The sequence below is a fragment of the Mauremys reevesii genome, linkage group 2, assembly GCF_016161935.1.
Source record: "Mauremys reevesii isolate NIE-2019 linkage group 2, ASM1616193v1, whole genome shotgun sequence".
NCBI classification, from domain to species: Eukaryota; Metazoa; Chordata; order Testudines; family Geoemydidae; genus Mauremys; species Mauremys reevesii.
Genome location: NC_052624.1, coordinates 237,573,453 through 237,860,034, shown reverse-complemented (window position 1 = coordinate 237,860,034; position 286,582 = coordinate 237,573,453). Strand labels below are relative to the sequence as shown.

At 43.0% G+C, this 286,582-nt stretch overlaps 11 protein-coding genes and 2 long non-coding RNA genes across 34 annotated transcripts; 7 read left to right on the top strand and 6 right to left on the bottom strand.

The window, feature by feature from the left end:
* Positions 1-5,372: 5,372 nt before the first annotated feature.
* On the top strand, positions 5,373-46,518 carry SNX16 (sorting nexin 16). Of its 8 annotated transcripts, none has more exons than XM_039528106.1 (9): positions 5,373-5,574; positions 6,160-6,269; positions 14,680-15,137; positions 22,466-22,552; positions 26,691-26,839; positions 40,486-40,555; positions 43,271-43,407; positions 45,130-45,249; positions 45,512-45,648. In XM_039528106.1, exons 3-9 carry the CDS (start codon positions 14,763-14,765, stop codon positions 45,618-45,620), a joined length of 1,047 nt encoding a protein of 348 aa, XP_039384040.1. In that variant the 5' UTR covers positions 5,373-5,574; positions 6,160-6,269; positions 14,680-14,762; the 3' UTR covers positions 45,621-45,648. The 8 variants fall into 8 exon arrangements, 7 of the variants coding, with proteins under 7 accessions (XP_039384040.1, XP_039384041.1, XP_039384039.1 ...); XM_039528107.1 differs by lacking the exon at positions 6,160-6,269 and adding an exon at positions 6,050-6,159; XM_039528105.1 differs by having other exon boundaries at positions 6,050-6,269.
* A 15,627-nt stretch (positions 46,519-62,145) lies between these two features.
* Positions 62,146-82,945, bottom strand: CHMP4C (charged multivesicular body protein 4C). Its single transcript, XM_039521236.1, has 5 exons — positions 82,570-82,945; positions 68,078-68,255; positions 67,251-67,365; positions 64,733-64,841; positions 62,146-63,357 (listed from the first exon to the last, which is right to left on the bottom strand). Exons 1-5 carry the CDS (start codon positions 82,763-82,765, stop codon positions 63,293-63,295), a joined length of 663 nt encoding a protein of 220 aa, XP_039377170.1. The 5' UTR covers positions 82,766-82,945; the 3' UTR covers positions 62,146-63,292.
* Positions 82,946-93,358: 10,413 nt separating this feature from the next.
* ZFAND1 (zinc finger AN1-type containing 1) lies at positions 93,359-107,766 on the top strand. Of its 2 annotated transcripts, none has more exons than XM_039527665.1 (8): positions 93,359-93,510; positions 96,116-96,158; positions 97,638-97,677; positions 97,945-98,072; positions 98,160-98,251; positions 102,191-102,315; positions 106,769-106,924; positions 107,032-107,766. In XM_039527665.1, exons 1-8 carry the CDS (start codon positions 93,456-93,458, stop codon positions 107,200-107,202), a joined length of 810 nt encoding a protein of 269 aa, XP_039383599.1. In that variant the 5' UTR covers positions 93,359-93,455; the 3' UTR covers positions 107,203-107,766. The 2 variants fall into 2 exon arrangements, with proteins under 2 accessions (XP_039383599.1, XP_039383601.1); XM_039527667.1 differs by lacking the exon at positions 93,359-93,510 and adding an exon at positions 93,833-93,906.
* A 5,236-nt stretch (positions 107,767-113,002) lies between these two features.
* Positions 113,003-128,594, top strand: IMPA1 (inositol monophosphatase 1). 5 transcript variants are annotated; one of them, XM_039524199.1, is made up of 9 exons: positions 113,003-113,157; positions 115,624-115,708; positions 116,915-117,048; positions 117,914-118,018; positions 118,944-118,989; positions 119,122-119,230; positions 120,006-120,114; positions 124,717-124,868; positions 126,454-128,594. In XM_039524199.1, exons 2-9 carry the CDS (start codon positions 115,646-115,648, stop codon positions 126,570-126,572), a joined length of 837 nt encoding a protein of 278 aa, XP_039380133.1. In that variant the 5' UTR covers positions 113,003-113,157; positions 115,624-115,645; the 3' UTR covers positions 126,573-128,594. The 5 variants fall into 5 exon arrangements, with proteins under 5 accessions (XP_039380133.1, XP_039380134.1, XP_039380137.1 ...); XM_039524200.1 differs by having other exon boundaries at positions 113,004-113,157; positions 115,627-115,708; XM_039524203.1 differs by lacking the exon at positions 113,003-113,157 and adding an exon at positions 113,198-113,213 and having other exon boundaries at positions 115,627-115,708.
* Positions 127,125-152,826, bottom strand: LOC120397765. 5 transcript variants are annotated; one of them, XR_005593982.1, is made up of 7 exons: positions 152,614-152,826; positions 149,455-149,521; positions 144,993-145,379; positions 142,276-142,912; positions 141,240-141,292; positions 134,154-134,287; positions 127,125-127,254 (listed from the first exon to the last, which is right to left on the bottom strand). It is a non-coding gene; the product is annotated as an uncharacterized LOC120397765 (long non-coding RNA). The 5 variants fall into 5 exon arrangements; XR_005593980.1 differs by having other exon boundaries at positions 144,993-145,376; XR_005593981.1 differs by having other exon boundaries at positions 144,993-145,376; positions 152,601-152,624.
* Positions 152,719-167,254, top strand: LOC120397764 (myelin P2 protein-like). 2 transcript variants are annotated; one of them, XM_039524205.1, is made up of 5 exons: positions 152,723-152,902; positions 154,383-154,482; positions 159,984-160,156; positions 165,856-165,957; positions 167,107-167,254. In XM_039524205.1, the coding sequence occupies exons 2-5, from the start codon at positions 154,410-154,412 to the stop codon at positions 167,155-167,157; spliced, it is 399 nt and encodes a 132-aa protein (XP_039380139.1). In that variant the 5' UTR covers positions 152,723-152,902; positions 154,383-154,409; the 3' UTR covers positions 167,158-167,254. The 2 variants fall into 2 exon arrangements, with proteins under 2 accessions (XP_039380140.1, XP_039380139.1); XM_039524206.1 differs by lacking the exon at positions 165,856-165,957 and having other exon boundaries at positions 152,719-152,902; positions 167,107-167,246.
* A 4,973-nt stretch (positions 167,255-172,227) lies between these two features.
* Positions 172,228-211,641, bottom strand: LOC120397656 (myelin P2 protein-like). 4 transcript variants are annotated; one of them, XM_039523889.1, is made up of 6 exons: positions 211,535-211,641; positions 210,737-210,851; positions 206,433-206,543; positions 194,150-194,322; positions 173,090-173,191; positions 172,228-172,476 (listed from the first exon to the last, which is right to left on the bottom strand). In XM_039523889.1, exons 2-6 carry the CDS (start codon positions 210,765-210,767, stop codon positions 172,426-172,428), a joined length of 468 nt encoding a protein of 155 aa, XP_039379823.1. In that variant the 5' UTR covers positions 210,768-210,851; positions 211,535-211,641; the 3' UTR covers positions 172,228-172,425. The 4 variants fall into 4 exon arrangements, with proteins under 4 accessions (XP_039379823.1, XP_039379824.1, XP_039379826.1 ...); XM_039523890.1 differs by having other exon boundaries at positions 206,433-206,540; XM_039523892.1 differs by lacking the exons at positions 206,433-206,543; positions 210,737-210,851; positions 211,535-211,641 and adding an exon at positions 195,048-195,204.
* Positions 182,647-186,230, bottom strand: LOC120397657 (myelin P2 protein-like). The gene is made up of 4 exons (XM_039523893.1): positions 186,073-186,230; positions 185,138-185,310; positions 184,196-184,297; positions 182,647-182,894 (listed from the first exon to the last, which is right to left on the bottom strand). The coding sequence occupies exons 1-4, from the start codon at positions 186,143-186,145 to the stop codon at positions 182,844-182,846; spliced, it is 399 nt and encodes a 132-aa protein (XP_039379827.1). The 5' UTR covers positions 186,146-186,230; the 3' UTR covers positions 182,647-182,843.
* LOC120397658 (myelin P2 protein-like) lies at positions 196,408-203,099 on the top strand. Its single transcript, XM_039523894.1, has 4 exons — positions 196,408-196,568; positions 198,529-198,701; positions 198,975-199,076; positions 202,862-203,099. The coding sequence occupies exons 1-4, from the start codon at positions 196,496-196,498 to the stop codon at positions 202,910-202,912; spliced, it is 399 nt and encodes a 132-aa protein (XP_039379828.1). The 5' UTR covers positions 196,408-196,495; the 3' UTR covers positions 202,913-203,099.
* Positions 211,642-223,041: 11,400 nt separating the features above from the next.
* Positions 223,042-225,203, bottom strand: LOC120397624 (myelin P2 protein-like). The gene is made up of 4 exons (XM_039523824.1): positions 225,051-225,203; positions 224,038-224,210; positions 223,807-223,908; positions 223,042-223,253 (listed from the first exon to the last, which is right to left on the bottom strand). Exons 1-4 carry the CDS (start codon positions 225,121-225,123, stop codon positions 223,194-223,196), a joined length of 408 nt encoding a protein of 135 aa, XP_039379758.1. The 5' UTR covers positions 225,124-225,203; the 3' UTR covers positions 223,042-223,193.
* A 2,557-nt stretch (positions 225,204-227,760) lies between these two features.
* On the top strand, positions 227,761-230,952 carry LOC120397625 (fatty acid-binding protein, adipocyte-like). Its single transcript, XM_039523825.1, has 4 exons — positions 227,761-227,919; positions 229,299-229,471; positions 229,692-229,793; positions 230,717-230,952. Exons 1-4 carry the CDS (start codon positions 227,847-227,849, stop codon positions 230,765-230,767), a joined length of 399 nt encoding a protein of 132 aa, XP_039379759.1. The 5' UTR covers positions 227,761-227,846; the 3' UTR covers positions 230,768-230,952.
* Positions 230,953-235,760: 4,808 nt separating this feature from the next.
* Positions 235,761-246,858, top strand: LOC120397626 (myelin P2 protein). Of its 2 annotated transcripts, XM_039523827.1 has the most exons (5): positions 235,761-235,875; positions 236,932-237,091; positions 244,832-245,004; positions 245,254-245,355; positions 246,605-246,858. In XM_039523827.1, the coding sequence occupies exons 2-5, from the start codon at positions 237,073-237,075 to the stop codon at positions 246,653-246,655; spliced, it is 345 nt and encodes a 114-aa protein (XP_039379761.1). In that variant the 5' UTR covers positions 235,761-235,875; positions 236,932-237,072; the 3' UTR covers positions 246,656-246,858. The 2 variants fall into 2 exon arrangements, with proteins under 2 accessions (XP_039379761.1, XP_039379760.1); XM_039523826.1 differs by lacking the exons at positions 235,761-235,875; positions 236,932-237,091 and adding an exon at positions 242,392-242,528.
* LOC120397627 lies at positions 235,811-247,719 on the bottom strand. The gene is made up of 6 exons (XR_005593898.1): positions 247,590-247,719; positions 247,292-247,382; positions 244,334-244,376; positions 242,837-242,921; positions 241,736-242,683; positions 235,811-236,087 (listed from the first exon to the last, which is right to left on the bottom strand). It is a non-coding gene; the product is annotated as an uncharacterized LOC120397627 (long non-coding RNA).
* Between the last annotated feature and the right edge of the window lie 38,863 nt (positions 247,720-286,582).

Genomic DNA, 286,582 nt, shown 5'->3' with positions numbered 1-286,582 from the left:
TGCTCCATGCCGCCACCCAAGCTTTTTGAAGGCTGTCATCTGCTTCCTGCTCGGCCTGGAACTGTTCCCTTGATGCTGGAGACATCAGTTTCTCCTTGGACTGTGGACTTGGGCCTGGTTCCTCTGGAAGCGATGCAGGTGATGGGGTTGTTTCCATTGATTGTGAACTGCTCTTCACTGGTGCACTATGTGGTATTTTAGGCCCTGTCTGAGCCTCTTGGGTAGGATTATTTTCTGCTTCTGCCAGTTCAGGCTTGCTGGTGCCCTCTGGCATTGGAGTTGTGGACGGGGTTGCAAGCGCTGTATTCAGTGCTGGCAATGGTTTTGGTGCTGGTTGCTTTGCCAGTCGGTTTTGGGACTGGATCCACTACGGCTGTAGCATTTGTGGGCAGAAGATCTGGCTCCACCACCTTTGTTTGGGTCTCTGGTAACACAGACGGGGCCCTGGTGGAAGGCTCAGGAACAGGGATAGGTGTGAAAGCTTGCTTAGCCTGGCTGCGGGTGACCTTTCCCACCCTTTTTGGCTAGCTTCACATGGTCTTCCCCCTGCAGCATGAGGATGGGATAATTATTATAGACTGCAAAAGTCCACACTTCTGACCAGCCCTTGTACTTGACAGGCAACTTGGCTGTAAGCAAGTTTTAAGAGTTTGACATGAAGGGTTGAATTGTTACCGGAGCCTCTGGGTTGATGAATTTGGGGTCCACTAGGGATTGGTGGATAGTTGACACTTGTGCTCCAGTATCCCTCCATGTGATAACCTTCTTTCCGCCCACTCTCAAGGTTTCTCTTCACTCCGAGGGTATTTGAGAGGCATCTGGGCCTAGGGACCTTTGGTGTGATTGTGGTGTAATGAACTGTAATCAGTTGGGGTTTTGGGGGAAGTGGGCCTTTATATGTCCCAGTTCATTACATTTAAAACATCGCCCTGCTAAGGTATCACCAGGCCGAGGTGGGTTGCTGGAGACTGGTCTGGTGGGATGATAAGGGTTTTGGGGTTTACCTTGGGATGTAAGGTGGGGCCTTGGGCTGCCCCTGGTGTTAGGATGTGGTTTGAGGGCTTCCCTTCTGATTTTTGCTTGAACTGCGACCTGGGTTGTTTCTCTCTGCTCCTTCCACCCGTTTTGTGTTGATTTCTCCCATCTCACTGGAGGCATGGGACTGTTTGTATTGATTAGTGTAAGAAGCAAGACTTTTACGGAGTCTATTTTTTTACTCCATAAGCACTGTTTTATGTGATCCTTAGTCATATTCAGGAATTGTTCCTGAGTCATCAAATCAATCATTTTTTCAAAGGTAGTTACACCCCTGCTGTCGGCCCATTTCTTTAACAGATCCTTTATTTGGTGTGCATAAGCCACATTACTTAGTCCAAGCCCTCTCTGAAGGATTCTAAATTTGACTCTGTAAGTGTCAGGTGTAACTTGAAATTGTTTCAAAACCAAATCCTTAAATTTACCATAGTCAGAAGCCTCCCCAATAGGCATCTTGTTGAATATGTTCCGAGCTCTTCCAGTCAATTTTGCTACCAATGTGGTCATCTTTTGTTCTTTAGGAATGCTATGGAGGGTGCACAGTCTCTCAAAGGTGAGGAAATATTCAGCAATATCATTGGATTTATCATACTGTGGACATAATCACTCCCATCCGTGGAGGATTGTTAGGTGTATTCTGCTGAATCCTTGCTAACTTCAGTGCATGCTTCTGGGACTCCTTCTGGATCTCCATAGCTCTCTGGTGGTCAGCCTCTTTGGCTTTCTCTTCTCTTTCTCTCTCTTTTTTTCCCTCATAGCTCTTTTGTGGGCAGCCTTAGCTCTGGCCATTTGTCTGTCATGTTCTTTATGGTTTTCCTCAGCCTGTAATCTGGTTAATTCTATTTCCTTTTGCATAGGTTTTTTCCCTTGTCTGACATTTCCCCCCCGGTTTACCTTAGCTATTCTGGAGAGGTAGAAAAAAAACAGCTTGTAAATTTCCTTGTTACTGTAACTGGACTCCTCAGAGTAAGAAAGAAACAAGAAAACTGGTTTTGTGACTTTTCTTTTGCAAAGTTAATTACCCTCCAGCTATGCCCAGCTGGAAACCTATTCTAACAAAGCCCTGTTAAGCCTGGTCTACACTACGCGTTTAAACCGGTTTTAGGAGCGTAAAACCGATTTAACGCCGCAACCATCCACACTAAGAGGCCCTTTATATCGGTATAAAGAGCTCTTTAAACCGGTTTCTGTACTCCTCCCTAACGAGAGGAGTAGGGCTAATATCGGTATTACCATATCGGATTGGGGTTAGTGTGGCCGCAGATCGACGGTATTGGCCTCCGGGCGGTATCCCACAGTGCACCACTGACCGCTCTGGACAGCAATCTGAACTCGGATGCAGTGGCCAGGTAGACAGGAAAAGCCCCGCGAACTTTTGAATATTTCCTGTTTGCCCATCGTGGAGCTCTGATCAACACGGGTGGTGATGCAGTTAAAAATCAAAATAAAGAAAGAGCTCCTGCATGGACGATGCGGACGTGATCGCTGTAAGGGCAGGTAAATCTGTTCTATCAGTGCTCCGTTACAGAAGACGAAATTCAAAATCATTTTTTAAATATCTCCAGACAGATGCCATAGCAGGGACTCAGCGCACTGCTGCGTGACAAGCGTAACGGAAAGCCAAAGAATCAAATGGACGCTCATGGACTGGAGGACTCAAGCTATCCCACAGTTCCTGCAGTCTCTGAAAAGCATTTGCATTCTTGGCTGAGCTCCAAATGCTTCTAGGGTCAAAAACAGTGTCCGCGGTGGGTCAGGGCATAGCTCGGCAATTTACGCACCCCCCCCCCCCCCACCCCCAGAAGTGAAAGGGAAAACAATCCTCTCTTGACTCTTTTACATGTCACCCTATCTTTACTGAATGCTGCAGATAGACGCGATGGTGCAGCACTCAACACCAACATCCTTGCTCCCCCCACGCTATGGCTGGCTGATGGTACAATACGACTGGTATCTGTCCTCGTCATCAGCCTATTGGCACATGGGGCAGTGCAAAAGGACTGGTAACCATGATGACCAGCATCTGTTAGGTCGATCAAGGGCGCCTGGTCCTAATTTTTCCTGGTAGATGGTGCAGTATGGCTGATAACCATCATCGTCATAGCAACAGGGGGCTGAGCTCCATCAGCCCCCACCCTTCATGTGTAAAGAAAAGATTCAAGTGCCCCTGAACTAGCAGAGGGATGCTGGGCTCCTCTCCTACACACTCCTTACTGTCCTGTCTGGACTATCATAGCAGCTGGAGGCTGCCTTCCACTCATATCTCACTAACAAGTCACTGTGTCTTATTCCTGCATTCTTTATTACTTCATCACACAAGTGGGGGGACAATGCTACAGTAGCCCAGGAAAGCTGAGGGAAGAATGGAATCAACAGGTGGGGTTGTTGCAGGAGCACCCAATGTGAATAGAATACAGCTCATAATTTCTGCAGGATCTGACACAGAGCAGCTGTGCTCTCTGGTTCTCTGATACAGTGGTTCTCTAGTACACTTGCCCATATTCTAGGCAGGACTGATTCTATTTTTAGATACCAAAAAGGAGGGATTGACTCAGGGAGTCATTCCCAATTTTGGCTTTTGTGCCCCTGGCTAAGAGCAGCCAGGGGCACTTATGACAGCAGCAAATGGAACAGTGCAAAAGGACTGGTAGCCAAGATCATCTTATTACCAGTTTATGGATTGGTAGATGGTACAGTATGGCTGATAACCATCTCTGCTGTCATGCAAAAGCAAAAGCATGCTGCTGTGTAGCGCTGCTGAATCGCCTCTGTCAGCGGCATCTAGTACACATACGGTGACAGTCACAAAAGGCAAAACAGGCTCCATGATTGCCATGCTATGGCATCTGCCAGGGCAATCCAGCGAAAAAAGGCGCGAAATGCTTGTCTGCCGTTGCTTTCCCAGAGGAAGGAGTGACTGACGACATTTACCCAGAACCACCCGCGACAATGATTATTGCCCCATCAGGCACTGGGATCTCAACCCGGAAATTCCAAGGGGCGGGGGAGGCTGCGGGAACTATGGGATAGCTACGGAATAGCTACCCACAGTGCAACGCTCCAGAAGTCGATGCTAGCCTCGGACCGTGGACGCACACCACCGATTTAATGTGTTTAGTGTGGCCGCGCGCACTCGATTTTATACAATCTGTTTTACAAAACCGGTTTATGCAAATTCGGAATAGTCCCGTAGTGTAGACGTACCCTTAGAAAAACTCATCCTCTCTGCCTCAGCCCAAGAGAGATAAGATCTGTATCTCTCTTGCAGCTCCAAGAACAGAAACAAAATCTAATGGCTTTTGGTTTCTTTGAATCCCAGTTCTACCACCATGTCATAGGTTTCACCCCCCCTCTGAACTTTAGGGTACAGATGTGGGGACCTGCATAAGAACCCCTAAAATGAATTACCAGCTTAGATCTGGTTGCTGCCACCACCCAAATAGTTTAAAACAGCTGTTTATGAGTCATTTGGGAAACTCTGTCTTCCCTCCCAAAATCTCTCCCTCCCAAGTACTGTAACCCTTCCCTGGGTAACCTTGAGAGACTTCCCCACCAATTTCCTGGTAAACACCGATCCAAACCCCTTGGATCTTAAAACAAGGAAAAAATTAATCCAGTTCTTTAAAAAGGGGCTTTTAATTAAGGAAAAGGTGTAAAAGAAATACCTCTGAGAGATTAGCATACAAGCTACTCTCACAGACAAGAGATCCAAAACACAGAGGATGTTCCCCTGGGCAAAACCTTAGTTACACACACACACAAAAAAAACCCCAATTTGATTATCCCTCTAATGCAAAAAGACAAAATTACAAAAGGAAATAAACATAAGCTAATTAATTTCTTCTCTAATACTCACTACCCTGGGTGATTTTTTTTATCTTTTTTACTCCGGCACAGAACTTAATGGACTAAACAAAAGAAGAAATTCCCTTCTTCCTCTTGAAACATTTTGTCCATTTATTGGTTCCTCTGGTCAGGTGAACTTAACCCTTTACTGTCTGTTTATGACACCTATGGCAAGCTGTCTATTGACTGCGCTGCCTGCTGCTACACCTGGCTGTGCTGGTACACACTGGAAGTCAGATTCTGCTTCAAGATAGCACAAGCATCAGCAATACAGTCTGCATAGCAAACAGCACTAGTAGCAACCCATAAGACTACAAATCCCAGCATACAATGCGACGCATGGGGCATACGTGCCCTCCCACGCAATGCCGTGAGTAGAGTCTGCAGGTCCCAGCATGCGCTGCAGTGTTTGCCGCGGTGTCTGCCGGGAGCGGCCGTCTATTTGTGGCCCCAATGCCTGCTGGGACTTGTAGTCTTAATGCTTTTCAAACTCGGTGCCAACAGTCGGGGGGCGGGCCTAGGCCCGCCCGCCCCAGTACCCGCTGTAGGGCCGAACCCCACAGGTACTGACCGTTACCCCGCCCCTTCCCTCGCGAACCTGGGCTTAGCCCCGCCTCCCTGTGCACGAGGAGGGGGAGGGGCAGCTGGTGTGGCGGCGGCGGCGGCTTAGCGAGGGAGCGCGACGGGGAGCAGGTGAGGAGGCGCCGGGGTCCCCGCGGCCCTTGGGGCACGCGGGTGGGGTGGGGGGCGGAGTCTGTGCGCAGGGAGGGAGCCGAGCCCCCCCCCCCTCCCCGAGGGGCGGGCTGTTGGCGGGCAGCGGAACATGGGCAGCCCCCGCGCGCCGAGGGGGGAGGGTCGCGGTACCGTGACCCCCTGCCGGGCCGGCTGGTCACTGAGACCCTGGTCGCGGGCAGCCCCTGCCCTTCCCCCCGTAGGGCCCTCGAGCGCTGGGGAGAGGGTAGCCCCCGCCGCAGCCATGGCGCGCGGTGCTCCGAGCCTGGCAGGGCTCGCCCCGGGGGCTCGGCAAGCGCGCCCGCTCCACTGCCGCGCTGGGCTGTTGCTCTGCCCACGCTGCCTGGCCGGTCTCCCCGCCAGAGGTGGCTGCATGTTAGTGATGGGCGAATGAAACTCATTCGGGAATAAAATAAATCCTATATTTCATCGTCAGGTGGGTGAGTGAGTGAATTTTGCGTCTGGGCTGGTATATCGACCTGCCCTGTAGCGGGCTGGTGTTCAAGTTTTTTGGAAGTAGGAATCGCTTGTGGATCTGTATAACAGGTAAAGAACCTGCGGTCTGGTTCAAGGGGCCTGCCACTGGAGCCTCATTCTTCTCCCTCTGAAGTTTGACTTAATGGGTTAGAAAAAACGGTTCCGACAACATACACCAGGTATGACGGCCTAAATCTGAAGATAGAGCAGATACTGTAAATGCAAGATACTGTTTCTTATTCATAAAAGTTATATGCATTATAAAATACTCAAATTGCCTATATCAGCATTTTCCACCTGTAGTTCGTGGACCCCTAGGAGTCCCCAGACTATGCGCAAGATTTCCAAAGGGGTCTGCATCTCCACTTGAAATTGTTTAGGAGTCTGCAGATGGAAAAACGATTGAAAAGCACTGGCCTATATGGTGTAAATTATGTAAGAAAAAAACGTTCAAATTACCAGGTTCCAGAGGGAAGGGAGATAGAGGAAGTTTTCCATGTATCTTCTTGTGCTGTATAATTAGATGCATCTGATATGCCTATTTATCTAATAGATTTGGAAAATGTTATGTTAAAAAAGAGCAGTTTGCACTCTGATGGTGTAATAGAATCTGAGTTGTTTCACGGTGCCAAATATTCATTTGCTTGATGTTTGCCACATTTTTGGAATGTGTTCTAACAGTTTTTAAGTAATACAAACTAATGATGTCAACTGATGACCGGATAAAAGGCTAGTGGCGATTGTTGTTTAGTTTTAAAAACGTAAATTATTCAGAACCATTAAGACATGGACATAGCTAGCCTATGTGAGCACACTTTTTTTTATTGCTGATCCCTATGTCTTGATTTAATAAGCTCCTGTATATTTTTTACAACACTTTGCACAAGTGGCCTGAGTTTCACTGAGTCTCTGAGCAATATCTCAGTAAACTAATAAATGGCTAAATGGACAGTATCCATTTAAATTTAGCCCAAAATTTATTTTTTGTAAAAACAAGCTTTTATAGAACCTAAGACCAATAGAGATGTTCCTAAATTTTAACAAAAATCAAGTGTTTGAAACCAGAACTCTAGAACTGAAATTGACTAAAACAAAACTGACTTTATTGTCCAGAGAAGCACTAAAATTAAACAGAGCATAAATAGTAACAAGTAAATTATTTTTTTAATTCAATCTAAAGTTCTAAATAAAATTTTGTTTACAATATATGATTTTAAGTTTTGTTGTTTTTAACTTTTTTGTGTCTGGCTTTAGTGAAAAACATGCTGATTTTAAACTGTTAGCAGTATCCAACACATTTAAATACAGACAAATTCTTTCTTTATGGTGTGTTGAGTTTAGATGGTTTACTTCAAGGAGAGAAGAGTTGGGTGTTGTAAACATGGAGGCAGGAGCGATTGACATCTTTGTTTTGTAGCATGTGATAATGCAGAGATTCTGGAATCCAGTTCTTTGGTGGTGTTTGTTTAGCAGTTAATTATTTTCAGACAACAACTTGAAGGGTGACTGCTCTTTTCTTTCTGTTTAATTCTTGCTTTGTTGCTGGGGTTGAACTATCCCAAACAGAGCTTTGGGAGAGGAACAAATCTCTTCTGAAAAACAGGGAAAATCCAGGTCTCTCTGGATAAGATGGAGAAAAGTTGTTTACTTTGTTGTGGCGTTAGAAAGAGTGTGCTGAATGTTTTGCTGTATGCATCCGTAAAGTAGCTGGGGTGTAATGATTCCACTGCTTTATTGTAATGAAATATGAGAGTAGTATTAAACTTTAATACATTAGATGGGTAGCTCATTTAAAATGATCCTTAACCGGTCATGCTCAGTGCCTCTTATCTGTCAAAATACTTTTAGGCAAGTAGCAAAACAATTTTTTGTCTGTTTTTTCTTCTTCCTTTTCATGTGTTGTGTCAATCCAAGTAAATGTGTAGGAGCAATTACTTTAAGTTCAGTTGAGATTTTGGGCTGTCACTTTTGCATTGTTTTCTTTTGCTGATGGTTTGGAAGCCAAAGAAAGATTCTAGTTTTTTATTATATTTTTGAACTCTGCCATTAGCAAATCATGACAGATCAAAATGTTTTTGTTGTTGAGAATTTAAAACTGTGTAACATGATCTCCAACTATGAAGTAGTGTGTTCTTGCACATTATATGTGTCTTTAAAGTCAGGGCGCCTGAAGGAGTTAAGAACATAAGAACGGCCATACTGGGTCAGAACAAAAGTCTATCTAGCCCAGTATCCTGCCTTCCAACAGTGGACAATGTCAGGTGCCCCAGAGGGAATGAGCAGAACAGGTAATCATCAAATGATCCATTCCCTGTCATCCATTCCCAGCTTCTGGCAAACAGAGGCTTAGGGACACCATCCCTGCCCATCTTAGCTAACAGCCATTGATGGATCTGTTCTCCATTAATGTATCTAGTTCTTTTTTGAACCCTGTTGTAGTCTTGGCCTTCACAACATCCTCTGGCAAAGAGTTCCACAGGTTAACTGTGTGTTGTATGAATAAATGCTTCCTTTTGTTTGTTTTAAACCTGCTGTCTATTAATTTCATTTGGGGATCCCTAGTTCTTCTGTTATGAGAAGGAGTACATTACACTTCCTTGTTTATTTTCTCCACACCAGTCATGATTTTATAGACTTCTATTATATTCCTCCTTAGTCGTCTCTTTTCCAAGCTGAAAAGTCCCAGTCTTGTTAATCTCTCCTCATTTGGAAGTTGTTCCATACTCTTGGTCATTTTTGTCGCCCTTTTCTGAACCTTTTCCAATTCCAATATATCTTTTTTTGAGATGGGGCGACCACATCTGCACTCAGTATTCAAGATGCAGGTGTACTATGGATTTATATAGAGGCAATATATTTTCTGTCTTATCTATCCCTTTCCTAATGATTCCCAACATTCTGTTCGCTTTTTTGACTGCCACCACACACTGAGTGGATGTTTTTAGAGAACTATCCACATGACTCCAAGATCTCTCTTGAGTGGTAACAACTAATTTAGACCCCATCACTTTATATGTATAGTTGGGATTATGTTTTCCAATGTGCATTACTTTGCATTTATCAGCACTGAATTTCATCTGCCATTTTGTTACCCGGTCACCTAGTTTTGTGACATCCCTTTGTAGCTTTTCACTGTCTGCTTTGACTGTCTGTCTTAACTATAGACTTAACTATCTTGAGTAGTTTTGTATCATCTGCAGATTTTGCCACCTCACTGTTTACCCCTTTTTCCAGATCATTTGAATATGTTGAATAGTACTGGTCCCCGTACAGACCCCTGTGGGACACCACTATTTTTCTCTCTCCATTCTGAAAACTGACCATTTATTCCTACTGTTTCCTATCTTTTAACCAGTTATCAATCCATGAGAGGACCTTCCCTTTCATCCCATGGGCAGCTTACTTTGCTTAAGAGCCTTTGGTGAGGGACCTTGTCAAAGGCTTTCTGAAAATCTAAGTACACTATATCCACTGGGTTCCCCATGTCCACATGCTTGTTGACCTCTCAAAGAATTCTAGTAGATAGGTGGGGTATGAGTTCCCTTTACAAAAACCATGTTGATTCTTCCCCAACAAATTATCTTCATCTATATGTCTGACAATTTTGTTCTTTACTATAGTTTCAACCAGTTTGCCTGGTACTGATGTCAGACTTGGGGTATGTCTACACTATGGGATTACTCCGATTTTACATAAATCGATTTTTGGAAACAGATTGTATAAAGTCAAGTGCATGCTAAGCACATTAATTCGGCGGTGTGCGTCCATAGTACTGAGGCTAATGTCGACTTCCGGAGCATTGCAGTCTCCCCTGCCCATTGGAATTCTGGATTGAGATCCCAATGCCTGATGGGGCAAAAAACATTGTCATGGGTGGTTCTGGGTACATGTCATCAGGCCCCCTCCCCCACCTTCCCTCCCTCTGTGAAAGCAATGGCAGACAACTGTTTCACGCCTTTTTTCCTGGGTTACCTGTGTGGACACCATACCACGGCAAGCATGGAGCCCGCTTAGCTCAACGCAGCAGCCATGAACATTGTAAACACCTCATGCATTATCGTGCGGTTTATGCTGAACCAGAACCTGCAAAACCAGGCGAGGAGGAGGCGGCGGCGGCGGCGGCAGCGTGGCGACGAGAGTGATGACGTGGACACGTAATTCTTTCAAACCGTGGGCCCCGGCACTTTGGAGATCATGGTGTTAATGGGGCAGGTTCATGCCGTGGAACGCCGATTCTGGGCCTGGGAAACAAGCACAAATTGGTGGGACCGCATAGTGTTGCAGGTCTGGGACGATTCCCAGTGGCTGTGAAACTTTCGTATGCGTATGGCCACTTTCATGGAACTTTGTGACTTGCTTTCCCCTGCCCTGAAGTGCAAAGACCCCAAAATGAGAGTAGCCCTCACTATTGAGAAGCGAGTGGCGATAGCCCTGTGGAAGCTTGCAACGCCAGACAGCTACCGGTCAGTCGGGAATCAATTTGGAGTGGGCAAATCTACTGTGAGGGCTGCTGTGATCCAAGTATCCAAAGCAATCACTGAGCTTCTGCTACCAAAGATAGTGACTCTGGGACATATGCAGGTCATACTGGATGGCTTTGCTACAATGGGGTTCCCTAACTGAGGAGTGATAGATGGAACACATATCCCTATCTTGGCACCAGAGCACCAGGGCAGCCAGTACATAAACCGCAAGTGGTACTTTTCAATGGAGCTGCAAGCACTGGTGGATCAGAAGGGATGTTTCACCAACATTAACGTGAGATGGCCGGGAAGGGTTCATGAAGCTCGTGTCTTCAGGAACATTACTCTGTTTAAATGGCTGCAGGAAGAGATTTACTTCCCAGACCAGAAAATAACTATTGGGGATGTTGAAATGCCTATAGTTATCCTTGGGGACCCAGCCTACCCCTTAATGCCATGGCTTATGGAGCCATACACAGGCAGCCTGGACAGTAGTAAGGAGCAGTTGAACTATAGGCAGAGCAAGTGCAGAATTGTGGTAGAATGTGCATTTGGACGTTTTAAAGGGTCGCTGGTGCACTTTACTGACTCGCTCAGACCTCAGCCAAACTAATATTCCCATTAAAAGCAGCAAAGAGTCCTGTGGCACATTATAGACTAACAGACGTATTGGAGCATTAGCTTTCGTGGGTGAATACCCACTTCGTCGGATGCAACAATATTCCCATTGTTATTGCTGCTTGCTGTGTGCTCCACAATCTCTGTGAGAGTAAGGGGGAGATATTTATGGTGGGGTGGGAGGTTGAGGCAAATTGCCTGACCGCTGATTACGTGCAGCCAGACACCAGGGCAGTTAGAAGAACACACCAGGAAGTGCTGCGTATCAGAGAAGCTTTGAAAACCAGTTTCATGACTGGCCAGGCTACGGTGTGAGAGTTCTGTTTGTTTCTCCTTGATGAAAACCTTCCCCCTTGATTGACTCATTCCCTGTAAGCCACCCACCCTCCCCCCTTCGATCACAGCTTGCTTTCAAAGGAAATAAAGTCACTATCATTTAAAATCCATGTATTCTTTATTAATTGATTATAAAACGAGGGAGAGAACTGACAAGGTAGCCTGGGTGGGGTGTGGGAGGAGAGAAGGAAGGAAAAGGCCACTTCAAAACTTGTTGAATAACAGCCTTTTGCTTGGGCTGTCCACTGGGGTGGAGTGGCAGGGTGCATGGAGCCTCTCCCACCCACGTTCTTGGGTGTCTGGGTGAGGAGGCTATGGAACGTGGGGAGGCAGGAGGGCCGTTATACAGGGGCTGCAGTGGCACTCTGTGATCCTGCTGACCTTCCTGAAGCTCCACCAAATTCAGGAGCAAGTCCTTTTGATCCCGCAGTAGCTGCAGCATTGCATCCTGGCTCCTCTGATCTTCCTGCTGCCACCTCTCATCTCGAGCGTCCCTCCAGTCCTCACGTTCGTTGGCCGCTTTCCTGTACTGTGATACTGTGTCCTTCCATTCATTCAAATGAGCTCTTTCGCTGTGGGTCAATTGCATGATTTCAGAGAACATTTCATCTCGTGTGCGTTTTTTTCACCTCCTTATCTGAGATAGCCTTCGGGACGCAGGAGGGAGGCTTGAAAAATTTGCAGCTGTGGGAGGTAAAAAAGGGAGAGAAGTATTTAAAAAGATACATTTTACGGAACAATGTGTGTACTCTTTCATGGTGAACAACACTATTCACCTTACATATCACATGCGATTTCGGTACAAGTTCGCATTTTGCATCTTAATATTGAGTGCCTGCAGCTTTGGTGTTAGAGATCACAGACACAGGGCCAGGCAACAGAATTCAGCTTGCATGCAGCCATGGTAAGCCATTGTCTTTCGGCTTCTGTAACCTTCATAAAAGCAGGACCCTCCTTTCCCATACCAAGCAAAGCCCATTGAGTGCTGCAGTTTTTGTGTTAATGTGCAGCAGCAGAAACCAAACTAACCGCACCCCCAATCCAATTATCTGGGATGATCACTTTACCCCTCCCCCCACCGCAAGGCTGGTATCAGGGAAGATCCCTGCTAGCCAAACACAAACAGCTCAGCGCCATTCCCCCCCCTCGCCCCCTCCCACCCCCCCGCTTGGCTAACTGCAGGGAGGATTTCTTTTCAGCCACAGGCAAACAGCCCCATAGGACCGGCCACCTCTGTCTCCTTAATTAAATTCCCGTATTTCAACCAGGTTACCATGAACGATATCACTCTCCTGAGGTTAACACAGCAAGATAAAGAACGGATGTTGCTTGAATGCCAGCAAACACTGGGACCATACACTGCCATGCTTTGTCATGCAATGATACCAGATTACTTGCTACTAGCATGGCGTATAAGTGTCCTACGATGGAGGATGGAATAAGGCTGCCCTGCCCAGAAACGTTCTGCAAAGGCTTTTGGAGTACTTCCAGGAGACCTTCATGGAGATGTCCCTGAAGGATTTCCGCTTCATCCCTGGACACTTCAACAGACTCTTCCAGTAGCTGTACTGGCTGCGAAGGCATCCCAAGTCCTCAGGGCAAATTAATCATTAAAATATGTTGCTTTTAAACCATGTTTTATATTTACAAAGGTACACTCACCAGAGGTGCCTTCTATAGCTTCATGGTCCGGGATATCGCCTTGGGAGGGTTGGGAGACTACTTCAGTCAAGCTGAGAAAAAGATTCTGGCTGTTGGGGAGAACGGTGTGCTGTGTGCTCTCCGCAAGGTCGTCGTCATCATCATCTTGTCCGTCCGCAAAATCCTCAGGCATGGCTGAGAGTACCCTCTCCTCGGAATCCACGGTTAGGGGTGGGGTAGTGGTGGCGGCCCCCCCAGAATTGCATGCAGTTCAGCGTAGGAGTGGCATGTCTGCGGCTCTGCACCAGACCGTCTATTTGCTTCTTTGGTTTTCTTGTAGGCTTGCCTGAGCTCCTTAACTTTCACGCGGCACTATAGTGAGTCCCTCTTGTGTCCTCTCCATCATGCCTTTGGAGACTTTTTCAAATGTTTTGGCATTCCGATTTTTTTGGAACGTAGTTCTGTTAGCATGGAATCCTCTCCCATACAGAGATCAGATCAAGTATCTCCCGTACAGTCCATGCTGGAGCTCTTTTTCGATTCTCGGACTGCATGGTTACCTGTGCTGATGAGCTCTCCAGGCTGGGTAAACAGGAAATGAAATTCAAAAGTTCCTGGAGCTTTTCCTGTCTACCTGGCCAGCACATCCGAGTTCAGATTGCTGTCCAGAGCGGTCACAATGGTGCACTGTGGGATAGCTCCCGGAGGCCAATACCTGCCCTGCCTCTTCTGGCCAAGGCCACGTCCCACTTGCTGCTCTCAGCGCCCCCTTCCCCCCCACCCCACCCCACTGTGCTGAGAGCTAGGTCGGGGCCAAGAGTCGGTGAGGGACCTGAGCTCAGCCGGGGTCAAGTTCTCAGCTGGGACCGGCAGAGCTCTCGACCCTAGCTGAAGCCCGGAGCCTCTCCCCTATTCTGCCCCTTTTGTGTGCCCAAGGCCCCATCCCATTCTGCCTCTTCCCCTGCAGTTCTGCCCCCACTCCACCTTTTCCCTCCAAGGCCCCCGCTTCTTCTTCTCCCTCACCCCTGCTGCAGCCCTGCGACTGGAAAAGCTCTGTGCCCCTGCCAGGGCCCCAGGGACACAGCAGGGAGTGAGAGTTCCTCCAGCCCTGGGGCCATGGCAGGGGGAGATTTTTCCGAGCGTCCCAAATCCGCCACTGTTCTCCCTTCTTGGCAGTGTGAGGTTTGGGGAGGCTTAGCCTCCATTACGCATCACCCATGATGCAACAGTATTTAAATAAAATCTTTTTCTTTGGGTTTGTGTAATGGAATGCAAGTCGTACCTTAACTATCCATTCAGGTTTTAATTGCTCTGAGAGGTAGAGGACCTCTCTGACAATGCACCTTTTAAAAATTAAAGATTAACTTTTGAGGAGGCACTTAATATGATCGCAAATTCCATGTAATGGTGTTTTAACTGTTACGTTAAGATAACTGTGGACTCCTCCAAATACAGTGTTTTAATATTATATTCATTGTAGAAATATTAAGAAAGATAGTCATTTCAAAGGTTTTTTTTGTTTTGTTTCCAGATATTGTATTCTTGAAAAGAAGAGAATGAACCTTAAATTCTTGGACCACAAAGTGTAGATTTGTTGAAGTTTTCTAATGAAGAATGGCAACTCCCTACGTTCCTGTTCCTATTCCTATAGGAAGGTCCTCTTCCAACTTTACAACAAACAGAAACCAAAGAAGTTCTTCCTTTGGGAGCATCTCAACAAACTCAAATTCTTCAAAAGGGCAGCTGGAGGACTCTACCATTGGTAATTTTAAAAAGATGAGTGTGCCTGAACAGATTGGCTCCACATCATCTATATGTAGTAGCCCACTTGTTAGGACTAAATTTACAGGTGTGGACACATCTGTTGAATACTGTACTCAGCCTATGGAAGATGTTGAGCAAAATACAGACTCTGGGAGCTGGGAAGATCGACCTTCTACACCTACCATACTGGGGTATGAGGTGATGGAAGAAAGGGCAAAATTCACTGTAAGTTTGTTTCAGAGAAGTGCAGTTCCTCCTGTAAAGATAATGGGATCATTAATTTTATTTCATAATGCTTTTCATTTAAATAATTAAACCTTCCGTTCAAGGATCTCAAAGTGTTTTACAAACTTTAATTTAGCTTCAAAATACTGCTGTGAGGTGTCAAGAGTAGTTTCCCCATTGTACAGATGGGGAAACTGAGGCACGTAAGTTTTCTTTCCCAAAGTCTCAGACACTCTGCAATAGAACCCAGTTCATTGCCTCATAGATTCCAAGGTCAGAACAAACCACTGTGATGATCTAATCTGACCTCCTGTATAACACAGGCCCATTGAATTCACCAAAAATAATTCCTAGAGCATATCTTTTAGAAAAACATCCAATATTGATTTAAAAATTGTCAGGGATGGAGAATCCACCATGAGCCTTGGTAAATTATTCCAATGGTTAATTTAAATTACAAACTGTTAAAACTTTACACCTTTTTTCCAGTTTGAATTTGTCTAGCTTCAGCTTTTAGCCATTGGATCATATAGCTTTCTCTGCTACACTGAAGAGCCCATTATGAAATACTTGTTCCCTAGGTAGCTACTTAAGACTGCAATCAAATCACACTTTAACCTTCTCTTTATTAAGATAAATAGACTGAGCTCTTTGAATCTCACTGTAAGGCATGTATTCTGATTCTTTAATCATTCTCGTGGCTCTTTCTGAATTGTCTTTCAGTTTATCGACATCCTTTTTGAATCGTGGTTACCAGAACTGGCCACAGTATTCCTGCAGCGGTCACACCAGTGCCAAATATAGATATAAAATAACCTCTCTACTCTTATTCGAGATTCCCCTATTTATACATCCCAGGATTGCATTAGCTCCTTTGCCCACAGAAATAAATTAGGAGTTTATGTTCTGCTGATTATCCACTCTGACCCCCAAATATTTTTCAGAGTCACTGCTTCTCAGGTTAGTCCCCCCACCAGGGAAGTGTGGCCTGCATTCTTTGTCTGTAGATGTATATATTTACATTTAACCTATTAAAAGGCATAATGTTTGCTTGGGCCTAGTTTACCAAGCAATCTAGATTGCTCCGAGTCAATAACCTATCCTTTTCATTATTTACCACTACCCCATTTTTTGATGTCATTTGCCAACTTTATCAGTGATTTTGTTTTCTTCCAAGGTCATTGATAAAAATGTTAAATAGCGTAGGTCCAAAAACCTATCCTTGCGGGACAGACCTGGAAACACACCCACTCATTGATCCTTTCCCATGTACAATTATATTTTGAGACCTGCCAGTTTTTAATGCATTGAATGTTTGCCATGTTAATTTTATATCATTCTAGTTTTTACTCACAATGTGCGGTACCAAGTCAGATACCTTACAGAAGTCTAAATATACCCAAACTTGTAAATTCATCAAAAAAGATACCAAGTTAGTTTGACCAGATCTATTTTTCATTAACCCTTGTTGATTTAAATTAGTTACAATACCCTCTTTGTATTCCTGTTCAAGTCCTGTATCAGCAAATCTGTTACAATCTTTCCTCCTTTCAGGTCAGAAATTCCTTGGAAAAAAACACCAAGCAAGTGATAGAATCATAGAATCATAGCTATCAGGGTTGGAAGGGACCTCAGGAGGTCATCTGGTCCAACCCTCTTCTCAAGGCAGGACCAATGCCTAACTAAATCATCCCAGCCAGGGTTTTGTCAAGCCTGACCTTGAAAACCTCCAAGGAAGGAGATTCCACCACCTCCCTAGGTAACCCATTCCAGTGCTTCACCACCTTCCTAGTAAAAAAGTTTTTCCTAATATCCAACCTAAACCTCCCCCACTGCAACTTGAGACCATTGCTCCTTGTTCTGTCATCCGCCACCACTGAGAACAGCCAAGCTCCATCCTCTTTGGAACCCCCTTTCAGGTAGTTGAAAGCAGCTATCACATCCCCCCTCATTCTTCTCTTCTACAGACTAAACAATCCCAGTTCTCTCAGCCTCTCCTCATAAGTTATGTGCTCAAGCCCCCTAATCATTTTTGCTGCCCTCTGCTAGACTCTTTCCAATTTTTCCACATCCTTCTTGTAGTGTGGGACCCAAAACTGGACATACTACTCCAGATGAGGCCTCACCAATGTCAAATAGAGGGGAATGATCACATCCCTCGATTGCTAGCAATGCCCCTACTTATACAGCCCAAAATGCCATTAGCCTTCGTGGCAAGAAGGGCACACTGTTAACTCATATCCAGCTTCTCATCCAGTGTAACCCCTAGGTCCTTTTCTGCAGAACTGCTGCCTAGCCATTTGGTCCCTAGTCTGTAGCAGTGCATGGGATTCTTCTGCCCTAAGTGCAGGGTAAGTAGCTAAGGGAGAGATTGTTCACATTTTAATGTCTGAAAGATCATTTGTCCTCTTTAAAACAAGCATTAAAAGACTGACATGTTTTTTATCTTTACAGCTGTTAAAGAACTTGCTAAAATGCCAAAACTACATGTTTTGTAGCTTCTTGTTTTGCCAGTGTTAGCCCCTTTAAACAGATCTGTTGTGTTCCAAACACTTCAGTATGAATGCATGAACAATAAGCTGCAAACAATCACGTCTGGCATCTCATGTCAAAATATCAGCTTAACTGTTCTGAAAATTATTTATGGAATGTGTGGAATAGCTGCCAGTTGTAATTCCTTTGACATCCCATTTAGAACTAAACAGATGAAGAAGGCATTTACTTCAATGAATGTGTGGTTGAGGCACTTCACTGAGACTTCACATTCCTGAAGATTGTGACATCTAAGTGAAAAAAATCACTTGTGGTTAAGAGGCCAATGTGACATAATGTGTACAATTTCCTAGTAATGGTCAGGAAAATAATATTAATCACAAAGGAAGTAGGTGCAAATTAGATGGGGCTGGAAATTGGTGAATGGACATTTTTTTTCTCTCTCTCTCTCTCTCTCTCGCTCGCTCTAATTCAGCTTCAGTTTCTTCCAGGTTAATAGCGACTGGAAGTTAATGCCATCAGACACTTACAAATATATATTTTAAAAATGAAAATTATGAATCTCTTTGTAAGAAGTTTTTTCACTTACAGTATTTTAAAGGAAGTTATTTCGGTGACTTCATACATTTCTCAACTTTTAACATTATCCTCGCTATCATTCCAAAAAACATATTAGCAAAATTGTCACATATAAGTTAGTTTTTAGGTTTCTAATAAATACTAGCTTCAAAACTGTGGTGACAGAATGAGTGGTGCTGTTATGCTAACAAGTAAATTTGGTCTAAAAAGATGCTAACAGTGAAGTCGTTATAAGAACAACCATGTTCACTTCAGCTTCTTTTAAAATACAAAGATAAAATCATCAAATGCAAAAGGACGAAGTAAGATATAAATAAATGCCTCTATTCTGTAACACTTAAGGTCATATTTAATTAATATAAATATTTTTACAGGATTGGGGGCAAAGTTTTTTTTAAAAATACAACCATGGAGAGCTTAACAAAAGAGAGACTTGGCTTTGGACTACAATAAATCTTTTAGTTTGGGAATCCTATCATATGTGCTCCAGATATTCTATTTACACTGATACTTAATTTTTCAGGTTTTTTGCTCTTGCTGAATGCCTTTCTTCTCTTTTCTATAACTGTTGCATTTGAAAATATGTAGTGGGGAACTATTCAACATCTGTGTTTCATGTTTTCAATAAGTAAGTGAAAACCAAGTTACACCTATATATACTATGAGCATTAAGTAATCATTGAATCAATCATTGATAGGTCACATCAGCAATCAGACCTGTGAAACCTTCTTAAAATCAGTAAGGCACAGAGGAGGAAGAGGGAAGGGGATGGAAGCCCAATAGAAATAGCTTTTTGAAAAGTTACTAGGAAGAAGACTTCCTTGCTATAGTGGTCAAATACTACGTTTAATATCTGGTATTCCCTAAAATATAAATAGCCTTGAATTTCCATTGTTTGTAGTTTTTGGAATTCAATGACTCCTGCAAGAGTTGCTTTGCAAAAGTTAAAATTCATTTTTATTATGGAACACTTTGCTGCTAAAATTTAGTATAAATTTATTGAAATACTTTACTGTTAAACACTTGGTTTCATATAGTAAGGTGGCTAAGCCAAATGATTGTTTTTAAAATATAAATCTTTTGTGTCTAGCACATAAAGCAATGCAAGTAAAGTTGTAAACCAATTATCAGTTGGAAAACCCGACATAAGTCTTGGAAGATATGAGGGAAGGGTGATTTAAATTATGATAATCTTGGAAGATGTTGACCCAAAAAATATTCAGGACGTGGACAGATTCATTATTTTCTGCATATACGTAAGCAGTCTGTCCTTTTGCATAACTCTGACTGCAGAACTCTACAGTCTTTTAAATGGCTTTGTGGACTTGTTTTTTTATGCTTATTTAATTGCTTGGTGGCAGAGCATTTTCATAAACTGCAGTAACAATCTCTAAACATGTTGAAAACACAAACCAATTGTCAGTTATAGTATATACATATGAGTGATTTTAGCTTTCCTAACCTACAGTTCTCTATCCTTATGTTTTATCACATCAGCAATTAGTTTGTATCGGTGTCTTGGTTTTGCAAATGAATCTTGTATCATTAGACTGAATTACAAGATAAGATCTTATATTTTTAAAGCACTGTGCTATGCAACTTGCACAGAGAAGTGATTTCTATCAGTCTCAAGGCTTCAACATATAGAATTCTATACTCCTAAGAAAGTTGGGTTTTTTAAAAAGTTAATTAGTGACTATAATAAACATAGGGTATGCCTATGCAGCAAAGAAAAACTCACAGCTGGCCAACTCGGGCTCACAGGATGCTGGTCTGTTTCATGGCAGTGTAGACTTCTGAGCTCAGGCAGAGCCCAAGCCTTAGGACCCTACAGGGTGGGAGGGTCCCAGGGCTTGGGCTCCAGCCCAAGCTTGGAAGTCTACACAGCAGTGAAACAGCCCGACAAGCCCAAGCCCAAGTCAGCTGGAATGGTCTAGCCACAGGTTTCTCTTTACTGTGTAGACATATCCATAAAGACCTGTCCATAGATGTTTTTGTATTTTCTTTTTCATATCATTCTGTGTATTTATTTTTAAACCATAGTACAACTGTGTACACTTTTTCCTTTATGAAGGACCAAATAAACAAAAAGTAGTCTAACTCTCTGAGAAGGATTCACATAGATTTCCCAGAATTGAGAGTTATTAGCTACTGAGACTATAGCAAAAATTGTATTTACCAGTAAATGAAGAATCTTATATAAAAAACTTGAAGTACTGTAAAATTTCTTATACAAGGGGAAAAAGATGGTTAAGAAAAATGTACGAAGAAGCAGAGTATGTACAGGATATCTCTGGGGGAAGAATTATAAACAATAAAAATTCCAGAAATTTCTTGCTTCTTGTCAATTCAACCAAGGAGCTGTATCAACCTATACTGTGCAAAACAAAAAAAACAAAAAACCCAGTCCTTGAATATTAACTAAACTTTTCATTATTTTTCCTTACACTGGGAAATCAAGGTTGTAATCTTGGAGTACTGGAAGTATCTTCACATTGTTTTTACTAAAACTCATGAGTTCTTGATTCACTGTAGATCTTCGTGTACTTAGCTACTACATATTGTAGATCAGTGATACTCAACTTATTTTCTTTTGGACAGTGTTTAATATTTTCTATATTACAGCACCTCTTTAGCTCCATACCATGCATTCATGCATTTTTCTATACCATTATCTCTGCCTCTGTCACTTTTTTTCCTCCCTCTTTCCTCTCCTCCATATCCAAAAAGGTTGAGTCTCCTAATCATAATGAAAGGTGGAAGAATACTGCCCTGTTGACTGCAGGGAAATGACAATCTTGAGTAGCTTGCAGGGGGAGTACACAGTGCATGGGAAGAACATGAAGGTTCATGCATGCATGGTAAAGGGGCTTCCACCCTTGAGGTCTGTTGCCTTGCCACTGGGTTGGGATGCGGGAACGAGCTAGTCAACTGGTTCTCATGGAAGCCCAACTCTCCTATTTAGACTTCCCTGGGCTTTTCAAAAGCCTCTTCCTCCATTGTGGATAAGGCTAAAAGGGACCAGCTTTCAAAGGTAAGTGAGACCCAGGATTTCACTGGTGATCTTTTTGCTATGGGGAAAAATGGGAAACCTGAAATCTTCAGAGTAAGGGCCTCCCTTGATAACTGTTGCCCTCCCATGGAGGAGAGGTAGAGACATTCAGAAGTGAGTTGAGTCCCAAAGGTGGGCCTACCTGGGTCTACCCCCAAGTTATTGGTTGTACGTTGGAAGTCCTGAACACCAGACTGGACCCACTTAAATACCTGGTGTTTGAGAGATGGGGAAGGGGCACATTAGTGTTAAAGTTGTGGCTTGCTGCTTAAAATACATCCTTTGTGCCTCTTGTTCATTTGCCTGCATGTCCTGATCAAGTGGGGTTGTTGTGATGTAATGACACCACATCTGAGTCAAGTGATCAACTACTACAATTTTGATACTGTCAGCTCAGTCACTCTGAACTAGTATGTACATTATTGGCTGGTCTGTCATGTTCAGTCATTTGGGAGGACAAAAACTACCAGGCTGAATAAAAATTTAAGCCAAAACAGTGATTGTCTTTTTTGGGGGGTGGAAGGTAGGGGAGGGGATTGTCCTGCAGTACCTACATGTGTGAGTATGTGCAGCCAAGTTTTCAAACCATTATCCAGTGCAGATCTGGATCTTTTACATGATACAGAGTTCAAAATTAACACTGCTCCAGAGCCTGCTTGGTAGCATCAATGTTATATTTAAGAGAGAGATTGGTCTCATGGATTAGTAAAAAGTAAAGCTGGAATACAGGCTAATTCCAACAGACCTAATTAGTTATAGCATGTTTTATTGATGTATCTTTGGTACCAGAGGTTTCAACTTTGGAAAATACTGTGGGGAAAATCCTGGCTCCATTGAAGTCAATCAGAGTTTATAATTGACTTAATTGGAGCCAGGATTTCACCCTTTGTTCTTAGAGAGAAAGGAATTTCCATTTTTTTCCTTCCCTTTCCAAGTCAGTCTTCCTTTCCTTAGTTTCCCCTTCATGATCAATGCATGTTAATTTCCATTTAAATGTTATGAGAGAACTTTTAAATGTAGGGGGTTTTAATCTGTAGAATACCTTTAGTTAATATTTTTGGTTAAACTTTTTTCATTTATGTCATCCTTCCACTTTCTCGAACAGGAGAATGGTTATTTCAGCCTTCCAATCATTGAACTATAATAGGAGGATGCCCGTTTGTTCCCTTTTCTGAAGCTATGCTATTGATTTTTACGTAATAGGTTTACAAAATACTGGTAAAGAGAAGTCCAGAGGAAAGTTGGGTGGTTTTCAGAAGGTACACCGACTTCTCCAGGCTTAATGACAAGGTGAGTAACAAGTTTAAACTGGCAAGTTCTCAAATGATTTTGTGTGATCTATTTCTGTTGTTTCCTTTATTTCTAACTTTGCTTTATTTTATGTTGACCTTTCTGCATCTGCTTTTGCTTTCTTTGCACATATAAAGGATTAGTGTGTTTATATTAATGACTGGAAAACACTGGGATTTATCACTTTTAGAAAATTGATGGATTTTTTTTTAAGTGAAACTGTTTTAATGCTTCATAATACACTGTATGTATCTGAATGCAGGGTATTTAACTCTTAATAATTAAACACTTGGATAGAAGTGTGGTAAGACTATCTAGTTTCTCTTACAAGAATGATAGAGTATTTATCTATCCTCCTCATCTTCATAGTGTCTCTAATGCAGGAGAATCGTATTGATCAACGGTTAGATCTGATGCTCCTGATTTATATGAGCTCCAAAAGTAATATATATGTTTATGGGAAATGCTAGTCTTCTGTATTTGTCTTCAGAGACTTGGGAGTTAATAGATTCCATAAGTATTGATTTTTTTTAATTACAAGAAGCTGATATAAAAGTAAAGGCTAGTACAGGATAGAGCATGTATAAGCCAGCAACTTAACTTTGAACTTTATAGAAATGATATCCTTTTACAGTGAACTTCTTGTGTTTCTGCTGGACAAATTTGTTCAGTGTTTATAGAACACAAATAGTGGGATACGTGAAAATTTAGGAGTATCGGAGTCCACAAGGAGAAATTATATTTTCTCTTTATTCTCAAGAATAACTGCTTCACGTTTTGTCTTTTACTATTTGACATTTCTATTTCTTCTTCAGTCTGTTTATTGATGTTTCATTTTTATATTTCTAAATACATCATAATTTGTCTTTTCATCCTTGTTAAATTTTTGTTCTGTTCTTTCTCTTTGTTCTTTTTCTCCTGATCTAACCAATCAAGAGATTATTTAGGCACATGGACCCAAAAAAGCATGGATGCAACAACGGTTATAACCAATGTCTTGGTTATTGTCTTGCAACTTAAGTAACAACTTGCACGTTGCACATATACGGTGTTTCCTTGGAGTCCTTGTTTCTGTTGTTATTGGTTATCCTCTAGGCCACCTGTATAACAGGTGTCAAAATACAATAGAATGTTTAAACTAGAAGACCACTGAACGTGAATCAGTTTGTCGTCTTGGACAAATTTCAGAGCCTTAACGCCACCTTTCTCATTCTATGCACTGCTTTGGCACTAGCTAAAGCCTGATCATACCCTCTCCCTTCACATTTTCTCTTTCCTTGGCTGTAGTGTTGGTGGTTTCAGTTCAATTGCTAGTAGCCTAGTCATCTATCTAACAATTAACATTTTGTTAGTCATGTCAAGACAAAGGCCAAGAATTGATAAGCATTGAGATTTAACTCAACACTCTTTCTCTCCAGGTCAAAACTGATTTGTTTTGGTGGAGAAGCTTAATCTTATTTTGTAGATGGGGGACTGTAGGCATTTTCTGGATGTATTACAAAACATGTTACTTAGTTAGGATATAGGTTGTGAAAGTTGGAAATTAAGACTAAGCTGTAACATGATATTGTCATGAGAGTTTGTTTGGATGAGTGTGAGTGAAAGCCACTACTATAAAGCCTTTACTTTTAAAGTACCTAGTTGTTTTTTTTTGTCAGCATCATAACATCATAAAGATATTTTGTTTTAAAGGGAAAACTATTGTAGTGGTTTTTTGTCTCATTCCACTTGCAGAATTTCACACCTTTCCGATGAGTACTTTCAAACTTTTTTTGGCATAATTTGGAATTTTTCTTTATAATTTTAATATGTGAATCCTCTCAAAGTTTTAGGATTATAGTACTTTACAGCAAGCTAAATTGGTACTCTAAGGATATACAAGACTTAAAAGAAGCAGAGAGAAAAAGAAGTCTGTCTACTCATATTTATAGATGTTTACTCAGCATGTATTAATACTAGTACTATGCTCTCTGGATATCTGAGCTAAAAGGCTATACATGCAACAGGGTTCAAAAGACATGATGCAATACACAAATCAGCTTAGGCTGTGGATTGGGATGATGGCAGAAACCAGAGATAGTCACAGGTATATGTAGCCTTCAGTTTTCTAGCAAAATAAAGATAACATTACACTTATAAAACCTCTGACCTAGATTAATACTGAGATTCATGAGATAGTTGTAATTTCCCTGAAGTTCAAAATGAAGGTTTCTAGTTGAAATACATGTGATATTTATCATAGAAGTAGACTGGTAGGCAATATTTTTGCTTTTATCATGGAATAGTTTTTAACTGCTTACTGCACTGAGTAACTGATATGTATTATTGTAAGCACAGAGACAGATCTCTCTGCAGTAGTGCATAGATGAATCACATTGAGCACCAGGGTTTGGATAAAGGAATTTGCACAACTTTGAATGTGTGTATCTAATATCACCATACCCAATGTCCCTTTATTCTGGGCCCACCTCATGCTTATATGTCTGTTTAGAAAGCACATGCAACAAATAGGGTTGCCAGACATCTGGTTTTCAACCAGAACGCCCGATTGAAAAGGGATCCTGGCAGCTCTGGTCAGCACAGCTAACGGGACCATTGAAAGTCTGGTTGGCTGCAGTGGCCAGTGCTGTGTGGCTCCCAGAAGCGGCTGGCATGCCCCTCCAGTTCCTAGGCACGGATGCAGCCAGGTGGGCTCCGTAGCTGCCCCTGCCTGCGGCATAGACATGGCCCCAAGCACTGGCTCCGTAGCTCCCATTGGCCAGGAACCACGGCCAATGGGAGCTGCGAGGGTGGCGCCTGCGGATGGGAGCAGCATGCAGAGCCCCCTGGCTGCCCCTGCTCCTACCAGCCAGAGGGACATGCCATCTGCTTCTGGGAGCCACCTGATATAAGCGCTGCCCGGAGCCCACACACCCTCCCGCATGTACCCTACCCCCCTGCCCCAACCCTGATCACTCTCCTGCACTCTGAACTCCTCGACTCCAGCCCGGAGACCCCTCCTGCATCCCAAAAACCTCATCCCTGGCCCCACCCCGGAGCCAGAGCCCTCACACCCTCCCACACACCAATCCCCTAGCCCAGCTTGGAACCCCCTCCCACACACCGAATGCCTCAGCCCCACGCACCAGCCTGGAGCTTCCTCCTGCACCCCAGAGTGTGGACCCCCAGCTGGAGCCCTTACCCCCTCCTGCATTCCAACCCCCTCCCCCAGCCCAGCGAAGAGTGAGTGAGGGTCGGGGAGAGCAAGCAACGGAGGAAGGGGATGAAGTGAGCTGGGGCAGAGCCTCCGAAAAGGGACGGGGCAGGAGGTGGGGCCAGGGTGTTTGGTTTTCTGCGGTCAGAAAGTTGGCAAACCTAGCAACAAATGACCCCTTGTGATTATTTTCAGTTCAAGACCATTATGCATGGTTGAATAAGTAATAAGTTTTATCATTTTGGACAGTCAGTTCACTTTCATATTTGATTTTTATATTTGGGTAAAATAGTGTAAAAGTTATTTCTGACACTTCAAAAACATTTCATTGCTGTGTGAATATGCCACAAAATATTTAGCACTGGGATTTTTGCTGGATCTGTGTATCTTGAAATGTTAATGCTCTATGCCAGAAATGCCTCATGTATGTGTCAAAATTGATTTTGATTGGCTGGCCCAAAAAAGGGATGACTTGCATTCCTCTGGGTTTGTAATGGCTTTTATATATTTTATTTATATAGCACCTTTCATCCCAAAGAATCCTAAAGTGCTTTACAAACTGTATGCAATACCAATGAAATGTTTGATGCTGTAATACTTCAGCATTTGCACAGTGCTTTATAACTCATAAAGGTGTACAAAATTAAAGCATCAGAACACCAAAGTGAGGTGGGTAATTCTTCCCATTTTTCAGATTGAAAAATCGAGACTCAGTTGACTGCCAAGGGCCAAACAATGAATGGCAATGCTGTGATTAGAAATTTACACTATAGTGTGGATTAGTCATTTTATGTATGCCAAATATTCATGTCGCTTGAGTTAATGGGGATGGAAGGGAATTTCTGATTATTAAGGGAAAAGCTGTTTAGTGGCTTATCTAATTCAGTATTTCAGTAGGTACACTATTTGTAGTCTTCCTTCATTTGTCATTGGTTTCTATTTCAGTTAAAAGATATGTTTCCAGGCTTTCGATTGGCACTTCCACCAAAGCGCTGGTTCAAGGATAATTATAACCCTGACTTCCTGGAAGATCGACAGTTTGGACTACAAGCATTCCTGCAGAATTTAGTAGCTCATAAAGACATTGCTAACTGGTATGTGACTGTTTTTTTCCCCCCATGTACTCTAACATCTGGAGTTGGCCTCACTAGGCTCTAACAAACTAGCCTATCTATTTGAGCAGTAAGGTATGGAATTTCGTTGGAGCCCTTACCCCCTCCTGCATTCCAACCCCCTCCCCCAGCCCAGTGAAGAGTGAGTGAGGGTGGGGGAGAGCACGCAACGGAGGAAGAGGAGATGAAGTGAGCTGGGGCAGAGCCTCAGAAAAGGGATGGGGCAGGAGGTGGGGCCAGGGTTGACTAACTAAGTTGGCTGCTTATGCTCTGCAGTCAACTATTATTTAGATTTTACTGCATCTTTTTAATCTCTATAAAGAGGAAATTGTGGTATATTCTATTTTAGATGGTTAATTAAAAACTGCACATTTAAAAAAAAATTAAATGTAAGACAGATCACAAGGCATGTTTACTCTGAGAATATTTCTCTGTGCTGAATACACAATTAATAAATGGTTTTTAATTTATATTGGAATGAGACAATGTTAGGCTTTCTCAGTTTTATGGGCCTACAATACCACACCACAATCACTTCCAACAATGTGCATAAATTTGAGATGTTTAAAGTTATGTAACATAGTATCACTATGCAAGGTAGTTTTATCAGTGGTATAACACCACAAGTATTTCTATATTCTGGTTTTTCATAATACAATAAAAATTTTCTAGAGTCTCACTGATATGAGTCTTTTGAATTGAGGATAATTATACCCTCTTCTTGTGAAGCAAAAGTAACAAATTAAATTTTAAGATTTCTTGGAGGAGTAATTGGGGAAGGAGAAGAGGTTGAAGTGGGTGCTGGGGGGGAGAAGTACAGATTAGAGAGCCTCTGCATGGTAGCCTACATTGAAACAAAGGGAGTCTCTAAAAGAAAGGGAAATGGTGTCCATCTCTTTCACCCTCTCAGGGCTTGCACTTAGAAAGGAGCCACCAAGTTGCTTCCTTAGACTGTATGAATGTTATCGTGTGCTCTTCCCCTCAGCCCTTCATAGCTAAAAAAGCTGCCTTTTTAGCTCAGGTTAATTAACATGCCTTAGCTACCTTGAGATAAAAAACGGCAGTGAAGACCAGGCACTTCAGTTTTACCATGACATAAACAGTGCTATGCCCCTGCCAGCAGTTAACCATGGCAAGTTTACCTCATGCTAAAACTGAAGTGCTTTGTCTTCACAGTGTTTTTTACCTTGGGATAGGTAAGGCATGTTGTTTACCCTGAGGTGAAAAAGGCAGTTTTTTTAGCTTTGAAGACAAGCCCTTAAGGCTTGTCCACACTTGAAATGCTATAGCAGCACAAAGCTGTAGCACTTCAGTGTAGTAGTTGCTACTTGTGCCAAAGGGAGGGCTTCTCCCATTAGTGTAGGTAATCCACCTCTCTGAGAGGCAGTAGCTAGGATGACAGAAGAATTCTTCCATTGACCTAGGGCTGTCTACACTGGGAGTTAGGTTGGTTTAACTACACCACTCAGGGGTGTGGATTTTTCATATCCCTGACCAATGTGGGTAAGCCAACATAATTTTCTAATGTAGACCAAGCTTAAGTCTCCTTACCATAAATGTCTTTTTGCAGAGAGTGCAAAAATTTCTATTGTGTGTTTGACTGAAAGGCATCTTGTTCCAAAATCTTTTTTGGGATTGGTCCTAACTACTTGACTATTTGCATGATAGCTGCATTCCACCAAAAAAATGGAACCGTTAACCAATAGGAGAAGGCTTGTTAGTTTAGGAGACAACACTTTCACTTTCGTCTTGCATCCAATGAAGTGGGTATTCATCCACGAAAGCTCATGCTCCAAAACGTCTGTTAGTCTGTAAGGTGCCACAGGATTCTTTGCTGCTTTTACAGATCCAGACTAACACGGCTACCCCTCTGATACTTAACACTTTCACAGAAGCTGGATCTAGCTATGGAACTTGCTCTCACAAGAGAATAGTCATGGCTCTCACCACTTTCAGAACTAAATTCAAAGCCTTTTTAGCTTAGTTTTTCCTCAGTAAGTTCTTCCTACGTAGACTCTGGTGAGGAGGGAGTGTTAAACTAGTCAAGCTGGGAAGTAAGACTTATTTCTATTTTTAAATAGTTGAGTGGTATTCAGATTGTAAGGCAGTGGTGGCATTAAATACTTAAATACTTAAATTGGCCACCATGATGGCTGTATCACAAGAACCTGAATAAAATAGCTTTCCTGCTGGTCACCTCAGTCTGCAATCTAATTTTATGCACTCTGTAGTATGCTGTGCATTCTGGGATACATTTTTGGTCCAGAATCCATGGTATTTGAATTGACTGTTGGATCTTCTGTTTAGAATGTGCATGTTTATAAAAATGCTCTGAGACTTGTTTGAGAATGTATGTGCGCACAATTAAACAGCCACATTCTTTCAACCCCACCATCATGAAGAAATTGAATATAAAACCCTTTACTAAAAGTGTTTTTATATGAAGTAAAATCAGGAAATTTAGTTATGGCTCTGACAACTGTTACTTGGTCAAGTTGTACATCTGTCTTTAAATTCAGTGTGTGTTTTGTGAATCTCTTGTGTTTTGCTTGCCTCTAACTGGTTGAGTCCCTCAAAACTGCAGCACTGGTTATTATGCTGTACAAGTGTCTCTTAGGCCTGATCTACACTTAAGTTTTATTGAGGTAACTATTTTAATTAAGAGTGTGGCTTTAAAAAACAAAAACGGAATAATTACACCAGGGAAAGCTCTAGTGTGTCTGAAGTTATACGGTGTAAAGGAATAGCTACACCATATAAAGCGCCTGTATATTGGTATAACAGTCCACGCTAAGGGTGTTGTACTGCTAAAACTATATCTGTATAGTTATGGCGGTACAACTTTCTAGTGTAGATAAGCCCTTACTCTGCTGCCATTCATCTGTAGATCTATAAAGGGTCTCACATCTCACAGTGACTCTCATATTTAATAGGTCTGTCATGCATCTTAGAGATAGACATGTTCCACTACAGGATATCCTATAGCCTAGTGGAATGTATGACAAGCCAGGAGACCATGAGTTGTTTTTTCAGCTCTTCCACCAATTGCTGTTAATGTTTCAGCACACTTCACAACCCATATTAACCAAGATCTTATGTCCTATCAAAGGGGTGATAATTATTATTCACACATTTTACATGCAAGATACCTGAAAAATTGCACAAGATCACATCAGGCAAAGCAGGAATAGAAATCCAGTTTCAAATATGACAGATCCACCTGGCCATGCTGACTTTCAGAAGGAATATGCCAAATGATGAGGTATGACTCTACTCCCAACACCAGGAATCCGGTACCTAACATTCCAGTATTGCCTGAGAGATGTGTAGCTACTGGAAAACTATGTGACATGTTGTCTTGTAGAGGTTTGTCCATAGCAGAAATGGAAGAAATTTGTGCTGTGGATTTTTAGGTCATGGGCTTACATCCTGCTGATGACCCATATTGGAGGTTGAGCTCTCCACCTACAAAACTTAACATACCCCTGCAAATCCATGTAATAGGGCAGGAAGGAGAAAGGAGTCTAACCTGCTAAGTAGGGGACTCAGCTGTGCTTTGTTCTTCAGAGGCAGCAGCATCTCTCTTGTCCCTCCACCCTACCCTAGGGGGGAATCTTAAAGGGAAACTCAGTTTCCTGCTGTTGAAATTTGTAGAATAGCTTTACACATGTGCTTGCTTCCTCTGCCTGCCCTGCCCACCAGATGCAGCATAATGCAGCTCCGTCTTTCACTTGGTACTGCTGCCTATTTCTGTTGTTTTGCCTGCTTATAGATAGGTAATAGGACATGGGGTGGGGTGGGGAATCATGTAGTAATAGCTCGCAGGAGAAGCAGAAGGCCTTGCAGAGGGATTAAAAAGGTGAAGAAAGCTACAAAGGGAGAGGCTGTTCTAGATTTGATTTTTGACAAATAGGGAGGAACTGGTTGAGAATTTGAAAGTGGAAGGCAGGTTAGGTGAAAGTGATCATTAAATGGTAGAGTTCATGATTCTAAGGAATGGTAGGGAAAACAGCACAATAAAGGTAATGGATTTCAAGAAGGTAGACTTTAGCAAACTCAGGTTGATTTTTATAGAAGTCAATTTTTTAGAAATCGATTTTATACAGTCGATTGTGTGTCCTGTCACTACGCGCATTAAGTTGGTGGAGTGTGTCCACAGTACTGAGGCTAGCGTCGACTTTCAGAGCATTGCACTGTGGATAGCTATCCTACAGTCCCCGCAATCTCCCCCGCCCATTGGAATTCTGGGTTGAGCTCCCAATGCCTGATGGGGAAAAACATTTTCACAAGTGGTTCTGGGTACATGTCGTCAGCCCCCCGCTTTCCCCCCCCCCCAATGAAAGCAACAGCAAAAAAATCGTTTCTCACCTTTTTTTCCTGGGTTCCCCTTGCAGACGACATACCACGGCAAGTACGGAGCCCCGCTCAGCTCACTGTCACTGTACATCTCCTGGGTGCTGCTGACAGATGTGGTACTGCATTGCTACGCAGCAGCAGCTCCTTGCCTTTGCAAGTTAGCAAAGATGGTTAGCGGTTGTACTGCACTGTCTGCCGCCGTCTCCTGGTTGCTCCTGGCCGACCTCGGTGAGGTCGGTCAGGGGCTCCTGGGCAGACATGGGTGCTCCTGTCCAACCTCAGTGAGGTCGGTCGGGGGCGCCTAGACAAAAATGGGAATGACTCCAGGTCATTCTCTTTAAGTTTTGTCTAATGGAGATTCAGTCCTGCCTGAATATCATGCCAGCTGGAGGCTTCTGTCTCAGGCTGCTCTCCTAGCCGGCAGCACTGAGCAGTCTCGTCTACCCCTTGCTCCCATGGATCATGAAGCCTGGACAATAGTAAGGAGCAGTTCAACTATAGGCTGAGCAAGTGCAGAATGGTGGTAAAATGTGCCTTTAGACTTTCAAAAGCGCGCTGGCGCTGTTTGCTGACTAGGCTGTTTGCGTTTAGATTAGACGAGCACTGGTGTGACTGCTGCAGGACTACTGTGGCCAGTTCTGGCAACCACAATTCAAAAAGGATGTCGATAAATTGGAAGAGAGTTCAGAACGAGCCACGAGAATTATTAAAGAATCAGAATACATGCCTTACAGTGAGATTCAAAGAACTCAGTCTATTTATCTTAATAAAGAGAAGGTTAAGGTGTGATTTGGTTGCAGTCTTAAGTAGGGAACAAATATTTCATAATGGGCACTTCAGTGTACCAGAGAAAGGTATAAGATGATCCAATGGCTAGAAGTTGAAGCTAGACAAATTCAAACTGGAAAAAAAAGGTGTAAAGTTTTAACAGTTAGTAATTTAACTAACCATTGGAATAATTTACCAAGGCTCGTGGTCGATTCTCCATCCCTGACATCACAGAGGCTTTGAAAACCAGCTTCATGACTGGCCAGGCTTCGGTGTGACAGTTGTGTGTGTTTCTCCTTGATGCAAACCCGCTCCCTTTGTTGATTTTAATTCCCTGTAAGCCAACCTTATGAGCCATGTTGTGAGTTGCCCCTCCCTCCATAAGAGCAACAGCAGACAGTAGTTTCGCGCCTTTTTTCTGCAGACGCCATACCACGGCAAGCATGGATCCCGCTCAGATCACCGCGGCAGTTATGAGCACTGTAAACACTGCGCGCATTATTCTGCAGTATATGCAGCACCGGAAACTTCAACAGCAGGCAAGGAGGTGATGGCAGTGCGATGACGAGAGTGATGAGGACATGGACACAGAGTTCTCTCAAAGCACGGGCCCTGGCAATTTGGATATCACGGTGCTAATGGGGCATGTTCATGCCGTGGAATGCTGATTCCGGGCCTGGGAAACAAGCACAAACTGGTGGGACCGCATAGTGTTGCAGGTCTGGGATGATTCCCAGTGGCTGCGAAACTTTCGCATGCGTAAGGGCGCTTTCCTGGAACTTTGTGACTTGCTTTCCCCCATCCTGAACTTCAAGAATACCAAGATGAGAGCAGCCCTCACAGTTGAGAAGCGAGTGGCGATAGCCCTGTGGAAGCTTGCAACGCCAGACAGCTACCAGTCAGTTGGGAATCAATTTGGAGTGGGCAAATGTACTGTGGGGGCTGCTGTGATGCAGGTAGCCAATGCGATCACCGAGCTGCTGCTATCAAGGGTAGTGACTCTGGGAAATGCACAGATCATAATGGATGGCTTTGCTGCAATGGGATTCCCTAACTGTGGTGGAGCGATAGAACGCATATCCCAATCTTGAGACCAGACCGCCAAGGTAGCCAGTATATAAACTGCAAGTGGTACTTTTCAGTGGTGCTGCAAGCACTGGTGGATCACAAGGGACGTTTCACCAACATCAACGTGGGATGGCCGGGAAAGGTACATTATGCTCACATCTTTAGGAACTCTGGTCTGTGTGAACGGCTGCAGCAAGGGACTTACTTTCCAGACCAGAAAATAACCACTGGGGATATTGAAATGCCTATAGTTATCCTTGGGAACCCAGCCTACCCCTTAATGCCATGGCTCATGAAGCCGTACACAGGCAGCCTGGACAGTAGTCAGGAGCTGTTCAACTATAGGCTGAGCAAGTGCGGAATGGTGGTAGAATGTGCATTTCGATGTTTAAAAGCGCGCTGGCGCAGTTTACTGACTCGGTTAGACCTCAGCAAAACCAATATTCCCATCGTTATTACTGCTTGCTGTGTGTTCCACAATATATGTGAGGGTAAGGGGGAGATGTTTATGGCAGAGTGGGAGGTTGAGGCAAATCGCCTGGCCGCTGATTACGCGCAGCCAGACACCAGCGTGGTTAGAAGAGCACAGCAGGGTGCACTGCGCATCAGAGAAGCTTTGAAAACCAGTTTCATGACTGGCCAGGCTACAGTGTGACAGTTCTGTTTGTTTCTCCTTGATGAAAACCTGCCCACTTGGTTCATGCTACTTCCCTGTAAGCCAACCGTCCTCCCCTCCCTCCTTTGATCTCCGCTTGCAGAGGCAATAAAGTCATTGTTGTTTCAAATTCATGCATTCTTTATTAGTTCATCACACAAATTGGGGGATAACTGCCAAGGTAGCCTGGGAGGTGTGGAGGAGGAGGCAAGCACCGGGTGGGGTGGCGGAGGAGGGAAGGACAAGGCCACACTGCACTTCAAAATTTATTGAATGCCAGCTTTCTGTTTCTTGGGCAGTCCTCTGGCGTGGAGTGGTTGGGTGGCCAGAGGCCTCCCCACTGCGTTCTTGGGTGTCTGGGTGAGGAGGCTATGGAACTGGGGGAGGGAGGCGGTTGGTTACACAGGGCTGCAGTGGCGATCTGTGCTCCTGCTGCCTTTCCTGCACCTCAACAATACGCCGGAGAATATCAGTTTGATCCTCCAGTAGCCTAAGCATTGCTTCCTGCCTCCTCTCATCACGCTGATACCACTGATCATCTTGATCCCGCCATCTCTCTTGCTCCCACCACCTGTCCTCACGTTCATTTTGTGCTTTCATGCACTCTGACAGTGTCGGCCTCCAGGCATTCTGCTGGGCTCTTGCAGTGTGGGAGGACTGCATGAGCTCAGAGAACATTTCATCGCGAGTGCATTTTTTTTTTTGCCTTCTAATCTTCGCTAGCCTCTGGGATGGAGATGATATTGGGAGCGTTGAAACCTTTGCAGCTGTGGGAGGGAAAAAAAGGGAGAGTAGTATTTAAAAAGACACATTTTAGAGAACAATGGGTGGACTCTTTTACTGTGAACCAAGCTGTTAACATTACATAGCACTTGTGCTTTCTTTACAAGGTTGCATTTTGCCTCTTATATTGAGGGCCTGCTGGCTTGGTGTGAGAGATCACACATGCAGGACTGGCGGGCAACAGAATTCGGCTTGCAGGCAGACCTGGTAAGCCACAGTCTTTTGGCTTCTTTAACCTTCATAACTTGTGGGGGTGGTTTAAAACAGCAGCACCCTCATTTCCCATACCAAGCACCCATTGGGTTGGTCATTTAAAATGGGTTGGCCATTTAAAAGGAGGGGCTGCGGTTTTCGGGTTAACGTGCAGCACAAACCCAACTAAACCCACACACCCAATTCTCTGGAATGATCGCTTCACCCCTCCCGCACTGTGTGGCTAATAGAGAGGATGATTTCTGTTCAGCCACAGGCAAACAGTCCAGTAGGAACGGCCACCTCTGAATGTCACCTTAATAAAATTCCCCTATTTCAACCAGGTGACCCTGGGAGTACATCCAGGAGATCTTCACTGAGATGTCCCTGAAGGATTTCCGCTCCATCCCCACACACATTAACAGACTTTTCCAGTAGCTGTACTGGCCGCCAATGCATCCCCAGTCTTCAGGGCAAATTAGCTATTAAACACGCTTGCTTTTAAACCATATATTATATTTATAAAGGTACACTTACCAGAGGTCCCTTCTCCGCCTTCAAGGTCTGGCAGCCCACCTTGGGTGGGTTGAGAAGGTACTAGATCCAGGGTGAAAAACGGTTCCTGGCTGTCGGCAAAAACGGTTTCTCCGCTTGCTTGTTGTGCGCTGTCTTCAGCCTCCTGCTCATCATCATCATCCTCATCCCCAAAATCTGCATCCCTGTTCTGTGAGAATCCATTGACGAAGTCCACGCACAGGGGTGAGGTAGTTGTACGGGCACCCCCTAGAATGATATGCAGCTCATCATAGATGCAGAATGTCTGGGGCTCTGACCTGGAGCGGCCGTTTGCCTCTCTGGTTCTTTGGTAGGCTTGCCTGAGCTCCTGAAGTTTTATGTGGCACTGCTGCGGGTCCATGTTGTAGCCTCTGTCCTTCATGCCCTTGGAGATTTTTTTCAAATATTCCAGCATTTTGTCTTTTGGAACGGAGTTCTGCTAGCAGGGATTCGTCTCCCCATACAGCGATCAGATCAAGTACCTCCCATTCGGTACATGCTGGAGCTCTTTTGCGATTCTGGGACTCCGTGGTCACCTTCTGATCAGCCCGCCATGCTGGCCTAGCAGGAAATGAAATTCAAAAGTTCGTGAGGCTTTTCCTGTCTACCTGGCCAGTGCATCTGAGTTGAGAGTGCTGTCCAGAGCAGTCACAATGGAGCACTCTGGGATAGCTCCCAGAGGCCAATACTGTCAAATTGCGTCCACACTTCCCCAAATTTGACCCAGCAGGGTTGATTTCAGCGCTAATCCCCTCATCGGGGAGGAGTACAGAAATTGATTTTATGAGCCCTTTAAGTCGACAAAAATGACTTCGTCATGAGGATGGGTGCAGGGTTAAATAGATCTAACGCTGCTAAATTCAACCTAAACTTGTATTGTACAGCAGGGCTTAGGGAGTTGGTAGGTAAGATCCAATGGGAAGCAAGTCTAAGGGGATAAACAGTTAAAGGGAGTTGGCAGTTTTTCAAAGAGACATTATTAAGGGCACAAGAGTAAACTATTGCACTGTGTAGGAAAGATAGGAAGTATGGCAAGAGACCACCCTGGCTTAACCAGGAAATCTTCAGTGATCTGAAGCTCTTAAAAAGAGTCCAACAAAAAATGGAAACTAGGTCAAATTACAAAGGATTAATATAAACAAATACTACAGGTTTATAGGGACAAAATTAGAAAGGCTAAGGCCCAAGAAGAGATTAAACTAGCTAGAGACAAAAAGTGTAACATGAAAACATTCTACAAATACATTAGAAGCAAGAGGAAAACCAAGGACAGGATAGACCTGTTACTCAATTCGGGGGGGACAATAACAGAAAATGTGGAAAGGGCAGAAGCCTAAGTCTAAACTTACTAAAATATTAATAAATATAATATTAATATTTTAAAAAATTGCAGGTTTTTTTTGTTTTTCACAAAAAAGGTTAGTAGTGATTAGGCATCTAACATAGTGAATGCCAGTGAAAATGAGGTAGGATCAGAGGCTAAAATAGGAAAAGAGCACGTTAAAAATTACTTAGACAAGTTAGATGTCTTCAAGTCACTAAGGTCTGATGAAATACATCCTAGAATACTCAAGGAGCTGACTGAGTAGATAGCTGAGTCATTAGCGATGATCTTCAAAATGTCACAGAAGACAGGAGAGATTCCAGAGGACTGGAAAAGGGCAAATATAGTGTCCATCTATAAAAAGGGAAATAAGGACAACCCAGGGCATTAGACTAGTCAGCTTAACTTCAGTACCCAGTAAGATAATGGAGCAAATAATTAAGCAATCAGTTTGCAGAGACCTAGAAGATAATAAGGTGATGAGAAACAATCACTGTGGATTTATCATGAATAAATAGTGTCAAACCAACCTAATGGCTTTCTTTGACATGATAACAAGCCTTGTGGATGGGGGGAAGCAGTAGATTTGGTATATCTTGACTTTAGTAAGACTTTTGATAGTGTCTCGTATGGCCTTCTCATAAACAAACTAAGAAAATACAGCCTAGATGGAGCTACTATAAGGTGGGTGCATAACTGGTTGGAGAACCATTTCCAGATTAGTTATCAGTGGTTCACAGTCATGCTGAAAGGTGCATATTGAGTGGGGTCCCGCAGGGATCAGTTCTGGGTCTGGTTCTGTTCAACATCTTCACCAGTGATTTAGATAATGGCATAGAGAGTACCCTGATAAAGTTTGTGGATGATACTAAGCTAGAAGGGGTTGCAAGTGGTTTCAAGGGTAGGATTAAAATTCAAAATGATCTGGGAAAAGTGAAGAAATGGTCTGAAGTAAATAGGATGATATTCAATAAGGACAAATAAAAAGTGTTCCTTCCTAAATGGAATAATTAGTTGCACACATATAAAATGGGAAATGACTGCCTAGGATGGAGTACTGTGGAAAGGGATTTGGGGGTCATAGTGGACCACAAGCTAAATATGAATCAACAGTGTAACACTATTGCTAAAAAAGCAAACATCATTCTGGGATGTATTAGCAGGAGTTTTAAAAGCAAGACACAAGAAGTCATTCTTCCGCTCTACTCCGCGCTGATTAGGCCTCAGCTAGAGTATTGTGTCCAATTCTAGGTGCCACATTTCAGGAAGGATGTGGACAAATTGGAGAAAGTCCAGAGAAGAGCAACAAAAATGATTAAAGGTCTAGAAAACATGACCTATGAGGGAAGATTGGAGAACTGAGTTTGTTTAGTCTGGAGAAGAGAAGATGCAACAGTTTTCAAGTGCATAAAAGGATGTTACAAAGTGGCGGGAGAAAAATTGCTTCTTGTCCTATCCTCAGAGGTTAAGGAGATGGGCCTAAATTGCAGCAACTGGTTTAGGTTGGACATTAGGAAAAACTTTGTAACTGTCCGGGTGGTTAAGCACTGGAATAAATTGCCTAGGGAGGTTGTAGACTCTCCATCTTTGTCTAGCCTGCTCTGAAAAATCTCCAAACACCTGTCAGGGATGGTCTATATCAATTGTTCTCAAACTGTGGGTAAGGACCCAAAGTGGGTCATAACCCCATTTTAATGGGGTCCCCAGGGCTGGCTTAGACTTGCTGGGGCCCGGGTCTGAAGCCTGAACCCCACCATGCGGGGCTAAAGCCCTTGGGCTTTGCCCCCTCCCCCAGCCCAGAGTGGTGGAGCTTGGGCGGGCTCAGGCATTGGTCCCCCATGCTGAGGTTGTGTAGTAATTTTTGTTGTCAAAAGGGGGTTGCGGTGCAATGGAGTTTGAGAACTCTTGGTCTAGATAATACTTAGTCCTGCCATGAGTTCAGGGGACTGGACTTAGATGACCTCTCATGATCCCTTCCAGTCCTATGATTCTATGTGATAATCTGAGAGGGGAAACTCCCTTCCCCATTATGGTCTGAAAGGGTAAGGATAAAGGAAAGAGGAAGAGGCTCTCATTTCCTTCTCCATTCTCTCTAAAGTTCCTGTTTGGAGTGGGGATGGGGCAGTGAAATTAAAGTTAAACACCATAGTAATACAAATTAAAATGCATTTCCAAGGGAGTTACAGTAAATAGTAGACATAACTTCTAGTTTCTTAAAATGTACTGTAGAAAATCACAGGACTTCCCACAAGCTGTTCTACAGAGACACCAAGAAATTGACATGACCTATCGTAAATAGAAGTGTTTATATAGCAGACTGAGTACTTAAATGTAATTATTATGCTTTTTGGTTATCCTCTTTCCACACAACCAAAATAATGTTGAAACTAGATACTTTAAAATACATTTGGATTGAACTTTGTGAAATCAAGGGTGAAGATATTAGAGGACAATGGTGAGCTGCAGTGCTTTTATGTAATAATGCTTCCGTGTTAGCCATATGCAATCTCATACAACACAGCTCACATCTTTTAAAAATAATGGTTCAACCAGATAAAGATGGACTATAGAACCTTGTTAAAAGAGGGTCAGCTGTTTAAACAGTCAACTAAACAAATTGACACATTGCTCTAATATGGTTGTTTTTCAAGATGGCCCAACTTTGAGGTTGAATAACTATTTTTACATGTGAAAAGTGTTGGATTGATTTTTATTTTTTCTGGTAAATTAATAGATCACTCTGTAATCCAGTCAGTCATGGCTGGAGCGAATCTAAAATTAGCAGTTGGATAAGATCCAGCCACAATTGATAGGATTACGTAGTGATTTCAAGTCCTATATGAATATTTAAGACTCAAAATTCTTAGGAAAAACTATTTTAATTGCAGAAAACTCTGGACAAATAGTTTACACTGTGGTATAAGGGGTACTGCTGCCTACTGTGATTTAAAAAGTGGGGCAATTGGAGCAAGTGGGAATTTAAACTACATATTGGCAAAAATAATTCCAAAGAGGGAGAGGTCTCTCAAACAGGAAGGTGGAAGCAACATCAACTAGTCATTCAAAACTGAGTTGAAAAAAGCATTTAGGAACGTACTGCAATGAAATGGAGAATAGTAATCTCTTTCCACTAGACTTGTGGACTGCAGAGTGAAAAGCTGAAAGAAGAAAATATAGCAAAATAAATGGTTACGCATAGGGTGGAGAACGTATTTATGCATCTCTTTTGGTTGCCAGTCTTAATTAAAGTTGGTTAATTAGACAAGTGGGTGAAAAAAACTTGTTTCAGCGGCGACGCCTCTCGATGACGTCACTTGTCGGCGGCAAGTGGCGTCATCGAGAGGCGTCGCTGCCGAAACGCCACAGAAATTCATCAGCATTTCGGCGGATGCTCCACCGTCGGCCAGGACGCGGGCGCACCGCGTTGGGACCCCTGTTCTAGCCCTTACTAAATAGTACTGTCGTGATTTTAGTTCACCTTTTAATATTTATATTATATAGATATACATATATAAATAAAAATAACCAGGAGAACGTTACTGTTAAATATTTAAGGTGCCTGGGAAGTAGCATGTCAATTGTCCATTAAAATGATCAATTTCTCTCAAGAAGCTCAGAAATCCTCATTTTAAACTATATATTTTTAATTCATAACTTATGCATGGATGTAAAAGCTTATGAGAAATTCATATAGTATCTAAGTACTGTTACTGACTAAACACACAAGCATGGCTCACATAAAAAGAAGAGTATATAAACACTTATGTATATTGGCGGGAATAATATGGAAGCATTGATTCCTTTCATTAACAAAATCATTAGTCACTTGCAGAAACCCTTCAGTTGTGTTCATCTTTAGATATTGTTGCATGTTTCTTTTATACCTCATCTCAATATATATTTATCATTCTTTGTTTTTTGGTGAAGCCTTGCAGTGAGAGAGTTTCTTTGTTTGGATGATCCACCAGGTCCATTTGATAGCCTAGAAGAGAGCAGGGTAAGTGCTATCTAATATCATATGACAAGTACAAATAGTAAATATAGAACAATAATCATGTTTGTTTTTAGAATATTGTAAAATATTGGCAGAATAGAGAAGAATGTTACAACTAAGATATTTGTTTCTCATCTGGCATTTTTCCTGTGTAGCTGGGGTAGACTTTCATTCTTCATAATCAGAAAGCAGTAAATGCTTATGCTTAATTCTAAAACTGACCAACCATTTTTGAATGATCTGGGCCCATTAATAATCTTTTGTCCTCTTCTATTGATACAATGATCCCTAAATGTACTTTGTCCCCAGGGGTTGCTACAGCATACTAGTTGTTGGCACACGTGAAGTGGGTAAGAAGATAGCTAGAGTGTTAGTGGCAAAGGTCTAGTTTAGAGTATGACAAACTACAGGATAAAGTTACTGAAATTGTATGTCATAGTTGTACAAGGTAGTTTTCTGGCTTCACAGTAGCATCGGCAAAGTCCCAGTCAGCAGGACTATTCCAGGTGGTGAACAGATGGTTAATCCAGGACATTTACATTTAATAAAAGAATCGCATGTTTCTCACCTTGAGTTACTTTGCAGATAAAATAACTCTGATTCAGATTGAGCTGTCTGTTGTGGCCGCAGTCTTCCCTTGCTTGAATTTCCAGTCAGTGAAAACTTCAGCAATGCTTTTTGCAGGGAGCACATTACTTTGATGCATTGTAATTTATGCTGTCAATTTGTTTCTGGATGCAGCCTGAAGTGATGGTCGAGACCTATAAAGCCATAAACAAATTGAGGCATGGCTGTCCAAAGCTATGGCTGCATTGGGGAATTTTAAAAGAATCTCACTGGTTCAACTGAACTCATATTAATGCTGGTGGAAGCTAGAATGTAGATGCAGCTCCTTCAGCCAGACCCATTTTTACCACCTGAAGAAACTTGGAACCCAGCTTCTGACCATCTCTCTCTGGGCATTGTTGTGTACATCTTCAAGGATTCAGTGTATCATTTTGTATAGTATACACTTTCATTTAGAGGATGGTGAAATCAGTTTTCGTGTTAACCATTTGATTGTAAACTTTGAGGTAAAAACAAACCATTTTTAACAATGCAAACTAATTGAATGACTAGTTCATGCTCATTAAACAAGCATTCCGTTCATAGTGATGATAATCATACACATATTTTCCTGATAGGTATCTCAAGCTTAGATTCTGTTAGTGCTAATCCATCTTCCTGCAAGCCTAAGAATTTGCATAGTACACTTACTAGTGTTTAGTCCCATGCAGATTTCATTAATTTCTTTGGGCAGCAGGTATGCTGTCTTTAGTGGAAATCCATATTCCGGGGTTATTTTTGTACCCATTTAGCACAATTAATAGCTGCTTTGTGAAATCTTAAATCAGTCTGTACATTTTTCTTACTTTGTGGACTATTTATGTGACAAACATTTAGGTGCATTAGTCTAACTGTTTATACGAATTCCTTACAAAAGTGTATGAACATTTTACACTATTTGTACATATATAATGGCCAATCTCTAAACCCTGAATACTCTGACCTTCTGCAAAATACAACAGAATCCACATAAATGGCTTCCTGAAATGGAATGCCTGGGTAATTGGAGTCATTGTTAGAGGTTCACTGAAAATTTTCATTGTGAAGGTTTCATTGGGTGCTGTGTGTTTTCTGGAAGACTATTCCTGCTATGACCAGGTGTGAACAAAACTCATGCTAAACTGACAATTTGTTTCTAATGGCCTAGGTAAATTAAGGTGAATTTACTATACCATAGTCAATGAGATTAATTAACTTTTAAACCATGAAGTACTGTAAAATCAGATGTCTTTTCATGTATAGAAATGTTTTTGAATTGGGGGTACATTGTGTTTTGTTTCAAATCTATATAATTGTAAATATTACCACCAATTTCATTAATTGTTATTCAGCGATGGACTTATATGTTGAAGCAAAATACAGTATCTTTCCAAAACACATTTTTACAGGTGACTTTTAGACCTCTGAAAAACAATAGAAGTGCTGACACTATCTTAACTGTAGCATACAGGTAACTTCACTAATATGAACCATATTATTTTTTACTTTAATAGGGCATAGCCCTGTCTAAAATGTTCACATTTAATAAGTCCAGTGAATCAATGGTTAACTGCATGTAATATAAACCAAAAAGTTCACCTCTGAGTTGGATGGTTTCATTATTTAGTGAAGACATATACATTATTAAATTAGAAGTGCTCATTACTGGTGGCAGACTTACTGCTAACAGTAATAGAACAGTAGGCTAGATGCCAAGATTTATATCGTATCCTGCACTAAATGGATATATAGCAGTTTACTTTAGCCTTATGCATTAAAACTGGAGCGAGTTCACTGAAATTCAGTAGGGTATACATGCAAGGATTACATTGCAGAATGGGGGCCTACTTTGTCAATCCTGTATTTATTTTGCAGTTGGTTAAATAAATGTCAGTGGCGTGACATAGCAAAAGTATTTCAGTTGTGGTATGGTGTAATAAATGGTTAAAAGCCAAGTTGCATCTTTTTATTAAAGACAAAAGTACAACTTTTAAAGCTCACTAGACAGCTCTTCAGGGGATCAATACAAAGAAAAGCAACTATAACCCTGTAACTATTGTACATTTTTTAAAGAAAAGCCGTAAACTCAGTCCACTGTGGTGACAGGCAACTAACCTTGACATTTTCTTTTAGGCTTTTTGTGAAACTTTGGAGGAAACTAATTACCGTCTCCAAAAAGAACTTATTGAAAAACAAAGGGAAGTGGAATCATTGAAGAAATTATTAAGTGAAAAACAACTTCATATAGATACTATAGAGAAGAGAATTAGGTATGTTGTGGCTTCAGTATTTTCAAAATTTCACAGACTGATATTAGTAGCTATCCAGATACATCAGTCAAGTGGCCGCGCAGAAGGCAGTGTTTTAAATAATGCTTTCTCATATATGGAGGGGCTATCTAAGGAAATGTTCTGTGTTTGGTTTTTAAATCATTTAGAAGTTATAAAGTTCCCCTATATTTGAAAGCCTTTGACATGGCAAAATGATTGCTTGATCTACTCTTGTGGTTTTTTCTCTTGTATTTCATATGTGTTTATAGTTTTAATTTTGTTGCTATGAGGTGCTTGGTATGCTGCAGCAGATAGACAATTTGTGGTGCTGTTTCAAAGCTCTTTAAATCAAAGAAAAAGTGGCAGATCTTCATAATAAAATTTTATTGTGCATATCTGCTAAAGTGTGCAGCAGACCCAGGGGAGATGATGTTGGAATATTGAGAGTTCTGCAGGACCTGCTGAATCTATCATTCTGGAATTTTTATTTGGAAAGGCATGAGTCCTCACAGCTATGTTAGAAGCTTTAAAAGCTCTAGGGATGTGTGTACTATGGCATATACAAATTCACTAAAACAATGAATATGGTGTTGGATGCATGACTTGAATTTAGTCATTAACACAATAAGAAAATAGTTTGAGGAAATGTTACTGCAGCTATTGCAAAAAAAGATTAAGAAAACTCACAAACAAGCCACCAGTCACAATAAACAAAGATATAAATATTATGCTTTTTATAGCTTAAATTTCAACCAGTCTTAAAATATACGATATTAAGATTGTTTTCAAACAAATTTTAAATGTTTCCCATCCAACTGCAGTTTCTTCTTTTCATAACACTCTACTTTGAAAACAGCTTTACCCTTTTTAAAAAAAAAAAAAAAGGTAGGAGTAGGGATTGGAGATGTTTGTATGGGTGGGAAAAGAATACATTTGAATTGGAGAGAAGAGATGGAGGCAAGAATGAGAAGGAATTCATGAATAGTATGAAAAAAAAAAACCAGCTTTGTACTTCATTCATGTTATAATTAAGTGCCAGATGGAATATGCTCTGGGGACAATCCATAGTCTCGTGGCAAAATATCCATTTTTAGCCAGGATCTGTAGTACAGGAACTTGCCACTGACCTAGTAACTTTTGTCCCATCATGCTTCAGGAAAGACCTGTTGCCTTTCTATGTTTCATTGTTAATGAAACACTGTCCTACTTAGGCAAACTTGTGAAAAGATCTGTGTATTTGTTATATCCACCAATACCACTTATTTTCTATCACTGGCAATTTTCTATGACCTGTGTTGAACAAGAGATCAGACTAGATGATCACAATGGTCCCTTCTGGCCTTGGAACCTATGAAGGAGAGCCTTAAAAAAATATTGTCTAACATTCATCTGCATTTGCTGCTAATCTCTTACCTGAAGTCACAGCCCTCTGGGGCATCAGAACCATTTTGCAATTTGAAGGACAGAGGATTAGCTTCAGGTGAGGAATAAGCAGCTGGAGCAGATGAGCTGCTCCAAAACAAAGGTCCTATGTAAACTATGGAACTTTCTAATAATAAAAAATAAGAGGGGTAAGTAGAGGGAATGATAGTTGTTTCTAAATAAAATGTCCATTTAAAATGAACCATTAGTGGCTCTTCAAGTGTTGATTCACTACTGAATGTTTTGTCATAAATATATTGGTTGTATTCTACATAAATGTCTCTCTTGAATTTGATGTAGGGATTTGTCTTTAGGAAATGGGAAAATGCGCAGAATGTCAGGAGAAGAAAGCGAGTGCAGTGGTGAGGTGGAGTCTTCTGCAATAGAAGCAGATCAGGGCACCTTGGGAGATGACAGCTGGTAAATGCAACTTTATTTAACTTAATGTATTTTAAGTACTTGATTGTATAGACATACTACTCATCTTTTTGCACAAAACGGTTTACTGCACAATATTAGCAGCTGTACACCGCGTTTGATATGGACCCTGGAGAAGAGGAGGAGGTAGACTTGCAGTGAGTAATAGTTACCTAGTTTTGCAAATGTTTTGCAGATGGCATGAAATTAATACAGAGCAACAAACTGGTTTCTGTATGACATACTTATTGATCTGTTGTTGCAGCTCTGATAAAGAGAATCATGAGACGTGCTGGAGTGGCTCATTGGCTGAAAACTCTGTACCAGAAATTGAAGTTGCTGAAGTAGCATATACTGCTGATGAAGAAGAATAAATTAACAGCATCTGTCATTACCTTCAAAAGTTTCATAATTCTTGGGATAGACTATTTGTAGGTAAAAGCATGCAGTAGCTGTAAAGAATTTACAGCAAAGAGCAAGAATGCACACAGTTATTGTTTACATAAACAAATCCTTACAAATTATTCACATAGGAAATATACTCGTTGCTGCTTTGATTCAGTTTTTATCCAGCCTTTATATATTTAATATATTATACAATCTAATTAGGGCTAAATTCAACTATGCCTAGATTCTTAAATACTGAACACAGAAGATCATGATGATTTGCTAGGGCGGTGATTAAAGCTACGTATATGTAGTCACCAATCACATGTGACGTGTTATGTATTGCATGTTGCTACAAATGTGATCTATTTAATGTGTTCATCTGTTTGATGTTTGTTTGTTTGTTTGTTTTTCAAATTCTTATATAGCCATAAATTAATGCTCATTGATGTAAAGATGAACACAACTTGGGTTTAAAAGACTATAGGAGCTACCATGTTTTTAAAGTTCTAAATGAAAATCATTTCTCTGGAATTTTAATGCAATAAAATAAGACTTGCAGTGACAAAAGAAAAGGATTAATGAAATGGGATTATCATTGGACATTTTAATAAAACAAACTTAGTCGTTGCTGAAAGGAGTGAGCCATGGAAACCCAACACATGATGTATGTTCATCCCATTGTAGCATGCTGTAATAATTGATTTAGTTCAGTAATGCATCTTTAAAATCCCACACCTTTGTGTCACACCCACTTAATGATCAAATCAGTAATGTTGCCTTTTATCCAGAACACTACCTCTTACCTTCTTGCTAATGCATACATACTTTGGTTTTTTAAAAAAAACCAATCTAGATTATATGTAGATGACTGAATGACTTGTATTTAAAAAAAAAAAGCCATATTTTTTCTTCACATTCATAATTAGGTTGAATCTAGTTGCAATGTATTTTTGTTTCAATATATTGTACAAATGGGAATAGTGCTACAGAACATTCTATAGCCTATTTTTCAAAATGTATTAAGCCAAGTGATGCACTTTATAATAATTAAGACTCGTTTGTGCCAAGTTCAATTGGCTAATTTCTTTTGAGAAAGGGGAGTTGCAGGGAGGGAGAGGATTATGTTGTGCCTTTTTGTATTTTACTTGTTCATTACTACAGAAGTTTGCTATAGTACTGTGGGTCAGCTTTATGAAATCTTTCATACAGCTTGTTTCTGTTCTGTACATATTTACTGAAAGTGCCTTGTTTTCCTCTGCTCTTCTAGTGGGAAGAATGCCCCCCCTACCCTCCGCCGTATCACTCACTCCTTTGTTTAATGCTGTTAATATGCAGTGTCTGTGTGCTGGAGTTTTCAAAGCTAACTTTGTATTTCAGGCTGTATATATAATCTTTATGCAGAACTGTATGAACCCTTCTGAGGAAATAAAACTACAGACATCACATCAACTTTCTTTATCTGTTGGTAGAAAGATTTTTAGTACCTTGTGAGAGAAAAGTATAAAAATCTGTCTGAAAGACAAATCTGCAGTGTCTCATTTATGTCATACGGTTGTTCAACTTCTAGTCTAAACTCAGTCATTTTTGTACCAAAATTTAATGTCTGCATGAAAATGTAGGAATGCTGCACAACATATCAGAAAATGTACTGTACTTCTACTGAAGGTAAAATAAAAAGTGATTTAACAGTTGGAATATCCTCCTGGGATAGCCTGTAAGGCATCCAGAGAATTCAGTACAATTACTGACTTCGGGTACAATTTACATTTACATATCTTTTTTTGATAACTTGTCGTCAAATCCCAGCAATCACTTGTTTAAAAAACAGGTCTGAACTAAATGTACTAAAATAGTATTGGTTTTAGGATTACAAATGTTTTTTTAAAAAAAACTTGAAAGAATTTCACTGATCATTTAGACAACTCTATTTAAAAATTCTCCACCTATGTTAATTTTCTGTCTGCCTTTACCTATTTAATGAATATAAGCCTAAATACAAAAATTTTACAAAGCAGTTAAATGGGAGGGTCCAGAGTTGTGGGAGGAGATTTTGTTTTGCCCTGCCCTCTGTAAAGATTGTAGTATAGGAGAACACCAGTGTTACGAACTGACCAGTCAGCCACACACACCTCATCTGGAATCAGAAATACTCAGGCAGCAGCATAATTCCCCCCCCCCCCCAAAAAAAAGGCAATTGCAGTACAATACTGTGTTAAACATAAACTACTAAAAAAAATTAAGGGAAATTTTATTTTAAAAAAAGTTTTGACAAGGCAAGGAAACAGTTTGTGCTTGTTTCATTTAAATTAAGATGGTTAAAAGCGGCATTTTTCTTCTGCCTGGTAAAGTTTCAAAGCTGTATTCAGCCAATGTTCGGTTGTAACTTGAAAGAACAACCATAACGTTTTGTTCAGAGTTATGAACAACCTCTATTCCCGAAGTGTTTGTAACTGTGAGGTTCCACTATATGGCTCTGTTCTTATAAACTGGGCTTTAATTGCCATATCTTGTATGCAGCCTCTATTCCCTTTGAGCACACTTCCAGTTGGTACCTCTCAGATACTTATGTGGATTGACACAGTAGGTTTTTAAATCAATTATTCATACAGTGCATTTGAAATGTACTGACTAAGGCTTCCTTGTAATAGTCAGACCCGGCTAAACAAAAAATGCAATTTTGTGTGGCAAATGCTTAGTATCACCTCATGTAAATAGCATACAGTAGGGAACTTCAGTGTAGTTACACCACTGATGGAAATACAAAAGTAATCCCTTTTGGAGTTGTGCAACACAATGTCAGCTTGAACATCACTGTTAGCTAGTTTTTATACCTATTTGTTTCTCTAAAATTCACTCTTTTGTAAGGTTCTTTGCAAGCTCAAATACCATTCAATACCCTTATTTCAAACATTCTGATTCTAATACAACAAAAACCAGCTGGCAGTGGTTCCATTCATAAGGACTGAAGTGTGGATTTTTTTGTTTTTGTTTGTGCTCTCAACAATGCATGCAGCACACAAATTGAAATCCGAGCAGAGTCAACTAATTAGATGGATTACAACCCAATAATGCCCTTGTCTCTGTTTTGCCAGAGTTGATACATTGTATCATCTACGCCAACGTGCAGGTTGTTTTCTATTAACATTGCCAAGCCCATATTGCTCCCAGAGCTAATATTCTTCCTTTCTGCATTAGTGCCTGACTACTCTTTCCTACCTCACTCACCTCATGCTTATTTAGTGAGTCTTGCTTTTACTTCAGACTATTTCTCACCTTTATCCATAACAAGTTGGATTTTTATTTTTATCCTGTAAAGTATTTGCAATCCCTCCCAGTTTTGCATCTCTCTAATTTGATTAGTGTACTCTAATGAGCCTTCTAAAATAAATGAATGAAAACACTGAACAGTAGTGAACCAAGACTGGATCCCTCTGCAACTCCACTTTGTGCCTATCCCACTTTGACAATAAACCATTAATTACTATGAGCAAAAATACTCCTTTGGAGTCTGCTCAAGGGAGGGGAGCAAATGCACGGTGAAACCGGGGCTGAAAAAATGTACAGGCGAGTGGAGCCATGCAGCATGATCCTCCTTACAAGCTCCTGCTATCTTCCCTGTGGCTCATCTGTTTGGAACTCCGCAGCATTTGGGTGGCAAAGTCATAGAATGGGGCAGGGGGTAATAAGATGTGGCCACTTTAGGTGGTAGGCTCTCTGAAATGACAATTTCTGAGAATCTACATGAGTGCACTGCTTAGAGCAACAATAAATTCCATTCCCAGTTTGGCTTCTACTTCTTTCTCTTTATTGGAGTTAGTCCATAGCTTCAGCCCACAACCCAGTAGCAGTATGGCCAGCAGTTGGCTGTGTATCTAGGAGAACGGGTGGTAAATGAAGCTTTCAATTCAAAACTTCATAAATGTTTTCCTGGGTTTTTGCCTCCATGACCATTTTCCAAATAGCCCGAGTTACCAGTGCATAGCGAGTTCTGGGAATCCCTGCACAAGTCCAGTATCTTGAAATCTCTGCAACTGGGACCAGAGTTTTTGTTGTTTTTAGGGATTGTCAGGCTCCATCCAGTGTAAAGGCCAGATCACATAACCCTCCCATGTAGTCATTAATCTCCACGTGGGGTAGTGTGTTTGCTTTTCTTTGGTTTTCATGCCAGTCCTGCTTTGACTTATTTCCCCTGTCCCTTCATCCTTTTTCTCTCCATGTATCATTAGTTCACCTGCACCATCCTGGAGCTATTTCCTGGAGATTTCTGAACAGTGCTGTAGGACACAATGTTCATGGTTACGTACTTCACTATAAAGCTTGAGATTTGACTTTAAGAAGTTCTTAGTCATCCTGGCCTGTATCATTACATCCACATTTCTGTTTCTTAGTCTTGGACACCAAATAATGTGACCATCCAGAGTAGACGGAGACAGGTAAGTTCAGTTAAATCCTACAACATCCTATAACAAGTACTGTTCTGGGTGAACAAAAGTTGGAAACATTCTATCCCGGTGAGCAAAGCTTTCGGCTGGTTTTCTTTTCAGTTTTGATTTTTATCGTCTTTCCTTTTAAATTAGCAGGATTCAAATGTTTTTTCTTTCTAGCAAAGACGAAAGTGTTTTTGTCTGTCTGCCCCTGCTCTCTGTAGCTCCGCTTCAGTTTCCCTCTGAGACTGAGAGGATGGATCAAATGTTGCCAATCATGATAAACTCTTCCCATGATATTTCCTTTATCCGTTAAATGTAGCCTTTTATAGTCCAATGGGATTAGGTTCTGCTGTATGTCATAGTTTGTCATTCAGAAACCTACACCTGAAATCCTGGAGTTTTTGTCTATAAAACCTTAACCCTAACTCTCTGGGCACTTGTTTTTATCATGTGCTGCTTTGTCACAGCCGTGTTTGCTGGGCACAGCTCTATATTTGGCTTTTTCTTTGTATCTGTTTCAAGGAAAATAACCCAAGCCAGGGCTTTTAATATATTTTAGAATTTGTAATCCAAAAATTGACCTACCTTTTTTATCTATGTGAGCATGATATACAGTCTTATGAGTTTCCCTACAATGCTTTGTGGTATTTTTGAAAAAGGCCAGTACTTATGTACAGCTCTAGTTTAATAAACAAAATCCTCACCCTGAAGAAACTCTAAATGATGTGATCTTTTAAAGTTTCTCATTTGAGTCTGCAGCTGGTCAAACCATCTCACTTATGGGAAATAGTGTGTACTGCTAGCAGCAAGTTCCTCCTGATAGATTTCAAACTAGTTTATAACTGCATTTTAGACTGTAACAATCTTGGACAATTTTGTTATAGATTAGAGAGAAGAAAATTTGTCTCTTTAAATGTTGCCTGCTGTTCCTAAAACACATTCAAAACCCTTCTAAAATCAACCATCTCTCAGTCCCAATGCCAAAGTGAGACAGTTAATACAGAGAAATATGTAATAATACCCCAAGACACATTATTTATAAAGCAGCACTTTTTCCGTTGGTTGGCACAAACACTGCAACTACAGTCATATCTACAATGTCAACATATACTTTGATTCTGAAACCAAACAAAGGAGCGCCACAAGATGGGGCTTTATGCAGGCTGCCTATGCTTGAAGCAGAAAAGGCTTTTGAAAGGAAGTGTTTTAAATTGTCATTTAAAGGTGGTAAGGGAGGCTCAGGCAGCTGTGGAGGAGGAGCAAGTATCACTATGTATGCCTGCATTGTAGCTCTGCTAAATAGCGCCCATTGAGTATAAATTAAAGGGCATAAGGGGAAGAAATTTTGCTCCCATTGTCACTCTGAGATCTAATGGCAGGTTTGGCTTAAAATTAACTTGTCCTAAAGAACAGCTGGCCCTAAAATTAAAATTCTTGCATAGCAAAGTGTGTATAGGAGGTGTGTAATTAAATCCCCACCCACAGCAAGGTTTCTGTTTCTTCTTTTACCTCACTTCCAAGCACAAAATATTCTCATTTCTCCTGTCCCTCCTTTGTTTGTGTGCATGGGTGCACTCATATCAACCCTGCAGCTACATGTATATATTGCATGACAGACCAAGTAATAGCATGCTTGCTTTTTTAAACCCTTCTTATCCCTTACCTCAGCCCCTCCCCATCATTTGTTGGGCTAGACACTGGGCAAACAGAGCAATAGATAGTCCCACTGCAAAGATTCTAGTGCACTTTGAGGCTTTGTAGAACTAATCCGACTGGTCTTTGGGAAGAATGAGCCAGACAAAAAGCCAAGCCCAATGAGAGCCATGAGAAGTGGGGAAGATATTCAGGCCTGGCCAGATTGAGGTGCTGTGATGAGAGAAGCTCTGCTTGAGAGGGAAATTTGAATCTGTCTTTTCCAGACCTATCACTATTAGCTGTGCGTGGACCACCACCTTCCTCTGGGTGAGGGACACTTCTGGCCAGATTGTACCCTTATGCTCCAGCAGCCAAGTCTGTGGGGGCAGCAGGGAGTGCATTCATCCCTGGCTGACACTTGGCCTTGTGTGCACGAGGGGAAGTTGGTGCACTAACCACCATGCCTAACTCTCTGTGTCTGTGTTACTTTTCCATTTTAAGACCTCCAGAGTAAGGCTTTATCTACATACAGCACCCAGTACTGTGAGGTCTCATGGCGCATAGGAGCTTTGGGTGCTACCATAATCTAAATGTTTATTAATAATAATAGCCTGCACTTGTATTGTGCCTTCCACCCAAGCACCTCCAGGTACTTTACAAACATTAGTTTATTATATTATTCCCCACTTGGAGGAAGGGGTAATTGAGGAAGAGGGAAATTAAGTGATTCACCCAATGTCACAGCACGTCACTCTGCTACTGCTGAATCTGTAGCCTGAACAGCAGTTAAAATTAGATGACACACTGATGTGAGGAAACAGTAGTCTGTGTACAGGAAAATTGTCCTTGGAAATCTTGACTGAATTTTAAATGTCTAAATGTTCTTGCTCATAAATTATTAGTTTGTTCTGGATTTTATTACTCTCTCACCTTGTAGAAGAAGATTAAACCTAAAATGCCCTTGCCTTCTCCTCTCCATCTGGTGATGGTTCTACAGACTAACAAGAGCGGCACAGATACTTTTTCTGTGATGTTAAGAATGACTCTATAGACCAAATACCCTTTAATTATTTCCGTTTCCATTTATAATTACACAGGTTGTCAAGCATTGCTCATCTGGCTTGTGTGTAATTGGAACAGGTCGTGTATTGACGTTTTAACATCGCATTTCTGTTGGCATATGTAAAACTTTTTAAAAAATGGTTTAAGAAACAGTTGTCAGCTATGGCAAATTCCCTCCAGGGCTTCATGACTCAAACATCCTAGCGCTCCTTCCCTGCCTTCATGTCTAGGTAATCCCGAACACTCTCAGTGAGGCTCCCAGCCAGGTTTTGTGGTAGTCAACTCATGATTTTAAGGGCTCTCTTCTTTTCCTTCTTCTTTACTTACTATTTATGTAACAGGAGTACTTAGAGGGCCCAACCAACACTGGTGCCCTATTATGTCAGGTGTTCTACATGCCCAGACCAAGAAAGATTCCCTGCCCTGCCCTTGCTGGGGTCAGTTGACTCAGGCTCAGGGGGTTCAGGCTGTGGGCTAAAAATTGCTGTGTAGATATTCTGGCTCGAACTGGAGCCCAAGTTCTGGGACCCTCCATTGTTGCTCAGCTCTAGCTCCAGCCCCAGCCCAAACGTCTACAAAGCAATTTTTCAGCCCAGAAGCCTGAGCCTTGTGAGCCTGAGTCAGCTGACAGGGCCAGCCATGGGGTTTTTATACCTCTGTAGGCAAACCCTAAGTGCCTTGGTTCCTCATCTGTAAAAGGGGGATAACAGCAGTGCCCTACCTCATGGACATGGTGTGAGGATAAATACATTAAAGATTGTGCAGTGCTCAGATACTACAGTGATGGGGGCAGGGAGCGGCATATAGACAGACAAGCAGCATCTCAGTGACCTAGGTTCTTTTTAGGATTAGCCACAAGCAGCTAACGTATTAACATGGTTTTGGATACACTTATTGTCCCAGTCTAGACCTGGCCTTGTCCAATTCTCTTCATATATAGTTTAAAATAAAAGAAATTTTGGAAGGAGTCAAAATGCTGTTATAACTGAGAAGTTGACATCCTAATGGACTTGCTGCTGCTGCTGCTCCTTATTCTAGGGGGGCCTGCACCTCCCACAAGTCTGATCTGGGTTACCTGGTCCTAATTCTAATAAGAAATAAACAGGCAAAAAGAAGCTCTTGGGGTTCAGTTAAGGGTGATCAAATCAATAAACAAACTCGTGCAATGAAGGAATATTAAGCAGTGAAAACTTGAACGTGTCGGTTACTAATTAACTTTAGATTTTACACTTGAAAGAGTCTGTACATGCAAAGAATTCCCCTGGATGCTGCCAGGCATAAACATTCTCTGTGTAGAGCCTGGAAATATTTAAATCCTTTATTTAGCAAAGTCATGGCGGAGGCTGATGTTTTCAATCCCGGGTGTCTGAAGTTAAGCACATAATCAGTGGCCTGATTTTCAAATGAGCATCCCTGGCTCCCATCGCAGAGAAATCAATCACAGAAGAGTCAGGATAGTCCAAAAGTTAAGGGGATGGATTATTTTCCCTGAACTGTGGCATTCTCAGCTGTTGGCTCCTGCACCTACTGCTCCACCTGGCACGGGGAATGGTTGAGGGGAAGCAGATCTTGGCACAGGAAAGACTCCAAACCAAGGTTTCTAGGCCCAACTCCTCAAAGGTATTTAGGCTCTGTACTTCCACTGAAAATCAATGGGAATGAGGAGCCTAAATACCTTTGAGGATCTAAGCCCCTAGTGCTGTTTGGTAGGTGTGATAAATGAAGGGGGGGGCCCCATAACTCCCTTTTATGGACACCCAGCCAGCCAGTTAGCTATAAAGTCCCTCTCAGTGGCTGTTCTCTGCTTGCTTTACCTGTAAAGGGTTAACAAAGTTCCCCAGGTATGAGAAAAGGAGTGGGCACCTAACCAAAAGAGCCAATGGGAAAGCTAGAACTTTTTAAAATGGGGGCAGGGGGAGAACTGTTTGTGGTTCTCCGGGAAAAAGCGGAGACACTAGGGTGACCAGATGTCCCAATTTTATAGGGACAGTCCTGATTTTTGGGTTTTTTTCTTATATAAGCTCCTATCCCCCCCCTACTCCTGTCCTGATTTTTCACACTTGCTGTCTGGTCACTCTAGGAGACACAGAGCAGCAATGCTGTAAGCAACTTTAAAACCAGGTATGAAAAAGCATCAAATTGTACCTCAACCCTACTTATCTGAAACTCCAAATGTGTAAGTAGATCAGAAATGTTTAGAAAGAAATTATTAGGGTTATTTCTATTTATTTCTTATGGGTAATAGACTCCTCTGTGCTAACCCCAGATGTTTTTGTTTTGCTTGTAACCTTTAAGCTGAACCTCAAGAGAGCTATCTTGATGCTTAATTTTTGTAATTTGTTTCTTTTAAGATCTAGCAAAAAGCCTAAGTTCCAAATGTATTTCCTTTCTTTTTGTTTTTAGTCAATTTAACCTTTTTTAAAGAACAGGATTGAATGTTTGTGTCCCTAAAAGGTTTGTGCATATGTTGTTTAATTAGCTGGTGGCAACAGCTAATTTCCTTTGTTTTCTTTCTCAGCTCTTCCCCGGAGGTGGGGTGAAAGGGCTTGAGGGTACCCCCCAGGGAGGAATTCCCAAGTGCTCTTTCCTAGGTTCAAGGGGGTTTTTGTGTATTTGGGTGGTGGCATCATTTACCAAGCCAAGGTCAGGGAAAAGCTGTAACCTTGGGAGTGTAATACAAGCCTGGAGTGGCCAGTATTAATTTTTTAAAACCTTGCAGGCCCCACCTTCTGCACTCGAAGTGTCAGAGTGGGGATTCAGGCTTCACAGTAGGCCACAGAGCACATACTGTGGGCCAGAGCCTCAGCTCACATACATCCATATAGCTCCATTAACAAGGATTTGCCCTGTGAGTATTAATGTTTCTTTTGTGAAATGTAAACAATAGGATGTTACTAAAAGTGTATTATACGATATGTAGGACACGCCTCACAACCTAGTTAATGTTGCTAGGACCCATCACATCTGGAGTTTCTGGATGTGTGGTTGATTTTTTTTCTAGGTCAGATGAACCCTGAACTAATGCAAATTAGGATTATTTTGCTGACAAAGCTCCCAAACTATTGGGACCCCAATATTTAACTCCGGTTTCACCCTCAAAAGTAAGAGGTGATCACTGCCACCTGTGCTCAGCTATTAACGTCTGAAGCTATTTTACTTTACTCTGCAGCCCACATGTAGGTTAGCAGTAAGACAATCAATCCATTTAATCTATTCCCCTTGCATGCACAATTTCTCGCACATACTTTGTTTTAGCAGCAGTGATCTGAAACAAAATGAGAACCATTGGATCGTTGGGATTTAACCCTGCCCTGGCTGTATGCAGTGTTGTTCCCGGGACACTAGAGAAATCAAGTAGGTGTGGTAACATCTTTCATTGGACCAACTTCTGCTGGTGAGACAAGCTTTCGGGCTTACGCAGAGCTTTAACCATGGTTGGCATTGAGTTTTGGCTCTAACGTTTAAGAAGGCTGCCCAGAGGGCTGAGAGGAGCTGTGCTGATTACTAGATAGAGCAGAGGCTCAAAGAAAAAAAGGTTTCAACAAAGTTTTAAGCTCTGCCACCATCACCATTTGTAGCCTTCAGTAAATCAGATCACTTCTTTCTGTGTCTGTACCAAGGGGATACACGTCTTACCTCCCTCTCTCCCGGGTAGAATGAGAATCAATTAACACTCATAATTTGTGAATATGAAGTGTTGTTTTGCATTTGGCTGTTCTATTCTATAGATGCCACGCACAGTATAGTCCCTTTAAAGCCTGTTTCTGCCTGACCACTCTTGTCCTTCATGGAGAACATTTTACATCCTTTACAAGGCATTTCTGGCACTGTAATACATTTGGATGAGGATTTTTTTAAGGGATACTGCAAGAATTCTGAGGTGTGACAAAATAGTCTTTCAAGCAAATTAAAATTAGCACTAAGGAATTCAATAAACCATTTGTCCAGCTGTAATTAAAGTTGGGGCTGGGAGAATGAAAGCTAAGTGTAACCATTTCAAAGTGACTTCGCAGCCTAGGCTCTCAAGTCATGCAGGCTCTTTTTTTAAAAAATTCAGCCTGAAATCAAGGAATTAACTCATCAAATCTTGGCCAGGTCTCAGATGCTTACCAGAGGGCACCCAAGCAAACATTTGCATGGCTGGGTCTCCTCTTTGCACATGTTAAACGTGCAGAATGGGAAACCAAGCAGGGATATGGAGGCAAAACAGGTCAGTAACTATAGACATATTTGAGCTCTGAACCAGAAAACCTTTTTCTTTTTTAAATTTACATTCCTACATGCAATGCCCTTTTCTTTGCCAGATGATCAATTAGTGAGATTGAAATAAAGTTCTGTCTGAAAGCAGGAGCCTGCTAAGTGGATTTCAGTCCCCCAGTCTGTTACCATTCCTATGCTGAATACAGAGCTCCACCTATCGGCTAACAAACTCCTTTCCCTCAAAATCCTATGCAGCCATGACTTTGGTGCGGCTTACAAGACCAACCTGCTTTGCAGCTTTATGATGACTAAGGTGTTGCAAATTCAAAGAATATGTCAGTCATTTTAAACAACCCAACTCCATATCCAGTAAATCCTGTCTGACCTAGATTAGTTCAGTATTAATTAAACTAATGATCTCATGCCAAAATGTTCCTTGTGTTAGATTTAACACAAATAACAACCTAGGGAGTCATGTAATACATCTGAAGATTTAGAGCCCATCTAAAATATGTACCATTTAATCTTTTCAGGAAATAGTACTGAGTGTAGGGATCCAGCTGACTCCCGTTTGACTTAATAGAGCTTCCAAATGATACTTCCCTCCCCCTGATAGAAGAGCAGATTCTAGGGTTTTTTTTCCTTTGATTTCAAGTAAGGAAAGGCACTAACAGCACTGATAATTTAGTGCTCTCAAGGCCATTGATGTGTTTTTTCAAATAAAAAATTACTTTGGAATCTTTAACTTCTCAATTATCTTCTGAAATTAAACCAATTTCATTCCCACCAGCTCACAACTACCTGAGTGAACAAATAAGTATGTTAGTTGCAACATGCTGCAATTGAAATTGATTTAAGAAAATATTTGGTGTGCATCGAAGATTAGGCTTGCGATATTAAAGGTCTCTTTAGAAAAAGCCTCCCAACTATTTCCTGGCTTTTAAAAAATTAACAAAAGTGCTTAAGTCCCATTGATTTTTCTCTTCAGTGCCTAAATCACTTTTGCAAATTTTACCCCTGGTGCCTAGGGCCTGTGAGCATAGTGTTATCAGGACACCTTTTGTTTTTCATTGTTGCAGCCATCAGTAAGAGTGTTAGAAACTAGCAACTTTTCTTAGCTGTTCTGTTACCCAGCCCTAAACCCTGGTGTTAATTCATCCATTCTTCACATATAGCAGGTGTGTTCCATGTAAATTATTCCTACCACAAGCATTTACTTGGTGCCCGTCACTATGGTATTAAGGCTTGAGAGATTCAAGTTCTTGGTGAAAGAGACTAAACACGCTCCCCAGCTGCTTGCAGCTTTGTGAGTGAGCTGGGAATCCAGGATTTCATTAAGTGGGTAAGGCTGGGAAAGAAGATTGCCATGGAGAGCACATTCCAGCTGAGCAGACCCACTCCTAAGAAAGTTCTGCCCTCAGCAGTAGAATGACAGTACTCAGTGAGAGATAGGAACCGGCAGACTTGGGTTTGTCTCATTTTGAACCCACTCAAGTAACGCAAGTTCAAAAGCTGAACTCAAATATTAGCAAGTATGAGCTTTGTTTAGGAGAGACTGTGGGAGGGAAGTGAGGAAAGGAGAGAGAGAGAGAAAAATCTCATTAAAAATATGCACAGTATACACCTACACACCAGGCCTGGGCAATTAACACAGCTATGTTAAAAAAACATTAGGGTTGCAAAGTGAAGAAAGTCAAGAAATGACAAACTTAAGATTTTTTTTGAGTAATCTTTAATTCTTCCAAGGCAGCCAAGGGTGTTTTCAGGCACCACATCATCTAAGCTACCCAACTTGATATCCTCCCTTATGTGATTCTAAATTGGATTGTTTAAAACTTTCATGTTTGTGTTGACCCCCATTTAACTCCAATGTCTAATGAACATTTTGGAGAAGAGTCATCTTTGTGGATTTGACAAGTTAGCTCTGAAAGGCAAATAATATATATTTTGGAGGCAATCTCTAGCAACCTCAGAAAGAGGGAAAACATGCATCTGTCCATCTCTTTCAGGCTCTCTTTATAAGTCATTAAAAAAAACCCAAAAAGGGCACAAATCCCAATTAAACAAGAGAACACCTCGGCATGCCTTCCTTAAAACTCCAGGAAAGGAGAGTCTGGCTTTATAGGAACTCATTCTAATTCAGTAGAATTTTCTCTGCAGAGTAGAAGATCCCTAGGAATATAGCCCACGCATCACTTTAACTAGAATATATATTTTAACTGAATCACTTTTGGAAAAACTTTTGAATTCAAAACTAGTTTTGGGAGATCCCCCAGACACTCCCAAAATTGTTCACAAGACTTGGGGGAGGAGGGGGGGAGGGACCCTTAAACACCAAAAGTTTGCCCAGCCCAGATAACAGAATTAAAGTGTAGGGAGGACAGGTTAGGTACCATAAGATAAGCAAAAACATCTATAGAGCAATTAAGACATCAAAATATTTATTTTTTAATTTACACAAACAGCACAAACATAACATTTTAATTATTTTTACAATGATTATTTCCCTTTTTGAAAATACCCAGATTAAAGTGTCAAAGCCCAATTTAAAAAGAAAAAAAAGGTTCCTAAAGGAAATACTGTTCAGAACGGGGAGGGAGGGGGAAGCCTGCGTGCTGAGTCCCCCTTCCTGCCTGGGGCAATCAGCTGGCTTGCGGTGTTTAGGGGGCAGGAGCAAGGACTCAGCGTGCAGGCTCCCCATCCCTCCTCGGCAATCAGCTGGCTTGCAGCATTTAAAAGGGAGGGTTGAGAGGAGCGAGGACGCAGAGTGGGAAATAAAGGGGGAGGAGGTGGGGGGGAGACGAGTCAGGTCAAGAATAGGGGCTTGGGGGGGGAGGATGGGAGGGGGCAGGCTGAGGGTTGAGCCCCCCCAGCCCCTGGTGTTTGCAGAGTAGGGGAAGCTGCCGCTGCTGCGCAATGTGCTTCTCCGAGCCTACAGCACCTTCAGCCTCCTCGCCTGCCTCATCTCCAGTGCCAGTGGGCTGTGCCTGTGTAGGGTGAGGCGGGGGCACCTCCCAACTGTAGTGCTGTACTGTATGTACAGCATGTTTGTAAACACACAGCACGTGCACACTACTCCCCACAGCATAGTATTAAGTTGCTTGTTTAAAATGTACATAATGCTTTTTATCTGGCAAAAAAAGTTTCCCTGGAACCTAACACACCCCCCCCCATTTACATTAATTCTTATGGGGAAAATGGATTCACTTAACATCGTTTCACTTAATGTTGTAGTTACGTTCCTGAAAAATGTGACTTTAAGTGAGGAGTTACTCTACCACTATTGAAATAATTGGAGCTATAGCTACAGCTGAGGAGCTAGTCTTCATGTGCAAATTCAGCTCCAATTGGAAACTGCCTCTTTCTTTTTGAATATATGTGTCTCTTCTGTGTCAAGATGGTATTTGTTTAGTATTGAAGCAGAAGGACTTGCTAGAGCCAACCTGCTCCTGTAAGAGCATTCTCCATTAACTTGGGCATATCTTACAAGTAGGATTGTAGAAGCATAAGAGTCCCTATAGTCTTTGAAGGTATGCTGGGGATTTCTGGAGTTTGAGAACTACAGTGCATGGGGCCGGGGGGGAAGCCTTTTTCATTGTGTCACAAGGACGCTGACTCCCTGCCTGCAGTGATCAAAACGTCGCTGGTTGTTAATATCTGGATACTTATGGGAGGCTTAGATCCGATAGAAATGAGTGCTGTACACAACTAGACACAGAGAAAGCTTTCCAGTGCAGGGACCGTGTCTTTATTTTCAAGAGAAATTAAATAGCAATACGAATATCTCTGGTTACTTCTAAAAGGTACAATCAAATGTACATTGTATTTAATTAGTGTTAGTCAAGCGTTTTGAATAGGTTAAGTGCTAAGTATTGGAAAACTACTAACTTGAGAAAAAACAGATGTTATGGGCCAGTCTTTCCAAACTAAGCATGTAAACATATTGGCACTGCCTAACTTATGTATAGAAATGCCAGAGGTGTGCACATTGATCAGATCTGTGCAAACACATGGCCAGTTATGTGCCTCAGTAGTCCATCACTGTTACCCAATTTATCCATAACTTAGGTACATTGACATATATAAGCTTGCTTAACCTTGAAATGTGACTCTCACCAAATGCACAGAAAACAGATCTTAACTCAGAAGATTAGTTATTTTAATAAAGCCCCTAGTCCCAGCAGCTTCTCATCGGTATCTTGTCTTGCATTTTAGAACGCAATATAATTGAATTACACTGCTACTGTATTAGTTTCCATAATAAATTTAAGACTATGCTTTAAAATATAAAATACACTGTTTTAAAATAGAGACCTACAAAGTTCCAGCTTTCTTTTTCTTGCTCCAGAAAGAGACTCTGGTGCCTCCTAGCTCTGCAACAGAGTTGCACATGCACCTGGTTTTCTCTAAGGGCTTGTCTACGCTTACCAGAGGATAGACGCTGCGGCAATCAATGCATCGGCCGTCCACCAATCGCTTTCCTGTCGACTCCCGTACTCCACCTGATCGGGAAGAGTAAGGGGAGTCGACAGGAGAGCATCTCTCGTTGATATCACGTCTTGTGGACCCCACAGTAAGTAGATCTAAGCTACGTTGATTTGAATACGCTATTCATGTAACTCAAATTGTGTTGCTTAGATTGACTTTTCCCTTTAGTGTAGACTTAGCTGCTTAGCCTAGCACACAGACCTGATTCTCCATTCATACCTACATAGACCAAAAGTCAGTCCAGTGAACTGAGTGAAGTTACACTAGTTCTGTACTAGTGTAAGAGGAGAATCCAGCCAGTCTTATTTGTAACTTCAGAATCTGCTCCATTCCATTAACAGGGCTCAATCCAGCGAGATGTTGAGCACTCTGGCCTTCATCCAGTAGCACACACATAAGCACATGCTTAACATCAAGTACAGAAGAATGGGTGACTGAAGTCATTTGCTGGTGTGAGGCCAAAGTGCTTGGCACAGAGTCTTAAGTGGTTAATCTGCTGCTGCTACAAGGATAAAGAACCCCCGTTGTCCACTGTTTCCTGGCTGGCCTGATTATCAATTATAATTTTTAAAACTAGAAACCCAGATCAGTATTACTTTGATTTCCAGTACTCTAGAAACGCCCCCAATGTAAGTGTTTCACTGCGGACAGCAGTGGGTTACTAAGTCAGAAGGTCTCATTTAACATCAAAATTCACTTTGACAGAAAAATGTTTAATTTTGCTTGTTCTGATTTCTCTGCATACACAGAACTTCAGCACTCAAAATAACATTCGTCCCTTTAGACTAAAAATAATCAGTTGTGCAACACTGTACATGAACATCACATATAAATCACTCACATTCAAAGCAATGAAAGAAAGAAGTTAAAAGAAATTTCAAATATTAACACTTCGATACAATTTACATTCAAGTCTCAGTACAGGAACTGAATGCTTGGAAACCACTGTTACTTTGAAATCACAGCATTACAAGTTCCATTATGACAACTTTTAACAATCTGTAATATGAAGGTAAGACTCATCCTGGAAAAGTTAAGTTGGGAGGCATATAAGCAGTAGTTAGGCCACATCTCCTCTCGGTCTTTTAGCTGAATCAGTTTTAAACCAGCAGGGACCTAGATTAAAACTAATTCTACACTCTGGTTTTCGCCTAGTCACACTTGAGAGCCAAACCATTTTCACTGAATGAGCCTGAACTGATTTTAAACCTTGATTATAACTAATTATATAGGTGTATATGGTGATTTACAGGGGGAAAAAAAACCCAAAAAACCCAAAGCCTTTCATAGAAGATTCTGCCCCAAGGAGCTTATGATTTGGGACCCTGATACTGCAAGATGCTCTGGGTGGGTGATCTCTGTGCCCATATGCAGCCCCATTAGGTCCATGTGCTCGGAGCAGCTTATGGAAGCTGTTCCACTAGCTTTCAAATACTCTGAGCCAAACTGACCACTGCTTGTAAGCCCTTATGACTTTACTATGTTTCAAACATTCACTCCAGCAGTGAATTTGGTCATGTGTGTACATAGGGGCCTCAGCGTCTCACAAAAATACTCTGTAGTAAGGCTCCACCCAGTAAAAGCTCTTTTTAATAAAAATTCCATCTGGATTCTTCACTGTAAAAATGATACAAGACTGGCCAAGTCCTGAAAATCTCTCTTTAAAAAACCAAACATTTAAAAATAGTATCGAAGTTAAATAATTTTTTTTAAGATCATTTGGCCCTACCAAAGTAAAACAAGTGATCAAATTGGGTCTGACTTATTAAGCATATAAAACGTTATTGCAACCCTTTACACCTGTATCGTAAGAAACCTGTTGTTCTAAACACTGCAGTCTGATGTTACGACGCCCAAGCCGCCAGCTGCCTCATATCATCTTCATCTTCCACTTTCTTCCTGGAGGATGCTACAGTGGGAGATTAACAATAATCAGTGACTCAAGTAACAGAGCCATTTTATTCACCGGCAGCAGGATTTGTGTAATGCTAGTCAGCCTAGAGGTATCTCAAAGCAATTTATCAAATAGTGAGCTAAATATGGTAGCCCAGGGAGTAGGCAGACTAAATGCACATCCATTATGCTCTCACCGGTAGCTCACTTACAGCCCTGGACATTATGGGTCCGATTCAACTCCCTGACTTCAGTGGGAGGTATTTTGAGCTCTAAACACTGGAACAAGGTGGGGGAAAAAACAAAATCAGTGGATAAAAGTTAACTCGAAGTAAATGGTTCAGAAGGACTCTAGAAAAAGGGCTGTGTGCCTAGTTATTAGCTACTGCTTAATTTCAGAATGAGATTGTTCAGGAAGCAAGTGTGGCCCATAAGGAAAGGAACTGAAGCTAAGTCTCTAAATTTATATGAACTTTCATTTCATTCACTGGTAAATACAATATCAGTGGCAAATTTCAATCCATTGTCATGCTAAGGAGAAGGAGCTGTGTTACTGAAATGTTCTGAATCCAGGTCAGCCTCCTATTTCAAAAGAAACAAATGGCTGCTTTGCCAGAAAGGGGGAAAAATAACTTCTCATTTCTGGGTTACCTACCTATATGATTCACTGGAAAATACCGCCACACCTATGTTAAAGACCAAATAAATGCCAATGGACATGCATCCATTTACACCTGCAGAGAATTTGGTCCTAAATATTTCCATGAACCAAACGAAACACCCCCATTACTTAGGGTGACCAGATGAGAGGCATGAAATATCGGGACATGGGTGTGGGGGGTTCGCCAGCGGTGGAGCAAAAAAAAAAAGAAAAAAAAAGCCCCTGGAGCATGGGAAAAGTTGGTGGGCTAGGCACTCACTGGCAGCTCCACTTCCTGCTTCTCCCACTCCCTCCCAGCGCTTGCACTGCCATACAGCTGATTCGAACAAGCCTGGGAGGGAGGAGGAGGAATGCAGCATGCTTGGGGAAGAGGCGAGGCAAGGGCAGGAATTTGGGGAGGGATCCAATGGGGCAGGGAGGGAGTGGAGTCCGGGTGGGGCCGGGGCTGAGTTGGGGGCACAAGCCCTCTTTGCCTGTGCGCCGAAGGGCAAAATATCGGGACAATTCACATCCCGACCGAACATCGGTCAGGACACAGGACAAACAAGTAAATATTGGGACATCTGGTCACCCTACCATTACTTCATGTGAGCAGGCCCAACAAATGGATAAGAAGTCTACATTAAAAGTTAAAGCTAAGTTAAATGCTTCATTTGAGCTTTCGCTCTCTCCCCCTTCTCTCTCAGGACATGGCTTAATTACAGGAAACTTAAAATGGCAGGGAGTTTACCAGGGCGGGAAGGCAGCGATGTGGATGGGACACTTGGCAATCTAACATCCGTCATTTTCTTATTCAGTTCTTCTTGCTCCATTTCCTCCAATTCTGCCATCAATTCATCCTGAATGCAAGCAAGACATCATTTGCAAAGTTATATTTCAAGCAATGGGTTCAGTTAACAGCAAGGGCATCTCAAACCACAATCACTAATCAAAGAACCATTAGGAACATAGGACAGGAAGGGATCTCTTGGGTCATCATGTCCAGTCTCTAGCTATCTCAGGCAGTTCCGTCATATAATCCATTTAATAAATATGTCAAGCGCCATCTTAAAACCAGGTAGGTTGTTTATCCCCACAACTCCTATTGGACGAGTGTTCCAGAACCACTCACCTCTTGATGGTTAGAAACCTTCTTCTAGTTTCCAGTCCAAATTTATTCATGACCAGTTTATATCCATTTGTCCTTGTGCCAACATTGTCCTTTAGCTTAACTAGCTCTTCTCCCTCCCTGGTGTTTATCCCCTGATGTATTTATGGAGGGTTGTAATATCCTCTCTCAGCCTTGGTTTTGCTAGGCTAAATGAGACCTGCTTTTTTAGGGTTTGTCTATACTGCAAAAACAAAAACTGGCGAGTCTACGAACCTGGATCAACTAACTCGGGCTTGTAGGGGCTAAAAATAGCAGGCTGCAGCCCAGGTTCTGAAACCAAAAAGGAATGTCTATGCTGCCGTGTTTAGCCCCATAGTGCAAGCTTGAGTCAGTTAACCCGGGCTCTGAGCTTTGCTGCTGCAAGGGTTTTTATTTGTTTTGCAGTGTAGACACACTCAGTCTCCTCTCAGAAGACAGGTTCTCTATTCCCCTGATCATCCTAGTATTTCTTCTCTGCACCTATCTTTGAATTCATCTTTCTTGAACATGGGTGACTGGAATTGTACACAGTACTCCAGTGAGGTCTTATCAGTGTCTTGTATAACTGCATTAATACTTATCCATCTCTACCAGAAATACCTCACCTGATAAATTAAAAAACTGTTAGTTCAATGGTAACAAAGAGGATGGGAAAACCCAGTGGTGAGTTGTTATATAATACAAATTAGTTTAAATTTCAAAATGAAAAGTCATTTGAAAAAAAATTTAGAAACAGTAAATTTCTCAAAAAACTGGCCCTTCTTCTGTGAAAAGTTTTGGCAAATGGACATTTTGACAGATTAATGTTTTGTCAAAACATTCCCAACAGGCTCTAATTAAGACCAGAAAGGATTAAATGATCATTTAATCTGACCTCCTGCATAATACAGGCCACAGAACCTCCCCTCATAATTTCTGCATCAAGACCATAACATCTGTTTGAGCTACAGCATCTCTTTTAGAGAGACAGCCAGCTGTGGTTTAAAGGTTTCTAAAGAAGACTGATTACATTGCCTGCCTTTTCACTTAGCAGAAGTCAATGGGAAAACAAAACAAAATAAAGAAACCTATTGTTCTTTAACAAGTCACCAAAAGGCTAAATATTGAGGACCCAGGCAAAAAAAAACAAAGACCAAACACAAAAGAAGGGTATTTTTTCAGGCACATATTAAAATCTTTTTATATAGATATCTATCTGCAGGACTGGAACGCTGTATGCTTGTTTTCAGCTCAGGTGGAAAAGGTGATTAGTTATTTTTACTGCTTTGCACACTGTTTAAACAATTCTTAGTGCTCATCATTTCAAAATTAATATATAAAAATCTTCCAATTTGCCATGGACTTTGAGCCTGATTCCAAGAGGTGCTGAGTGCTTTCAAGAATCAGTTGCTGCCTTCCATTGATTCCAATGCTTATCACTTCACGGGATCAGATCCTTAGGCCCGCAGTAAGAATTAGTATTTTTCACATTTGAAAAAAAACTTGGTTTAAGAATAATTAAGGGCCTGATTAAGTGCCCAAAGTCAACAGGAGGCCTCCTCTGACTACAATGGGTTTTGGATAAAGCCCTAAGGTCTAGATTTTCAAAAGGTTAGGTGCCTAAAGATGCAAACAGATGCCTATTGGGATTTTCAAAAGCGCCAGAACAGGTTATGTGCCTAACTCCCATTGGAGTCAATTAGAAAGTTTGGCACGTAACCCGCTCAGGCACTTTTGAAAATCCTACAAGGTGCATGTCTGCATCTTTCGGCACCGAAATACCTTTCAAAGTCTGGCCTTGAGTGTTTAGCGTTGCAAACAATGCAATGTGTCATACAGATACTGACATGCAGTGCTCAAGATAGACACACACTTGACTGGGTGTCTATCTTGAGTACTGCAAATCACACATTTCAGTTATGTCCACACATACAGGGTAGGAACATGGAGAGCGAGTTTGAGATCTAAACGTCTTTTAAAAATATCTAAACACATTTTATAAATATGATTAAATGTATCCAAGCAATTTTATAGTCACAACTTGCATGGGAAAAAGGCTAAAAACAAATCACCACACAATAAAATAATCACTGTATTAGGCTGGTACATCTTTTATCCTTGACTTCATTGCAATACTAACCTCATCAAACTCATCACCAAACCCAACTCGGTTTGAAATAGCTTCTGAGATCTCCTGGGCAACTGCTTGCTGTTCAGTGATATCGTCCATCAAAGAATCAATTTTGTCTAGGTCCCTAGAGAAATAGTATTTAAACTGTTTTTAAAATACACATTCTTTGACCACGTCTGCCTTAGGAAAACCTAATCTGGTCCCTTTACTAATAAAAACTCTGACTACAGAAAGTCTTCAATTTAAGGCACCAATTCAGCAAGGTACTACGCCCATGCTGATCTTTAAGCATGTGAGAAGTTGACAAGTCAAACATGGCAGATATTAGTCCTGTCCCTTAATGCACTACAGTGGTGGGGCGGGGGGGGGAAGAGTACAAGACCCCATATTGAATAGAACTGATTTTACTTCAACAGGCTTGAAGCACGAGTAGTTTTGCTAAACTGGGGTCGAATTAGAACACCTTTAAAAATCTGAATTCCACAGCCATTTAGAGACATCGGAGAGAAGACTCCATATTGCGCCTCTAAGTGCTATTCTGCTGTTGCTCTCTCTGCCCTCAGCACCTCCCAAAGGCAATTTCAGCCCTAATAATAACATCCCTGTGCACTTCATAGGACGGTAGGGCAACCTTTGAGATTTGCTGTTGAGACAAGCTATTTTTCTTCTAAATATAACATTTCACTATCGGAAGCGTTCCCCAAACATTAAACATTAACAAAAACAAAATCAGAACCAGGTGTCTCTGTGAAACTAAAACATTTAATCCATACAGTCAGAGGGTGAGTTTTACAGCCCTGCACCCCCTACTGTGGAAGTGGACAGAATGCACTTACATATTTTCATGCACTTTTTTCATCGCTTGTGCAGCATAGCCCATATTCTTGAACACTTCTGTGTTGGTGTGGGAATTTTCCAATGCTTCCCGCTGGAACTCAATGGTGGAAAGCGTCCCATCAATTTGGCTCAACTGTTTCTCGTACCTCTTTTTTCTCTTCAGGGCTTGTAATGCAGCTATTGTGTAATCAGAAGGGACACAGTTAACTGTCTTTTCAGACTGAAATGCACATACGAGATTCAGTGAACAGCGTAAATGAAACAAATTTAGGAGACGCTGAGTTGAGAATTCACATTCTCTTGCCTTATTTTAAGCTGTTATCTATAAGCGCTGGCACATAAAGGGAAAACAGGGCCTACTCCATAAAATTCAGTGGTCTGCCTGCTTGCCTGCTCTGCGATTGCACGAATTTACTCTGTGGAAATAGGTTAGCAACTCTTGCGCATCAGAGAGAAGCAGCATTGCCTGGAGTCCAGAGGCAGCTTCTTCCTTCACTGCAGGTGGCCCTGAGTTTCACCATGTCAAAGCATAAAGTAGGACAAGATGGGAGGAAAAGGAGGAGCATCAGGGAGGGGCTGGAAAACAAAATGGAAAGGAAAAAATAGGAGGAAGGAGGGAAAAGGAGGCTGGAAAACAGGAAAGAAAAATGGGAAAAACCAAAGAAGATGGAGAAAGAAACTATCACATCATGGATGGTGTCTGTCAGTGCTGCTCCTTGAAAGTCACATTCCTTGAAAGTGCTGCTCCTTGAAAGTGGCAGGAGCAATAGTCACCTAGCCAAATAGGTCAGTTAGCTGGGAGGGTGGAGTCAGATTTCTTTGGGGCTCAACATGCCTTAGATGGACCTATTTGTCAAAAAACTATTGTAGGGGCCAATCCCTGACCCTTACATCAAGACCACCTAGCAAGATTCAGCTACTCCCTACTATCTCTGTGACTCAGCAGAAATAGTACAGCAACAAACAGGATTGTTCAGTGGGAGCACAGCAGCATAAAGATACCATAAGGCATAAGCAAAAACCACACAAGAAAAGATGGCCCATGCTGGGGTTGAGGAGGGGTTTCATTCAAGCCCTGGGTGTGGTATTCTCCCCCGTCTGTCTTTCCAGCAGCCTGTAGCAGGCCAGTCTGCCCCTTTAAGAACAGACATTGGGGGATTTATCAGATCCAGCTGGGAAGGGGTCAAGTTATCCCTATAAAGCAGGGGTCCCCAACGCGGTACCCACAGGCCCCCGGCACCTGCCAGGGTGTCTAAGTGTGCCCGCGTACTGGCCGGCGAACATGCATCCACTGAAATGCCGCCGCCGAGTAGCGTCATCCAGAGGCATCGCCGCCGAAAATCGACACCATTTCGGCGGCGATGCCTCTGGATGACACTGCTTGTCGGCGGTATTTCAGCAGCGACACCTGTTGACGTTTGTCGGCAGCATTTTGGCAGATGCTCGTCCACCACCATGGTCCTCCGTGGCTCATCGTCTGGCGCCTGCCAGACAAAAAAGGTTGGGGACCACTGCTATAAATGGCTGAGAGAGTTCAGTTGAAGGGAGATCTGCTGGAGGGAGGTTGTCTCCTGAAACTGGCCCTGGAGCAGAGAGAGGTGCAGAGTGAGGCACCTGCAGCCTGTGGTGCTCAGGGAAAGGATCTTGGGTGTGGTGTTAGTCCAGCCTGGGTTGGGGAAACAACCAGCAGCCCTACACAGCCCTTCCTCATAGGCACTTGTGCCAGGAAAGGGATGGAGTTAACTCCTTGTATATTATATTATGGACCAAGTGGTACTCCTGCACTCTGTCACACTCTTCCTTTCTTCCTTCCTTCCTTCCCTCTCACTATCTCATTTTTGAAGCTACTGCAGGACTAGAAGCTGACTGTAACACTGCACATCACTGGAGCGATAACTAGCCACCAAATGCCTGACTGATCACCATATTTGGGGTCCGGAAGGAATTTTCCTCGAGGGCAGATTGGCAGAGGCCCTGGGGTTTTTTCGCCTTCCTCTGCAGTGTGGGGCACAGGTCACTTGCTGGAGGATTCTCTGCACCTTGAAGTCTTTAAACCATGATTTGAAGACTTCAGTGGCTCAGACATAGGTTAAGGGTTTGTTGTGGGAGTGGATGGGTGAGATTCCATGGCCTGCGTTGTGCAGGTGGTCAGACTAGATGATCATAATGGTCCCTTCTGACCTTAACCTTCTCAGTCATCATAGACTTTATCTATTATGCTTCATTCAGACTGCTTGTCTGTGATAATGCTGAACCTAGATACTGTGGCACCTACACCTACAGATGAAGCCAGGCCCCTTACACAGGTGCAGAACAGTCACCATGTGTGGCAGCGCATTGACATGTACTGTGTTTTACTGATGAATGCCTTGCACTGTGCCTTATCAGCTGTACGAGGACAAGTGTTTAGGTAGATTCTGAAATACAAAATATCTTGCAATGCCTCCAGCAAAGTGTTTTGGGGGGAGGAAATTGTAGTTACAACATCCCCCCCATTCAAATGTACCCAAAATTGGAATGTTCAAATTCAAGATCCACCCAGTCTTGCTAGGCTGGTCCACTGATTACAAATGCACTGAACTGGGATAATGTGTCTCAGCTGACACATTAAAAAAAAAAAAAAAACTGACAGAACCAGAATTTCCACAACCTACATACATACTATTTCAGCTTCACTCTGAATCTTCCCCCCCACACACACATATACATACTTGCATGCATTTTTCATGCTGTTTTACTGCCCTCTGCTCCCAAAGTGCAAAGCACTTCTGCTCTCCTGCTTCAAAATCACTCACTCAACCCTTTTTAGGGGCTACTTAATCATGGATTAACAGTCTTAAGGCCAGAAGGGTATTCTAACCTCCTGCATAACATAGACAGCTTTCAACTGCTCTGGATAAAAGATTTTTCACTATATACTTTTATTTTATGGTCCCATGTGGCAGGAAAGTACATATGAATTTGGGAGAAATGTCTGTTGTGAGGGAATATAAATTAATAAGAAAAAGGCATTTTTGAGTTGTGGAACTTAAAAATGGTGTGTGTTAGCATGCCCATATTTCCCCATGCTGAATATGGGACACTTGGTAGAATTACTCGTATTCAGTGATGAGCTGGAGCCGGTTCGTACGAACCAGTTGTTAAATTTAGAAGCTGGTTTAGAACTGGTTGTTAAGGTTACTGTACGTCTGTATTTTCCCACACATGGCCGGCTTTTTGGTTCTCAAATCCCTGTCTGGGAGGAATTTCCAAAAAGCCAAACATGTCTGGGAAAATAGGGAGGCATAAAGGGACCCCAAGAAGCTGCAACTTACAACTCCGGCAATCTGCGGGGGCACAGAGATGGCGGGCGGCATCCAAGCGTGCAGCAGGGGAGGGTGCCTAGGGGCTGGAACAGCCCTGTGCTCCCTGGGAGCAAGACCCAGGCTGGGGTGACGAGGGTGCTAAGTCCCTGTTTGGGGGGCTGTTGTGAAGCCTGCAGGTTCAGGGCGTGAACAGGCTGGAAATCCCTTCCCCGCACGCTGCCACTCCAGAGCTTACCCGAGGGGCAGAGAGATTTGCCCGTGCCAGCGCTGTGTGGGACTTTGGCACATGCAGGGCTTGGCTCTTCCTGGCCAGCACCCCAGGCCAGAGGGTCTTGGGCTTTTCCAGGGCACGGACCCAGCCAGAGGCAGTGAGGGGAAGGAGTCATCTGCCCACCAGGCTGTTGGTGAACTGAGTGCTTCGATCAGGGGCTAGTTCTCCATACAGTGCTGGGAGTGGGACCAGGAGGTGATATGGAGGGCCAGGGCAGCTGAGTTAGGCGAAGGGAAAAAGCAGGGAGAGGAGAGCCAGAGGGGAAGCATATAAAGGGCCGATGGGTGGGTAGCAGAGGCAACACGTAACCAGCCACCACCTGGCGCCTGCCCGCACTCACCAACCACAGCAGCTTGAAGCCAGTGCCAGCTGGAAACAGAAGCGGGGGCAGGCCCCTGCTGGCTAAGGGCTGGCACACAGCAGTGGCTGCACTAACAGACCAGCAGGGGGAGTGGCTGGCCCTACACCTTGCATCTTCGCCCCACCACCAGCCTTGCACACCCACCCCCATCGTTGGCCATCAGACCCCACCGCCCCCACTCACCGCTGGTGGGCAGGTGGCTGGCAAGCAGGGATCCAGCCAGAAGCAGGACCCGCCAGTACTGAGAGGGGGGCAGAGACAGAAAATATGGGATCATTTGCCCGTTTTTAAGAAAGTCAGGACACCTACAGGAGGGCTTAAATATGGGACTGTCCCTTTTAAAAAATGGGATATCTAATCACCCTAGTGTTAGTATTAGTGACTGTTCATACACACTATGGATTAGCTGTACATGCAGAGCAGCAATTTTTGAAATCCAGAAGGTTCTGGGTTGAAGTTGGAGGTGAACTCTTTCCAAGTAGAAGCCGCAAGAGAGAGAATTCTTTATTTTCACATATTTAGCTGCTTGCCTTTATAAATGTAACACGCCATCTTTATTAACTCACTGAATTTAGCTTTCCCACAATGCACTTACGGAATATATCACTTTGTAACAAATCAATTTATTCACCTCTACCACATTACCCAAGAGATACTGTGACGGTGAACCCCATAAGGCTTTATAGAAATATGTCACATATACATTCATAAGCATAACTGGAACATTTTATTCTACATATGCCATGTAACATATGTAAAGGTTATGATCTACTGAATATATTCATCCTATTTGTATGCATGTGTCATTGTTGTATTCAAAGTTATGAATATTGGCTATATACTTGTCTGATTTTAAATAGCCTTAGTAAAGCATTTGGTCAGCTCCTTGAGAAAGGAGTGTGCAAATTAAGTGTCCAGTCAAGAAACACTTAACGAACAATGGATCTTGGAAGGCTCCAATCCACATAAGTGTCTTCCTGGAGACATTCAAGATAGCATGTGGGCAATGGCTGCTGCCTGTGAAAACTGAGTCACGCATGGACAAGTGACTTGCCCATGTGACGCCAAAACTCCATTTTGGAGCTGGACTTCACATAGGAGAGAGGAGGGGGGCCTCCACCCACAAGAGAGCCCACGGGAGACCCCTCCATTTTGTCTTCAGCTGGCTCAAGAGATAGCTGCTCCACCTCCAAAGGATGCCTGGAAGAAACTGAAACAAGGACAGTAACTGCAGGGGGTGAGAGTGATTGCTGGACCCAGACTAGAAGGAGAATAGTCTGTAAAAGGAAGCTTACTGGAACACCGCTGAGGGTGAGGTTTTATCTGTATTCAGTTTTCTTACTGTATTAGGCATAGAGATGCATGTTTTTGTTTTATTTTATTTGGTAATTCACTTTGTTCTGTCTATTACTTGGAACCACTTAAATCCTACTTTCTGTATTTAATAAAATCACGTTTTACTTATTAATTAACCCAGAGTATATATTAATACCTGAGGGGGGTGCAAACAGCTGTGCATCTCTGCCCTCTATAACACTGATAGAGAAACAATTTGAGTTTACCCTATATAAGCTTTAAACAGGGTAAAATGGATTTATTTGGGGTTTAGACCTCATTGGGAGTTGAACATCTGAGTGTTAAAGACAGGGACACTTCTTAAGCTGCTTTCAATTAAGTTTGCAGTTTGTGGGACGTGGTTCAGACCTAGGTCTGTGTTTGCGGCTGGCAAGCGTGTCTGGCACAGCCAGGCAGGGCTCTGGAGTCCCAGGCTGGTAGGGAAAGCAGGGGCAGTAGTAGTCTTGGCACATCAGTTGGCAACCCCAAGGGGGTTTCTGTGATCCAACCCGTCACATATACAACATTCCCATGCCCCCATTTGATTAACCCGTATTTGGGAATGGAATGCCACATTTACTAGTTATCACATTGCCCAGTATTATGTGATCATGTACATAAGAGGCAGTATCGCAATACATAGGCAAGGGAGTTAAAGCTTCCCTGTGAATCTCAGATTTGAATTTCTAAATTTCGTAGATTCCAAGTCTCAGATATTATGTTCAATTGATTTAGGTTTTTGTTTTTTTTCCTTACTGCAGAGACATATGACTCCTTAAACATCTGTAACTGTGTTACAAGTAGATGACAGAATTGTATTGAAATTCTTCTCAGAAATGCTACTGTATAATAACCAACCCAGCTGTAAAGGAATAAATGAATAAATGACATCAAAAAGCAAAGAAAGTGAGCAGAGGAGATAAACTTACTTCACAGAATGAGACTGAAAAAGGATGGTCACCATTCCAAAGATTTCAGAAAAAGAATAGAGCCAGGCAGGAAGACTCAGAGTATAATCTGAGGAAATATATGTAACACCAATTTAACCAGAAACAGAACGGTTTTCTTCAGGAAACAGCAAGCTCTTACATTAACACTAGTTTCAGAGTGGTAGCCACGTTAGTCTGTATCAGCAAAAACAACAAGGAGTCCTTGTGGCACCTTAGAGAATAACAAATTATTTGGGCATAAGCTTTTGTGGGCTAAAACCCCAGATGCATACAGTGAAAAATACAGTAAGCAGTACATATATACAGCGCATGAAAAGATGGGAGTTGCCTTACCAAGTGTGGGGGATAGTGCTAATGAGGCCAATTCAATTAAGGTGGAAGTGGCCTATTCTGAACAGTTGACAAGGGGTGAATATCAAGAAAGGGAAAATTATTTTTGTAGTGCTAACAAGGCCAATGCAATCAAGCTGGATGGCCATTTCCAACAGTTGGCAAGAAGGGGTGAGTATCAGCAGAGGGGAAATTACTTTTTGTAGTGACCCATACACTCCCAGTCTTTATTCAGGCCTAATTTGATGGTGTCCAGTTTCTAAATTAATTCCAATTCTGCTGTTTCTCATTGAAGTCTGTTTTTCAAAGTTTTTTGTTGTTGAAGAATTGCCACTTAAGTCTGAGTGTCCAGGGAGATTGAAGTGCTCTCCTACTGGTTTTTGAATGTTACAATTCTTGATGTCAGACTGAGTGGATGGGTCACTACAAAAAGTAAATTTTCCCTCTGCTGATGCTCACATCTTGTCAACTGTTGGAAATGGCTGACGTCCACCTTAATTGAATTGGCCTCATTAGCACTGACCCCCAACTTGGTAAGGCAACTCCCATCTCTTCCTATATATATTATTGCTTACTGTATTTTTCACTCCATGCATCTGATGAAGTGGGTTTTAGCCCAAGAAAAATTATGCCCAAATAATTTGTTAGTCTCTAAGGTGCCACAAGGACTCCTCGTTGTGTTAACACTAGTCTGCTCCTCAGAAGTTCTGAGTACCTGCAGCTCCCAGTGAGTGAGTGGCAGCTACCAGGGCTCAGAAGCTCTCAAAATCAGGTGCACTATGCTTCAGCCTGAGTATGGCTCAGCAGAGTATCTCCTGAGGTGTGAGGAATCACTTGGCCTGTCTAGCTATACTACTTATAGGGTCTCCGTTACCATACTCTCAGAGCACTTTGCAGTCTTGATTGCATTTATCTTCACAGCACCCTTGTGAGATAGAGAAGTGCTGTTATCTAGAGCGGCGTGAATAATGGATTTTCCAGTTCATGGGTAATTGCAGGGGGGAAAAAAGGAAGATTTTGGATCAAACCAAAAATAATTTTTTTTCTACATTTCCAGCACAATGGAAAAATATATATAGGTTTCTGATCAAATGAAATGTTTTGTTCTAACAAAAATCAGAACACTGCTTTGACTTCAACCATTTTTAAATGATTGTTGTTTAAGAAAATTAAAAAACTCTGAAACAAAGTTGTTTTGAACCAAAAAACTAAACACACTTCATTGTGAAAATATCAAAACTTTTTTTTGTTAAATCTTTTGCCCCTAGTGTAAGCAGAGTCAGGATGAGCTCTACCCTGACATCTGGTGGTAGATTATGGGGAGTGCAGAGTGGAAGTTTCAAGTATTCGCATTAGCATTTCAGTTATTTGCATGGGCACTCCCACCCCACTTAGCATACCGCAAAGCAGCATGGGATGGTTATTTTCACAGCTGTGGGAGCCCCAATTTCGTTGTTATTGGGGCAGGAGGAATGAAATGTTGTCACCCTGATTGGGTAAATGGGGAACTACAAAATTGTCTTGTGATGGGGGGTTTCATTGTCAGCTGGATAGCGCTTGCTAGATGGGGCACATGGGTTCCAAAACCCATTGAAAGGAGAGGCTGTGGACAGATATCTGTACTGGGTGGTGCAGGCTTCTTGTGTGAGCTAGAAGCACCAGTTCTGCCTGTGTCTCTCTCCACTGTGAAATGTCAGAGTTAATTTTTGATTCCTTTAAGAATCTAGATACAGGTTACTGAGCTGAACTCACTGGCATAGGGTTCCCCTACTATGAGCTGGAATCACTAAGAGCTGAAATCACTGAAGAGCTGGACTTGCTGAGCTGAGAGCACTGAGTACTGTGCTAATGAGTGGGGGAGCCTGAAGCAATACCGTGGAGCAGAGCAGCTGGCAGAGCGGAGTGGAGCAGTTTGTGCAGCCACTGGGTGAGTGGAGCCAAGCAGCTCGCAAGGACGGCTGGGGTGGCTCACAGGATAGCTGGTGGACCAGAGCAGCTGGCAGAGTGGAGCAGCCCACAGAGCAAGCAGAGCTGAGCTGTTTGCGGGGACGACTAGTGGAAGCAGAACACCACGAAGAGGCAGGGCAGTTGGCCCCGAAACCACGTAAGGTGCCCCTTTCTACCCAGGCTGGGGAGGGGGACCTCTGCAGAGAGACTCTTGAACTCTGGGGCTGCACTGACCCAGGACAGAGACTTTTGGATTGTGGGACTTTTGGGACTGTGGGTGATTTGGGGGTTGCTGGACTCAAGGGCCCAGAGAGAAGGATACAGCCCAATTTGCTGGGGTGGGTCTTTGCTCACAGTTTGACCTGTGAACTCTAGTTGAGGTATTTTCCCAATTTAATGCTTGTTGTTTATCATGTATTAAACCTTTTCTGCTACACCAAGACTCTGTGCTTGCGAGAGGGGAAGTATTGCCTCCTCGAGGTGCCCAGGGGTGTGTGTAAGATTTTCCCAGGTCACTGGGTGGGGCTCGAGCTGGTTTTGCATTATGTTGTGGGGAAGGGACCCCTATGTATTGAACCCGGCCCTTGCTGCTATCGTTTCGGCCCAGCAGAAGGGTTACACTAGTAAGTAGCAATGCAACAAATGAGGGAAACTGAGGCATACACAGACTTCATAAAAATATTACAGAAAATTTCTCACTTCATCAGACTAGGTATTTGGCACAAATCTGTCTATCCTTAGGGCTCTCAAATTAAGAGGTATGTTAGGTGGTGAGCAACCTGTGCCTCCCACAAGATCTGTTCTGTAAGAGTACTGATTAATTTAGCTATCTTTTACCCAGTGGGTCAGATTTTAATCTCACACTGGTGCGAATAAGGAGTAACTTGAGAAGCCAATGGAATGACACCCATGTAAATCACATCAGGATCAGGCCCATAATTCTTAAAAACTTGTGGGAGAAGATTGTGTGTATTTGTTACAAATAGCACATGACAGTTCCGGGCCTGATTCTTCTTAAAAAAAAAAAAAAGAAAAAGGACTAGGAATGCTGGCTGTAACATGGTACAGTAAGGGTGCTGGGGACGTTTCCCCACACAGCTCTGCCAATCCACTTCAATCCTCATCTGACATCCTCCCTGCTATTGGAATGATGGACTTGTTTTGTGGTAACATGAAACTGTTGCATCATTGTTCAGCGTCAGTAACCTTATGACAACTAAGTCATTTACAAGGAATGCCAGAACACCAGGCATGCCCAAATGCATCAACACCACATTTGCGGCAGGCTCTATTAGTAATGTCCTAAGATTGTTATTATCCCATGGCTCTACCTAGGGTTTGTCATCACTAATCTGCTGTATGACTTTTGATGTTCTAGCTAAACTTTGTTCCTGGTCACAAAAGAAGATTATTCCCTTTTCACTTGTTCAATTTCTTTTCGGTCAATTCTTAGTGTTCATGGAAGGCGCCAGATTGAGACCACAATCTAATTAAATAAATGCAGCCCAGGCCACAGCTTTGCAGACTTCCCCAGCCTACCTCCCCAATGGATCTCAACTCTGAACTGAGGTATCACCTCTAGCCATGAGAAGGTTGTTTCTATCTATATACTCATTCAGTCCTTGGTTTCTCTGCTGATATTGTAGGCGGATGGTGGTTTTTGTGATGTGGAAAACCACTCCACAAAACACAGCACAAAGAACACCAATGCATTCATGTGGGCGAGCACATCACCATCAAATAGTAACCACTTTTGGCCACTCCTGACCTGCGGCTGGGTTTGAACTGCTGATACAGAAGTATGAAGAGAATGCAACAGTAATTGACATGGAGCTTGCATCTTTCCAATAACTTCACCTTCCTCCCCTCTCTCAAACCTATTCAATTTCTAAAATTATATTTCAGATCACTTTCAATTTCTTTGGTTCTCTGAGTGCTGAAAACAAAACAAATAAAGGTCAGACCACAGCAGGGGTCAATAGGTGTAGTGCAAATTGACTCAAGTCAATGGAGCTAACGGAGGATGTGGCACAATGTGTCTGCAAAGAAATTCAGTACAAACAGGTGATTGTATATGGTGCACAGAGAGATTGCAAAGCTGTTGTGGAAGGAAACAAAGTTTGTAACGAAAGCACCAACACAAAGAATTCCAAAAAGTTGCACTTGTATCCTGGCCGGAGAGAAAACCCCTACGGTTAGTGTAGCTGCAATGAGATATTAACGTGGAAAGGTGGAAGTCATGTATGACTACGTTTGTAGCTACTTTCAGACAAAGATGCAGGAATTAGTTGTATTCTCAACAATTATCAGTGAGGAAGATGACAGATTCTAATATCTTTCTATTTGCATAGCTATTTTATTATAATTCTTAAGTCACATTTCTTGGGCTGGTTGATGTTATGCAGTCTTCTCAGGAATCCTTTGAGCTCATGAAGAACTGGGGCCTGAATAGGACCTCACTAATGTTAGCGTAGCTAAGCTCAGACTCACGCACCTGGAATCTAATGAGGTCATTCCTATTCAGCCAGTATGCATTCTGTATGGGATGTCCAAAATTCTGCAGTGTACATCCTACTCCTGTCTCAGACACTCCTATTTTAGGTACATAAAGCTTCTCAGATCACGCAATTACAAATGAAATTGTCCCCAATGCTCACTCCCCCCCAAAGTATTAACTCCAGCTAAGCAAAGTAAAATCCAACTTGTACTCACTCAGTTTCTTATAGTTCCAGTTCATGTAACAAGATTAATTAGGTATTCTCTTTCGTCCTTTCAACTAAATATTTTGCAAAATATATCGTAGTATATTGACTAGTATGTTATTAAATATCAGTGATAATTAAAACATACAATGCTTGAAACAAACGAAAGGGATATATTTTGGGAGATAGTACACTTGTTTTTTATTATTTGTTCACTAGCTAATCTGCAAAATTCAGTCATTTACCGCTGTGGTTCTCAAGCAGGGGTACGTGTACCCCTGGGGGCAGAGGTGTCGAGTTCTATGGGCCTGTGGTGCCCATGCTCCAATAATATGAGAGCACAGGGGTCCAGCTCCACCAAAGTTCGGAGCCAGGTCTCTCTCCTGGCCCCAGCTGCCATTCCCAGGCAATTTAAAAGGTCCCGGGGCCCCCGCCACCACCGGCAGCACAATGGGGCTAAGGCAATTTCCTGCCCACCCAGCTTCGCTTCCAGCATGTCCCTGTGGCCCTGGGGGAGGGGGCACGCAGGGGGTGTCTCCGTGTACTGTCCCCACCCCAAGCTGCTGCCAGTGGGAGCTGCAGGGACAGTGCCCGCAGGCAGCAGCGCGTGGAGACCCCTCCGGCCCCTGCCTATGAGCTGCTGCCAGAGCGGAATGTGGGTCACTTCCGGGAGCTGCCCAAGGAAAGTGCCTGCACCCCTCTCCTACACCCCAACCCCATGCCCCAGCCTAGACCCTGCACCCAAACTCCCTCCCATTGCCCGTCCCCTGCACCCCCTCCTGGACCCCAACCCTCTACCGCAGCCCAGAGCCCGCACCTCAATTCCTTCCCAGAGCCCAGCCCCTGCATCCCCACTCCAGAGCTCACACCCCACCCCCAAATGCCCACCCTGAGCCTTCCCCAAACTCCCTCCCATAGCCTTAGGCAGGGGGGCAGGACTTGGGCCTGTTCTGGGCACCAGCAAAAATTATATAAACCTGCAACCCCTGCCTGGGGATACACAGAGGTCTTCCTGAGGGTGCATCAGCTCATCTAAATACTAGCCTAGGTTTACAACAGACTGCATAAAAAACACTAGCTAAGTCAGTACAAACTAAAAACAGACAAAATGAGAAAGTAAGCAATTTTTCAGTAATAGTGTGCTGTGACATTTTCGTATTTTTAGATCTGATTTTGTAAGCAAATAGTTTTTAAGTGAGGTGAAATTTGGGATACAAAAGACAAATCAGACTCCTGAAAGGGATACAGTAGTCTGGAAAGATTGAGAAGCACTGATTTACAGTGCCTCAGTCATTTGTGCAAGGTTCTATTGTGTTGACTTCACTGTATAAGAACAACAGGAAAGCGAGTAATCTACCTAGTAGTCCTTTTTAATTAAAATCTTTAACTCCTGATAAGAGAAAGAGAAAAGTACAGTTAAAACTAAAGCACAGCAGACTACCCTTAATAAGCAGCCTTCTGTGAGACTTCTCCAAAGTATCCTCCTATATATTTAAATTACATGACATTAGCCTTTAAATTATTAATCAGTAGAAAGAGCAAGTAACGGGGAAAACCCACCACTGAGATTGCCTACTATCATAGCACAGTTTTAGTGGTATATTAAATTTCAGATTTAAAAAGATCTTGTCAAATCCAAAAGCTTGTCTCTCTCACCAACAGAAGTTGTTCCGATAAAAGATATTACCTCACCTACCTTGTTCCTCTAATATCCTGGGATCAACACAGCTACAACACCACCGCATACAACATTGCCTCTCACGGTATTTGGGGGAGGGGGAACATGTTTTAAGGCAGTGGTCCTATACTGAAGATTACTTTATAATTTCAGCACCATAGTTGGCTCAAACAGTTAAAAATCCCATCACTGAGCTGTTAAAAGTGGATTTCTAAGCTAAAACACTGGAGTTTAAAGGGGCTAAAATTTCTGAAAAAACAGCTTGTTGCAACTCTAGTCAATTTATTGCTAAGGGTGCTCAGATTTCCCTGCTTTTGAAATTCAGTTATTTATCAAGGCAACAGAAGGCCTGCTCCTGCACTCTCAGAAATTAATGGGATTTTTTTCACTGATTTCAATAGGAGCAGGATCAAGCCCATACTATCCCGCTGCCACAATGCTGATTTCTTCCCACAGCTAAAAGAAGAAAGATGGTTAGTGATTAAGGCTCTGTGTAGAGAAATGTGGGGTCATTTCCCAGTTCTACCATAGACTTACTATCATTCAATCCATTTTTACACATCTGTAAATGTTTCCCCAACCTCCCTGTAGTGTTGTAAGAATAAATCTGTAAATAGTTGGGAGATTCTCAGGTATTTCAGCAATGGGGGCTACTATTTTTCTGCTGCATGGTTGGTGCTTTATTTCATCTCCCTAAGGCCAGACTGTGCTGCTCTTATTTATGTTGAGCAATCCTTTGCACCACAAGTACATCCCACTGATGTCAACAGAATGTAGGGTGCAAAGTACTATTCAATATTCATAAGGGCATCACAATCTGGCCCAAAGTTAATAAGTTATTTAAGGGCAAGATAATCTATTCCATACTCACAATAATTAAATTAAACTGAAAAGCATTGATTACTCAAAGCTTTTCTTGTACAGCACTAGTGTACAAACATGAAAACACACCTCCTCTGACTTCACACACCCAACAATTGTTACTGTTTAGCTGGAGAGGCTCTAGGAAGTCATAAAAGAAACCAAACACCATGTACATGCAGGTTTAAAAATAGATTAGACTCTAGCATGAGCCCAATACTCTCCTACAAGACCTTCCATCTTGTCTTTTTTTTTTTCTCGGTACCAAAATATGGCATATAAAAAGGAATACAATGAAGATTGATACATAGTTGGTCTCTACATGGAAGTAAGTATTTAAACCGCAGGATATTAAACATGTAAAATGCCATGTTGATGGATAAACTAAAATGAACCTATCCCTGTGCTACCCTATACACACACTCCAAAAGAGAGAAAACTACACCCAAATTCATCGTCTTCTGGTGTTATGCGCAATACAGACGTAGCTTTCATTCGGACAAGCTGACGTGCCTAGCAGGTATTTACACTGAAAGCCAGTGATCTCTCTGCATCGCACTGCCCTGCAAAGCCCACCAATGGCAGGAAGCAGCCCCGGCCCGAGAATAGCAGCTGGCTACGTTTCCCCTCACCGGCAGCTTCCCAGCACCTGCCGTACAGCTCCCACCAGGTGCACAGCGGCAGCTTGTGCAGGCCCCCCGTAGGGGCGGGCTCTCCTCGCGGGCTGGCCAGTGCCGGGGGCCGGGCTCACCTCGCTTGTTCCTGGTGCCGTGCTGCTTGGCCGCGGCCAGCTCCCTCTGGATCCTGGTCTCCAGATACTCCTGCTTCTTGGTGAGCATCTCCTCGGTCTCCCGCAGCCGGGCCAAGGCCTCCTGGGGCGTGGGGCCCGCGCGCCCCTTGGAGCGCCCGGGGCCGCCGACCTTGAACAACTTGCCGACCTTACTCATGGCTGCGCCGGCGGGGGCAGTGGCGGTCCGGGCTCGGCGCTGCAGCCCCTGGGGTCGCTCAGCGAGCCGCCAGCGGCCCGGGCATTTCCCGACTGACCGACCTGAGCAGCGCTGGGAGGAGGCGGAAGCTGCCGGGCAGGGAGGCGGCGGGGCCAGGTGACGCGCCCCACACCTGGGCCAGGTGTCACCGGAGACTCCGCCTCCTCTGAGCCCTTTGGACCCTCTCTGCCCATGCGCCTCGGGCGAGGTGGCTGCCCAGGGTGACCTCTTCCCCTGGCCCCAGGCAGCTGACCCCATGCGGGACCATGGAGGGCGATAGCTCTGCGCCAGGCCAGGGGCCAGCGTCCTGCAGCTGCAGCTGTTACTGGGGGGCTCACCCTGCCTGCACTAGCCTGGTTCAGTTGTGTTCCCCGCCATTGGCAGCACCATGGACGGTAAAAGGGAGCTGGAGCCCCAGCCTCAGGCGTCACCTCTCCCATCCTCCCTCCTTCGCAATCCCTGTGCAAGACAGATGGGCGATTAGTGGGGGGAAGGGGTCAGAGAGCTGAGCGGAAGAGGGGATGGGCAGATAAGGAGCCCTCAGTGGTGAAATAACAGGTTAAGGACTATTTAGAAAAGCTGCACGTACACAAGTCCAGGGGCCGGACGCACTGCATCCGAAGGTGCTGAGGAAGTTGGCTGATGTGACTGCAGAGCCATTGGCCATTATCTTTGATAACTCATGGTGATCGGGGGAGGTCCCAGACAATTGGAAAAAGGCAAATATAGTGCCCATCTTTAAAAAAGGGAAGAAAGAGAACCCAGTCAGCCCCACCTCAGTTCCTGGAAAAATCATGGAACAGGTCCTCAAGGAATCCATTTTGAAGCACTTGGAGGAGAGGAAGGTGATCAGAAACAGTCAACATGGATTCACGAAGGGCAAATCATGCCTGACCAACCTGATTGCCTTTTATGATAAGATAACTGGCTCTGTGGATATGGGGAAAGCGATGGAGGTGATATACCTTGACTTTAGCAAAACTTTTGATACGGTCTCCCACAGTATTCTTCCCAGCAAGTTAAAAAAGTATGGATTGGATGAATGGACTATAAGGTGGATAGAAAGCTAGCTAGATTGTCAGGCTCAAAGGGTAGTGATTCCTCAATGTCTAGTTGGTAGCTGGTATCAGGCAGAGTGCCCCAGGGGTCGGTCCTGGGGCCAGTTTTGTTCAACATCTTCATTAATGATTTGGATGATGGGATGGATTGCACCCTCAGCAAGTTCACGGGTGACACTAAGCTGGGGGGAGAGGTAGATATACTGGAGGGTAAGGATAGGGTCCAGAGTGACCTAGACAAATTGGAGGGTTGGGCCAAAAGAAATCTGATGCGGTTCAACAAGGACAAGTTCAGAGTCCTGCATTTAGGACAGAAGAATTCCAGGCACTGCTACAGGCTGGGGACCAACTGGGTAAGTGGTAGTTCTGCAGAAAAGGACCTGGAGATTACAGTGGACAAGAAGCTGGATATGAATCAACAGTGTGCCCTTGTTGCCAAGAAGGCTAACGGCATATTGGACTACATTAATAGGAGCATTGCCAGCAGATCAAGGGACGTGATAATTCCCCTCTATTCAGCACTGGTGAAGCCACATCTGGAGTACTGCATCCAGTTTTGGGCCCCCCACTACAGAAAGGATGTGAACAAATTGGAGAGTCCAGTGGAGGGCAATGGAAATGATTAGAGGGCTGAGGCGCATGGCTTATGAGGAGAGGCTGAGGGAACTGGTCTTATTTAGTCTGCAGAAGAGAAAAGTGAGGGGCGATTTGATAGCAGCCTTCAACTACCTGAAGGGGGGGTCCCAAAGAGGATGGAGCTAGGCAGTTCTCAGTGGTGGCAGATGACAGAACAAGGAGCAATGGTCTCAAGTTGCAGTGGGGAAGGTCTAGGTTGGATATTAGGAAAAACTATTTCACTCGGAGGGTGGTGAAGCACGGGAATGGGTTACCTAGGGGGGTGGTGGAATCAACATCCTTAGAGGTTTTTAAGGCCCAGCTTGACAAAGCCCTGGCTGGGATGATTTAGTTGGGGTTGGTCCTGCTTTGAGCAAGGGGTTGGACTAGATGATCTCCTGAGGTCTCTTCCAACCCTAATCTTCTATGAAAAGAAGCTGAGGAGGAGGAATAACAGGTGAGGGGGTGGATGAGCAGGAAGAGGGGCATTGGGAGAAAGTTGCTAATGTTGGTTGGATGTATTCCTAGACATAATGACACATGACACAATCCTTAAAGATTCATTTTAATTCCCGGAGATGCCAGGACAATACGTACATGCATATGGGCTGGAGGAGCACAGTGTGGGGCTGTATGCACATACATATAGGGCTTGAGGAGTAGACTAGGAAGGTGAAGGGAACAGAAGAGCAGATCAACCCTGGGTGCAGAGACAGCTGCCTCTGCACCTGGCAAGCAGATCAGTGGATTAACCATGGATTCTAAAATGGTGCTGAACACAGTTTGCCTTTGGTTATGCTTGCAGTTAAACCATGTTCAGCAACGTTTCAGCTGCACTCATTGCTGACCCCTGGGTAGTTTTCATAGTATAGAGTACAGATGGCACAGTGCTCCAAGTTCAGTGCTGTGCAAGCTCACCAGTTACAGTAGGCCTAGTTGTGGTGTCACACTGCTCCATCATCACATGTTTCAGCTGACCCATATGAGGAACAACCTGTTGCACAATCCCTGTGGTCACATATGCCATGTTATACTAAAAACCTGTTTGGGAGCAGAGCTGGCACAGAGCAAAGCATCTATTTATTGTGCTTTTATCTATTCCTTTCTCATGAGCTATGCACAGATCCTTGTAGATTTGAAACATGCCTTTATTGATAGTCACACAATCTTTAATAACATCGCATAATCAGAATCTTATGCAATACAGTTATTTATTACTATTCACAATATTCTTCACATGCTCTTCTCTGCAGAAATAGTAGTTTTATTATTACTGAAAAAAATTCCATTTTCACAATTTCAGACCAAAAGGGTAAAACAAAAATTAATGAAATAGAAAATAAATAAGTTTGACTTCCGCAATGTTATACAATGTTACTTGGAAGGGATTTAATAACCTTATTCTTAAGGCTGTAAGTGCCCAATTCAACTTTATTCTTTACATTCCAATAACACCCATAATGTGCTAGTATGACCGGGGTCCCAGGGGAGCCACAGTGAGGTCACTCAATTAGGGTAAACTGCAAAGAATGGGGCAGACAATCCCCAAAGCTACTGGATATTCCAATATGTACATTTACCAAGCCAGCACAAACAGATTCTATAATACCTCACTGGTTACCCAGAAGCCAACAATACAGTTCCCTTTAAGCAACCCAGCCTCAGGCCTCTATCCAGACACTCAAGTCAAATATGATGAGGATTACTGAGTATCTTATTCATCATAAGAAAGTTCTACCAATCCCAAAGGACCGGACACATTACCTCCCACGTTAAGAAATATTCCAGATCTTACCCAAATACACACTTACAGCCAAATCCTTATTACCTAATCTAAAATTTATTAAAAAGGAGAAGAGAGAGAGTATTAGTTAAAAGATCAGTATACATACAGACATGAGTACAGTTCTGAGATCAGATTCATAGTAGGGATGGTGAGCTTTGTAGTTGCAAAGAGTTATTTCAGAAACAGTCTATACGTTATAGTCCAATGTTCATATTTCGGGTGATCCAGATGGAACTGGAGATCTCAGTCTTACAACTCAAGCTTCCCCTGGATAAAACATCAAGCAGATCTGAGATAAAAAGGACCAAGACCCAAGGCTTCTTTCTACAGTTCTAGGGCTTCTCTTGACAGCTCGGAGTCCTTAGGCGAACAGTAGGCAATCATGAAGACTTTGAAATAGACCTGTTTCCTAAGCATCACTGGTAATTAGTTATAGGGATTAACATACGGCAATTGCCTGTTTTCCACCATTCGGAGGTGATTGCTATACATTTCAAAGAGAGATGAACACAGTGATATCACTATTTATAGTTCATTTAAATGTTAAGGTTTCCTTTTGACCTCTGAATTAACAGGATACAGCATAGGCAGGGACTGTTTGATTACATTGTTAACCTCTAACAATATATATGTAAACATACAAAACACAAACATTATATACCAATATGTCCCTAAAGGTTGAATTTGGGTCATTTATCCTGCAGGAAACTTAACCCTTTCTGGATACGTGTCATGGCTAGGCTTTGTCCACACCCACATACAAATACACAGTCCTTGTCCCAAGCCATTAAGAAACTAACTAAATAAAGCTTTCTAAAAAGTTTCTCAACAGCTTGTGCAATTTTTCATTTTCAAGCTTCATGCTGTAATGAGTGTTTTTAATAATTATGCCTATTTCTTATATAGATCAATAGATTTCAAAGCACTTCATCTTTTAATGTATTTAGCCTTACCTAGCCTATATGAGGTATGAAAGCATTATTATTCCCATTTTAATGGTGGGGAAACTGAAGCAGAGAGGCTGTGACTTGCCTAAGGAACACCAGATGTGCATGATGGAGTGGGAACTGAACACTAGTCTCCTATACCCAGGCTAGTGCCCTAACCAGCAGACCATGGTTCTCCTCAAAGGGCAAACCACACACACAGGGAACTTTTTCAGAAAGATGACCACTCTTATTTTGGTTTCACATAGCCAAATTGCCAAGAATGTCTTGTAGATTGATGGATCCAATAAGAGAGACAACAGAGGACAGATTAACGTGTCTGCCCTCTGACTTCAATGGAGCTCCTAATACAAGTACTAGATTTGGCAGCAAGTGTTCCCGGAAGACATATGCCAGATGTTAATCATGTTGCTTAGTGCACTACTGGCATATGCTCGGCTACTATGGTGATGAGGCTGGTATAAGAACCTGAATAAAATAGAATAGGATTGGGAAAATAGGTTGTAAATTGATTGGGACAGGGACTTATCAGTATTCAAAGCACCATGCACATGTAAGGTGCTCTAAGTAAATAATATTCTAACTTAAAAAAAGAGAGAGTTGTCCTCATTCTTTCCCTTTGCACTTATATACTTCTGAAATTAGGTTCCGTTCTGGATTCTAAATTGAAATGAAAATGTAGATGCAAAAACTGAATGTCCTTATGTTAAAAAAATGTAGATTTAATTTATAAACTGTACAAGATATTTTAATACAGTTTCAATTTTTCTGCCTCTTGTCTCCATCTTTGGCAGTGTACTTTTAATAATCAGTATAAAAGTGCTTCTATATCTTTGACACACTTTGGTGTTAGGATAGTTCCTATGTGTATATATAGCAGCTAGCATAGTATGATCTTGTCCTTGATTATGGATTTTAGACATTACTGTAATACAAATGACTAAATAAGTATTTAAAGCAGGCCTGGTAAAATTTTGGTAAATAATTCAAGTCAGATAGAAATTATAATCTGTCACTGCATAGGACACAGCTCATACAAAAGTACTTTGGACACTGATTTTGAAAGATTTAAACTGGAGGAGCTGCCAGCATGGGGCTGCCCGGCGGCTCCCTAGTCTGCTCCTTTCACCACTGCGGTTCCCAGGAGAGCCCTGCAGTTGAGGGCTCACCCGGGAACCACAGCGGTGAAAGGAGCAGAACGTGCAGCTCCTCCGGCATGGCTGTACTGCCCCTCGCCCTTCCACGCAGCTGCGTGCCTGTGTCTCCTGTCCGGGGTCTGTACAGCAGCCCCACCGGAGGACAGGGCTGGGGGTGGTACAGCTGTGCTGGAGGAGCTGCCAACATGGGGCCACCCGGTGGCCCCATGTTCTGCTCCTTTTGCTGCTTCAGCTCTGGAGAGCCCTGCAATTCAGAAGTCTCCAGTGCAGCGGGAGGACAGAGCCTCCCCCACTAGGTAACATGGGTTGGATCATGGGGAGAGGAGAAGAGCATGGGGCCCCGAGGTAGGGGTGGGGCAGGGTCACGTGAGGTCATATGCCTGTAAATGTTTTGAAATGCACACACATATGCTGTCACAGTAGGGTTTAGAGCATGTGCTCGAGTTCTAATAAAAAGTAGTTTTAGGTGAAAGCACTTTTGCTTGTGCCAATTATTTATCAGAAGGATGAGTTCTGCCCCCATTGATTTATTCCTGACACTGCCTAGAGAGAAACAGTAAAATTACCACTGCTTTGGGTTCTGAAAACCCTGGGTAACAGATCTGGGCTGTAGTCCCTTCCGGGGGAAGTTGAAGCACACTGATAGGACTTCGGGGAAACTTACAATGACCTGTCCTGTGGGTAAATAGGATTTCTTAATCCAGATCAAGAAAGGAAACCCAATGGAGAAGTGTGATTTACCCTAGACACCACAATCACACCCTTCATTAACAAGCCCTTGATAGGATAACCACATAGCAGAAGAGCAGGAGTTATCAGCCTTAATGGACTATAAAATAAAGGGAGAAGTACAGAAAAACGGTCTCATTTAAACATGTGTGTGAAGAGAAAATCTCAGTCTCGTAATCCTCTGAGAGCAACACTGCTGATGTTTAGGAGACCCAAAGCTTCAAGGAGCATGAAAATTCCATGGAAAGCTCCAGTTCATCTGCAAATTTAACACCATCAGTTTAGGACTAAACAAAGACTGTGAATGGCTTGCCAATTACAGAACCAGTTTCTCCTCCCTTGGTTTTCACACCTCAGCTGCTGGAACAGGGCCCCATCCTCCCTGATTGATCTAACCTCGTTATCTCTAGCTTGCTTCTTGCTTGCTTGCTTATATATACACACCTGTCCCTGGAAATTTCCACTGCTTGCATCCGAAGAAGTGGGTATTCACCCACGAAAGCTCATGCTGCAAAACTTCTGTTAGTCTATAAGGTGCCACAGGATTCTTTACTGCTTCCATGGAAAGTGAGAAATTATGGTACATGCCCTTAGGACCAGAGATATCACCACATCAAACATTTATAAAATACAAAACTGACTTGTCCAAGGTCACTCTGCAAGTTGGAATTTAGTGGCCATGGTGTGGAGTATGGTGACAATTGTTAAGTCATGGTACCCATGAACGTATTAAGAGTACATGCATTACACCTAAGTGGGGTGAAACAGCAGCAGTTGAAATGCTAAAATTGGTTTAAGAGGAATAAACCTTACCTCACAAACAATTAATTTGGCGCCCTATCCCTAGGATTCATTGCCACCAATGATAAGGGAAAGGGGTGACTCTGAGGCTGCATATCAAGGCCATTGCAAAGAAGCTAAATGAATTCTTTGCATTGGCATTCTTTTTAGGTGACAAATCTGAGGAACTGTCCCAGGTTGAGGTATCAATAAAGGACATTCTGGAACAAACTGATACATTAAACAATGATAATTCACTAGGACCAGAGACAGGGCAGGCTCTACTGTTTTCGCCGCCCCAAGCAGCTCGCCGAATTGCCACCGGACGGCGGGGGCAGTCCATGTGCCGTTAGTGCGGCTTGAGCGTTTCCGCGGCGGTGGCAATTCGGTGGCAGCTTCTGTCTTCAGTCAGCTGAACAGGACAGGTGAACATAGAAGCTGCTGCCGAAATGTGCCACCGCAGAAACGCGCGAACCACCCTAAGGGCGCATGGACTGCCCTCGCCATCCAGCGGCAATTCGGGGCGCTGCTTGGGGGCAAAAAACACAGGGACTGCTGCCTCTTGCAGATTGCTGCCCTAAGCACCTGCTTGGAATGCTGCTGCCTGGAGCCGGCCCTGACCAGAGACAATTCATGCCAGATTCTGAAAGAACTCAAATATTAAATTGCAGAACTACTAGCTGTGGTATTTAACCTATCACTTAAATCAGCCTCTGTACCAGACGAGTAGATAGTAGCTACTGTAATGCTGATTTTTTAAAAGGTCTCTAGAGGTGATCCTGGCAGTTACAGTCCGGTAAACCTCACTTCAGTACCAGGCATATTGTTTGAAAGTATAGCAAAGAACAGAATGATCAGAAACATAGATAAATAATGTTAGGAAAGAATCAACATGACTTTTGTAAAGGGAAAATCACACCTCACCAATCTATGAGAATTCTTTGAAGTGTCAATTAGGGTGACCAAACGTCCCAATATTATCAGGACTGTCCCAGCATTAGGGACATTGTCTTATATATGCAACAATATCCCGCCCACAAAAAGTGTCTATTTTTCACACTTGCTATCTGGTCACCCCAGTGTCAACAAGCATGTGTACAAAGATGATGCAGTGCATATAATGCACTTGGACTTTCAGATAGCCTTTGACAAGGTTCCTCACCAAAGGCTCTTAAGCAAAGTAAGCAGCCATGGAATAAGAGGGAAGGTCCTCTTGTGGATCAGTAACTGTTTAAAAGCTAGGAAACAAAGAGTAGGAATAAATGGTCGGTTTTCACAATGGAGAGAGGTAAATAGCAGTGTCCTCCAACGACCTGTACTTGGACCTATGCTGTTCAACACATTCATAAATGATCCTGGGAAAAGGGAGTGACCAGTGAGGTGGCAAAGTATGCAGACAAAACCAAATTACTCAAGACAGTTAAGTCCAAAGATGTCTGCACAGAGTTACAAAGGGATCTCAAAAAACTAGGTGTCTGGGCAACAAAATGGCAGATGAAATTCAATGTTGATAAACGCAAAGTAGTGCACTTTGGAAAACATAATCCCAACTATACAAAGAAAATGTTGGGGGTCTAAATTAGCTGTTACCACTCAAGGAAGAGATCTTGGAGTCAGCATGGATTGTTCTCTGAAAATATCCACTCAATGTGCAGCAGCAATCTAAAAAGCTAACAGAATGTCAGGAACCATTATGAAAGAAATAAATGATAAGTCAGAAAATACCATAATGCCACTATATAAATACATGGTAAGCCCAAACCTTGACTATTGTGTGCAGTTCTGGTCACTCCATCTCAGAAAAGATATATTAGAACTGGAAAAGATGCAGGAAAGGGCAACAAAAATGATTATGGGTATGAAACAAGCTTCCATATGAGGACAGATTAAAAAGACTGGGGCTGTTCATCTTAGAAAAGAGACGACAAAGAGGAAATACAATAGAAGTCTATAAAATTAGGAATGGTGTGGAGAACTCACTGAACTCCCATGCCCTCTTCCAACACCCCCTCCCTGTTCCCTTACCGCACTGCCTGGGGCTGGGGCCGCGGGGCCCGACTCACCGGGCCAGGCCCGAGCCGCTCGGCTGGGCCTGGGACCCGGCCCAGGACCGGCGCCGCTCGGCTGGGCCCGGGACCGGTGCCGTGGGTCCCGAGCTGGGCCGGAGCCGCTCGGCCGGGACCGGCGCCGCAGGGCTCAACTCCCCGAGCTGGAGCTGCTCGTCTGGGACCAGTGCTGTGGGGCCCAAGCTGGGCCAGAGTCACTGGGGCCAGAACCAGGGGGGGGGGGTTGGCCGGAACTGGGCTGGGGCGCTTGGCCGGGGAAAGGCCAGGGCCAGGGGGAGCTGCTCAGCCGGAGCCGGACTGGGCCGCGCCGTGCCTCCCTACAGCCCTCCTCACGCCCCCCCGCCAGCTGCTTGTTTCAGGCTTCCCACAAACATCTGATTCGCGGAAAGCAGGGGAGTGGGAGGAGAAGGAGGGCGGAGCGTTCAGGGGAGGAGAGGGATGTGAGCTGGGGCTGGGGTGGACAGCTGCCTGAGCTTTTGTTAAATTTTAAAGCTTTTTTTTAGAACAACCGGTTCTAAAAGGGCTTCTAAACTTAACAACCAGTTCCTGTGAACCAGTGTGAACCAGCTCCAGCTCACCACTGGGTCCCTCCCCCTGCTCCACCTGCTGCCCCGTGCGCTTCCCCCGGATCATCTCCCAGCCCCGCCTGCTGCCCCCAGGTGATTTAAAAGGGCCCAGGGGCCACCACTGCCAGCACAATGAGGCTAAGGCGGCTTCCTGCCCACCCTCGCTCCGCACCACTCCTGGAAGCGGCCGGCACGTCCCTGCGGCCCCAGGGTGGGGGTGTCTCTGCATGCTGCCTCTGCACCCCTCCTACACCTCAATTCTTTCCCAGAGCCTGAGGCAGGACTTGGGCTCATTCTAGGCACCACCAAAAATTATACAGACCTGCCACCACTGCCAGGAACCCCTCAGCACTGAACACCCTTCCACAAAACATGGCCACCCTGACTCCTCCAGCTCATGCACCCCCCCACACACAAACTCCACACCCCATTCCTTGCACACAGCCCACCCCACAGCCCATACCCACCCCCCATTCCTACCCCACACCCTGCCCGTACCCCTCCTCAGCCCCATTCCTACCCCCACACCCTGCTCATACCCCTCCTCAGCCCCATTCCTACCCCCACACCCTGCCCGTACCCCTCCTCAGCCCCATTCCTACCCCCACACCCTGCTCGTACCCCTCCTCAGCCCCATTCCTACCCCCACACCCTGCTCGTACCCCTCCTCAGCCCCATTCCTCGCACACCCCTGCCCACACAAACTCCACGCAGCCACCACGCCCCAACTCTCGCCCTCACACACTGGACTAGACTAGACAGCTCCCCTCGCCCCTCCCCCCGTCACAAGCTTTCTCCAGCCAATCCCCGCGGTGGGGCAGTGACGTATACGCAAGGACAGTAACTCCGCCCCTCCGACAGTCGCGGAAGGGAGACCTCCAGTATCCCAACAATCCCCGCGCAATAGCAGTGACTGAGGAGGCCGTGGCGCAGGCGCAGGGTCTGCGATGGCGGAGCTGGCGATCGGGCAGCACTGCGGGGTGGAGCACTGCGGCCAGCTGGGTAGGCGAGGGGCACTCGGGGCTCGGATGTTTTCCTATTTCACTGTCCGCAGGAACCACTTCCGCTTGGGCGGTGGGGCGAGCGCGAGCTGTCTGGGGCGGGGCTGAGCTCAGGAGGCGGGACACGCCGGAGAGGGGCGGGGCTTGTGAGTCGGGTACTGGAAAGGGGCGGGGCCTGTCTCTGAAAGTGGGCGCGGCAGGTAGCAAGGGCGTGGGACCAACTCCGAGAGGCGGGGCCTGGCGGGGGCAGTGGGCGTGACCACGTGCGAGCCGCTGACCCTTGTTGGCCCACCTGGCTCGGCTCAGCCCAGGCCAGCCACGCTCCCACCCTGTGAGCCCCTCACCCCCATACCCAGAACAGGTCACTGGGGCTGCGGCCGTCCTCCCTCGGCCCGCAGTAAGTGTCACTTTCAAGGGCAGTCTAATGATCCTGGGGTTTGTCTGCCTGGGTGAGGTGCTGCGGTGGCTGCCTCCAGGAAACCCTAGTATGGTTCAGCCATCAGCAAATCCATCATGCCCAGGAGGGGGCAGTGAGATGACAGGAACAGGGCTGAAGTAGTGTGTGAGCTAAAACCATAGAATAGCAGGGTTGGAAGGGACCTCAGGAGGTCATATAGTCCAACCCCTCCGCTCAAGCAGGACCAATCACCAGACTGATTTTTGCCCCAAATTCCTAAATGCTCCCTTCAGGAATTGAACTCACAACCCTGTGTTTAGCAAGACCAATGCTCAAACCACTGAGCTATCCCACAACCAGCCTGCCTGTGTCCACAAGAGGTTGAGGCTTCTTGCAGCTAAGTTGCCAGTGTCAGCATGCAAAGGAATTTTTTTTGGAGAAACATGTTAAAAGCATGTTACAATTAAAGGGTGGCATCTGAAGCATCATTAAGGAAAGGATGCCTTCACTGGATGTAGTTTTTGTTTCATTTACCAGAATGTTTTCAACAGCTGACAGAATTTCCAGTCTCATTTGATGGGGATTAGAGCAGGTGCACTGAATTGTGTAGTGTAGTGGGCCAGAAAAAAAACAGTTTACCTTTGCAGATTCATTGTTAATGGGACTGATGGCCCTTTCCCCATTCCTCCTGGTCTGGCACTTTGAAATCAATGCCATTCCAGTGCCTAATGAGATGTGTAATAGTACCACACAAGTTAGGAGAGCCATAGAGAGCTTTGTGGCTCTCCTAACTTTCTGCAGTTTCTTTCTGCAGTTTCTTTTAGAGCTGTGGTACTTACATATGTTTTGTTTACACCAGCATTTTTTGGGAAAACTCTCACTGTTGCTGTGTTAGTGTAGATGGGGCTCAGATGTTTTCCTATCTCAATGTCTAGCTTTGTTCTGAGCTGTGTTAGGTGACACATTTGTAAAAACATCTACCTCTGTCTGCTCTAGTGCTACCACCATTGGAGCTGATGTGGTACAGTGGTAGTGCGAAACTGGGAGATTTTCTGAAAAATGCTAGTTCAGGAATAGCTATAAAGACAGCATAAGCTGTGAAGAGAGGTACAGTCTTGTTAAAGGTTGGCAGAAGGTCAATTTGCAAATAGCAGATTTCATGGGTATTGTATATAATAAGACCTTGCATTCCTATAGCACCTTTCATCAAAAGTTCTCATAATGCTTTACAAAGATAATTAGGGAAACATCACACCTCTGTATTATGAAATCACATTTGCGGATGCGGAAACTGATAAATAGAAAGATATGGGGTGCAGTTGTGCAACCCTTATTCATGTTGTAATCATTTACTAATACGAATAGTCTTGTTGAAGTCAGTGAGACTACTTTCTTGAGTAAGTGCTCATCATTATGAGTAAAGGTCACACTGGACTAAGTGACTTGCCTGAGTTTATACAGGAAGTTAGCAGTAGAATCAGGAATAGAGCCCAGTAAACTGGACTGATGCCCAGTACCATGGCCTAAGTACTAGACATGGTTTCACCCCTTTAAAAAATAAAGCATTCATATATGACTGATTGCACCAGTCATTCTACATAATAGCTTAAATATCTAGATTTGCCACCGAATTAAGGGATGAATATATATCAAAAGATGAGATTGGTTTGTGCATCACCTTATAATAGTTGTACAAAAACAAAGATTCCCCCTTGTACTCCATCAAACTGTAACTGGGGTACTGATCAGGGTGATCTTGTCATAAATTATAAATTGGCTGACACTGATAAAATACAGCTTGCTTTTTTGTACAGAAGTACACTTCAAATTCCTACTCCTAGAATATACATGAATGCACTTCATTTTACCTCTTATTTTTTTAGTAGCAGTAGCAAACTAGAGTATACTGTGCATGTTTTAAGATGTGCTACAAAAAAACCAACAACATTGTTAAGTAGATTTAACTTTTTAAAGTCTTTTTTGAGTCTGTAGAATTAGCAAATTAGACTTGGTCCAACTTCTTAAATATTAATGCAGGCACTGTATGAAGGGCTGAATGTAAATTGGTTTGAATGCTTTGGTAGGGAAGACATTTTTGCATTTATTTCTTATGGGCATTGGTAGTTAACCTTATAAATATTTAGATTAAAAACTATTAGCTAAATAATTACCTTAGCTAATTAAAAAAAACCCTCTCTTTTGGTTTCAGATTTTCTGCCCTTTATATGTGATGGCTGTTCAGGAGTTTTTTGGTAAGACATCATATGATGTATGATCTTAGACACTTAAACTTGAATCCAACTACCAAAAAGGAAATTACAGTATTTTAAGCTGAATAGAAAAATCAAGGAGGGTGTCACTGTTGATTTAATAAAAAAAGGAGATAAAAAGTTATTTGTAGCATAAATTCAGGAACAGATATCATGAATTCTTATTACTGTCCTATTTTATTTCTCTGGGTCTTTTGTGAATGAGTGCAGTTAGACAAAGAAGATGGCCATACTCCATAGGGCATATTTGGTCTTCAGCTTGTGCTTTTGGTACCTCTGATTTAAGTCAACAGGAAGACTATTTTTGTACGCAGCCAGATCAAAACAGAGCTGTCTCACTTAGAGTTCCCTACGTTGGAGTTAAAATTCTTGGAATGCATACTATAAATTTAGCTCTTTTCTTTCCCAGTTAAGTTGTCAGATAAAGCAGCTCACTGCTTATAGGCTTCTTACGCTTCTTATTGCTTTCTGGTAATATATGGTCAAACAAACTCGTTTAAATTTCTGCTTCCAGTTCTGAGAATCTTGATAAATAAATGTTCTGTATATATATTTGATGTGACACTCAAATTAGATTAGATTCTGATGTTAGTCTTCCTCAGTCTCTCCTGTTGAAGATGTTCTACTTTGGAGAAATAATTAAATAGTCATTGGGTCAGAGAGAGGAAGTGAGAATGTCTCTCTAGCCTGGTAATTAGAGCACCCATCTGGAAGATGAGAGACCCAGGGTCCAGAACTTCTGCTCTGTTGACTGGGTCTGCCACATCCTTGGTGAGGGCTCTAGCCACTGGGCTGAAAGTTATAAGGGAGGCACACACCTCCAGCCTCCTTCCTGGATTTTGAATGTGTCTCAGGCTGGTGGGCATGCTCAGAGCATGCTAACCGGATTGGACTATGTGAGAAAGATAGGTGCTCCTCCATTACCCCCCGTTTGTGGATTGCGCTGGGGTTTAGGGATGAGATTGGATGCACATGTCGAGAGGCAGAAACTTAGGCGGCCAGGGAACTTTTACAGCAAAAATGTAGGTGCTGAATGAATTTACGGTTAGGCAGTAGCTGAGTGGGGTTTTATAGATCACTGAGGGGCTTAAAACTGGGACTAGATCTGGGACATAGCCAGGTAAGTTGATTTGTGGATCTGGGCCTTAGTTTTAAGCATGTGAGTAGCCCCTTTCACTAAAAGTACTTTGCTGAATTGGGGCCTAATTTTTGAGAACTAAACCTTCATATGCTGTCAAGAGCAATATGACACTTTTAGTTTTAAAACCAATCCCCTTGGTGATAAAAATCTGTATGCTGGTACATGTTTTGTAAGAGAATGGTGGTTATTAAGTTGAAATTTGATCATGATGAAAGCCATGCTACATTACAACTTATCAATCACTTATATGGGCTCATGTTTTCTTTTTGCTTTTTTGAAATTTGGATAATGATGGGGACTTTTTTTCTTTTAACTCTAAGCCTTCAGCATAGAAGCCGGGATTCTCATGGCTGTTCTGAGGTAAGTTGATAATTTGTGATTTCTTTGCAAGACATCAAAACCCCACAAAACCTGGTTATTGGGGACGTTCAATTCACATAGCTGCAAGTGGAGAACTTTTGTGTTTGTTTGTTTAAAGCTTGCAGGTCTCCCTTAAAGCACTCTAAGTTAATTTACTGTTTTTCTGTAATGTCAGAATCAAAGCACTAAAGCAAGTTGGATAAGGATGCAAGTTTTTTTTTCATTACATATGTGTATTTACACTGCATGTTTCTTAATAATGTTTAGGTGAATATAAGAAGCGAGAGCATGAAATCGGACGAACATCGATCTTACCCATGCACTTATAAGGGCTGCAATGGAAAAGAGCTTTTACCAGTTTTATGCCCCTACTGCAAGAAACAGTTTTGCTTAAGGTGAGCAGAGCAAAGCGTTGAAACATCTATGCTCCGTTGTTAACATATGGAACATCTAATGAGAGTTTGCTGTTCTATTGTTTATAGACACCGTCATCAGTCAGACCATGAGTGTGAGAAACTGGATACCCCTAAACCTCGCATGGCTGCTACCCAGAAGCTAGTTAAAGATATTATAGGCAAGTACCATAGGATATTTATTGTATTACACCTCTACCCCGATATAATGCTGTCCTTGGGAGCCAAAAAAATCTTATTGTATTATAGGTGAAACCGCGTTCTATTGAACTTGCTTTGAGCAGCCGGAGTGCGCAGCCCGCCCCCACTTCCCTCTTCCCCCGGAGTGCTGCTTTACTACGTTATACCCGAATTCATGTTATATCAGGTCACGTTATAGCAGGGTAGAGGTGTATTTTCTTCAGTGGGCTGTTTGAGCTTTTGTATTAGTCTAGAGGTCCAAGCTTGTCAAAAGAATGAAGGTACCTTGAATGGATAACGCCTTACCTTGAATGGATAAGAACTTCAAAAAGATCTCACAAAACTAAGTGATTGGGCAACAAAATGGCAAATGAAATTTAATGTGGATAAATGTAAAGTAATGCACATTGGAAAAAATAACCCCAAATATACATACAGCATGATGGGGGCTAATTTAGCTACAACGAGTCAGGAAAAAGATCTTGGAGTCATCGTGGATAGTTCTCTGAAGATGTCCACGCAGTGTGCAGAGGCGGTCAAAAAAGCAAACAGGATGTTAGGAATCATTAAAAAGGGGATAGAAAATAAGACTGAGAATATATTATTGCCCTTATATAAATCTATGGTACGCCCACATCTCGAATACTGTGTACAGATGTGGTCTCCTCACCTCAAAAAAGATATTCTAGCACTAGAAAAGGTTCAGAAAAGGGCAACTAAAATGATTAGGGGTTTGGAGAGGGTTCCATACGAGGAAAGATTAAAGAGGCTAGGACTCTTCAGCTTGGAAAAGAGAAGACTAAGGGGGGATATGATAGAGGTATATAAAATCATGAGTGATGTCGAGAAAGTGGATAAGGAAAAGTTATTTACTTATTCCCATAATACAAGAACTAGGGGTCACCAAATGAAATTAATAGGCAGCAGGTTTAAAACAAATAAAAGGAAGTTCTTCTTCACGCAGCGCACAGTCAACTTGTGGAACTCCTTACCTGAGGAGGTTGTGAAGGCTAGGACTATAACAGTGTTTAAAAGGGGACTGGATAAATTCATGGTGGCTAAGTCCATAAATGGCTATTAGCTAAGATGGGTAAGAATGGTGTCCCTAACCTCTGTTCGTCAGAGGATGGAGATGGATGGCAGGAGAGAGATCACTTGATCATTGCCTGTTAGGTTCACTCCCTCTGGGGCATCTGGCGTTGGCCACTGTCGGTAGACAGATACTGGGCTAGATGGACCTTTGGTCTGACCCGGTACGGCCATTCTTATGTTCTTATGCCTGTGAGTGCCTATGTATAGCCCTGTTCCTATATTTGGAGACATTATACAGTATGTCAGATGTCCCTAAAGTGTACCCTGAAATCCAGATGTGGCCCAGGCTGCCCTTTCCCTGCAAATAGAGGATGAGGACAAAGCTGAGGGAGACTGGATTTTATTGCTAATTAAGTCTAAATAGCAGTTTCTGTTGCAATGAAAGGTAAGTATTGTGATTATGCGGATTAGTAAAAATATTAGGTAAAAATATATGCAGATTGGGTGCAAACCTTAGGCTGCTGGCATGTTGCCTGGGCAGCCCTCATAGTAGCAAAGTTTGGCCACAGAGTGGGCACTTTTATGGCCCTGTGGGCTAGACCTACACTAAGGAGCACTGCCAGACATGGGTCCCCTGGCCACATTATGTTTGTGTAGTGGAAGGGCTGGAATAGTACCTCAGGGATGTTGTGGTGAAGCACATTTAGAAGCATCACTTTCTACATCTGTTCAGCTCATGTAGCTTATGCTCCCCAGTGCTGCTCTGCAGCCACAGATCAGTGCAGAGGATGTGATCTCTTTCTGCTCCACCCCAGCACATTTCTCTGGCCCAGTTACTAATAGGGCTGTCGATTAATCGCGGTTAACTCACACAATTAACTCAAAAAATTAATCGTAATTAAAAAAATTAATTGCAGTTTTAATCGCTCTGTTAAACAATAGAATACCAACTGAAAATTATTAAATATTTTGGATGTTTTTCTACATTTTCATATATATTGATTTCAACTACAACACAGAATACAAAGCGTATATTATTTTTTATTACAAATATTTGCACTGTAAAAATGATAAACAAATAGTATTTTTCAATTCACCTCATACAAGTACTGCAGTGCAATCTCTGTGGTGAGAGTGCAACATACAAATGTAGATTCTTTTTTTGTTAAATAACTGCACTCCAGAACAAAACAATGTAAAACTTTAGAGCATACAAGTCCACTCAGTCCTACTTCTTGTTCAGCCAATCGCTAACATAAACAAGTTTGTTTACATTTACAGGAGATAATGCTGTCCTCTTCTTATTTACAGTGTCACCAGAAAGTGAGAACTGGCATTTGCAAGGCATTTTTGTAGCGGGCATTGCAAGGTATTTATGTGCCACATAAGCTAAACGTTTGTTTTCCTCTTCATGCTTCGGCCACCATTCCAGAGGACATACTTCCATGCTGATGACGCTAATTTAAAAAAAAATTAGTTAATTAAATTTGTGATAGAACTTATTGGGGGAGAATATTATGTCCCCTGCTCTGTTTTACCTGCATTCTGCCATATATTTCATGTTATAGCAGTCTCGGATGATGACTCCAGCATATGTTCATTTTAAGAATACATTCACTGCAGATTTGACAAAACATAAGGAAGATACCAATGTGAGATTTCTAAGGAAATGTTTTCTAAAGCACTTGACCCAAGGTTTAAGAATCTGAAGTGCCTTCCAAAATCTGAGAGGGACGAGGTGTGGAGCTTGCGTTCAGAAGTCTGAAAAGAGCAACATTCCGATGTGGAAATTACAGAACCCGAACTACCAAAAAAGAAAATCAGTTTTCCGCTGGTGGCACCTGACTCCAAGGATGAAAATGATGTGTCAATCCACACTGCTTTCAATTGTTATCGAGCAGAACCTGTCATCAGCATGGACGCATGTCTTCTGGAATGGTGGTTGAAGCATGAAGGGACATATGAATCTTTAGTGCATCTGACACGAAAATATCTTGCGATACTGGTTACAATGCCGTGCAAACCTCTGTTCTCACTTTCAGGTGACATTGTAAACAAGAAGCAGACAGCATTATCTCCTGCAAATGTAAACAAACTTGTTTGTCTGAGAGACTGGATGAATGAGAAGTAGGACTGAGTGGACTTGCAGGCTCTAAAATTGTACATTGTTTTGGAGTGCAGTTATGTAACCAAAAAAACCCTACATTTGTATGTTGCACTTTCATGACAAAGAGATTGTACTACAGTACTTGTAAGAGGTGAATTGAAAAATACTATTTCTTTCATCATTTTTACAGTGCAAATACTTGTAATAAAAAATAAATATAAAGTGAGCACTGTACACTTTCTATCTCTGTTGTAACTGAAATCAACATATTTGAAAATGTAGAAAACATCCAAAAATATTTAAATAAATGCTATTCTATTATTGTTTAACAGTGTGATTAATAGTGATTAATTTTTTTAATCCCTTGACAGCCCTAGTTACTAATTCCAGTAGGACTGGCCAGACTCCCTAGTACTCAGAGTACCAGCAACTCTATGATGGTTGCCCGGATGCATGGAAGAGAAGGGGATCCACTCACAAAGGGTATGTCTCAAACTTAGGGGACAGGTGGGCTTGAGAGTCTGAGCTGTAGTCTGAGCTGCCATGCCCATTCCGCTATTTTAGTGTGCTAGCTCAAGCCCTGCTATCATGAGTCTGTCTACCTTGACTGGGAGGCTCGCCCCCGCTGCAGTGTGGGCACACCCATAGAGGCAGATCTAAATTATTCCACTGCACTGAACTCTAAACATTTTGTGACAATAGACACAATGGTAATTTCATTTGTAACAGAGTGAAAGAAAACGTGACTTGCAGTAACATTCAGAAATAATATTTCCTTCAGATTCTAAAAAGGAGGAGGCAGTAAGAAGCAAAAGACGGAAAGGAGCAAAAAACAGTGAAACAGCGGCAAAGGTAGCACTAATGAAACTGAAAATGCACGCATGTGGGGATAAGTCCTTGCCACAGGTCAGTCATACGCAGTTGCCTTCAAACCACATCCATATTTCTGATTTACTCTGTTTATTTAAGGATATAAACAGGTTTCTAGACTTTTGTTGTTAATTTTACTCTCTCATTTAGGGTAAAACAATATTAAAAAAAAAAAAGTATTCTGTTTACTTATTTTTGTTTCTGAATTGGCCCCTGAAAACAAAATCATTTACACTCACGCTTAACTTCACACACTGGAGTAGTCCTATTAAACTCAGCCGAGTACTCGTGTAAAATTCAGCATATGCAGGAGCAGGGCCTGAATCTCCTGTGGGAAAGCAAATCCTCTTATATTGTGCGTGAGAGAGAAAATGAACTTGTAGTTTTCTATTTAAACAGCAAATTAATCTGGGACACTAACCATGAACAAACTGCAATCCAAAAGAAGGCCTGGTCTACACCACTAAGGGCTGTGAAAAATGTTGTGCCCTGTGTGACACAGTTAGTTCATCTTAATCCCCACTGTAGACATAATTGACTTAGCTACTGCCTCTCAGAGAGATGGATTACTTACATTGATAGAAAACCCCTTCCAACAATGAAGGAAGCATCTATGCTACAGCGGCACAGCTGCAGTACCATAGCTGTGCCGCTGAAGCATAGACATGACCAGTGATGAGCTGCCAAAATCATAACAACCGGTTCCCTCCTCACCCCAGGAGGGATCATGCCCCACCCCCTGGACTCCTGCCCCAACCAACCCCCTGCATTCCTTGATGCCCCCCCACCCCAGGGACCCCTGCCCCATCCACCCCCCTTCCCTGTACCCTGAGTACCCTCCGCCGCCCCAACCCACCCCGCCTCTCATTCCTGATGGCCCCCCAGGACCTCTGCCCCATCCAACCACCCCTTCTCCCTGTCCCCTGACTGTCCCTGGAACCCTTGCCCCTGACTGCCTCCCACGGCCCCATCCAACCCCAGATCCTTTTTGACTGCCCCACCAGGACCCTTGCCCCTATTCAATCCCCCTGTTCCCTGCCCTCTGACCCCCCACCCCCAAACTCCCCTACCCTCTCTCCAACACCCCCTCCCTGCCCCCTTACCGCGCTTCCTGGATGTGGCTGGCGGCGCTACAATCCAGGCGCTGCTGGAGCCGGGAGCCCGGGGACGCGGGGCTGGGACAGGAGTCGTGCGGCCGGAGCCGGAGGATGTGGCGGGAGCCTGGCGGCCGGAGCCAGGCGGCTGGTCGGGTGGAGCCAGGGAGGGCCGCGGCCAGAGCTGGATCCGGGCAGCCGGGGCTGCCGCCACGCCCAGACCCGCTCTGCCGGAGCCCGGCCCCGTGGCAAAACAGCAGGGGCGGCTGGAGCCACAGGGCCAGGCCAGGCCGGAGTTGGGGGGCCGTGTCCATAGCCGGGCATCCGGGTAGGTGGGGGCACGGTGGGGCCGGGGGGGGGGATGCGGCCAGAGCCGGGCGGCCGGGGACACGGGGCCGGGGGGGGATGCGGCCGGGGTCGGGGACGCGGGGTCGGGGACGCGGGGCCGGGGCCGGGCGGGGACGCAGGGCCGGGGAGGGTCACGGCCGGGAACGCGGGATGGGCCGCGCCGGGACGGGTGGTCGGGAGGATCGGGACGCGGGCCGGGCAGGGTCGCGCCGGGACGGGCGGGACGCGGGGCCGGGCGGCCGGGGACGCGGAGCTGGGGAGGGTCGGGGCCGGGGAGGCGGGGACGGGGACAGGCTGTGGCTGGAGACCGGCCGGGGCACACGGCCCTCCCTAGTTTCCTACCTCAGCGTCGTCTTCCTGGGCCGGGGAAGTCTGCTTGCTTCTCAGCCCTCCCAGGCTTCCCGCGCGAACAGCTGATTCGCGGGAAGCAGTGGGGGAGGAGAAGCAAGGAGGAGCATTCATGGCAGGAGGTGGAGGCAGAGCTGAGGTGAGCTGGGGCCGGGCAGCAGGGAGCGCTTGTTAAATTTAAATGCCCTTTTAGAACCAGTTTGTCCCACGGGGAACAACCGGTTCTAAAAGGGCTTCTAAATTTAATAACCGGTTAGCGGGAACCGGTGCGAACCGGCTGCAGCTCACCACTGGACATGACCTAAGTCTTAACGCCCATAACCCCTGAGAGAGGTTCACAATTGAAGCACTGCCTGCCCTCTCATGTGGATGCAGTGACCCTGGTTGGTGCATAGAGGGTGCAATTTACATATCTTTGTGCCAGCCTGGAGAAATCTAGCTCATACTTGGCCTGAACTTTGAGTGATAAAACAAGATTTGTTCATACTTGTGCTACAGTTTAGCTGAGCTACATATTTCACCATAGTCAAGGTCAGCAGCATCCATTACTTCACAGATTCTTCATTGTTTCTCACTATGATCATTCAGAACAACAGCTCCATTTTTTTTTTTTCAAACCAGGGTGATTTTTAGTTTGTAAATGTCTTTCTGTTTCCCTCTTGCAGGATTTCATTCTAGATCAATTTGTAATTTTATATATTGGCCATATCATATACAATGCATTTAATCATTTTTACTATTAGGCTTTGTCTTGTTTTACATTTAATTACTGTAAAACAAATGTAGCTCTTCCCTCTCTGAATCCTATTATGACTTTTTCTCTACTACAAATCTCCACATGCTTGGAGTACAAATTAAACATTCCTGTTTAGGTAGCAATCTTAATGTGAAGTCCTTGCTTGCTGCACAATCCTTAGATTATGCCATTTTAATAGATGTACGAACGGAGACAGTGATTAACATCTTGAGATGCAGGAGGAAACATAATGAGTTTAGGTTTTTTTGTTATAAGGCAATTAAATTGCTGCTCCCTAACTCTAAAGATTGTAACCCACAGCACAAATGGCTCTATGTTAATTCCTTTCATTATTCATTTGCTTAACTGGAGTTTAATTGTTTAATCATGTAGAATAGTGATAATCTATCACAGATGCAATTAAGCTCCAACCCACAATTCTCCTCTCTTTTCAGTTCCCTTTTCAGTCTCTCTTCCCAGCCCTCATTCTGTGCTATTCTCCCCAACTGTCTCTTCAGCTTAGTGACAGATGTCCCTTGGATCCCTCTCTGCTGCATCACTTCTCACAGCTGGAAAGTTGGTCTAGTTAAGCCCTCAAGTTTTTCTTGTCGAACCCTTTCTAAATTTGTAGTTTTTTTCTAGATTGTTTCCCACTATATGTCTTGACTTCACAATAAACTCAAGTTACTCCTCTTGAGTTTGCCTGGCTTGAGTGAAAGTAGCCAGATTGTGAAATAACAGTCAAGTTGCTATGTCTGCCCTGGCATTGTACTCAGGTGTTGCAGTGAGATTTATGGAGGCACATCTCATGGTTTAGTATTACTGTATGAATTCTGTCCCAGTGAATTGTGAGAGAACTTGTCTGTCCTTTCTGGGCACACAGTGGGAATTGTGAGAAAGCATTGGAGGACTATCGGCAGTAGAGTGGCACTATCATGCATCCAACTATAGAGTGGTCATGTTAGTAGGTTATGAGTTGTGCTTGTTTGAGTTTCAGCCTATGTCCCCTGTTGGGCCAGGTAACTTGAGTTAAAAACACCACCACACTTGAGTTAAAGGCTTTTGTGTGTGGATGGAATTCAGGGTTAGGGTCAGTGCTCAAGTCATTACTTGAGTTAACTGCAGTGATGACAAGCCCACAGACTTAGGGGTGGTGTGGGTGGGGAGGTATGAATTCTTTCTAGGGGAAACCCAAGTAAAACCAATGAAAAGAAGAAATATTTTTTATCTTGCTTACTTGCTTTCAGCTGGCACCTGGCAAAGGTGAACCTATCTATTGTGTTTATAGAACATAAAATAGAAGTTGATGAAAACAGGGAAACAAGTATGAAGGGGAAACAAACCAGAAAAAAACAGGTTGTCCCTACTTCATATTTAAAATATGCATCTTTTAGGCAATAAAGATTGTAATAGTACCCTCTCTTATAAATGCTTCAGTCATGGGGAAGGCCACAAAGCTTTTGGTACCTACAGGGGGGAGGATGAAGGTTGAGAAGCTGGCCTTGACAAAAGTGCTGGCAGGCACCTCTGATATCACTGATTGCTCTTTATCATCAGAGCTCAACATATCGGCTCCCCAGTGTACATGACTACCAGCAGCCTTCTGTTTGCTTTCCAGCTTGGGACTTCCACAGTATTGTGACATATCGTATTCCTGACACACACCAGCACGGGAGCCCAACCAGCATTCTCTTTAAACTACCTTCTTCCTCTTCAAAGCGATCATTATTGTCTTGATAGCCAGGGCAGGGACTTTCTCTTCATAGGTATTTGTAACCGCATCTAGCACAATGGGAGCCTAATCTTGACTGAGGCCTGTGGAGAGTACTGCAGTATAAAGTGATTAATAATAATTAATAATGTACATGTCAGCCTAATTCTCTTTAGACCAGCAAAATTAATTGATGTGTGTTTGTGCTTGTTCGTTTCTCCTGAGTGCATGTTTCTCTGTTTCTTACTGTAGACAGAAAGAATTTACTTTCAAGTGTTTTTACCTAAGGGAAGCAAGGAGAAGAGCAAACCCATGTTCTTTTGCAGTAAGTGGAGTATTGGCAAAGTAGTAGATTTTGCAGCTTGCTTAGCAGACCTTAAAAACGACAACAACAAATCAACAGCCAAGGTAAATCAGTTATAGCAATTTTCATTTAACGTTATAATTTTTTTCTGTCTTTCATGCATGAATATGAATTAACAACAAGATGTTTTTGCGGGGGGCATTTCTTTCAGAAATTAAGGCTGTGTCATACTGCATCTGGAGAAGCTTTGCCATTGGACCACACATTGGCTACTTGGCTATCCAATCAAGAGTGTCCATTATATAATGGTGGAAACATTATTCTGGAATACCTTGATAATGAAGATCAGTTTATAGAAGATACAAATTCATATTTAGAGTAGCTAATTGGTGAACTGGATGGAAACAAAGATCACCAGAAAAAACACTGAGCTAAATCCAAGCACAACTTACATTTAGAATGGGTTCAGGCCTGATTCGGCCCTCAGCCACCCAGAAGCAATTCCCACCAACTTCAGTGGGAGTTGCATCTGCATAACTGTGAATAGAATTGAGCCCTATCTCTAAAAATAAATGTATATTTTTAATGTAGAACAGTTGTGGTTACTTGAAACAATAGTTTAACCCATTTAATAAATATTTGATGTTGGTGAATTTGAAATATTTATAAGACAGAAAGTGTTCCAGTCACAACTGGCACAGGATGCCTATGGCAAGTAAACTAACTAATCCACCAGCTACCAAAATTTGGGAGTGGTCGATACTGCTAAAATGAGAATGGATTGGTAAGCAGACATCACCTCTGTGATATGACTCTTTCCATTTATTTTATTCTATTGCCATTATGCAACCAAATGAAATTTTTATCTTTTGGTTTTGTATTTTAAAGTATTTTTTTGTACATTACAAAGTATTGCTGAAAACAATAAATGAATTAATAATGTAAACCAGCAGAGTGAACCATTAACTAAAGAGATAAGAAGCTGCTTATATTATTGGAGGGGACACCTGGTTTGACCTAGAGCCCTTCTTCATTCTACATCTCCCTCTTATGTGGCTAAACAGAGTGACAGCCCTACAGAACAGAACAGTCTAGTACCTTTCTAAAGCACGACAGTAATGTATTTTTTATTCTCTATTTCTTCCTTTTAAGAATGTACAGGACAGAGTTTGAAAAATAACACAACCCCATGTTTTACAAGCTCGTACGTGAAACAGTATTGTCCAGTGGTTAGGGAGCTAACCTACGACTTGGGAGATCTGGGCTCAAGTCCCTACATGGTCACAGACTTCCTATGAGACCTTGGACTTAGTGTCTCTGTTCTTCAGTTTTCTATCTGTAAAAAGGAGATAATAGCATTTCCCTACATCCCAGGGGTATTATAAGGATAAATATATTAAAGATTCTGAGGCACTTAATTACTACAGTAATCGGGGCCATATAAGTACCAAAGACAAGCAAGTTTTCATAACATGTAAAATCCTATTTAGCTAATAATTGTAGATATTTGAGTTTAAACAGGTGTCTTCTCCCAGGCAGGGATCCATGTCCCATGCTGCACATTTAACACAATAATGTTACAGGCAGGCACTGCAGGTTTATGCAGCAGAAAGCTCAGCTTTCTACATTTTCATACATATTGTATTGTGTTGTAATTGAAATCAAAGTGTATATTATCTTTTTACAAATATTTACACTGTAAAAATCATAAACAAAAGTAATAATATTTTTCAATTCACCTCATACAACCTATAGTGCAATCTCTTTGTCGTGAAAGTGCAGCTTTCAAATGTAGATTTTCTTTTTTTTTGTTTGTTACATAATGGCACTCCAAAAAAAAACCCATGTAACACTTAAGCGCCTACAAGTCCACTCAGTCCTACTTCTTGTTCAGCCAATTGCTAAGACAAACAAGTTTGTTTACATTTACAGAAGATAATGCTCTCTTCTTACAATGTCACCAGAAAGTGAGAACAGGCATTTGCATGGCACTTTTGTAGCCAGCATTGCAAGGTATTTACATGCCAGATATGCTAAACATTTGTATGCCCCTTCATGCTTTGGCCACCACTCCACACCACTATAATAACAGAGATACTCCCTGCCTCAAATAACTCAGTCAATGTGAATTGGTGGATGTGTGCAGGGTTTATGCATTGGCTGGGGTGCACTGGTGGAGCTGAGGGTACAGGGATTTGGGGTGCACCTACAGAGTTGTGGGGTGCAGGGGATTGGGATGCACCTGCAGAGCTGTGGTTGCAGGGTTGGGGTGAACTGGCTGAGCTGAGGGGGAAAAGGGTTGGGATATATTGGCAGAGCTGTGGGTGCATGAGGATTGGGGTGCAGTAGCAGAGCTGGAGTGTGCCATGCCTCCCTCACCTGATCCCCCAACCTCTCTCCCCTCCCCTACCACTCATCCCCAAGTAGCCCTCTGGTTTCATGAACAATAACTTAAAGCAGCCCTCTTGATAAAACCTGTACATTCTAGATCTCACAACTTCGTATTGCCTACTTCCCTGACCTATCTCTTCTTCATTTACCATGAGATTTACTGGATCTATTTTGACTTTAGTAATCCACATTGTAAGGCCCAAATTGTGAGCAAGAAGCTTCTTCTCCTTGTATGGCTGTGCTGGGGCAACTCACAACAACCACCTCTGAGCTCTCCAGATTGCTTGTTCCACACAGCTACCAGTAGCTGAAAAGCCACAATCTAGCGTTAAGGGCTTGATCCTGTTTCCACTGAGGTCAGTGGCAAAACTTTCACTGGCTTCAATAGATATAGGACTGGTCCCCAAATTCCCCATACAATGAACTATATTTATTAGTAGGGCTGTCAAGTGATTAAAAAAATTAATTGTGATTAATTGCACTGTTAATAATAGAATAAAGGTAATAATTGGAGATATACCAATCTCCTTGAACTGGAAGGGACCTTGAAGGGTCATTGAGTCCAGCCCCCTGCCTTTACTAGCAGGACCACTTTTTGCCCCAGATCCCTAAGTGGCCCCCTCAAGGATTGAACTCACAACTTTGGGTTTAGCAGGCCAATGTTCAAACCACTGAGCTATCCCTCCCCCCCATGTATTTAAATATTTTTGGTATTATAGCCGTGTTGTAATATATTGGAGCGTACAGCACACGGCTATAAGCATAGGATTTGTGAAGGGAATAGGCTATAAGCATAGGAATATTGTCATTGGCCAGGTCCAGCCTCCCATATAGGCAGCACCAGCAGGCCTTTAAACTGCCAAAAGTACACTCAACAGTCATTCTGCACTTGCTCAGCCTATTGTTGAACCACTCCTTGCTGCTGTCAAGGTGCCCCATGTATGGCTTCATAAGCCACGGCATTAAGGGGTAGGCAGGGTCTCCCAGTATCACAGTGGGCATATCAATTTCCCCTACGGTGATCTTCTGGTCAGGGAAGAAAGTCCCTGCTTGCAGCTTCCTGAACAGGCCAGTGTTCCAAAAGATGCGTGCATCATGCACTTTTCAGACCAGCCTGCATTAATGTCTGTGAAACGCCTTCAGTGATCCACAAGCACCTGGAGAACCATTGAGAAATACCTCTTCCGATTAATGTACTCGGTGGCTAGGTGGTCTGGTGCCAGAATTGGAATATGCGAGCCATCTGTCGCCCCTCCCCAGTTAGGTAAGTCCATTTGTGCAAAGCCATCCACAATGTCACACATGTTGCCCAGCGTCACAGTCTTTTGGAGCAGGATGCAATTAATGGCCCTGCACACTTTTGTCAACACCAGTCCAGCGGTCGACTTTACCACTCCGAATTGGTTAGTGACCGATCTGTAGCAGTCTGTAGTAGCCAGCTTCCACAGTGCAATCGCCACGTGCTTCTCCAGCGGCAGGGCAGCTCTCATTCTAGTGTCCTTGCGCCGCAGGGCTGGGGTGAGCTCATCACACAGTCCCATGAATGTGGCTTTCCTCATCCAAAAGTTGAGCCACTGCTTGTAATCCCAGACGTGCATGACGGTGTGATCCCACCACTCAGTGCTTGTTTCCCGAGCCCAGAAGCGGCATTCCACTGTGATCAGCACCTCCATGAATGCCACGAGCAATCTCGTGTTGTAGCTACTACAGGTGGCAAGACCAATGTTGAACTGTTCTTGCCTTTGTAGTTTAAGGAATAACTCCACTACCACTCATGAAGTGTTAGTGAGAGCGAACAGCATATTGGTCAACAGTGCGGGATCCATTCCTGCAGACCGAAGAGGCAGAGCGTGCAGTACACAAACCATTGAAAGATAGTGCCAAATGCAGACAGAAACACAGGGATTGCTGGGATGCGAAACAATGCATCATGGGGCATTGGGACAGTAACCAGGATGCCCCACAATCCCATCCACCTTCCCCCAACTCTTAGCGGCAGAAGAGGAAGAGATGCTCTGTGGGACAGCTGCCCAGAGTGCACTGCTCCAAATACTGCTGCAAGTGCCGCAAGTGTGAACATGCTATTGCGCAGGCAGCTGACAGTGTGAACACACAACAGCGGTTTCCCTTCAGCAATCTCTGAGCAGTGCTGTAACTGCCGGTGCTGTAACTCTGCCAGTGTAGACATACTCTTAGAAGTTCATTGTATTCAAAAGGCAAATGTTTGTTGTGGGACTATATGTAATGTCTCCAGGGAGGAGACCTGACTAATGTAAACCCTAGGAAGTGTTGTGAGCTTCAGCTGTTTGAAACTGTGAACTTTTAAAGTTAAGTGAGTTTCTTAGGAAATACCTGGAGGGAGGGAATGTAAATTTCTCACCTCTGAACTTGATCTTTTGATGGTACCTCTTCAGGAGGGGACCTTTCGTCTTCTGATCACCTGTTATGTGAGGCCAGATAAAATACCCAAAGGGTATAAGGAAGGGACTCTCAGATTCTTGGGCATGATTGTTCTGAGGTAACAGTGTTATGAACCTGTGACCAAACAAAACCGCCAGTGTGGGGGTTGAAGGACTGTTCACCTGCTAGAGCGCTTGTTGAAGTTGGGAGTGTTCTAGCTTATTGGCATGCATGTAGGTTCTTTTATTATTTTTAATGTGTTTTCTCTCTGATGCTTTTACCTTAACAATAAATATGTTTGCATAGAAAGAACTGTGTGGTAAATTAACTGTAGGCGATTACATTGTTTGTTATCTCTCAGAAGGCAAAGCAGGCCTGCTGAGGTAGTCTGATTTGCTGGGGAATTCACCTTGTAGGCAGGGAACTGTGCAGCATGGAAATACCCTGATCAGGAGGGAGAAAGAGACATGGGTCTGCACCCAAAAGAGGTGCTGGCTGGGGAGCTTACAGTGGGTGCCATTACTGGACCATGGAAAGAGAATACAGCAGCAGCATCCCTGAACTGGGACGGCAATGAGGTAGGTAGACCATGGGAATGCACCACAGCAGTGGCGAATTAGCCAATGGGGCCTGTGCCCAGGGGCCCCGGCAAATTAGGGATGCCCTTGTGCCTCAACGCACTCCGCCCGCCCAGACGCCTGCTGGGGAGCGGAGTTGGGGCATGGTGGCTGGCCCCACTCCTGCTGGATTGGGGCGTGGGGGCTTGCCCCACTCCCTGGCAGGAGTGCTGGGTGGGCAGAGCAGGGTAATTCTCCGTGCCTCAACCCCACTTCCCTGGCAGGAGCACAGGGCCCCCACTTGCACTGGGCCTGGCCCAGGGCTCCACAAAAGCTTGATCCACCCCCGCATCACAGAATCAGGAATGGAAGCCAGCGCAATGATTGGGAAGAGGGAGGGAGAGCTCAGTGGTTTGAGCATTGGCCTACTAAACCCAGGGTTGTGAGTTCAATCCTTAAAGGGGCCATTTGGGGAACTGGGGTAAAAATCTGGGGATTGGTTCTGCTTTGAGCAGGGGGTTGGACTAGATGACCTCCTGAGGTCCCTTCCAACCCTGAGATTCTATTGTAAAGGGAAAGGCCCGCAGTGAGGCTCCGCTGGGCCACAGGGAACAGCGACAGAGCGCGCTGGATAAATGCCTCTGCCCCAAATCTGCAGCGGCCCCGCCAGTAACATTACAGGGAGACCTGGACTAAACCCCCCTCGTCCTCCGTCACCGAGGTCACCCCAGAGGATGCGGGGAGAAGTGGGTGGGCGAGGGACGCCTATTGGCTGGGTGCTGTACCCTCGCGCAGGCGCAGAGGGGCAGCCAGTCAGACAGCGGGAAGGAGAGGAAAGCGGGCAGAGGGGAGGGAAGGGTTAACACTTACCGCAGATGCCGCCGAAGGGCTTCCTTCCGCTCGCGCATGCGCACTAGCTCGGGATGCCTCTGTGAGGGTCACTGACTCACCGCCAGCACTGACAAGGACCCCGGCGCGGGCTGTGTGAGGTAATGGGGGGGGGCTCCCCGCCTGGGGCTCCCCGGCATCCGGCTGCCGCGGCCGGGTCGGTGTCAGCCGGCGGAGAACCCGGCCCAGCCGAGCCGCCGCGGGTCCCCGGTAGCCACCGAGCCTGGGGCGGTGCCCGGCGGGCAGAGACTGCCCCGGCCGGCGGGTCCCCGAGCTGCGCCCCCCGGCGGAGGCTGGTCGCGCGGGGAGGCGGGTGGGGGTGCTGGGCCCGAGCGCAGGCGCGGTCCGGTTGGGGTTAAACTAGCGGGGCGGTTGCCGAGCGGGATGGCGCGGCGCCGCGCCGGGCGGGCGGGCGGTGTGTGGGAGTCCGCTGGGGGCGGGGGCTGCGGCTGCGGCGCGCCGGGGTTGTTCCGTAGCCAGCCCCAGCCGGCACTCGGGGTTTGAAACCCTTCGGGCTGCTCCCCGCTGTGACTGCTGCCCTCGGGAGGGCGGCTCCGGGATCCGGGGTGGCTCCGGAGTGGATTGAAGTAAATCAGAAGAGGGCGCTCCCGTTGCACAACAAGTGCCCACGCCGGGACTTGCGCCGGGCTCGTTATTCCAGAACAGCTATTTTGGTCAATTTCCATTTGCAGGCAAGCCCCGAGTCACTCCCAGTAATAATGCACCCCTCTAGTGTCTCCCCAAATACCCCCTCCAGCTGCAGCCTGCCCGCCCCGCTCCCGGCAGTGTCCTCCTTTGGGGAACCTGAAATATGGCAACTTAACGCATTATCGTCATAGATCTTTACTGGCTATATAACTTTATTCTGCCTAATGCCGTTCCTACTAAATCCAGTAGCCTAACATGATTATTTTTACATTTCTACAACTACCTTTATTATAAGTGCTGTGATATTTAACGATATTGACAGCATGCTCTTAATTCAACAGACCCTTCTGCCATGGAAAGAATACTTTGTATTGCATTGCTTTTTAGCAATCCCTTTCTCATTTTCAGGAGCAGTGTTGATGGAGTGCAGTGGTGGATCCCTCTAGTTTAAAGCACTGTTCTCCAGAATAGGTTTTGGAGTACTAGGACTCGACTTTGTTTTAAATAAATAAATAAATAATCCCTGGAAATGCCAGAGGTTCCTACAGTTCACATAATATAGGGGGGTCATACACTAATTTTATGTCATTAAAATTAATCTTATCTAAAAATATTGTGTAGTACATTGTATAGTACACTGCTTGTGCAAACTTACTTAAATTATAATATTGATCATGTGTTTTCATACGGGTGCAGACTATCTTGAGGATGTAAAAGCATCTGTGTACTAAAGTAACTGCAATATTCTGTAAATTTTTCTATGTGGAATTTTTGAGGTGTCTGAGAGTGAAGTGTATCTCCAAAATAGGCCAGTTGCTTATTTTGCACTCTGGTTTTAAAATGTCTGAAGGAATTTAACCCAAAGTTGCTTTAAAAATAGTCAGGCGGTTTTTCATCCAAAGCAAATTATGGTGAAAATTCTAACAATTTGAACTGAGCATTAGACATTGTCTAAAAACATGGTCTACATAACACCACTATGGCCCTGATCCTGCAAAGCCATATATTAGTGCTTAAGTTTATACCTGGTGAGTACTCCCATCAAAGTCGCTGACTGCCCACCGTATGTAAAGTTAAGCACGCATGTACGTCTTTCCAGTTTCAGGGTCTGTGCTTAATAACGTCTTGGATTTAATCTTGCCCGCTTGTTTTTAAAAGTATTTAAAAATAATAATGATATGAACTTTAAATTACCCAACAATACATGAACAACGCAAAGCTTTAGTGTTTTCATGAATTAACCCCTGTACTGTGGAGAACAGGCAAGCTTTCATTGTATCGCATTTTTGTATGAGCATAAATTCCAGCAGAGAGGGGATGTTGAAGTCAGAAACAGGGAAAGTAGTGAGCTGTTGGTCAACAATTTTTGAGGACTTGTAAAACTTTCTATATATAGTAAAAGATTTATCTGGCACGTTGGGGGAATGGCGGGTGCTGGTTAGTCAAAAATTCCAGTTAATTAAGAATTATACTTACCAATGGAAGGAGGGAGTTTGGGTGTGGGAGAGTGCTCAGGGGTGGGGGTTGGAGTGCGGGAGGGGTTTCGGGGTGCCAGATCCAGGTGGTGCTCACCTCAGGTGTTCCCCTACAAGTGGCGACATGTCCCTATGCAGAGGCGCGGCCAGGTGTCTCCATGCGCTGCCTCTACCCACAGGTGCCACCCTCACAGCTCCCACTGGCCATGGTTCCTGGCCAGTGGGAGCTGCGAAGCCAGCGCATGGGGTGGGGGCAGCACATGGAGCCCCCGCGACCGTTCCTCTGCCTAGGAGCAGCAGGGACAACTAGACCTCTGGCAACCCCATTGAAGATTTGTATTGGGAAATATCAGAAATGCCTATTTCTAGAACTTTCCAGTTAATGAAGTGCCAGATGACACAGCTTTTACTCTATTAAGTATTTGTGTTAACAAATCTACCCAGTAGGTACTGTACCTAGGATAAGATGGCTGATCCTTGGCAACAATGCATGGATTATGCAGTTACTTTAGCAAGAAAGGCTGGAGAGGTATGTAAATTTACTTATAAATTACTGTCTGTTTCTAGAGAAACTCATGTATGTCTTATAGGGGAATTTTACTTTTGGGTTTGCCCACATATTCCACCACTATATTTTGTCAAAAAAAAAACAACAAAACATTAGTGTAATCTTCTAAAGCAAAATGGCATGAAGTTTGAAATAGGAAGATATCCTGTTCTCAACTGGGCTAATTTAGGAAAAAATCTATGCAACTCCTCAGGCTGATACTGAGCAATGATTTGTGGTTTATCCTTTCTCCTTGTTGCACAAACACCTTTGGTACCTTAAATTTGGTTAAAAGAGTTTCCCTTTAAGTTCCCTTGCTGCTATAGCAGACAACATCTCATTTGTCCCTCATACCACTGTCTTTTTGTCTGAACAGTTTTGTACTGTACTTCAGTATGCATGGCTACTAGTAGCATTTTCTCTGAGTGGTTTTTCAACTGTCCTGTCTCTCTTCTCACAGGAAGCCTGCTTCCACTATGGTGCCTCTCTAGCCCTTGGGCAGACAACTTGCCTTCTTCTTCCCTCCTCCCCCTTTCATTGAGGCTCTCTCCCTTGCCAGGAAACAGCTCCTGCTCTCTCACTATAGGTGGTTTGCCCCTCTGACTGTGGTCTAACATGGCAGGAGAGCAAGAAAAAGAGCTAGCAGATCTCTGAGGAGCCATGGGGTAGGGTGGATGGCCAGGTCTCCATTTCCTGCCTCTGCTTCTATACAGTAGCCTCTTACAGTGCATGCAGGCGAGGGCATATACCAGCCACACAGTCTTCAGAATCACAGAATATTGAAGTCCTTCAACTACCTCAGTAAATATTCCCTCAAACAAAGGTTCATCTCATTTCATTAGAAGTCCTCAATAGGATTTTCTTGGCTGGGAGGCAGATTCAGTCACATGTGCATGGCCTGGCCTGGAAATAACTTACCTAGGTGCAGCGTTTAGTGTTTTGTTACAACTTTGTAGCATTGTTAATGCTAAAATATTGTAAGAGTAAGAAATTTTAAAACAGCTCCTAAGAAACCGATGTTCCATCCTTAAATGAGATTACTTGCAGTACATAAAGTTAAACATACATGTAAATTAGGATCAGATTATTACAGTCAGAAAAGAATAATGATGTGTTGGACTTTCCTGGATGCCAGAATAATTAGTATTTTCCTGAAGTTTCTTATAAACAAAATGATATTCCTTACAGGTAGTCCGGGAAGCATTGAAAGAGGAAATATCCATTATGGTTAAAAGCTCACCAGCAGATCTAGTGACAGTCACTGATCAAAAAGTGGAAAAAATGATTATTTCTTCTATAAAAGAAAAATATCCTTCTCACAGGTAAAACTTCTATTGATATTTTAATTGCTACTCATGGGAGAAGAGGAAATGGTGGGTGAAGGGATAAAGTATGGAGTCTCTTTTTTTTTTTTCTCTCTCAAGGAAATTTAATATGAGATTGCCGGGAAGTTAAGGAAGAACTCCATAACTTCAGGTGTTAAATATTTAAGTGGCACTTACTATAAGGTCCTGCAAAGTATTTCTGATTTTCTACTTCTACCTGACAGTGTGTAGTCATAGTATACTTTGTCACAGGAAAAGGCCTTCTGGTCATACAGGACCAAGAGTTGCACATATTCTCTTCAGAGTTTTTAATTATATCCCAGTTCTTCAGAAATGAATGGGAATTTCATATATTTTGCTTAATTGACAATCCTCCCCAAGGCAGCCTCCCAATTGACTTATTGTTTATGTTTAGTACAGTTTACATAAAACAATTTTGCCAAAATTCCCTGTTGTCCTTTAGTTTCTTACATCCTTATGTGGTACTATGACCTCATGACACTGGACATATGGAAAAACGGTAAACCAGACTGCTCTAATAAGAAGAGAAACTTCAATGTTATGTCTAAAATAATGCTAAATTTTGTAAACTAATATTAAAGGGTAGAAACGTTTTTACTATCTCTACCATTGTGCCTCCTTATCTCTAGTACCACAAATATCATTCCTCAACAGGTAGCCCTCCAGTTTGCTAAGATACCAATTGCAATTTAGCTGTTTTCAGATACATTTCACAATAATTGCTGTTTAATTTTCAGGTTACATCTGGTTTTCTTTTAAGAATGATAAACATCACCCACTGCAAAGTTAAATTCTAGCCTCTTTAACTATTCATGTTTTAAATATATTTTGGCTACTCTAGTTTCATTGGAGAAGAATCTGTTGCAGCTGGAGAAGGCAGTACCTTGACAGATAATCCCACGTGGATTATTGACCCTATTGATGGAACTACTAACTTTGTACACAGGTATATCTGTTTATTTTGTCCATGATTACTACTTAAATTGGGCAACATTTAGACTAGAATTTTTTTTTTTGCTGTTTTCTCTGGAACCATTTAAGTAACCATGTTTAATAGTATTTGCAATTGTGTTCATTGCATCTCTTTATATAGATCTTGAATTTCTTGCTTATATTTGATTAGAAACAGCCAGGCAAGTATTACCAGAGTAGCAGTACTTCTGCAAGTACTATAATGCTCCCAAATAGAATGCTTTCCAGCTGTAACCAACAGTTGGCATGCCTTGAGAGACTAGCATTATGTAGTATAATTAGTAGAGAGTTAGAAGAAAACAGCCATTTTGCTGTAAATATCAACCTGAAAGTTTGAAAGCAAAAGATGTAGTATTAACAAATAAACCCTATGTCAGGGGTAGGAAACCTTTGGCACGTGTGCCAAAGACGGCACGCGAGCTGATTTTCAGTGGCACTCACGCTGCCCGGGTCCTGGCCACCAGTCCGGGGGAGCTCTGCATTTTAATTTAATTTTAAATGAAGCTTCTTAAACATTTTAAAACCTTATTTACTTTACATAAAACAATAGTTTAGTTATATATTATAGACTAATAGAAAGAGACCTTCTAAAAACATTAAAATGTATTACTGGCAGGTGAAACCTTAAATTAGAGTGAATAAATGGAGACTCGGCACACCACTTCTGAAAGGTTGCCAACCCCTGCCCTATGTAATTACAGTTGGCATTGCTGATCCTGTTTGGTGGCGAAGGGTAGTAGCTGAAAAATTCAGACCACCACCCTGGATAGCTTACACCCTCCATATTTCCTCTATTATTACATGGATGGAGTACAACTAGGGCTTTAAAAATGTATAGTAACAAAAGAAACATAATATCTCAGTTATAAATTAGTAAAATATTTTGTTTTGTTTTGAAGGTTTCCATTTGTGGCAGTTTCGATTGGCTTTGTTGTCAACAAAAAGGTATATTTGTTTTATTACTTAACATCCAACAGAGAAATAAAATCAAATTCATAACATATTATTAACCACCACTCTCTTTATGTAAAACTGGCATTTCCACACTAATGGAAAAGAAACCTTTCTTCCTTGCAGATTGAATTTGGAGTTGTATACAGTTGTGTGGAAGACAAAATGTACACTGGCAGGAAAGGAAAAGGTGCATTTTGCAACGGTCAGAAGCTTCAAGTATCAGGACAAGAAGGTGAGTTGAACTGAGTAGCTTATTTTGGAAAGGGGATGAGGATGGAAATTCTTACTTTTATTTTTTCCAGAATATAATTATTAGAAACCATTGATGTATAATGTCTCCTTTTCTCATAGCTATTCCTCACTCACATCCCTGCACAAATGTACACTTTTTTGCCCATAGAGTGTAAGCCCTTTGAGGGAGGATCCCATATTTTGTTTTCTTTGAAGCACATAACATGCTTGTGAATGTTATAAAATAAAAATGAAATTTAGAAATTTGGGAGTTTTATAGCCTATATTTGTTAAACTGGTCTGTTTAGAAACAGTGACAAATCTACCAAAAATTAGTCTTATTTCCGCCCTGAACCTGCAAAACATTTAAGTGTAGGCCTAACTTTAGTTGTACCACTATTCACCTGTTTCTCAATTTACATGAAGTTAAGTCTATGTTTAAATACTTGGCTTCATCAAGACCTTAACGATTTGAAAAATGTTCCGATTCTTACCAAGAATCGCAATTTGCGACATAAGTAACCCCAGTGAACGCATGCATAAAGTGAGACTGGATAGTGCTGCCTGTTTTTTTTTTGGCTAAGTTTTTCTTCCTGTTAGTGTCTAGCCAAAAGTAGTTACTTCTATGCTATATTGAATATAAAGTGAACATGTGAGATGAATGTTTATTACAATGAACAATCAGTGAAAGTGCATGATATACTTAAATGCTTAAATAATGTCCATATGTAAGTCAAACTATTGGGGAAAAAAATTGTCACTCTTTCCCTTCCCAGATATTACAAAATCACTTTTAGTAACAGAAATGGGATCTAACCGTGAACCAGAGACTTTAAAGATAGTTCTTTCTAACATGGAAAGGCTTCTCAGTATTCCTGTTCATGGGTAAGGTATTTTTTTATTTGTTTTTCATCCTCTGCTTGAAGCTTGCACCAAACATGATTTTTAGGAAGGAAAATGGCAGTCAAACTCAGCTTTCTTTGCTGAAATTTTTTTTTTTTAAAGGGATGATACAATTTAAATCAAGCTGTCTTGTGGCTTTTACCAAGAAACTGTACGTAAGAGACAAGATTTACGCAACATTGTTTTTTATCCTGATGAGAGAGAGGCATGGACATAGTTTGACATCGATATTTGGAGTGGGGAGGCAGCTCCAGTCAGGCCAGTGGGATTGTGCGTGGACAGGGATCCATTTCAGATTAGGTGATTATAGGGGCTACTTAAGCACCTGAAAACTCTAGTTTTTTGCAGATAATAACTTAGAAATTAGCTGACAGGAGCACTATATCTAATTCCTGTATAAAGAGAGAAAATTAAATAAAGGGACACTGATTAGGTTTAAAAAATGTCATGTATATTCTTACTTTGTTACTACTCTTGAATACAGCAGTTGAAACAATTGTAGAAAAATCTAGATTATTTTCTATCATTTAAGCTACTTACTTTTTTGCAGTTCACCAAGCTTGGAATAGATAATTTAACTTTTGGAAACACCCTACGAGGGCAAGGCCCTATGATTTTATACTGCACCTACCTGGGGCTCTAGATGTGTTACCCTAATACAAATACCGGTAATAATAGACTAGAAACTGAGTTTAAACAGGAGTGAAACTGACACTTTCAAGTCATTTTCACTTCACTTCAAAGTCAGCTTACTTTCCAGAGGCTCTTAAACACAACACTACAGTGATTGAGTTGCAGTTCTCACAGGAGAATATATTTAAAACCAAACACTGAGCAAATTCCATATTTTAAAGTTGAGGGGAAAAAAGGTCTTGTTTATTATTTAGAGTTTGTGTGTGTGTGTATATGTATATATACCTTTTTTATTTTTTTTTTGAAGTACCATTCTGTGTTTGGACACTGTGCCTCAGTTTCCATTGCTGTAAAATGGGAATAATAATACTTGCCTGCCTGCCATATGGAATTTAAAGGATTAGATTGATATCTTTGGAGCAGGAACTGGGGGGTCTTAATGTTTTGTATGATGCCTCGCACAATCGGGGACTCCTACTGATTTAAGGTCTTTGGGCGCTACTGTAACATTAGTCAGCTTTTGAGATACCCATTGGTGGTAGCTGAAGGGGATTTACGTGGTGGGTTGGATGTCAGTGGAGTACATGTCGATCTCTGGATTGGCTAGAAGCACAGCTTTCATCCCCCACGAGCTCAGCACCTACTGGCAGAATTTGCAGCACAGCATGAACACGTACATGTCCTTGAAGCTGCAACCACTAGTGGACATGACAGCACTGGACCAGTAGGGTCTGTTCCCGGCCTCTTCCCATGGAGAGGAGAGGTTACTCCCTGCTTCTCTGAGGGCTAACTGACTCCAAGACCCACTTAGCTGCTCCTAGCCCCCCAGCCTTCTGCAGCTCCCACTCCCTCAGAATCCTTGCACTAGGGACTGTTCCCTCTCAGCTGCTCCTCCCTCAAGACACAGCCCTATGCCCTCTCCTCTCCCTTCCCCCAAAGATTGACTCCTCTTCCCTCGCTCCCCCCAGGCTCCAACACCCCCACCACTGGGGGCCCTGTGCTTTGTTTCCTTCGCACTGCCACCATGGGGGACCCTGTGCTCCCCCATCACCACCACTGGGGACCCAGTGCTCTCCCCGACCCATCTCTGCCATGGGGTGTACTATGCTCCCCCCCACACACCAGTAGGGACCCTGTGCTCCCCCTCCTTGCCTGCCCCACCCTTAGAGGCCTGCTCACTGCCGCGCTACTATTGGTTCAGAGGATTGTCGTTCCATATAGTCTCAGCTGCTGATTGCTGGAGGGGGACGGGATGGATGAGCTAGTGCAGCAGAGGAGGAAACTGACGAGTAAAATCCCCAGCTCCTGGAGGAAGGGACCTGACTGCACGGTGCTGCAGCGAAGAGCTCTTCCTGTGGCTGGGGTGTGCACCATGAGCAGACCTCTGGCACAAAACTCAGGGGTGAGCAGGAGGCCCCCCCCCCAAACAGTGGAAACAGTGGCCCTGTGTGGAGGAGGGCAAATTATGCACCTGCCTGATCTTGCAGTTTCGGGGGGGGGGGCAACCCTCCCCCGCCCCACACCTCCCTAAATTATGCCCATGGAGAGAGGTACTAAACTTTGTAATCTCAGCTATTCTTACAGATCCTCATGGCTTTGTTTAAACCCAAGGCCTTGAATGAAAAAAACATGAATAGGAATTTACCTTGGAAAACCTTCTTAATTGATTATTATTTAGAAAGTAGGATATATAGTACAAAACCATGCCAATCAAAACAGCATTGTGGATTTAAAGACTTTGGTATATGCTTTACACTAAACGTTAGTTTCTCTGGTCTAAAAAGTGTCTTTTTATACTGGATTCTAAAAACTAAGTCTTCTGTTTTTTTCTGAAATCATGTCTCTGTACCAGAAGGTAGAAAACATTTGAAAAAGTCATGTGAAATCATAGAAACTAGATACAAAGATGATCTATCAGGTTATCTAGGTTCCCCTTCTCTGATGTAACTAGAGAAAAATCAGGAGGTAAAAAACTAACTTTTATGTAGAGCTTTTCAGATTTTTTTTTTTTTTCCCTCTGCGGACAAAAAAAATTCAATCATGGACTGTGGGGTTTTCTTTTTGGTTTTTGGCCAAAAAAAATTTCCACAAAAATTCCACAAGCCAGTTTTCCACAGCTAATTTTTTTTTATCATAAACACAGTTTCAGTGACAGGTTTCAGAGTAGCAGCCGTATTAGTCTGTATCCGCAAAAAGAACAGGAGTACTTGTGGCATCTTAGAAACTAACAAATTTATTTCAGCATAAGTTTTCATGGGCTACAACTCAGCCCACGAAAGCTATGCTGAAATAAATTTGTTAGTCTCTAAGGTGCCACAAGTATCCTGTTCTTTTTACAGTTTCAATGGATACTTTTTGACCAGCCTTACTTTATTTTTTTATATATATCTATATATCTATCTTGCTTAAAGGGTCCAGTCATGCACAGGGCTGTAACCCGGGTGGGACCAGCAGGGCAGCCGCGCAGGGCACAAAACAGTGGAGGCAGAAAAATGATGATGAAAAACGATAGGGGTGCAAATATGCTTGCTCACCCAGGGCGCTAAAATGCCTAGTTACAGTTCTGGTCATGCAACTTTTATTCACACAAGTACTCTTACTGAGTTTAGTGGGAATATTTACATGAGTAAGGATTGCAGGATTGGGCCCAGAGTACCGACCAGGAACTATTCTTTCTTCCACGATTCTTAGGCTCCTTTCTGATTCCTTGAGCACATATGCCATTCATACTTCCACAAAGATTTTTGATATCATGAAACAAGGTATCACCTGTCTGCACTTAAATACAGATTTTAGGTTTTCTGTGAAATGAAGAGTTAAACTACCTTTGCTCAGGGCACAGTAGTATTATCTGTTCAGTTTTGAATCTTCACTTTGAAGTTCTAAGCTGCCAGCTATATGCTATTTGTAAATCAAGGGTCATAAAGGATTAAGCTCTTGCCGTGACTTGAGCTTTATATAACAATTCAATCTATATTTTATTGATAACTGTCTGATATATGAAAATATGTGATATCTGACAAGTTCTCTAAAAGGTAATTGTACAACTTGTTCAGGGGCAATAATGCTGATAAGAGTACTGTGAATATGAAACAGAAAAGAATATTGAAAATGTCCTCTTTATAGCTGATTTACATTGCATAGTTGTGGTTTTTGTGAGAATTACATTTACATATTTGCGAAAGTCAAGAAAGCTTCTTATTGACTCAATTGTGAAAGCTAAGTAACGTTTCCAATCAGACAACAATTTAAATTGCACACTAATTAGCACTCACAAAGCAAAGTGGACTATCCATTATTTCAAAGGTGGATATTTTTAATAATGTTTATCTTGGGTTATTTAAACCCACCTCATGCTTTCACCTTGAAAGCAATTTTGAAAGTGATTTCCTTTAAATTACTTAATTACTCTTTCTTTTTAACACTAGTTAACTGAAATCTGAGAATGAATGCATGCACACTTGTTTGCAATTAAGATAAAAAATAAGCAGGAGAAAACAGGAATGAATATATACTGGATTATTTCTCACAAGTAATATGCTTTCACAATAGCCTTAGTTTCCTTCTTTGCTTTATTCACGCTGGCTGGTATACACTGTCTGGTTAGTTTTAATATTTTGATGTTCCTGTAAACTACTCTCAGGCTACGTCTACACTACCCGCCGTATCGGGCGTGGCGATCGACGATTTGATGATCGATATATCATCTCTCTCATCATCTAGATATCGATCCCCAACGCGCTTATCGATTCCGATTCCGTACACGCACGAGCGCGCGGGCGCGGCGTCGAGAGAGAGCGGGAGCCGATCCCCGCGCCGTGAGGGTAAGTTGGGGATAGATATTATAAGATATTACACTTCTTCGTCGTTTTGCGTGGTTGCGTAGATGATATATTATATTATTTTTGTTTTCCCCAGCCCTCAGTTAATGAATCTCTGTATCTGTTTTAGGGTTAGAGCTGTTGGTACAGCAGCTGTAAACATGTGCCTTGTGGCAACTGGTGGAGCCGATGCATATTATGAGATGGGCATTCATTGCTGGGATATGGCAGGAGCTGGAATTATCATTACTGAAGCAGGTGGAGTGCTGCTGGATGTATCAGGTAAATGAAGGGAACCTTCAGGAAATTGGTGGGGGGGGTTGTTTTTTTTGGTAATGTGGACACTTTTGAAACTGAGGTATGGAGAACACTGGAGTGTATGGATGTAGGAGGGAGGGATAGCTCAGTGGTTTGAGCATTGGCCTGCTAAACCCAGGGGTTGTGAGTTCTCGTGCTCTTTTTTATCAACCACCTGGCAAACCATAATGAGGACCCATATCAGTAAGATTTTCAGCCATTCTGTCATCTGGGTGGTTCTTAACTCTATTAAACAGTGTTTCCATCAAATTAATGCACAGGGATAGTTGTCACTTGTTTTATCCTTTAGTTCACTTAGCAGAAGTTCTTGCTTACTAGCATTGAGTCTCTTGCAGTAGAATGATTCCCTGTTAGGATATGAAAGTAAATAATAAGTCTGAATTCTTCTCCCAGGTATTAATGTTAGGTACCAGCTGAACTCAATGAGACTTGTGCATGCTTATCCAGGGGCAGAACTTGATCTGAACTAATCACATTGGCTAAATACACCTCTACCCCGATATAACGCTGTCCTCGGGAGCCAAAGAATCTTAGTGCGTTATAGGTGAAAGCGCGTTATATTGAATTGCTTTGGTCTGCTGGAGTGTGCAGCCACGCCGTCTCTTCCCCGCTCCCCCCCAGCGCTGCTTTACTGCATTATATCCGAATTTGTGTTATATCGGGTCGCGTTATATCAGGGAAGAGGTGTACTTACAATTTTTCTGTGCCAGTATAATAACTTTGGCAGAATTAAAAAGTGAAATGGTGCTATACATTCAACCACAAAGACAGTAAAACCCTTCCATGTTTGGGTAAGTGATGGCAAAAAGAGGCTTCAAAGAAAGTGAAGAATGTCTAGACCCACACTAAGGGATAGTAGAGCTCCCACCCATCTCCATGGTCATGGTGGTCCCTATTTCTGATGGCCATTCCTGTGAAGTGCAAGGGTCAATTTCTAGTTTTACCTCAATGATAGGGTCAAATTGGGGGCATGCAGGATTTACATCAGCCACAGGGCTGAAGTCGCCCCAGTGAAACATCTCTTTAGCCACTCTGTGGGTTGCATGGAGGATGCCTTCCTAATCTCCTTCAGCACACAGCTTTGTTATTCTGTCTTCCCTGATTCATTTCTCACCAAACCCTTTACTGTTCCTCCAAACTAAAAATCAAATGTATGTGGTTTCTAAGTGAAACATGTTCAATGTCTGCTGCTTCCCTTATGCAACCATTAATATAACACACTTCTAGTATTGTTAGGGGGTGCTCAGTATAAGCCAAGTAGAGTTAGGACCCCATCCCCTTTGGCAGCATTTCCCATGATTGGGTAGCGTGGAGAATTTGGTTGCTATATACATGAATGAGCCACTGGATTGTGTTTTACATTGTTAGTGTTGAGAATTTGATTTTACACATTGTAATATATTAATTTTTTTTTTATATTTGGATTTGTTAACACATTTTCTGCTAGACTAAGTATTGCATTTTGATAGTTGATTTTATGGCTTATTTTTTTCAAGATTAAAATTCTTCTAAGACTATGAGCCAATTACGTTGTTGACTTTGTTTCTAGGAGGACCATTTGATTTGATGTCACGAAGAATAATTGCTGCAAGTAGTCGAGCCATAGGGGAGAGAATAGCCAAAGAGCTTCAGATAATCCCCCTACAAAGAGACGATGCCACAAACTGAATACCACAACTACACTTAAGTGTGGTAATACTAAGTTTGTCAACTGTTGTCACATACTCTGGGAATTTAGAAAATAACTTCCCACATAAGGTCACATGTTGCACTTAAATGAGTAGTAATATACTTCTACTGAATATAACTTATTACAAATTAATTTCTAAATAGGGTTTTGAAATCAGACCCATTTGAAACTGTTATAGAACTGGTTCTAACAAAGTTTGCAGTTTGTGTAAATAAAACATCAGTTTTATATTTCCTATATAGTATTATAGCTGCTTAAATGAGTTCAAGGAAAAAAGGACACAATCCCATAAAAGTAATATTTAAAATTTATATAGCACACTGGAAGAGAGCAACTAATGCTCTAAGTCATATGTTACAAAGAGAAAGTTGATTGCTCCTGGTTCCAATTTTCTCATGGTTTCCCCCAATGTGATCAAGGTTGATTGTTGCTTATGAGATTTTCATATGAAGCCTCTAAATTCTTACAGTGCTATCAGTCTGTCCAGAAGTTCTCACTGGTGAAGGAAATGTAGAAGTAGATCACATGATCCCAGACCTCACTTTGGAGACAATCACATTTAGTTTTTGGCACACTTCAGGACACTTGTATATTATCACTGTGGAAGAGTGATTCAACAATGATTTCAGTTGCTATCGCAGGGAATGTTTAAAGAAATACCTAGAGAAAAGAAGACACATTTATTTTTTAGACTTATGTGCCCATTACTTCTATAGACATAATTGACCGCTGTTCCTAAAAAATAAGATGTAATGTGGAAGAAGAAAGCTCTGTACGCACTTCCTGTCATGCCTTCAGGCAAAAGTCTGAGAAATGAAGTGGGTTTTATGCTAAATAGTTAAAAGCAAGACCATAAGCTGAATGGGTCCATTGGTTTCAGTTGATGCTGCCTCTTGCATATTCTCTATTTGATGTGTGTAGCTCCCATTAACTGTTTAGGGGATTTACTCATACATTTCCAGGGGAGAATCTACCTCAATGTCTAAATACAATTTGAAATCCAAAAGATTCTCTTAACTCATTAACTCTCATTAACCTACCTCCCAAAAAACCAAGCCTCCCCACCCATTTTAATTAAAATTAAGCCAGTAGTCCAGATTTTCATCTTAATTATTATTTGATAGTTATGACAGTAATGACCAGTCAGGATCAGGGTTCTGTTGTGCTACATACTGTATAAGCACATATGAGGGCATAGGTCGAGCCCTAAAATTTACAATTAAAGAAATTACAGTATTTTAAATCTCAATGCTAATTTTTCAAAGCCTTAGGGTTAGTTGTTCTTTGCAGTCTGAGTTATTTTTAGAATTATGTTGATATCAGTGGGTACATTGAACAGTTACTGTACATTTTAGAGTAAAATTTAGTCAGTTTGGGGACCGATTAATAACTAGGGCCAAAAATTTCAGAAGTGTCCTCTAATTTTGGATGTCTAATTGAGATACCCCAAGTTATGATCACTTTTGAAAATGTGGTTCTTTTTTATTTCTTAGTGTGGAAAAAGGTGTTTTGTATCTTAAAATACAAGCACCAGCAGGTATCTTGATAAATTTCCTTGAAACTTGTACCAGTTATGTTTTGCTAGTTTTACAGAAATGTTTAATTAGAAACGCCAGTACCATGCCAACTTTAAACAATTAGCCCTAGTGAGAAAAAGAATTGCATGATAATACAGGGGCTAAGGAGAAGGAACTCATTAGAGTTTCGTTTCCTGGGGGCCCTGTAGGAAAAAATAATTAAAACCTTTTGAACTTCACCACAGCTTCATTGTTTTTAAATCTAAGATATGAATGTGATGTCTTAGCAGGTCTGCCCAATATATTATCTCTGGGTTTTTGTGAGGAATTTGAGTTTGAGTGTGAAATATGAACTGTGCAGCAGTTCTGATGTTAAACTGATTTGTTTTGTAAAATGGAAATGTATAAATTAGTACTTGATGTGAGAAATCTCTGCAATAATAAAAGGAAAAAAGATTGCTTTATTAGTGGATCGTCTGAAAAGGTTCTGTACATATTTGGTTTGTTAGATATTTTCATTCTGTCTTTCAAAATGCCAAAGGCGTTTAGACCATATTACAGACAAAATTGTTGCTGGCCAATTTTGATTAATATTAACTCTCTTTAATTATTAAAAAAATAAAAAGTCAAACTAGCAAACTTTGTATTCTGAAAAAAACAATGAGGAGTACTTGTGGCACCTGATGAAGTGGGTTATAGCCCACAAAAGCTTATGCCCAAATAAGTTTGTTAGTCTCTAAGGTGCCACAAGGACTCCTCGTTGTTTTTGCTGATACAGACTAACACATCTACCCCTCTGAAATTTGTATTCTGATTATACCTTTAAAACTTAGATGGCCGCCGTGTGTGTGTGTGAGAGAGAGAGAGAGAGAGAAAGTGAGTGTTAAGTAGGCAGACTCAATCTATCACATATTTACAAGAGATAGTAACTACCAGATTTGTGACTCCATTTCCTCACTCTTAGTTAGAAGGAATACCCTTCTGTTCCCTCACTCCCTGTCCAAATGTCCCAGTTGCAGCCACAGACTTTCAGTTAGGACTTTATGACTACTCCTTCATGCAAATAGTTACATCTGACCATGGGTGGGTTCCTACACAGTTGATCAGTTAAGCATAATACCAATCAAAATCATTTTGACTAAAATAAGAAGCTTAAAGATGTTGTACAGCCCGTGCTTTTTTTTTATTGGGTAACAATTTCACTATGGAGAAAAGTAAGGCAAGTGAAGCATCCCTTACACTAGAGTTTCCCATGCCAAATGTGATCCTGGGTGGGGAACATGACTTCCTCTCTCACAGCTGGGCGGGAGGAAGGGAAAACCGAAGTACAACAGCAACACTGAGGTGTAGGAGCAAATCCTTTCTTATGAGAAGGGATGAGGTAGTTTTTATCTGAATATTCCTGGTTGTCTGGCTCAATGAGAGCCATTCTTCTCTCATGTGACTATGTAGGGGAAGTTACTTAATCTTCTGAAGTGCTGCCTACTGGAGGTGGAGAGCATAGAGCTATGTACAAATTCCTTGTGTTAAATAATCCACTTCCCTATTTTCACTTGGATGGTAGGCTGGTGCTATTCAACCAGCCTGTGTTGTTTTGTGACCTCAGAGGTGATAAACATTTTTTCTGGATTGGGTCATAAAATGACTTGCAGCTGAAGAAAAAAGGGAAATCTTTAAAATATACCTCTAGCTCATGCTCTTTGTATATAGTATTTAAGTAATATATAGACAAATAGTATGTGTTTCAATGTTCCTGCCTGAACGCTAGATGGCAGCTGGACCTAGAAAATACACTATAGTGCAGGGTACCTTTTGAAAGACAGGTTGTTCCTATTTCTGTTGTCCTTAAAGTGGATGGCAATAAGAGCATTTCTGAACCCGGACCTGAAGAAAAGCTCTGTGGAGCTCAAAAGCTTGTCTCTTTCACTAACAGATCGTTCAATAAAAAATATTACCTCACCCACCTTATCTGTCTCATGATAGTTATTCAAAATACCTAGAAATCAAATAAGTGAGGATTTGGACCACGTGTGTTGCTGAGGAATATGGAAAAATAATTCTTTCACAATACTGGCATGAACACACACATCCCCCTTCCTGTTTTAAAAAAGTACATGTATTGATATATTGAAAGATAGTGATGTTTTTGCAAGTAATCAATCTTAAAATAAGAAACACCTTTGATCTATACTGTATGTACATAACCTCAAGACATAGATCTAGGGATACAATGCAGATATAAATTATCAGAACTCAATTCATTATATCCCATGTGGAGATGTACCTGTTAAATTGCCCAAAAGTCAATAGAGAGCATCAAACTCTACAGCATATTTTTGGCTAAATATTTCTCATAATGAGTATCAGCATAGTGGAACTCTGTTCCACCACAGCCTCCCTCTGCCCCTAACTCTTCCAACAAGACCCCTATACTTGGGGGTGGGAGTGAAGAGCTAGCACAAAAGGCAACTGAAGTGCTCCCATCAGCTTTTCTCCAGCAATGAGTGCTCCTAAGATAGGGAAATTAGTCGCTATTTCTGTCCCCTTTGCTCTTAGCCATGCAAAGTGTAGATAGTGAATCAGAGGATCTGGCCCCTGGACTCAGCAATTGAGTATTTTTGGCTGAGCAAAGCATAGCCCTAAATTCAACTTGATGGCATTTATGTTTGTCTGTATGTACATAACAAAATACCTTTTAAAATTACCTGTTTCTGAGTCACTGACAACTCATAAGAAATGCTTATGGGTCAGTGTCCTAAGAGATAATGCACAAGAAGGGAAACTCTTTTCTGTCTTGCCACTGACCACCAAATCACACTAAGAAATAAGGTGACCAGTTCCATAGGGGAAAAAAAGCTGAGTGACCATTGGGGACTTTAATCTGAGTGATATATGTTGGAGGTCTCATGCTGCCAGTACTAAAACATCCTTGGAAATCATAAATATTATAGATGCCAGTGTCCTAACTCAAAAAGTGTTGCATCCAACATCGGGGGATTTGATATTAGACCTCATCTTGACAAATAAAGAACTGATCATAGTGGTAAATTAGTAGTAGCTTGTGTACAAGTGATCAGGACATGGGAACAGAATAAAGTTCCAAACCGGTAACATATGGAGAGAGAGAGAGAGAGAGATTAGGTGCTTTCAAAATGCCAATTTCATAAAGATGAAAACAACTATGAGCCAAATCATTGAGAGATAGAATTTAAACAGAAAAATGTGAATGATAATTGGGAATTGTTTAGGAACGTTTTACTAGGTGTCCCAAAAGCTAGAATCAAGAAGGAAGGCCACACTGGTTAAAAAAAACCAACCTGGCTTAGAAGACAGTTATTAAAAAACAAAAAACCCACCAATATATAACAAAAGAAATGGGAAATTAATGGTAATGAATATAAATCAGAAGCTAGGTACTAAACCTAGATACTTAAACAACAGGTACTAAAGATAGACGTTTTAAAATCAGCATATCTGGATAACTTATGCCCAAGAGTTTTACAAGATCTTGCCAAGGAACTCACTAATGTTGATTTTCATTAACTCTTGGAACACTTGATCGTAGTCTTTAAGTAGCTACACGAAGAACAAAATTTTGATAATGGGCTCTTCAGTCTAGCAGAGAAAGGTGTAGCATGATCCTATGGCTGGGAGTTGAAGCTAGACAAATTCCGACTGGAAATAAGGCACAAATTTTACAAAGAAGGGTCCTTTCTCATCGGAATAATATACCATCAGTGGCAATTTTAAAATCAAGAGTGGATTTTTTTTCTAAAAGATGTGCTGTAGTTCCAACAGGAATTAATTCAAGGTTATACAGGAGATCAGACGAGATGATCACAGTGGTCCAGTCTGTCCTTATAATCTATGAATGGATCTATGAAAACACCATTTGTTCAATTCCAAAATTTCAGGCAATGTTCTAGGTATCAATGGGCAGAACCCCACTGATTTTGGTGAAAGCCAAAAAAGCCTGATTTCTGCTAAATTCAGGCCCAGTGAATGTCCATTTGGTGCTGCAGGCCAATGGAGCTTTCCGGTGCCCTCTGCTGCTGCCTATACATATCACAGATAGCAGATTCCTAGAGGGTTGCACTTTTCATTGTTCATGTAGGCCAAGCGCTTTGTGTTATCCAACTTTTTAAGTGCAAATGGAGGCCTGGCTGGAGGGGGCAGGATGGAGTTGGGAGCAGGTGTGAGGGGGCAAGGGCGAAGCTGGGAGTAGGGGGCTGACTGGAATGGCAGTGAGGATCCCAGCTTTGGGGGAGCAATGTGAGTATGGGGGCCTAGCCAGAGGAGTGGGCGAGGGCCTGGCTGGTGGCTCTATTGGGTGCAAAGGGACCAGTTGGGTGTATGGCTCAACCTACATAAGCAGAGAAGCGTGTGACCATCTAGCCTTAATAGTTCCCCCATCCCTTCTCAAATCTCACCCTATTAAATGATCATTGAATAAATCAGGAGAGATCACAGAGGTGTAGTGCAAGCTCAGAGTTTGCCAGGGCTCTATCATAGGTAGGGAAAATAAACAAGCTTCAGTGGAACAAAACCAAAAAGCAGTTTATAACTGTGAATAAATCAAGAAGGCTTTACCAGTCTTGGGAATCTGTTATAAATGAGTAACAGACTCCAATTACTAGGGCTTTGCACTAGCCTCTGTGGGCAAAGGACAAAGAAATGTTTGTTGGGTTTGCCCCAGTACCGAAAGGTGAACATTATAAAAGTTCCCTTTACTTCTGCTTCATTGTACATGTAATTACAACCAGCATTCTGAACTCTCACATAGGAAAACACATTTAGAAGATAGCAGTTCCTAATAGTGTTAGAGGTTCCTGTTTCAATATTTACTCTAAGGCCATTAATAATATATTAGCACAGAGTGGCCAATTGTACTGCCCTTTATTCATGCACCTCAGTTGGCTAAACATGTATAAACGTGATTGTTAATGACAAACTACTGTTGCAGAGAGAGAGAGGATAAAAGCCCTCATTCTGTAGATACTTAGCTCTTAATATGCCTTTTTGTTGGAGACAGAACAAACACTAATGTAAATATTGCCCATCAAAAGTCATTTAGCTGTTTGAAACTGAAAAAACATTGGCATTCAGTCCAATAAATAACAGTTACAAAAGAAATAAAATTTCCACTCTCCGGTATTTTTGTCTATATAGTCAACTGGGCCTCTTGCTCCCACTATGACCGGCCACCCTCTGCCAGGCCCTCATCCCCTACTCTGCCCAGCATCCCCCACCTCCAGCTGTGCCTTTCATCACAGTAGCTAAACACCATGGAAAATGAATAAGTGGTGGCGTCTATAACAACAAGGGGGCCAGTGTCTGAAGTGTGTAATGCCATTTGGCACCTCCAGAAACTGCAGCCTAGTTCTAACATGAACCCAGCCCTTCCTTGTTCAGCAGATAGCATTGCCAGTGGAACTGGTAGGAAATTCTACAATCAGATGGTTTTCCATCTGCAAATGCTGATTTGTCAAAAGCAAAAGCTTTCACAGAAATGTGCTGATTTTGATGACTCTTCTTACAAATCACAGACAGGGTTTGAAACTTGCCTGCCTGGTTTTCTGCCAGCTTGCCTGTCAGTCTCCTCAGCAACCCACCAGAAGGATTGTCCCAGTACCAGGGACCCTGGGGTTTCTAGGGTCTACAGCGCTGTGGCAGCCCATCATGCCAACTGCTTTGGGGTTGGAGACCCTAAAGCTTATAGGGCTCCCTGCTGTGGCTTTTAGGCTCCCTGTTGAAAAACTGAGAGCTTGGGTATTCCAGATCCCAGGCCTGAAGTTCAGACATGACTCCCAAGACATCCAGGCTCCCTTCTGTGAAGCTAAGAGCCAGGAAACCTTGGGGGGCCCACCTGAGCTTGGGTTCCCAAGTTTGTGAACCCAAGTGGCATTTCATTTTGAAATTTTCAAAATGAAGCATTTTGATTTTTTTGGAAACATTTTTTCTTGCAACTTCCCTTCCCTGGGAATTTTAAAATTGCTACTTTTTGTTCTGAAACAGAACATACTGTATTTCAGAATTTCTTACCGACTGGGAATATAGCTCCATTAACATCAATGGAGATGTGCCAGTTTCCACCAGCTGAGGCGCTGACTAGAATCTTAGTTCATTTCAATCCATTTGGCATTTGTCAGTGGTTGTAAGGAAATAGGGTGCACATCCTAGAAATTAGAGACGGAAAAATCTATGCAGTCATTATTCCCTTACCAATGCAGAACTGTTCCCCATATTTTTCTAGTGTTTTCCATTTGTAGGCTTGGGAACGGGTACTGAATACATTCCAGACAGGAACATTATTAAAGTAATTTATCAGTTTGCACCCTTTTTATGGTGATGATATTGAAGATTGTGTAGACTATCCAAAAAGGACCTGAATGTCAGTTTACAAATACTGTGAATGATTTTGTGGTTTACTGCTACTTTACATGTTTATTTTTCTAGCCGTTCTGAACAAGGCATAGAACATGAAATGGGAAACTGCCTTGGGTATCTAAAGTCATTTCACCAAAGTTTACTCCTCAGCATTCTTTATCCACTAGAGCAGTGGTGCTTAACCTTTACTGCAGCCTGCACCCCTTTGGTTCTCAAAATGTGGTCTCGCACCCCTTATAAAAAATCATTGAAGTAGGTCAGTTCTTTAAACCTAGATATATTTTTTGTTTGTATATTACAGTAATTGTTAAAAAATGTATAATGTTTATAAATACATAGGTTTGATGAAACAAAGTAGTTGTACTTAGTGCCTGTGCTTAATTTGTGGTTTCGATGATTTACCTTCTAAAAAAATCTGGCATGGCTTGCACCTCCAGAAAGGGCATCTTGCACCCTCAGGGGGTGCGTGCACCCCAGGTTAAGAACCACTGCATTAGACGGATTCAGTTCACTACATTACATTTTGGTGTTATACCAAAATACAGTTAGTAAATCACACCAATGCAATGCTATCATCTTCACATTTATAAAACTGATAACTTAAGTGAAAGTGCAGCAAATCAATCTCCTTGATTAGCCAGTAACAACCAACTTGCCAACAGCATCGGGATTCACATGCCAAGACAGATTTGCGTCCTTCCACTTATTCAAACAAGCAGCTGTAGTGAGTACAGCAGAGATGCCTACACTGCCACTGTGTAGTGATGCAGGTAGAGTATTATCTGTACCCATGGTTTGCAGAATAAATATAACATGAACTGTTGTGTGGTGGTAGGGTGACCAGATGTCCCGATTTTATAGGGACAGTCCTGATTTTTGGGTCTTTTTCTTATATCGGCTCCTATTACCCCCCACCCCCATCCTGATTTTTCACACTTGCTGTCTGGTCACCCTATCTGCTGGTGGGTTTTTGTTGTTGTTGTTGTTTTTTAAATGAGATCACCTATCTGCTGGGAACTGGAACGAGATCGCTATTTCAGGGCTTGATCCTGCATCAATGAATTTAATGGGACCTTCTCCATTGACTTCAATGGGCACAGGCCCCACGCCAATAAAAATTCATGCACATGCTTAATTTAAACTGATGAGTATTCTCACTGAAGTCAGTAGTGCTACTCTCATGTTTGAAGTTAATGTGCATAACATTGCAGGATAAGGCTCTTGTTTTATGGACTAGTGGTCTATGTGAAATCGCTTGGGAATTTTGTTATTATTTAATTTTAACATTTATATTGCAGTGGCACCTAAAGGCTCCATTGTGCTAGGGGCTGTACCAGTATGTATTAAATGACAGTCTCTGCCCCATGCACTAAAGTTTTGTTTTGAAAGTTGTAGGATTCTTGTTGTGTTTCAAATTTTGGGTGGAACTCTGAGGAAGGATGAGCACCAGAAAAATACAATTAAAAATAAAATGCACAGCCATCAGAAAGTAACAACTATTCAGCTCTCATGCTACAACAAAGCAGTCCCTCTACTCAATCTGAAGCTGATTGCACTACTGAGGTACCTCAGCAGCAGTGTTCTAACCATGTTATCTAATCTTGATATCTAAGATATTTGTAGAGTGTCAGGATTTCACCCACAGTCACCTTAGTATTTAATGTTATGGCCGGGTCCTGGGTGGCCTAGTAGTCAGAGTCAGAGTTCAGGGTGATAAGACAGGAGTCAGCTGGGTCAGGATACCAGGAGGTCAGAAGCAGGAGACAAACGGGAGATCAGAACCATGAATCAAATGCCAGGAGTCATGCTAGGTCAGGATGCCTGGGGAGCAGGAGACCAGAACAGGATGGAGCCCAGTTATTCAGACAGCTTCCTGTTCCTGCCACTGGCTTCAGTAGTGGCAGCCGGCCAATCAGCTGCTCCAGGACTCTGCCAATAGGACTTCAGGGGACGGCACCTCAAACTGGGGTTAGGCTTCATGGGTGCCAGGTAAGCAAGCATCAGTACACTGCCAGTTAGAGGGTTGGAGCATGGTTGCTCCTACAGACCCCACTTTGAGACCCATGAGTCATGGCATCACCCTTTCCCCTCTGGGTGACATGGGTTCAGGTTTCTCAGGGTGGCTCCTATTGAAGGCCTGAACCAGGGCAGGAGTATGAACAAGTGCATTCCTCTGCGCCATAACCTTCCCCATTGACCAGGTACCATAATTTGCCCAGTTATACTGGCAGACCAGGTGTCAGCTCCTGCCAAAGCCCCAGGACAATTCACTTGTTTATTAGTATAGATCACAGTGACTGTTAATTGTATAAGAATGTATTTGGTGTTAAAACTTCATGAAAATGAATGGGATGTTTTTCACTTATCTCATCTTGTTATAATGTAGTAGCAAACATTTACATTGTATGTACACCTGTAAATAAATAACCCATCAAATGAGAAAGAAGCCTTGTGTAATGCAAATGAAGAACGTTAGCAGGAAAGTGCTAATTGGTGTGCATTTGAAGGCAAGTGGTCACTGTGTGTGATGATCAGAGATCTGAGGCCTTGTCTATACTGCCACTTTACAGCTCTGCAACTTTCTCGCTCAAGTTTCAGCACTGGAACGTGGCAGTGTAGACAGTGCTACAGCACTGGTAGCTACTCTCCCTCATCGAGGTGGTGTAACAGGGCTTCTTCTCCACCTCAGTGGGTCCTGCGCTTCCTTCTAGTGGTGGGCCAGGATAGCGTCTTGTCTCTCAGAATTCCCCCCCCCTCTGTTTATAGTGGGTGGGGAAATTCTGTCTCCAAGTGGCCTTCCCATTTCTGGGCCCCTTATCAAAAATAATTAAAGTAGGTCAGTTCTTTAAAAGCTAGATATATTTTTTGTTTGTATATTACAATGACCAGCTTGTCAGATGGAATTCCAGAGATGGAGCAGGTCTTGGGAGTAATTTGCTTTAAGTAATTGGGAGTAATTTTTGCTTTAATTTGAGATTGTGGTCTGGTTCCAGACTGGAGCCTTCTGGGTCAGGCCCATATCTTTGGGACAAGGCACTGGCCTTGCCATTCCTGATTCCAGGGTGGTAGGTCAGGGTAAATTGAACTGAGAGAAAAATAGGGCCCATTGGAGTTGTCATTGGTTTAAGGCCTTAGCCCTGCAAAGGTAATCCAGGTTCTTGAGGTTTGTAAACACTTGGACTGGATGATGGGCCCTTTCCAAGTAGTGTCACCGCTCTTCAAAGGCAGTCTTAATTGCCAGGAGCTCCTTGTCCTGGATCTCATAGTTTCACTCAGCAGGTGTGAGCTTCCTTGGGTAGTAGGCAATGGGATGCAGTATTTGCTTGGGTCCCTGGCTTTGGGAGAGGACTGCCCCAATCACAATACTAGAGGTGTCTGCTTCCACAGCAAAAGCTTGAGCCATGTCAGGATGGGCCACTACTGGAGCGGTGCTGAAGGCAAGCTTCAGTTGCTCAAATGCTTTCTGGGCCTTGGGTGACCAATGGAACTTGGCATTTTTTTTTTGGAGTAGGACATTGAGGGGCTTGGCTTGTTTTGAAAAATTTGAAATGAACCCCTGGTAGAAGTTTGTGAAGCCTAAACAATGTTGTAGGGAGGTTGCCCAGTTGCAGACAGACTAGACCTTGCATGGACCTTCCATCTTGGTGCCTTCTGGGGACAGGACGAAACCCTGGAGCTCTGTTGAGGTCTGATCAAATGTGCACATCACTAGTTTAGTGTAGAGACCGTGTTGTCATAATCTCTTCAGGTCTGTGCAGACATGAGTGGTGTGTTGGTCCAGATCATCTGAGAATATCAATACGTCATCTAAGGACACTACCACAAACTGGTCCAGTAGGTCTCGTAGTACATTGTTAATGAAATGCTGGAATGTTGCTGGCGTATTAGTTAGTCCGAATGACATAACTAAATATTTGAAGTGGCCGTAGGGGGTCCCTTGCCATGCTGTCAGCAGAGTTCTGATGGGAAGGTAACTTTCTGTTCTTGCCAGTAAACAAAGAGGTCATGAAAGGTCAGCCAGGAGATGCCAAAGATTGGTGGAAAATGCGGGGAATGGATCATGCCAAATTGTATCATTTTTCTGTGTCCCTGAATAATGGCCTTCAGGGAGACAGTCTCCTCCACAACGACCTGAGGGCAGCAGGGAGCTGTCAATAGTTTTGGTTGTGTCAGCATGGTCTTGTGTAGCAAGGGGAACTGTAGGGCCTGAGCTGTAGCTGCATCCATGAAATTGTCTGCTGCTCCTAAATCGATGGGGGTCTGTTGGAAGGGAGTCTGTCAGGGGGTCCCCCAGGATGTACAGCTGGATAGTCACCTGCTAATGGGAAGCCTGTGGATGTGTCTCAGTGAGAACTAGGGACCTTCTTTCAAGGTCCAGTCTGGTTCCCCACACGAGGCCTGGGTTGGCTTGTTTCCCCATGCTCTTTGGCATTTGTACTGAGCAGGCTGAGATGCCATGAGCAGTTTCACCACAGTAGAAGCACAGGTGGTGCTGGTGGAACCGTTGGTTTTTTCAGGAGTGAGTCATTGATGAGCTAGATTGGCTTGCATGAGTTCAGTGGGTGATACAAAAATTGGAGTCATGGTACATGATAAGGGAGGCTACAGGCAACCCCCTTTCTCCTCCCTTTGATCTCACAGATGATTATCTATGTGGATCGTGAGGTGCACAAAGGCATCTAGGCCCGTTGGCATCTCTGTATGGGCCAGTTCATTTTTGATTTCTTCCCGCAAGCCCCATCGGAACTGGTATAGCTGTGCTCCTTCGTTCCACTCTGTATCTGCTCTGAGGTAGCAGAAGTTCTTGCATAGGAGGCCATTGTGTGTTGCCCCTGCTGGAGTCCCATCAGTGTGGGTCACTGAAGATGGTGGACATCAATTGGAGAAAAGCATCCCAGTACAACAGAACTGGCCTATTGCCTTCCAGCAAGGGGGCAACCCAGTCTAAAGCATCTACTATCAGCAGGCTGCTATAAATCAATCGTAAATAAGTAAAAAATTGTATTGAATATTCAGTAAAAAATGTTAGGATGGATTTCATTTCTGCTAAATGATCAGTGACAGGGTAGCCGGAGAAGCTAAAATTCATGTAACAACAAGACTGATGAGTAATGGTTTCTGAGCTGTAGCATTGTATGACATAAAACGCTAACCAGCCCATCCTCTTTTGACAGCCTCCCATAAACTTGCCAGCAGGAGTTACTGAATTTAGTTGCATGTCAAAGCTTTGCTTGGATTGGAGAAATGCTGTGGAAGTTTGGTTTTTTTGCTCTTGCTCAGCATGTGCGTGAGAGTTTTGCTGAATCAAGGCCCTACTGCTGGCTTGAGATCACTTGAATACAATTCTGAAACATTTCTCAGATTGAAATGTTTAGCCATTAATCTTCCAGATGTGCATGGTGGATTCACAGTAGCCATTCCCAGGAATTTTTGCTTCCTTTGGTGCTAGATATTTGTATCCAGCTATTACTCAGGGTTTGTCTATACAAATGCTTAGTTCGTGACAAACTGGGATATAAATCTCCCCTGCACTAAATGTATGTTTGGAACCTGCTGCTGCACATTAGAAGTTTCCTAGTTCACTTTAATCTACTTCTGTTTCAAAGCAGGGTAGCTCAGTGCACACTATAGAACTTTTTACAGTAGATTTACACCCCAGCTTGCCATTAATTAAGCGTTTGTAGAGACAACCCCTTGTAGCTACCATGGAACTGCTAAAACCAATAGCTTTAATTACATAGGATCAGCTTTAAATAGGCCAGTGAGTGACCTGTTGCTGCTCCACTGAAGTCAGTGCGTGTATTGTCATTGTCAGTGAGTGTATTATTTGTTCAGCTCTATCTTCAAACTGTAGATAATTGAGATTTTGATTTTAGAGGATGACCCGCCAGCTTTGTACACCAGTTCTTTGCTGCTCTCCAGGGATTAACAGCTTGAAGACAGAAGGGGACAGACTTTGTTCACTGGCCCACTGTTTTCTTCATCACTGAGTTCTGAGGGTAAGATCCCAGAGTACAGAAGCCCCTGTAGCCCCGGCTGACCTTGGGAGCAGCTGCATGCTTACCAACCAGCCATTGTTTTTCACTGTGCTCCAGGTTTGAGTGAAGAAGAGCACAGGACAGTGTCAGAGCATGCAAGCGAGTTTTGAATAACAGGGGGTTCAGTTAACAGAAATTATAGTGTAAAATATTTTTATTTTGTTCTTTTCACCTGGATCAGCTAAATTGCTTGTGAATGGGCCACATTCCCTTTTTAAATCATCACCTGGGCCCTAGTCCAGCAAAGCACTTAAGAGCATGTTTAATTTTACGCCTGAATCATCACATGACTTCATAGAGTGTTCTGTGGGACTACACACATGCTTAAAATTAAGCATGTGCTTAAGTACCATGTTACTTCTTGACACCCAAATGGAAATTCTGGACGGGCAGCTTCACTGAGTTTTAGGGCCTCATTAGATGAGACAAACATTATTTTAATAATTGGGTTTGTTGAATCCTCCTTTGTCTAATTCAGTAATAGGAATTATGTTCTCAGCAGCTTTTGTGGCTGACAAATCCCTCCATTTTGCTGCAGCACTTTCTCTCACACAAAAGCCATTTACTGCTTTTTATACTTCACCACCACAAATGTTAGCCTTGTAATTAACAAGCTTTTGAGACTGATTAATGCCTCAGCTAAGATTCAGAGTGTAATACATCTCAACAGCTGTTTCTGGTATTGCAAAGCAATGTGATTTACCTTAATCCATATACAGAAGTGTTGAAGGTTAGTTGCAATCACCATTAGGTTTGCTAGAAACAAACAAAAAAACCCAACACAATATAGATTAATAGATGAGTTCACAAACATCACTAGCATTTCAAGCAATAGAAATGATTATGTTTAGTATGTTCAGCATATCTAGCAATAACTCATGCTGGCTTTTCCTGGAGAAAAGTCTGTAGCAAACGATCAAGATTAGATAAAAATTCTGATGACTAACAGTACAAGGTTATTTTAATTAAATTGTGTCATATGCACAAAGATACAGAATAATAATTTTTTAAGCAGCACAATATGCCTATGCTATATTACTGTATAACAGAGCAATGGGAGTGTTGTGGTTAAGACACTGGACTGGATTTTGGGAGATCTGGGTTTAATTCTCAGTTCTGCTACAGACTTGCTGTCTGGTCATGGGCAAGGCATTGAATCTCTGTGTGTCTCAGTTCCCCATCTGTAAAAAGTGGGGATAATAATAATTGCTTTCTCCTATCCTAGATCTTTCTTGTCTATTTAGATTGTAGAGACTGTCTCATTGTATGTGTATATACATTCATCACCCAGCACAATGGGGTCTGGATCTTGGTTACAGTGCAATACAAAACTATTGTATCATTTGTAGTCTCACACTTCACTATCAGCTTGAATAGAGAAGTTTATGTCTGGTCAACAGGACTGTACTGGAGAGCTAATCTAAAATCCCCATAACAAATGGATGTTAGTCCTGGGTCCAGGGAGCACATAAAGCCATACTGGAAAAGATAACTAAATCTGTTCAGCACTGGCAATGAAATTTTCAGCTTAGTCAGAGAAATGCAGACAATAACCAGCCACCTACACCTTGATACAGCTGCTAGGGCTGTTATCAGCCTTTCACTGAACTGACTGATTTATTTCAATGTACACGTTTCCTTTATCTGAACTCTGAGCACATTGCAAATTTTTACAACTTTTGGGCCATCAACAGAAAACTTCCAACTTCACTCAGTGTGGTCAGAATAAATGCACTCACTGTGAAGAAGAAATGCTGGACTGCTTTAGGAACATAGCTGTCTCTATGTGGAATCTCCCCTATTCCCCAGATATATATTACAGGATCAGGCTGAAGCTGTACAATATGTCACCAATTCAGGGCCTAATCCTGCAGCCGTTACTCCCACAAGTAATGATCCTTATTTGTGTGAACAGCTGATTTCCAACTGCCACTGAATGTCTTGTCATTGTGTGTTTATAAGACTTCAGAAGGATTCCTCACATGTGTCCAGCAATCCCAGAGTCAGAGGCTTACATCTTCAGTGGTATTTAAGCTCCTAACTTCCACTGAAATCAAATACCTACGAACAAATAAAACTTTAGCCATAGTCACTCTGACCATACAGTTAATGCATGAAAAGGAAACCTGACTCTCCAAATCCCCTTTCAGCTTCCTGACAGTGATTCTATTTCTCCTTCCTATTTCTATGGGACAGTTTATTTTTTCTCTGACAGATTTAAGACAATGATTCTTTGCCTTTACATCCTATTAGCAGGGTTAGGGGCCAAGGCATAGTATTGCTCTTCTTTCTTAAATTAGTTTTTAAACGTATGGAGAGTTGACGGTGGTGGTGGAAAGAGCCATTTTCCTACAGCGAGGATGACAACGTAAGTACCTGGAAAGAAAGGCCTGGTCTCACTAAGAGGCCCTTTATATCGGTATAAAGGGCTCTGCACCACTGACCGCTTTGGACAGCAATCTGAACTCGGATGCAGTGGCCAGGTAGACAGGAAAAGTTTGAATATTTCCTGTTTGCCCAGCGTGGAGCTCTGATCAGTGGTGATGCAGTTAAAAATCAAAATAAAGAAAGAGCTCATGGATGATGGCAGGCAAATCTGTTCTATCAGCAATTCAAAATCATTTTTAAATATCTCCAGACAGATGCCATAGCAGGGACTCAGCGAAGAATCAAATGGCATGGACTGGAGGACTCAAGCTATCCCACAGTTCCTGCAGCCTCCGAAAAGTATTTGCATTCTTGGCTGAGCTCCAAATGCTTCTAGGGTCAAACACAGTGTCCCACCCACCCCAGAAGTGAAAGGAAAACAATCCTCTCTTGACTCTTTTACATGTCACCCTATCTTTACTGAATGCTGCAGATAGATGGTGAAGCACTCAACACCAACATCCTTGCTCCCACGCTATGGCTGGCTGATGGTACTGGTATCCGTCCTCGTCATCAGCCTATTGGCACATGGGGCAGTGCAAAGGACTGGTAACCATGCTGACTAGCATCTGTTAGGTCGATCAAGGGTGCCTGGTCCTAATTTTCCTGGTAGATGGTACAGTATGGCTGATAACCATGGCTGAGCTCCATCAGCCCCCACCCTTCATGTGTAAAGAAAAGATTCAAGTGCCCTGAACTAGCAGAGGATGCTGGGCTCCTCTCCTACACACTCCTTACTGTCCTGTCTGGACTATCATAGCAGCTGGAGGCTGCCTTCCACTCATATCTCACTAACAAGTCACTGTGTCTTATTCCTGCATTCTTTATTACTTCATCACACAAGTGGGGACAATGCGCCCAGGAAGGCTGAGGGAAGAACGGAATCAACAGGTGGGGTTGTTGCAGGAGCACCCCCTGTGAATAGAATACGCTCATAATTTCTGCAGGATCTGACACAGAGCAGCTGTGCTCTCTGGTTCTCTGATACAGTGGTTCTCTAGTACACTTGCCCATATTCTAGGCAGGACTGACTCTATTTTTAGATACCAAAAGGAGGGATTGACTCAGGAGTCATTCCCAAAAATGGAACAGTGCAAAGGACTGGTAGCCACGATCATCTTATTACCAATTTATGGATTGGTAGATGGTACAGTATGGCTGATAACCATCTCTGCTGTCATGCAAAAGCAAAAGCATGCTGCTGTGTAGCGCTGCTGAATCGCCTCTGTCAGCAGCATCTAGTACGTGACAGTCACAAAAGGCAAAACAGGCTCCATGATTGCCATGCTATGGCATCTGCCAGGGCAATCCAGCGAAAAAGCGCGAAATGCTTGTCTGCCGTTGCTTTCCCAGAGGAAGCATTTACCCAGAACCACCCGACAATGATTATTGCCCCATCAGGCACTGGGATCTCAACCCGGAAATTCCGGAACTATGGGATAGAATAGCTACCCACAGTGCAACGCTCAGAAGTCGATGCTAGCCTCGGACCGTGCACCACCGATTTAATGTGTTTAGTGTGAATTTTATACAATCTGTTTTACAAAACCGGTTTATGCAAATTCGGAATAGTCCCGTAGTGTAGACGTACCCAAAGATACAATAACCAAGTCAGTAGCAATCACCTTGCTTAGAAATGTCTACACTCCAATTTAAATTCAAGGGGCCGAGCACTCTGGCTCAGTACTTTGCATGCTCAAGCCTGATATGATTTAATAACATATTAAGTACTGATAATTTGCTCAACAGTGACCAAGACATAAATGTAAAGACAGTCCCTGCCTAGAGGAGTTTATCACCATCACCATCACCATGTTTGTGGTGGGAAGGAGTTTTCCCCCTAGGTCAGTTTTCACCTTCCTCTGTAGCATGGGGCACGGGTCACTTGCAGGTTGGCAAGTGCAGGGGTTGGCAACCTTTGGCCTGTGGGCCAATGGGGAGCCTCAGGACCAAGCCCTTACATATTAGTTAAGAGCTTGTAAAACCTTGAACAAAATGGGTTGAATTGAGACAATATACGGTACTCAACATCCAAATCTTTTAGAAGGGCATCGTGTGCGATCCAGTGAATTGTCTTTAGTCTGGTAGGAGTTGTCAAAATTTTTGTCAGACGTTCAGAATGACAGCCTCAGGGGATGCACAGGTTTTCACAGATTTCATCTTGATCTGTTAAACACGCTCTTGATAGAACCAGCTAGGAGCTATTAGAGCTCTTAGTGCTGCTGTGTGTCTTCTTTGTAGTTGCTGCACGGTTTGTCTCTAAGTCTGTAATAAACTCAGCTAGCCTGTTGAAACATGCACCGTCATATTCTGATCTCAGCCTTACAGATGTTCTCACAGATGCTCTTTTCGCTCTCCACATTCAGCACAATCTGCCCAGCCCGAATATTTCACAGTGCACTCAGCGTGCTTCCTGCTTTGTGGCCATGAGAAGAGTAAAAGAGAGGTCTCAATTAAAAAGAACATATTTCGACCAGCACAACACTCATTTGAAAAATACACTTAGCTATTTCCTGTTGGTGGCACCATTAGTATTACCAAACCCCTGGGATGAGGAGGTTTCATGCTGCTCTCCCCAAAGTAAACAATCCGAGAAATAAGAAGCAACATACAGATAACTACATGGACTTTTTCAAACATGCAAGGAAAAAAAAAAGTAGAACAATTTTGAAACCACCCTGTAGAATTCTATAGCTGCAGTATAATCCTCTCTTAAACTGTCTAGGTGAATTTTAAAATTCTAAGAAAAGGATATAATTGCTATTAGAAGTCAGGTCTCTTCTAAGTCCTGTGGTAAGTGAGGCTCAGAAAAGCCTCCAGACCCTGCAATTACAGGGAAATGATTAGATGATATATGTTCTGTCGTCAGACGTCACTGGTGTGGTGCTCTGCTCTTGTTCAACATTGATAACAGTCAGCTGTGTGCGTGTGTTCCCTCTGCGTGCTGCCCCGGCTCTGCAGATCGCTGGCACAGCAGACCCCAAGCGAACCCCCAATGTCCACAGACTCCGATAAGGTATGAGGGCACCCGGCCATGTTTATTATCAAACGAAGCACAGTCATAGTTTCCAGCAGATTCTACAGGACATACTATGAATATGTGCTCCCTGACAATGGACAGAGCTCAGTCAGTGGTGGGACACTCCAGTGCCCCCTAGGCTGGACAAAGACACTGACCCAGGGATGCATTCTTATACACAAGTACAAACAAGTTACACATCACTCCTGACGTATTGAGATAAAACTCCTCCGCATACTGGGGAGCTGCCTTTCTCCTGGTACATGTTGGTTCGAACAAACAAGTCTATCCATCATATTATCCTTTTTACTCTGTCTTTTAGGATGGGTCAGTCTGTTCCTCATTATTTCTGTGGAATGTGTTTGTACCGGACTGTTCTGGTGCCATCCTGGTCCATGTGTATTCTATTAGTGCTTGATACCCTTTAGCTATGTGTATACATCCAATTAGCAGCCTTCCTCTTGACAACTTTTGTGAGCAGGACCTGCCTCTGGCTCACAGCTTAACTTTGCTTTATGTTAGCAAAGTCTTGACCATGCCTTTGGTTCAGGCCTCAGGCCTCATACCAGGCGTCTGATACCAAAGGTTTATGTTTCACAGCGAGGGTAATTATCCATTTGAACAATGTAACTAAGCATGTGGTGGATTTGCCATCATTTGAAGTCTTTAAATCAACATTGGGTGTTGTTCTAAAGGATATGCTTTAGCTACATTAAAAGTTATGGGTTTCATGCAGAAATTACTGGTAAGGTTTTACAGTTTGTTTTATGGAGGAGGTCAGACTAGCTGATCCTAATGGCCCCTTCTGACCTTAAGAATCAATTAATCTTGTGTGGGAACTGACTGTTATATGTGGGTTGCACTGAATACAGTAAATTGTCGGTAGCTTTACTGTGTTATGTATAGGTACAGTGCATGTTAATCGGAATTTCCCTGATGAAATTGCATCACCTTAAGATTCTCATAGAACCACCGTTTTCAACCTCTGGTCCGCGGACCACTGGGAGTCCACAGGTTATGTCTAAGGTTGAAAAGGTTGAAAACCACTGTAATAGAACAAATATGCAACTAAAGTTTCAAAATGAACTCACCACAACTTTCACTCCACTGTACTTTTAACTTATCATATGTAATTTAATAATTCGTATATAGCTTATTCACGACACATGCCCTTTCCCTGTAACTTTGTGTTATGCCTCTGTTTGTGGTTTTATTTGTTTTTTGTACATTAGTTTGAACTGTAAAATGACTGTTCTTCATCAAAGGTTAATCTTGTTTTTGTTGGAACTAAGGGCAACCCTGCCTGTGGTGGAGTTTTTTTAAGAACTGACATCAGAATGTAAAGGAATGTTGCGATAAGTGAGATGCACATTGAAAAATACAGTACTACAAAAGGCATATTCCAGGTACTGTATGCAAGGGCAGCATTTGAAGTACGATGCCAGTGTTGCCAACTCTCACAATTTTATCATGCATCTCATGATGTTTGGGGTTTTTTTTGAAGCAGCAGCTCCTGAACTGTTGGGATTACAACCTTCTATTTGAGAAGAAAAGTAAGTGTCTAGCCCTCATGATGGCAGAGAACAACTTGAAAATGCAAAACAAGTGAACCTAAAGGCTCAGAGACCAGAAGGCAAATATAAAGTAACCAAAAATGCACTTGGTTTCAGCAGGAAAGAGGTCAATTGTTTTGACAAAAAAACAGTCAGAAATATATATATATAATGATTCTTTCTCTGTCACCTTGCATTGTGCCTCTATGTATTTATTTATTTTTTGTACATTGGTTTGAACTGTAACATGACTGTTTTTTTATATAATGATTTTAAGTCTATCTCATGATTTTGTGGGGCCTGATACATGATTTTTGAATACTTGGAATTGGAAATACTATGATTCATCCCACAGACCTAGTGCATCCCCAGCATGCCATGTTAGGCAGAGTGAACATCTGATGGAAGCTCTTTCTATTTCTGAAAGTCCGGCCATGGTCTTTTCATATCCTTTGAACACCTAAGAATACTTCTTCCCTTGATGAATGAAGTAGAGAAGCATGAACCTTGGGAATAGGACTCCAAATTTTGGTTTCTCATTCAGAACCAGACAGTCAAGTTTAACCAGTACAGGCAATATTTTTTTAAGGATCCCGCACAAATATTTCTGTATGTGTCATCTGTGTAGGGCAGGGGTCCCCAACGCAGTGCCCGCGGGTGCCATGGTGCCCGTGGGGGCATCTTAATGCACCCGGGTCCAGGCCTCCGGGAGAGCACCCGCCGAAATGCTGCAGTGGCATTTCGGCGGGGATGCCTCTCGATGACGACGCTTGTCGCCGACAAGTGATGTCATCGAGAGGCATCGCTCCCGAATTTTGGCAGTGACGCCTCTCGATGACGACGCTTGCTGTCAACAAGTGACATCATCGAGAGGCATCGCCCCCGAATTTCGAATTTCGAAATTCGGCGGCATTTTGGCGGGTGCTACACCGCCGCAGTGGTCCTTCGGCTGGCGCCCGCCAGCCAAAAAGATGGGGACCACTGGTATAGGGAGTGGAGGTCAGGCTTCTTGAGCAGTAGGGGGAGCCATTTCTACAAGTGCCAAGAGAAAGCAGTGGGGCCTAGCATAGCTTTGAGGAAGGAGATTAGCTCACGGGTTGTGAGAGCCATCAGTCTTTAGGCTGAGAAATCAGGGAGGTAGTCCAGTTAAAGGTGAGTGATGCAATTTTCTAGTATCTGTATCCAACTACATCATTCATATTCGTAAACGGATTGAATTGTTAATCTCAAGGTTTGCAATACTGTTGTTAAATTTAGACTGAGTCAGGCAGAGGGTGACTGTGATTTATAAAAGACTTTTAAGTCTATTGAGAGGTTGGAATAATCTAGGGTTATGTTCAGTAGGGCAGAAATACAGATACATTTGCCATTTCAAACTGCAGAGGCTCATACTTCAGTGCTGGATGACCAGCTTCAGTCACCAGAGATAACTAAGATGATGGTCATCACACTTAAACAATAGCCATTTTTACGTAGTGGGAACTCTCAACATTTTCTTCTGTTTTAACAGGCAGCTCAGTATTACTGCCCTCAAGCATGCAAAAGTCATGAGTCAGACCCCATAAGACTGACTTAAAAATGAAGAGATTTTCATTTGGGGTTCTTTTATTTCCCTGCTGGTTTTTGAGCTTTTAGGGTGCCCATTTTCCAACTTTTCTGTATAACCATTAGGGCTAGAAACTTTGTTTTAAAATGAAAGCAGAGAAGCTTATGGAATCATAGAAACATAGGGCTGGAAGGTTCACATGAGCTCGGGCTTTCAGAACACCAGATATTGTGAGATTTGCAATAAAATCATAGTCAGCAAACTGCAAATTCTAGCAGTGGTAGAGATATTCCTTAAACATATAATAGGGAACTGGAACTGATAGACCCAATAGAAACTGTCAAAATGGAAGAAACTTTTAAAGGATACCTACGATAAGGATCAAATCTGTTATATTTATAGTGGTGTCATGAACCGGTTTTGCATTGTGGAATAATTTGCTATAAGAAAAATAAACAGGATTAAATTTCAGTTTATATAGCATAAGAAAATTGCATATACTGTTGCATCTGTAAACTGGACAAGGAAGTTATAAAGCCAGCAAATTTGCCTTACTTTTGCTATTACCATGGTGGATAATCATCTGTTATTATGAATAATACCTGGCAAGATATTCCTGTCTTTTCTTTTCCCATCAAGTATTCACTGAAGAGGCTGGCAGAACATGTTAACTAGATGCAGTTGCCCAAACATAGAGAGACACCCAGCAATAGTTTAATTTTGCCAACAACATTGCACACACTTTGGGTTAAAACACAAGCCTCTAAAATGCATCCACTAAATTTGCAATTGTATCAATTCTTTGTGTCTCAGGCGCCAACTTTCCAAAGTGCAGTGGGGTGCTCCACCCCCAGCGCTGTCCCAGACTCTGCCCCCACTCCACCTGTTCCCCCAAGACCCCACCCCTGCCCCACCTCTTCCCACCTCTGCTCCACCCCTCCTCTTCCTGCCCCCACTCAGTTCCGCCCCCTCATCGGAGCGCACTGCATCCTTGCTTCTCCCCCAAGCCCCGGCGCGCCACGAAACAGCTGTTTGCAGTGGGCGGGAGGCTTAGGGAGGGAGGAGAAGGAGGGGCTGATCTGCGGGGCCTGCCAGCGGGAGACATTGGCTGGTGGGGAGCTTATAGGGGAGGCTGCCGGTGGGTGCTCAGCACCTACACCCCTGGAGTCAGCACCTATGCTGTGTGTGTGAGTGAGAGACAGAGAGAGAGAGAGAGAGAGAGAGAGAGAATCTGTACTTTGTGCAAAAATGTCATGGTGGCAATTACTGATTTTGCATGCACAAATGTGCATTTTCACATGTACTATGATGAATACACAAATTTTGCAGTTACATTTGTGCAGGCATATTGGAAATACATTCAGCTAAAAAATCAAATCTTTATCTTAATAAATCATTATCTTTGCTACCCCAGTCAGCCTGCAACTGAGCAAGATCTCTCCATGAATGTGTACAATGTCCTGTCCAGACTGGGAGAGTCACCTAGGATTTTTTTTTTCAAAATAAAGGATATTTTGCTCAAAATAATGTGATCCTATGACTTTCTGTATTTCTTTCTATATATTTGCAACTTTCCATTTTTTCGTAATTTCAGATGCCTTAACAATGATTAGCCCCACGCACACCAGCCACCTTTTTGACAACTTTCAGGTTCTACTAAATGGATTTTTAAAGCATTGTATTTACTATTAATCACAGACTTAACTGTGTCTCACTTTTAAATTCTCCACTGACCATGAGAAAGCTCTTAAGCCTACAAGCCCTTTCCCACTAATGGTACTTGCCTCCATAGTGGAGTTTCCCAATGTCTCAGACTGTCATTTTTAATCTTTAATAAATATTAGATGACATTTTAAATATGCATATTGCCACTCGCTCACCCATACACCCTCTTGATCAGATTTATTTTAAAAGCTCTTTGGTTTCAGAGCAGTCTTGAATAACTTCACCAGGTCTCTCAAACTCCCTAAAACTAAATCTTTCATTATGTAGATCTGATTGGTGGGGGAGGGCAGCCCTAGATAAAATATTTGCAGATTTTCAAATGTGGATCATTTTTATCCTCTAATCCTGGTCAGAAGTAAATCTGAGCCTTAGTGACTTTCATATGTGTGAGATGTCTTCAGTTTCTTCAGTCCCAGGTGGTTCATACACTCATTATTTTAATCCTGCTCTACCCAGTACCATTTTCTTTCCTTAGTAATTGTTTAGGAAAAGGATTTAGTGAAAAGAAGATTAGAGAAATGTAAAGGCACTGCAGACTGTGCCACAATAAATTATACATTTTTAGCCTGCATAACTGGCTAATACTATCGCCAAAGAGATATAGAGCATATGGGTTAAGCTTCAACGCACCCTAGAGTCCCATGTCACCTCACACAGTCATGGGGTGACAGTCCTGCAGTATGAAGTGTTAAACTGTTCAACTTGTTATAACAGTTCTTATTACACTCCAGAGATCCGCCAAAAGCCAAACACACAGGCACGAGAAATATGTTGGTGTACTGACATCGCAGAGTAATTGCTGAACAGACCACCCACCCACAGCTCCCCAGTTACAAAATTAACACAAACTCCTAGACCTCAGAGACGCCAGACCAAATTTGTCCTTGCTGTAACTCCACCAAACTCAAGGTGTTACACCAGGGTTGGCCTGATGCGGTCTATGTGTTAGAGTAAAGGTTCAAGAAAATAGCACTATAACAACAGCCTCAGTTATTATAAACAACCCTGCAGATTCAATATAGCATATAGGGAATGACAGAGTTTCAATGGTAGCAGAGAGCAAGGATGAATAAACAGCCTGATAGCAATAAAAAAAAAACCCTCTGGATGTCTTTAGCATTCTACCCCTAGTCTGGAATGACCCCTTGAAAACATGGTTATCTATGTCAAACTTTAGAAGGCAACCATTCTAGCCCAGTGGTGCATTGTTAGCACTGTGGCTGTCTCCGCTTTCCACACTGGTGTTGGTTAGATATGTAGTACATTGGAGGTTTAGGGGTAGAGTTTCAGGTACTCTGATATTATCAGGGCCGGCTCCAGACCCCAGCGCGCCAAGCGCGTGCTTGGGGCGGCATGCCGCGGGGGGCGCTATGCCCGTCGCTGGGAGGGCGGCAGGCGGCTCCGGTGGACCTCCCGCAGGCATGCCTGCGGATGCTCCGCCGGAGCCGCAGGACCAGCGGACCCTCCGCAGGCACGTCTGCAGGAGGTCCACCAGAGCCGCGGGACCGGCGACCGCCAGAGCACCCCCCACAGCATGCCACCATGCTTGGGGCGGCGAAATTCCTGGAGGCGCCCCTGGATATTATACATTGTGTCAGCGGCCCTAGAGAGAGAAAAAACTGACTGAAGAGTCGTATGTGTCATGTGATGATGGTAAAGACTCACTGAGTCACTTTTTCCTAACAGTGAGCAATAATTTAGGCTAAAGAAAACAATACAAAGGGTAACGTAGGTAACTGTATCTGGCAAATTTACTTTCCCTTCAGTCTGTTTTCATGAATCTCACTCACAAACCTGCTTCACTCACCTACTCAGCAGCCAGACGAAAGGGTGAAGTTAAGAAGCATTGTGACTTGGAGTGCAATGATTGGCTGGAGAACACCAACTGCTTGCCAATCCCATTGTACCACTGCCATGACTAAAGGCTCGTTGACAGTTGTCAGTGCCAACTGCCAGCTGCAGATGGAGGTGAGCCAGCACTCTCGCACCTACTGGTCAGTGGACTTGTAGGCAGTTTCCCTGTGTCCTGCCCCTTGGATGCCTGCAGGGAAAGCGAAGCAGGCTCAGAACCCTAAATCAAAACACATTAGCAAAAGGTAGGTCCTGCTGTGTTATTTTTTTTTAAGCTTATTTTAAATATTTCAACCCTTAGCAGCAGCATCTCCAGGAACTGTGCAAAGCTGCCTCTCAGACTGGCCTCTACTGGAATAAAAGGCCCGTCGCATGGCTGACTTGAGCCCAGGGGTCCCAGGCTGCAGGGCTAAAAATTGCTGTGGACCCAATGTGAGGGTCCCAAAGCTTGGGCTCCAGCCCAAGCCCAAATGTCTACACAGCAGTTTTATAGTCTCACAGCTCAAGCCTCGCAAGACTGAGTCAACTGACCCAGGCCAGCTATGGGTATTTAAATGCTATCTAGACATACCCTCAGACTCCTCATTCATTGTCACCCATGGTGGGTCCATATCCTTCCCCTCCCATGTTCTGCCAGTGACCCACAGCACTGTGATCTCCTTCCTCTTCCCTGTCTACAGCATATCCATGAATTACCTCATCTGTTTTTGGGCCTTCAGGCTCAGATCCTCAAAGGAATTCAGGATCAATATCAATGGGAGTTAGGTATCTAAATAGCTTTGATTATCTGGGCCTCAGCTACCATCTCTACCACTCTCCTTCCTCTCCTCAGAGCTTTCATCCTCTGTTCACTCTCATCTGCCACTGTCTTTCAGACATTTCTTCCTGAATGTCATCAGCATGAAGTCAGTATCTCAAAAACATAACTTCTCCTTTCTCCCACTTCTCATTTCTATTCCTGCCCTTCTCTTCTGCATCACACCTCAAACTTTAAGACCTGATATACCACATCTAAACTCACAAATACGTGGCACACCAGCGTCGCCTCCACTGTCCTTTCGCTAGGTCCCTCTTACATTTTCCCCCTCTCCAAAGCCCTTTCCTCAAGGTCTCTCTTAATCCCCTCATTTCCCTGGGCCACTCAGGTCACTGATCCAGCCAGTGTAAATTAGAACAGTCCTGAGTCTACTCTAAATTACGTTCAGCCCTATGACCAGAGGAGCACTTACCTCTGCTGAGAATCCAGCCCAATATATCCAACCCCCCAAAAGCAATCCACAATTAACCAATAAGACAAGACAAATGTGTGTTTCATTGTGAGATTTTATGCCCTTTGGGGCGAAGTGAGGAAGCAGGAAGCAGATCCATTCCTGCTGCAGAATCTTTACTCCCTTTTGTTTTTGCAGCTGTGTTTCATTAGTGCTCAGGCAGGCTGCTTTTCCCTATTGCATTTGAAAAGTTCATTATGTGATGATGATTGTCTTCGCACAGAAATGCTGGGATAAATGTGAAGGGGTAGTAATGGGGGTTTCTGAAGACACTGTTCTGCCCTAGTTAGCACATATTCAGGGCATATTAAAAACAAGATATTATTCCCTGTGCATTACACACCACATGCTTACGGACTAATCCAAAGCCCACTGAAGCTATTGTAAAGACTCCCATTGACTTCATTGGGCCTTGGATCAGGCCATTTTAAAACAGTTGGTTTTTTTTCCCCTTCAGACAGAGCGCTCCACTAAATCGGACAAAATGGTTGATCATCTCCTGGGAACCTGGAAATCAACCTCATGTGAAAACTTTGATGAATACATGAAAGAATTAGGTGAGAAATATTACAGGGTTTTTATGCTTTTTCTTTTAATTTTAAGTTTTCTTTCTCTCTTTAATATACACTGTTTTAAGTAGAAATAATCCAGGGATCTATTGCTTTCTTGTCACTTGCAAGCACAAAGGGGCGACCACTATGAGACAGTAGAAGAGACTATGGGAAGTGGTGGCACTCCTTTTTGCTTAAGACTTTCACCGCTATAGTGGTCTTGAAATGACACTGCAGGTACTGATCCTCCTTTGCCTGGGAATTGCCTAGATAATCTGCTACACCTGAAAAAAGCCTATGATATGTATAAAGTAACTTAATTAGCAATTCATTTGTAAATATTCTAGCCAAGGTGGTTGTGTTAAAGATGATGCCCACTCTCTGATACCGTTCTTGAGATAACATAAAAAGATGTGGGGGTTTGCATTGATTTTGTTTCAATGACTAAATTTTTGCTTTTCTCCTGGAAAATTTAGTTCAGGATACTGAGCAATGGAACCAAATGCTATACTTGTAAAATGTGGACATGACAGTACCATCAAAACCCCAAATCCTGTTAAAATATCAAGACCTCCTTCAACTAAGCCAAGAGTTGGAAGAAGCCACCACAAATAAGAGGCAAAGTGATGGTATATGTTGTTCAGTTGCCAAATAGAGCCAATCAATTAAAATTAGCATCATTTTTGCAATAACCTAATCTTGGGTTCTTTTTAATAGTACTACCAAACACTTCTCATACCTCCAATATGACAGTATCATGACAGTGATATCACTGATTCTCTAGTACCAATTGACAATTGCTGGCTTGTTTCTACAGTCTGCCTCCAAGGCTGCTGACACCAATCTGAGACATGGCTGTTTGCTCTACATAAAACTTTATTAAAGGCCATTATAACTTGCACTTATAAGCCAAGCCCTCCTCCAAAATGTGGTGATTTAGGCATGATGTAACCCAGATTTGAACAAACCTATACACTCCACCCCTGATTATCCCTTATGTTTTTTCTAGGGATGTCTCAAAAGCTCACCAGATCTCTAATAAATTGTTTCAGATTGTTTTGGTGCTGCAGTCTTTCTCAAATACAGGCTCTTTGAGGCTTAAACTCTGAAGGGATCAGTTTGTCTCTGTTCTTTGTGGGAACAAAGGGCTTAACTAATAATGATTCCCCCAAAACACAAAGCCTCATTTGTGTTCGGTTTTCCATTAATTGATCAATTACTGGCAGAGCTTTATCCAACATAGGTAAGACTGCAAGCAATGAATAAATGAGCTCTTACTATGATCAGGTCACACAAAGAAGACTGTCTAAGCCATACTTTTAATCTTGCCTCATAAAGTGCATTCTGAAGTGCAAGGTACCCATGTCTATTTAAAACTTTTTCTGGGCACCTTGTAGTAAACTTTATGAGGCAGGTATTAAAAATAGTTTGTGGGGAATGAGGAAGATGTCTGTATTATTTCATATGAATATATGTGCCTGCGTTTACCAGCTGGGTATTATTCTGGCTGACTACACAGAGTTAAATCACAGATTCATAGAACCATAGATTCTAAGGCCAGAAAGAACCATTGTGATCATCTTGTCTGAGCTCCTATATAACACAGGCCATAGAATGTCCTGAAAATAATTCCTTAGGCAAATCTTTTAGAAGAACATCCAATCTGGATTTTAAAATTGTCAGTAATGGAGAATCCACCTTGGTAAATTTCTCTAATGGTTAATTACTTTCACTGTTAAAAATTTACACCTTATTTCCAGTCTGAATTTGTTAGCTTCAATTTCCAACCATTGGACTAGGCTATACTTTGCTCTGCTAAATCAAATAGTCCATTATCAAATATTTATTCCCCATGTGGGTACTGGTAGACTGTAATCAAATCACCCCTTAACCTTCTGTTTGTTAAGCTAAATAGTTTGAGTTCCTTGAGTCTATCACTAGAAGGCAGGCTTTCTAATCCTTTAATCCAGGGGTGGGGAACCTATGGCACCCGGGCTGGAGCCATCTCATTGCTTCCTTTAATCTGGCCCATGGCAAGTTTCTGCATCGCCAGCCGCAGGCCCTGAGTCTTGGCTCCCACTCCCCATTGGGCTGGAGCCGCGAGCGCTGGCTCGCCCCACTGTGGGGGGATGTTAGGGTCGGCTCCAGCTCTTGGAAATGACCGGCATGTCCCTGTGGCCCCTAGGAGCAGGGGTGATCAGGGAAGTTCTGTGTGCTTCCCCCAGCGCCAGCTCTGCAGCTCCCATTGGCGAGGAACCGTGGCCAATTGGAGCTGCTGGTGTGGGCAATGCGCACCGCACAGAGACCCCTGGCCCTTCCACCTAGGAGCCGGACATGGCGGCTGCTTCCAGGAGCAGCGCGGAGCCAGGGCAGGCAGCGAGCCTGCCTTAGCCCCGCTGCACTGTCAACCGGGAGCCGCCTGAGATAAGCACCGCCCAGCTGGATCCCACACCCCTCATAGCCCCATGCCCCAGGTCAGAACCCCCTCTTGTACCCAACACCTCTGCCCCAGCCTTGAGCCCGCTCCTGCTCTCCAAACCTTTCGGCCCCTGCCTGGAGCCCCCTCCTGCACCCCAAACCCCTGATTTCTGGCCCCACCCCAGAACCTAGGAGAAGCCCCGAGCCTCCCACCCCACACCTCCCCCCATGGGGCTGTGTGTGGGTCAGTGGCCCCAATGGAAAAAAAGGTTCCCCACCCCTCCTTTAATCATTCTCATGGCTCTTCTCTGAACCCACTCCAATTGATCAACATCCTTCTTGAACTGTGGACACCAGAACTAGAAACAGTATCCTAGCAACAGTTGCATCAGTGCCAAATTCAGAAGTAAAATTATTTCTCTGTTCCTACTTGAGGTGTCCTTGTTTATGCATCCAAAGATTGCATTAGCCCTTTTGGCCACATCATCACACTGGGAGCTTCTGATCAGCTGATTATCCACCATGACCCACAAATCTTTTTCAGAGTCACTGCTTCCCAGGCTTGAGTCCTCTACCATGTAAGTATGGCCTACATTCTTTGCTCCTAGATGTATAACTTTACATTCCGCCATATTAAAACACATATTTACCGAGAGATCCAAATCGCTCTGTATCAGTGACATGTCCTCTTCATTGCTTACCACTCCCCTAATTTTTGTGTCATTTGCAAGCTTTATCAATGAGAATTTGATGTTTTGATGTCTGAGGTCATTAATAAACAGGCCTGCCAACGGGGAGAAAAGGGGGGCAAAGGGGGCAATTGCCCAGAGGCCTGGGCGATTTAAAAGGGCCTGGTGGCCCCAGACCCTTTTAAATTGCCTGGCCGGGCCTCAGGGCTCCTAGGCATGCATGACTCCTCCAGGACCCAAGCTTTGGGGCCCTGTGGGCCGGCGCAATTGGCCAGCGCAGTCAGTCCTGGAAGTGACAGGTTGGTCCCAGAAGTCACTTTCACCCCGGGCTCTGCACTCATGGGGCCCAAAATTGCTGTCTGAAGGCCTGTTGATACAAATGTTAAACAGTGAAAGGCCAAGAACCAGTTTCTGTGGGACCCCACTAGAAACACATCTGATGAGTCCCTGTTTATAGTTACATTTTGAGACCTATCAATTAGCCAGCTTTTAGTCCATTTAATGTGTGTCATGTTAATTTTATATCATTCTGGCTTTTTAATCAACAGGTTACCTGGAACCAAGTCAAATGCTTTACATAAGTCTAAATATATTATGCCAACACTATTACCTTTATCAACCAAACTCGTAATCTCATAAAAAAGATATTAAGTCAGTCTGACGGGTTCTGTTGTCCATAACCCATGTTGATTGACATTAATTATATTACCCTCCTTTAATTCTTCATTAACTGAGTCCTGTATCAGCCCCTCCATTATCTTACCCAAGATCAATGTCAGACTGGCAGTCCTGTAATTACGCAGATCATCCTGTTCACCCTTTTTAAATACTGGCACAACATTAGCTATCCTTCAGTCTTCTGGAATGTTCCCAATGTTTTTTTTTAGTTGCTTTCACCTCCCCTCTAAGCCAGGGGAATAAAATCAAAGAAGGCTGATGGTGGGTGCAAGCAGGAAACAAAACAATGACAGAGATAAGGTCTCTCCAGGGAGAATACCGGGAGTCCTTAAGAGAAACAAAGGTTGAGCTTGTTGTTGGAAAACTCTTGCCTGCCAGATGCCAGAAGGCAGGGATGCCAGAACAGGAGGGGCCAGAGGGCCACGGCCCCTCACTTTTTATCAGCCGTAAGGGTGAGTGATGGAGGGGAGGGGGCAGATAGGAGTGAGCAGGGGGCTAGGCTTCAGGGGGAAGGGACAGCACGAGGACAGGGCCTCAGGGAGAAGGGGTGGTTTGAGGGCGGGCCCCCCCCGTGGGAAGGGAGAGTGTGAAGCTTGGGGTTTGGGAGGAAGGGGTGGTGTGGGGGAGCAGGGCCACGGTTCGGCCGCCAGTGGCCTCCCCACTTTTAGGGCACTTCCATCACTCCTGCCAGAAGAGTGATGTCCTATTTTTCCCAGGCCAGAGACTAAGATTAAAGGAACGTCATCATCAAACACACATAGTCTACTGAGGACCGTTCTGCTAGCTAGGGTGACCATAGTTGATGGCATTACACCAGGCATCATATAGTGAAGTCCCCAGATCTGGTTAGGCAGAACATGCAGCAGACTGGGGACTTCCAGAGGCAGGGGCTCTGCAGGAAGTGCCTGAGATAGCTGAGCTCACCTAAGCATGGAGAGAAGTGATGGGCTGCAGGCAAGCCCCAGGTGTGTGGCCTTTTGTGGGTTTAAGCTTTACCTCTGCTTGCTGTGTACCTTTGGGTGAATGGGCAATACGTCTGTTTACAAGTAGCTGATTTGAGTTTCTTTAGTCAGGCACCTGAGAAGGAGCGAACCAATTGCACTTGAGCCTGTTGTGTTAACACAGTTGGGGACCAGGGGTGCTGCTGCCCTAGGATCCAGTGAAAGTGTGGTAGAACCAGGGGGTTTCACCCAGAGAAAGATGTAGGTAGCATAACCTGTCCCTTGAGGGGTTCATTCAAGAGGGATTGCAAGAGAGTATAAGACACCACTTGTCCTGTAACTGTGGGAGGAAGGTAGGAATAGGGGGTGTAGCCTGCAGATTCAGTCTAAAGTGGGGGTGAACCTCAGAGTTCCACTCTAGAAAGAGTGCAGGGAAGTACAGGTAAAGGCCTGGCACTGGAAAGAGTGCTCACTGGGGAGATGGGGAGAGATCATAGGTGCCAATTGCTCCTGAGCCATCACATATGCATTAAAGTTCTTCATTGTGACCATGGCAGTTTTTCTTGCCTAAAGTCTATGGCCCTGATTTAAAGCCCATTGATTTCAGTGAGCCCAGTCCTCACTAGGAAATTGCTAATGACTTGAAATATAAAGACCTATGTAAGCATCTGAGGATGTTTGCCATTCCCATCAATGCCACTGTTCTCCTTCCTGAGACACTGAAATCCATAATGCTTTTTTTCCCTGGTAGTTTAAGAGATCTGAATTCTCTTGCTTACAGGAGTGGGCTTAGCCACCAGGAAACTGGGCAAGCTGGCCAAACCCAGTGTGACCATCAGTGCTGACGGTGATGTGGTGACCATCCAAACCAAAAGTGCCTTTAAAAATAATGAGATCTCTTTTAAGCTTGGTGAGGAGTTTGATGAAACCACACCAGATGACCGGAAAACCAAGGTGAGGATTAAAGCTGTCCTTCACAGTTCACCCAATCTGCTGCAACAGGCACGGACAGTTCTTTTCCACATGGTAATAACACATCTGCTAATTATCAGAGTGGATAATTAAATAAACACACCTGGAAAGCTCAATGCAACGTATGTAGAGCTTTTATATCCCAAAAAGGGACAAGAGGCAGATTCTATGAAGTAGACTAGGAATTTTTTCCTTAGATTTATAGAGTTTAAGGACAGAAGGGATCGTTAGATCATGTAGTCTAACCCAGTTACCTCTGTAACTTTGTACCCAGCTCAATAACTTATAGGTTAAAGTGCATCTAGAAGAAAGAATTAAATGTCAATAAATGCAAAGTAATGCACAGTGGAAAATATAATCCCAACTATACATATAAAATGAAGAAGTCTATATTACCTGTTACCACTCAAGAGAGAGATCTTGGAGTCATTGTGGATAGTTCTCTGAAAACATCCACTCAATGTGCAGCAGCAGTCAAAAAAGCAAATCATTAAGAAAGGGATAGATAATAAGACAGAAAATATCATATTGCTGCTATATAAATCCATGGTTTGCCCACATCTTGAATACTGCATGCAGATGTGGTCACCCCATCTCAAAAAAGATATTGGAATTGGAAAAGGTTCAGAAAAGGACAACAAAAATGAATAGGGATGTCTAACGGCTTCCGTATAAGGAGAGATTAATAAGACTGGGAGTTTTCAGCTTGGAAAAGAGACTACTAAGGGAAGATATGATAGAGGTATATAAAATCATGACTGGTGTAGAGAAGGTAAATAAGGAAATGTTATTTACTCCTTCTCATAACAGAAGAACTAGGAGTCACCAAATGAAATTAATAGGCGGCAGGTTTAAAACAAACAAAAGGAAGTATTTTTTCACACACCACACAGTCAACCTGTGGAACTCCTTGCTAGAGGATGTTGTGAAGGCCAAGACAATAACAGGGTTCAAAAAAGAACTAGATAAATTCATGGATAGGTCCATCAGTGGCAGGGATGGTGTCCCTAGCCTCTGTTTGCCAGAAGCTCGGTATGGGCAAGATGGGATGGATCGATCACATGATGATTACCTTCTCTGTTCATTCCCTCTGTGGCACCTGGCATTTGCCACTGTCAGAAGACAGGAAAGATGGACCTTTGGTCTGACCCAATGTGGCCAGTCTTATGTAAAAGCAGCAAAGAGTCCTGTGGCACCTTATAGACTAACAGACGTATTGGAGCATGAGCTTTCATGGGTGAATACCCACTTTGTCGGATGCATGCGAAGTGGGTATTCACCCACGAAAGCTCATGTTCCAATACGTCTGTTAGTCTATAAAGTGCCACAGGACTCTTTGCTGCTTTTACAGATCCAGACTAACATGGCTATCCCTCTGATACTATTCTTATGTAAGGCATCCAATCTGAATTTGAAGACATCAATAGATGGAAAATTCACCATTCCCCTTGATAGTCTGTTCCAATGGTTAATCACCCTCACTGTTAATATGTTCCTAATTTTTAATTTGAATTTGTCTGGCTTCAGTTTCCATGCATTGGTTCTTGTTATGCCTTGTTCTGCTAGCTTAAAGAGCCATTTACTATTTGGTGCTTTCTCCCTGTGAATGTGCTTATACATTGTAATCAAGTCACCATTGATCTTTTTTATTTATTATTTTATTTTATTTTATTTTAATAAACTAAACCGATTGAGCTCTTTAAGTGACTCACTGAAAGGCATTTTCTCCATCCTTCGAATAATTTCTGTGGCTCATTTCTGCACCCTCTTCAATTTTTCAACACATTTTAAAACTGTGAACTCCAGAATTACACCCAGTATTCCAGTATTGGTCTGACCAATGCTGTATACATAGGTGACATCACCTACTGACTCATACTCACTAATTCTCTGTTTATACGCCTAAGGATTGTTGTCACAATCCTAGTCGTTCCCCCTTCTGGACACTCACCAGGCTGCTGCGTTTGGGTCTCAACATGGTGGTGCCATGTGCTTTAAGCTTCCTCTGGCTCTGGATTTTTAGGCACACTCTCAGGATGCAGATCCTCTGTATAATACCTTTCTTGAGATCCCATGATCCAACTGCCTAGGTCCTGAAATTAGTACTGGCTCCCTCCATCTTCCCATTAACTTAAGCACACCCTTTCCAAGGGCTCCTAGCTTGTATGCACTCTGGTTTACAGTCTCCAAGGACACATGATAGGTGAAGCACACAACACAAAGACTTAGCTAAAGGTTCTTAAACCAATCATTCTTTACTTTAGACAGCACAGAAATTACACAGCTCTAGACAATACAATAAAATATCTGTATGTCATTCTTGCCTCAATTTCCTCATTACCCTGGAACAGTGGTCCCCAACCTTTTTGTCTGGCGGGCGCCAGACGAAGGACCGTGGCGGCGGTGGAGCATCCGCCAAAATGCTGCCAAATTTCTGCGGCGTTTCAGCGGTGACGCCTCTTGATGACATCACTTGTCGGTGGCAAGTGACGTCATCGAGAGGCGTCGCTGCCGAATTTCAGTGGCAACGCCTCTTGATGACGTCATTTGCCGCCAAGTGATGTCAGCGAGAGGCGTCGCGGCCGAAACGCCACAGAAATTTGGCGGCATTTCGGCAGATGCTCCACCGCCGGCCAGGACATGGGTGCATTTAGATGCCCCTGCGGGTGCCATGGCACCCACAGGCACCGCATTGGGAACCCCTGCTCTGGTGTATTCTTCAGGATTTGAGACAGTGTCCTTTCAGCATTACAAGTGCCATCTGTTGGACCTCTCTCTTCCATCCAGCTTCCTTTGACCTTGGCTGGTCCTGCAGTAAAAAAAAAAAATCCTCTCTTTCCTAAAGCCTGCTCCTTTGCTTTTTAAACCCCTGTTCTGACAACTCTGCACATTTGTTCTCCTGTTTGGGGATTTTCCACTCTCCACTTTCCCCTCTCTGCAGATAAACTTGGTTAAACTAGTTTTCTTCCAGCTCAGGCATCCTCCATAGCATACCCATAGCCCTGTCAGAGCACAGGCATCAAGGTTAACAAGGTCAGCCCCGCGTGATCAGGGGAGGCTCCAGGCCCCAGCACGCCAAGCACGTGCTTGGGGCGGCATGCCGCGGGGGGCGCTCTGCTGGTCGCCTGGTGGGACCAGCGGACCCTCCGCAGGCACACCTGCGGGAGGTCCACTGGAGCCGCGGGACCGGCGACCAGAAGAGCACCTCCCGCGGCATGCCGCCCTCTTTGGGGCGGTGAAATGTCTAGAGCCGCCCCTGCGCGTGGTGGGGTTCAGGCTTCAGACCCGGGCCCCAGCAAGTCTAAGCCAGCCCTGGCAACCCCATTAAAATGGGGTTATGACCCACTTTGGGTCCTTACCCACAGTTTGAGAACCACTGATCTAGACCATTCCCTGACTGGTGTTTGGAGATTTTTAAGAGCAGGCTAGATGGAGAGTCTACAGCCTCCCTAGGCAATTTATTTCAGTGCTTAACCACCCTGACAGTTAGGAAGTTTTTCCTAATGTCCAACCTAAACCAGTTGCTGCAATTTAAGCCCATTGTTCTCCTTAACCTCTGAGGATAGGACAAGAAGCAATTTTTCTCCCTCCTCCTTGTAACATCCTTTTATACACTTGAAAACTGTTGCATCCCCTCTCTTCTTCTCTTGTAAACAAACTCAGTTTTTCAAACTTCCCTCATAGGTCATGTATCAGAGGGGTAGCCGTGTTAGTCTGGTTCTGTAAAAGCAGCAAAGAATCCTGTGGCACCTTATAGACTAACAGACGTTTTGCAGCATGAGCTTACGTGGGTGAATACCCACTTCTTCGGATGCTCATGCTACAAAACGTCTGTTAGTCTATAAGGTGCCATAGGATTCTTTGCTGCTCATAGGTCATGTTTTCTAGACCTTTAATCATTTTTGTTGCTCTTCTCTGGACTTTCTCCAATTTGTCCACATCTTTCCTGAAATGTGGCATCCAAAACTGGACACAATACTCCAGTTGAGGCCTAATTTGCATGGAGTAGAGCGGAAGAATTGCTTTTCATATCTTTCTTACAACACTCCTACTAATACATCCCAGAATGATGTTTGCTTTTTTTGCATCAGTGTCACACTGTTGACTCATATTTAGTTTACGGTCCACTATGACCCCCAGATCCCTTTCCACAGTACTCCTTCCTAGGCAGTCATTTCTCATGCTGTATGTGTGCAACTGATTGTTCCATCCTAAGTGGAGTACTTTGCATTTGTCCTTATTGAATTTCATCCTATTTCAGACTATTTCTCCAGTTAGTCCCGATCATTTTGAATTTTAATCCTATCCTCCAAAGCACTTGCAACCCCTCCCAGCTTGGTATCATCCACAAACTTTATAAGCGTACTTTCTATACCATTATCTAAATCATTGATGAAGATATTGAACAGAACCAGAACCAGAACTGATCCCTGCAGGACACCACTCATTATACCCTTTCAGCATGACTGTGAACCACTGATAACTACTCTCTGGGAACAGTTTTCTAACCAGTTATGCACCCACCTTATGGTAGCTCCTTCTAGGTTGCATTTCCCTAGTTTGTTTATGAGAAGATCATGTGAGACAGTATCAGAAGTTTTCCTAAAGTCAAGGTATACCACATCTTCCCCCAATCTACCAAGCTTGTTACCCTGTCAAAGAAAGCTATCAGGTTAGTTTGACATAACTTGTTCTTGACAAATCCATGCTTACTGTTACTCATCACATTATTCCATCTAGATGTTTGCAAATTGATTGCTTAATTATTTGCTCCATTATCTTTTGTTTTATCTTTTTGTTTGTTCTGTAGCTTATTCCAAAAGGGGAGGGAAGGGATTGATGTGACAGGGACCTTGCCAGCCCCTGGCTGACTCATTACACATTGAGGCGTTCAATCACATGCAGTAATTTCACAAAATTAAGCAGAATTCATAAACTTTACTTAGATTTCCACAATCTAAGTACATAGCATTGTACTGGGAGCTAATGCTGAGTTGCTTGCCCACTATGACCCCTAAAATCCTTTTCAGAGTCACTGCTTTCCAAGATACAGTCCTCTATTCTGTAGTTAAGGCCTACATTGCTTCTTCTAGGTATATCATTTTGTATTTGGCTGTAATAAAATGCATTTTGTTTTAATGGGCCCAGTTGACTAACCAATCCAGATTGCTCTGCCCTCATTAATTACTACTCTGGCAATCTGTTTCATCCATAAATGTTATCAGTAGTGATTTTATATGTATTGCCAAAACATGAATAAAAATGTTGAATAGCATTGGGGCTAGTACCTATCATTGCCCATCTATTTTACATGAAAGATCCCCAGATACCCAACATGATGAACTGCAGGGATGGGCGACAGGGGATGGATCACTTGATGATTATCTATTCTGTTCATTCCCTCTGAAGCACCTGGCGCTGGCCACTATTGGAAGGAGATGGATCTTTGGTCTCACCCAATATGGCCGTTCTTATGTTCAGTGTAAAACCCCAAGATAGAAAGTGGGACTTTCTGAGTGTTGAGTGAATCACTTCTCTAACCAGCATGACAATCAGCTCTTCTGGACCGAAACTAGCATAACTGAGCCCCCCGCACACTAGGGTATTGTGTGTGCCTCTGCTCTATAAATAATAATAATCTGGGCAGGATACTCATGTTTTGCTTCTTTATGTTTCTTCAGAGCATTGTGACCTTAGAAAATGGGTCATTAAATCAGGTCCAGAACTGGGATGGCAAAGAGACCACAATAAAGAGACAAGTGGTAGATGGGAAAATGGTGGTGGTGAGTGAATTCATTCTAGTTATCTGATCACTGAGTAATGCAAAGCTGTAGAGACCATCTAAACAGTTATAGTTTCATTATACATTCCATTTTCTCCTTAAATAAATGTGGCTTATGTTAGAAATGTGATTGGTTGCATAGGGCAGGAAGAGAACATTAGAAAATAGGTTGAATCAAGTTATTATTATAGAATATGGGAGAAGAGGAAAGATGGCCTGATGGTTAGCATAGACCCCAGAAGACATGTGTTCAAGTCCCTATTCCACCACACATTTCCTCTATAACTTTGGGCAAGTTACTTAGACCCAGACCCTCAAAGGTATTTAGGCACCTAACTCCTGTTGATTTCAATGTGATTTAGGCACCTAAATACTTTTAAGGATGTGGGCTGTAGACTCTCTGTGCTTCAGTTCTCCCAACTATAAAGTGGGGATAAAAGTACTTCCATATCTTAGAGGGGGTTGTGAGGATAAATTCATTTAAGATTGTGAGGTGTTCAGATACTATAGTTGTGGGGGCCATATAAATAAGATAGAAATGAAGAAGCTCAAAAGATGGCTGAATTCATATTAATATTAGGCTTTAACACAGGGATTGGCAAGCTTTGGCCCATGGCCTGCCAGGATAAGACCCCTGGCGGGCCAAGCCGGTTTGTTTACCTGCTGCGTCCGCAGGTTCAGCCGATCACGGCTCCCACTGGCTGCGGCTCACCGTCCCAGGCCAATGGGGGCTGCGGGAAGTGGTGTGGGCCGAGGGATGTGCTGGCCGCCACTTCCCGCTGCCCCCATTGGCCTGGAGCGGTGAACCGTGGCCAGTGGGAGCCGCGATCGGCCGAACCTGCGGATGCAGCAGGTAACTAAACCAGCATGGCCTGCCAGGGGGCTTACTGTGGTAGGCCGCATGCCAAGGGTTGCTGATCCCTGCTTTAACATACATTTTGGTTTTTTTGCAAGTTGGAAGAAAATGTGAAAAGGGGAAATACTAATAACAATAACCTTATAATATAGTTCAGTGCACATTTTTCTTTGCACAAACAAAATGGGTGAGAGGATTTTTCTTCTCCCTCTTTGTATTTAAAGTGGGATTGTCTTTACAGTTTTGCTGTGAGAAAGTACAACTGTTTCAGTGAACTCCTCTTTTGTCTTCTAGGAATGCACCATGAATGACATCACCTGCACTAGGATCTATGAGAAAGCCTGAAGAAACTCTGTTAGTACCCTGCTTGACTAAAAATTGGAGAACTAGAAACTTAACTGTTGTAGGTATTTAATAAAAAGCTTACACATGCAGTAAATACTTATTGCCTGTATACTGCCATCTATACGCTATTGAGTGGTTGGGTTTTCTTAAAAAAGGTTGACAGTTCCTGATGCTAAATTTGCCTCACTAGAAGAATCTGCCCCATGACACCATTGATCCTAACAGCATTATGTACTTGCCACCAGCCACTTCTTTTAAAATTCCATTTTGAAAAGAATTTTATATGAGCCCTGAAGAAGTTTTCTAATTACTGGGTAATGCACACTCATTTCAGTACCTTAGACACTGCCATTACAACTGGACCAGCTGAGGGAACACCATAAGAACGGCCATACTGGGTCAGACCAATAGTCCATCTAGCCCAATAGCCTGTCTTCCGACAGAAGCTGGGGTCAGATGCTTCAGGTGAAATGAACAGAACAGGGCAATTTATCCAGTGATCCATCCCCTGTCATTCAGTCCCAGTTTCTGGCAGTCGCGGTTTAGGGATACCCAGAGTATATGTTTACATCCCTGACCATCTTGGCTAATAGATGAACTTATCTAATTCTTTTTTGAACCCAGTTATACTTTTGGCCTTCATAACATCCTCTGGCAGCGAGTTCCACATGTTGACTGTACATTGTGTGAAGAAGTACTTCTTTATGTTTGTTTTAAATCTCCTGCCTATTAATTTCAATGGGTGATCTCTGGTTCTTATGTTATGTGAAGGGGTAAATAACATTTCCTTATTCACTTTCTCCACACCATTCCTGATTTTATAGACCTCTGTCAGAACCCCCTCTTAGTCATCTCTTTTCTAAGCTGAACAGTCACACTCTTTTTAATTTCTCCTCCTACGGAACCTGTTCCATACCCCTAATATTTTTTTGCCTTTCTCTGCACTTTTTCCAATTCTAATGTCTTTTTTGAGATGGGGTGACCAGAATTGCATACAGTATTCAAGATGTGGGTGTACCATGGATTTATGTACTGGCATTGTGATATTTTCTCTTATCTCCACCTCTTCTAATGGTTCCTAACATTCTATAACTTTTTTTTGACTGCTGCTGCACATTGAGCGTATGTTTTTAAAGAACTATTTACAATGACTGCAAGAGCTCTTTTTTGAGCAGTAACAGCTAATTTAGACGTTTTGTATGTATAGTTGGGATTATGTTTTCTAACGTGCATTACTTTGCATTTATCAACACAGAATTTCATCAGCAATTTTGTTGCCCAGTCACCCAGTTTTGTGAAATCCCTTTGTAACTCTTTGCAGACAGCTATGGACTTAACTATCTTCAGTAATTTTGTATTGTGTGGCTCTGATAACTCTATTCTTTGTTATAGTTTCAAGCAATTTACCCACTACTGAAGTTAGGCTTACTGGCCTGTAATTGTCAGGATCACCTCTGGAGCCTTTTTTAAAAATCTGCATCACATTAGCTATCTGATACAGAGGCTGATTTAAGTGATAGGTGACATACCACAGCTAGTAGTTCTGCAGTTTCATATTTGAGTTTGTAGAACTGGTGACTGCTGCCTCCCGTGTTGTGTCAACACTCAAGGCGAAGCTGGAGTACCTCTCCAGGGCGCAAGCCTGGGCAGATGATTTGGAGGCCCTGAGTTGCCCATGAATCAGGACCCCCCCTTCTCGGCATCACCGGTAAAATCCCGAGGAGAGGAAAAACCAATACGTCTGGTACCTGATCTGCTGCAGGAGTTGCTAGAAAGATACTAAAATATTCGTACTTGACTGCCTTTGGTGCTCCACTCCAGATTTTCTGTCTGAGTTTACTCTCAGAACCTTACATTCTCCTGAATTCACCCATGAGGCAATGGGGCTTTTCTGTAATAGTTTGCTCCCTTAGCCTTACATCCTCCCGGACTACCCAGAAGGCAGTGGGTTTGATGAGCCGCAGGTAGTAATGTCTGCTCTCATTAAGGTAGCAGGCATAGCCTGACCTGAGTAGGGTTACCATATTTCAGGTTCCCAAAAAGAGACACTGCCAGAGAAGTGTGTGTGGGGGAAGCATTTGAGGAGTGGTGTGTGTGTACTGTGAGGAAGTATTTGAAGAGTGCTGGAGGGGTGAGTGTACTAGGAGGGGGTATTTGGGGGTGCTAGAGGTGCATGTGAACTGGGAGGGGTACTGGAGGAGTGTGTTCATAATGGGATAGGGTTTTGGAGGGTGCTGGTGGTGTGTGTGTGTGTGTGTACACACTGGGAGGGACACCTGGGGGGTGTTGGAGGGGGTACTTGCAGCCTCACTCTCAAGGTAGGGTCCAGTGTCACTCCCTGTGACAGCAGCAGGATAGCTGGCGCAGGCCCCAGATGCAGCATCAGCCAGCACCTTCCTGCAGGCCCCCCCCAGGGCTGGGAACTGGGGCCTGAGTTGGCAAGGTCTGGCAGCTGGAGGGAAGGGACTAAGTGGGGCATGAAGACAGCTCTTTCTAAGCTGCAACATCTGCTCACAAAAATCCCAGCCCTTGCCTCTTATTTGCAAAAACCATCCAGACAGAGGATCAAAAATGAGATCATGTCTGGGGAAACCTGGACATATGGTCACCCTATATTTGAGTTTCTTATAACTCTTGTGTGAATGCCATCTGGTCCTGGTGACTTATTGATTAATGTATCAATCTGTTCCAAAAGCTCTTCTGCCAACATCTCAATCTGAGGCAATTCCTCAGATTTGTCACCTAAAAAGAATGGCACAAGTGTGGGAATCTCCCTCACAGGATTTGACTTCCAATTTTAAGAAGTCATTTTATCTTTTAGTTTACTAAGAAGAGAGATTTTCAATGGCTCAGGTAGCCTTATAGCAGCACACAGCCATTGCTTTGTAATATTCTACAGTTCAATTAGTAAGAATTTTAATAGGTTACTGCAGATGTTTATGAATCCTCTACTAGAATCGGTGTTTTTCCATTACAATTTACAAAACTTTCTTTAAAAGAAGCCATGGAGTGTATTTGAATTATTGAGAACAACCACTGCTTGCAAGACCCAAACCTAGTGATGTTTTTGTTTTGATCTTTCCTTTTTCACCATGGGCATGTCTACATTGTAATTAAACAGCCACAGCTGGCCCATGTGAGCTGATACAGGCTCAGGATACAGGGCTGTTTAATTGCAGTGTAGACATTTAGGTTTGGGCTTGTAGGTGGGATCTAGGCTCCCATGATGAGGGATCCCCAGTCTGGGCTGCAGTTATTGCATGCCAAGGGAGGCTAAGCCTCCATGAACAGCCAGGCACAGCCCCACCCATACTCTGCCTCAAGGCCCCCCTCCTGCTTCCTGTTCTTCCCCTGTGACCCCAACCCAGGCTGCTCCTCTTCCCCGAAGCGGGCTGGGACCCAAGAGACTTGGGGCCGGCTTTTGGACCACATGCTCAGGTTAGCCTCTCCAAATGGGTAGTTCATGTGCTACCTATCAGGCTGACCATCTACACCACAGCAGCCCCATGGCCTCAGCCTCATGTCAGCTGACAGAAGTATGTAAATGCACTTCAGTCTACTTGGCTTGTTTACACAGTTCACTAGTAAGTACAGTAGGGCTAGGATGTTTGGTTTGCTTAAGCATTAGATACTAGATCCCTCACATTCTAACCCCCTCTTGAAGTCTGTGGGCACAGCAGTCTACCCCCTCCCCATAAAAATAATAGAAATGAGAGATTTGCTAATTGTTCAAAGATGCACTCTTTTTCCTCACAGTCCAGAGTTATACTGAGTTAATGGATAAGCAGAACTGAGAGATTGAGCTAGTGATCTCAACTAGCAATTAAATAAAGTTCATAGAATCAGAGTTAAGGCCAGAAGGAAACATCTAATCATTTGGCCTATATAACCATCTCCACCCTAACCCCAATTAGACAAGTAGTATTATAGCCCACAGCAGTCTAAAGATCTGTTTAGAGCAGCATTTTTCAGAGAGAGGTCAAGGTGGACAGTTATGTCATTGTATCATATTTCCAAAAACCCAGCAGCTTCTAGGCTCTCAAACATGAAGCTCTGTTCACTCCTTTTGTGATTGTACTTTGGCCTTTCCCTCCTGATTACACACTGCTACAGAGTAACACAGCCTAAGAGGAGGTGCTGTGACCCCTTGGCTCCCTACCACTGAATGCACCCAATTGCTGCCTCACCATCTTTATTCTTTGGTTTAAAGAAAGTTCCAGTTCATGGATGCCTTGGAGATAAAAAAAATAAGCCTTACAACATGTGTAGAAGGTGGACTCTGCCAAAAACTGGAGGATTGAAGAGATGAGTCAAGCTTGCTTTGACAAAGAGGCCTTCACAGAGAAAGGACCTACTCCAAAGCCCTCATGTAAAGGTGGAGAAGCTCTAGTTTAGTGCCTCTGACCACAGCTGTGGCAGCTTAGTCTAAAGAGCTAGTCCTTTATCTAATGAACTAAATTCCAAACTATTCTGGGATTGGATAAGTTGGGCCCAGTAGTAAGAGAGAAGGTAGAAGTCTAGTCTCTCCTCCCACCAAAAACTTGTTTTTTTGTAGTGACACTGATATCACCTCACAGCACTGGGAACATAAGAAACTACAGCTGTTTTTGGAAGTCCTCTTTGGAGAAAGTTTGAAGACTTCCTGGGTTAGAACCCCAGTACTGAACACAGCTTCAGGTTTTAGAAGGAGATCTTATCCCCACACTCTGAATACATAAGACTAGCACACCTCACTTAAGGCAGAAATAAAAAAACCAAAGTCTCTTTTATATGATAGCCCACAGAAGGGACATAATCTAGCTTTCCAGTAGATCCCCGATGAAGTGATTGACTTCGTAACAGACAAGGACTAGTATGAAACTTGGATGTTAACTCACCCCAGCTACTCCTGTTGACAGAATAAGTCCTTTCAGCATTTAATTTTTATGTAGAATGGTATTACTATATCTGTTACACCTCCAAGAAAATAAACCACATTGTTTATAATTTAAGCGCAGATTGGCTGTGGACAAAAGTGAGCATGCGTATGTAGAATTATATTAACAGCATTGTAATCTACAACACATTCTCTCTGACCAAATGTTATTTTGGAAGATTTTATTGAGCAGCCACATTAACATTTCCGGTTACATTAGTGTTTGGAATTAGGATTCTGCAACCATTAGGCATTTTCTTCAGGCAACAAAACTACTACACTTCTACTTTAGTTTCCTTGACCTGAACTCATTCTCAGACCAAGTTAAATGTGCTCTTGGACATGGAGTTTACTCATGCTCTCTCATAGACTCTAGTGCAAGTGATGTTGTTCATGGTGTATTCCTGTAAGAAAAAGGAGTTTATTGAAACACATGAACTATCAGTGAGATTCAGATTGCTGTTGAAATAAGAGCCAATCTTTTCTCCCCCCCTCAGAACTATAGTAATAGTACTTTAGTAATTCCCTAGATACACATCTGGGTTTGTTACCTTCCCCAATTTAAGCAGAAGAGGGAAGGACAGTTTGTCCATTATTGCAATGAGACAATGGAGCTCACCACTTCATCTCAGCCTTGACCATCCCAAAAAGTGTGTCATGTTTAGGTAGTTCTCATTTGCTTCCATTTTGTTTATTTTACCCCACTTCCATTGGAGCATAGGTGCATTTTGACTATGCAATTCAAACAGGGTTTTTCTGGTTACAGCAGCTGTGTGGACAGTGCTGCCACCCATTCACCAGCTAATTCTTCCACACATGGGACTGAGCTTTGCTTCCCACCCAAGCTGGTATAGAGATTTGAAGCAGGTGGGGAATAGTTCCACACTAAGTCAGTCTAGGCAGTCAGAAGGAATGCAATTAAGTGGCCTTTTAGAAAGCCCTGGGTTTGCTTGAATCAGCCCTGATGCAATTCCATTAAGATATAGTTAATGCCAGTAGTCAAGTGATCTCACTCACCACAATCATCTTCCCATCTGCTAGTTTTCTCTTTATTGTGGTCTCTTTACCATCCCACTTCTGCACCTGAGTTAGTGAGCCTTCTTCCAAGGTGACAATGCTCTGCAAAGAGAGTAATTGACCAGAATCTGAAGGGGTGTGGGGGGAGAGTCTGAAGTTTAGAACTAAATAAATCTCCCCAGATGTTTCCAATTCAGCTATTTGTGTTTATGTTAATGCAAGAACACATGCTAGCAAAGTTGACTGCTCCCATTCTTGTTATCCAACAGCAGGCACTGATGGTTAAAAATGAGTTTAAGGGATTTTAATGGTATTTAACCCAGAACCAAGTTTCACATTCCCTGAACCCTTCATTTAAATAGGGCACTTTCTCCCTTCAGTTTGTTTCTCCTCAATGGAGTAATGGGAATGAAGAATGAATGCTGCTTTAGCACTCACCTTGGTTTTCCGGTCATCTGCTGTGGTTTCCTCAAACTCCTCCCCCAACTTGAAGGAGACCTCAGTATTTTTGAAAGTACTCTTTGTTTTGATGGTTATCACATCACCATCTGTGCTGATGGTCACAGTGGGTTTGGCCAGGCTGCCCAGTGTCCTGGTGGCTAAACCCACACCTGCAGAGGCACAAGACACTTTTGGTTCCTGATGGTGAACATGACATTTCTTTAAAGTGTGTATCCTCTCTGTGTGGGACATTCAAGACACACGTTATGAGGCATTGAGCCTGAACTCCCCTCATCTGAATGCTTCTAGCCACCTGACAACCAGGCTATTTAGGCCTCTTATTTATACAGATGACAGGCCTGTAAAAAGTTTTACTCACACTTCCATCAGCAGCTGACAAACCCTGTCCCACATGGAATCTAGAATGAGCTGGTGTAGGGAGGTCAGCTTTATGAGCTTTGCATTTTCAGTTTAAAGGTACATTCCACTGCTACTACAGTTCTCTCAGCAAAGCAATAGTCAGAGGGTAGAGGTCTTTAACCCAATCAGTGAACCCCAAAGCTATGCAGGTTTTAGATTGGAATCCTAAAAGAGGGTAAATTATAGCTCAGCTGTTACCCATCCACTGCTTCCCCTAAGCAGTGCACTCTGGTGCCAGGAATAATAAGTTATTGGTGATATTTTTATCTCTGATACCAACAGCCACATTTTGGTCCCTAACAACAGAGAATCTGAGACAGTGCCATTGACTCCCTCCGGATATACACCAGCATAGATCAGAACAAGATTTAGCCTTCAGTTTTTTATAGTGGTAGATGCTAGGAGCCAGAGCCTGCCCTTTTATGTCCCCCTTATCAAGACATAAATGGTCAAATGGTCATCCAATATTAAATAAGACTTTCTCTACACATCCTACTGAACAAGTAACTTACACCTACAATGTTATAGCAGCAGCTTCTTCCCTTTCAATTCTAATCCCCTGCCTAAGAAGATGCAAGGTCAGAATCTCATAAAAGTCTAGGAAGACACAGTAGGTATTTCTAGTTAACTGAAGCAACATTTCCTTTTTTTAAAAAGGAATTTAAACTGATACAGACTCTTTTTCCTTATTGAGTACTAGGGAACTACATAAGCAAGAGTCCCTAAGAACAATGAATGAAATCCCAAGACAGAGTATGTGGCTAGTTACGCTTTCCTTGCTAAATAGTGGGACATTCTCAAATATCACAGTATCATTTTTCTCACCCAGTTCTTTCATATAATCTTCAAATTTTTCACTGGAGACAAACTTCCAGATTCCCACAAACAGGTCACACATTCTGTAGCGCTTGTTAAGTAATACTACACAGGGAAAAGTCAGTAACTCTCAGCAAGAGAGAGCAAAAGAAAATGGAGAAACCTTCTTTATAAACCTGACCTGAACATGTGATTATCTGCGGCTGACCAATGGGAACTGAAGTATTTTTAGAGACTCCATTCCAGGACCAGATTACATCAGAGGCTCCATTTCTTTTAGCGAAAAACCCCAATCAAAATTGGTAGCAACACCCTAAAGTTGAATGAATTATCCTAACAGGATCCTGACATTCTGATACATCTTAAAGTCCAAACACACCATGTTTCATAGCTTCAAAAAAAAATTCCCCAACAGAAAAGAACTTCTTACCTGCTTTGTTAAATGAGAGCAGCAGTAGTTTTAAAGGAACACCAAAATTAACAAAGAAGGCTACAGTACACCAATCAACAGCAAAATGGGTGTTAGCAGGTCTTTCCTGTATCAACATAATAACAAAAGAAAATGGGTATTTGAAAAAAAAACCAGAATATTAATTTTAAAACTACATTGTGTCCGAGATTATTTTACCTACTACAGAGACAATTACTCCTAAGATTCTTATAAATGAAAGAGGTTAAACTAATATTTTCTCTGTTTATTGTTTGATTGCTTTGTTCATTGGACAACACTTTATGCATAGTCTGTTCCATTTGTTGTTTGTGTGAATCTCTCACAGAGCACCAGGGGAGAGCAAGACATTTAAAAAACTAGGGACATGTGGCTTTAAAAGTACAAACATGGCTGGGTGACCTGGGAATACATTATACCTGTGACAACATTTAATTTATTGTCAGGTAGACATTGTCTTTCCAACAGGTGACAAAGTCTACAGCAGGAGGCATATAAGGCAAGGCAGAACGATGGGATCAGACAAACCCCTTGACTGCTTCAAATGGAGACTGAGATCCCAGGGTGTCCAAAAAGAACACAGGTATTGATGTCTTTGGGACTGGAGACAGGGACCATAAAGATGCTACTGCTCTTGCGGCCATATTAAGGGAGCTAGTGACTTCAGAGTTTGGCCCCCAAAAGGCCCTATGGAGGAGGCAGATAGTACTTGGGGCTGAATTATGGTGTTTACTTCTGAGACCTGGAGCAACATCACTGGCAAAACTCCCATTGACTTCAATGGGGCCAGGATTTCATGCTTGGTGTCAATGGGCTGCCTGTATTTCTGGCCCTGGTGGAGGGAGTTAGTGGGCATGAAGATTTTTTATTCTACTATATTTTAAAAACAGTTTCATTTTTATGGGTATCTTAGTGCAGGATTGATGGCTTTCCCGCAATATACACATGAGGAATAGAAGATGAGATGCTACAAAAAGTAAAAGGAGTAAGCAGTGGGATTTGGCACACACCTTGCTAGATCTGTGCTTTCTTTCTTTATCTCTAAATCTTTTTTCTTTTAAAATATATTCTATCACCAGTTTTGTGATCACTTTTCCAAGCAATGGAGAGATCTTTGCAGTTGCAGATGGACAATTTTTCAAATCATATCTAGGTGTTGTATGTCTCATGGCCGCTCCTCTACAGATTCACACATGGGGAGATTCTTGCTGTGTCATCTCCTGTTAAAATCCAGCATCAGGGTGAGCTGAGATAACACACTATTGGTTGCTTTTGGTGTTGGAAGCACCTTTCCTGCCTTGTATAAAAGGCAGAAAAATCATAAGAGGAAAAGGCGAGGGAGGCCACTTGCTATCAAACAGCTACTAGATGAGTGTGTATTTAAAAAAAAAATAAAGCATTAATGTGTAAGAGTGGAAGTAGAATCCAAGTGGTGGACTATAAAGGGAACAAAGGAAACTGGAGAAGCAGGGAACTGAAGCCTAGAGTTTGTGTTCTGTATTACCTCAGGAAATTAACTTCTGGCCACTCTTTTAGAAGACAGCTAGGAAAGTAAGTCATAGCCTACAAGTTATCCTATCACCATAGTGGAATGCTCTGCTGGTAAGGGGTGGGGGGAAGAACACCAGAGAAACACCCCTAAACAAACTTCTCCTATTATCCAAGTATTTTACATTTAGTTGAAGTGTGATAACTAAGAATCTTACAGTCCCATGACCTTTTCAGGGTATTGAGTAACTCAAGATGTAAGAACAAGAGAAAGAATCACACCTGATTCAGATATAAATGCCAGTATTCAGAGAATGGGAGGTATGGAAGTAGCCAGTGTACAGTTCACTTTCCACAGCATTTTGGAAACTGATTTTGTTAGCTTTAGGGGATCTTGCTGCCCTAGTTCAGTTTTGGTTAGATCTAAGCTGAGCTGAAAACTGTTGGAATTTTTACATAGAATCATAGAAGATTAGGGTTGGAAGAGACCTCAGGAGGTCATCTAGTCCAACCCCCTGCTCAAAGCAGGAATAAACCCAACTAAATCATCCTAGCCAGGGCTTTGTCAAGCCGGGCCTTAAAAAGTTTAAGGATGGAGATTCCACCACCTCCCTAGGTAACCCATTCCAGTTCTTCACCACCCTACTAGTGAAAAAGTTTTTCCTAATATCTAACCTAGACCTCCCCCACTGCAACTTGAGACCATTGCTCCTTGTTCTGTCATCTGCCACCACTGAGAACAGCCTAGCTCCATCCTCTTTGGAATCCCCCTTCAGGTAGTTGAAGGCTGCTAGCAAATCCCCTCTCACTCTTCTCTTCTGCAGACTAAATAAGCCCAGTTCCCTCAGCCTCTCCTCAGAAGTCATGTTCCCCAGTCCCCTAATCATTTCTGTTGCCCTCCACTGGACTCTTTCCAATTTGTCCACATCCTTTCTGTAGTGGGGGGCCTAAAACTGGACACAATACTCCATCTGTGGCCTCACCAGTGCCAAAAAGAGGGGAATACACTTTCCTCGATCTGCTGGCAATGCTCCTGCTAATGCAGCCTAATATGCTATAAGGAAGGATATGGGATGTTGATCGCCATAATCTTGTCACACCTTTGTCGCCCTTCTCTAGGAACAGGCAGAATCCCACTGAAGATCATCTGAGCCTCAATTTCCTTAAGCGTCTTCCCCATTCTGGCATAGTCTCCCTTGATACGTTTCAGCGAGAATCTAGCCGTATCATTTGTTCCCACATGAAGGACAATCAGCGGATTCTTTCCCGCTCCCGTTAGGATCCTTTTCAGCCTCAGGTCCATATCCCGGCAGACAGCACACTCTTCTGTTCTCCAGATCAGCTCTAGTTACAGGCCTGTCTATTCTTCTCAGTAGAGAGTCCCCAATCATGTAGACCGGCCTTTTCCTGGTGACAGTGCGATTCTTCAGTCTATCCCCTGTTCCCTCTGGCTTCAAGTCCTCTTGATTTCTATTGTCCCTTGCAATCCTCCACAACCTATCCTGTATCCTCCTGGGGCTCGTATTTGGTGTTGTCTCCATTGAATCTTCGCCTCTTCCTATAGGACTAGCTGCTCTTCTCTTCTTTCTTGCCCTCTTACCTTCAGCGACCACCCACTGTGCCCCGTCTTCATTTTCCAACTCTGCAAACCTGTTCCTGAGTTCTATTTCTCCTTCACTGGCCCGTCTTTTCCTCTGCCTGGTTCTCTTAGTCACATGCTTCCACCGTTCACTTTCCTCACCCAGCAGTCTCCCCTCAGAATTCTTTGGTCCTGCTTCCATCTGCAATTCTGAGCTTTTCCCTTCAGCCTCCTCATGTCTTTGCTCCATAGGCAGGAGCTGTAGACCAAGCTGGATGAGCAAGCATCTCAGAGAGGTGATTAAGAAAAAGCAGAAAGCCTACAAGGAGTGGCAGATGGGAGGGATTAGCAAGGAAAGCTACCATATTGAGGTCAGAACATGTAGGGATAAAGTGAGAAAGGCCAAAAGCCATGTAGAGTTGGACCTTGCAAAGGGAATTAAAACCAATAGTAAAAGGTTCTATAGCCATATAAATAAGAAGAAAACAAAGAAAGAAGAAGTGGGACTGCTAAACACTGAGGATGGAGTGGAGGTTAAGGATAATCTAGGCATGGCCCAATATCTAAACAAATACTTTGCCTCAGTCTTTAATGAGGCTAATGAGGAGCTTAGGGATAATGGTAGGATGACAAGTGGGAATGAGGATACGGAGGTAGATATTACCACTTCTGAGGCAGAAGCTAAACTCGAACAGCTTAAAGGGACGAAATCAGAGGGCCCAGATAATCTTCATCCAAGAATATTAAAGGAACTGGCACATGAATTTGCAAACCCATTAGCAAGAATTTTAATGAATCAGTAAACTCAGGGGTTGTACTGTATGACTGGAGAATTGCTAACATAGTTTCTATTTTTAAGAAAGGGAAAAAAGGTGATCCAAGTAACTATAGGCCTGTTAGTTTAACATCTGTAGAATGCAAGGTCTTGGAAAAAATTTTGAAGGAGAAAGTAGTTAAGAACATTGAGGCCAATGGTAATTGGGACAAAGTACAACATGGTTTTACAAAAGGTAGATCGTGCCAAACCAACCTGATCTTCTTCTTTGAGAAGGTAACAGATTTTTTCAGACAAAGGAAACGAAGTGGATCTAATTTACCTCAGTTTCAGTAAGGCATTTGATATGGTTCCACATGGGGAATTATTAGTTAAATTGGAAAAGATGGGGCTCAATATGAAAATTGAAAGGTGGATAAGGAACTGGTTAAAGGGGAGACTACAATGGGTCATACTGAAAGGTGGACTGTCAGGCTGAAAGGAGTTTACTGGTGGAGTTCCTCAGGGATCGGTTTTGGGACCAATCTTATTTAATCTTTTTATTACTGACCTTGGCACAAAAAGTGGGAATGTGCTAATAAAGTTTGCAGATGACACAAAGCTGGGAGGTATTGCCAATACAGAGAAGGACCAGGATATCATACAGGAAGATCTGGATGACCTTGTAAACTGGAGTAATAGGATGAAATTTAATAGTGAAAAGTGCAAGGTCATGCATTTAAGGATTAATAACAAGAATTTTGGTTATAAATTGGGGACACATCAGTTGGAAGTAATAGAGGAGGAGAAGGACCTTGGAGTATTGGTTGATCACAGGATGACTATGAGCCACCAATGTGATATGGCTGTTAAAAAAGCTAATGCGGTTTTAGGATGCATTAGGCGAGGTATTTCCAGTAAAGATAAGGAGGTGTTAGTACCGTTATACAAGACACTGGTGAGACCTCGTCTGGAATACTGTGTGCAGTTCTAGTCTCCCATATTTAAGAAGAATGAATTCAAACTGGAACAGGTACAGAGAAGGGCTACTAGGGATCGGAGGAATGGAAAACCTGTCTTATGAAAGGAAACTGAAAGAGCTCGGCTTGTTTAGCCTAACCAAAAGAAGGCTGAGGGGATATATGATTGTTCTTTATAAATATATCAGAGGGATAAATATCAGGGAGGGAGAGGAATTATTTAAGCTTAGTACCAATGTGGACATAAGAACAAATGGATATAAACTGGACACTAGGAAGTTTAGACTTGAAATTAGATGAAGGTTTCTAACCATTAGAGGAGTGAAGTTCTGGAACAGCCTTCCACGGGGAGCAGTGGGGGCAAAAGGCATATTTGGCTTCAAGACTAAGCTTGATAAGTTTATGGAGGAGATGGTATGATGGGATAGCCTAATTTTGGCAATTAATTGATCTTTGATTATTAGCAGGTAAATAGGCCCAATGGTCTGTGATGGGATGTTAGATGAGGTGGGATCTGAATTACTACAGAGAATTCTTTCCTGGGTGCTGGCTGGTGAGTCTTGCCCACATGCTTAGGGTTTAACTGATCACCATATTTGGTGTCAGGAAGGAATTTTCCTCCAGGGAAGATTGGCAGAGGCCCTGGAGGTTTTTCACCTTCCTCTGCAGCATGGGGCACAGGTCATTTGCTGGAGGATTCTCTGCAGCTTGAGGTCTTTAAACCATGATTTGAGGACTTCAGTAATGAAGACATAGGTTAGGGGTTTGTTACAGGAGTGGGTGGGTGAGATTCTGGGGCCTGCATTGTGCAGGTCAGACTAGATGACCATAATGGTCCCTTCTGACCTTAAGTCTATGAATATACCATTAGCCTCCTTGGCAAGAAGGGCACACTGTTGACTCATATACAACTTCTTGTCCACTGTAATCCCCAGGTCCTTTTCTGCGGAACTGCTGCTTAGCCAGTCGGTCCCCAACCTGTAGTAGTGCATGGGATTCTTCTATCTTAAGTGCAGGACTCTGCACTTGTCCTTGTTGAACCTCATCAGATTTATTTTGGCCCAATCCTCTAATTTGTCTAGGTCCCTCTGTATTGTATCCCTACCCTCCAGCGTATCTACCATTCCTCCCAGTTTAGTGTCATCTGCAAACTTGGTGAGGGTGCAATCCACACCATCTTCCAGACCATTAATGAACAAAACTGGCCTCAGGCCCGACCCCTGGGGCACTCTGCTTGATACCAGCTAGACATCGAGCTGTACATCACTATATGTTGAGCCTGATGATCTAGCCAGCTTTCTATCCACTGTATAGTCCATTCATCCAATCCATACTTTAACTTGCTGGCCAGAATATGGTGGGAGACTATATCAAAAGCTTTGCTAAAGTCAAGGTATCTCATGTCCATCACTTTCCCCATATCCACAGAAGACAATCAGGTTGGTCAGGCATAACTTGCCCTTGTGAATCCATGTTAACTGTTCCTGATCACCTTCCTCTCCTCCAAGTGCTTCAAAATGTATTTGCTTATTGCAGCAGAGTTATACTTGCTTTCCAGTTAGCACCTTACATGTGTAACTGTGCTGGATTATTTGCATGATTTACTATTAAACTTCCGTGACTAGATGCTGTTTGGAGTAAAACAGGCATCTGATCCCACAGCTCAGGTACTATGGAATTTAACTTGGAGGAGCTTCCCCACTTGTAGGTTAGGAAAGTGATCTATGTGACCACTGCCATCAGATAGCTCTTTGATAAAGATGACAATTGCTGAGGAAACAAGTGTTATTGCTTTAGCTAGAACAGCAGTGTCAGTCATTGCAATATTATCTGCCATTACTAGAATCACAGGGTTTAAGGCTAGAGGATCCACCAGATCATCTGGTCTGAGCTCTGCTCTATCACAGAGCACCACTCAGCACCAGCACACTTAACCCCAAAACTGAATAGTTTGGTCTGCTTTACAGGCCTGGGGAGACTAGACTTATTTGCCACAGGCAGAGAACAGGAGGCACACCAGTGCCCAAGCCCCCACACAATGCCAGGGAAATGATTAAGTGAGATATACCCAAATAATCCTGGCAAGTGACCTGCTGCAGAGGAAGGCAACCTTCTCCTGCCTCCCCCACAAGGTCAGTGCCATTCTAACCTCACATACGGTTATCAGCTAGACCCTGCTAATGTGAGCAAGAACCAGCCAGCCAAGCAGAGAGACTGCTCATCAGTGCTACCTCAGAGCCCTGGCCCTCCCCATCGAGCATCCCATCCCCAGTGTCCCCTGGCCATCCTGAGGCTTCAGAGGAAGCAAATTAAAAACAAACCCCTCTCCAGAGTACATTGGGAGAGTTGGGGGTGGTGGAAATCCCCTTTGACTCCTGCAGGCAGCCAGCTGAAACCCTACAGCTGGAGTTTAGGGACATAAAACAAACTGAAAGTGAGCCTAGGGCTGTTTTTTCCCCACCCCTCTGCCATCACTAGCAATGACTGTCTGATAAGGTTTCTGGTCTTTATATAAATAATGAAGAGCCCCCCCACACAGTGCTAAAAGACCACCCCCACACCAAACCTAAATCTCCACCACTGCTGGATAACGGTGGTTTGTATTTTAGACTGGCAGGGAGTAGATGATTCCACCATGTGTTCAGAAGTGATTTATTTAGTAGCCACAGTCACCAATAGCTCAAGTTAGTTACAGAACTGCTTTGAATGCATTTGTTTCTCAAGGTGAAGCAAGAGGCTTGTGCAAGCAGATAGCAGAGTAGTGCAGCTACAGTCCTTGAACTGATTCTCAGCAGCAAGTTCTGACCCGGTGTGGAGATGGGAATGCCTCAGGCCCTCTCATAGACTCTAGTGCAGGTGACATTGTTCATGGTGCATTCCTAGAGGGGGGGGAATAAAATGGATTGAAACTTCCGAAATATCACACGAGAATGTTATGAGTCTAAGTAGCGCAGGGATGTTTGTCATTTCTCAGAGTCAAAGGTGTTTATTTAATGCCCATCTCTGATATTCATGTCATCAGAAAAAGAAGCCAGACATTTCTTGCCTCCAAGAGCTCTTTAGTGCTAGCTGATCCCTAAATATACGCTACTTCTCTGCCTAGTGCAATTGAATGGCAGGGCTCATCTCCCCCTACCTTTCTGTTCATCACTTAGGTGGGCAAATTACAGGACCTGCAGGACCCTCCTGCCCAGCCCCTGAGCTCCTGTCATGGGAGGCTAGCCCCCCCAACCCCTCCCCTGCTGTTCCCCCCTCCCCTGCAGCCTCAGCTCACTCTGCTGTCAGCGCAATGCTCTGGGCAGTGGGGCTGCACCCTCCTGGGGCAGCGCAGCTGCAGAGCCAGGGCCTGACCCAGTGGTCTGTACTGTGGCATGGCTGGCTCCAGCTGGGCAGTGCGGCTATAGTGCTGCAAGCCACCGGTGCTCCAGGCAGTGCGGTAAGGGAGCAGGGGGGAGGTTGGATAGAGGGCAGGAGAGTTTGGGATGGTGGTCAGCTAACAGGGGAGTTGAATGGGGGTGAGTCCCGGGGGGGGCAGTCAGGGGCAGGGGCCCCAGGAGGGCAGTCAGGAATGAGACTGGGGTTGGATGGGGTGGCGGTGAGGCAGTTGGAGGCAGGGGGTCCAGGGGCCGTCAGGGAGGGATGTGTGGATGGGACTGGAGTCCCAGGAGGCCATCGGGGGTGAGAAGCAGGAGAGGTTGGATGGGGGTAGGGGCTGGGCCACACCCGACTGTTTGGGGAGGCCTCTAAACAGCCCCCCCATGCAATTTTGGAAACCCAATGCAGCCTTCAGGCCAAAAAAAAAAAAAAAAAGTTTGTCTGCCCCTGACTTAGCAGCTAATACAATAACAGTCCACAGGTGCTGGAAGTAGGGGTGCTCCTGCATCCCCTGGCTTTAAGTGGTTTCCATTATAATATGGGGTTACAGTTTGGTTCAATGGGTCTCAGCACCTGCACTATACAAGTTGTTCCAGCACCCCGATACAGACCTTGATTTTTGGTCTCTTTAGGGCTTCACCACCAGTTTTAATTTCAAGTGAAACTTCCCTACATTGTATATTTTATATTCCTCACTTTTTCACCATCATAAGTCATAGCAGCATTTAGTCTGTGCTTCTCTATTTCAAAAGCATTTAGTGTTCAGATGAGGGGGTTAAAGAAAAAAATAAAAACTTGAACCAACCACAACCATCTTTCCATCCACCAGCGCTCTCTTTATTGTGGTCTGTTTGCCATCCCACTTCTGCACCTGAGTCAGAGAGCCATCATCCAAGGTTACAGTGCTCTGCCAAGAGAAGAGAGGCAAATGAACCTTGGCGTATTCTGATGGGTCACTCAGTCTCTCCTGTTACAGCTATTCTACTTCAAATAAATATTAATTGGACCAAATGAGACTCACTCTATTTGCCCTAAGTACTTCGGGCACTCACCTGAGTGGTGGGAGACACCTGTACAAAGCCCTTCTTCTCAGGCCAGGTGTGTGGAGGGGATTTAAACTGAAGGCTCCCACATACCTAACTCCTGGGCTAAGGAAGGCTGCTGCCACTTCCTCCCCCACAAACTGTTCTGGCAATAGATGGCTTAGGCACCTAAGCTCCCTGACTTTGGGAGAGGGGTTCCAGCTGTGGACTGCAAGCAGGCGATAAGCACCTCCCTGACCCAGACATAAGCACCCAATTCAGTGAGAGGGAGGGACCTTACAACACACCCCTCTCATCATCATCTCCCATTGGCTAGTTTAGGAGTTCTCTGCCTAGCATGCCAGTTTCTGTGGATCCCACTCCGTGGTGCCAGTCTCTGCTCATGCATTGTATAGGGAGCTTAGGTACTTAACTCAGGCTTTGTGAATTCCAGGAATTTTCTAGTTGTCTAGACATTAGACCTGGCTCCTCAAAGAGACTTAGATGTTGCAATGCCTTAGAAGAGGGGTGGGATTTAGTTTGTGGGTTCACAGTGGGCACGATTGCCCTAGAGTCAGCCAGAAGAGCCAGCCATGGGATCCCCCATACTTATGGGGATTGGGGAAAAAGGAAGAAAACCGTATTAAGACAAAAATAATCATGAGGCAAGAAAGGGCACAAACCCAGGTGTCCTTTGCAGGACATCTGAAAGGATTAACCCTCACCATGGTTTTCCTGTCATCTGCTGTGGTTTCTTCAAACTCTTCCCCCAGCTTGAAGGAGATCTCTATGTTTTTAAAGGTGCTCTCTGTCTTGATGGTTATTATATCCCCATTGGTGCTGATGACCACACTGGGCTTGGCCAGGCTGCCAAGTTTCCTAGTAGTAAAACCCACCCCTTGAAAAGAAAAGCAAAAAAGTTAACAACTTGGATTTTACATGCACATCTAGAAGGGAGACATAGCTTCTAGTACATCCACAGACCTCTTCAGCAAGTTCCAGTGAGCTCTCGCTAACACCTGAATGGGCTCTAACTGGAGTACAAAGATGATCACAGAGATTAGCAGAAATACAGAAAGAGGGGAAACCTGTGTGGTAAAAAACTGCCATTGTTATGGTTAGTTTGGAAATTGACACAGTCACTAGATTAAAGTCTGCTGGTCACTGCTAAAGCTAAACCCCAGCTACTGAATTCAAATTCTTACCCCAAAACTTTAAGTCATCAGGGATGTTTATTTAGGGCAACATATCTGGGTATCAGCCATTCACATAGCTATATTAGGGCCCTCATACCTTTTATTGAGGTATTAGTGAGCATTAACCCACAGGTTCCACAAGCAACTCATTCAAAGCACTGATAGTCAAGAAGGCATTATCATAGATAACAGCCCCAGGCAGATCTAAACAGTATCTTCCCCTTATTAGGAAAAGGGAGAAAACATCAGCACCTGAATCATTAGCTAGAAAAAAATATTTGTAAGATATAAAGAAAAGCAAAGAACTATATTCTATTATCCCAAATCCAAATAAGCATCAGCAATCTAAACTGAAGCAACCATAAGTTGAAAACTAAGTTGAGTAAATAAATGGAATTAAATACATTCTCAGAATCATCTATTAGGAGAGAGATTTCCTACTTGAATTATAGTATATTCCTTACCCAGTTCTTCCATATAGCTGTCAAAGTTTTCACTAGAAATGAGTTTCCAGGTTCCTAAAAATAACTCACACATGATATAGACTGTAGTTGATACTATTACTAACCAAAGAAGAAATTATTCTCACTAGAAGACCTGAAGCTATTATGAGCTACATAAGCGCAGTAGCTTCCTTTTAAAGATGCCCTGAACATGTGATACTCAACAACATCCAATCAGGAGAAGCAACGCAAAGACACCAATCATTTCCCTTTTATTTCTTTGAACATAAACTAAGATTCTTACAGCTGGCAGAGTACACAAGGAAAGTTGTTCAGTAAAGGCTCAGAGGGGTAGCCGTGTCAGTCTGGATCTGTAAAAGCAGCAAAGAATCCTGTGGCACCTTATAGACTAACAGACGTTAGTCTATAATGCTGCAAAACGTCTGTTAGTCTACAAGGTGCCACAGGATTCTTTGCTGCTTTTACAGTAAAGGCTGTTAGTCCCAAAAGTAGCTTCTAAATAAAATTGAGTTTTTTCAATAGTGGGATGAAGTAAAAAAAGAAGAATCAGCTTTCCCCAATTAGAGAGGGATCAGCCAGAAAGAGACCTGTCAGTTTGTGTAGATTTACCAAGTCCCTTCCTGATTTGCCTGTGAGGCCCCCCACAAAGCTTAATTACTGCTGTGGTGATGCTTCCTGATGTACTTCCCTCTAAACTGATCAAGTTCTGATTGCTCTCAAACCTGGCTTCACTGACATCTTATATTCTCCCCACCATGAGTACAGTGCTCAAACAGGGGTGGGGAGTGATGATTTACTTCAACTTTTTGTCCACTTTTCCCCCACCCAGCTGCAGTGAAGAGGACTGCTCTGCCATTACCACATATGGCCCTCAATACCCGCATCAATTAAGAATTCTCCCAATCTCTCCAATTCATTCAAGAATTCTCTCCAATCCATTCCACCTGCAAGTCCTAGCCACTACTAATGTCCTCCACAGCCCCTGGCAGTCCTGATTCATCTTCAGCCGGTTTGTCACAGGAGAAGTGGGGTGGTTGCTCATTATTCAAGGATTGTTTGGGTTCCTTAAAACTCAGGTGATAAAGACTGAGGTAGGAGGTATGCTAGGCAAGGTAGAGGTTAGAGCAGAGTGAAATTTTTAGGACAAATCATTTATTTGCCAAAAATGCACTTTTGGTCAACTCAAAACTCTTAGTATTTGCCATGATTTCACTGAATAGTTCTGACCAAAATAAAATTTTGTGAGGAAGTGAGTTGCCATTCTCAAAGCAGTGAAGGCAAGGAGGGAGGTGGTAGCAACAGCAGTAGGAAACACCCAAGTTAGAGCTTTTAGGCCAGTGATTAGAGCCCTCACCTGGGATGTAGGAGACCCAGCTTCAGTTCCCTGCTCTGCCTGATATGGAGCAGGGATTTGTACATGCTTCTATTGTACAAAAGTGTTCTAACCTCTAGGTTATAGCATAGTCTGGGGTAGGTCTCTCTCAGTATCTCCTGTTGAAGCTGTTCCACTTTACAGAAAATACTTGACTAACCAGCGGACCAGAGAGAGTAAGAATCTCTCTTTACCTAGCAGTTGGGGCACTTGGGGGCGGGGGGGAGATTTTTTTGTTCACCAATTATTTTTGGAATTTACAGTTTAGGTTGAACCAAATTGGTTTTTGGGGGGTGGGGAGGGGGAATGGACAAATCCCTTGGCTGTTGCAAATGGAGACTGGAGTCCTAGTGCATCCAGAAAGATGACAGGTACAGATGTCTGTGAGGGTGGAGACAGAAACCATGAAGAGGCTGCTGCTACTGTGGTCACATTAGGGGAGGTAGTGGCAGATAGTACTGGGAGCTTAATTATGGGTGTTTGCTGATGAAACTTGGAGCAACATCGGTAGCAAATCTCCCATTGACTTCAATAGGGACAGGATTTCATTCCTTATGTCTTGTCAGTGGGTTGGTAGCCTCTCTGGCCAGAATGGAGAGAACTTATCTGCAGATTTGTGTGTGAGAGAGAAGAGGCTCTTGATTCTATTATCTTTATAAAACAGTTGTCAAGTTTATGGGTGTTCTAGTGCGGGATCAAAGGCTGTTCTGGCAACATACAGATGAAGGATGAGAAGCAACAAAAAGCAAAGGGAACAAGGAGTGGGATTAGGTACACAGCCTTCTAGTTCTGGCGTTCTTTTCTTTTTTCTTAGTCTTTTTAGCAATGTTCTCTGTCACCAGGTCTGTGAACTCTTTCCCAAGAACTAGGCTGTTTTTTTTTTTCAGCAGCTGATTAAAATCGCTTCCAGGTATTTTATGACTCCTGGATATCCCTGTCCAGATTCATATGTAGGAAGATACATGTGGTCATCTCCAGCATCAGAATGATCTAAGCTGAGCTAACTGGGCTGCTTTGAGAGGATCTGCAGTGATGGGCTGCTCTGTAGCAAGGCCTATCCACAAGGGTCCTGAGACCCCAGACTCACTGCTCCAGAGCATCCAGCCCCCGGGGCTCTTCCCCCACTGCATCCCCTAAATAACCTGCAGTTTGTAGACAAGAAATACAGGCACATTCCCATAAGGAACCTGCATGGTGGTGCAGCTTCAGTGCTCTGGGACCTGAGCTAACTATTATGATTGCAGCTTAAGTAGATGTACCCTGGGATTTCAGTACAGACAGACCCAGAATTTCACCCTAATGAAATTTTGCTTCTAGATTGATGAGCAACATAGGAATGACCCAGAGATTATTATCCATTAATTTTTGGAGTGTTGAATTGAGATGTGTAATAGATAGGGCCTCACCCCTACCAATTTCATAGCCATGAAAAATGTGTCATAGACCATGAAATAAGCCCCCCCCTTATGAAATCTGATCTCTCCTGTGCTGCTAGGAGTGCCTAGCTGCAAGTCTTGGCCCAGCCTGGCTTCCTGCAGCAGCAGGAAGGTAGCTGGAGGTGAGTCTGATCCCTCTCTGCAAGAGCAGCCACGCAGGGGAAGGAGCAAGTCCTGTTCCTCCCCAGCCTGGCCAGGACTAGCAGCTAGGAAGCCCACACTAGGTGCTCCCAGCAGCATGGGGAGATCAGATCCACCTCCAGGATCCTATTAGATGCAGCTGTTCTCAGGGGGCTCAGCACAGAAGTGAGGGTGGTAATCCTATGACACCCCCCTCCCTCCACAGCTCCCTTTTGGGTCAGGACCCTCATGGTTACAACAACCTTAAATTTCAGATTTAAACATCTGAAAATAGTAAATTTACCAATTTTCAAATCATATGGCTGTAAAAATTACCAGAATGGGTCATGAATTTGGTAGGGCCCTAATAGGCTTCCAGTCACATACCATTTCAAGTCCTGTGTTAGTAGGAAACTGAAGATCTAAATAAGAGACAATGATATACAGTAACTCCTTAATGTTGTAGTTATGTTCCTGAAAAATGTGACTAAGCAAAATGATGGTAAGTAATTCTTATGGGGAAATTGGATTTGATGTAAATGAGGGGGGTTAGGTTCCAGGGAATTTTTCCCCACCACATAAAATACTATATTGTACACACACTAACAAATTATTTGTTTAAAACTTATAAATACTGGTACATAGTGATGATTGTGAAGCTTGGTTGAGGTGGTGAAGTCAGAGGGTGGGATATTTCCCAGGGAATGCTTTACTGCTAAATGATGAACTAGCACTTAGCTGAGCCCTCAAGGGGTTAACTCTCACACTCTACAAGGCAGCAGGAATGGAGGGAGGGGAGACAGCATCAGACAGACAGACACACTGTGTGTGTGCGCGTGTGAGAGAGATACACATTTCCCCTTTAAATACACTGCCTTGTTAATTAGATCAGCTTGCTGAGACTGCAGCTACTGCTAGCAAGCTCCCTCAAGCCTAAACCCCCTTGTGTATGCCCCTGCTCTATGGAGGATGGGGTAAGTGGGGTGCAGGAGGACACCCTGACATTAGCTCCCCCTTTTTCTCCCCCACCACAGCAAGCAGGAGTCTCAGGGGGCAGCTCCAAGGCAGAGGGCAGGAACAGCACATGGCAGTGGGGGAGGGACAGCTGCTGCACAGGGAACTTAAAGATGATGATGGGGGCTGCTGGTCCACCCTGGTTCCAAGCCCCCCCACAGCTAGCTGCAACAGGCTGCTCTTCCTGCAAGCAGTGGACAAAGCAGGCAGCTGCCAAACAACAGTAGAAGTGAGCATTGCACAACTTTAAACGAGCATGTTCCTTCATTTGATCAGCAATGTTTACCAGGCTGACTAAGTGAGGAGTTATTGTACCTGAATCAGGTGTATATATATGCCACTATTCAAAGAATGGGAGGTATGGAAGTGGTTAGTATGTAATGCTATTAAACACTGATGTGTAAAAAACAAAAAAAGTAGTTAGCTTTAGAGGGCCTTGCTGCTTTAGTTGAGTTTTGTTCTGACCAAAGTTGAGCTGCAAGGTGTTGGAATTTTTACATGTATTTGCATAAGCCAGCAGCATGGTAATACTTGCTGTCTAGTAAAACTAGAACAGGAAAATAACTGACCATAGTCCATAAGGGTCTATTAGAGTTCAGGGACTAGATACTGTATTAAGCAGGGCTCTAGGAAGAGCTAACTCTTAAGTACCATGGAACCTAAAGTGGAGGAGCTTCCCTACTTGAGTTTAAAACTCAATCCATAATCAAACAATCATATGCAAAGAGCTGTCTAAGGACAGTGATTGCTAAGCAAACATGCTTGCTTTAGCTAGGACAGCGTTGGCAGCTCTGTTGAAATATTGTTTTGCCAGTAGTCACACTGTGTAAAGTGGCTGTAGTCAGACAATTGCTCTCAGAGCCTATATTATTCCATCACCACAGAGGTCAGTATTAGAAAAAGTTATTAAACCAAGATTAGACAATCCCACTATGTGCTCAGAAATGTTTTGTTTTATTTAATCTGCAGTCACTAACTGCAGCTATTAGTTACAGCTTTACTAGGAATATGCTTGCATCTCAAAGTGATTGAAGAAGCTTGCACAATTGGACAGTAGTGTTGTGCAGCAACAGTCATTGAACAGATTCTTAACAGCAAGTTCTGATCCAACATGGAGATGGGAATTCCTCAGGCTCTCTCATAGACTCGAGTGCTGGTGACCTTGTTCATGGTGCATTCCTAGAAGGCAAGATGATTAATTCAATTTCTTGAACTATTATAGCAGAGTTCTAGGAGTCTAAGTGAAGAAGGATCTCTGTCATATCAGAGTCCAAGGTGTTTAAATATCAGAGTGACAAATACTAAATAGTGTTGCCTAAGAGTCAAGCATTTCTTGCCTCCTGGAACATCTTACAGAGTGATCATGATATCAGCTTATCAGCCAGCACTAGTATACTGGAAGAGCAGGCTGCATGTTGGCCTCTAAGTTTCTGTCCAGCACTCAGATTGGTGGTTAGTACAAGAATATGAACTCCTGGGTTTTGGTCTCTTTAGTGGTTCTCCACTAGTTTTGTTTCAAGTGGAACTTTCCTATTTTGTATGTTATGGGCAGGGCTGCCCAGGGGGAGCACAAGGGGGGCAATTTGCCCCAGGCCCTGCAGGACCCCCACCCCCGAATATAGTATTGCAACTTTATGGCAGGGACCCCTGAAATTGCTTTGCCCCAGGCCCCCTGAATCCTCTGGGTGGCCCTGGTTATGGGTTGGGCTGAACCTTGTTTAAAATGGGTGTAGCAGTCCCCCTTCATTTGTGATAATTATTTCTTGCACTTAAGTGCCTTTTTTGGCACCAGATAGCTGAAACACGAGGCGCCTCCACCCAAACAGGAGTATACCTCTGTTCTTAGGTGGGGATATGTTGCACAGTCCAGGCTCTTGTTTGGTGGAGGTTTGCATCTCTGTGCATGGAGATGCAGAAGTGGCAGAGAAGCAGAGAGCCAAGATACAGCTGGAACCTCAGAACCTAGCCTTGAGAACCTCTAGAGACTGCATACTTTTGGGCTAAGTACTGGCAGGAGAGGGGCTTGGAACTGTGAGCAAAGACGCTGTGTGTTCAAGGAAACAGGACTTTGTGCACTAAGTACTGGATGCCAAATTGTCTCTTCTTAGGAGGAAGAGTTAAACTAGACCAAGTTTTACCTATCTGCTCAGGCAAAAGAGGGGTAACCATATTTCTGTACTTCACTTTCTTCTTGCATGCACCAGCAGCTTTCTTAATGAGCATTTCTGTTTCAGATGAGGGTTTAAAAAAACTTGAACTTACCACCACAAGTCTACTATCCACTAGTTTTCTCTTTATTGTAGTCTCTTGGCCATCCCACTTCTGCACATGAATCAAAGCACCATTGTCCAAGGTGATAATGCTCTGCCAAGACAAAAGAAGCAGCAGGACTCTGGGTCAGACAGTCACAGCACATTTGCCTCTTCAATCATTTAACAAATCCTATGTTCATAGCAGATATTCAAGCTGGCTTTCAGGAAGCTTCCTGGAAAGACCCAGGTTTCAGATGCTTCTTTACCATTGCTTGCACAGCTCCTGAGAAGGCACAGATCCCATTGTACTGTGGCTGTGAGCCTTGACTAGCATGGGATACATTTGCCACCACAATACATCCATTTTGTGAGCCCTCCTTCCCCCACTGCTGGAAGAAAAGGTGTCAGGAGACAGGTGGGGATTGGAGTTGAGCCAGGGGTGAAAGCAACTTAAAGGACTTACCAGTACAGCGGAGTCCTGAGCAGGAGGCAGGGCCTCAACTGGAGGGAGTGTGACCTTTAGAGCCCCAGGCCCTTTAAATCAAGATTTAAAGGGCCCAGGGCTCCCAGCTGCCACTGCCAGAGCCCCAGGCCCTTTAATCACCACCGAAGCCACCAGCTGCAGAGGTGGCTGGGAGCCCCGGGGGCCATTTAAAGGTCCCAGGGCTCCTGCCACTGCTACCACAGTGGAGCTCCAGGCCCTTTAAATTGCTGCCTGAGCCCCACTGCCAGAGCCCCAGGGTAGCAGCAGCAGCCGCCAAGGGCTCCAGCAGCCCTTTAAAGGGCCTGGGGCTCCCAGCCACTGCTACCACAGCAGAGCCCTGGCCCTTTAAATTGGCCACAGAGCCCCAGGGGTCCCAGCCACTTCTGCTACCCAGGGGCTCTGGCAGCAGGGCTGGGGCAGCAATTTAAAGGGCTGCTGCTGGGAGCCCTGGGCCTTTTAAACTGCCACCTGGGGAAGCAGATCCAGTATGGCATACTGGCTCACCTTCACCTCTGGCCTTGGGGATGGTCCCCACTACCTTGTGTTATCACTTGTGATTCGATGTAGTGCCCCATCAGATAATGCATTACAGGGATGCACAGGGGCACCATCTGCTTTGGCCCACCACATAAGCTCCTCCAGTGAGTGCAGCTGCATAAGAAAGCATAGCAGAGAAGGGGAGTAGAAATTCTAGTCTTATCTAAAGAGAGAAGAGCCCTACTCCAGCCTGACCAATGTGAGGGTGATTAGACATAGTCTAAGGTGCCACTGCCACATAGCCCTCACCTCACCCCAGAGCACTTGGCTTCCCAGGTAATTTTCTATGCCTCAGGCACCTTGAATTCAGTGAAAGCATCCTGCCGTTGACATTTGCAGCTAGTCCCTTTGAGAGAAACTCCTATTCAACACCACAAAGCAGATAAGGAGCATTTACGGGTCAGCCTTTAGAGGGAAGAGCTGGGCTTGTGCCCAATTTCTGCTTTATATTGTATGAAGGAGGGCTGGATGTGGTCAGTTTTTTGTTACATTAAGAGTGTTAGCAATTTCCATCTCTCCTACCCAAAAAAGGGAACTGAAGTAGTCAAAATTACTACTTTAACAAACATTGAAATCCAAGCCATTTATAGAAGGGATTTTTTAGAGTAAGCATTTTATTTAGCATCTGTTAGTTCCAGTGACTAGTGAACACTTCAGAGAAAGGAAGTTGTTAGACCTTATTGTGGGAGCACAATGGGCATGAGGATTGCCCCAAAGCCAACCAGAAGTGCCAAGCATGACATCTCCAGTTCTTATGAGGCAGGGGCAGAAGGGAACCAGGTTTAAAGAAAATCATCATGAAGCAAGAAAGGGCACAAACCCAAGAGTCCTTTGCAGGTCACCTTTAAAGTTTAGCCCTCACCTTGGTTTTCCTGTCATCTGCTGTGGTTTCCTCAAACTCTTCCCCCAGCTTGAAGGAGATCTCTGTGTTTTTAAAGGTGCTCTCTGTCTTGATGGTTATTATGTCATCATTGGTGCTGATCACCACACTAGGCTTGGCCAGGCTGCCAAGCTTCCTAGTAGCAAAACCCACTCCTTGAAAAAAAAAAAAACATACAAGTTACCAACTTGGATTTTACATACACCTCCAGGAGAGAGAACTTGGTAAATAGGTCTGTGGATGTACTAGAAGTCATAGCACTCAACTATGTAGGCTCTGCAGTTCTAATAGGAGTACAAAAGAGATCATCAGATACTATATAGACCTTTTCCCTCTGTATGTTAGGAGAAGATGCCATTTTAAGTAATCTTAGAAGCTGAAACAGTAAATTGAGTTATACTAGTATGCTCTAGGAGACAGCTAGATACAAGCAATAGATGTGGAGTTTAAGTCTTAATCCAAGCTTTCCTGAATAATAGTGGTGTTTGTTTGGCTACATACCTAGTATCTGCCATTCAAGTAGTTACATTAGAGCCCTCATAAGGTTTCCTGCTTATGAGTGATAATTAGTTTGCAGGTGCACAAACTATCCATAGTTAAGAATGCAATATCAGTAAACAGCTCCCTGCAAATACAAGATAGCTCTTCCTTTCTAGAGAAGGGAAGATTAGCAAATTGATTATTAGTTAGCAAAGATTTGTAATATATAATGAAAATGTTCTATCATCCCAAATTCAAACATATCAATACTACAGAGCCATTCCACTCTTCCCCAAGTGGATCATTCATAAATAGAAAGAAAAAACCTCAAATGCACTCTCAGTATCTTCTATTTTAAGGAAAAAAAACCATCCTGTTTAACTCATAATATAGTCCTTACCCAATTCTTTCATATAGCTCTCAAAGTTTTCACTAGAAATAAGTTTCCAGCTTCCTACAAACAGCTCACACATGATGTAAACTATAATTGGAAGAATTATTCAGTAAAGAAGAAATTAGTCTTCTTCTAAGACTAGAAACTGCTATGAAATATAGGTGCTCAGTCACTTCATTTTAAAGATGCCCTAAACATGTGATACTCAGGGACAACCAATCAGGAGAGGCAATGTAAGGACTCCAATCACTTTCACTGTTATTTCATTTAGCACAAAGGGGCAATTAATAAAGGTCACTAATCCCAAATTAATCTGCTATTCAAAACTGAGTGTTTTCAATGGAGAGAAAAAGTATCTATGAAGAATCAGCCTTCCCCAAATAGAGAGGGATCAGCTGTAAAGAGACCTGTCAGTTTGTGTAGATTCAAAGAGTCCCTTCCTGATTTGCCTGTCAGGCCCTAGTACCCTACACAAGGCTTGATTACTGCCTGTGGTGATGTTTCCTAGCTCCTAGCAAGTACTGACCTTCCCCCTAAACTGGGCAAGTTCTGATTGCTCTCAAACCTGGCTCCCCTAACATCTTATCTCCTCCCCCCACGAGTACAGTGCTCAAATTGGGGGGCAGGGAGTGGTGATGTACTTCAACTTTTTGTCAACTTCCCCCTCCCTATCCCCCCCAGCTGCAGTGCAGAAGGCTGCTCTGCCATGACCACAAAAGTCCCTCAATACCCACACCAGTTAAGAATCCTCCCAATTCATCATTCCACCTGCAATTCCTAACCCCCAATAATCAGTATGTGCCCCAGAGCTCCTGAAGTCCTGATTCGGCTTCTAGGTCTGTTGGCTCAGCTGTTGCTGGGAGGGAAGGGAGGCAGTTCAGCTCAGAACCAGAGGATTGTTGGTTTCTTTAAAATACATTATTATATGCAAGGTATCATAGAGACTTTAGGAATATAATCCACTGTTTTTTAAATTCCACTTACTTTATGGGTGCTTAAATAGTTGACCCTCTCCCTTTAAGATAGATGCAACTCTTGTTTTGGAAGGCTAATTTCTTTCCAAACGATCCCCTATAGTGTCAGGTGAAAGCTAAGATCATTATCCTGCAAATATGTACTTAACTTTAGAAACACTGAAGCCAAAGGGAATATTTAGCACATGCATAAGTACTTGCAGAACCAGGGCCTGAGTTTGTGGATTCTTTCTTCTCTTATGGTTTTTACTGTTAGCACCTGGAGTTTTACTTTGTTACAAGAAAAAATACAAATGAAATACTGGTAATTAGAGGGCCTGACATAATTTTCCCCCATTGGTCATCCCCCAGTATCACATGGCCAGGAAATCTTTAAATATAAGCCCGTGGGAGAGGTTATGATATATTGCTGGTTGGTTTCTTGGTGAAAGTTTGGGTTTTTTCTCCTCTAAGGATCATTGTCTAGTAAATTCCTACAGAATGTGTGATCAGTTCTTAGGAACCTGGAAACTTGTCTCCAGTGAAAAATTTGAAGATTATATGAAAGAATTAGGTGAGAAATAGTTTTCTTAATGAATAATCTTGTGATGCTTTTTCTCTTCAGATAAACTGTAGTGGGTCTGGAGTTTACCCTAGTAACTTAAAAACAAACAAACAAAAACTTATACTGATTTTCAGGGGCTGCCAGTTAATTGTACTCAAGGGTGTTCTTATTTCTTGATACTGCATTGCCTAGAGTATGTAGTTTGTGTAGGGATCAGATACATACAGGTGCTATCTTGTAGAGTGCCAAGGTATACAACATAGTTCCTTAATTATCTCTCATCAATATCACTGGTCAGTCTGAAAATGACAATATGCTACTTATAGTCTTAAATTGCCACACTGGATGGGGTGGGGAGGAGTTAAAAAGGCATTGTAGAGATCCCTCATTGTATTTCAATATCTCCATTTCTAATGTTCTTAGCTTACAAGTAAAAATAAAATTCCTTGGTACCAAACTCAAGTTAAAGCAGCAAAGAGTCCTGTGGCACCTTATAGACTAACAGACGTTTTGGAGCATGAGCTTTTGTGGGTGAATACATCCGACGAAGTAGGTATTCACCCACGAAAGCTCATGCTCCAAGACATCTGTTAGTCTATAAGGTACCACAGGACTCTTTGCTGCTTTTACAGATCCGGACTAGCATGGCTACCCCTCTGATACTTGGAACTCAAGTTAGGTTCTGAGAGTTAAGTTGGATTTTTTTTGTGTGTGTGTTTTGTACATGATCAGCAGTGATGAGGGTCAGACTATGCTTTCTGTGGCTGCTATACAACTCTGCTGCATTCAGTGGGTTCACAGAGGTGTAAATGACTGGAACTTGCGAACCCATCTTATGTAAACAGGACTGCATGAAGTCTAGCTCCCTAACTCATGTTTGTTCTGCTTCTGTTGGGTAAATAGAGTCAAAAGAAGTAACAACTTCTCTTTGTCACTAATGTAAGCAGCAATGACTAAATCTACAGGCCACATATCTACTGAGTAAAAATATGCTTTCCTGTGGATGCTCTTCAGACTACAAAGACTCCTTGAAGGATATGACTTACTAGGTAACTAACATGCTCTACAGTAAATCCCATGCTCCATTGGTGAACCTGTATTCAAATCAGTTACACAGGTGTCACTGAGACAACCTATGCAGTGGCTTATATGGGGAGTCGTAAATGAAGCCTAACACATGTAAATAGGTGAGATAGAAAGGGGCAAGATTGCAGACTGGCTTGCATAATAATCCTGCTATTTAGCTAGACTTGTAGACACAAAACAAAAAAGCATGTATGCATAAAGGCCTACAACTAAAGGTAAAATGGCAGCTGCCATGATGTAGTAACACACAATAATAATGAAATTCTGGGCTCTTGTATAGTAACTTTCATTGGTAGATCTTAAAGTGCTTTACAAAGGACATCAGTATCATTATCCCGATTTTACAGATGAGAAACTGAGGCATGAGCGGTTAAGTGACTTGCCCAAGGTCACCCAGCAGCCCAGTGGAAGAGCTGGGAAAAGAACCCAGGTCTCCTGACTCCTGATCTAGTGCTAAATCCACTAGAGAACACTGCCTCCCATAACTGTGCCTCTCTGATTCTCTCCTCTACCTGCTCCTTCAGTGTTTGGTTTGATATGGGAGATGGGGAAACCTCTTGACTCCCCAAAATGTGTGGATTCCTCACATCTTTAATAAAGAAATATTTTATCAAAAGGAAAATTCATCTCTGAAGTAAGAGATGATCAGCTAAGGATCCTTTAAGCCTGCTGACTATCTGGTAGGTGGGGGGAAATGCACATCTATACTTATGATGCCTTTTTGGGGGGACAGGATGTTTATCTGTGCATGTCCTCCTAATTGTCCCCCTCTGTTTCCAGGCCACCCTTTGTGCTCGCTCCTTCATTGCCAGACAGAACTTCTGTCTTTCCTTTGTTTTCAGATCAGAGTGAAATCTTAGATGGTATCTTGTGTCTTCTTCAGGAGTGGGCTTTGCCATGAGGAAACTGGGCAGCCTGGCAAAGCCTACTGTGATCATCAGTGCTGATGAGGATATGCTAACAATCAAAACAGAGAGCCCTGTTAAAAATACAGAGATCTCCTTCAAGCTGGGCCAAGAATTTGAGGAAACCACAACAGATAACAGGAAAACTAAAGTAAGGAGTTGGGGTGCGGGGAGTGCTTGGTGTTAATGATCAGCTTGTGATGTGTGGATTTTCTTACTCTCTTTTGGGCGCAGGGAGGGGATAGGATAATTTACTTGAAAGCTCCACAGTCTGAAAACCATCAGATACAGCTGTACCCTGGATCTGGAATTTTGATTAGGACACAGAGCTGAGAACATGGTATGGTATGGTACACAGGGGGTAAACAGCCCCTTTAATTTGCAAGGTGCTGGCAAAATCGCTCACTTTGCTATGTCTTTCCAGAGTGTTGTAACCTTGGACAATGGCTCAATGATTCACGTGCAGAAATGGGATGACAAAGAGACCACAATAAAGAGAGAGGTGGTGGATGGGAAAATGGTCGTGGTAAGTGAGACAGTTCCTGCTATCTGATCAGTGAACACTGCTCTTGTTAATCTCATTTTGCATAACGTGTGTCATAAACAAACAGATCAGGGTTAAGGTCTCTTTTACCTGGAAAGGGTTAACAAGCTCAGTAACCTGAGAAACACCTGACCAGAGGACCAATCAAGGGACAGGATAATTTCAAATCTCTGTGGAGGGAAGCCTTTGTCTGTGTTCCTTGTTGGCTCTGTGTGCTCTCTTTGGATCTAAGAGAGGCCAGACATGTCTCCAAGTTCTCCTGGAGTAGTTCCTACTATCCAATAGTGAGTATTAATTAGAAAGGCGGATTAGTCTTATAATTTGATTTCTACATTTGCAATGGTGTGTTTGCTAAAGGAAATTCTTTATTCCTGTTTGCTGTTACTCTGATTATGCTGAGGAGGAGGGAGGGGAAGTCTCTCCAGTTTTTATAAGTTAAACCCTGTATTTTGCATCTTGGTATTACAGAGACAGTTACTTTCTTTTTATTCTTTAATAAATCTTTTCTGTTAAGGACTTGGTTGATCTTTCCTTGGGTGAATTCTCAGGGAAAGGGGAGGAGGACGGCATCCCTCTGTAGTTGAATCCCGGTATCTCTCCTAGGAAAAGGGAGGGGGGAGGAAGCAGGGGAGAATGGTTTACTTCTCCTAGGTGTAAGAACTCCATGGATTTGGGGCTCTTGGGATCCCCAAGGTTTTTGAGGAAGGACTGTGTTCCAATACACGTACATTATTGGGTGGTGGCAGCTTTTACCAGATCTAAACTAGGATTTTAGTTTAGGGGAGTCCATGCAGGTCCCCATTTTAGAACCGAACAGCTCTAAGTGGGGGTGAGACCTATGACATGGTAGGCAGCGGTTGGGATGTATTAAGAACCATAAGCCATTGAGAGCTATTCTTTCCCTCTAGAGCAGGGAGGCAGCCTGAGAAGAGGAGGGGTAGAAGTATTCAGCTTCTAACAAGGTTTTGTTAGAAGGAGATTTTCAGCGAGGCTAGCTGGAGGGAATAAAGTTTTCCAGCAGGCTTTGTTGGAAGCAGTTTTTCTTTCTGGTTGCTTGGACAGGCAGCTTGAGGAAAAGGAGGTGTAAGGTTTTCTAACTGGCTTTGTTAGAAAGGATTTCCAGCTGGGTTTAGCTGGAGGGTAATTAACAGTTTGCAAGAGACAAGTTACCAAACCAGTTTTTCTAGTTTCTTGTGAGCCAGCAAGCAAACACCATTTGCAAATGAAAAGTTTTGTTTCTTTTCTATTCAGTCTATCTGGGAATAGAAAGGGGTAGGAATTGGAGCAACACAATTCCCTGACTGCAGAGGGGTGTGGCCAGCACCAGAAGGCACAAACATGAGTGGCAGTGACACAGTTAACAAACTGGAATTTGCGAGGATGCAAATAGAACTACTTAAGGCAAAAATGGCCAGGGAGGAAGCTGCCCACAAGAAAGACATGAAGAAGCAAGAGGCTGACCACAGGAGGGCGTTGGAGCTCCAGAGGGAGGCCCACCAGCAGGCCCTGGGATTAGCAAGAGCTAACCCACATGTTCCAGCCAACCCTAACAATCCTTCTCCAGGCACTGTTCCCCATCCCAAGAAATTTCCCACCTACATGGCAGGTGAGGACACTGAGGCCTTCTTAAATTTTAAAAAAACCTGCCATGGGTACAGCATCCCTGAAAACCAGTACAAGGCCTGGTCAGGAAAGTGGACTTTTGCTGTCTATTACAATTATTCCATCCCCATGCTACTGGGGGAAGACTTGGCCAACCATAGGCAGCTGGCCAAGGGGGGGGGGAGTGGTCACCCGCAGTCAGGCCAAACAAGCTTCCACTCCCATCCCTGTTCCTGAGCCGTCCACCAGGGCCCCGTCTGTGTTACCAGAGACCCAGACAAAGGTGGTGGAACCGGATCTCATGGCAACAACTACAGCAGCCATAGTACATCCAGTCCCAGAACCGGAACTGGAAGAGCAACCAGCGGCAGAACCATTGCCAGCACTGACGCCAGCACTTGCAAACCCGTCACCAACCTCATCGCCAAAGGGCGCCAGTGGGCCTAAACTGGCAGAAGCAGCAGACAACCCTACCCAAGAGGCTCAGCCAGAGCCTGAAATATCACCTTGTGCACCAGCGGAGAGCGGTTCACAGTCAACGGAAACCACCTCATCACCTCCATCGCTTCCAGAGGGACCCAGCCCAAGTCCACAGTCTACGGAGGAACTGGTGTCTCTCCTGCCTCAAGGGAACAGTTCCAGACTGAGCAGGAAGCCAATGACAGCCTTAAGAAAGCTTGGGTGGCGGCACGGAGCAACCCACCGCCTCTCAGCTCTTCTAATCAATCCCAGTTTGTTGTAGAACAAGGACTTTTATATAAGAAGATTCTTTATGGTGGACACCAGAAAGGCCAGCATCCTCAAAAACAGTTGGTAGTTCCAACTAAGTACCGGGACAAGCTCTTAAGCTTGGGCCATGACATGCCAGTGGTCATTCTGGGGTGAACAAAACCAAGGACAGGTTGGGGAAGTCCTTCCACTGGGAGGGGATGGGCAAGGACGTTGCCAAGTATGTCCGGTCAAATGGTTAAAAAGTGTTCTTGAATGTCAAATATCTTGTTGTTTACATACTTAGTAGTATATGTAATAGTGCATGTGTTTTGTTAATCTGTTTATTTAAAAGTTCTAGAAGGAAATCACCGCCAGTGTGGTTCCCCCACTGTCTGCGATTTGGGGGGCGTGTCATAAATAAACAGATCAGGGTTAAGGTATCTTTTACCTGGAAAGGGTTAACAAGCTCAGTAACCTGAGAAACACCTGACCAGAGGACCAATCAAGGGACAGGATAATTTCAAATCTCTGTGGAGGGAAGCCTTTGTCTGTGTTCCTTGTTGGCTCTGTGTTCTCTCTTTGGATCTAAGAGAGGCCAGACATGTCTCCAAGTTCTCCTGGAGTAGTTCCTACTATCCAATAGTGAGTATTAATTAGAAAGGCGGATTAGTCTTATAATTTGATTTCTACATTTGCAATGGTGTGTTTGCTAAAGGAAATTCTTTATTCCTGTTTGCTGTTACTCTGATTATGCTGAGGAGGAGGGAGGGGAAGTCTCTCCAGTTTTTATAAGTTAAACCCTGTATTTTGCATCTTGGTATTACAGAGACAGTTACTTTCTTTTTATTCTTTAATACATCTTTTCTGTTAAGGACTTGGTTGATCTTTCCTTGGGTGAATTCTCAGGGAAAGGGGAGGAGGGAGGCATCCCTCTGTAGTTGAATCCCGGTAGCTCTCCTAGGAAAAGGGAGGGGGGAGGAAGCAGGGGGAATGGTTTACTTCTCCTAGGTGTAAGAACTCCAGGGATTTGGGGCTCTTGGGATCCCCAAGGATTTTGGGGAAGGACTGTGTCCCAATACACGTACATTATTGGGTGGTGGCAGCTTTTACCAGATCTAAACTAGGATTTTAGTTTAGGAGAGTCCGTGCAGGTCCCCATTTTGGAACTGAACAGCTCTAAGTGGGGGTGAGACCTATGACAACGTGGACCAGTGTTTTTTATTAACAAGTGAAAACCCCTCATGTTGTATCTAAGTACTGCTTAAAAACCATTGCTGTGCAATAACTTCTTCTAAACTGAAAGTTTGAGACCAGTGGATTACTGATGTAATTCAATGCTAAGTGTGGTGCTCTCTACCTTCAGGTGCATGCTAGACTTGCAGAACAGCTTTGTTGAGACATTTCTATTTTGTCTTGCTTTTGTAATTTCACTGAACTCCCCTTTATCCTTCTAGGAATGTACCATGAAGTATACCATCTGCACTAGAGTCTATGAGAAAGCATGAGGAAACTATCTGCAGTTAACTGCAACTTGCTGCTGGGAACTGGCTCAGTTCACAAGATAAATGCTACTGTTTTCCTTCTGTTTGTAAAAGTTTTGAATAGGCACATGCCTGCAATGTACCATACTTCAGCTTCGTTGCTACTTGTTTGAACTGGGGTTAGTGAATAAAAATATTTGCAGACTAATGACCTAGAGTATTTGTGTGGTGGTCACGCCTGCTCCCTTGGAAAGATATGCTTATACTGCAATCAGGCCACAGTCTGGGCCCCTCCCAAAGTGTCCTAGAGCCCAGGGCAGCCTGAGTCCAAATGTCTATACTGCAATTACACAGTGCCTTAGCCCCAGCCAACATCAGCTGGCAGAGACCACCCACAAATGTCTAATTGGGGGAAAAGATATACCTGAAGTGGCCTACTTGACCTTGATTAGGGCAGGAGTGCCCCAAAAAGCCAAACCATAGGCACAAGATTCGCTTCTCCCCATTCTGGGGGGTTAAAAAGAAATGGGGGTAATCTAATTGAGGGACAGACCCAAAAATGTATGGCTGTTAGGGTCAAAGGAATATGGTAGAGGGAACACCAAGTGGGAAAACCCCACAGCTTCAAGAAGAATGCTAGAAGTTAGAGGTCTAGAATGCCCCCATGGAACTCTGTCCAGGTGGGAGAAGGAAGGGGTAGGCAACCTATGGCACAGGTGCCGAAGGCGGCACGTGAGCTGATTTTCAGTGGCACACACACTGCCCAGGTCCTGGCCACCAGTCTGGGGGGCTCTGCATTTTAATTTAATTTTAAATGAAGCTTCTTAAATGTTTCAAAAGCCTTGTTGTATGCAAAGTAAATAATAGTTTAATTTATATATTATAGACTTATAGAAAAAGACCTTCTAAAAACATTAAAATGTATTACTGGCACGCGAAACCTTAACTTAGAGTGAATAAATGAAGACTCGGCACAGCACTTCTGAAAGGTTGCCGACCCCTGGAATATAGTCACAGAACTTCCTGGGCAGGTCTTAGAAATGAACCAATTTCTTAAACCATTATTAAAAAATCACTTATGTCCTCTTTTCTGGATCTTTGTTACCGATGTCTCCCTCTCCTCAGATGGACACTCAGATGAGCACAATGCTCAAGATGAGGGTGCTAACTATTTTATATAGTGGCATAAGAAGTCTTTCTGCCTTCAGTCCCATCTCAATACATTCTGGTTTCTAACTGCTGCACCCTTTCAATTATACTTGTCTTTGCGTAATTGTTGTTGACTGAGAATTCTGCAGTGTGTGTAAGTAGCTCAAATTGATTGGTACAATAGCAGTTACCTTTCACTCATCACCAATGATTTTTACCTGCATTTGTGCTGCTCATTAGCCTGCTCTGCAATTCCTCAAAAGCAAGGCAAACAATCTTCCTTAGTCTCACCTAATCAATTTTAAAATTACTGGCAAATTGTCACATCTCTAAAACCCCCTGTTCAGGATAGTTAACAAACATATACAAGACTGGTCTTATGACCAGCGGAGCACCCCAGGGATGTGTGCTACTTACAACATTCAAAATTGCATAACCTTTCTCCTTTACCGGTTGCCAATTATTTGCCTTTTCCCCTGAGACTAATTATCTTCCACCACAGTCTCTTGAGAGAGACTTACAAAAAAGCTTTTTTCAAGAGACAAGTCAACTGTCTTCATCTATTTTAGCTGGCACGCAATGCTACTGGGAAGATAATTTACCATTTCAAAACAGGTTCTGGCTGGTTCCTTTTACTTTCACCTCTGGCTTTTAGAGCTCTGCCTTTAGTTATTATTCCCGTGCTCACCTTGCCAGATGCTGAAGTAAGGGTTGTTGGCCTGTAACTTCCTAGATGGCCCCAGTGCCTCTCAATTTAGGTACAACACTGGACTGTGTGTCATCTTTTATTAAAGAGACAAGGTGGGTGAGGTAACTTTGACTGGACTAACTTCTGCTGGTGAAAGAGAGACGCTTTTGAGTTTCCAGTAGGTAAGAGTTCCAGTGGTGCATTCTAGACCTCTAGCAGGGATGCAGCAATAGCACAAGAGTTGGAGAAAATCTCATTCTGCACCCCTTTTTGATACAGAGAAAGTGCATGATATGGGAGTATCACTTAGCCATCAGTAGTAGCTTGAGTATTAAACAGATTATTATGATATTGCCTTTGGTGCTGTCTGGCCCATCTTCACCCCTAACTTTTTCCAGAAAGTTCTGCTCTGTCATTGAAGAGGACTCTTTGCTTCCTGTTTCTGAGTGATAGAAACCTAGATTTCCCTTTCCTCTTAATACAGGATATTGACTTTAGTACAGCTTGATAAGATCCAGTGGTGCAAGTAGAATTCATTTCTTACCGATATGCTGCACCAGCTAAAGCTGAGGGTGTGGGGGGCATGACTCCTCAAGTGACCCCAGTCTAGGGCTCTGTCCTGTCCTCTTCCCTCCCCATGATCCATCCCATGTTACTTGCAGGGGGGAGCACTCCCAGTGGGTGGACATGGCACAGCTGCTGTGTGGGCTGCTAAGAGAAGAGGGCTTGCTCTCTGGAACAATAGCCCGTTCACAGTCACATCTGCTTTGGGAACTGCCAGCAGAAGAGCTCCAAACTAGCTCCCTCTGACAGCAGAGAATATTTTTTTCAAACCTGCTGGCAACCGAGCCGCATGCCGGTAGCTCCTCTGGTGCGGCTGTACAGCCCGCGGCCTTGCCCCCAGCCCTTCCACGCAGCTGCGTCTCCCGAGTCCTGTCCAGGGTCGGTAGAACAGCCCCACCAGAGGACAGAGCCGGGTGGGGGAGGCTGGGACAGTACAGCCGTGCAGGAGGAGCTGCCGGCGTGGGGCTCTCCCAGGAACCGTCACAGCGAAAGGAGCACTGGCAGCCCCACACCACGGCTCCTCCGGCACAGCTGTAGCATCCCAGCCCCGCCCCCAGCCCTGTCCTCCAGCAGGGCTGCTGTACAAACCCTGGATAGGGGACACAGGCGCACAGCTGTGTGGAAGGGCTGGGGGCGGTACAGCCACACTGGAGGAGCTGCTGGCATGGGGCCGCTCAGCGGCCTGACGTTCTGCTACTCCTGTCCCTTTCCATATGCCATACTAGCTATAAATAGCTTACTTGTACGGCGAACCAGACCTGACCACCCTACTTACACCACTGATAAAATCCAACATAACTCCCCCTTTTACTTAGTCCTTGAAATCTACCATGGTGATTATAGCTAAAGAGTCCCTGCAGCTGGCTCATCATCAGGTGCCATAGCCTCTGGGAGTTATTTACAGCCAATGCAAGATACAGCAGCCTGTAGGCTGCTCAAACCTGTGCTAGGGACCAGGCCAGTGCCTGATGGCCCCAGGATCAGCACAATGTGAAGGTGAGTTAGTCACCTTTCCTTCCAGCCCTTCTCTGGATGTACACCAAGTACAGCTCTGCCACTTCAGAGGAGTAAAGGACAGACTCAGCACCTTCTCTCTGAAGGCAGACACATTTCCAGTCCCCTGTCAAAATAATAACGTCTCACCCAGTTCTTTCATGTATTCCTCAAAGTTTTCACTGGAGACGAGTTTCCAAGTTCCCAGGAAGAGCTCAGGAGTCGTGGGAGTTTGCTGGGCATTGACAAGAACAGCTGCTGCTACCATGGAGAAAAAAAGAAGGCGTGAGACATGTAAACCCTGACAGCTTCTCTTTAAAAATGGCTTGAATATGTAATACTCAAGGCCAACTAGTGACAGATAGTGTAGGGATAAAACAGTGCTAGGAATCCGATTCCAGTCACCAGCACTTTTATCTCCTTAGCCACAATACTGAAAGCAGAGCTAATCACAGTACATGCCTTACAAGTTGGTCGTCCCAAACACTATCACCCATCAGAAATCGAACTCTTGTGCTAGAGGGCCATATTTAAAAGTGGGGACCAAAATGAGCAAGATAAAAAATTACCTAATCTAAGTAACAATGACATGGGCAGCTACAGATCCTCCCAAGCAATCAGCCAATTGTTTTTTTAACCATGACTTACTTATTTGGAAATAAAGCTCGACAGCTCTTCTGTCCTTTCAACAACACAGAAAGCAAACAAGCTAAAATTCAGTCAGGAATCCCATTTCTCTGCAGCCTTGTCAGCAACTCGTACAGCAGCAGTGCTGCAACCTGACGGACATCTACCAGTCCCATAATTATTGTATCCAGGCACCAGCGCAGCAAGCGTGTGCCTGGGGCAGCAAGCCAGGGGTGAGCGGGGGGGGCAGCGTGCCGGTCGCCATGCTGGTCGCCGTGAGGGCACCAGTCAGGCAGACTTCGGCGGTGTTTCTGTGGGAGGTCTGCCAGTCCCGCGGCTTCAGCGGCGGGTACGCCGAAGGTGCGGGACTGGCAGATCACCCGCAGAGCCACCGCCGAAGGCTGCCTGACTGCCATGCTTCGGGCGGCAAAAAACATAGAGCCGCCCCGATTGTATCCATGGAATACTGTGCGGCACCTTGGATCTTCAGTCGTCATTGTGGCAAGCTGGACTCAAGTATCAACTATGGCCTTCATGTCATCTGGTCCAACCCAGACAACTCACATATCCACCCTTCCACTCCCAGATCCCATTGCTATCCCAGCAATTAGGTGTGAGGGCAGAGCCAGGGCTGCATTGTTGCGCACAGTCAACCACCAAGACAGCTTATGTCACAATTTCATCTCAAAGCCACATCCAAAATGCCAGATAATGTGACCACTTTTTTGAAGCCATTGAGCTTCCCAGACAGTACCTCGGGCACAAACTTTCTAAGGACTGGCAGCAACAGGAGGCTCAGGACTATATTTTGCATTGATGTAGCATTTCTTGACAGACAGACAACTCACATCTGCAGCCTCTTGTGTCTCTGCATATGCTCTTGCATGCCCTCTAGGCAACCATATGAGCCAAAAGATCCTTCTTCGTGACAACAGGATATGTTAGGGTCATGGGCGGTTTAACTTATATCTTTACTGTTAAGCTACTTGAGCTCCCCATCCTGCCCCCGTGGAGCTCCAGAACAAATAGCGTGCCATCTGATGATGCACTGCCCTCTTTATCATCTTGATGGTAGATGGATGTGCTTGACGTCTCTAGATAATGCTGCTGTGATAGAGTGGCCACATCACTTACCCATCCTCTAGTTCATTGTTTGTGCCGCCAGAAGCCATATGCCAGATGTAACAGTGGATCCAGTTTCTACCATCCCATCCAATTTACAAAGTTTAAAATGTTTTCGAATGAAATTCCTTTGCGCCTGACTCACCCAAACTTGGTGTGTGTCTGAGAGAGAGAGAGAGAGCAGCACTAATGGGCCTATGCAAAGCTTCTGGTAGCGTCTGGTTCAAATCTTCATTTTCTGGCTTTCTTTTCCGACTGTTATGTTTTTAATCAAACAATTATTTCAAGAGCCTCGTTTCTGTACTCGTAATATTACTGACACACAGATGCTCCCGAGATGCTTCTAGACTTTCCAAAAGTGGACATACATTTTCCCCTCTTACATATCTTTTGTCGTGAGTAGTTTGTTACAATAAACCACGTTCATTTCTTAAATGCAGATAAATTAATGCCCGTGGGAAATTCTCACCGAGTTTTAAAGCCTGCTTGCTGAACTACACTCTCATTACGGCTGTGAAGTGAGAGATAGGGCCGTGTCTGATCCCCATTAAAGATTTCACACCTCAAGGAGGGAAGGGTTTTTAGTCAATTATACTTTGGCTTCTCATTATGGGCCTGACCCAAAACCCACTGAAGACAAAGAATGGCTTTGCCAACTACAAAAGCAGTTTCTCCTCTCTTGGTTTTCACACCTCAGCTGCTAGAACAGGGCCTCATCCTCCCTGATTGAACTAACCTCGTTATCTCTAGCCTGCTTCTTGCTTGCTTATATATACCTGCCTCTGGAAATTTCCACTACATGCATCCGACGCAGTGGGTATTCACCCACGAAAGCTCATGCTCCAAAACGTCTGTCAGTCTATAAGGTGCCACAAGACTCTTTGCTGTTTTTACAGATCCAGACTAACACGGCTCCCCTCTGATACTGAAGACAAAGAAAGACTCACATTGACTTCAATGGGCTCTATATAAATTGGGCTAGAGAATGCCTCTGTCTGTGAAGCATTCCTTTCCAACAAGGTAGTACAGAAAAACTGGATTGCCTGGAGAGACCCACTGTGACCATCCGCAAAGACTGGCTCACTGAGGAGAATAGTGTTTCAAAGGTGTTCTCAGTCTGGACAATCTGTCCTTCAAACTGGCATAAGAGTTTGAAGAAACCACACTAGAAAACTAGAAAAACAACCTGGGGGCTAAAGTTTTCCTGATCAGCTGGAAAGGGGGATGGGAGCATTTTAAAAAGCAGCAGTAATAAATCTCCAATTCAGCAGAACAGTCTGTTCTGCTGAAATCCAAAAGTAGCTGTGGGGTGAGGGATGAATCACCTCTAATCTGCAAGGCCCTGTGGCACGCTATCCCGTACATAACAGTGGGGGACAATTCAGCAAGATAGTTAAGGGAGTAAAGATTACTTCAGCTGGGAAGAAGTTGGGACTTGGCTGGGGCACGAGTCTGGATATACTGGGGAGTCAATGAAAGAGGTGAACTAAACTGGGGAGAGGAAACAGGAGTCATAGATTAGTCAGTGGCTTTCAGACTTCTGTACTGGTGACCCCTTTCACATAGCAAGCCTCTGAGTGCGACCCCCCCCCTTATAAATTAAGAACACTTTTTTATATATTTAACACCATTATAAATGCTGGAGGAAAAGCGGGGTTTGGGGTGGAGGCTGACAGCTCACGACCCCTCATGTAATAACCTCGTGACCCCCTGAGGGGTCCCAACCCCCCCATTTGAGAATCACTGGATTAGCTCATCCTATGGAAGTGAGTCTGAAGAAGAGCTGCACTGGTGCTAGAAAGCAGATTACCACAATGCCAGGGAAAGAGAATTGGGCCAGAGAACTGGAGGTTGGCAAGGAATTGGCTCCTTTGACTGTGTACTATGATAGTAATTTAGGATCAAAAATAATTAGGAAACATACCATCAATATAATATCTCATTAATGTCCACACTACAGTTAATAGATTCAAATCTCTTGTCAGTTACACCCATGCTAACTTAAAGTCAGTTGGGCTGCACTGGAGTAATTGATAGAATTTGCCCCAATAACTTTAATTACATATTATATTTATTGAGTCTTCTATCTGATGATACAACATTTCAACTGCCAGGAACACTGGAAATAGAAGAGAGTTGATATAGGCTTCCAGAATTAACATGTACATGGAAATATAGCATGCTTGAGTCCAGCAGAAGCAACTGGAAAACCAGCATTTTCAGATACAGCTATCACTGATGGGGTAATTAGTTGAGACATAGTGACCTTTTAATAACAATTAATGAAAATGGATCATGGTATTAAAATAAAAAGTCTCCATTTTCACAATTAGGAGAAAAAAATGATATGCAAACTGATTGCAGTTTCATTGGTATCATAGATGCAGGGCCGGTGCAACCATTTAGGCGACCTAGGTGGTTGCCTAGGGCGCTAGGATTTGGGGGGCGGCATTTTCTTTGGCAGCGACCACGGCGGGGTAGTGCCTCAGGGCGGAGAGCTGCCACGGAGGGGCGCCTCAGGGTGGAGAGAGCTGCCGCAGGGGGGGCGCCTCAGGGCGGGGCTTGGGGACAGGGGACGGGAGAGGGTGCAAGGTGGAAGTTTTGCCGAGGGCGCAAAACATCCTTGCACCAGCCCTGCATAGATGCTTTATCCACAGCAACTGCCATGGGGTAAAATAGCTGAAGTGTTCCTTGGAACACCATACCAGCACTCCACAGAGGATGAAACAGGTTCATGGTGGAACAGGTATCAGAGGTCAGGCTTCTGCTCCGGACCAGAGTTCACCCAGGCATAAGCAGGGATCTTTACTGCCACATCATCTGTTGAGAAATAAAACCAAGATATCAAACACACAACATGCTGTATTTCCAAATGCATAGTCTTAAAAGGCGCAACCAACAGCTCGTGATAGCGTTGCTGAGACTGCAGCTGCATGACTTTTCCCCCAGCCATGCTGCACAAAACATTTAGCTTCTTTAAAGCAAAATAACTAGAAAAGCTGAAACGCACACATTTTGCTTTGGGCCTGATCCTGTTTTCCAAAGCCCTTGGAGTCATGAAACCCCGGTTCTATCATAGCAGTACCCCAGACACCCTGTGTTAATCTCTTTATCCCACATTTTCAGAAGTGGTGTCTATTTCTGGGTGCCTTGGTTTTTGAGTGCCCAACTTCAGACACGAGGAACCTGTTTTTCAAAGATGCTAGGCACTCACAATTCAGTCTGAAGCCTGTCGGACTGTGACTGCTCAGCATCTCAGAAAATCAGGGCTCAGGTGTCTGAAGTTGGGTAATCATCCCAAATTAGGGCCATATTAGCCCCATTAATTTCTCGGGACCACACTGTGAGTCCCTTACTCACATTGCTGTGTGATTACTTACACGAGGTGTCTCACTGACATCAATGGAAGCATTTGCATGCATGGTACCTGCTCCCACCAGAAGGCGTTCACATGGTGGCCCTCTGTAGCTCTGGTCCTTCTCTAAAATGGGGACAATACATACCTTCCTCACAGTGACTGCATAGCTAAATTCACTCTGCTCGGTAATGTGCTTTCAGATCCGCGGATGGATGCCTCGATCTAGAATTCTTATGTTCGAGCAAATCAGCAAATCTAAACACACCTTACTTGAAAACGCTGCTGCTGTTTTTCGCACAAAGTGAGTTACCCTCCCTGAGCAGGGTTAAACCACCTTTGAGACATAGAAACCAAATATTAGTAGCACAGAGTTTTATATTCACAGTTATCCAGTGGGCGAAACAGGGACACTATGTGTATTCAGTCTCAGCTCACAAACAAAAAACATTTGACATTTAAAACAAGAGTCTCAGCCTTTTCCCACCCCTGCAGCTTGCTGACATTTGGTACATTCCTCTGACCTATAAGTGTTGATTCTCCAGCTCCAGCAGTAGGTGGCACTAGAGAACACTGACCCCAATGCACTGGAGCAGAAAAGCTACAGCAGAACATTCACACTGTAGACATGCCTGTTCCACTGGTTCCGGGGTGAAGTTCACACCACTGAATAAGCATCAAACTTTACAAATCAGGCGCCTCAACTGATTCTTAAATTTGCTGATGTTATGGATGCAGCTGCTCAGCTACTGCTCTAACCAGCTGCCTTGTTCCAGTGAGCTACCAGGGGGACTCTAATTAATAAACGCCCTGAAGTTCACTAAAGCACAGAAGTCTCATCAATTGCAGTTCCATGCTAAGTAGTACATTGAAAGCCTATAGTTAAACTATCGCACAGAACCTGCTCACTGTCACATAGGTGGATTATATAGAATGGGCTGAGTTTATTCTGATAAGGGTGGTGCTGCAATTCTGCTGTAGGACCTGATGTTGGTTTGGACCCCTTTAATTCAAATAATAAATGAACTGACCAAGCTTCTTGCCCCCCCCCCCCCCAGACAGTTCCATTTTTCAATGGTCTTGACTCTGTTCTGGAAATTTGCATCTTAAAAGAGGACAACTGAGAGTGTCCCATTTTATGCACAACATCTCTCCTCACTCCTTTACTTAGCAGAGGGCACTGCTTCAAGCTGTGGGAAGCCATACTCCCCATCCCCTGCCTATTGGGAGAGCAACAGCAGCAGGCAGAGGACCATGGCAGTGGCACCAGACCACCCCCACAACTGGACCATCCCCAAACCCCAGCCAGTGGCACCACCACCAGGCCAGCATTAGCAGAACCACCACCCAGGCTGTGGCAGTGGAACCCAGCTGGTGGCAGCACCAACCCCTAAGGTGAGGGAAGGGGATGAGTGTGAGAAACTGGCTTCTCAAAAGGGTGGGGAGTAGGGTTGCCACCTCTGAGATACAAAAAAATGGGACATCAAGGATTGTTCTGAGCCCATAAAACTGGCAGTGTGACTGAGCACCTTTACAGATTTCCCAGGCAGCTACCACAAAAAAGGGAAGATCCTGGGAAACCTGGACTGGTGGCAACCCTCATGGGGAGTAATGACAGTTTTCTGTGTTGGGTCTTTCCCCCGAATTTTGTGAATGTGGTCACTTTAATAACAAATAATAATAAAGCTGTCATAGGCGCTATCTATAGTGCTTCCCCCTAGTGGTGACTTTAGTTCACATGTTAGCAGCCTGTGCTTTTTGAACAGAAGGGAAGGAGTTCAGTCCTAGCCCCAGGTTTCATCCTGAATGTCGTGTCTTGTTGACTGTGGTATCAATGGCAAGGTTCCTCTGAAGTGATTATCCATCATTTGGGCTCCCCAAGGAACTAATTGCTTCGGGAGAAGCTAATTTGTAGGGGTGACTCCTTAAGAACCTTCTGCCTGAGGTGAGATCCAGTGAGGGTGGATTACAACTGATAGAACTGCCAGCTCTGTTTATGTAGTGCTTCTGCAAAAGACCTGATGTTCAAGGGTAAAATCAGGACTGCTTTGTTCCTGGAAAACTCCTTGTTACTGGGAAGGTGTAGAGAAAACTGAGTCACGCTTGTTGGCCTGTGGGCTGAGGGTCTTGATTCAGGGATGACAAACAAGTAGTGACGTGCTGGGAAAACGTGGTGTGTTCCTGTGGCACAGACACTAAAGATCTGATCCTTCAAACTCCTATGCATATGGGTAATTTTACTGGCAGGATTGAGGCCTAAATCAGGAGAGGAGCCAAATCCCCTCCAGCACAAACACATTGGCTTTACTCTTTTGGAATCATTCAAAGAATTTAAAGAACTATTCCACATATAAAAATGTATGCAACTCAGTTCATTTCAGTGATACTGTACTATTGAGGTCTGCTCGAGCCTAATTTTAAAAGGTCCTGGATCTGAACCCAACCTGGACAGAGGCGACCTGAATCCGATCCAAAGGCGTTGAGTCCTTTTCAAATCCAGCCCAATTTGGACCCAACACTTTCCCTTAGACCCATATCAGAGCTGCCACCTCATCCTTGGGGCTTGGCCTGCTGTGGGCTTCCTCTTCCTTGTACCCTGTGCCCATAATCCATCTCTAGCCACCTCCTGCCCATGAGGTGGGCAAGGCAGCAGTTGCATGCCCCAATCCTGCCACTGCCTCTCTGCACTGTGTGTACTGTGGAGGGAGATTCGCCATCACACTCACTCCTCAACACACACAGCACAGCAAGGCAGCAACTGGCAGGACCTGGACAGGCAGCCGCCACCACACCGACCCCACAGGCAGGAGGAGGTGATCAGAGATGACCCGAGCCCAATAGAGTCAGGTTATTTTCTGATCCTTCCCAATCCCAACACATGTAGTCAGGTCACATCAGGTTTGGGTCAGATTTGAAGGCCCTACTCTATTAGCTTGGCAAGCTATAGATGTGTAAAAAGAGACAGACTCCCTCCGGTATCTGTCAGAGGTAGGTAAGAACCACCCAGGAGAGGGCTACGGGCTATGTTAGCGTTTCATATTCTGTGTCCCTAATACTGATGGAGTCATGGTGTCCAGAACAATGTGACTACCATATATCCTCAAGTAGATACAATTTCTGAGCATCCACGTGCCCCTTTAAGACTATCACAGTTCTTCAAGACTGTCACAGTCCTTCATTTGAGAAAACCATTCTCTCCTTTACATGTTATAGGTGGGCTGGTAGCACCACCTATTATTAACATTACCTGAATTTTCCCATTATAAAGTAAGTCACATTTTTAGTTGCTTATAACTGTTTGGGCTGAAATTTTCCATGTCAGATGTCTGCTCAGGCTGAATTTTTTTGGGAAAATTTCAGCCAAAAACATTCGACCTTTCAGACGAGGTTACAGAAAAAAATATGTTGCTTTACCCAAGTTAAAAAACCCTAGCAATCTTTTCTTTGACAAGTTTTACTACCCTGTGTGCTGGAGCAGAAATGTGCATGTGGTGGGGGGAGGGACTGGTTGGCCATTGTGCTAAGAATGTGTCATTTTTTGCCATCTCTGTGAAAATCCACCCAACTTTGTCCAGCTTATAAATCTTTGATGATCACAGTTCACACGTGCTCTGTAGAGTTTTGCTAGACCTTCAGAGCTAAATTCCTCAATAATTCCATCCACAGTGAGCATGCTCCAGCCCAGGACTGCAGGCAGCTGAGCAGAACTTGCCCAGCAATCTCAGCTCTGAGTCCAGGCACCAGAACTGAAAGCTGGGGGACTGTCTCCCTCGTGCTCTCAGTGCTCCCACTGCTGACACTCTGTAGCATTGAGGAGGAAGCTGCATGATTCAAATGCAGAGGGGACAACAGTCAGACTGAGGAGGTGGGGGAGAGTATATTGGGACAAAGACCCTGGGGTTTGGGGAGACTGGAACTGGAGGCTAGCAAAGAGGGAGAAGGAAACTAGGGCTAAGTATTGGGGATTCGGGCTGGAGGGAGAGGGGAGACTGGGATCCTGGATGGACACCAGGATTGGCAAGACAATGTGATTGGGAGTAATGAGGGAAACAGAGAGAGGACAAGGGGCTAATGGGAGTGGGGAAAACAGATCAGATGAGGATCCAGGGGGGAGACTGGCAATGGCTGGGCAAGGCCAGGAATCAGTGGGGTAGGAACAGATAGCGCTGGTGGTGCTACAGCCGCTGCCACCACGCAGCACAAAGACTGGGTCAGGCCAGGCTCTGCAGCTGCGCTGTCCCAGGAGCTCACAGCCCCACCATCCAGAACATTGCGCCGGCGGCGGAGGGAGCAAGCTGAGGCTGCGGGGGAGGAGGAACAGTGGGGGAGGGGCCTGGGCTAGCCTCCTGGGCCACCGTAGGCCTCCCACAGGCCGTAGTTTGCCCACCCCTGTCCTAGCAACAACTCTGCTCTTTTTGTTATGCTCAACAACCCAGAAAACCCTGCCCATCTCCTATTAAAGCATAGTTTAAGGCATGTTTTTAGAATGTTTTAGTTATTTTGGGGGAAAATCAAGTCAATTATGGGTTACACAGTAAATTGAAATCCTCTTTGGTTAACCACATCAGAGATTCACCTCCGCTACTGCACGCATTCTGGGATGGGTAATGAAATAGAGGAGATGTTACCAGTGAGTCTTTTACAGCTCCAGCTAACAAATTACACTAAGACCACAATTCAAGAGGCACATCCCTAGCACACTATAAGACTAGGACATTTGCACCTGCAGCTGCCCCCAAAAGAATCCAGTTTAACAGTGTGTTGTGCTGTTAACAGCAAATCTACATAGCCACATTCTCCCCAGAGGTGGGCAATTACCACTTTGATCCCCTTACCCTCCCTGGTCACCCTTAGCCCTGGTCTACACTACAGAATTACTTTGCTATAGCTACGTTGCTCAAGGGTATGAATAATCCACCCCCATGAGCGATCACTGATCTAAAGACAGCACAATGTCGGTGGGAGAAGCTACCACCTCTCAGGGAGGTGGATTAACTGCACCAACAGGACAGTTCTCACCTGTTCGCTTAGAGCATCTTCATTAAAGTGCAGCTGTACCGATACAGTGGTTTAAGTGTAGACCTGTCCTTAGATAGGGAGCTCCATAGGGCAGAGCCATTTTCAAGGATGACTGGTAAGTACATTGAGCACTACCACAAAAAAGTGATAGCGGCCCACTTTCCAAAAGCCTTACTTCCACCAAGGAGTGGCCGTCTCCATGGCCTATGTCAAGAGAGAAGGAGTGGCAAAGTGGGACACTTTGAGTACAGAAATAGAGGAAGAAACTATTATCTCCCTACTTTGTACTTAACCTCAAAATGTTTTTCTATTCCCTCACCCCCACCTCTTCATGAAGCCTAATTCCCCTTGGACTTAATTAAACACAGAAGCCGCTGCTTTGACAGTTTCATTTAGTTTGTCTTTTTGAAGAAAGATCTTTTGGAAGCATCATTGCTACCACGGCTTTCGTCAACCCTTACTGGCTATTGGGATAGAGGTTTAGGGTGGTACTTTTCTCAAACAGTGTAGAATTCATATGAATCTGAATGTGGGCTACCAGTGCCTTTACCCTCAAATTATGGAAAATAGAGGAGTATACTGGTGAGTTGAGTTCTTGTTACCTCATGCCTTACCAGCAGCGATTCAGTAACTATTAAAGAACTAGGACTAAACACAATCTTACTCAAGGTGGACTGGGCCTTAAACTTGTGATCTGGCTCCTGTACCCAGCAAATTAACTGAAGATTTAGATAAGAAGCACCAGTATGCCGGAGATTGAAACATCACATTTGTTTAGGTAGTTTAAGAATTGGCCTCTGGGGTATAGTGCAATGGGATGGTTCCTTCTGCCTAGCTCAGAGGAATATACTCTACAGCTGCCTCACTAGCTTTTCCTGGTGTTTAATTAAATAGGTGAGGAAATGAGGCTTTGTTGCAGGTTTCCTTTTCAAGAATCACTGTGGAAAGTCTGACACAGGCCGGGTAGCTAGGCCTTCATTCCAAACAAACCACCCTCTTAGTGCTTACTAAACACCACATATGTGATTTGTAGCAAGTTGCTACAGATTTGCCTTTTTGTTTCTCCAGAATTGAAACTCTGGAAAGACTTTACCATATAGCTCAGAAAGGGAATTATCAGAAGACTGTCTCTTCCTGATTTTGTGCAATCCCGCAGGTACTACAATGATGGATAGTGGTGCAAAACGCTGGAGGTAGAGTGTCCTACAGGAAAGTTAAAAACTTGATGAATAGCAGTGGATGAAATGTTAAAGACTCTGTATTTCTACTTTCCAAGTTGATTACAGAATATTGAGTAAATAGAGATATCTAGTGCTTGCCAGTCCCCAACATTAGCATTCACTCAACAGCACTGCTTTCCTTCACACACAGCTATTTGAGGTGGTTCATTCAAATCAATAGCTGTGATACAGCCCCTGTGACTGCCGCTCTCTGCAAGCTGTTCCTCCTACATACTGAGCTATCCCACCGGAGCAGAAAGCCGCAGGCAATGGTGCTAACTTACAATGTGTTAAACCAGTTCCTTGCTTTAGTTTTTTCCTACAAGGCACAGAAGAAGTTTCCCATCTAGCCCAGCTTTGAACTATTTAGGAAAGCTCCTACCTGCTCCCTCCCTTGGATTTTGGTGGTTTGGAGACGATGGGGACTGACTAGTCACCACACATTTTGCAAAACCAAACCATGGCCAGTGAAGTTTTGCAGATTTAAAGCCAAACCAAGGTTACCTTCTCTCTTACTGAACCCCCTCATCCTCCTTCCCCTTTCTTTCCAGCAAGGGCCCCACACCATCTCCTGCCTCAAGCCATACATCGCCAACTCATCAGTCCTAGTAACAACGCCAGAGAGATCATTTGAGCCCCATAAGGCCAAGATAAATTGCCAGAAGAAGCCATACTTCTGTTTTAGTGTTACCAGTTTCTGGAGTTTAGGTCTTCAAGTTTTTAGCTTTTTCATAATTAAGAAAAACAGGTTTTAGTGAGCATTTGTGCGCCCATTTTTCATGCTCAGATGAAGTCTTTTCTGAAGCACCAACCCTCCCCCCACACACATGAGAATGAATTCCCACCAGCCCCTTCCACAGATTGTTGTGAGAACTGAAAGAGACAAGAAGGTTCAGATAGTCCCACTGTGATTTCTAAAATCCCACCCTCAAGTATTTGCTTCCAAAAATGTTTTAACCAGTTATCCTAAAACCCCTATTTCTAGTCAACAGGAATAAAGCTTCATTCCCCCTCACTAATGAGCTGCAGAGCAGAGAGTCCCAGAGGTAGTTATTTTTCATTACAGCCAAGGGCAGACCTTAAAACCAACATTAACTTTTAAAAAGAAAGTGAGAGACACTGAACTCACACACATTTCTTACCCAGTGCTTTCATATAACCCTCAAAGTTTTCACTGGAGACAAGTTTCCAGGTCCCTAGAAATCCATCACATATGTTTGAGAGCACATAGCAAGAGACAAACAGTTGGAGTGAATTATGTTTTCACTAGTTTTGCTTTGATCAGAAAACCAAAATCTAAGGCATTGGCAGTAAACAGCTTGAAGACTGGCTGTAAGAAAGTGAATGCCCCCACCTCCCAGGGTAATAAAATTGCAGAAGAAATCCACGCAGAGCTGGGAATAGAATCCAGGACTTCAAGCTCCCAAGCACATTTTCTAGCCCTATGAAGATCTATCTTTGTTTGCAATTGTGACTTTATGAACAAATGTCCAATCCTAGGTGGAAGGGGTTCATAAAAGAAAGGGATTACATTGTGATAATTGGGTCTACACATTTATCCTAATTGTGAGCTCAACTGCAAAAAGTGAGTGAAAGTTCATAAATTGTCACAATAACCTATGACAACAAATGTAGATGGGCAAAGGTGCAAAAGGAAAGACTGAATTAGAACAAACAAAAAGGCCTACTGATATAATTCAGAGACTGTGTTAAGATCATGCCTGGAAACAAGAAAAATGGGGGACTTGCACTCAATGAGCCAAATCTGATACATCAGACATTACGGCAGTGGAGGACTGTCAGCACACACGTGATTTAGCCTGCATCCCCATTGTAAAGTGGGTGATTTCCAGCCCAGGGATTCTGGGTTCTAATCTATAGCCCAAGCCAGGTAAGCTAGACTGGGTTTAAAGCAATTCCTGGGTCAGAGATTGTGTAGTGTGGACAATAGGGGAGTTAAGATAAAAACCAAGTAAGAGTCCAGGTTACCTGTGTCATAAAGACATACCCTGTGTTCTAGCACTCTGAGGGATCACTCTATGCTGGCACAGATCACCCCTCCCCCAGCTTGCTGTCTGTGGTCTGGATATGGCTGGATATTGTATCCTCCTTTTTGACATTGGGTTCCTTGGAACCAGTACTGCCCATTTATTATCTATTTTTTTCTCTAAGAGTAGAGATTATTTTGGGGCCTAGGTTCAATTAGCACTTGTAGCCAAAGTCAGCAGTCAAATCCAAAATTATGGGCCAGATTCTGCTGCCCTTATGCCTTTGCAGTGGTACCTTGTTCCTTACTCTTCGCAATCAGTGAACTACATGAGGAGGCAGGGTGGCAGACTCAGGCCCCATCATGGCATTCATACAAAATACTGTTTGTTTACGCAATAGGAAAAACACCTTAAAGTGCAGCCTTTAAACTTAGCTTGCCTGGGTGTGGGCTTGGACAAGCCAAGCTGGAACCCTCATAGCTGCAGTTCTCAGTTGAGAGAAGAAATTCATACCATTGTCTGCCACCACAGCTTGTCCTTCCAGCCTGTTTGTATGTACTCCAAAATGCCTGCCTTCTCCTTCCAAGAGTTCAGGAATTGGGGCTTTGTTTTTCCCAAGACACCTCCACCCTCTGCTGTCTTTCTTGTCACCTTCCCAATATCATTCTTTTGATGACTTATTTTAGTCTCCTCCATATAGCCCACCACTGTCATCTTCAACCCTGTATAACGGGAGCCTCATCCTGTCTTTTCCTTCATGCTGTGACACTCCCTGGAATGCCAACTGGGCAGAGTTTTTCTGATGCTGCCAGCTGTGTACCTAAGCTGCCAGCTGTGTTAACTAAGCTAATGCTGCTTTCTGCATTTTGAACCATACAGACAGTAGGCAAGATTTACCCCCTGGAGCTCAAGCATGTGCAATATTCCCCCTTTTTCCACTGGCAGGAAGACACCTTTAGACTCTGATGACCAGGGGCAGCTCCAGGCACCAGCGTACGCCTGGGGTGGCAAGCCAGGGGGGTGGGGCGACAGCCTGCCAGTTGCTGTGGGGGCAGCAATCAGGGAGCCTTCGGCGGCATGCCTGCAGGATGTCCGCCCGTCCCACGGATTCGTCGGCAATTCAGCAGCAGGTACGCCGAAGTCGCAGAACCGGTGGACCTCCCGCAGGCATGCCGCCGAAAGCCACCTGACTGCCGTGCCTGGGGTGGCAAAAGACACAGAGCCACCCCTGCTGGTGACAGTGAAGGCTGCCCACGAGATCAGCTGAATCAGCACATTCCAAGCTGCCCTAACCTCTGTCTTCTTGGGCTGATGACTTTGCAGGCTCTGCAAGCCTGTCTCCAGGCTGCCTGGATGGTAAAGTTATTAGGTGGCTTCTGCAAGGGTGCACCTTACTTGAGATGGACATGTTGCTGGTAGGGCTTGGGTACTGACATCTGCAAACAAAAGTCATCAGGACCCAGAAAGCAGGAGGAGTTGGGAAGATAAAATGGTAGGCTCCCTAGGGGAAGTGTATGAAAAGTTAAAAATTGGATCCATCCTACTCTCTTAGGGCCTAAAAGTATTGATGTAAAGACTAGGTATTAGTGTTCTTATTTTCTCCCCTTTTTATCTGTTTACTTATGGCAGTGGAATTGTTTGTTGCTTTTCTAGTAATGGATTGTAAGAAGATGCAGCTTCTTAATTGTCTTGTGTAAATTGAATGACTAGACTGGCACACACCTGTGTTCTTCCTTCAAGGACTGATTTATACAAGAGAAGCTACAGTGCACACTACTGCATTCCAGGGACAGGTCAATTCTCTCCTCTGTACATTACAGAGCAAGTATAAAATGCTAGCAGATCAGAGTGGCTTCATTGTAAACACATGTGTAAGTGACTAATCAAGGTAACAGAGAAATAACTACCATGCTTAATCTCCCTTAGGACATCATTTGTGCTGTCAGATTTATCCTCAAAGTACAGCTGGCTGTGAATGCTGTGCTAGTTTGATTCCACTGTGGATTGCACTTTCAGATAGAGCAATAGCATTCAAGGCTAGAAGGGACCACCAGCTCATCTAGTCTGATCTCCTGTATAGCCCAGGCTCACACTAGATCCATATAACTGAAATTAGAGCTAGGCATTACAGCCTGTAGGAGGCTAGATTATATTCCACAGGCAGAAAATAGGAGGGACTGAGGTGCACCACTGCCCATGGCCCCCACAATGGCATGGAAATGATTAAGTGAGATATACCCAAATCAGGGGCACCGAAGCCGTGGGACCAGCGGACCCTCCGCAGGCACATCTGCAGGAGGTCTGCTCTCCCGCGCACGCGCGCCCCAAGCACACTTAGAGACCCACCCACATATGCTGCAGAGGACAGCAACACACGCACCATGCTCAAGGTCACTGCCAATCTGACTTAGGGGGAAATTCCTTTCAAACCCCACATCTGGTGATCAGACAAAATGCTTGCTGCTACTCCCTTCCCAGGTGCCAGCTCTAGTCATGGCCATCCTGGATGCTTCAGAAGAAGGAGATCAAAAGTACTTTTCCTCCTTTGCATCAAGATCATTCATTTCTTTAACATGAGTGTTTGAGAAAAGCAGCTGCCTCCATCAGTTGGAATTTTCACATGAGGAAAAATAGACAGGAAATAGAGCAGTGTACTCTAAAGGGAAGCATTGTATATTCTGTTGTACATTGCATTTCTTCAGACCAGCTATAATGGCATCCAGCCCATTCATGCATTAAACATAAGAGACCTTAGTGTGAAGTATTGGTTTGTGTATTATGAGCAATGTGACCCATCCTATGAACTGAGCAGTAGTAATAGTGGAAAACCAGCATACAGAATAGAGCGGGGGGGGGGGGGGCGAGGAGGTTGCACCCTGTCCCATCATGTGAGGATCCATGTTAAATTTGTTTAATCTCTAATATAGTCAGTTAGAGAAGGAGATACAGCTTTTAAGATTACTACAACAGTGGGGAGGACAAGATATTAATGTATAGTTATTTTGATGTCTGTGGGGAGATGTTCATGGTTTAGGCTAGATCAAGGGGATATAACTTGAGTAATGTTAGGGAGACAACTTAGAAAGCTCTCCTATAATATTAGGATGGAATATTCACAAACCTCAAGGGAGTTAGGCACTTATGCCTTTATACACCTTCCAAAATCCCAGCCTAGGAAAGCTTTCTAGAAGTGGCCTTTCACTAAGCTAGATCTATTGGACTAGATCAGAAAGAATTAGTGGAATTATAAAGCATTTTAAGCCTAGAATAGACAAGCAACTTGGAAATACTATTGTTCTACAAGGATGGAGGACAGAGTAGGCTGGAGAAGATGAGATGAAGGTGTCTAGTCTATCTCCAGTTTTACAATTCTGAAGGTCAAGTCTCTATGAGTAGTTACAAGCTAACAAAGAATATGGACTCCAATATTCAGTGTTTGAAAGCCTGTTTGTTTAATATGTTACACGAGTACACTGTTTCTGAGAAACGCCTGTACACATTGGAGTTGGAAACAGAAGCTTATACTGGAGCTTTCTTGTCAAGAGCCATCTCAGTGAGTTTCTAGTCCAGTGGGCGGGGATTAATGTCCTCGTGCTTTCTCATATATTCTGATGCATGTGATGTTGTTCATGGTACATTCCTAAAAAGGGGGAAGTTATCACAGTATGATTTTAAAATGCCTCCATATGCAGTTCAACAAATACTATCACACATTGTTTTCAGAGAACACTATGTGTAGGTCTTCACTACCTGCCGGATTGGCAGGTGGCAATCGATCCAGCGGAAATCTATTTATTGCATCTAGTCTAGACACGATAAAATTGACCCCTGAGCATTCTGTCAACTACTGTACTCCACAGCTGTGCGAGGCACAGGCAGAGTCAACGGGGGGGCAGCAGCAGTCAACTCACCATGGTGAAGACACTATAATAAGTCAATCTAAGTATGTTGACTTCAGCTACGTTATTCACGTAGCTGAAGTTGCTTAACTTAGATTGATCTCCCCCAGTGTAGACCAGGGCTTAGAGAAGCAACAATGCAGTGCTGACATAAGGTAGTGTTCTTTGCCTCGAAGATTTTCCTCCAGGTTTAAAAAAAAAAAGTAATTTTGTCATCTTTGCTACAGTTCAACTTGCTAAGCATTTCCTGTGGAGATACTACTTTCAGAGATCAGATAGCAGGAATGAACTCACCACCACCATCTTCCCATCCACTAATCTTCTCTTTATTGTGGTCTCCTTGCCATTCCACTTCTGCACCTGAGTCAGTGAGCCATCATCCAAGGTTACAATACTCTACCAAAAAAAACAAAAAACCTCACATAAAGCATTTAGTCCACTGTCCTGCAGGTTAGAAGTGATTCTCTGCAAACTGAGTTAGGAAAGATAAGGCTTGTCACTTTGCCCCCATTGTTTAGCCCTCACCTTTGTTTTTCTGTCATCTGCTGTAGTTTCCTCAAACTCCTCCCCAAGCTTGAAGGAGACCTCAGTACTTTTGAAAGTGCTCTTGGTTTGGATTGTTAGCACATCCCCATCAATGCTGATAGTCACAGTGGGTTTGGTTAGGCTGCCCAGTTTCCTGGTGGCTAAACTCACACCTGCAAGTTACACACAAGATGTGTCAGATACTTCAAGATAAAGATTAAGGTGATGGGATAAAAGTTAAAGAAATAAGAGTAGAACTAGTTTACTGTGCTGTCTGTACCAGCAGTTTGTTACCATAGTGTTTAGACCCTTTAGTTCAACTGAAGTGAAGTAAAATTTATATAGTAGTCTTACTAAGAAAGAGCATCAGTGTTACAAGCACAAGTGTATCATGTCTCACAGAGAAGTCCTCTCATGTACAGTTTGAGTTAAATTACAGAAAAGCACATTAATCAATTTCCTTGTTGAGGTAGAGTCTAAGTCAGCAAGATAGTCCAGTTCACTTATAAGGTAAACAAAGCTTTGTTAAAACAATGCTATGTGCCTAATTCTTCACTAGTTTGCACTTTGAGTCATTCATGCAGAGTGACAAAGAAAGACCAGTTAAGAAAGGTAGCATTTGATAGTCACTTTGCACAGGTGCAAGTGACTACATGAGATGCAATGCAGTGGAGGTCTAGGCCCCATGTTACCTAGAATTTAAGTTTCGTAATTTTTAGTTACTTCACCCCTGCTATTCTCTCTTTTCAGTAGTCCACTCACCCCCCAAAAGACATAGCCAGTCTTCCATTAAGAGCAGCCCTGGGGCAGCATTTATGAGAACAGTTCACATCAGAGAGCCACTTCCCCTTCTCAGCTTACAGTTCTCAAAATAAACACCTCATTTCCCTTCTGAAGAAGTGAGTACTAGGAAGCTGCAAAGTGAAGAATCCCCAGAGCCAAAGAGAAGAAATGTAGGAGCAGAGTTCAACTAGAGCATATCCTTTCTAAATCCCACACATTACATTACTCACCCAGCTCTTTCATGTAGTCATCAAATTTTTCACTGGAGCTGAGTTTCCACGTTCCTAGGAACAGGTCACACATTGCAAGGTTTTTCTGGGTAGACACACTCAAGAAAACAACAGCAGCTCTCAAAAAAAGCTAACAAAAGAGCACTAACTCTATAAGCCCTGAAAGTCTGTTTTTAAAGCTGATCTGAACATGTGACATTCTGAGACAACCAATCAGGAAAGATATTATGGACTCCAGTCAATAGGTAATTTTAGTTTGATTTCTTTTAGCACAAGTCCACAGTCAGTAAATACAGCAAAGGATAAAAAAAATCACAATTTTAGCCCCAATTTAAAACATAGCTTTTCCAGAAATAAAAAAACAAAAAAAAGAAAATCACCATTCCAAGACAGAAGCAGCACAGTCTTAAAGGGATGTGTGAAGGCTCAAGAAGTTAATTGTTTAAAAAAACTCCTAATATCCCATTCATAATGTTATTTATAAAGCACTTGGGCCCATAGGTGCTGGAACTAGAGGTCCTGGGGGTGCAGGAGCACCCCCTGGCTTGAAGTGGCTTCCATCGCATACAGGGTTTACAGTTTGGTTCAATGGTTCTCAGCACCCCCACTATACAAGTTGTTCCAGCACCCCTGCTTGGGCTCAGATGCCCAACTTTAACTTCTAAAATGGCTCTACACCAGCAGAATGTTCCCACTGGCAGGAGCTGACACCACTGCCTTAAGGGCTGCTTTTTGGCACTCGAACTTCAAAGGCAGTTAGGAAGAGGGTTGAGCAAATGGTGCATTGGCCACTATAGTAAAAGCTCAGTTGCCTTCTAATACTAATATTAGTTATTATTTGTGTTAGGCATAGTGCCTAGAGGCCCAATCAAGATCAGGGCCCCATTGTGCTAGGTGCTGTACAAACACATAACAAGACAGTCCATGCCCCAAATAGCTGACAATCTAAATACACAAGGCAAAGGGTCAGAGAGGAAACAAAGGCACAGTGACCTGTCGAAGATTACACAGCAGGTGAGTGCCAAGAGCTAAGAGTAGAATCCAAGTCTTCTCTGGGTCCCACTCTAGTGCTCCAATCACTAGACCACACTTTCCCTGATATAAATCACAATAGTGGAACTTCTAAAAGTGGGTGTTGCCAGATACATGCCAAGATGCTGCTCAATGGGAGAGTGCCTGGGCAGGGTGGGTGTGGGTGTTAAGTCTCAAATATCACTAAGCCCCTTCCATGACTTTAAAAATTAACAAGACCACCTTAAAATCAATCTGTTACTTTATAGATAGCCCATTTAAGATTGCTGGTGATTGTGATCATCACAACAATGCTCAATCTTTACAAGCTATAAGTAATGAAGACTTGCTGGAAGCCCAGCTAAGGGAGATGTGCAGTAATTGACCCTCGGCATGTGTTGGAAGGCACGTGTTGAGAAGAGTGCAGCCTGTGCATGTATTGCAGCTGGAAGGAACATCTAGTCAGACACATGGATTTCCTTGGAGCCCCCTTACAGAATCAATGCTTAAACCAACAGAGAGCAGACACTTCATTGGAGAACCCTTTTAGATACTCCAGTAGAGCTTCAGAAATTTACCAAGTTTAACTAACCTGAAATCTCCTCCCTGCCCAAGCATACCACACTTTCTGCTACCCGAACCTTGACAGAAAAAAGATCTGCTGCCTGGTTTGCTCAGAGAGGTCCAGCTTTAATAAGAATCTTCTCAGTGAGGTCCCTCTCCTCAAAACTCACTTCTAACATGAAGCCTAGGAGTGCTGGGTGTGTTCTGGTGTGTTGTGTGTGAAATCTGTTGCTTGTGTTCTTCAAGAGGTCAGAGGATCATAATACTCCCTTCTGGTCTTAAAATCTATTACTCTAACTATATTTGTTTAATAAAGAGGGGAGAAATGCAACAAGAAGTAGGGATCAAACCTTCCCATGGCTCAACGAGTGTTTTTGCTGTCCATCTGTTTAGACTGTAAGGCCCAGATCATCAAAGATATTTAGGCACCTATTTCCCATTGATTTCAATGAATGTCAGGTGCCTAAATACCTTTGGGGATCTGGACACAAGTTTCTAACAGCAGGAACATTGTCTCCTTTCCTGTCCCATTCTGCACTAAGCACACCATCGGCACTTCACAAATGGCAATAGAATTCCGGGGATTGGAACAATACAATATATTTTAATAGATGTGCAACCCTAATGGGATTAGGATAAACTATGACCCAGATCCTGCAACTAACAACAGGGTTCCACGTGGACAGAGAGGGCCACTCATGCACAGTCACTTGCAGGAAAAGGGCAAAAATCTGTTCCTGGGGTCATAGCAAGGTCTAAGCAGATGCAAGAAATGTCAGCTGATTAGAAGCTGAGTCAAACTCCAATCCTGCAAAAATTTACACGTGCTTACACTTATTAAGCACTGTGAGTTGTCCCACTGATCAGGGCCTAATGCTGCAGACTTTTCTTCCTGAACAAAATCCTTTTAAAATATTTTTCTTTAATGGAAACTATTTTTGAATGCTAAAGACCATTAAGTGCTGAGGACACAGTGATCCATGTGCCAATGAGGATAAAGGAATAACAACACTATGACCTACTAAGAAGGAAAAAAGGAGAAATACTCATAATTGGAGTTCCTGATATTCTCTCTCACCACTGGTCATCCCAGAGGGTCACATGGTCAAGACTCCTTTTTAAAGAGGCTATGTGGTTTTGTAGAATTCATACTATCTTCCTGTCTGATAGTGAGAACTGTTGCCTGATTCCTGCAGAAGCCTGCTTAACAAGATTTACATAATGTGTGATCTATTTATGGGCACCTGGAAACTCATTTCCAGTGAAAACTTTGAGGACTATATGAGAGAACTGGGTAAGGACTGCTATGTGGTGTTACCTCTGCTTATATCTGTGTCTGTATAGGGAAAGATTACTGAATTTGCATTTTAATCCAGATTTCTTCTTCCTGGCTTTGGGAACTTTCCTGTACTATTCACTAAGGGCTTTTTTTATCCTGGCTGATAAACAGTCTTAGCCAGACGATCTTAAACTGCAGAGTTCTTGGGGAAGCTAGTTGCTTGGTTTAGTGTGGTGAGGCTTCTTACTGTAGAAGGAATTGGACTGGAGGGAGTGGTATCCTGTTAATTGAATAATGCATGATCAATTTCTAGTAGAAATAATTCAGTAGTACTATTGTCTAGGGCAGAAAAATCTATTGACCTGCTCGGTGCCTTTGTGCCTTGGAAACACACAGCAGTAGAATGCTGAGACTATAATAAGGTCTGTAATTAAACACCTGTCTAATCTGGACTTTTGTCTAAGTAACTGTTTTATTGAAGTACAATCTTATGTTGATGATGGAGTACTAAAATTTGTGGTTCATTGGAATTTGTTAGGTACCCCAGGGACTGGGAGTAGTTGCTGCTAGCTTGCTCTTAAATTAAGGAATTGCATGGACTCCTGACTAGATACCTGGAGAAGTCTTGACTGGGTCATATGCTTCTCTTAAACTCCTAGTTTTAAGTTGAAGTTGGTTTTAAAGGGTCTTATCTCTCCCATAGACTGGTGACTCTGACTAGATTATTCTGAGTTAGTACCATAATCTAACAAGTCTCATTTAGAGACTAGAAGCAAACTTCTCAAACAGACTTCCAAGTTCTGTTTTTCTTAATGAGATTTGAGCACCCTGGAAAATGCTCCTAAATCTTAGAGAGCACTAGTGTTGCCAGCTTCTTTCTTAATTTTTTTTCCTTTTTAGTGTCACTTTTCAACTGCTACTAGTTCTGTAGCAAACAGTTTTTTGGGGAGTGGTTTGGGGAAAGCAAGGGGGGGGAATCTAAATTACTCTAAAAATGTTTATACTCTAGAGGTAAAAGGTTGCTTAACTTGGTGAAATTGACTCCCCAGGATTCTCTGGGTTCTTAAACATTCAGGTGCATATGCCCTTGGAGTTTAATTCAGTAAAAGGATTTAATTTGCATTGCACTTCAGAATAGTGTCTGTACAAAAAAATCCTGACTTCATATTCCCTGGACTGGGCTTGGAATGCCTTTATCAGAAGCTTCAGGCAGCCTTGAAATGCAGGATTACTAAACCATATGAAGAGCAAGGGCAGATTCTTGTGGAAACAAGTCATAAACATTTTAAATCCCTGATCCCTTGCCTTCCCTTAGTTGAAAACAACACTACTAGGTAAGAGGGTGTTCTGGAAGTGAATAGACTATATAATATAGTCTCCTGTCTGATCTACAGGTGTGGGCTTTGCTACTAGGAAAATGGCTGGTGTGGCCAAGCCCAATGTAATCATAAGCACCAATGGAGATGTGATAACCATCAGAACAGAGAGTACCTTCAAAAATACAGAGATCTCTTTCAAGCTGGGTCAGGAGTTTGAAGAGACCACAGCAGATGACAGGAAAGTTAAGGTGAGTCTGTCTTAAACACAGCTGGGGTTGTGGGAGGGGAGGGATTTCAAAATTGCCCTTGAACTTAGTATGTCTACCATGAAAAAAGTGCCACAAGTGTTCTGCAGAACCACAGGCACACCCAGTCAGCTGGGTTCAGTTAATGTTGGACTTGGGTATAAATCTCCTTTAGTCTGCAAGACAGACTAAATAGCAACACTTTGTTTCCTTGTCTCTGCAGAGCATCATAACACTAGACAATGGCTCACTGATTCAGGTGCAGAAATGGGATGGAAAAGAGACCACATTAATAAGAAAATTGGTGGATGGGAAGCTGGTAGTGGTGAGTTAATGCCTGGTATTTAATCACTGAATGCAACATGTGTTCTATATTGGCTTCTAATGAGGTGATGGGATGGGAAAAATGTAGGATGTGAATTCTGATAGAATGGGGGTGAGGATGTAACTTTCAAACTAGTGAGAGACTTTCACATTAAAATTCAGGAGTGTTAAAGATGGAGGATCTGGAGAAGTCTTCAAGGCATGTGCATTCTTTCTACTCTTCCCTCTGCCTATCCCAAACTCAAGTGAAGAAAAAAGTGCATATAAAGCTGTGTAACAATGAGTGGGTGCAAGTCCAAAACTCAAATTCTCATTAAAAGGGCCAAAACTTTCATGAAAACCCATGTCTTGACCAGTTGTAGTAAATATTGTAAAAGCTGGAATGGCTCTATCTAAACACTCCCCACAGAGCCACTATCGCAGCATGATAGACTAATACATTGATTGGCAAGCTTGCATCATTGCTTGTCAGTCAACATACCACAATGACATGATCTGTCACTGCTGAATTGACAGTGACTCTTTGCCATATTTCTTCCTGCTCTTGTTTCCTGGGTGCTGGAAGAGAATTTTTGTAGCAATTCTAAACCCAGGATGTTGCAGAGAACATATGAGAAGCTTCTAGGCTACATAAGTAAATGGTGCCTCTGCTCCCTCTCCAAGCTGTCTTGGATATTAAAAAATACTCCTGTCAGATTGGCCTCCAGCTGAGATCAAACAGTGATTGAGAGGCCTATGTGCCCCTTGGGTACAGGGAGTTCTGAATAAAAGCATGAAGCTCTCAGCCTGAGTTGTTCCATGCCTCCCTTTCAACTTGCTTGAAGGGAGGCATGGAAGTGTTTATCTAAAGCTTGCTATGGGGGGGGGGAATGAGTGCTTGACATGTTGCCTAACATGCATTTGTTCCACAATCTGTCCTTCTAGGAATGTACCATGAACAATGTTACCTGCACGAGGGTCTATGAGACTGCATGAAGAAACCCTATCTCCACAATGGACTGGGGATCTAAGTTGTGGAGAATCAGCTCAGTTCCAGGAGTGAAGCTCCACAAGTCTGCTTTGTGACAGAACCAGACTGTTTACAGACTTTATGCCAAAGCAGTGTTATAGCCAATCTGAAATCTCATGGTTATTCAATAAAATGTTCAACTGTCTAGAAATGGTGTTGGAATTTGTACAACATAGCACTAGCTAATGGGTGGTGGGTCTTAAACTGGGACCAGGGTGTGCACTAACTTCTGACTCCCTTCATTACTATGGCAAGAGTAGGTAGACATAACATTAACAAAGATCAAGACATTCACCACTTTGTCAAGCACCTATGTCCACTCTCAAGGCCTAATTTACTCTAGCCCCTGGTCCTATAACATAATTATCCTCTAGATCCAAAACAAGTGAAGATCATGTGCACCTCTGGCTTGTTAAATAAGCAGGACTTTATCTAGTTCAATCCCTATCATGAGCCTCTAAGTCTCACTTTAACAGTCTTTTATGAGGTTTACCTTTTTCCTGGTCAAAAAAGGCACTACACAAATCATTGTAGAGGCTTTAACTTGCCCTGATAGGTGGTTTTCTTGATCTGCTAGCAGAGGTCAAAGTAAGTTGGTACACCCTGATATGGCATACCAGCAAGAGCCGGTGTGCTGTACCAGAGCAGATCAGCTTCCCCTGGCAGCAATTTAAAGGGCATGGGGCTCCCAGCAGCAGCTGGAGGCCTGGGCCCTTTAAATGGCTGCCAGAGCCCTGGGGAAGAGGCAGGGCTCAGGTGGCAATATAAAGGGCCCAGGGTGTCTGCCAAAGCTACTGTGCTGGGCCCTTAAATTGTCCCCAGAGCCCTGGGGTAGCAGCAGCAGGGCTCTAGCAGCTGTTTAAAGGATCTGGAGGAGCTGCTGCTACTGCAGCAGAGCCCCAGGCTCTTTAAAGCTCCACTAAAGGCCAGGGCCCCCTCTGATGGTGATTTAAAGGGTCCTGGGGCTCCCAGCTGCTGCTACCACAGCCCTGGGCCCTTTAAATCCTGATTTAAAGTACCTGAGTATTTAAAGGCCATCTCTCCTAAAGACTCCAGAGTACCAGTAAGTGGCTTAAGTTACTGTCACCCCTGTCTGCTAGCTTATGGGCTGGTATACTGACCAATACTTAAATCCATTAGCTGTATCCCAGGGAGTAGGGGGTGGCAAACATCCACTGGTGACTTGCATGCATACATGAGAGAGGGGAAATAATCTGATAGCTTTGTATAATAGCTGTGTGAAATCTGCTGAATTCATAATGGGTCTAGTTCTACAACCTTACTCTCACTAAGTCATACCTTACTCAGGTGCAGACCGCTTACCTCTACAGGGCTGTCTGCAGACAAAGATACATGAGTAGAGAGAGCAAAATCTGGCCCAATCCAAGCAGCACTCATACAATCATGATTTAAATAAACTTGTTCCATTTCTGGATCACTTACCAAAAAATACTAATTTTTAGGTCACTTTACTAGTGTTTGCTGCTAGGAGGCTACAACTCTTCCTGTTATGTTCCTGCCACACACTCAAGCCCTGAATGATTTTTACTCTCCTCTACATTATTCATGGCATCCACTGACAGTTTCTGAATAAATGTTCTCAGCTGTATTCTATTGTGTGTGCCTTTCCGTCTCCCCCTCCAAAGTCCCTTGGGTGTGATCTGCATTGGTGGGAGGTAAAAATCAGGAAATGATGCAGATAGACTTGCTGGGGAGGTGAGCATGTTGATGGAGCAGTTTCAAGCAGTAGTGGGGAGAGGATGTCCAAAGCACTGGTAGCTTACTGTGAAGCAACTCCTTCAGGAGAAGAAATCTGCACTTCTGTGTAACATCAAAACAGGTGTTTTAAATTTCTAATTACTTAAAATGGTTAAATCATAACCACACCCTGATAGCAGCATTGTTCAGGATAATACTGCAGTTCAGATGGCAGAAGCACTCATCCTTAAATGAAAAACAGCTGATTCATGGGGTTACAGCAATGGTGACACCACCTTTGTGCATCTGGCTATTCTTCTCAAAGCTCTTCTGACAGAACTCATTTTCAATATGCCTGAAACAGGTAAATAGTTACAATTTTCTATAGGGGAAAGGTGATACAGGACTGGAGTGACTCCTCCACAGATAGGAGGATCATCTGATACAAGATGACTTTCTTCCTCCAATTTAATATTGGATCTTTGTTTTCCATACTATGTGAAATGGAAGTTCTTTAGACTGAGAAAATCACCTCCCTCACTGGGTGAGGAGCAAAAAACCTTAAAACAGGAAGAATACCTTTAGAAATAGAAAACATTCCAGGGCAGGAGCACTGATACAGGCAAGCAGTGTACAAGTATAAAAAGGGATGGTGAATTCAATATAACACAGTGCCCTCAGGATGGCAGGCAGATACTTTAGTCAAGATGTGGGATAGGTCTCAAGGGATCAGGTGTGCTAAAAATCCCAGGGTCCACAGGTGGGGCCATATTGTCAAGAGCTCAACTTCCCTTAGCCCCTACATAAGGACTCCATTTTCCAATTAGCTCAGTATCCAATGTACTAAGCTCCTTTTGAAAATCAAGCTGCTTATTTTGATGCCAAAATGGGTATTAAGCTCTTTTGCATGCACTTAGGCCTAGATTATCAACACAAACAGGGCACTTAAAACTCCATTTCTTATAAACTCCAATACATTGGCACTATAGTGCGTTTGGATGTTTTAATTCAACAATTCATAGTAGTGATGCTGCTTTAAAATATGCCTGTGTACAACAGTCTTTTTCTTGAAGAAAGAGCTGCATGGAACTTTCTTAACTTAGCTGGAGTTTATCTGGTTTACAGAAAGACAGCATTGTCTTATATGCTCAAACCCTGCTGGAGGGAACATTGCATATCCCAAGGAGATGAAAGAGGAATGAGTATAATGTACTAAATGTCACAGTAAAATTTGTGATTGGTAAATAGTCTTTATAATTAAGAAGCAAAGCCTCTTTTCTTGTATCAGGTGTGGGAACTTGTATCAACTCTGTTATGATGAGTCTCTAATTGACTTCTCTATGAGGGCACACAATGGCAGAAAGTTAGTAAGGAAGTCAATTAGAGTATGACCAGAACAGAGATCCTGAACACAATCATCATCATGTTTTGGGGATGCGGAGATCCAAAGCTCTAAACTGACTGGTCTTCAGCCTTCTCAAATTGCTTTTCAGTTTAGGGCAAATAAATCATAATATAGCAGCATATTGGCTTCTAGTGCTGTCAGTTCATTATGGCATCTCCATTTCTTTGTCAGCCTTCCAGCATCTACTTTTTCCTTCTTTTCCAGAGTTCCTTCCCCATCCTGTCCCTTTTTTTTGTCATAAACTACATCTAAAAGTCTAACTACATACAACATGAATTTCACATGAAAGAGATCCAATATTCTCTGTATCTCAGGTCCAGATCCTCAAAGGTATTTAGGTGCCTAACTCCCATTGATTTCCATGAGAGCTAGGCACCTACATACCTTTGGGGATCTGTGCCTCAATAAATTGGTAGTGGGAAATTAAATCACCCTCACATTTTTTCCTATCTGCCAGCTTCCTGTAGTCTCTTCTCCATTCCACTTCTGCATTTGAATGAGTGAGCCATTCTCTAAGGTTACAACATTCTGAAGAGACACAAGGTTGGAAATAATGAGTATTTACCACCAAAGTCCTTCAGTTTAAAAATGAAGCAGCTCACCTAATTCTCAACAAGTCCCATGGTCTATGTACCTAGTACATGAGGCACCTTTGAGTTCCGGTAGGACATTTTCTCCAACTATTTCATTTGCCTCATTAATCATTTGCAGATTTCTTAATAAGTGACATTGAGAAAAAGCCACCCATTTACACCAATATCCAGAAACTATTTTTTACCTTGATTTTAATGTCACATGCGGTAGTTTCTTCAAACTATTGGCCCAGTTCAAAGGAAATCTCAGTATTTTTTAATGTGCTCTTGGTTTGGATTGTCATTGCATCTCTGTCACTGCTGATGATCTCCCACTAGAGTTTTCTGACTTCCTAGTTTCCTGTGGTATGGCTAAACCCATTTCTTTGAGTCAGACAAGATACCGGCTCAGACTTTAAATATCATGCAAAAGTCATTGAGGGACAAAAGTAGGAAGACCAGGGTTAGTTTTCTGCTGAAATTCCCTAATTCAGCTCCTCCCCATTAGTGTGACCGGATGTCCCGATTTTATAGGGACAGTCTCGATTTTTGGGTCTTTTTCTTATATAGGCTCCTATTATCCCCCACCCTGTCCGGATTTTTCACATTTGCTGTCTGGTCACCCTACTCCCCATACACAATTGATGGTGAATATTTAGGCACTTTGGCCTAAGTTTTCAAAACATAGTGATTTTGGGTGTCCTGCCTGAGTGACTTAAAGGAGCCTGAGTTTCAGATGTAGATGCTCAGCACTTTCTGAAAATAAAGCCCCTTTATTTTGGATACTGAAAAATCAAGGCTTCTAAAAATATTAGTCACTTAAAAATATTAGGCACTGATGTAGAAATTGGGCCTCATTCTGATCTCACTTAAATCTAAAGTAATTCCATTCATGTCAGTAGAGTTCACACCAGTGCAAAAATGGTGTGAAATATGAATCAAGCCTAATGTATTAAATGGTTGACTAAAATATTGCCTCCATTTTATCTCTTTCACACACTATTTTTGTTATTCTGTTTAAAATATCCAAGTTGCTTGGCAATACTTTTTTTTCAAATAAAGGCATGCTTCTGGCTGTTTATGGCACTGTTATTCTCTAGGGTGCAATCCTGGCACCACTGAAACAGCAAAACTTCAGTGGGGGTCTGAGTTTCACCCAAGATTTTTTGTTTTTACTATTTTCTCCATTATTCCATGAGGAAATGAAATTAAATTAACTGGATGATATTTGTCCAGATCTTCTTTCTTTCTTTTGTAAAATTTGTAACTGCACTTGCTTTCTTTCAGTTTTCTAATTACATCCTCTTTGAAAAGGAGAATCTGCATCTAGACTTTATTCCTGGACTGTTCATTCATGGCTCCTGTGCGGTCTATTGTTTACTGCTACTAATTCACTGAGGTAAATGAATTTTATTCTGATCTTAATCTGACAAAGGGAAATGTAGCACCATCTTTCCCCCACTCACCTGAGCTCAGAATCCTTGTCTCTTTTTAATTTGCTTAGGAGAAATGGTTTGGGCTTCAAGATATGCTATTTCCACTTGTGATGGTGCTGGTATTTCTTGCTATTCTTCTTTCTTGGCTATAAATCCTTTGAATGAGCTGCTGTTTCTGCGTAGGGGCACAAGGATGGATAGTAGCAACATCGACACTGTTTGAGTAGCTTAAGAATGGCTTTTTGTCTGTATAATTAATGCACTGTCATTTTCGTTCTTAACGTTACTGGTACTGCAGTATAGCTGCTGTATTCTGACTAACAGCCTGCACAATGCATTAGTCCATGCTAGAGGGTGTAAATTCTAGTGCACAATAATGTGTGATGCACTAACTGGCCTGTGTGGACCCTTCTGGTGTGCAATAAACATTCTCTAGTGCATATTAACTTAATACTGTTTGAAACGGGGCTACACTAGGGGACGTTTTGTGCACCTGCAGGTTCCACATGGGCCAGTATATGCTAGTGCACACTTGAATTCACACTCCTCTAGTGCAGACTAATACTCCAGCTAGACAAGCCTTAATCCTCTTTCCTAACATGTCTTAGGGCCTGATCCTACGAGTTGCTGATCACTTTCAACTCCCAATGACAGCAACAACTAGTTGCCTTGTAAAAGTGCTGCCCTTTGGATGAGAACATTAAATGGAAAAACCTGAAGAATTCCAGTTGACTAACCAGAGTAGGATCCTTGTATAATTCACATGAGGAAGCCTTGTGAAACAACAGAAGAATCTGATTTAGAAAAAGTGTCCTAGCCTCTTGGGTAAGGGGGCTGCCTTTGTTTATTCTTTGAAACATGTGATAAATTGATCTGTGCTTTGGAAAACGTGTCATACGGACAACAGCTGCTAAGATTAACATCAGTCTTCATTTTGTGGATTTACTCTCATGTTGGCATCTTTATACTTTGTTTAAAAATGTTCTGCTTTTGGCACTTTTCCTTTTCCTGTATTTCAGATATTCCTCAGTCACTGCAGCCCCGGGAACAGAACTGTGCCATAGAGCAGGGCAGAAAATGGGTTTCCTGTCCTACATGAAGTTTTGGGAGTTCAAAAAAATTCCAGTTTCATAGCAGGATAAAACAGAGACTTTTTGAAAATGTCCACAGCTATCAGAGGTGCAACCCCTCCCCACCACACCCCCAGTCACTCTGCTTTCCTCTTAAGAAAACAGAAAATACGGTCTCTCTTTTGCCCATAATGAATATTTAATTATTTATACAAAGTAAAACAGCTTCAACAGGAGAGCTCTACCTCAGAATAGCTAATAGCCTAGTGGCTAGGGCACTCACCTGGGCTGTAAAAGACCTGGTTTCAAATCCTTGTCTCGAATCAGGTAGTGCAGGGACCTGAACCTGGTTCTCCCATGTCTCCTGCATCCCCAGTGATTAGAAAGGTGGACCTAACTGGTCCTCTCATGGAAAAGTTTCAGGTTTGACTAGTCAGCATTTTGCAACAAAAAACTTTTATCAAAACATTCCCAACCAACTTTACTGGTAGTAATGGAAGCTTAACTTGACTAGCTTACTTTTGTCAATATTATGAGATACCTGATGGAATAAAAGTAGATTATTTACATATACAGTTGCATTTAATAATGTAAGGCCCAATCCTCCCCCTGCCCTCATGGGATGGCCCAGAGACCACAACAGGTTATCTACCATTCTTCATATCAGTTCCACACTCAGATATGATCCCCATTTCATTGCTCCTGGATCCCACGTTTGGCATCTCAATATTGGATAGCCCCAAACTCAAGCTTGAGGGGATATAAATACTGTTTCTTCTTTCCATCATGATAACCTGAGACACAACCCCACCATCTATATTCCCAATATTCTGCATATCCTTACAGTGTAAGCCTGAGAACCCAGTGTGCTTAATATAGTCCAGAAGTATGAGTACATTATAATCATGCAAAAAGATCATATGATCAGAATTCATCTATTTCAGGAAGAAGAATTTCATGTTTTCCAGGTAGCATAGTTCCCTCCCAACTAAGGAGCATTTGGGAAGGTGTGGCAGGGTAGGGGTAAAACCCCCTTTAAAGCCCTGCCAAAATGCTGGCTGCAGCCTGCTCTCTGACCAGGAGGCCAGGTGTAGAGATGCAGGTATTCAGCAGGGAGCCCAGCTGCAAGCCCTAACAAGGGCTGGCTCAGAGGAACATAGTAGTGACAGCTGGGCTGGAGCAGAAGAGGGCTATAAAAGCCCTGGGCACACCTCAGTGAGGGGGCTAGCCTGGGAGGAGATAGGAAGGTAGTAGCTCTGTCCCCTTGCTAACAAGGAAGTCTCAAGAGCCAGGAGACCCTAGGGAGGGTCTATGGGGTGCTAACTATTGGGGGATCTGGGAACTGCACAAGCACTGTAAATAAAGATACTGGGGTGATCCAACAAAAGGGTGTGGAAGACTCTTTATAATACTAGCCAAAACACAGGGTGCAGGCCCAAAAGTGGGAGAGCCTACATGGGACCCTGTGACAGAAGATAAAGGGTAAAAGACAAGTGATGTAAATGCTGTTACTTCTTTTGACCCAAGCTGCTGGTCAAAGTTCAGAGCCTTATAAGTTGTTTCCAATAGGAAGATAAATGGATGATAGAGCCAATTATTTTCTTTGATGCAATCTTGTTTGTTTACAAAGATTAGACGTAACATCCTGTTTCCTGCACTCAGTAGGAATCAAACAGCAGCTACTTTGCTCACTATTTCAAACCTGCCTTTCCAGACAGCATTCTGTGCCCCAAAAGCTTTTTCTCTTAGCTTTTTGTCAGGACTTCATTACCAGTACTTCTGCTATATTTGTCTACCGAGCTTATGCTCTTTCTCTCTGTCTGTGCCCCATTCACCCCCAAACACACATACACCAATCAAAACCCTAGTCCAAGCATTTGAAAACTCTTGGGCCACATTTTTTTTTCCTACTCAAGCTTTTTCATGTGCTTTTGTTTGGTGCTACTGAAATTGTTTCAGCCATTTCTTTACATTTATCCTAAAAGAAAAGCAGTGGATACACCCAACCCATAACAACAAGGTTTAACCCAACTCACAACAATACTTTCACTTCAGAGTTCCAGAATTTGCTGTAATTCAAAGAAATACCAAAATCTATACTCCTGCCTTTCAAATGTGTTTGCTAACTGCAACACTGTAGTTATAAAATGAATGGTCCTTTTTAGAAGCTGAACTTTATATGTCTGCAAATACAAGTACACTGATAAGTTCTAAGTTATAATGGATAATGGAACTCTAAAACAGGGGTTCTCAAATCACCACTTAATGATCTCATCTCATGTTCATATCTCTGCCATTCATTATACCATGAACCACCTCTCTTCTCCACCTGTCCACTGGTCATGGGGGAAGGAAAAACAGCAGGGTTTTTTTTGTCTTTTCTCTTAATAGTGTGATGAAAAGAGCATTTCACAGTTTGTGATGAGAACTCCAAGTGGAAGGGTAAAAGACAGAGCAGAATAAAGAGAGACATGTTTAAAAGATCAAATACACATGTCATTTTGAAGGTGATTCATGAGAGAAAGGTGCTTCAGTACTTAAGTTCAGAGTGTTCTGCCTCCAGCTCTTCTCTGTTTCATAGACTCATGGCCAGAGGGGACCATCATGATCATCTAATCTGACCTCCTTCACATTGCAGGCCACAAAACCTCACCCACCCACTTCTGTAATAAATCCATAATCTCTAGTTGAGTTACTGAAGTCCCCAAATCTTTATTTATAGGCTTCAAGTTACAGAGAAGCCACCATTTACTTTAGTTCAAACCAGCGAGTGACCCATGCCCCACACTGCTGAGGAAGGCAAAAAACCCAAAAACCCTCCCCAAAAACCCAGGGTCTCCACCAATCTTACCTGGGGGAAGATTGCTTCCCAACCAGAAATATGGTGATCAGTTAGACTCTGTGCATATGGGTGAGACCCAACAGCCAGATAGCTGGGGAAGAATTTTCCATGGTAACTCAGAGCCCTCCCCATCCTAGTGCCCAGTGGAGATATTTACTATTAGCAGTCACAGATGGGCCATATGCCATTGTAGGCAATCTCCTCATACATTCCCCTCCATAAATTTATCAAGCTCAGTCTTAAAACCAGTTAGGCTTTTTTGTCTCCACTGGTCCCCTGAAGACTGTTCCAGAACTTCACTCCTCTGATGGTTAAAAACCTTCATCTAATTTCAAGCCTAAACTTATTGATGGCCAGTTTATATCCATTTGTTCTTGTACCAAACATTGTCCTTAACTTAAAAAATTTCTTTCCCTCTCTGGTGTTTATAGACAGCAGTCATATCTCCTTGTTAGGGTAAACAAGTCAAGCTCCTTAAGTCTCCTCTTGTAAGGTAGATTCTCCATTCCTCTGATCATCTAAGTAGCCCTTCTGTGTACCTGTTCTCATTTGAATTAATCTTTTTTTAAACATGGGAGGCCAGAATTGTACACAGTATGCCACATGAGGTCTCACCTGTGCCTTGCATAATGGTAATAACACTTCCTTATCTCTGCTGGAAATATCTCACTGGATGCATCCTAGGATTGCACTAGCCTTTTCCATGGCTGCATCACATTGGCAGCTCATAGTCTTCCTGTGATCAACCAGTACTCCCAGGTCTTTCTCCACCTCTGTCATTTCCAACTTATAGGATCCCCTCTTATATCAAAAAACCTTGTTAGCCCCTAAGTGCATGATTTTGCACTATTAAATTTCATGCCATTTCCATTCCAGTTTTCAAGGTCGTGTGTGATATTTCAGTTCTCCTCCGGACTGACAATACCTCCCAACTTTGTGTCATCCACAAATTTTATTAGCACCCCCCCACTTTTTGTGCCAAAGTCATTAATAAAAATGTTAAATAAGATTGGTCCCGAGAACAATTCTCGAGGAACAACACTAGTAACTTCCCTGCAGCTTGACAGTTCAATTTTTGAGCATGACCCATGTACTCTCCCCTTTAACCAGTTCCTTACTCAACTTTTGATTCTAGTATTAATCCCCATCTTTTCCAATTTCCCATGTGGAACTGTATAAATGCTTTACTGAAATCCAGGTAGATTAGATCTACTACATTTCCTTTATTTAGAAAATCAGTTATCTTCTCAAAGAAAGAGATCAGGTTGGTCTGGCACAATCTATCTTTTGGCAAACCATGTTGAATTGTATCCCAATTACCCCTATGTCCTTAACTATCCTCACTTTTAAAATCTATTTTAACACCTTGCATACAACTGAGGTCAAACTAATGGGCCTGTAGTTTCGCAGATCACTTTTTTTTCTCCTTTCTTAAATATAGGTACTATATTTGCAGTTCTCCAGTCAGAGAGTATGACCTCTGAGTTTGAGTCATTAAAAATCCTTGCTATTGGGCTTGCAATGTCACATGCCAGTTCCTTTATGTTCTATTGGATGGAGATTATTCAGGTCCTCTGATTTGGTCCCATTCATTTGAGTTTGGCTTCCATTTCAGAGGTGGTAATTTCTACTTCCATATACCTGTTCCCATTAGCTGCCCTGCCACTGCCCCCAGTGCCTCATTACCCTCATTAAAAACTGAGGCAAAGTATTTGTTTAGGTGTTGGGCTGTACCTAGATTATTTTTAATCTTCACCCCATCCTCAGTGTTTAGCTATCCCATTTCTCTTTCCTTGTTTTCTTTTTATTTATATGTCTAAAGAACCTTTTACTATTGGTTTTAATTTCCTTTGCAAGATCCAACTCTCACTGGCTTTTGGCAGTTCTCACTTTTTCCCTATGCTTACTGACCTGCAAGAGGTAGCTTTCCCTACTGATCCATCCCATCTTCCATTTCTTGCAGGCTTTCTACTTTCTCTTAATAACCCTATTTGAGATGCTTGTTCATCCAGCTTGGTCTGCAACCCTTCCCTATGATTTTTTTCCCCTGACTTGGCATGCAGGCTTCAGCTAGCTTCTGCAACTTTGACAAAGTAATTCCAAGCCTCCCCAACATTCAGATCCTTGTGAGATGACCCACCGTGTGGCTTTAGCTTAATTCACTGGCACCAGGGTGACAATAGCAGTGATGATGGTGGCAGTGGAAGATGTGCTGGTGTTGGGAGGAAGGCAGCATTAATGTTCACAGTGGGGTGGTGCCGTGCTTGGCATCATGATTGTCTCAGACCTTATAGCAGCATCACTGAAATGTTCTCCTGGCACTGCAACAGTAACCTCATGTGCTGGCCCCCACGCCCTCCTGATTATTCTGCTTTATTCAGTGGAGGAAGCAGTGGCAGGCGCAACCCTGAGTCTTGGTACTAACACAAGTGGCTTTGGACAAGGTGTGCATTGTCTTGCCCCTGACGTTGTTTCTCCTGGTTGGTCAGTCTTGAGAATTACAAGTTCAGGGCATCTTTATAAAGAAGCTATTGAGGCATGCACAGCTCACACAGTCCTTTTGCCACCCACTGAGAGCTGCTGCTATCATTGCCTTTCTCCTGAGGGATACTGCCTCACAAAGCCAATATAATGTGTAACCGGTTTGTGGGAACCTGGAAACTTGTCTCCAGTGAAAAATTTGATGATTATATGAAAGAATTGGGTGAGAAATGCTATTTTTATAAGCTTTGCTTGGAAATGTCTCTTCTTCTATTTGCTCCTGGAAAATGTCTTCTTTCCGGGCCTGGGAACTCTTCACTCTGGTTATAGCTGTGTTATAGTTCTTTTCTTTTCTTTTCTTTTTTCCAATTTCAGCATCTTAAAATGAAAAGGAGAATCTCTGGTTTGTTATAATAAATTTACTAACTAACTAATCTGCATTTCTTACTCCCATTCAATGAGAAATGGAAAAAAACATATTTTTTGTCCCTCTTGCATATACTATTAAACTTAGAACTTACAATCACTTACTGTATTCTGTCAACTTGTGATGGTGCTGCTGTCTCCTGACACTGAGCTCCCTGGGGTCTAAATCCATGAATGAATCCATCTGTAACTGAGAAATGCTGGGAATGAAACAAATTAGGCATTGTTTTTTTTAGTTTAATACTGGCTTCATCATTTTGTAATGATTGCACTGGCGGTCAGTCTCAGCATTACTGTTGCTGAGACTTTAATTCCCTTTACTTTAAAGGTTAAAGAGAGTAGCAGAATAATTCCAATTGACTAACTACAATCAATGTTGGGTATAAATTCTGCTAGGGAGATTTTTGTGACAATACCAGGCCTTAAGAAAATATTTCAGCATTGAATATTTGCAGTGAATAATGCTGTACTTTACAAATACTTTGATCTCACTATATCTGGTACCTTTCATAGAATTTAGCACATCATAGAATTTACAAAGATGGTAACTATTATTATCAGCCTTTTACATTTAAAAAACTGAGATACAGCAAGTCAGAGGCAAAAGGAGGAACAGAAATCTCAGAGTACTGCTCTAACTAGTTGACCAGGATGTGGGCTGTCCGGTATAGCAAACCTTGTAAAAGGAGCCTTGTAGATGGCAGTTGTATTTGTAACTTTTTGCTCCCATTCACTTTTGTATTTGAATTTTTCTCTATTTGACATGTTTATGTTTCACTGATATTTAGATGTTCCAGAGATACTTAAGTGTTGTAACTACCCTTCTGTAGCAGAGAATACTAACTAAGAGTACCCCACTTAATCTCTTGTATATTTTGTGTTGTGAAGTACAAACAGAAATGCACTAGATTCTAGATACTTTGATTCTCTACTGTAGCTGGCTGAAAAAAAATTGAAATTTGAAATGCTTTGACTAGTAAAAAGCAAGGGGCAAATGTTTCAAACATATTTTTGAGAAAAAATTTCCATGTTTGCCACTAGCTCTATTCTCTACATAGGTGCTGCCTGTGTTCCTGCCTACCTAAAAATACATACTTCATGTGTAGTCACTATATTCTGGTTTCTAACTAGACATACAGTATAATTCCAGTTATCTGAATTTGATTTATCTGAAAATCCTAGTTTTCTGAATCCAAAGTGTGTCCCCAAGTAGCTCTATGTGAATTAGTCACCTGATAATAACTTCTAAATTAGCCTCTGAGAGCCTTGATACTGCAGCTGGGATCGGCGCTCTGAGATTGATCCACCAATGGTCCATTTAGCGGGTCTAATGAAGACCCACCAAATCGACAGCAGATCACGCTCCAGTCGACCCCTGTACTCTACCCCTGATGAGAAGAGTGAGGTGAGTCGATGAGAGAATTTCTCCTGTCGACCCCCTGCAGTGTAGACCCCGCGGTAACTTGACCTAAGGTACATCCACTCCAACTGTGTTATTCATGTAGCTGTAGTGTAGTGTAGGTTCACTTATGGCAGTAGTGTAGACATAGCCTTAGTGCTAATCAATGACTTTGTATTTTTGCAGTGGTTCTGAGGGGTTACCTGCAGTTACTGAGACCAAATCCAGTTTCAGCAGCAACAGCAGCTTGGAAAGACAAATTAAATTATGTTTAATTTGAATGAATCAGAATTACGTTATGTCCACAATGATTCAAATAACACTGAGTAAAGTTGTTTTTTTTACTCTTTTTTATAAAGTACAAAGTATTAAGCAAACATCAGCATTACACCCTTCATTCCCCATATTTCTCTATCAGTAAAACTGCAGCTCAAAATAGCACTTCTGTTTATCTCAGTGCCCGGCTATCCAAAACTTTCAGAAGTCCCCCAGCCCATTCAGATAAACAGAAATGTACTGTACATACACTGGATTTGGGAATGCCTCAGCCTATGAAATGCAGCCTCTGAATCTGAGGAATTAGTGTCACATTCCAAACAGAGAAACTGTGGTATCTGTTTAAAAGGAAATTGCTCTGATGCTCTGTAAAGTGATAAGGAATTTCTTCCTTCACAGAAGGTATTTTTATGTCTGATTTTCAGGAGTGGGCTTAGCCACCAGGAAACTAGGTGGCCTGGCCAAGCCCAATGTGATCATCAGAATGAAAGCGGATGTGATAACTATCAGAACTGAAAGCACCTTCAAAAACACAGAGATCTCCTTCAAATTGGGCCAAGTGTTTGACGAAACCACAGCAGATGACAGGAAAACCAAGGTGAGTATAATGATTTCCTTCCGAGGGTTTCTGATCTGCTGGATGACAAATGGGAGGATTTTTTAATCCTTAAAAGCATAAATCTGCAAAGCACCATAAGAGGAGCAAATGTTGTGCGGAAACCAACATTGCTGAGTGGGCTATGTGTCGAGAATGTGGAATTTGCTCAATGTTAAGTGAATTGTCTCTTTAATATGCAAGGCTCTGAGAAAATAGTCACATTTTGACAAATTCTTTGGGTCTTTGCAGAGTGTCGTAACCTTAGAAAAAGGGTCATTGGTTCAAGTGCAGAAGTGGAATGGCAAAGAGACCACAATAAGGAGAAAATTGGTGGATGGGAAAATGGTGGTGGTAAGTGACTAGACACAGTTTAATAGTTTAAATTTATTTATAATGTCAATTTTCACCTTCTCTTTGGTTTCATTACATTATTTCATGATAGAAATAGTGAGAGGGTACGGGGGAGAAATAACTTTAGGAAGCAAGTGGGAATGAAGTAAACATTATATTCCACACACAAAACCCCCTCTACATTAGGGTGAAGTTACAGGTAAAACTGATTCATAGATTTGTAGATGTTAGAGCTCGAGGGGACCATTGTGAACATCTATTCTGACCTCCTGCATAACATAGGCCAGAGGACTTCCCTGAATTAATTTTTGCTTCAAGTCCAACAGCTGAGACAGAACTAGAGCAGATCTTTTAGAAAAAACATCGTCTTGATTTAAAAATCTGCTAGTGGTGATGAATCCACAACAACCTTTGGGTAAGTTGTTCCAGTAGTTAATTGCCCCCACGCTGTTAAAAATGTGTGCCTTATTCCTACTCTGAATTTATCTAGTTTCAACTTTCAGCCATTGGATCTTGTTATACCTTTGTCTGTAGCCGCTATTATTGAATTTCTGTTCCCCATGTAGGTACTTATACACTCTGATCAAAGCACCCTTAACCTTTTCTTTGATAAACTAAATAGAGCTCCTTGAGTCTCACTAGAAGGCATGTTTTCCAATCCTTTAATAAGAAGGGCACGATGGAACTGGAAGGGGTAGAAAGTGCTATATACTGTCTTCCCCTCCCCCAGTCTTAGGAAGTCCCTTAGTTTATTTACAACTTATGAATTGTAGGTGGTTCATCACTGTTCTTGCAAGGAAAAGTTCATTTATCTATTGGCAGTTCATGTTTGCAATCGAGTTACACTTTGAACTCTCTACAAGGAAGTGGGGACTTCTTTTTAAAATGAAAGCAGTCATGTGATCTTCTATATTAAGCTTACCAGAGCTGATGTTGGTGTCATTGCAATAATACTCCTGAAGGCAACATGTGTTCTTGAAAGAAATTTGAAATCTGTGACTAGCTATTACATCATGTCTAATTTTATGAAGTCTGGTTTTCTTTAAGCACTCTTTTGAAAGTTTATGCTGTTGAAATAGAATCCTTTCCCACTTGGAGGATAAAAAATAATGTTGCTGTTTGGGGATCCATATAAATTAATGAAATAACAACATACAGGAAATATTTATATTGACTTCATTGGCCTTTGGATTAGATGCTTATGCACTGTCATTCAGAAGTTTCAATTAACCCTTCTTTTTTATCTTAGGAATGTGATATGAAAGGTGTTGTCTGCACTCGAATCTATGAGAGAGTGTGAGGAAATTCCATCTCTACACTGGACTAGAACTGGCTCTGGAAACCCAGCTTAGTTCAACAAGCAAAGCCCTACCTATTATGCACCTTTTTTTCTTATTTCCTTTATCAGGAAAACAACTAAATTATCAAATGATATTTCAAAGCTGTAGTGTAACTAATCCAAAGTATGGTGGTGATTAAATAAAAGCTTCCCGACATGTGAAATGTAGCTTTTGTCTGTGTTGTAGAATTGTTTTGATTTCCTTTATTGGGAATTGCATGCCTTTCCTTAGGGTTGATGTACAGCATAGAAGATATGAACCTACTTTCCTTGATGTATGGACGAACAAGACTATTTCTATTTGAAATGGTACAGTACAGACTGCAAAGCACTATCTTTCTTTGGAGGTGTTAAGACATTTTTACTGAAAGCATCCTATCTGGAATAATCCTTATTTTGTGGCTTTGATATTACAGTTTCTCAAATGGTTTTACTATTGAACAGTACACATAAGGATATTATCCTTACCCTACAAAACTCATAAGGCTCTCCATACAATGTATAGTGGCTGTGTTTACAGAAGAAATTGCAGTACATCAGTATTACCACATTATTACTTCATTCTGAAATTCTAATCTGAACCCACATAGTTTATACCTTTAAATGCGGTGTTTTTGCCATCTTGGCTCTTATTCCCAAAAAGACTTCCTGGAGAAAAAGAAGCATGTGTCTCATTCAGTATTTCTACCTGGAAAGGAATAGATTCTCTAATGTCAAATGGTTCTTTCACTGTGAAATGAAATGTGCTGTCTTGAATCCATTCTTGAAATCCTAGATCAACATGCACTCAACCTTTGAAGGTGGTGAGCATTCGGGCTCAGATCCAACAAAGGACTTAAGCATGTGCTTAATATTAGGCAAAAGTGATCCCTGTGACTTCAATGAAATTACTCACATGAATAATGTTAAGCCTGTGCTTAAATGCACATTCTGCTTTGCACCTTGAAGGATCGAGCCCTAGAAGAGAAGACTTTCAGACTTTAACTGCACATATATTTTGAAGATCATTTGAACACCAACTCTTCCTTTTCACTTATCTGACTTGACTTAGAGTTAAGCGTATTGTGCTTCACTTGCAGGAACTAGCTTAAATGAAAGCAGAGCAGGAAGGTAGCATCAAAACCTGTTCTTAAATATGCACATAGAGCTCACATTGACTAGAATGTGAGATGTACAAAGAAAATGCAATATCCTGAACTGGGTGGTCACATTCTACAATCAGTTTACACCCTATGAAGTTTCATTGGAGGTTTATACCAGTATAACCAGGGGTAGAATATGTCACCAGGGCCCAGATTTTTAAAGTTATTTAGGCACTGTTGTGCTCAGTGCTGCAATGCCTTTCTAAAGGGATTTAGGTACTTAGCAGTCTAAATCCCATTGGCAGTCATGTTTGTAACTTACATAACAAAACTATATTTAATTGAGCTGCGTATTTGGCTGGTCAATACTTCTCTCCTTTAGTTCTTCCACTTTGTGATGCCAGGTCATTCAAACTGAGCACATCCAGCAGTATCTATTGACTCGTTAATCAGACTAGCCCCTGTGCCATGGCCTAGCTATGTGGGAAGTTCACACTGCACTCCATGCCTTTTCCTGCTTGGCTAGAACTGATGTGATAGAAATAAGTGTTTACTTTGGCTTGATACACAGCACAGTACTGGCGTGAATCTTATGCTGGCCAGCTGTATGACCTTGACTATATCATTTCAAGTCTTGGTCTTGATTTCCCCATCTGTAAAGTGGGGATAATGATATTTTCCTCCTTTGTAAAATGCTGTGAGGTATATGGACAAAAATTGCTCTCTAAGAGTTATGTATAATTATAGGGCTCCTATCCTGATTCCCTTAGATGAGTCAATGGGAATTTTGTCTTTGTCTTCAGTATGAACAAGTTCCAGCCTTAACATTTGTGAAAGTGAAGTATGAACACTTATGACCTGAAGCAGATATAGAGAGAGACTCATCCTTGCACTAGAACAGGGTCCAATGCAGGGGCAGAAGGGAGGCAGATTGTGCTTAACATAAGGCCTGTGTTCATGGAGAGCACTAAACATTTCCATGTAGCCACCTTCTTACTACACCATGCTTTCTGTCCAGATCGGGAATCTTCAGTCTGCCATGTGGCATTAGGACACACTCAATATAGAAGAGATACCACTGATTTTAATACACAGGAGAATGCAGTTATACATATTTAATACCAAGACTTTCCACATTTCTAAGAGAACAATGTGTTAAAGTAATCAGTATGTAGGACCATAGATCGACATTGCTAATATCGATATCATTTAAGTGGTCAGTACTCTGAAACTGTTGGGGAGGGGAAATGTTAAGTGAGGCTTGTTTTAATGGTTCAGCCAGTTTTAGGGGTAGGGGAAACATATGTACTACAGCCAATTTCTGGAGTTGACTGTAAAGATATGAATTGTAGTTAAAAAAGAAGTGTGGCTGTCATATACATGTACACTGAGGATATGATTACACTGGAGCTGGAAGGTTCAATTTCTAGCTTGGGTAGACATACCTGGGCTAGCTCTGATCAAGCTAGTGTGCTAACAGTAGCAGTGTAGCCAGGCAGTATAAGCAGCGGGAAGGGTTGGCCACCCAACTCCATACCTGCAGTCTCAGATGAGATTGTACTCGGAGTGGCTAGCATGTCCCACCACTCGCACCACCAAGGCTACACTTCTGTTTTTAGTGCACTAGCTCAATCAGAGCTAGCAAGGATATGTCTACCTGAGCTGGAAATTACATCTTTAATAGATTCAAAGGCCAGAAGGGGCCATTGTGATCACCTAATCTTACCTCCTGTATAACACAGGCTATAGAATTTCCTCAAAATAATTTCTAGAGAATATATTTTAGAAAAAATGCCCAATCTTGATTTTAAAATTGCCAGTTATGGAGAATCCACGATGACCCCTGGTAAACTGTTCTAAAGGTTAATTACCCTCACTGTTAAAAATTTACACCTGATTTCCAGTCTGAATTGTCAAGGTTCAGCTTCCAGTAATGGATCATGTTATATCTTTCTCTGCTACATTGAAGAGCCCATTATGAAATATATGTTCCCCATGTAGGTACTTATGGACAGTAACCAAGTCACCCTTTAACTGTCTTTTTGTTAAGATGAATAAATTGAGTTCCTTGAGTCCATCACTATAAAGCATGTTTTTCAATCCTTTAATCATTCTTGTGTTTCTTCTTGGAACCTTCTCCAATTTATCAACTTCCTTCTTGAATTGTAGGCACCAGAACTGGATACAGTATTCCAGAAGCAGTTGCGCCAGTGCCAAATGCAGAAGTAAAATAACCTCTCTACTCTTACTTGAGATTCCCCTGTTTATGCATCGCTAGGTACTACTGAAATACAATAAGTAAATAGTAATAATGCTATAAATACATAAAATTACAGAGGAGCCTAAACTACTAAAGTCAAATCCTGACCCAGCTCTAGATTCAAACTTTTCCAAAGTTCCAGGTGGTTTCAGTTAAGCCCCATCTCTAATCTCTGCTGTATTAAACTAGACCTATGATGATTTTACTGTTTGGAACATGATGAACATGAAAGTAGCCAAGGTTGCAGAGTTTCCATTTAACTATTTCCTACAGTTAATGACAGCAACCGAAGTGCATGCCTCTTAATACTAACCTAGTCACTTAACACTTCACCTAGTGCTTAAATAAGCAAGATCAGCTCTTGTGAACAGTTCAGAGCTAGTCAGCAGACACATTGACATCGTGCTGACCATACAGATCGGAAATGAAAATTCTCTGGGCTCTTTCGTCACACATCCTTCTCCAGGAAGGTGACTCAAATGTTCCATTACATTCTAAATAAAGCCAAGATGCAACAAATGAGAGTAATATAAAACAGGACAAAAGGGGGAAAGGAGGACAAAGGTAACAATATTATGTGGTTATATAGGCTATTACTGGGCCCAATTCAAAGGTCACTGGAAGACTTTCCATGGACTTCAATGGACGTACCATCAGGCCTAGTGTGCACAGCCTGATGGTCCTGAATCATCTAAACTTTTTAAAGTTATAGTCTTAAAGATTCCCTATCAAATCATAAACTCTAGTGGTCCCTGGACATTTGCCATCCACTCAGAAACACATACCTTGTGTTCACTGTCTGCCATTAATTCTTTATGGATTTATTTGTCTTTCCTTGTTTTATCCCTTTCACTGGTATCTGGCTAACCCCTCACACTCTGCCCCGTCTGCCTAGTGTTTTTGGGTTTCATTTCCCCCAGCAATTTGGGGCCATGGTAATTGTGGCTTTAGGTCTTTAGCTCCTGAATAAATGTTACTACTTTTATGAACTCGGTATTTGGCATGTTCACTCTACACAACAGTCATTTTTAAACTGTCCTGGGAGCTGGGATTTTTCCAGAACAGGAAAAGTGCAACTTAGCTGATAGTGAAGAAAGCAGAGACAGCTGGAGCAGTTGCAGGGGTGAAAGTATCTTAAAGGACTTACCGGTACGCCGGAGTCCTGAGTGGGGGTGTGGCCTCAACCAGAAGAGGTGGAACCTTTAAATCAAGATTTAAAGGCCCTGGGGCTCCGGCTGCAGCTACCCCAGGGGAGCTCCAGGCCCTTTAAATTGCCATCAGAGCCCTGCCACTGCTACCCCGGGGCTCAGGCAGCGGGGCTCAGGCGGTGCTTTAAAGGACCCAGGGCTCTGGCCGCTGCAGGGAGCCCCGGGCCATTTAAATCACCTCTGGAGCCTGCCGCTGCTACCCCAGGGCTCCGGCAGCGGGGCTGGGAAGGCGATTTAAAGGGCCTGTGGTGCCTGATGTTGCAGGGAGCCCCAGGCCCGTTAAATCGCCAGACTGGGGAAGCCGGTCTGGTCTGGTCTGGTCTGGCACGGTGTACTGGCTCTTGCCGGTATCCCGTACTGTACCAGCTTACTTTCACCTCTGAGCAGGTGCTACATTCAATCAGTGCCATGAAGAAGCATTTTATAACGCTAGTGTCCTTAAAGTAATGCTGGGAGAATCAGGAGAAACTTGTGGGGTTCTGAAACCTCAAGAACCTTTATAGAAACATATTTTTTCCACAGAAAATTAGTTTTTCTCCACTTCTATGCTTCTTAAATGGAACAGGTGCTGTTGAGACATACACCATGATAGTCTCAATGAACTACATCAATACATTTTGGTCTACACTTCGACCTGTGCTTACAGCCAGACAAGCAAGTTTATTTGCTCTTTCCCCATCCCATGGGCCACACAGTCAGGAACTTGGCTCATTCACAAATACCCTTAGCTCATTCTCGATACTTGCATATACGCACTAGTCTGTTATTCAGCCCTAATGGCCAGATCCAGCGTTCACAGAAGTCAGTGGAAAGATTCCCTTTGATTTCAATGGCTTTATGTTCCTTACCATGCCAACCTGCTTATCCGCTCTGTAACACTTGTACTTTTTCTGGGCTCTGTGGGACTCTCTGGTGCCCTCAAGGAATACCTGTGGCACTAGGGGCAGGCACATCACTGCCATCAATGCCCTCCTCTGTCCTCCCTGCCATTCCCTGCCATAGGATTGTGCCAGGGTTGAGAAAGGCAAGTGACTGGGCATGACCACAGCTTGTGGTGTTCCACTTATTCTTGGCATGTAGATGACCCATAGTAGGCAGTATTGGGGCCACTGCAGCCAGAACATAAATTAGAGCTGTCCTGAGGATGCTCTCACTCATGCCAGGGGATGGGAAGGTCCCATGTAAAGACAGAATACAAAATTAGCTAAAAGCCACCTGTGCTGCCTCTGTGTCCCCTCCCCTCACCTCACACACATCTTTTTCCTGTACAAAGAATTGAGAAAACTGATTTTAATGTGTGGATGTGACACAGCCAGGCCTCTCCCCATCTTAACAAGCACTCACCGCTATTCCCATTGTCCTTTCAATAGATTTATTTGTCCAAACATAAACACATAACACAGTTCCTCAGCTCACCCTTTATCCTAGGATTTCACAGCCTCCCCTCTCAGGGGAATCTGGTAATCCTGCTTCTTGCAGCTTCCAAATCCCAGCCAGCTCCATTCGCACAGCCAGTTCTCATTCAGGCAGCTCTGTTCCCCCTCTGGAACACCAGGCCCAGGGTTCCCTCTCTCAGCACCTAGCCCCTTGTTGCAAGGACCCACCATTGGAGTTAATTCCATTCCCTGTGGATCCTCTCCCCAGGCAGAGCCCCATCACTCTTCTTCTTCTATATATGCTAATTTTCTTTTAGGTCTTTCTTTTCTTTTATTTCCTTTGTCCATACTTTAATTCTATTAACATGATGCATTTTGGGTTTTTCCCCCATGTAGTCCAGTATTCTTCATATATTTGTTTAGTGTTTCCATTTTTCTTGTTTCCTACGACATTTGCTCAAACAGCTAAGTCCAATAACTTCATTCTTAATGCTCCAGATATTTCACCAGCAGCTCCCTGCATTAAAAAATGTCATGATGAAGACACCACATGCAATGTGTAATCCCAGGTCTTGGATTGAGTCTAGTTTCCTTAGGTTCATTTTTGATGCTGATCTAAATGGTTAGCATCTGTCCCAGTATTTGGATTTATTAATGCTCCCTAAAGCTTTACCCTTTCTTTCTTATCTATGCCACAGGTGGTTTCGGAAATACTTTTAAGTAGATTGATTTTACCTTTACATTTTCAATGTGATCCTTCAAACGTTAGCGTGCTATCAAATGTCACCCCCAGGAATTTGTAGCTCTTAACTATGCCTATTTGCTGTCCATATAGAGACAGCTGACATTTTTTTTAGTTTTCCTTTTAGTTCTGAGAACTGAAATTTATAGCCCATGTTTCCCGATTCTGCACTTTTCCTAAGTGCTCCATTAATTTGCTTCTCAGCTATTTCCTGATTTTTGTTTTTAGCCCATATGGCACAGTCATCTGCAAACAAGGAAATACCTATTCCTGCACTTATCCTTTTCAGAAGATCATTTATCATTATGTTGAATAAGATAGGATGGGTGACGCTCATCTGTGGAGTGCCTTTTGTGATTGTATATATGCTAGAATAGGCTTTCCCCACTCTGATCTGCATAATTCTTTCGCTTAAGAAATCCTTTATCCACCAATATATTCTTAGGTTTATGCCCAGGATGATATTTTTCGCAATAAGCACTTTCTCCATAATGTATCATGTGCTTTTTCAATATGTAGCAAAGCTACTGTCATATATTCTTTATTTACTCTTAGTATATGATCAGCTGTACTCCTTCCTCTCCTTGAACCCACTGTGATCACTTTCTATAAGTCCATCTCTCTCTAGATATGTGATAATCTTTCAGTCATCATTCTTTCCACGGGCAGTGCATATAAGAAGCCAGAGGAGGCTAAGTCTCCCTTAAAAAGGCCAGCCATGCAGGGAGGAAATGCTGCAGATGCGGGGTGAGTCACTCCTCTGAAGGCACGCTGCCCCACCACCGCCTATGGAGCGCTGGAAACTAAGCTCCATAGAAGGGGGGGCACCGACTCCAGGACTGTGGCCCCACCTGTGCTCTGCCCCACCCCCACTCCATCTCTTCTCCCGAGACCCCCCTCCTCTATGCCCCCTCCCTCCCCCTCCATTGCTCAGCTAAGGCAGGAAAAAGTGATGGGGCCATGGCTCCATGCCCCCCTGAGCCCTCTGTTCAGAGAAGGGGGTGGAGAGGAGCCAGCAGCGGGCGGGAGGGGGCTCGGATAAAGAGGCAGAGAGGATTGAGCGGTGGATGGGGGGACCTCAGGGGAGGAGATGGAGAGAAGGGAGCGGCAGGTGGGCAGGACCTCGGCGAGGTGGCGCAGGTGAGCAAGCAGTGGGCAAGGGGATCTTGAGGGAAGAGGCGGAGATTAGTGACCAATGGGTTGAGGGAACCTGTGGGGAGAGGATGGAGAAGAGAGAGTGGTGGGCAGGGCCTCAGGGGAGGGGGCCGGAAGAGCGGAGTCAAGGCAGGGCCTCATGAGGAAAAGGCTGAGTCGGGGCAGGGCCATCATCCAGGTGCCAGTGGGCCCCCCCACACACACACACACACTTCTAAGGAGCTTCCAGCACTTGCATGTGAGCCTCCCCAAACGGAAAACTTATGTGCCACCTATGAGTCTTTCCATGCCTATACCCATGTAAGGGCAATTGGACTGTATGCATCAGGTTTTGTTCACAGCTTCCCTAGTTGCCACACTGCAACTACAATCCATTCCATTGGTAGCTTATGTTTTTCACATATACTATTGTATAGTTTTAGTAATATTTTCAGACTCCCTTCATCCAGGTTTTTTAGCATTTTGTTAATATGCTGCCCTGGCATGGTGCAGAGTTTTTGCTTTTAGCTGTAGATTTTTGAAGTTCCCTCATACAGAAAGTTTCATTTAACTGCATATCTTCATCTTCCTCCAACTTCCTGCAGTTCTGATGATTCTCGTTAATATTTTTTTTTAACCTTAAGCACATTTTCATCATTACTAACACTGTGAAATATTTCTGCCAGGCCTTCTGCTTCTTCTTCATTTGAACTTTTTATCCCTTGGCCTTCTAGAATGAGGTCTGGTATAAAATTGCTTTTACTCTGTATTCCGTTCATTTTCCTAATCTGCCTATATACCGCTGATGTTTTAGCATCGTTATTTATTTTCCCACAATACTTGATCCAGTTTTCTTTTTTTGCCTTTTTAATAGTCCTGTGTACAGTTGCCTTGCTTCATTTATCTTTCATTAAGTCCTCACTATTCATTGTATTTTTTGCTTTCTTAAATGTTTTGTTCCTTTTTTCACTGCTTTATTACATTCCTCATTCCACCATTGTACAGTATACGTTTTCTACCTTTAGAATGACTTGATATCTTAGGTATAGCTAACTTTGCTGCCATCATGATTCCATTAGATATAATGCTACTAAACTCCTCAGTTTCATCACTTATACATTGTTCATTGATATTTTTCCGACATTTGCTTCTAAACAGTTCCCAGTTTTGCTTTTCTCATATTCCAAATAGAAGGAGATTCAACTCTTCCTGCCCTCTGAAAGGCCTTTATAGCCCCAGGTGTGGCTGTGCCCCCTTTAAGTGGCTCATTTGGGCCCACTTGCTCTGACACAGTGACACTGGGCCTGGTCTACTCAGAGGGACTAGCTACCCTGTGAGAGTAGGAATGTTTGTCTCTGCAGACATCATACATGGTAGCTTTTAATTCTCCTAGACTTCTTTAGTGAAGTGACCTTGGATGTCAGGTTGGGCGCAATAGTATTCTCTCAAGGGGGGAATTCACACTTGGGCAGAGGGCCAGAGCAAGATGCTATAAAAAATGACTTTCAGAAATTCTGGAATTTAGATGTAATCAACTTCTTTGTTAGGGAGGTAATTACTGCATATCCTTGTTATTTCAGTGTGAAGTATCATGATTGGCTATAGGCCATGGTATTGCATATGGGAAAATAAAAGTCCTTAAAATAACAATGTAATTTTTATCTAATGGCAAAACAACATTAGCAAATGATGTAGTCCCTGAGGCAAGCCTATGGTAAATAGATACATCTGTTCATACAATATTTTGCAAGGAACAGTAAACTGCTTTACAATTTGGGTAGCAAATCAGCATTTAAATATGCTTTTCCCATATAGTGTTGACTTTTTTAAATTAAAATGTGTTACTGAGGAAACAAGATAGCTCAGAGGACTGGAAATGGGACAGGTCACCAATCTGAATGTGGGCTAGTCAGTATTAACCATGACGTTGCTGGTCAGACTGGTTGTCTGTGAAATGAGTAAAGGGGTCTCTATCTGCTTCCTAGTATACAGATGTCTGTATTACAGTTGATACCTTTGTAGACATAGCTGCAGAGAGGTCAAAGATGCTATGAGAATTGAGGCCATGCTTCCCACTTTACTACTAGAGCCAGTCCCTCTGTGTCAGGATTGAGGCCCATCAGTGCAAGAGAGATGGGAAGTCTGTACTGGAGCAGTGTAAGATCTTGTCAGAAATTCCAAATCTGTGGTTGGCCTATAGTAAGTTTGACTTGCTTTAGGAGTTCACTGTGAATTCTGCACTGAGCAGTAATATAATGGGGAAAGAACTGATGTTTCTGTGTGTCTAGCTTACTGTATAATATCAACAATAATAAGTGAATCAGAAAGAACACAGCTTGTCTTTCTGATCCCAGGCCGAGTTATCAGGGCTAGCATCTAAAAAACACCAAATATATGTTTGGAAACTGAACATATTTGAGATGAAAAATCAGTGAGTGACAATGAATGTGGAGCTCCATGGTATCTTTTTTTACAGTTTCTTAGCAAAGGATAACAACATTTTTAATTACTGCACCACTCTTTCCTGTATTTTATACCACATATAGTCCAAGATCTTACAGTGTATTAATACTTGTAAATTTAATTTAGGCAGTTTGTAAAAAAGGCATATATGTGTTATATTATAGTTAAATATTCTTTGACAAACTCATCCACTATTATTTTCTGCCAGCTTTCTCAGAGAGCTTTCAAGCAACTTGAAGTCAATAGGTTCAAGGACTAGTTTATTTAAATAACACTAAATTCTGTTTTTAGTTAACGAGAGGTAAAGAAGTAGGCCCTATACACAAAGGTGTGTGCATGCACGTCATCCAGATTCCATAAAAAATCTGGATTAGCAAAGGGAGTGTGGTCCTGGGTTCCTCCCTCTGTCTCTCTTTCAGTGTAAACATGAAGTCCCATTACAACTACATTATGTTGGCTCTGTTCCTAGCTGGGAAGAGTACCACACTGGACAATAAAAATGTAATCATTATAGCTTGAAAGTATGAAGTTAGAAACATTTTGTCAGGGAAGACTGAGAAATTTGACCATCTATGTTTCTTCTTATATCTGTTAGCAAAACACAGGCAAATATAGGAGCAATCTGGCTAAATCATACCTTTTCTGCTGATGGCCAGAAAAAGGGCATCAAAGAAGTGAGAAAAAGTTGCAACATTTTAATTTCAGGTCAAATGTGACATTTTAAGTGAATGTAATATGTATGAAAGGTGCCAAATTCACAGCCCTGGAGCAAGATCCAAAGAATAGGTAAATCATGGGCAACAGCAGTTTAATCTTCCCACCCTGTCTTGCTATTGTGCCTCAGACTTGAACTGGAAGGCTCTCTGATAGAGGAGACAGCTAAGTTCAGTCAATAAGGGTACCAATCAAATGGTAGTCTGAAGAGAACCCTTCACGAGGAACTCATTTCCTATATAATAGGCCATCAAGCAATAGCTATTTTCAACTACCCTGAAGAACTTCATCACAGCAATCTGATCTACTCCATCAACATTACTGTTTCTCCTGCTCAGTCAAGACTCAATTCAGCAAAGTCCTCAAGCACTCGCATAATATTTAGCACATGCTTAAGTGTTTTGCTGCAGTGGAGCTTTAATTCTCTTGAATCTTGGCTTTTGAAACTGTTTTGACTCCATGGGTGACTACATACCATACCCCTCCAAAGGCTGACTACATGACTGGGCAGAACTAGAGCATGTCCTTGTGCTGTCCTGGTCTGGGTGGAGTTGCCTGGGAATTGTTGTTTATCTGATATTTAGTGTCCTGCAGCTATAGCACGTTATGTTGTTATTCTGGCAGCTCTTATAAACTAAATAGGATTAGGGTTGATCAGTATTTGGGCAGGTCTCCAAGGAACACCCAGCTCCTGCATGAAGTAATGTTGGTCATGCATTGGGGCACTCATACGTCTCCACCAATACTGGGACAAGGGCACAATGTGACACTAGTCTACAGCTACTGGGCCAAATTCTCTGTGGGTATAAATGGGTGCAGTGCCAATGACTCCAATTGAGTTCAGTTATTTACACCAGCAGAAAGTCTGGCCCACTGCTTTTCAATGAGATGTTAAACTGTGGCCCTGACTGTCACAGTTTCAAGATAACTGCACCTGCATCCCCCTTCTGTGGTCCACTCTAGGAGTGCCCAGTCAGGTCTCAGGTCTCCAGCCATCACCTATGTTTTGGGAGAGAGCCTTGCGTACTCACTCCTGAGCAGGGTGTTTTTTTTAAGGCTGCACAGCTCCCTGCCTTATACTGTGATATCCCCAGCAAGCCAATCTGCCTAATGACCAGCACCTCTACTGTGCTTTCTCTCCCAGGGCCATGACCAGTGGTGTGCCTACAATTACAAGTTACCCAGCACCTCTTTCTACGTAAGCACATTTATCCTTAAGGCAAAAATGTTACAGAGAAAAGGTATAAACAGATTTAAACACACACTAAACATACCAGGAGTCACCCATCAGCCTTATAGGGTCCTAGTAGCCAAAGTCTTTCCAACACTTCTGCAAGGGTTGGGGCCCCCTTTGGACAGCTGGTCCTGTCTGTTTGCTGGATCAGAAAGAAGGCAACAAGTCAGTCCAAGCTCATCTTTTTATATCAAAAACTTTTTCTTTGTTTTCTGGTCTCTGGACATCTCAGCTTGAACCAGTATATGCAAACCACTCCAGGGGGTCCTTCCTCTCTAGAATTGTTTAGTCTCATGATTCACCTTAATCAGGTCTACTATTTTTAACTCCTGTAGGAGCTACAGTAACCATTCATACAACTTTAATACAATATGGTCCCCAAAGATATTGCATGGGATTGCAACGTCTGTCACGCTGACCGTTGATCATTTAACTTCCCAGGGCTCTTTTTATAAACTCATAGATTGTAGGGCTGGAAGGGACCTTGAGAGGTCATCGAGTCCCATCACCTGCCCTCATGGCAGGACCAAATACTGTCTAGACCATCCCTGATATACATTTATCTAACCTACTCTTAAATATCTCCAGAGATGGAGATTCCACAACCTCCCTAGGCAATTTATTCCAGTGCTCAACCACCCTGACAGTTAGGAACTTTTTCCTAATGTCCAACCTAAACCTCCCTTGCTGCAGTTTAAGCCCATTGCTTCTTGTTCTATCCTTAGAGGCTAAGGTGAACAAGTTTTCTCCCTCATCCTTATGACACCCTTTTAGATACCTGAAAACTGCTATCATGTCCCCTCTCAGTGTTCTCTTTTCCAAACTAAACAAACCCAATTCTTTCAGCCTTCCTTCACAGGTCATGATCTCTAGACCTTTAATCATTCTTGTTGCTCTTCTCTGGACCCTCTTCAATTTGTTCACATCTTTCTTGAAACGTGGTGCCCAGAACTGGACACAATATTCCAGTTGAGGCCTAACCAGCGCAGAGTACAGTGGAAGAATGACTTCTCGTGTCTTGCCCACAACACACCTGTTAATGCATCCTAGAATCATATTTGCTTTTTTTGCAACAGCATCACACTGTTGACTCTCGTTTAGCTTGTAGTCCACTATAACCCCTAGATCCCTTTCTGCCGTACTTCTTCCTAGACAGTCTCTTCCTATTCTGTATGTGTGAAATTGAGCCTTCCTAAGTGGAGCACTTTGCATTTGTCTTTATTAAACTTCATCCTGTTTACCGCTGACCATTTCTCCAATTTGTCCAGATCATTTTGCATTATGACCCTATCCTCCAAAGCAGTTGCAATCCCTCCCAGTTTGGTATCATCTGCAAACTTAATAAGTGTACTTTCTATGCCAATATCTAAGTCATTGATTAAAATATTGAACAGAGCCGGTCCCAAAACAGACCCCTGAGGAGCCCCACATGTTATACCTTTCCGGCAGGATTGGGAACCATTAATAACTACTCTCTGAGTATGGTTATCCAGCCAGTTATGCACCCACCTTATAGTAGCCCCATCTAAGTTGTATTTGCCTAGTTTATTGATAAGAATATCATGCGAGACAGTATCAAATGTCTTACTAAAGTCTAGGTATACCGCTTCTCCCTTATCCACAAGACTCGTTATCCTATCAAAGAAAGCTCTCAGATTGATTTGACATGATTTGTTCTTTACAAATCCATGCTGGCTATTCCTTATCACCTTACCACCTTCCAAGTGTTTGCAGATGATTTCTTTAATTACTTGCTCCATTATCTTCCCTGGCACAGAAGTTAAACTAATTGGTCTGTAGTTTCCTGGGTTGTTTTTATTTCCCTTTTTGTAGATGGGCACTATATTTGCCCTTTTCCAGTCTTCTGGAATCTCTCCTGTCCTCCATGATTTTCCAAAGATAATAGCTAGAGGCTCAGATATCTCCTCTATTAGCTCCTTGTGTATTCTAGGATGCATTTCATCAGGCCCTGGTGACTTGCAGGCATCTAACTTTTCTAAGTGATTTTAAACTTATTCTTTTTTTATTTTATCTTCCAAACCTACCCCCTTCCCATTAGTATTCACTATGTTAGGCATAGTCATTTCTGCCATTTCCAAGTTTCCTGTTACTGTTTCTCCTTCTTCACTGAGCAGTGGGCCTACCCTGTCCTTGGTCTTCCTCTTGCTTCTAATGTATTGATAAAAAGTCTTCTTGTTTCCCTTTATTCCTGTAGCTAGTTTGATCGCATTTTGTGCCTTTTCCTTTCTAATCTTCATAACAGTGGGGTTGTTAGTACTTGCATGCATTTCATCCCAGCACTGGCTTCATCCCAATAGTGGAGGAAATGATCCTTACATATGTAGTTTGTATATGTTTGTAAGATGCTTTGGGATCCAGTGGGATAAAAGGAGCTCTATAGCTGAATATAATATTATTCTGGTGACTCTCTGTAGCCCAGTATGGCATTTCCATGAGGTTCTGATCTTTCAGATAAGTTGGGGTGCTTAATGGAACCAAACATCTTTTCATCATTTGACCTTTATCCATCACAAGTTTTTGCTTCTCATGCATTTTTAAAAATAATACCGTTTTCATCATGAAATAGTAATGTGAACTATCTCTAAGGTTTTCAGGGTGAAAGTTTATATAGTAATGCAGGAAATTACTCAGAGCCTTGCAGAATACCATTGCATAGTGCTGTTTGCAGAAAGCATTCTCAACATTTGGGTGAAGGGTGAAAACACAGAAAGGATGTCAGAGTTCAGCAACCATGTACTACACTTCAGATTTGGGGCAGTGATTTGTTTACTGAAAATCCAGACCTGGAAATTGCTCATGAGTTTATCTTAAATGATATGATCTACTGATAATAATAGAAATAGCACCCCAGGGACCTGAGCTGAACATTGAATAGAGCCTTTTATTAACATTTGAAAATTCAGATTCGAAGCCAAGAGATTCAAGAATAGGTAATTTATCTTTGTCGTGATGTTAATAACGTCACAACCAGGTGTGGTGGAGGTATGCATGGTGGCCAAACGGAAATGAATTCTTATTCAGTAGCAGACAATTCTAAAAGCACTGCTGGGAATGTAATCGGAGCTATTAGTTAAAGGAAATAACATAAATTATTCAGTCATTCCTTTGCAGTTTACATGCCTTTACACACACGTCCATTATTATATCACATTCACAAATATATACACTCCCGACACCAAACAAGAGACATGTGGTTAAACTGGTTTGCATCCTCCTGGACTCATGAGACTCAAGTCTGAGTTTCATGAACTGTGTTGGAGGGGAGAACACATGTGGAAGATGGAGAATCTAGGGCCAGCCACCTTTGCATCAAAATGTGAAACTGGGTGAGTTTTGCTTATTTTTAGTTGTTTGGTTAGTTTTAAAGTAGTTTATGTTAAACATTATTGACTCATATACTATGGGTGATATGGAAGAGCTGAATCTACCTAGGTGGAGCTACTATAAAATGGATGAATAACTGGTTGGAAAAGCGTTCCCAGAGAGTAGTTATTAGTGGTTCACAGTCAGAAGTGAAAGTGGGCCAGTACGGGCTGGTACAGCATACCGGTAAGAAGTGGCCACTGGTACCGGCCCATACACAGCTTTAACATTGCTGCCCCTTCTCCGCCTCCCTCCCCCGCAGGCCACTGACAGTGTGGGGGCAAAAGGGGCAGCTGCCCTGGGGCCTGGAAATTTAAAAGGGTAGGAGCCCCAGGCAGCGTGGGGCGGGCAGCGTGGAAGGGCTGTCTGCGGAAGGCTGACCCCCCCCAGCCCCGCCCCTTCCATCCGAGACCCCGCCCCTTCTGCTGGCCCAGAACCAGGCCCCTGTACCGGTAAGATGTTTATATTACTTTCACCACCGTTCACAGTCAAGATGGAAGGGCATATTGAGTGGGGCCCCACAGGGATCAGTTTGGGGTCCAGTTCTGTTCAATATCTTCATCAATGGTTTAGATAATGGCATAGAGAGTACACTGATAAAGTTTGTGACATCAAGATGGGAGGGTTGCAAGTGCTTTGGAGGTTAAAATTCAAAAAATTCAAAAAGACTTGGACAAACTGGAGAAATGATCTGAAGTAAATAGGATGAAATTCAATAAGTACAAAAGTACTCTACTTAGGAAGGAACAATCAGTTGCACACATACAAAATGGGAAATGATTGCCTAGGAAGAAGTACTGCAGAAAGGGATCTGGGAGTCATAGTGGATCACAAGCTAAATATGAGTCAACAGTGCAACACTGTTGCAAAAAAAGCAAACATCATTCTGGGATGTATTAGCAGGAGTGTTGTAAGGAAAACATGAGAAGTAATTCTTCCGCTCTACTCCACTCTGATCAGGCCTCAACTGGAATATTGTGTCCAGTTCTGGGTGCCACATTTCAGGAAAGATGTGGACAAATTGAAGAAAGTTGAGAAAAGAGCAACAAAAATTATTAAAGGTCTAGAAAACATGACCGATGAGGGAAAATTGAAAAAATTGGGTTTGTTTAGTCTGGAGAAGAGAAGACTGAAAGGGAACATGATAACAGTTTTTAAGTACATAAAAGGTTGTTACAAAGAGGAGGGAGAAAAATATTCTTCTTAACTTCTGAGGATAGGACAAGAAGCAATGGGCTTAAATTACAGGAAGGGAGGTTTAGGTTGGACATTAGGAAAAACTTCCTAACTGTGAGGGTGGTTGAGCACTGGCATAAATTGACTAGAGAGGTTGTGGAATCTCTGTCATTGGAGATTTTTAAGAACAGGTTAGACAAACACCTGTCAGGGATGATCTAGATAATACTTAGTCCTGCTGTGAGTACAGAGGACTCGATGAGATGACCTCTTGAGGTCCCTTCCAATCCTACAATTCTATGATTCTATGGGAGCATGAAGTTTAGACACCATGGCCCTTCTTCCACACTCTCTTGTCACATCTGTCCAGTATCTGTCCTTATAGAAAAATTTTATAGAATTTTTAAAGAATGAAACCAGTAGGGAACTATAGAAATGTAATAGTCTTCTCTAGGAATTATTCTAAAATACTATAGAATTTACTAGAGAATGGTTTCCTTTCTGCAGATTTTTAAACCATCCTGTAGAATTCCATTGCTGGGCCATAAGTCTTCATTAAGTTCCAGAGGTTGGTTTAAAAATTCGATAGGAAGGGTTTTATTCTCCATTCAGTTCTATAGTTTTTCCATAAAGGAATGCATATTTGCTCCCCTAGACAATGCAGAGCTGAAGGGAATATCTAGCCACATGATCAGTGATGCAAGTAGAAATCATTTCTTGCTGGTATGCTGTACTCATGGGAGGGAAACAAAGGAGGGGCACGTGACCTCCCCACCTGACTCCTCCCTGCCCCACTCCATGATCTACGTCCATCCCACATTACCTGGGGGAGGGGGCTCTGTCCTCCTCCCACTGTGCCGGAGACTTCTGCTGTACAGACCCCAGGCAGAAGGACTCAGGAGACACAACTACATGGAAGGGCTGGGGTCCAGGCTGGGGGTGGTACAGCCACGCCAGGTGGAGCTGTTGCCCTGAACCGCAGGGCTCTCCTGGGAACCATAGCAGGGAAAGGAGCAGAATGTGCAGCTCCTCCAGCATGGCTGCTGTACTACCCCCAGCCCTGCCCGCAGCCCTGTCTGTGCAGCAGCCACACTGAAGGCAGTACAGCAGTCACACTAGAGGAGCTGCTGGCATGGGGATGCCTGGCAGCCCCACATTTTGCTCCTTTCCCCGCTGCGGTTCCCGGGAGACCCCTGCTGTTTCTTTCTGGTACGCCGTACCAGCTATCAATATCGTACTGGTACGGCATACTGGACCGTGCCACCATACTTGAAACACTGCACATAATATATCCAAAAATTTGCTTTCTTGAAATCTGATAGCCATATTCATGTACCTGCAAGTCTAAGCTACATGAAATTTAAGTAGTTGATGGTCGCTGCTACTAATGTTTTCAAGTATTCTCCCATTCCTCATCCTATCAGTAAGTCCTCCCTATCAGTAAGAAGTAGATGCAGGAGGAGCATTTTATCAGCCCATATCATCTAGAAAATAATGTTTTATCTGAGTGTTGAGGTTTTTCTTAACTATAGTAAAATAATGATAGTGATTTATTATAGGGGGTTTTGTTTGGAAGTGAATGAGTTTATTATCTCAAGGGAATTATTGTATAATATAGACATTTTCACAAGGTGGTAGAGCCTGGGACCAACTTAATTCACTATTCTCCGGCAGCATTTTTTTAGGGCTTCCTGTAAACTCTGATCCAGGGCAATAGTATTTTGTTGTGTCTTCCAGACCTAGTAAATCTAAGACAAATATCCCTTCATAAATGCATTCTTTTGTCTAACTGAGGGCAAATTCTCCTCTCAGATGTGCACAGTGGATCTCTGTTCTAACATTCCATTCCACCCAACATACACACACATCCCTTCTGTGTAACTGACAGTGGACAGTGCGCATGAAAGTATAATTTTGCCCTAACTTTCCTTAGTTTCCAACTGCATCGCTGTACTCGCCACCTTTAACTCTGTTTTGTGTGTGTCCCCTCAAGTACTATTAATGTTTGTTGTTGTTACCATTGTAATCCTATTGCAGTAGCACCCAGAGGCCCAATCAGGATCAGGGCCCCATGGTGTGAGTACCATACAATCACATACTACAGTGTTATATATGTTTATACCGTGTTCAGGATTTACTGCTGTATAGCAGCTGAATAGTAACCTAAAGAAATACTGAAGCAAAGCTGAGCAGCTCCATTTGGATTCACTAACTGCAAGCAAGAAACCTTATCAAGTAAATGCCAGTAATTTCCAAGGACTGTACAAACACAGGCCCTGATCCTGAAAAAGAAAACCACACAGGGGTCCACCTGCATTGTTCTCTCTGAGAATTACAGCCATATTTTCTTATACCAGCAATACATTGATTTTTTTGTACTTTTCACTTCTAACCCGCACTTTCCCCTGTCCTCTCCCTTCAGGGGCAAGTACAATAGAATGGTCTTTTTTCAGAGGAAGTCTCTGGCTCAATGGCTTTCAATGTATAAGTGTAGAAATGTTCACACAATCCAGATACAGTCTCTGAGTGGGTGAATATCCATCAACTAACAGTATGTAAAATATAACCTTAGTAAACAGCAATAGCTGCTATTCACCGCTGTTGTGAAATGATGCTGATAGAAACAAACCAAAAAGGATGCTGTATAGATTTCAAAGGAAAAGTACCCTTTTCTCTCAATTGCAGCAGTCAGACATGCTGGCATTATTTGTTCAAGAACATAGTGATCTTCCTGAGTTGCTCTGCTATGATTTTGTGCATTAACAAAAAGGTAAACTACATGCCACTTTTGCCTCTGGTCATTCTCACAGGCAAAAATTCACAAAGCATAATTTAGTAGTTTTCACTGCCCCCTACCATGTGACAGAGGTATTGAGCTTTTATTCCTCTACAACACAATGGGAGATGACTGCAGCCAGGAAATAAAGACTAGCCTCCTACTAATACTCCTGTATGCCACATATTTATTATACACAGTGGAGCTGGTTGAAATCTTTCATATGAAAATAATTTTGAGTAAAAATTCTGGATTTTGATCAAAATGAAAATTATTTTTAAGGGGAAAAAAGCACTTCCTCTCACTTTTTTTACTTTCCTGCCTTTTTTCCATTTGGGGAAAAGGACAGGAGCTAAATAATTAAGAAGAAAATGGGGTTTTCCCCCAATTTTATCTCATATTTATACTCTTTTCAAAAAAATAAAAAATGGGAGAGTGTTTTTCTCCCATCAAAGTAAAATGAATGTTTTAATTTTTTTTTAATTCAGAAAATATCATTTAGATTCTTTCAAAGAAAAATGTTCGAAAAATGTTCACAAAAATCTTATATATTTAGGAGGGTTTGCTTTTCATGAAACATTTGCCATTTTCTGGCCAGCTCTATTACATAGTATGGTGTCAGACATAAGGAGAATCTTTGAATGCAAAGGGAGTTACTTTTGAGGATCTGGGCCCTGATTCCTTGAATTTGGGAGGGAATCTGGCAGAGAACTACAGAACATCATTGGGCACTGTAGAGGTGCAGACTCACCCCTGCAGCATCTCCTGCTGGTGACTTCTGGGAATTAGCTCGGTTCTAGCTCCGGAGCACCCTCTGCAGGCTAGTGAGCCACCTGTTCTCTGGCTCCCGTGTCCCTCCCTGAACCTGGTGCCCTTTTACCTGAGGTGCTACCCCCTGGCCGTAATCCCTTTCTCTATGGGTCTTCCCCTCCCAGGGGAACCCCAACCCACTATCCCCACCTTGCCTCAGTGTATGGCTACTGCCAGTCATCATCTAGCCCCCATGCCCTGGGGCAGACTGCAGTATCAGCCACTCATCACTGGCAAGGAGGGTTTGGACCTGCTGCCTTGGCCTACCCCTGGACTGCCCTCTGCAACCCCTAGTGCCCCTTGGCCTTCTGCTAGGCCGCAGCCTGGGGCTTTCCAGGCTAGAGCGCCCCAGGTCCTCAGCCTGGCCCCAGCCCTGCTTCACTCAGGTACCCTGTCTCTAGCTCCCTGCAGCAGGCCCTTCTCCCTCTACAGGCAGAGGGAGAGTCCCTGTCTGCCCCTGGCTTCTCTGCCTTTATAGGGCCAGCTGAGTCTGTTTGGGGAATGGCCCCAGCTGCAGCCACTTCCCCCAATCAGCCCAGTCCTGCTCTCTCCAGCCACAGCCCCCTCCCAGGGCTATTTTTACCCCTTCAGGGCAGGAGAAGGGGTCCACCCCGCTACAGGCACTTTCAAATGTTCTTGGAAGCTAGTGGTATAGAAGAGAAAACAGAGAGGTTGAAATTCTCCTCACTACCACAGATGGTAGACTCAGAGGCAATAGAAAGACTCAATGAATTTCTGTGGGAGTATAAAGGGCACAGCAAACTACTAAACAAAGTCATTCAGAAATTTCAAGAACGCTTTTATCCATGCAGGAAGGACACACGGGAAAGGTACATTTTCTTTACAAGACACTAGCTGCTAAGTGAGACCATGGATCATTATGAATCATTAGAGTTACATTAAAAAGTTAGGTAACATGAATTTGAACAGTTAATAGATGGACTAACAAAAGGCTGAATTATTTGTGAAGTAACTGATAACCAGGGATCCTAGAAATCCTTTTGCTATGGAAAAGTGTGCAATTTGCATTTTTACAGAGAATTTTTAGTTTTTACACTTTGTGAAAAAATATGAACATATACAATAGCACTCCGTGCCACGAGCGCTCACATAGGAATATGGGAAATTGACGATTCAGCCCCAGGCAGCAGGGTTCCCACTGTCAGATTTAATTTTATTCGTGGAAAAACACAAATGTTTATGGTTTTTTTATCTGTGAATTTTGGGGATTTTATCATGGAAAACTAGGATCCCTGCTGATATCCAGGTCAGAGCAAGGTATTGTGAAAAATGAACTTGCCTTTGGATAGATCAGAAGATACTTGTAGGACTCATGAAAACTCTGCTTCCTAAATGAACATGAGGGGATACAGCTGAAACTGAGTAAACATGATGGCATATATGGAAGGAAAACATGATCGGAAGCTATTGTTTTTCTAAGAGATGTAGATTTTCCAAAATCCCAAAAGGAAGCGTGTTTAGTGCAAGTATGAAGCTCAGAAAAAAAGAGGAACTGTTATCTGAGTCAGAAAAAGCAAGTGAAGGCAAAGTTATTGGTGAGACAAAGGGGCAATAAAGAGCAAATTAGCTGATAGTCCTATTGACTTCAGTAACTTCTCCCTCCAGATCTGTTATCATGTTTACCCAAATTCAGCTGTACTGCCTTCACTTAGATAAAGATTTCCTGATTTAATGTTTTTAATAAACAATATATTTTAAAAGCACTTTTGTCCCTTTGTATTTTAAGGGAAAGAAAGGGAGGGTCTTTTCTTTCACATATCCTACAGGAAGCCCATTGCATAAGATTCATTTCATTAAATTCTTTTCTTCACCATTCATTTTTAGATTTTTATTTGTATTTCTTTTGCAGGAGCACTTAAAAGTAAAACATCATTTCTCTGAATTCCCAGCTGCCAGAGTTCTTGGGTCCTGTTGTCTTGCCTTTCGTACATCTTGCACAATTGAGATGGGTGCCAGGACATACATTTGATTTCAAGCCATTGTTTCCCCTAGCCTAGAGAACGATATCTTTTGTATTTTCCGGCACGCTAACTTTCTGATTACATGGTTTTCAGAATTTCCTTTTTCTTGAGTTCTGAATATTTTATAACTTTCCATGGTGATTTAATTCAACAACTAACATGTTAAGCTGGTCATGTAGCATAACATATGGATTAATTAGAACAGCATGTGGTCTGCAGTGATCCAATTGGCTAGCACTGCCTGAGGTGCTGGAAAGGCCAAACTTGATAAAATACACCTGTATTTTAATTAGGATTCCTTTGTCTATAAAAGTGTGGATTTCAGTGAGATTTGGATGCTGATTACACTGCGGCAGTGCTCTCTAAAACTTCTTGGACTTCTCAAACTATGCCAACCCATTTGTTAATGAAATTCAAGCTATCACATTTTTGTTTCTCACTATACAATAGGATGTGCTCAATGTTAAATCAATGCTGAGTCTGATTCACCCACTAATACAATGCAGTGGTGTGTCTCAAAACATCTCTCATGCCTCGGATTTTTACTTTCCCATTGGTTCCCTTAATTCTAATGGCAGTTCCAGATCTAGAACTTCCTTGAGTGGTACAGACTCTGAAAAAATATGTTCATTGTGCAGTGGCAGTCAAAAAAGCTAACAGAAAGTTAGGAACCATTAGGAAAGGGATACATAATAAGACAGAAAACATCATAATGTCACTATATAAATCCATGGTACTCCCACACCTTCAATACTGCATGCACTTCTGGTTGCCACATCTCAAAAAAGATATATGAGAATTGGAAAAAGTACAAAGCAAAACAAAAATGATTAGAGATATAGAACAGCTTCCATATGAGGTGAGATTAAAAGGATTGAGACTGTTCAGCTTGAAAAAGAGAGGACTAAGGGGGGGGATATAATAGAGATCTATAAAATCATGGATGGTGTGGAGACAATAAATAAGGAGGTGTTATTCATCCCTTCACATAATACAAGAACCAGCAGTCACCCAATAAAATTTATAGTCAGCAGGTTTAAAACAAAAGGAAGCGCTTCTTCACACAACACACAGTCACTTTATGGAACTCGTTGCCAGGGGATGTTGTGAATACCAAAAATATAACTGGGTGCAAAAAAGAATTAGATAAGTTCATGGAGGATAGGTCCATCAATGGCTATTAGCCAAGATGGTCAGGGATGTAACCCCATGCTTCGGGTGTCTTAAGCCTCTGACTGCCAGAAGTTGGGACTTAATGACAGGGGACACATCATTTGATAATTGTCCTGTTCTTTTCATTCCCTCTGAGGCATCTGCCACTGACCACTGTCGGAAGAGAGGATACTGGGCTAGATGGACCACTGGTCTGATCGAGTATGGCCATTTGTATATTCTTAAACTCAGCACATACCACAGACCACTACTTTAACAACAACTAGCCATCGAATTTTTGATAGATAGTGATTGTCAAAATTCAGATTGGAAAAAGGTGAGCTAGTTTTAACTTGTTACACCAGAAAGTTAATTATCTACCAAGCTATTTGACACCCATTTAGGATCAGGGCATTCATGTGCTCCTCATAGTCTCATTTTATCCAATGAATGCATATTTTGCTTCCATTCATGACCCAGAAAGACAATAAGTGAATAGTCCTTGATCATGACCAATTTATTTTCGAAACCCAGCCTTCTGTTTCAGGTGATGTTTAGGAGGAGTTTTTCATTTAACAGTTTATTGTGTTGCTGCGACTTCTGGACTCTATCACAAACTCTTTTAAAAAATAGGTTTAAATCTAAAAGCTGTTGAAGGAAATTAGAATGTTGTTCTCTGCTCAGATGCTTTAGCACTGCTATATTTTCTGCCAGCTCCCTTTTTTGTATTAAAGAACTTGCACTAAAACAAACTAACTATAGAAATGCTGCTGCCATATGTTGGGGTTGGAAGGGTGGGGGGGGGGGGAGGGAGAGAGGGCTTATTGTAGAGCAATCCTGGTCTTAAAGTGAGCTATTTCATCTTGCATGTCTGCTTCCTAAAGAGTTATGTGCTTAGCACTGCCAACCCCAAACATTCAAAATCATGAGTCGGGCCCCAGACAGTCATGAGATTAGCTTAAAAATCATGAGGGTTTTTTAAAAAAAGAATGTATTTCGTGTTCCTTTTTATTTGCCTTTTGGTTTTTTAGCTTCTAGTGTTTATGTTTCAAAGCTTTTTCTCTGCAACTAGAACCTTCCAGAAAGAAAGAAAACTGCAATTCTTAGATATTAACATGATTCCAGGATCTAAGTCTCTAAGAAAAGCATAAATATGATGAGTCTTGTGATAAAATTGCATTGGCAACACTGTGTAGTGCTATTGTAGAGAGAAACTTGATGTAAGTCACAAACACAAATAGCAGGCAAAAAGACTCTTTTCTATTCAGTTAACGATAGCTTACATTTATAGTGTCATGATAATGGTGAAGAATTACTGGAATTACTTTTGTCTGCTACTGAACAAGGAACTTTATTAGAATAAGGAAAAATAGTATTATCTGTAAAGGTACTCTGGTTCAGTGTAGAGCTTCTGTGCAGAGACTTCCCCAGTCCCTCTGGCTTTCTGCTGCATATTTAAGGAAACAGTGCACATATCATTGCATTCAGCCACTTTCATTCAAATGGATCCTGTAGTATGTAACAAAATGTTCTCTCTCTGTCTTTCAATCTCTCTTTTTGTATTTGTGCATGTCTGAAGCAGCATCCATCAACATAATATCTATATGCCAACTGACTGGCAGATTGAATCCATTCACCTCCCACTGAAAGCCAGTAGCCCAAAAGTTTAGGACAGGATGTTAAGTAATTAGATTAGTACAATGTATAAATTGAATATTCGTGAGAGCTGGGTATGTCCCAGCTGGGATAGGCTTTGGCAGTGTATGAAACATATAGAAAAAACATATAACAAGATCAGTCTGAGAGTTTGTAGCGTAATATACTGCTGCCCAAGCACTAGTCTGCTGTACTGCAGGAGGAATATGCTAACCCACAGAGAGGAGCATACAGTTGCAATGCTCTCTGGACTGATCCACTCTGGTCCTGACTGCAAGTTCTCAAGAAAGCTACAGTCACAAGAATGAGTTGGCCTTGTCTGCTGGCAAATGCAGTTAATGCAGATTGCAGGGCTATAGGACACTATATAATGGAAGGATTTTATTTTGTAGGATTCTTTCTCCCTGTCCTTCACCCATACTGTGCCCATAGTAATTTCACTGGGTGCTAGCAAGATGGTAAGACTGTCACAGCAGGCTTGCTCTGTTGTAGCAGATTTCCAGTTCTAACCACGTAGGCCTTCCTTGCTGCTGCTGTACTGTCACTATACTTTCACTGATTGAGGAGTGGTTGTCTGAGTATCATCAGGAGCAGCAACCCCTTAGTGCTCACTGGTAATTTCTCAGGCACTGTTTCCCAGAAGGTTACTATGGAGTCTGTAATAAAGACTGATATTGTGCTTTCCTGATTTCACTTTTTAATACAAATGATATTGTTTACTAAGGCAATCCATATACATATCAATTACGTTATTGTTTCACTAGAAAAGCTCTGTGATAGCTTGTTCACAGTGTTGTGGTAGCCATGTTCGTCCCAGGATATTAGAGAGACAAGGTGGGTGAGGTAATATCTTTTATTGGATCAACTTCTGTTGGTGAAAGACCTGAAGAAGAGCTCTGTGTAGCTCGAAAGCATCTCTCTCTCACTAGGAGAAGTTGGTCCAACAAAAGTTAATACGTCACCCACCTTCTCTCTCTGAGATACCTTGACATTACCTAGTTCAATAGCTACTTTGGGGGTGGGCTGGATTAAGTCATCGAAGAAATTTTAGCAGGAAAATCATTTGCAAATTGCATGATTTATCTCAAGTCCAAGAAGAGTTCTTGGTCTCTTAAAAAAGGACCAAGTAGCTGCTATAACATACTGTAACTTACTATAACATACTGTCTAATTCATCACCACAGGTTGGAGGCTAAAAGAGTAAAAGAATGATCTGTTCAAGTCATTTTTCTTTCTTGGTATTTTAAATATGTATTAAATAATCATGTGCCTGGATTAAGGGTTATGTTAAAAAGTCACATGTGTCCTGAGCCAGGGACCATTTCTGGTCATATGATTCCTTTATTTTATAAAGCTCTTTGGATAAGGACGCAGTTGACTAAACATGACTCATGAAGCCTTGAAAATCAATAATATATGTGTAATAGATGATTTATAAAATAGCTGGTTGCATATCATTACTACTAGATAGGAACTTGCATTGTCAAATACTGATGACACAACCTGTTACGATACAATGAGCCTGGTATCATGCAGCTATTTGAGCATTCTTAGAATGTTTATTACTGTTTCCAGTTTAGTCATATGGCCATATGTGTTCCAACAGATTATACTGTCAGCTTATAAGGCACGCACTCGAACTCCCTGGCAATAATATAACATTAACAAAACAAAACTTTGGATATCGGGCGACACCTGCTTGGAAAAAAGTTGGAACTTACTCAGAATGAAGACAGTGAGACATCCCTGTAAGATAACTATTTTACTGCTTACGGTATCTGATGCTAATTGAGTGCCACTACTAGCCAAAGGGAGCACATGAAGAATTTTTAAATGATGTAGTTGCATTATTTGGTTTTCTTTTCTTTTTTCTTTTCTTTTCTTTTTTTTGTTCTTTTTTTTTAAGTATTTGACATATTTATAACATTTAAATGCTTGAAACTGAAATGAAGGGTTAAATCCTGATGCTAGCATTTGGCCTTATTTTCTTCTATTTTACAGCTCCCCACACTCACATTGGTTTGTTGTTCTAGAGTTACTCAGGTGTATGGGCGGGGAGACAAAGATTTATGTTTATTTTTCACTAGTCATTGGCACTGGTCCATTTTCAGTGGCTTTCTTGGTATGGACATATTATTAGGATGAAAGACCAACAAATTACAAACCGTGCTTACCAAAGGATGCCTCTACATGACTGGTGATCATGAGGTCCCTGAAAGGTTTGGTAGCATAATAAGATTGCAAATGACAGACACAGACTTAACATCCAGCCAGACCATCTTAAGTACCTAGCTAGAGATCTAATGCTCCGTCTGGAAGGAGGCTACATCTCTTTGGGATGTGTCTTGATGATGAAAATGATGTGGGGGAGAGGGTTACTGAAGTTATTTCTAAAGAGAAACGTTTGTGGTGGAGCAACAATACGAAGAATTGTGTAGACTTTGCAAACTAAATTAAAAATGGTAGGTCAAATTTTGAGGCTACCTTCCCTTAACACAAGATGAAATCTCTACGGTCCTCTTGCTGGCTTGAAATCCTCATCCTGTGTCACTATCACTTTATGATTGACTGTCATTGCCATTTTAAATTATCTGACTGGGAATGTGTATAGGATGGAGAACAAGGAATACAGACTATTCTGCCGGCAGTACAGAGGGCAGGTGAACATCGCAGGTGCAGAGGAAATTTTTAGAATTCAAAGGCTGGTATTAAGAATCCCAATCCCACTGCAAAGTCTACAGCTGCCAAGTTTTGTGCAGCTCTATGAGAAATATTTTATGCAAATTATTATTATTGTTATTATTATTATTTTATTTTATTTATAACTTGTAATGCAGTTAGTTCTTAGAGACTACAAGTCAGGGATCAGGCGCCATTGTGCTAGGCGCTGTACACACACACAAAGCACTTACAATTTACATTTTGCGTTAATCTGCCTAATTACATATAATTTATGTAGAGTCATAAACTTCACTTTTTAAAAAATTGTATTGATTTAGTGCTGGTGAAAGGCATGCGACCGACAGAATGAAGGCTTCTGTTTAGCTATGGGGCAGCAGTGGGACAAATTTCCCAGCCCAAGTCTCTGCTGCAATACGTTATCCATGATTGCATGGGCAGGGGTGAACTTGATCAAAGGTCATTCTCTCTCCATGGCCTGTACAGCTCTTGGCTTCTCTGCCACATCTGCCAGTTGTTCAAAGCCTGGTGGTGAGTTAGTGATGTGGGACATGGAAATGACACTCACCAAAGTGAAAGACTCGCTGGTTCATTATCAAGTCAAGGTCTCACTTAAGACAGGGTTTTATAGGTAGCCATATAACATGTATAAAGAATGGTATGAGTACAAAGTCAAGCACTCAGCAGTTAGGAAATGCCAGAATTAAAGTTATCCGATAACCTTATGTGTATATGCATTATGATACAATATTGAATTACAAGCTCACATGCTACTTTTTCCACATGAGTTGTCATCATGATTTGAATCCAGGCCCTTCAGAGGTCACAGCACAAACCTCTTCCACTTGAGCCAAATGAGGTATCATCTCTGTGGACCAGCTTCTAGAGGGAGACATGACACACTCTTTGTCACAAGTATTTGTGAGAGAGCAGTGCAATGTTGGGAGCCAAGATTCCTGGGCTCTATGCCTAGTTCTAGTGGCAGATGCAAGCACATAGATTTGGCACATTCATTCTGAAAGGTATTGTGGATGAGACTTGGGTCTGTTGTAGTAGAGGGTCCAGTCCCAGCTCTTACAGAAGTGATCTTCAGAAGATCCTCTCCTTTACCTTAAACAAGGTGAATGCTAAATGCAGACTCCTACAGGAAGGGTATGAGGCCATGATCAGCACTAATGAGTGTGAACTTCACAGAAATATTAACACCAGGCAGTAGAAGAGGTAAGACCAGAGCTCCTGACTCCCAGGCTAGGGCACAACCTCACTAGAGCAAATGATATTTCACAAAGGTTGGTTGGGCTCTTTCTCTTTCTCTCATGAGTCACATTATACCAGAGATGCCAGTAGCTGTGATGTGGTTGCAAAAGTGAATCTAAAACGCAACACTGCAGATATCCTTATGATAATTTTCTGCCCATATAGAGTAAAAATCTGCAGAATCAGAATCAACAAGGAAAACTTTAAACGGCCATTCCATCTACTGCTGTGACTCTGGCAAGGAATGTAAATTAAGTGGGGTGGGCTGGGCTAGTATTCCAGCCTGCTGAGGAGCAACATGGTGCAGCAGGAACTGGAGCTAGTTGGTGCCGTTTTGCCCTCTGAATCAGCACTGGCACAACACTGGCTTTATGGCACAAATGCCCGGTCCAATATCCAAACACACGTTTTTAAAGAGAACTGTTAACTCTGCGCTTCTCTTCCGAATTAACAGGAGAGAAGTGAAACCTTTAAGGCAAAAGCTACCAGAGGATCCCTGTTACCACCATTATTCTCCCTGCCCTATCACTTTTCACTGCAGTCTCCGTCATCTCCTCTTGTCGGTTATGTCTTAACCTAGGAGAATAAGGGGAATGACTTCATCTTTGTCTTTAAGGTGCCAGACATTTTTGTGGTGCTATGTAAATATATAATAATAATTAATAATTAAGAAACACTGTTCTGAAATGATGGAAGGGCTGTATGCTCTTATGGGTACCTTCCTTCTTTTGAGGTGTAAATAAGAGGCCATTGTGATTACTAATGGTCCCATGTCATTTTTTGTAAATTCAGACTCTAGTAATTATATTCTGCCTACTTAAATCCCACTGATCTGCAAAGTAGTGTTTTATGCCCTGTTAAACAGTTGCTGCATTTCACCCAGTGATGGGTCAAGGGGCTCCTGATTACACTATGAAAACTGGCCATTTTGATAAAAGAGGCTGCTCCAGCCAAAATCTGAAATAACCTCCTGTGTGGCTGTGGAGCTTTGGCTTAGTAGAATGGGCTCAACCTTTCCCTAGTCACCCCCACCTCAACAAAGTTTTGTTTTAAAGTTTCCTTGGGTTCTTGCCATGGGGCAGCATTAGGATGACCAGATAACAAATGTGAAAAGCTGGGATGGAAGTGGAGAGTAATAGGCGCCTATATAAGACAAAGCCCTGAATATTGGGACTGTCCTTTTAATATTGGGATATCTAGAATCAGAGGGGTAGCCATGTTAGTTTGGAGCTGTAAAAGCAGCAAAGAGTCCTGTGGCACCTTATAGACTAACAGACGTATTGGAGCATGAGCTTTTGTGGCTGATGCATTCGACGAAGTGGGTATTCACCCACGAAAGCTCATGCTCCAATACGTCTGTTAGTCTATAAGGTGCCATGGGATATCTAGAGTTCATCATGAAATGCAGATTTCCTGCCTAGTAGCCATTCTAATTACATTTGTAACTATGTTGATCACTGTTTCCCATTCAGGCTCAACATAGCCAAATTGTGGGAGTCAGTTATCATGGCAATGAGTGATATAAAAATGCCTGTAAACAAAGAATAGCAAAAGGCCTGATCAGAAGCCCTGTTGAACTCAATGGAAAGACTCCCACTGACTTCAGCGCACTTTGGATAAGGCCCAAAAATGGTGCAAAGCCAGATGAGGAGAGGTTTATACAGTGATTGTAGTGCTTACCCTGTGTGCTGACAAGTATTAATTAGCTAATAGTCCAATGGTCTTTGGTAGCTTGGATTCAGTGTCATTCCTTACGGTTGCAGGCACGTTAAGTGTGTGCCTAATTTTAGGTAATCCCAGGGATGTTAATGGCATAAGTGCTTTGCAGGATCATGGCCTAGATTTGTAAAATACTTGTAAAAACCTTGTGGGCAATGTTTCTTTCTGATATTGTGTTTGTTATCAGAATTCTAATAAACTAGCCTCAACCTGGTCCATTATGCCAGACAGTTAATATTGTGCTTGCCCTTTAAATTATACTCAGTCAATATATTAAATGGCTCACATGGTAATATATGGCTATTTGTTATTCTTTAGAGCAGCAAGTTTCTCCATTGTGAGGATGGTCCATACTTTACTGAACCAGATGTTCATAAAAGGAGCATGGAGCTTAAGACATTGGTCAGGAATAGAAAGTCTCACCGCTAACAAAAGAAAATGGAGGAGGGAATCAGTTTTCTGTGTGAGAACATTCTCTATCAGCACCCAGGAGGGTTATGAATATAATCAGTTGTGTCAGATTCCTGCTGTGGCTTCCAAACAATGCTGTGTTGTGTGAAGGCAGTGCTAATGCAGTTGTGTCTCTATGTTATATTGACTGCTAGGCTGAGCAAATCCCAGAATGATTAGGAATTCACTTGTGTGCCCTTGTCTGCCACAGCTAGTTGGTGAAACAGGCTATTGTGGATTGAAAAAAGAAACAAAAAGCATTTTGATCAGAAGAGTGCTCATGAGATGGTATTGAATTTATTGTGATTTAAAACAAAAACAAAACCCACAAAGAAACAGATCAGTATCTCATTAGCGATCAGCACATGCACAAATGCTGATGGCGAATAGTCATAGGAATCATTTTTCAGAGCCTTGAAAAAAAGTGGTTTATATTTAGAATTTGCTTTCCAGAGCTTCAGAGTTTGGTTTAAAGTAAACTAAAAAGCTTTGTATTTTTGTTTCTAGCTACGCTTTACTTAGAGATGTTAGAGTTTGCCTTAAGCATAAGCAAGACAAGCTATTGCTTGGGACCCAGAATTCTTGGGGAAATGTAATAACCATTATCTCTTCCAAAAAGTAAGACTGGGGGTAGGGGGAGATCTCCAATGGTTGAAGTAGGGAAGGTGATTTCTGTTCCAGGCACCGTGGTAGGGGGGGCGCGTTGGTCAAGAGGCAAAGAGCAGGGTAGGCCGGGTGTGCGAGGCCATGGAAGGGAGCTTGGGGCAATGGTGGATGGGGAGCCCAGGGAGGCAGCAGAGGCCAGAGGGATGGTGACATGGATGGGGAAGCAGCAGGGGCCAGGGGCAATGGGAAGGAGAACAGGGAGGCAATGGGCCTGGGGGCGATGGGGGTGTGTGGGAATCCTGAGGAAGCAGCTGGGGCCAGGAGTGATCGATGGGAAGCCCAGAGAGGCACCAGGGGCCAAGGGCACCAAAATACAAGTTCACCCAGAGTGCCATTTTCCCTAAGGCCAGCCCTGCACTGAATCTTTTTAGTCTCAGTTTCTTCATCCATACAATGGACATTTTAACATTAAGAATTTTTGAACACCCACTCTTCACCTCAGCTATACTGTCCATGAAGTTTCTCACAGTGGAACTGTTCCAGATAGTAAATAACCTAATCTTTCATTGAGCTCATCTATACATTCTGATATTGCAGATTGTCTAGTGTCCAATTACAGACTCGATCACGGAACTGTAAACCCTAATGCTGCTGTTACTTTGACTCCTCCATGACAAAGTTTGGTACCTCAGGTTAGAAGCAAATAGCTAATTGCACCAAGAAGTCAAATGATTTTCTGTTAATCTTAGCCTATAAAAATCCTTCATTACTGCAAGGAGGCAGCACTATTGCATATTGATGACTCAGCTCATTACAATTATACATTTGAAAAGTGCTATACATCTAATTATCACAGGCTAGAAATGGTCTTGATACATGCAATCCAGCCTCTTGCAATTAAATTTAGTAAATTAGATATCCTCTATTGTCCTTAGAAGGTCAATGAGGGCTTGATCTCATCCCTTTGAATCAAGGACATTTCCATTTACATTGATGAGGCAGGGACTGAACCTTCATGCTCCAGTAGAACCGGTTGAAAAATCAAAAGAGTCCCTCACAAAAAAATTGAAGTTTTTAAAGAATTGTCCCCACCCCCCATGGACCAATATTTCATTTTTCAATTTGCCTGCAGAATTTCTTATAAAAACTGTTTTTGTTTTTTAATTTTTTTTTATTTTGAACTATAGCACTATGTGAGATAGCTGACCAGCCAAAATTGGCCAAAGAAAACCTTCCCCTCCCCCAAAATGCACTCATCCCTTTCCTTCCCAATTCACTTCAATTCAATGAAACTTTATTTGCGTGATCAGCTATACAAGTGTTGCCAAAGTTACAGTAGGAAGGATAACAATATAGAAGGGATATGACCCTCATGCTTCCTGGCCAACCCTTAACTGTGGGGAGTTCAGAAGAAACTTTCCCTATAGGTAGATTATTCTACCATGATGTTTCTCACACTGTCCTCTAAATCATCTGACATTGGTTTCAATGGGACTAAGATTTCACCCACTGTCGGAGACAGAGCCCTGGCTCAATGGGCCACTGAGCTAACTCAGGATGGTCATTCCTGTGCTCCTGGCAACATGAATCAAAACAGGCTGATTGCAGATTACAGCATCACTAAGAACAACCTTTATTATGTTTATTCATCATGTTGGTCAATTGGTTAATTGCTTAGTCATGTTTTTAAAACATGCACAATTGTTAAACTTAGACAGTTTTTGAGGATTAAAGTTGCAAACTCAGTTTTATTATAGTTTCACAGCCCATTAACTGTGCACTTCTGTATAGATAATGGTTTAATCAAATACATATAATATGTGCACTATGAACCATAGGGGATCTGCTGGGGTCCCTTGTTTTTCACAACTCTGATTGCTGTTTCAGGGGATGAATGGGTGGCAGTAATCTTGGAGGCTGCATGGCCATCTGACAGGTTAACAGTGCTAGTTCACAACCAAGTCAGAGATCACTTGTATGTGACCCCTTTCCAGTTCTTTCCTGGATGATCCCATCAGCCAACGAAGAACCCACGAAGAACCCACCACACTACACTGCTCAAGAAGTCTTCTCTGAACTCATTCCCATAAATAGAGGTTGGGTTGAGTCTGAGAGCTTTCATGGCCCATGCACTTCACCAGCCACTACCAAGAAGTAAGTGCCTCTCCAAAGACAAAGCAGACTCAATGGCTGCTGGAGCTGATAGGATCTTAAGGTTCAGAATCCACAGAAATGAATCTGGGCTAGATTTAAGTGACTTTCCCACTGGCAGCAATCTACCTCTAATTTTAGGCAGAAAATATGTGAGCATAAACAATGAAGCATTTAATTTTTGGTTAATAGACCTTTGGCCCCTAAAAGGTTGAATATGCTAAAAAAATTGCTTATACATAGTGGCATATGGAAAAACAGACCCAAGCACCTGCCCCTGTAGTGCCAAACTCTGTTCATCTTCTTTCTTGCCCCTAAAATACACTCAAATTAATGCTGCAAAGCAACATCCATTTCCCCACGCCTGCAGCAATTCTCCCCTCTTTTTCTTAGACTGACTATTCCTGTCAGGACCACAAGAAAGCTGAATGAGGGCAAGTGGGTGTATCAAGGGGTGTGCTTGCTAAGATGCATGTACCAATGCTCCCAGGCCTCGGTATGGCTATACTGCAGCTGGGAGCAAGCAGCACAGCACAGCACAGGTAGACAGACTCACTCCAGCACTCTAAAAATAGCAGTGTGAAAATTGCAGCTCAGCCTGGAGCTTGGGCTCTCAAGCCCACCAACCCCCTAGGTTTCAGAGCCCAAGCTCCAGCCCAAGTGTAAAGTCCATATTGCTATTTTTCATGTCCTAGCTCAAGCCCCACTAGCATGAGTCCATTCAGCCCAGCTGGGGGGCTCACTCCCAGCTGCAGAGTCAACATAGCCCCAGGCTGTCCCCAGGATGCCCCTCAGTACCCTCTGAGGAGCTGCAGATGGGCCCATCCATGCATTTGTAGAGGAGTCAGACTCAGAACCATTCCAGCCTGCATTTCCCTCCTGCCTATAGCATTGGGAGCCCTTAAACTCATAAGAGAGATTATGAATAACCATCAGGATGTGGAAATGCCAAATTACTTCAAAAGACTCTTTTAATTAACTACACCAGACAAAGCAAAACTGTATATATGAGCAAGTTAAGTGTGCTTGGCACTCATGCAGCGGGCTGGGGGTAAATGGGTAAAGGACAAGCCTAATTATGTCTTTATTATTAACAAACAACATCTGATTATAGCACTGTCTGTATTTAATTACTAGTGCAGATTCCAGTATTTGCAAGTGTCATGGTTTTTGCTAAATAAGTGGAGGCTTGCCATTTACTTCAAAGGCTTTTGGATCAGGCTCAAAGTACTTAAAATTTTGCTAAAGACAATGTTGTGCTCTCAACTTGCATTCAAATGAAACAGTAAATGTATGAATCCCAGCTTCTGAACCTTGGCAGAAAATAAAATAGTCTATATCACACAGTAGTGTTTTGGCACCTTGAAATCTTTCAAAGAGCTTTCAGTGTGGCCATGTGAACATTTGCTTCCCAATTGCTCATGCAGAGACATATTTGCAGGGGCGGCTCCAGGCCCCAGCACGCCAAGCGTGTGCTTGGGGCAGCAAGCTGCGGGGGGCACTCTGCCGGTCGCCGCGAGGGCGGCAGGCAGGCTGCCCACGGCTTTGGTGGACGAAGGCAGCCTGCCTGCCGTGCTTGGGGCGGCAAAATCCCTAGAGCCGCCCCTGCATATTTGCATGAATATTTATCGGTATTTTCACTTTTTGCAAGCAAAGCTTCACCTATATAAATATTTACCCCAAAATGGGCACCTTGTAAACATCAGTGTAGTGATTTCATGGTTTTCAGTCAAATGAATCTTCACAATTATTTTTATGGTGTATTTGTCCCATTTCAAAGAAAAATAATTTTTTTTAAAGATGATGTAACTATTCATGTATGAAGATGAAATTCACCCAAAGCAGATTTTCAGTTAGAGCTTCTCTTTTGACTTGAAATTTCTCGTAACTGGAAGGCAAAGCCTACTGATGTACTGCAAAATATACTTTGAATTTAGGATTCTGCCTTCAACTAAAAATGAAAGTTCCAAGCAAAGATGCAAACCAATACTGTCCCACCATAACAGAGACAGACACTTCTTTTTGTACACAGTGTGTATGAACATTAGTAAAATAGCACTTATTATTGTATTATACCTAGAACTCCCAGCTATGGACCAAGCCCGCATTGTTCTGTACACGCATGAGGGACCTTGCTCCAAAGAGCTTACCATTTAAGTATAAGGCAAGAGAAAACAGATGGATGCAGAGTCAGACAGACTGATGGGAGTAGAAGGAAACTATATTGGTCAGCATGGTCGGCAATGTCCTTAGCACACCAGTGGCCTGTTGACAGGATTTTGACATCATGGCAACAGGGTTTTGTAGGTTAATAATGTGTTAGTTTGTGCAGGAGCTCCTCCCAAGCATACGGGGCAGCATGGGAAAAATCATGAAGATGCTTGTTTGAAAATGTAACAAGTGGGCAGTGGAAGCTGGCATCATGGGCCCATCGGAGGCAGGAGTTGACATCTCAGCAGAGAATGAGAAATGCTAATCAGGGTGAAGATAAGCCACAATATGCCTCTGATGCTTAATTAGTGCACTGTACAACCAAAAAAATTGGACTGCATGAACAAGGGCACAACCTGTTTAGGGGGGGGGTTCAGTCAAAACCAAAAGCTGATGGAGAGTAAGACCATGTAATAAAGGTGTCTGGAAAATATTTCAAATATTTCTATTAAGATTTTTGTAAGTGATCCAAAAATCAAATCAGTCTAGATTTACAGAAATATTGTGATTACTCCCTGGAGCCCAGTTGACTCCTGGACTCTTTCAATCTATTGTATTCTTAATCTTCAAGGAGGGTAAAGATCTTGAGGAATGTCTTACTTTCATGTACCTAAACCCTCCCAGTGTGAATACAAACATTTTGGTCAAAATAGCTGTTCACAGAGCTAAGTGTACTTTGTAGCCTGGTGCAAAAGGACCAGGGAGCTTATAACTGACACTGGAGAATATAGATAGATTAATAGATCTAGAGATTATAAAGTTACACTGCGGAAGTGGGTTAAGCCAGATGGCAGGCTTTACATTTGTTCTTAATGGCATTCAGTCACATATCAAATCTTCAGACTGGGGATTTTGTGAAAAGAGAAATAGAGAAAGTTAACTGTTTTATTTATGAAGGGCTACTGCTTTTTCCATTAAAAAAGCCAATGCAAAGAAACAAAATCTTTTAAAAAAAAAAAAAGTCGTGTGCCCCAGATCTTTTTTGCAATGTTGGATACATTTTCTCTGGAATCAAGCCCTTACAGTTCTTCTAATGGCAACCTATATGACATCGGTTTTCATTTTATGTTTATTGCCGTGCACTGTACCATTTCACGTGTTCATGAAGATAGGCAGGCTTGTTACAAAATGCAATAGACAGTTTGTCTTCATTTATAAATCTGACAAAATACAGGAAGAGGTTTTTGTCTTTATTGAACAGTCCCAACAATGGTCAATATTTTACTATGACACACAAAAAAACTACATTAAAAGAACGTTCTTAAGGTTGCAAGTCTCTGTGGGAGTTTGTGCCTCAGTTTTGGACCAATCCCTGAGAAAGCTGTCTCCTGAACAGATGAATATAACATGCTGGGTCAGGCCAAAGGTCCATCTAATCCAGTATCCTGTCTTCTGACAGTGGTCAATGCCAGGTGCTTCAAAGGGAATGAATAGACAGGTAATCATTCCCAGTTGTCCATTCCCAGGTTCTGGCAAACAGAGGCTAACCCTAACCACAGTCTTCATCCCAGGGCTTTAAATGGTCTTGTAGATATGCTAGGCCCAGGCTACTGAGTAAGAAGGAAGAAGCTCCCTGTGAGTGTCACATGGAGAGATGAGTGAGGGGAGCTACTGAGACTTGGATTGGGGGGAGGGGCGGGAAGCCGCCCCCAAGCTAGGAAGGGACATGCCAGTAATTCCTACTGCTCTTCTTTCAGCAGTTCCTTGGTGGCTGGTACCCAGGGCTTCCTGTGCCCATTTGGCGGCTGGCATCCTGTGCACTGACACCACTTGATCCCTGCCGAGGTGCCTGTGCCTTGTCCCCCACCCACTCTACCCCTGGATCACTCTCTCTGCTGGGACCTGTGGTGGCTGGAAGATGGGACAAGGCTGGCCCAGGGCATCCTACCTGCTCTCTGGTAGCTAGCCCAATGTTGTGTGACAATGCTTCTGCTCCAGCCCTCTCGCCTCATCTCCACCATATATTTGGGGTAGGGGAACACATACTGATCCATCCCCACACACAATATTTCCATTATGGGGGCGCTAACCCCCCTTTTTCCTAGCTCTGGCGCCCAGCCCCCTTGGTAGGCCATGTTACTATGGAGATGCGCTTCAGCTTTCTGTACCTCATGGAGTTCACTCAGAGGTGATAGAATCATGCCCAGGAATATTGCATTTCTGCAGTCCAGATGGGAGGTGTCAAAGATGTATAGCTGAGGCCAGGTCATTGTACTCCGGGGTGGGACAGAGTTTCCTAGTCAAGTGAAAATGACAGAAAGTATTATTCATTGAAGCTGCTGTGTGAAAGCTCATCAGCAAGGAATCCTGGAACGTTTCCAAACTATGGACTGATCACAGTGTGCTGAAAACATACACCCGATTGTGGGTGTGTGGCTTGAACAAAAGGAGACTGCATCCTGGCTATGAACTCTTGAAAATGCATTCCTTTGCCCGCTAGCATCATCTCTGTCTTGCATGGGTTCAGCTTCAACAGCTGTTCTTACATTCATGAGCTGATCTCATCCATGCACTGGGCCAGCTTGGTGGTAGTGGAGTAATTGTAAGTGATGAAGGACAGATAGAACTCTGTGTCATCTGCATATTGCTGGCACTTGAGTCCCTGTCATCTTAGTGGCTGTATGTAGATGTGGAACTGGACTGGAGAGAGGGTTGGTCCTTGACGGATGCCACAAGGGAGAGCTCTAGTGATGAAGGTTCAATTTTCCATCATTACTCTTTAGATGTATCTATCCAGGAAGGACTTAAACCTTTTAAATACTACCTTGCTCCTATATAGTGGTTTTCATCCACAGAGCACAAAGCACTTTTACATATGAAGAAACTGAGGTGCAAAGAGATCAAAGGACTTGCCTTAAGGTCACACAGGAAACCAGGTCTTCTGAGTCCCAGTCCAGTGCTCTGTCCACTAGGTCACTTCCTCCCACATTCCCCTGAACCCACAGGACAGCAATATCTCATGGTTGACAGTATCAGTGCTGGAAACAAGTCCAGGAGGATGGGAATGGATGTGTGCCCACCATCCACGGATAGCAGCAGATCATCCATCAGTGCCACTAAAGCTGTTACCATCCCATATCCTGAATCCAGATTATGCCAGGCCTAATATATTAATTTAAATTAGATGAACCTGTAGATAGTCTTTAGCTAGCGTCTCTATTAGCTCACTCGGGAATGAAAAATTAATTTTTCATTAACCTCCCCCATAACAGAATGATGGGAGAAATCTCTGCAGAGAGAATCATTGTGGCAATGTCCTACCATAGCCCCTCCCTGGACAAGGCCCTCCATTATTAAGGGTTTGTTTCAGTGTACTTCATGCTTCACACCACTGACTGTATGAAAGGTGACATCACCAGGCCTGATGAGATCGTCCCTGCATGCTTTATGAGTTTGGCTGGAATTCCTCTTGCTTTAATAACTGCCATCTCCTCCTTTCCATTCTCTAATTGTCAGGCTGCCGGGCTTTATTCACAAGTTTTTGCCAAGAGAATATGAGAATGCCCCTCTTGTCTAAATCAACATGCCAAGGTCAAAAGAGAAATGGAAGCTTGGTTGTTTCATTTGAAATGTTTCTTTTTTTATTATTTGCATAATTTAGTTGTTTTAAAATAAGCTAGTGATTTTATTTAAACCTATTAGGATTTTATTTTCAAATCAGAAAGG

Bases quoted from the DNA above. Each gene is read 5' to 3' on its own strand.
- SNX16 (XM_039528111.1), top strand. From the start codon at position 14,763: ATGGCAACTCCCTACGTTCCTGTTCCTATTCCTATAGGAAGGTCCTCT. The intron at 22,553-26,690 runs GTGAGTAACAAG...TTTCTATTTCAG, and splicing joins TCTCCAGGCTTAATGACAAG to TTAAAAGATATGTTTCCAGG. The intron at 43,408-45,129 runs GTATGTTGTGGC...AATTTGATGTAG, and splicing joins ACTATAGAGAAGAGAATTAG to GGATTTGTCTTTAGGAAATG.
- CHMP4C (XM_039521236.1), bottom strand. From the start codon at position 82,765: ATGAGTAAGGTCGGCAAGTTGTTCAAGGTCGGCGGCCCCGGGCGCTCC. The intron at 67,366-68,077 runs GTAAGTGCATTC...CTATTTCTCTAG, and splicing joins AAAAAAGTGCATGAAAATAT to GGACCTAGACAAAATTGATT. The intron at 64,842-67,250 runs GTTAGTATTGCA...GCTTGCATTCAG, and splicing joins TTGGTGATGAGTTTGATGAG to GATGAATTGATGGCAGAATT.
- ZFAND1 (XM_039527665.1), top strand. From the start codon at position 93,456: ATGGCGGAGCTGGCGATCGGGCAGCACTGCGGGGTGGAGCACTGCGGC. The intron at 97,678-97,944 runs GTAAGTTGATAA...AATAATGTTTAG, and splicing joins ATTCTCATGGCTGTTCTGAG to GTGAATATAAGAAGCGAGAG. The intron at 98,073-98,159 runs GTGAGCAGAGCA...TATTGTTTATAG, and splicing joins AAGAAACAGTTTTGCTTAAG to ACACCGTCATCAGTCAGACC.
- IMPA1 (XM_039524199.1), top strand. From the start codon at position 115,646: ATGGCTGATCCTTGGCAACAATGCATGGATTATGCAGTTACTTTAGCA. The intron at 117,049-117,913 runs GTAAAACTTCTA...TGGCTACTCTAG, and splicing joins GAAAAATATCCTTCTCACAG to TTTCATTGGAGAAGAATCTG. The intron at 118,990-119,121 runs GTATATTTGTTT...TCTTCCTTGCAG, and splicing joins GCTTTGTTGTCAACAAAAAG to ATTGAATTTGGAGTTGTATA.
- LOC120397764 (XM_039524205.1), top strand. From the start codon at position 154,410: ATGGTTGATCATCTCCTGGGAACCTGGAAATCAACCTCATGTGAAAAC. The intron at 154,483-159,983 runs GTGAGAAATATT...TCTTGCTTACAG, and splicing joins TGAATACATGAAAGAATTAG to GAGTGGGCTTAGCCACCAGG. The intron at 160,157-165,855 runs GTGAGGATTAAA...ATGTTTCTTCAG, and splicing joins CAGATGACCGGAAAACCAAG to AGCATTGTGACCTTAGAAAA.
- LOC120397657 (XM_039523893.1), bottom strand. From the start codon at position 186,145: ATGTGTGAGTTATTTTTAGGAACCTGGAAACTCATTTCTAGTGAAAAC. The intron at 185,311-186,072 runs GTAAGGAATATA...TTTCTTTTCAAG, and splicing joins CAGCTATATGGAAGAACTGG to GGGTGGGTTTTACTACTAGG. The intron at 184,298-185,137 runs GTGAGGGTTAAT...TTCTCTTGGCAG, and splicing joins CAGATGACAGGAAAACCATG to AGCACTGTAACCTTGGATGA.
- LOC120397658 (XM_039523894.1), top strand. From the start codon at position 196,496: ATGTGTGATCAGTTCTTAGGAACCTGGAAACTTGTCTCCAGTGAAAAA. The intron at 198,702-198,974 runs GTAAGGAGTTGG...ATGTCTTTCCAG, and splicing joins CAGATAACAGGAAAACTAAA to AGTGTTGTAACCTTGGACAA. The intron at 199,077-202,861 runs GTAAGTGAGACA...TTATCCTTCTAG, and splicing joins TGGATGGGAAAATGGTCGTG to GAATGTACCATGAAGTATAC.
- LOC120397656 (XM_039523889.1), bottom strand. From the start codon at position 210,767: ATGAACCTGTTTCATCCTCTGTGGAGTGCTG. The intron at 194,323-206,432 runs GTGAGACGTTAT...TTTTTTTTCAAG, and splicing joins GGAATACATGAAAGAACTGG to GAGTGGGTTTTGCTACTAGG. The intron at 173,192-194,149 runs GTGAGGGCTAAA...CTCTCTTTGCAG, and splicing joins CAGATGACAGGAAAACCAAG to AGCATTGTCACCTTGGAAGA.
- LOC120397624 (XM_039523824.1), bottom strand. From the start codon at position 225,123: ATGTGTGACCTGTTCCTAGGAACGTGGAAACTCAGCTCCAGTGAAAAA. The intron at 223,909-224,037 runs GTGAGGGCTAAA...TTTTTTTGGTAG, and splicing joins CAGATGACAGAAAAACAAAG to AGTATTGTAACCTTGGATGA. The intron at 223,254-223,806 runs GTGAGTTCATTC...CCCCCTTTTTAG, and splicing joins TGGATGGGAAGATGGTGGTG to GAATGTACCATGAACAACAT.
- LOC120397625 (XM_039523825.1), top strand. From the start codon at position 227,847: ATGTGTGATCTATTTATGGGCACCTGGAAACTCATTTCCAGTGAAAAC. The intron at 229,472-229,691 runs GTGAGTCTGTCT...TTGTCTCTGCAG, and splicing joins CAGATGACAGGAAAGTTAAG to AGCATCATAACACTAGACAA. The intron at 229,794-230,716 runs GTGAGTTAATGC...CTGTCCTTCTAG, and splicing joins TGGATGGGAAGCTGGTAGTG to GAATGTACCATGAACAATGT.
- LOC120397626 (XM_039523826.1), top strand. From the start codon at position 242,456: ATGTGTAACCGGTTTGTGGGAACCTGGAAACTTGTCTCCAGTGAAAAA. The intron at 242,529-244,831 runs GTGAGAAATGCT...TCTGATTTTCAG, and splicing joins TGATTATATGAAAGAATTGG to GAGTGGGCTTAGCCACCAGG. The intron at 245,005-245,253 runs GTGAGTATAATG...GGGTCTTTGCAG, and splicing joins CAGATGACAGGAAAACCAAG to AGTGTCGTAACCTTAGAAAA.